Source organism: Hypomesus transpacificus, chromosome 19 (genome assembly GCF_021917145.1).
Source record: "Hypomesus transpacificus isolate Combined female chromosome 19, fHypTra1, whole genome shotgun sequence".
Taxonomy (NCBI): Eukaryota; Metazoa; Chordata; class Actinopteri; order Osmeriformes; family Osmeridae; genus Hypomesus; species Hypomesus transpacificus.
Genome location: NC_061078.1, coordinates 10,638,785 through 10,913,665, shown reverse-complemented (window position 1 = coordinate 10,913,665; position 274,881 = coordinate 10,638,785). Strand labels below are relative to the sequence as shown.

Genomic DNA, 274,881 nt, shown 5'->3' with positions numbered 1-274,881 from the left:
CTTTTTCGTAATCGGATGGTAAAAACGGTGATTGCCAGAGGACAGTTTTGATCTGAGAGCAGCATCACCTCCCAAGGGTTATTTTTACTGTGTGTAATCAATGTATCTGCTGTGACCTTTATATGCCAAAGAGAATACCCATCACCCTAATTCTCCCCTTCCCACCAGGCTGTCTGACGGCTGGGCTGGGAAATGAGGGGCTTGCTGTATGCCTGATGGAGACTCAGTCAAGCTTGCACACAAGACAAAAACCAATACATCATAAAACAGAATACCTTTCAGGCACAGTAAATCACTACGGAATTTAGAAATGTATTTTTAGATGAAACAACCACCCATTTATAAGCGTCCCCCACTTCTAGATGAAACAACCACCCATTTATGAGCGTCCCCCACAATGCTGCACTTTATAGAAAGAACTAGATCAACAATAGAATAGCAGATCAAGTTTGCAATCCATCCTTTCAATAACATCTCCATCTTGATGTTCTCCTCTTACGTAAACCACTGTAAAGATATCGATTCATCTTTCAGGTTGCTCACATTCGCTCAAGCCACTGGTGAGACCGACTTCTGAGGTAGTCACTGAGGTAACATGGCCTTAGGGAAACGTCAGTCACAAAGCAAGTCATGTGACTAATTGATTTTTCCCCTCCCATCTTTTATAATCTCTTTCTGCCGTTCCAATTGATCCAAAGGACAGTTAACTGATGATGGACATAATATTTTTCTCTCTCATTTTGTCTATTTTTTCTTTTACAGAAATGAATGTTGTTTTTTCAGTTGTTTTACAGGCACTTGCTGTTTAGGCAGCTAGAATGATTATCTTATCTAAACCAGTTTGTCTTTTGCCGTTTGCTCTGTTGTGTCTTGATGTTGGCGTGTTTGAAGCTCTGACCGCAGGCCAGCTGTGCAGGCCGTTTGAACCTGCTGGCCTTTCAGATCCACTCACTATTCGAAGATCTGTAGGTCGCTAATAGAGGCTTGGTGTGGTTGCTAAGTGATTTAGAATGCATTGGCACAGGTCTATTTAATAATTATTCCCCTCTTTTCGTACATCTACCCATTCTTCTCTTTCACCCACAAGATAGCTTCTGCCACTTGCCCTTATGGACACTTAGCAATGCCTCCTTCTTTCAGGAAAGTTCTCAGTCTCCAGGGATGTAGCTCTCAGACTCTTCATCCTCCAGGCTCATTCCACATACCTCACAAGTTAACTCAACACTGAAGCCTCCTTTGAGGCTATGAGCATCTTGATGGAGAGTGATTACATCAGCAGTCAAAATAAACAAATGCTTAATAGCAAAAAAGGAAAATATAGGGACTTTTCACAGCAAAAACACAGCTATGACTGCATTATAAACCATTGCACACAAGGGGAACGATAATATTTGTGAAAGCTATAAGCTGACAGACATGTACATCCCTGTGCTGCCTGCACTGACAATCTAAGGCAAATGAGATTGTAACATAAACCTGAGGAGACTTGCTGTTGTTCCCCAGTGATACAGCAGGAGTTATGTTATTGAAATGTTCTGGATATAAGCCTGAAGAAGGCAGTGTTTTTATGACTGTAATCTACCAGGGCAAACACACTTCAGTCCACATCAGTGGTGTCCTGCCTGCCTGGGTAGCATGCCGAAGGAACGCACCAAAGATGGATGTCACAAAAAGAGCATTTTCTCACAGGAAAGACAGTGAAAGGGCAATACATTTGCATTAAAAAATATATATTCCTTCATATTTAATTGAACCTCTTGCATGAGCTTAGGCCTCAGAATGATCTATTTCTCTACTGCAGATCTCTTGATTGTGGTGCATGTGTCAGCATTACAGTTGTGAGCAGCAGAAAGATGAAGCAGTAACTGCAGAAACTGAAGTGATGCCTTATTCAGGGGTTGTCTTGAAGGGTGTCACACCCTTCCAGGCACAGTGCAGAAATATGAAGCTGGAGCCAAGGCTGGGCTGAGACAGTGGAATGCTCCAGACAGCCAGCTCTGTGTGACTGATACAGATTTCAGCAGCCTTTAGCAGCGTGTAGCAAGCGCTTGCTGTGCTTTGATGAAGCTTTATTCACCCTGAACTCACTTCAGGGGTAGGAGAAGGGGAGGAGTGAGGTGGAAAAGGGAGAGAGAAAGGAGGGAGTTATGAAAGAGGAAGGGGGGTGTGAAGTTGAGAGTTGAGGGAAAGAAATGGATGGAGGTGGGAAGTGGGAAGATAGAGGTGGGAAGATGGTGTTGAATATAATTGTTACAGTAACTGCATGGAAGGAATAATTAGAGGACTGATGTTTTATTCATGAGGAGGGAAGATAGCAGTGAAACAGAGGAACAGCGAGAAAGAGAGAGAGAAACAGAGTGTGTGAGAGAGAGAGAGAGAGAGAGAGACAGAGAGAGAGAGAGAGAGAGAGAGAGAGAGAGAGAGAGAGAGAGAGAGAGAGAGAGAGAGAGAGAGAATATGACAGACAGACAGATAGATAGACGGATAGACAGATAGATAGACAGACAGACAGACGTACAGTCAGATAGACAGATATATAGACAGATATATAGACAGATAGACAGATAGATGGATAGACACGGTCTAGGCAGGAGACTAGGATGTAGGATAAGTCCTATACTGCAGTTGTGTGTGTGTGTGCTTCCTCATCCAATTGATTGGGATTGTCAGAGAGCAACCTGATGTGAAATTATGCAGGATGGCAAGATCAAACAGTTGCATGCAAATTTTGAGCTGTCAGACATGACATTGAGTCTGGCACACAGATAGAGGGTGTCACTGTTTAAACACGTTTAAACAGTGACAGGATTTGCCTCCCTCTTTTTTTGCCCATTCCAAACGATCCCCTTCCAATACTCTGATTAAAATTAAAAAGATGTATGTCTCTTGCTGTGGGCAGATTCTCCAATCAGAGCCTTGAGTCTTACTGAGCCTATGAATACTGTAAACCCATCATCCTAACTTGAGGAAGGAAAACTGCCTCCAGTAACTCTCTCCCTCTGCCATATCCCAAGGTCCTCTTGAAGACCATGTTCTTAGAGGTGATGCAAGGTGTTATCCAACATTTTCCTCTCGTGCTTGGATTGCTGCCTCTTTCCTAGCTGTATATACTGTACCACACACCAACACTGGTTCAGTGTAAAACATGTGGGTGGTTGTAGAGACATCTAAGATTCATTGTGCTTCATTCAGTTTGACACTTTATCGTAATGGACTGGGAGTGGTGCTGATCATTACTGTCTGAAATGCAACAGATACTGACAGTGAACAAACATTCCATACTATTCTTACAGATAAACAGGCGTACCATAACAAACTAAATACCTCAGACCTTGTCAGTGGTTGGTTACAGTGGATGAAGAAATCTGCTTTGGAGTGTGAAGCATCATACATCTGTCCAATAACAGCCCAATGGAGACACACAACTGGCTGTGTGTCTTCCAGACATTAACATGGGATCATGGGCTCCAGTCTCTCACCAGAGAGACAGATCACTTTCTCACCCAGGAGGCTGTGTTTACTCTCACATTAGAGCCATTGATCCAGAGTGTCATACAGCTGAGATATGAGAGCTGGATCGATAGGGTCCATATCAGCTCAACAGCAGACCCCTCCCAGGTGTCCTTGTCTGCCCGGTCTACAGGGACTCTGGGCCAGGAACTGACAGCAACAGAGCCTTCTGGGAGACCGGACATGTCTTTGTGAGAATCAGAAAGCCTCGCCCTAAGACAGTCTGGTCCTCAGTGTGACAGTATGTCCTTCAGCAGTGTCGGCTGGAAGCACACTGGACAAGAGACGTCAATAAGACGCTAGCAAGCTGCTGTCCGGTGATAAAAAAAAATCTATCATACTGACATACAGTTTCCTGAAATAGTTATTTTACCACCTCCTACTTGCCCTAATGTGCTTGCAAAAACATGATACATTAATTAAATGAAGTTAAATTCAGTTCCAGTGGTGGGACATTTATAGCTCTGGGACAATCTTGTGACTCTTTTCACCAAGTGTGAGGCAAAAGTAAACTACTAATATGGTCCATGCGAGGAACTTGTAAATGCACAAAATCCCAACAAATGAGTGAAATGAGATGCACAGGAAATTACCGCAGATGAAATTGGTCTTTCAACAGTTTGTCTATGTGACATGATTCCGGGGGTTTGAACTAACCTGTGATCACTGAGGAGAACTGGGCTGAGTGTCGAGTCTCAAAGAGATGCAGCTCCCTATTAAGGTTGCAGACACTCAGGTCAATGTTCCACGAGCACAGTCCTGAAAAAACACATATTACAATTGCAAAAACTCAGCTTTGATAATGTATTTTCTGGTGGTTCGGGTGGCATAATCACAACAGTAATATGATAATTATGTAATCAATTTCCTGGTTATATGCCCGTGCATACTTACATCTCATCAATCACAATCCCTATGATTATCATTTATTTGGTGTATTAGAACATCCTGTAGCTAGTTCATGGATGTTGACATGTGGTTTTCCTATTTTCTGATTCTAAAAATAAATTTGGCTGCCACTGAAGCTAACAGCTTGTGATACCAGCAGGTTGTTATCAAATAATCATCTGGCTGATGAATGAGGCCTCCTAAGCTGTCATCATCATCATCATCTATGAGATATCCAACTGTGAGTTTGTAAAGAATTGTTCCGCCCTTTAATACTATGAAATGTGCAACGTTCCCTCTATATACATTTGAATGTGTTACATCAATATTTATTTATTCCCTTTAGCTGATTGCATGTTGGAGTAGGAGGTAAATGACTACATTCATAAATAAACACCAGGATCATAATAAATCGGGGTGAATTTGCCCCCACACCACCTTGTTGCCATAGTGAAGCTATTACTATCTTTGTTTCTTTGTTGACGACTACATCCATCACAGCCTCGGAACAAGAGGCAGTGGTGCTGTGGCTAGTTTGGCTGTCTGGGCTGCTCCTATTCACTCAGTGCTTTTGCCCTGATGTTCACATGAGCTGCACTGTATGAATTCTAGGGAACAGGTGTAAGCACTTTAGAACTGTTGCAGTCTGGTGCAGTGTCCTTCATCATCAAACAGCTCCATCCAACCATTACATATGGGCCCACTAATTTGGAAAATAAATGAACGTCAAATGATCTTGTCTGAAAAAGCCCAAAATACTAATATTTTGTACATTGAAAACCCCCCATGAACTTTTACATTACCAACATAACTTATTTCAAGGAACTTTTAAAACTCACCTTGCTTAATCTGTTCTCGGGCAGACTCAAGGTAGTGACTGGTTGAGATTTCTCCGATCACTAATAACATGCGATACTTTCCATTGTGAAACAGTGGTCCGCTGTGATTCTGAACATCAGGCTGCCGCTGCTCCGTCGACTCTCCTCCGGTTTCAGACAGCGCTGCTGCTGCGGCTTCCACTGAGACAAGGATTTCCATGGTTACAGTGCCACTAGTGGCCGCTGAGACCTTTTCCATCTCCATGACAACTGCAGCCGGGAGAAGCACCATGACAGTGCATGGGGTCCTGAGGGCGTGTCTCCTAGGGGAAAATGAGCTGATTGGTTCACAGCTAATAACAGCTGATGGTAGCTATAGCTTCACACTGGCCAAATAAAAAAGTGAGATGGATATGTTTATACGTAGCCAACATTACTGTACAGTAAATTACTAAATTAACAATAAAGACAGATTATGACAATGATAATGATGAGTATTCTACACAACCCAATACCTTTGTCACAAACTTGGTTTGCTTGATCCTATGGAGTTTTGAATAAAAATATACATGTCAGTATTAGTCTTAGATGTCTGCCTAGCTGTGGATGTTGACACATCCCCAGGGTTCATAATGTTTACTAATTCTACAATGGTGTGTAATAAATGGTTCTATTTATAAAGACTCTAAACTGTGTCACTAGAAACACCAGGAGATGAGCCTTCAGTAGCAAACTGGCAGTTCTTAGTTCCTATCCTGAACACCACATCACTCAGCTTGTCAGTAAACAGTGAAAACAAAGGCCAAAGAGAGGACAGCGGCTGTAAAAATACAAGTTATTCAATTCACCTAAATATGTTACCTCATGTCTTCAAATAAACAAATGTGCACTACATTAACGGCAAAAACTAATTGCCTTAAATTATGAGGGAATGGGATGAAAAATGAAATGATTGAATTCCCGACTGGTTAGGCTCTTCTAATTGATCTGGTAATGGCAGGTCAGGCTCGACTGGCAGCAGTATAACGTCATATCCTCAGTCTCTCCAGAGAGCACGCCTGCACTGCAGCAATCATCACTATCTGGGACATTATCCAGGAAGAGAAGTGAAAGGAGACGGGACATTGTAAGTGAACACATTAACTTTAATACGCAAAACATATGACCTATAGGCTGATGTGTCATACAGTGTGTCCAGAAGGCAGCAAGACTTTTTGAGAAATGTGGATTGGCATCATTCAAGTCCCTGTCTAAACCACACCCAGATAAAGAGAGCGCTGGAGAGGTTTTATGATGTGAGGGCCGGGTGTGGCTGTGTGTGGCGGCTCTGTGACATCCCCTATAGCTCTGATTGATGGCCAGGGATGTTAATACAGCACCTGCCTGCTCCAGTGCAAATCTCTTTGACAGCACAGGGCATGCAGCCTCCAATGAGTCAGCAATCTCCAACTCCACTGTGTTACACAAAGGATCATGACAACGTGCCAGAGATGAAAAGCATCTATTGCCATCTACTGGACAAAATCTGTACATGACGGGTTTGAATTCCAGAAACAAAATCCTTACTTTTATGAACAAAATTGCATTTTAGTACCTCATAGATGAATGACAATATAAGGCAGTTTTTCGTTTTTTTTTACATTTCTATAAAAAAATCTCTCAAAAATCACTGTATAGTTATTTTAGGCCTACTTGTTGAAAATTGAATCGTGCTATTTTTCCTCCGAACTGAAATTCCGTTAGTAAGTGTGAAGTTAGTTTAAGGTTAGGCATGTAATTGAATAATCAGCATACGTTCCACAGCAGTAATGCAAAATATTTATTGTATGCATTATTGCATGCAACAGGAATGGCAGCAATAATTGTTTTAACATGAAATGGCATGAAAAAAAACCGATTAATTTAGTAAATAACGTATTCATGTATTTTATTGAATCATTCAAAGCAGTTTAAGATTTCTTCAAACTGCATTATAACTCATTACCCAAAAGCAGTGTCATACTCTCTATTTCTTTCATAAACAAGGTGTGTATGTGTGTGTTTGTGAGAGAGGGAGAGAGGGAGAGAGAGAGAGAGAGAGAGAGAGAGAGAGAGAGAGAGAGAGAGAGAGAGAGAGAGAGAGAGAGAGAGAGAGAGCGCATACATCGTTATCACAGAGAAAGGGATTCTGCTTGCAACAAGAGAACTTCTAAGGTAAATGCAGTTTCTATATTCCTAATGGCTATTTCAGAAAAACGATGTTGTATGTCATTGCCATGACTGACCATGTGTTCAAGGGCAGATTCGGGATAGCGAGGTCTGACCAGATCCGTGGTATTGTTACTGCGCATTTTTTATTTTGGGTGTCTCTGCTTAGATGACGCGGCTCCTCTTAGCACTCTTCGGGTTTCTTGTCAATTATTTTTTTGGCTAACTATCAATATTGCTTTTATTTGTGCTATAATACCTGTTTACTTTCAACATACAGACTACCTTGTGCAACGTGGTGCCCGAAGATTGCAACATCCACAAATGATCCACAAATGAAGAGCTAGGTGTATCTTGCACCGCTGTTTAAACTTATGGCTGCATCAAAACACGCACAGCCTCTAGGTGTGACGCGTTTGTGTGGCCTACATGTAGGCCTATTGACTGGGGTTAGGCTATTACTTTTTGTTCACATCAAAAGCGATATTAAACGAGGTGACAATGAGGAACTAGGCTATGATTTATGACATTGCAGAAAGTCTATATTTTCTGAAAGGTTATTGCTTTTGGTAAAAGTAATTTCGATGTTTTTGTGAAGGGCTTAGTGGACTTGATGATGCAGTTTACATCGAGTATAGGCTACTTGAAGCCTTAGGGCTGAGTCAGTTTCCTCGGTCGTTTATAGTGATTATCACTAATGCTTGTGAGTGAAAGACCGTTTCCATAGAAACAGATGAAGGTGTGTGGTTCGCCAGAGCCATTGGGCCTATTGTATGAATGATGCTGCTACAGAAAATTAAGTGTCTCTTTCTTGTATCGAATAACCCACTCATTGCATCGTAAATGGAAAGGATGAGAGAGGATGCTCTCACGGAGTAATTCTACGGCCGCATATTTTAAGGACTGTTGACTAATGCATTTTCTTGATAGTAGGCTATTTTCATAATGGACTGTTCAATAATCGACACACTTGGAAGAAATGATGAGTTTCTAACTGTTACTGTTGTAAGCCTGTTCAGCTCACTCAAGTAGCCACGTGTTCCATTTATGTTATTTGAGTTTTCAATGTTGGTGAGTAGTTCCAGAAACTGATTTTTAAGTAGTTTCTTGATAAATACGCTTAATTTAGTTGACTACAGTTACTTGCATTCTATTCATTTTTGAGTCTGTTACCTATAACCAGAGCCATAAAAAATTGCACATGACGCATGCGCACATCCAGAGAGAGGCGGTTCGTTGTGGCTCGGTACCAATCACAGTAGTCCTTCCTTACTTTTCCCGCGAAGCTAAAGCAGGGGTTTAGGCAATGGACTTTATGGGCATGCTGTGGAAATGTAAGGTATTTATAGCAAGTGAGCCAATACTTGTACTTTTCTTTGTGAAACAGTGCATACAAACTGGATCCTTTTATTCCTGAATACTGGATTTGTATTCCCAACCACAAGTTCAGCCAACGTTATCCTTGCAGCTAGCTACAGCTAGCTACCTTAACCGTACAGTACCTCTGTTGTTGTGATCAAATGCGGCATCATGCCTTGATCAAACATGTTTGCGGGATGGGGACGAAAAAGAGCAATTTCAAGTGATAAATGCAGTGATTACTTAACTAAGGTTATAACGCTGGTAAGCTGTTTATATTAACTTCAGCCTGCTTTCTATTGTTTTTGTCGCACCAGACTACCTATCCTCTGGGCTTTAATGTCCTTTCCTTGCCTCATGGATCCGAGCGGAAGTGACCTGGAGTCGAGTCTGCCCCAGCCAGAGATCCCTTGTCTGATTGTAGAGGACTCCCAGCCGGACAGTGCGGCCTTGGAGGACGATCCCGACAGCAGCTACCGAGCCTTGCTAGCACGACGCCTCTCCAGTTTGCAGCCGACCTCACACAGCCCGGTGCTGGTAAACATGTAATTTGATGATTTAACACAACACTGGTCGGATTTAGTCTATGTTATTATAAAATTGTCTATAATTGATCGTATGTCGGCAACATCAGTGTGTCGCAAACAGGAGCGTAGGGACAGCCAGCGCAGGGCTTGGGCCAGCAGCTCAGAGGGAAAGTACTTCTGCGCCACAAAGGTCTGGTCATAGCTTCCTGCATACAGAGGCTGTAGGAGTACAGTGTAAATGTATTTCTGTGCCTGATTATACCTGACGATGCAAGGATGTGCACATTTCTCATAAACCACATCAGCATTGCCCATGAAATGACCCCAGTCATGTATTCTGCAGGAACTGATATCCTCCCCCGCAGGAAGTAGAAGCTCTCAAACCGACAGCCAATCGGAGGCACCCCAGAGCAGCCATCCACCCGGGCCAGGTGAGTGTGTCTGCAGGACCCTTACTTAACTCAGGCAGAGAGCCCAACTACATAATGATGCAGGAGATTCCATGCTGAACATTTATTACCCTGCTGAGTCCTTTTGTATTGTGTGTTACGTCAGCCATCTTGGAGAACAACGAGACCAGTTCGTCTCTTCAGGAGGAAAGTCAAGTCCTAGAAGTCTGTTCTCTCCCTAACAGGAAGAGGTGTGTGAGGCTTCAGAATTCAACAGTGTGAGGTCTGTTTTTCTGATAAAGCCTGCTATGTACTCAACCTTTGTTTCCTAAATGCAGGTGTACAGAAGGATACGTGAGCATGGACTCTGGTGTAGACTCTACCACACACTGTGTCCAGTCTGAAGGTAAGGAGGTTTATTTCTGCACAGACTCTAGATGTCACTCGCATTCATTCAAATGTGAGTGACAGTATGTTTTTCCCCCCATCAGCACTAGACTATTGCATTAGACACATTTCCTTACACAACCTTTTGATATGTATGTGTTTTAGGAGGGACTTCCCAGTTTGGTATGCTGGAGCTTTCCGAGAGCCAGGGCCTTCGTGGTGAGAGTAGGAACAGCCAGGAGGAAGATATAGCTCCTGCTGCTCAGACAGAGAGCAAATCAAAGAGGTTTGCGACCCTGGGCCCGCCCCGTCAGATGCACACTTCTTAACTGGACCTGTCACGTCGAAGGTTCCAGCAGTGTGTGTGGTTCCTCCCCCAGGTCTGAGGTGAGCTCCAGCAGCTCGTCTGAGCCCCAGGGCAGGGCGGCCAGAGAGCTGAGCGTCCATGCTCTGCTTCACTCCCAGGGCCCGCAGGCCAGCGCCGACAGAGACAGCCAGGACCCCGAGCTGCTGTCCTCCCAGGAGGACCTGTTTGATGCTGAGAAGACAGGTGCTGGATCCCTCGAGCGGGCCACCATAAGGCCTAGCTTTCATTTCTCCAAAATGCAGAATTCCTTTTGGCCACTCATTTTGTCAGTTGTTTTGTGAGTGAGGGGCGATGGATAACGTTTTCTTTAGCGATTCAAACTGAGCCCAAATGACTCAAACTGACTTTCTACTTGGTTCTAGTGTTACTCAGGCTTTAAGTGTTGTGACACAGTGTGGTTCTCTCTCCCTCAGGCACAGGTGTGGACAGTACAGTGTCAGAGCTGGAGAACCAGGGACGGCCCACCCTGACCCCAGCCCACTCCCTGAGGCTGCTGCATCTTTCTGGGCAGGGCACCCTCGTGAACGAGAGCCTCTCACAGTAAGACTCTTACACTCACATCCGACTTCTAGGGATTGATTCTGTTACACATTCATAACCACCTCCCTGGTTTCTTACAGGAATTCCGTTGACTTTGTGGCACCCACCCAGGATCATTTGAGCCAAACTCCTTTTATCGTCCCCAACTCACCAACGGAACAAGGTGACTTGACACAATTTTGGGATAATTTCTTTGTATAATTTAAACGATCATATTTTGAGTGCTTGTTCATATATCTGAACGGTTGCATTTCCTGGTCTCAGGTGCAGACGAACCCATGGATACTTCTCTGCCTCCTGATGACCAATCGGGACGGAAGGACGATGAGCCAATGGAGATGGACCTTGTTCCGAAGACACACCCATCAGCGTCCACTCCAGTATCCCAGAATACCCCTGTGTTTGTTTTGGAAAAGCCTCTCTCTCTGCCCAGCCAGCCTGAGTTCTCACATGTATGTATCATCAACACATCCTTCACCTCAATATTCCTTGGTTTACTGTATAACACCTATCATTTAATTTCTGACCTTTTTAAAGGATGTATTTGTGCCAACCCAGAGCCTGGAGGCTGGTAGCATGTCTCCACACGAAGCCCACAAGAAGGAGGTGACATTATCTTCATCACTGTCCAATGACAGAAAGCGTCCAACTGAATCGGGCCCATCCAACATAGTTTCCACCACCGTCCAGCCTAAACCCCTTAGCTGTGACCAGTCAGTGACTGAGTCCTTCCAGCTGGAGTTGTCTGTAAACACTGAGAGCTGTGTCCTGGCCCCAGGGCAGGCCGGAGGGAGTAGGGTGGAGGACGACAGCCAGGCCACCCAGATAGAAGAGCTGGACATGCTGCTGGGCACTGACACTAGTGATGCTGTGACATCACAGAGAAGCCAGAAGACTGGCTGTAATGGAATCTCCTCAGTACTGCTGAAAACTACCGCTGATGTTCTGCCTAAAGTTCCCCGCGTGCCTGACTCACTGAAGACCCCTAGTGAGCGTGCCAGGACAGAGGAATGTATTTCTTCCCAGAAGTCTGACACGCACAAGCAGACGCCGAATGTTGACAATGTGAATGTAAGTGTTAATGTGCCCAAAACGGGCGTCTCCCAGAGTCAGCCTGAGGGCTCCTCAGCCAAAGTGTCCTCATCTCAACAGAAGCTGGAGACGGTGGACCTGTCTGCTAGCAGCTGTGTCCAGGAGACTCCCTCCTCCTCTAACAGTGCACCCTGTGGTTTACCCTCCCAGTCCCTCTCCCAGTCTGTATTCTCCCAGACCTCTCGTTTTGGCACACAGAAGGACCAATCGCCGTCCAAGAATCTAGGAGGAGGGCCGAGCAGCCAGCCTCCCCAGAGACTCGGAGACCCCGTCACAGCGAACCCGCGCTTCTCACAAAAGCGTGGAGGTGGCTCTGCCAGTCAGGAGGAGAAGACCATGGTGGCTGAGAAAGAGGGGAGTGAGGCTGAAGATGGGATGGAGGAGGAGGGCAGGAAGCAGGAGAGCTCCGGGCTGTGTCTGGCGCTCTCCCAGAGCCAGGTGTTGTCCCCTGAGCCCATGGAGGAGGAGGAGGGGGAAGAGGAGGGGGAGGGGAGCGCGGGAAGGGAGGACAGCTGCGTCATCGTCCTGGAGGAGAGCGAGCGGAGCTCGCAACTTCTCGAGAAGGAAGTGATGTCGCCGTCTTTCCGGAGCCCTCCTCAACCAATGCGGAGCCGCGGTGCCGTTTCCACCAATGGCACTGGGTCTCAGTCCAAGCTGGGGGACTCCCAGCCGGCCCTTAATAAGGTCTCCCAGGCTGACAGAGTAGGGCCTCGAGAGCTAGACGCACTGCGAGACAAGAGCCTCAGTGACAGCTCTGGAGGTAAGAGGTTTGAAGATGAGATTAATCCCATCTGCTGAAAGTATGGCTCGTTGTTTGTGTAGAAACTGTAGTTAGATGGTCATGGAATATGTTTCTTTTGCAGATATTCCTTTCCACTTCACTCTGCCTAAAGAAGGCGAACTGATAGGCACAGTTGTCAGTGCCACGCCCCCTCTGTTCAGACACAGCACTCCGAACGGTAGGCCGTCCTCCCTCTTAGGAGGATGCGTATCTGCTCGACTCTCCTCCATAACCAGCATACCACACTGTCTGAGATCCATTCACCCAACCACCCACACCCCTCTCACCCACAAGCACTCACATTCTCATCCACCACTCCTCCTCCTCTCATCCACCCTTCCTATCTCCTCTACCTCTTCCACTCTCTCAACTCAAAGCTGTGCTGAATCGAGGTTGGCCTGTTGTCGTTTTTCAGAGATGACTTCCTTCCCCAAGAAGTCGGCGGTGGCCGGCGACATTTCCGCGGAGACGGCAATGGCGACCAGTGACATCACAGCGGGGGAGAGCGGGGAGGACACAGCCGGAGGGGAGGATGGGAAACTGAGTTTGCGGATGAAGCTGGTGACCCCTGTGGAGGAGGGCAGCTCTGATTTGGAACGATTCAGCCTACAAAGTAGGCGATTATGATTGCTTATAGAAATAACTACTGGGACAAATTCATGCTTAATTTGCGCTCTATCACAAGTATGCCAGCATGGCAGCATAAATGAGAAATGTTCAGTGCTATATATAGAATTAGCTTTGGGAAATTTGTAGTTTGCTGTGCCCAACTTATGGCTATAAACCATTTATCAAAACCACTTTGGTTTTCATCAAAATCACAGTTTGATCTCTTTTCACTCCCAGAACCCCCGCTGTCAGATGAGGAAAGCTCTGTCTCCAAGGTTACCACAGTTGCCAAGGCTGTAACCAGGTATCTGCTTTGGTCTTTTTTAACGCTTATCTTCTTTAAGATTCATGCTTACCCCAGCACTCTTTTGTCACTGTTCATTCTCACTGTGTCAGAGAGCTTTGTTCCAAATACAAAATAGGTCATACTGAATCATATGTTTTAATTTGATCTAGAAACATTGAGTAATTCAGTGACAAGTTACATGTGTTGACATCCAGTAGGTCTGGGAGTAGGGCTATCTGTTAGGTCCAGCAGGCAGGTAGGCAGGGGTAAAGCTTTGTGCACATGTACAAAAGGTTCAATCATTTGTTCCATTTTATGATTAATGCTTTCAGGAAGCTGGTTTTGTGGTACTGTAGGGTTGTCAAGGGATACGGGGAGTGTAGCTGGTCCTCATGTGAGTCTTTCTGTCTTGTCCAGCTGTCTGTCCAGTCCTTCAGTGTTCAGTCTGGTCAGTGAGGCCCACAGACAGGAAGCTGATGATGAGGCCCAGCCCAGCGGCCCGGGAACACCTGTCAGGTACACGTCTACTCACACACACACGTTTATGTGAAGCCATTCTTCATAAACATACAGATACACACCAGCATGTGTTTTTGTCCCCGAGATCTTTGCCCCTGCCCAGGATCCCCAAGGTGTAGCGCCATTCGGGATGATAAACATGGTTAGAACAAATTCTCAACAACAATAGCTCCCCCTGCTGTCGAGTAAAGCCAAACAGTGCACATAATATCTCAATTCTAAAGCATCAACCCTGTTGTTTATTGGTGGCAATTTCATGTAAGAAAATATCACACCACCTACATTTCATGTTGAGTTTACACCTCCGTTAAGTCTTTGCCCTTTGATTTGACAGGGAAGTACTAATGACACATTCCTGTTTGATACGTCTATAAGTAGAACTGGGGCTGTCCTGCAGCCTTTTGACAGGGTGGGCCAGTGTGTACAGGAAGAGGAGGAAAGAGAAGAGAGCAGTTGACCTACTTTTTATAGCTGGAGGTGTGGTGCTGCTGCTATTTTGGGTATCCTCCATGCCTCCTGAGAGAGCCGATCTGGCTCCGTCCTCCTGACGCTAGGGCAAGGTCTCTCAAGGTGGCTGGATCACCGCGTTAGTAACCCCCTCCACACACACACACACACGGTCTGTTGCTGATATGTCGTTAGAACACAATTAATTAACATTGTAGGACCATTGTCACAGTTCAAAGGAGTCATGGTGATTTTATAAAACTCTTAAGTATATTACTTAGATAATATAATACGAAGAGTATAATACTTAATTGATATTCTTTCCTTTTTCCTCTCTCTCTCTCTCTCTCTCTCTCTCTCTCTCTCTCTCTCTCTCTCTGTCTCTCTCTCTCTCTCTCTCTCTCTCTCTCTCTCTCTCTCTCTCTCTCTCTCTCTCTCTCTCTCTCTGTCTCTCTCTGTCTCTTGGTCTCCACAGAGGGCCACTGTTTGGGTCCCCCCGCCAGGGCAGGATCTCCCAGAGCCACAGCCTCCTCAGCAGCCAGTCTGAGCCCCCCTCCAGCACACTATCGCCTCCAGCAGAACCCTCCACACCGGGCCGTGCTGCTCAGCCCGGCCCACAGACTGGCTCCACAGCGGGGGAGAGAGAGCCGTCCAAGACCCCCGAACCATCCACCCCAACCAGACCCACAGCCAGACAGAGGGCCGTGTCCCAGCAGACGAGCGTTGATAACCCCACCACCCCCAGTCCCAGCAAGGTAACAATTCCACTCTGGACTGGACTGTTGTCTTCATCATGTATCCATGGACTGTCATTTGGCATCATCTTAATCTTTCTCCATCTCTCTCTCCATCTCTCTCTCTCTCTTCTAGTCACATCAGAAGGCCTTTTCCCAGCAGACTAGCTTTGAATGCTCTGGTCCTCGATCCCCAACAGGCAGGGTAAACACCTGGACTCAAACACCCATTGGAGCCCCAATAGAACGCTCTCGCCTACGAGGGTTAACGCCCCCACTTCTGTTTCACAGGGCGAGCCAGAGACTCCGCTCCACAGACCAGCTGCTGGTCCCGCCCATCGCAGACACATCCGGACCATCCAGGAAGTGCGAACGACCGTCACACGCACCATAACGGACGTTTACTACGAGGATGGGAGGGAAGTCGACCGCAAGGTCACCGAGGTGTGGGCCTATCAGATCTGTTCACTGAGCTTGTAGAGAGCCAATCAAAGGAAAGAGGTCTGCGAGATGTACTGTGGTTTTAATGTGTGTGTGTGTGTTTGTGTTGCTCAGGAGTGTGAGGAGCCCGTGGTGGACAGCCGTGAGGTGGACAGTGTACCCTCTCCGTGTCGCACGGTGAGCTCCCTGACCTCGGGGGACCTGGCCGATGTCAGCTCTCTGTCCTCCAAGGCGTCCAGCCTGCAGCACAGCTCTGTGGGCACCAGCAGCAGCAGCCTCACCGGCCCCCCGCCAGCGCGGAGACCAGACTTCATCATGCCCCCCTTCAGAGGGGCCAAGACGGCCAGGTACCACCCTCCCTCTGCCCACCTCCCGGTCTACCAGACAGGGCCTTGTTCTGTTCCTGCCAAACTGAATAAATGTTGTACTGACTACGCTGACAGGCTCTTTGATACCCTGCCTGTCAGATCTCTTGTTTTCAAACTCTTCCTCCTGCATACCTGTAAGCATCCTTAAACACCATCAATTTCAAAGGAAAAGAGAACAAAAACTCAAATTGTCTTAAAACTGGCAGCTGAAATGTTTACAGATATTGCATCAGTCTTCGCCTTTTTCCTTTTGTCTCACAAACCTCTTCTTAAAACCTCAGTTAGGTTACCTAACTATGCAGTGAGTCAGACTCCGATATATACGAGTTTGAAACTCTGGATCTATGGACAGACACTTCAGTGTCTAGTTACCATAACCCTGTGTGTCTGCAGCCCCAGGAGGGGGAGTGGGCAGCACCAGAGGGGTCACAGGGGTCAAATGGCAAGGTCAGAGGTTAAAGAGGGCGGAGGTCATGGATCCCTGGGGTCTCGGGCCTCCATCCCACAGACCTCCAGAGGACGGGCGAGGAGGGGCCGGCCTCCGTCCCGCTCAGCCCTGTCCAGGTGAGTCCTGCCTCGGGGCCCGGCCACGATCGGGGGCTGTCGAGGGTTAGATATGTAGAGGTTCAACCCCATGACACAATCATTACCATCAAACGACCAACTCCTCCGACCCCCCCACACTGCCACACCTACACTTTCCCTAACCTTTTCTTTTTACTTTCCGTACTAAACCTCTCACTGTGACTCAGCACTTCTCTGCTCTGGTCACCTCACCTGTTCCCTGTTCCCTGGCTGTCCCAGGGGAGGTGGCACTGCTGCGGCCCAGCGTGGAGGATCCCGAGGCCAGTCCTTGTCCTCCCCTGAGGATGATCCCTACACCCGCCGGGGTGTTCCGCGGGTCCCGGACAGCCCTGTCCAGCCCGAGGGGGCCAGCTTCTCCACCTCCCTCAGCTCCTCCCCAGAGGAGGGCTCCCAGGTGGGGAGCAGCTTCGTGGGGCTGCGGGTGGTGGCCAAGTGGTCCTCCAATGGATACTTCTACTCGGGCCGCATCACCAAGGACTACGGGGAGGGCCGCTTCCGTCTGCTGTTTGACGACAGCTACGAGTGCGAGGTGTCGGGCAAGGACATCCTGCTCTGTGACCCCATCCCCGTGGAAACGGAGGTCACAGCCTTGCTGGAAGATGAGTACTTCAGCATAGGTGAGCGAAGGAGAGGATACGGACTAGAAATGTTCTAGAACATTTACAAGGCATTGATGTCATTATGTTGCCTTTCCTTGCCTGGTAAACATGTTCTTATTGTTGTGTGTGTGTGTGTAGGTCTGGTGAAGGGTCATAAGACAGAGGGTAAGGAGTTTTACTACAGCGTGGAGAGTGAGGGCAAGAGGCAGTGGCACAGCAGGAGTGCTGTGATCCTGTCCCTGGAGCAAGGCAACAGCCTGAGGGAGCAGTACGGCCTGGGCCCCTACGAACCCTCCGCACCCCTAGCCAAGGCCTCCGACATCAGCCTGGGTAAGACTCCTATGCTCTGGTGGACAGGGGGGCAGGTTAGGGCTTGGGCATCCCAGACCACGTATAAGACCTAAGGGATCCTCAGTAAAGTGTGGATAAAAAAAAAAAAGTGTAATAACTGAGGTAAAGCATGAAAGTAAATACAAAAAGTAATAGCCGTCAAACTAATGGTGAATGATCCATGGTTCCATCATGTGACGGGCCCACACTGCTGTTCTCCACAGACAACCTGGTGGAGGGCAAGAGGAGGCGCAGGGGCAACACTGGAGACCAGGGAACCCCCAGCCGGAGCGCCAGCGCCAGCCCCCGGACCCCCGGGCCCTCTGGGAAGAGGAAGCTGATTGGCTCTGAGGAGGAGAGGACCCCCGCAAAGAGAGGCCGCAGAGGGGGAGGGGCCAGAGGAGGAGGAGCCAGAGGGGGTATGAAGACCTGTTTGTCCCCTCCTTAACCTAACCCAGAGACAGCTGGCTGGACCGTCCCCAGGCTAGCCCGGTCCAACCACACTGCGTGGATCAGAACGTTTCCACCACTATGGATAAGAATGTTATTTTATGCATGTTAATCAAGTCATTTTAATGTGTTTACTATGAATTGCTGAAAAGTATGATTTTAAAATGTATTTTACCTAAACCTTTTCTTGAATGTCACTTTTATTGATTACATTATGACATTTTATATGACACTTTTATATGAAACTAATCTATGTGGCATGACAAGAAGTCACTAATAAAATTGTAACAGTGTATGAGTTTGTACAACGTCCCATTAAAACATGTGTGACATCCCTGACTCGTCCATCACCTCCTGCTGCCCGCGCTCTCCCTGTGTGAGGCTGAGTTGGTAACTATGGTAATAAGCTCTCAGCTGCCTTGGTGTTGGGCCATTCATTTGAGCACAGGGAGCTTAAGGTGTCTCATCTTTCTCACAGGTTCCTAAACTTAGTTGTGTCTCGACTTACTCTCCTCCGTTACAGTTGTTCAGTGGTGATGGGAATCATGAGTCATGGTATCTCAATGCCCTTTTGAACTCTTTCTTCATCCATCTGCCCTTGTGTGTGTGTGTGTGTGTGTGTGTCTGCCCAGGCCAGCGACCGGGTGTGTGTAACACCTCTGGTAGTGGGACAGACCTCCCTCGCGAACCAGAGGACCTGGAGGGGACCCACGGCCCGCTGCCCCAGAGCCCCACCCTCTTCATGGGCTTCGCCTTCATGCTGACCGCATCATCTGAGACAGACCGCCTCACCAACCAGCTTGTCAGCGAGGAGGGTGAGTCGGAGATGACCCTATGTAGAATGATACACATTTGTTGACTAAGGATTAACATAAATGTGTCACATTTAGGCCCAGTTTCCCAGACATGGATTAAGCCTTGTTCTAGACTAAAAGGGGTTTCAATGGAGATCTTAATATAATCTTTCTCTTACTTTAGGAGGAGGCTTAATCCCTGTCTGGGAATCTGGTCCATAAGGTGTATGTTCTGATGCTATGACAGTAAGGTTCATGTTTTCCTCTTCTTTAGAGTGTGTTCAAACAGCTCCATACAACAAAGGCTACACTGAGACCCAGCTGCTGGCTGGTGGAGGCTTCATCCTCCTGGACTTCAATGAGGAACAGGTGAGAGCACTGGCACACCACATCCAGCCTCACCCAGCAGTGTCGCCTCGAGTTACACCTGGGAATATCAACCGATTTAGCTGCGGCTGAGATGCCTAAATATAGAGATCCAGCTGCCCCTCGCCCCCCCCCTTACCTCTGTGACTCCTTCCCCATAGTGCAAAGCAGCCTATCAGAGCCTGCTGGTTGCTGACCAGCACTGCCGCACCAGGAAGTACTTGCAGTGTGTGGCCAGCGGGGTGCCGTGTGTGTCCCACATGTGGGTGAGAGACTGCTGCAAGGACAACAAGCTGCTCAACTACAGGAACTACCTGCTACCTGCAGGCATGGGGCCTGACAACTCCATAGTGGAATGGTGAGGAAGGCTGATTGGTCCCACCGTCCCAGCTCCTTGAGGCTACATACTCTGTGTTAGAAGGTTTGCTTTGGGATGTAAAGGATGCTTCTAGATGTTTGGAATCATTTTGGTGAGGGTATATTTCTTTTCTCCCATGTTTTGGATCAGGCATCCCCGCAGCAGCCCGTTCAAGACCCTGCGGGTCCTGCTGGTGTTTGAGGAGCCTGTGGAGCTGTGGGCTCAGCTGCTGAGCCTGATGGGAGCTGCCTCTGTGAGACAGTACCAGTCAGACAAGGACAGCTCAGGTATGCATCCATGTTACAATTAATAATGACGAATGACGTCAAAGTCCAGTGCTCTGTTATAAGCCTGAATAGGGGCAATTATTGAGTCATTGCCATGGATGGTTAACTTATATTCAGTGACGTATACTGCAAGATAAACCCGCATCACAACGTGTGTGTTTGGTTAGCTGACCCCGTGTGTCTGTGATGTTTCAGACATTCCTGAGGGCAAGTTTGATGTGGTCATCACAGACCGTGCCTGCCCGCCATTGGTCCTGGAGAATGTGACATCACAGAATCTTCCGTTAGTGTCTCCTGAGTGGCTGATCCACAGTGTCATCTGTGGCGAGCACTTGGGTTACCATAGCAACCCTCAATATCATCATGACTACACGCCCTCGTCCTAATCCATTCCACACGTCCAGCATCCACACAGTCAACCATGTTTAATGTTCTATATCAGTCAACTTGCATGCCTGTACTGTAAATAGTTTTAACCTGTTTGTTTTTACGAAATTATTAAACCGTGCCAGTTGTTTCAGTGAAAAACACTTGTGACTGTCTCAATGTAAAGCTGCATACACACACTTTTAATATGTACAATTTCATACCAAATTTAAACATTGACAATATCAAGGATGTTCGTAACATAGCATGAAGATAAATAATACACATGTACAATGACTCGGTAAGAGGGCCAGTGGTGTCAGGATGCCTGGGCCTCCAGGCTTGGTCTGTAGCTTGTGCTCCGTACTTCATTCTCTTAAAGTCCAAAACTGTAACAGAGGCAATATAAGACTTTCAAGAGTCCTCAGTCGAGTTGCCCAAGAAGGACTCTAAGTATTGTGTCTAGTGTTCACACAGCATTGATAGGTATTGACATTGGGATCCCACCTGCCCAGGGTGCCACCAGACTGGGTGTAGTACTTGTTGTAGTCCAGCCTCAGAAGCAGCTGGGCCAGGTCAGAGTTGATCTGGTGGTTTCTAACACTGGACAGGATCTTGAAGAGCAGGAACGACTGCCGACTAAAGCCCTGGAAACGTGTTATGGATACGTGACATAGTTTGAAGTTTGTAATGTGGAATACACAGCCTTTGACTGAAGCCAAGCTTCATGTGTCTATACAGTCAGTCACCTTGACCAGATGGTCTAGCTGAGCTGTCCCCCGGTCATCCAGTGGAGCCACATTCTGATTGACCAATGAGCAGAAGTTATGGCACAGCTCCAGAATCTCATTCAAGCAGTGGAAAACCTGCCCGAAAAACAGTTTGAGACAGGGCTCTAATCAATACCTGAAGTCACATACTGTACAACTCAAAGTTGTGCATGCGCGCAAATGTGTACCGGTTTGAGCAGGATGAATGACTGGGCAAGCAGGTTGCTAAGGAAGTGGTCGTGGGCCAATCGGATGCTCTCAAAGTCTCTGGTGGAGTTGATCTGCTGCAGCAGCTGAGAGAACTGAGACTCCAGGACATCCACCTGGTAGAGACACCAAAATCACTCACAACATGTACCACATATAAACATACAAACTAGACAGCAAATATAATTATTTTGCCACCACTTTCAGTACAACGAGATACAAAGCCTATAAGAAATAATGGTTTGATTGTTTAAGTTTTAATATGAGCATGTTCACCTGCATGTAGTACTGCAGGTTGTCAACCAGGAAAGCCATGTGGTTACGTAATCTCGATTTAACAGCGTCGGTCTGGTTGTACTTGAGGTGTTTCCTCTGCATCTGCAGGGCCCAGCAGTGCTGCAACTCTGACTGCACCCGACGCACACTCAGCAGGTACCTGAACACAACGTTATACCTGGACACAGACATTCCGCCTGTAAGTATTCAAGTAAACTCATTCAGGTTCTCAATGCACAATTTCAAGCGGACAACTCTGAACTGGGAGATGATACTGATGAGAAGTGTGGGACTCACTTCTCTAGTACTGCTGGAGTGAAGAGGATGTGTAGGGGCCACTGGACCTTGTAGGCCAGACCCAGAGCAGCCCAGCCTGTAGGGGGCACCTCTCGCGGGGAGGTCTCTTGTGGAGGAGTGGCTCCCTCTCTGGTTCCTGTGGTCTCTGGGAAGAGAAAACAAGTCTTACCCTCAGACCAGTGCTAACTGGGTAGAGGACGGCATGTTGGCAGCATCTTCTCTTCCTTCCACCATGGGTTAAACCTGAGGGTGTTGACGCACCTTTGTCTTTCCCCTGAGAGTCGACGGTGAGATGGAGGAGAGGCAGGAGGTTGTCATCGTCCAACAGCACCTTGTGAGCCGCCTGCTGAAAGGCTACGTTTACATCTGTGGAAGGGAGAGAGAGAAAACACGAGCAGGTTTAGCTAGCTACAGAAATCAAAGACCGAAGCGAAGAATAGAAGACACTGTTCCTTCTCGCTGCAGCTAGCTGTGTATCACGATGTGTGACTGTACCATGTTCAGTGACTGCAGTAGGCGGGGTCTTCAGCATGTGCTGGGCGTGGTCTATAAACACCTGGTAAAGTTCGCCCCGCCCCAGCAAGTAGAAGTCCTTAACGATCTATAAAATTATACGAGAGGTATGAATTTTACATTTACAAAAGCTTTTATGATTAAAACGTATTCAAAACATTGCCAGCTGTATGCATATTTATTGCATACAAACCTTGAGTTGTCCCAGCAGGTCAGATTCCTCCACCATTAGAGTCCAAAGATGCTGTGTGTACACAATACACTGATTAATAGGATCATATTATTGTCGTTTACGTGTTTAATTAAGTTCTCGTTCAATCATACTAAGAGATGGTGATCCTGTCCATCAAGCCCACCTCTGCCACTGTGCTACGGATGCGGTCTATTAGATTCTCAAAGTCCACCAGGCTGAACAGGGGCTGCTGCTTCAGTCTGTGCAGCTCTGCAGCATACAGGTCCTCCTGGTGCTTCAGGATAGAACCTGGACAGAGGACAGGAGGAGCACACGAGGGGGATTTAGTCCAAGTCAGAGCAGGGCCGGTATCATGTGGAGCTCTGAGACATAGAAGCCAGGACTCGTACGAGCTCGAGATGGGCTGTGGTTGTCGTTCTCAAACATCTGGACAGACTCCCCAACAAAAAGGATTTTCTCTGCTACTCGGACAGGAATGTAGGAGGGCAGCATCTCGGCGCGCAGTGAGAACTGCTGCAGTGACGGAGCCAGCATGTTCTCCTCCTCGATCAGCCTCTACAAGGTGACACAGAAAACCAACAGTCAGATCAACCCGACCTGCAACACAAAGCAGATCTGATAAACAAGACCTAAGCAACACAAAGCAGATCTGATAAACAAGACCTAAGCAACACAAAGCAGATCTGATAAACAAGACCTAAGCAACACAAAGCAGATCTGATAAACAAGACCTAAGCAACACAAAGCAGATCTGATAAACAAGACCTAAGCAACACAAAGCAGATCCGAATAAACAGGGCGAAGCGGTTATCTATCCAAGTCATCTCTTGTCTCATCTTACCAGGTCCTGTAATTCCCTGAGCTGTTTGCCACTCAGCCCTCCTATCCCCAGGTCCTCGTCCTCCTCCTCCTGGTTAGCTGCAGCACCTCCTGCGCTGGGGCCCTGCTTCACAAAGAACTCCTCACTCTGGTCCAGGAGCAGGCCATGCAGCATCCATGCAGCTAGCTGCTTGTACATCACCCCGTGACAGACAGCTAGGATCCTGCATGGGGAAAACACGGCAGGACGCAGCCTCGTCAATGGACGTCTATGGCTCAAACAAACTTGGATGCATGACAAAGTCTCCTTTTTTTAAGTGAGTGTTAAGATGACTAACTTACTTCTCCAGAGCTGTGCGTACAGGGGGTAGCCCCCCACAGCTGTGTTTGTAGACCGTCTCCAGGATTTGACACCCATGGATCTATTTGGGAAACGACCTCATGAATTCAGCCGTTACTCTGCCTGTGCTCTGCCAGTGTGCACTGTCAGGAGAGTTCTTGTCTCTGCCCTGAGATCAAACTTACCTTCTGGGATTTGATTGTCTCCACCACTATCATCACAGAGGGGAACAGCAGCTGAAACTAGGTAAAAACAACATTCAACGTTATTATCTTCTATTATTGGGTGACTACCAACTTCCTTTTAATGTTAATAGTCGGAATCATACCAAACAGTAAATTATTGAGTGAATGATTTTACCTGGTCGAGCATGTAATTCACATGAGAGGTTGTCAGGTGTGGATCACCCAGAAACTGAAAAAAGAACACAGAAAGACATATAATGAATTACTGATGCATTATCACGCACTTTTAAAATGAGAAGTGATTTTCGCCTAACCTCTTGTTCAAGGTCCAGCAAAGCCTGTCTGTAAGGCTGCAGCATAGACTCCAGACCCGTGCAAAAGGCCCTCAGGTAAACCCCGTTCAGCCCAGGCTGATTAGGTTGGTTGGAGTGGTGCTCCTATTGGGAGCAATCCATGCACATTAGCCTTGGTCATCTTTAAGGTAGTTACAGTTGTACATACAAACGCACATAACAGATGTCTAACCTGTTGATGGACATGACCAGTGTGTTGCTCTATGAACTCTGTAAATCGGATGTAATCAGATCCCAATTTGCAGAGGCGATTCAGGACACCGGTTTCACTAGGATGAAGGAACGGCAGGTCCTGAGACACCTACAGAAGAGCCAGACGTTTATATAAACACACGCTGTTTGAATTTGGCTCTTACCAATTTGACTAGCTGTTACAGTACTGTACTAGCTACTGTACTAAACATACTGTTTGTAGCTAGCCAAGCACACTTTTGGTATTTCTTTGGATAGCGTTATATCACCTGTAAGCCTGTTCGTTTGTTCCACGAAAATATTGTACCAGGGTAACCACTTAACGCCAGTAGGAGTTCATGAATCATTTTAGTTAAGGTGTGGGTATGTGACTAACTCAAAATTGGACTTGCAGAGCCTGTCATTCACATACACAACGAAAACACCGCCACTTCTACCGCCGCAAGTCGATGACGTTGGTTCAAGCACATGAAGTGTCACTGCAGTGCTGGGACTTGTAGTCATTCTTTAAATTAAGTTACAACTGTTTTCCTCGCCTCTGTGATTTACGAGTAAGGGTATTACATATTGGCTATAAGCATTCGATGGTGGCAAACCGAAATCCCCGTGGTGCCGACAGTAGTATGTATAAAAATATGACATAAATTATGTTGCGTGTGGACTGATGGGAATTGTATGCTACTGTGACAACTCAGCTTCGATCATACTAGCTTTACCACACGCATCTCTGGCAACGGAACGAGTGAGGAACATTTGAGCTATTAGTTAGCCAGCAAGGTGGGTAACTACTAGGCTAACTTTTTAGCCGTACATATGTTAACTGTGACGCTTGCTAACACCTGTATCTGATTTAGAAGCGTTAGCATAGCAATATACACAGCAGGTATACAACAGTATAGCACCAAGTGAAACTAGTGTATCTTGCTAGCTAGCCTAACTACAAAGTAGCTAGCTCTTGCAAGCTATTCTAGCACCAAACTGTGTTTACTTTTGTGAAGCTACTGAACTGGCCAATAAGTTTGGCAAGCATTAATATTTGACTTGCTAGCTAAAGGAAAAATAATTTGTGAGTGTTAAAGCGAAACATTCTATGGTTTTGAAGCTATCGTAGATAGTCTTTTTTTGTCTAGCTAGTTAAGTTAATGTTAGCTGACGCTACTCTCATTGACATTGACTTCCGTGTTTATTTAGTGGCCCTAATTGCTACCCACTAACCTGATGAATAACCTACTTTAACTAGCGTGAAATAAAGCTTCACTGTAGTGACTGACTTATGGAATTGTAAATGTCAACATAGTTTTGAAACTGGACAAAAAGTACAAAACATGATAACCCTGATTCAGCTGCTGGCATTGCTGTCACAGAGTGGACATTGAGATTGTGATTATATGTCTGTCTATAACAGTACTAGTACTTCATCTGTAGTGCTCCCATAATCGTTTAATTTGGTATGCCTGTGTTGATGTAGTAATGGCAGAAGGAAAAAGTGGAGAAGACATTGTGTCAGAGTACCTTGGTCAGAACCCTCACCTGACCCAGTGGGTGGAGTCTCTCAGGGGATTATGTGAGACACACAAACAATGGAATGCCAGACAAGAATTCCTCTTGAGGAACATGGAGACCTTCCCAGCAGTCCAGCCAGGAGTCAGCAACCCGAGCATGGACAAACTGCTCTCGCTCTCCATGGTTTGGGCCAACCATGTTTTCATGGGTTGCAAGTATGTAGACGACACACATCATTACTTTAGACTAAGCTTTTCCTAACTGCTATCCCTGAAGCATACCTAAAAGTTAATATGGTTCAGACAAGGTGAAGGGAACTAATCCATGTCTTCTCTTATCCCTCAGATATCCTCAGCCTGTCATGGACAAAATCAAAGAGATGGCCGATGGAATCATTGTCAGGGATGCTCCAGTTCGAACAACAAGGGATGAGATCATGGCGAGAGGAAAGAGACCGGGTGCCCCAGGTACATCAAAGTGAATGATAACGTGCTGATAGTGTGATTTTAGCTTGTGGTACAAACATTGTGATGAAAGAGAGCATTACCTTACCAGTAGATTTAGTTACTGTACGTCTAAGCTTATCAACAAAATTCGAACAGCAATTTCTGAGGAAGTGGGGCCCATTGTTAAACTAGATGATAGATGATACCCTGATTGATTTCCCACCAGAACATCCTGAAGCTGCTTTGTTTTGAACCAATTATCCAAACGTTATGAGGTCCATATACACCCCATACCTCTAATACATCCGCTTTCAGGTGAAAAAAGATTGTTGTGAGGCTTCTCCCACTAACAATGTGTTTCTCAGGGGGTGATGCTGACAGCTGTGGGAAGAGGAGCAAGGCCGGCCCTAATGAGGCTGGTGGGAGGGCAAGTGGACGAGGTCAGAAGTCGGGTCCTCCTCCACAGGCCCCAGCCGATCACCAGCCATTCTTCAACCGCCTCTACAAGGCAGTTGCCTGGAAACTGGTGTCAGCCGGGGGCTTCGGTCCTAACCTGGATCACTTTGAGATCCTGCAGGGGTGTGTGGAGTCATCTAAGGAGACTCTGAGCTGTGTGTTCGTGCCTTTGAAGGACATCCCAGATCTGCCCGCGGGCCGCACACAGAAGGAGGGCCAGGTGTGTGAGCTACGCTGTCAGAATGTCTACATGGGTACAGGGTACGGGCGCGATGAGGCCGCCGCCAAGGCCATGGCCTCTAAAGAGGCCTTGAAGGCATTCCAGGGGCGCAAAGTGACTGTGAAGATCTGCAGGCGGCGCTTCCGGGGGAGGGACGTGGAGGATTTGGTTCTGGTTGATGACCAGCCCAGGAACCCGGTCTTTCCACCTGCTCTCAGCTATCCCTTTCAGGCAGAGCAACAGGGAGATGGGTTATCATAGCAAAGCCAGGAGTGGCGTTAAGACACTGTGTAAATCACTGGTGGATTGAAAGTCATGGAAAAAGTACAGCAGTGTAAAAAAGAATTGGCTATATATCACCATGTTTTGCATTTTATTATAAACATTATTTTTGTTGTTGTTTTTTTGAATAGCCTACGCCAAGTTCTTTTACTTTTTGAGACATTTAAACTCACTTGTAAGAATTAAGGTTTGTTGGGACTGCTGCTTAAAATGGGTTTGATTTTTAATTGGCACCATATAACTATTATAATTTTCATCAGCAGTTACACCTTAGAATTTAGGTTGATGGGCATGATTGCCTTGTGTGAAATCTTTGTCTGCAGTATCCATTTGCCTTTTGTCATTTTATGACTTTACAAGTCAAATGAGCTCACTAAAGCATGACTAGATATGATGTGGTTGCTATGTACATCAGTCAGCTCCAGAGGTAGATATCTACTTTAATATGAACAGAAGGTATGCTGCTGATGAGACTCGTTAGAGACGCTATTAGAAAAGGCCTCTATTGATGCTTGAATTTGTTTAGCCTTTTGTGTGAGTTTTAATTACACTCGTACTGTTTCAATTACCAATCACAGAAATAGTCTGGAGATAAATGTTTGAATTCATAAAATACTTGTCACAGTAGAATACTTATCATTTCATTATGTTTATTTAAAATGTTCCGATCCCTGTCTACATGGGTGCAAGCTTTTGTTTTCATCTCAGCATCTGGCGTTGACTTAGAAACCACTCAATTGTACGTACTGTGTTGAGAACCTGTTGGCTTGTGTTATGGTTCAGTTCTGATAGAGAAGATGTACATAAAGCCAAGTTAAAAACACTTTCAGAATGAGAGAAAAATGCTTCTTGTGTGTGCTTCGCTGAATTAAATACATTGCTACAGTTCCATTGAAACAAAAATTCCCACAATGTTCTGTGTTACGGTATATTTCTATAAGTTCTCCTGTTTCTATATTTTTGTAAATAAAAATAATGTAAGGAATAGTGTACCCTGATTCTGATTCTTATTGTAGACATAACATTATTAACCAGTAGAGGGCCACACATTATGGTCTTTTTCTTATGACTTTGTTAAGATCTCACCAAAACATACATTTTTACAATGTGAACACTAGTTTGTATTCTTCTGTTACCATCGTTTTAAAATACTGTGATTTGCCTTATCGCTGACCTAATGCATAGTGTCTTGTCAGCCTGTCACACACCTTATTGAATACAGGTAGCTGGTTATGCACCTTAAACCTTTCATCCAAAGCTCATGTTAATCCTGACAAGTACTGTATTAAGGTAATTAAATGCAACTGACATGCTGAATGTGTTCAGGCAACAATTCTACATCCCGAGTCCGGAGAGACAGCTATCCCTCTAACAAGTAATTGTGTTTCCTGGCGCTTCCTCCCAAACCCAATTAGACACACACCTCGGATGCTTGTTATTCACAGCTAATAGGTGTTAGGCTGCTGTTAAGGAAGGTGAATCAAGTTAGAGCTCCAATGTGGTTTGACTGACGTGTTCATGACGTGTCCTCTTCTTGACCCTGAGGTTTTTTTAAACTCCAGTACAGGCTTCACCTTGCCATGGATAATTACTGACTCACAGGGGGTACTCTTGACACTTCATTAGGCCACCCGCAAGGACACTGCTGCTCAGAAAAGTATACAGCTTAAAAAGCAAACTACCAAAGCAGCAAACTGATAGTGATTTATAGCTCCCGAAATGACAGCTTCACTGGTGATTGTTTTATTTGACAAAGTATCAGTGTATGAAACTAAAACCATTTTCACGTTTGTTTGGTCAGTTATCACAATTTAATCAGAATCATTGCCACATCATAGGGCCTGTCATCGCTGTCTGAGTGGATACAGACACCACATACTACACAAGGATGAAGAAGAGATTCAAGGTCATCTTTGTATATTTTGCTATATATTTTGCTATATATATTTTATGTATTTCGTTTGGGGTGTCATGTCAGTAAACACGTTGCAGGATATGTCAAATAAACACAATGACGTACTCTTGGACATAGCGTCCTTAACCCGCCCTGGTTTTTGGAAGTGAACAGACCATCCTTCTGCTCCACCAACTTTGGAGTCTCCCGTAGGCCATGCATTAGATAATAATAACCCCCAATGACACTAACACATAGAGACGGCATACATGTGGGTGGCTGACTTGATTGACAATCCAGAATATTTGTCCACTTGTCTTTGTTGCTTTAGGTCGCTGCTGACTTCGTCAAATGGGCAACTTCTATAAGCCACACCCGAACTGGCGTCAAATGGACCGAGTTAACATATTGTTCATGTCTGGGGCCGAAGGTTATTTGTGACTTGGGAGTTCTGCATTGTGCCACCAAGTTGCTAATAAGAGATTGGCCTGTCAGCTTACATGAGGACAGATGGATACTGGGAGAGACAATCTGGGCATATTTGAAGGAAAGAGACAGAGATGGAAGTGAGAGGTTAATCATTCTGATGTTATAAGGGCAATTTGGTGCTTCCTGGTGGTTTGATGGTTTAAGGCAAGCAGAGCAGAAACATTCAAGGTGGTAAATGAGAATTCCTCCAATGTTTTTTTCAAATACAGTACCAGTCAAAAGTTTGGACACATTTCCCCAAACTTTTGATTGGTACTGTACCTGACGGTGAACGTATCTAGGCATTGTGAATGGACTAATTGAATGTTGTTGTTTTTTCATTTGTATAGCTCTTTTAGCAAAGTCACAGAGGGCTTCACAACTGTCCACAAATCAGCACCCAACAAACCTAAACCCTCAAGTGTTTTATTGTGAGATCTCTCCCTAAGTCTACCCTTACTGATTGCATGTTGTCCATGTCAGATGCAATGTATAGGGCTGCAGTTTAATTACACAATCAATATTTACCTTTCCACCTGATTAGCAGGCTTTATTCAAATACGTTTCGTATGTAAAACAGTGTTGTATATGATTTGAGCCCAGATATTTCCTTAAACCAGTAAGAGGCCTGTTGGTTATAAATGACCTTATATGTAGAAAAATGGAAATGGAGTTTAGACTTTACCCACTATTGAACAACACTGTTTTATTTTTAAGTTCACAGGTAATTGAAAACAAATAGTACATGACACAGGAGGCTCTTATCTAAAATCTGAAAATAATACAAATCGAGGGACGCCGAGTCTGAACACTCATGTCCTTATCTTACTGCGCAGTACAAAAATTAGGCACCTCATATTTCCACCTGAATCTAGACGAACTCATTGAACAGAGACCACGCAGACTGCTTTACAAAACAATATGTAACACCTTTTATTTTAAGTCATATTAGAGTACTGTAATATATAGTGGAAAATAAAATATTTCAAGTTCAAACACCTTTTTGGATAGACAATCTTTCAAAATGCAATCTGTCTTTCTCCTGATAAGCACACCTTGTAATGAAAAATATATTATAAAGATCACATAGACCATGATATAACAATATTTCAATAGCTTCCCGACTGGTCCACTTACATTCAAAAAGCATAAGTTCACAAGCACTTGAGCAGGAAAAAGTTACAGAATGCTCCACGAGGACAGTCACACATTTTCCCAATTCGTGCTCCTTTTCTCACCGCACATTGCTCTCCAACGTCGCACTGAAAAGAGATGGAGAATGTAACGAAATGGTTAGATCTTTGTAACAATAATAAGACCAACCAATGGTGAATAACCAATACAAAGCATTTTACAAAGTTATGAAATTACGTTTAGATCACAGTTGATTGGATAATAACTTTTTTTGTTTTTTGAGTCTCAATTCAGAAAGATTTTGCTTATTTACCGTTGGAACTTGACCAAATTTCTTTTCCCACATTGATAGTCGTTTTGTCTGCAGCTTTTCAAGAACGTCTTGTAGTGCACCAAGCTGTTGAAATATATACAATACAATTATAAACATCTATATTCCTGACCATTGCTCAATCAACATTTGTAATGTCAAAATGATCTTATTTGTAAAATAAACTTACAAGCTGTTTTTCATTGGTCAAGTTGGGATCTTTGGGGTAGAAATCCCGCAAGGCTCTTGTGTCAAGGTTTATTTCCGAATCCGAGTCGTCAATTTCAGCACCGAGAACGATGGACAGCAGCGCAGCACAAAATAACACTCTTGTCCATAGTCTAGAGCTCTCCATGGTCCCAGTGTACACAGGGATTTGATTCTTAGTTGTTGTCTTCTCTCTCCAAGAAATCCACTTCAAATACCCAGTTCCCTGCAATCCACAGACTTTATATCTGATTTAACACTTGCCGCTTCCTGGCGACTCCTTTTGCTCCACCTTTACCATTGATTTTTCATGCGTAAGAAGCGCAGCGGGGGTGGTGAGTCATTGCATAAAAGTTACTTGACTGTCATTGGGTGGATACCAAAAGAGGCCATTGATATGCTATCTAACATTATGCCTTAAGAATGCGGTCGAAATAAACGTACTATTTGTTTTGTATGTTTTATCTCGACGGATTTGGGCCTAACATCTAGTAATTTCATAATTGACGGGTCCTGGAAAGGGCAGATGGAGCATATGTATTATGTTAACAGATTAAACAATGTTTTAAAATGTGCAATTCAATTCTACACAATAAAGCCTATACCACAATCATGTTGTGGAATTGTGTTCCAAATGCCTCATTAAAATGCGTTGATGTACTAAAATATACCTCGTCTCAATATTGTTATTTTGTTTATTCTAAGTTGGTTCATTATTTCCTTCATCGTTGGCAAATGAACTGGCATTTATTTAAATATATAGGCGACATTACCATATAGTGATCAATTTACTGTGGCAATTTACAGTCTCATTTGGGAAACTGTAAATTACAAATCACCATATTTATGAAATGGCGAGACAAATAAACTTTCCTATTGAATATCGACTTGTATTCCTAATGATCTAAGTTGACAGCCCATCAAGTTTTTTTTTCAACTGAGTTGGCTAACATAAAACCATCAAACAGCTTTGATCCCTTTCTTGAACGTTCCCTGCTTCCTATCTGTCAGCAGAGACAGAAAGGAGAAGCAGCTTTGATTGTGCTCGAGGCTGGATGACTCATTTCTCTTTCCCCAATTACAGTTTTAGTCTCCAGAAATGTTTTTATTTCCTAAGGTACAAAGACATTTCCTGTTGGCCCTTAAGAAAATTATTACATAGACCAAAAAATGTATTAGCAAGTTCATATTGTTTCATGTTTTGTGGACTGTGGACAGCCTATTCTTTATGTGACTGTGATTTGTGGTTTAGATTTGCCATTGTTCGAGTGATAGATATCAGTAGATATTCAGTAAGTATTTTGACCAACTGTTTTCCTAAACATCAAAGCACCATTACAAGGATATCAACAATGTCAAGCCAATTGATTAGTGAGGTGCCTTGGGCCAACCCACACACCATGAGCACAAAAATACCTCAAATCCTTGAGCCAGATAATCAAACTGGCAAGTTTTGCTCCAAACCCACTGTCTTTGTTTAACTCACTGCTATGTTTGGTTAATGGCTGTCTAGAGAGCCTGTTTTAAGCAAACCTCTTACATCCTATCGTTGTTTCCTCCGTAAATCAAACAAGTTCACATGGATACATTCTGAGACACTTTTTTGGAGTGTGTCCATGTATGTAAAATGAACCTGAAGGTCCAAGTCACTGCCCACGTCATGATTAACGAGGACAGACAAATCATCCCAAGGGGCTTGGAACTCTCAAAACAGCCGTACACAATGATAGTCAGAAGTATTGTATTACACATGAAGAGCATGTAATAAACCAAACACATTGATACAAAGAGCACACACGAGTGCGGGATGCAGAGTGGGGGCACAGGGTTAGAACATTGATCAGATTTTAAAATGGTAAGTGTACGCAAAAAAATATGGGATCAGGGGGACAACACTTCAGGGGTGAAGGAATTTGAGTGACACAGAAAATAAATGAAGTGGAATCTATGAGACCCTGCTGAGAATAAGCAGCCATTCTCATGGCTGAGAGCTGAACTCTCACTGTTCCTCTCACTTGGAACAGCTGTGAGCTCCACCATGACTCACGTCCCCACACGGCAGCTGGGAACCACAAAACATAGTCTAACTATTGCATCTATAATCTTGACTTTACGTACTGCAGAGATTTGGGTTCCTCTGCATTGCAGAAAACAAACTTCCCTCTACTCTTTCTTTGTCTTGTTGACCAGACAGAAAAGTTTTAGATAATTGCAATATTTTTTGTTTCAAAGGCTCTAATTATTTTGTCTGCAAGTTGAAGTGTATGTGAGTGTGTGTAGAAATGAGTGGATGTGTTTGTGTAAGATATCTGAGTGTCCATGCTGTAGAATCATAGTTAGTATGTATTGTTAGTGTAGGTCTATCAGTGTGTGTGAGAGAATGAGTATGTTTTTTTTCAATGTTGGCTTCCTGTCTTTGAAGTCAATTCCCAACTGAAATGCACTGATGTGTGGGAGAGAACCGCCTTCATTATTTCTCTTTTCTATTTATTCCTTCCTCCATCTCCTTAACAATACCCAACCTCCTCTGTCAGTCTCAGTAAAACCTCCTTTGTCCTCTGTTGGTAAGGGCCAGGGGTTGCTAACTTGCTGTTCCTCTCTCACACACTTTTCAGAGTTCTAATGACCAGTTTACAGCTTATGACCTTGTGCTGCAATTGATTCAGTGAAGGAGTGTGTGATTATCTCCCACTTGTTCTGAATCTGAATGAGGTTTACTTTGTTACAGATCCAAGACTTTCAACAGCTAAACTGCACTGTAGTGCGTCATCAAGGCATGAAGTGTTGGTATTTGTTAAGTTAAAAGTATGAAACTTAGAAAGCTAGAATGTTAAGCTTTCATACGTTATAGACCTTCCAGTCTTTATATATATATATTTTTTTTGATTGGCTTTTCTTGCTTTGCTCTTATGGAGCTGAGTAACATCAGACCTGAGGGTGAGGATAGGTGAAGGAATATGACGAGAGATGGGAGAGCGAGAGGGACACTTTAATCAAGAGAGGAAGAGCTATCTCTGTCCACAGCCGTAATTACACATAGACATGCCCCTGTCACTGAGGTGCCTCGTTAGTGGAAGCCTTTACGCTGGCAAAACAAACCTTATATGGAGCATGGTGTCAGAGAGGAGAGAAACTACAGAAAAAGAAAAGGGGGTAAAGTGAAGCCTGTCCTCAATCTCTAACTCTTACCCTCTTTCTATCTCTCCCTCTTTCTCTCTCTTTCTCTTGCTGTCTCTTTCTCTCTCTTTTCTTCTATCATTTTCTCTCTCTCTCTGTCTCTCTCCTTTTTTCTATTTATCTATCTAACTCAATTCAAGCTAATCAGATGAGTGTGGATGTGATTGAATGCCTTTTTCCAGACCCAGACTGAATTGTAACTCCTGCCCGGCCGCCATATCCCTATCTCATAGTGACTCTATCTGTGACTCACATTTAATTACATCTGGAGTAGGATATGCTGCTGGTTTCTGCTTGAATTCAATGCAGATGTGTTCATTAATTGCCACTATCACATTTGGTGGTCATCAAGCCAGAATGAAGAATTAAACAATATGTACAGTATGTGCACCAGATCTCCGTCAGACATCTGCATTTCCAGCCCTTAGTCTCTTAAGAGCTTCTTCAAAGTCCTGCCTGCATGAGTCATCGAGGCATGTGGCCTCTATCAGTCTGATTGTGTTATAAGGAGGACAAAGCTGTTCTAGCCTGCTAGCTGCTAAATCAGTTTCTCTTAAAGATTAGAAATTATATTACATTTCATTAAAGTCTGTGACATGTGGCTTGTGGCTCTATGGAATGAGAATTCATAGACAGAGAGTCTTACCCTCCTCGGGCTTGTGGTGCTTTGCTCCAGCCCCAAATACTTCTATGTGAATACATTTCCCTGGCTTGGTGGGTATTGATAAAGTGCTTTTTCATCTTATCTTCCACTAAGACCACCTAAAGGAACTATCAGTCTTGTCAGAAACCAAAGGGCACCTTGTAGCTCAAATGAGGGATCAGGGGACAAACAGGTCTATATTAGTGATTCAAGATGATTCGTAGCAAGACAGGTGTTCTACAGTGCTACTCCAATCAGAGAAGTATATTCGGACGTGATGGGTTGTGTTTAAACCAGCAGGGTGCCAAATCACTGGTTTCTCTAGGGTTTTTGTGTACAGACAGACACTGATCAAACTAAAAAAAAAAAAAAAAAGAGCAGTTGAGAAGCGACAGAGTCCACACAGGGTTGTTTATCCTTGTTCTGCCACCAATAGACACTGTTGAGAAATGTATATTTGTTCCAATTAGATCCTAAAGAACTGTGCCAAGTGACCCTAAGAATGAAGGAGGTCAACTTGAGATTCCATAAGATGCCCCAACACTGGTCTTCCCATCCTCCCATTCCAGCTCTCCTCTCACTTAGCTCAAGTCTTGATGCAGTTCATGCTCTCAAGATGACTGTATATTCATCATGTCAAAACAAATCTCCTCACTTTTGGTTATCAAATAATAAACATAATGAAAACTCCTTGAATACCTATTCATCTCTATTTGTGACATTATTGAAGCATTTTGTACTGATGCATAATTCAGAAGATAAACCCGTTGTGTTTCCCAGTTGTGTGGGCGGAGCGTGTGATGAATCCACAGGCCTGTCAGCTCCCAGCATTCAAATGCTGCTGTTTTGACTCCATTACTGTAAGACTGTAGAGATCTCTACATAGTGATTTTAATGCTAAATGTGTGGGTTGGTGAAAACATAAAAACACGAGTCAAGACTGAAGACAATCAATCATTTGGCATTGGCTCATTGCAGGGTATAAGCCTTCTGTAGTTGTGTTGTCAGCACAATGCTGTGTAATAATAGTAGAGCCAAAAATAAGGATCATTTGTTTATGAGGAATTATGCCCTTTTGTCGTCCTCTGAGGCCCCAGGCCAGGAGAGCAGTGCTCTGCTCATTGGATCAGTGTTCCTTGTACGCTGAGGCAGCCTCGTCCTGTCAGCCCTGTGGCCCACAGTCACACCCTTGTGCGTCATTGTGAGGTAATTAAAGGTTCTGAGCATAGATGCTTTCTCTTTCTGTCTGCCTACACACTCTTTATGTGTTCGAAACAAATGACATGCTATAGATCTGTAATTGCACTGTAAAGCAACTAATTGCAGTGTCGTCAGGCTTTAACAATATTGATGAGAATTTGTATTTATCCTGCTTGTGCACACATGCACACAGGCACATACTACATGCACACACCCTGTTTTGTGTTTCTGTTGAACTAGACTAGACAACCTCAGTGCATGGATGTGTAAACAAGTTTGGAATCAACACTGGAGTCCAGATGGTGGATAAGGGAATTCTTCCTTTTTGTTAAACGATTCAGTCTCATTTATCAATAATTATTCAAATATTTTGTATTTTATTCTGAATCAATCACAGCCAGAACAAACTGTTTAAACAGTTTAAAATTCCAGTTTTATCTTTTAAGACTTGACTAGATGATTTATATGGTTGAGAAAACCCAGATTGAACACATCAAGAAGGAAAGAGTTCCTGTCAGTGCTTGGGAGACTTCAAGTTTCCTTCTGGGAGACGTTATTGATTTTTGGCTGCTCTTGTTGAGTTTTGGTTGAAAAATAGGCAATAATCCAGACACTGCCAGATAAGACTGTCAGAATATTAGTTAAAGTAGATGTATCATGCATTTTTAGGGCATATTTTACTCCTATCACAGTGTCCCACTAATAGATTACCACAGGGGTTCCCCAAGTCATTCCCAAAATGCACAAAGCTGCATACAGCCACAAATAAGAAGAGAATAACAATTAAGATGGTATTTCCACATGTGTGTGCTCTTTGTATAAGGAGACAGAAAAGTTGCATGGAGGAAAAACCATATGCAAACACTGCAGAGTGATAAACAGGGAAATCTTGCAGTCTATTCACAGGAAGATTCATTAGTGAAATGTCACACATCACTTTTAGAAAACTCCTTTTTCATCAGTTTTTGTATGACTCAACTAGTGATTAAACTGGTATTGGAAGAGGGGTATGTTTTGCAGTGTTTTATGAGACAATAAAATGAGGATATTTTCCACTGTTACAGGGCCCTCCACCCACAGCCTCCGTCACAGGTCGTCTCAGTGCTCCTTCGCCCACATCTCATATCTGTCCTGTGCTTTATTGATTGGCTCACTCTGACATTAAACACTCCTCGAACCTGCTGAAACCTGCTGTCCAACAACCCCCCAAAGTAATTAGAGTTGGTGAATAATTAAATTGGGGCTGAAAGGTGTTTATTACAGTTGTTGTAATGACACACATTACTCACTTCCCAGTCCAGTGGTAGATACAGGTACTGAGGTCATGCCTGACTGGCAGTCACATTAGGATCATTTCAGTGTTTGGGGAATTTCATTCAGCCCAGAGGTCATTAGCGACATGGTCTAATCTCTTTTTGTTGGCCCTCTGATGGAGCACCACTGTCCAGGGAGAGGGCCAGGGCCGACTCTACAAGTCTAGACGAGGAGAACTGTGCAACTCCCCTCAATCATGCAACCAACACTGATCCAGAGTAAAGTGGCTAAAGAGAGGTAGCAACAGTAGATACTAGCCTAGTTCGCTTTTTGTATAGTATATCCACCAGAGCTGTTATGTGAACGCTTGCATGCAGGGTGCATGCTTCCCAATTCGAACAGGCTGTTTTAAAAAGAATATTGCTCTTGCGCTGACACATGCTCGCATTAACTATTGCTGTACAGTACCAGTCAAACTTTTGACTGGTACTGTACCTATCAAAGCTGAAATCAAACCTACGCCCTTGCCCACAATATATCACTGTAACCATGACTAAATCATTTTTATATTATTAGTATGCGTCCCCCCCCAGAAACTGCTCTTGAGAAAATTTCAATTAAATTGTCCAAACCAAAAATGTTTATCAGATCCTGATATCAGATCCTGACCCAAAGCATATAATCCCACTCTGAATTTTTGGTGAAAATTTGCAGCCGTAATATCTACTCTTGATTTTGAAAGTTGGATTACCAAATCTAAAACAGTCCAGGTCTTGGTTCAACAAGGGAGCTGCATAGACCTGCAGAGTTGTTGTTTTTCACTTTGTGTAACTTTATGGTGCAGCTTGTCAGAAATTGATCCCTTCAACATTTGGATAGTTTCTGCATCTGAGATGGTTCATTCTATTTTAACAGCGCCCTCTATTGGTCTGAAAACATCCAGCATACAGTACAATGTTGATTTTTAAATACAGTATACATTGATAAAGTTTACCTGACAATTGTTTTGTGTTTTTTTTACATACATCTCTGTCTCTATTTTACTTCATATGGATTGCGTTCTATCACCATAGCTTAGTGGTTATAGCACTTGATTGCTGGATTGTATTACACTGGAATTCATTCCACAGAAGTTAAAAGGCAGCACAGGCCATAGAGGTGGCCACACAGGGGCAGCAGTGTCACACAGAGAAGGTCTTCAGTGTCACCAAAATGTCTGATTTGTCCGTTCCATGTGGGCAATATGTTACATCACTTGTAAGACGATAAGGTATGTTGAATTCCAGTAAAGTAGGTAGTAAGGCTAAATCAATTACATTTTTCAAACAGACAGTTACTGCCTTCAGGTGTGAAGGAGTCATTCATAAAGTGTTTAAAGACTGCTGACATAGCATGGTTCGATTTAATTACAGGCAGGATAAGAGAGAGAGATGGATGCTACAAAGAGTGAGTAGATACAAAGAGTGTGAGATAGAGAGAGAGACTGACAGACTGAGAAACAAAGAAAGAGACTGAGAGAGATTGAATGAGTGCGTGAGTGAGTGACAAGTTGATTTTGTTTCCATTAAAATAATGTACACTAGAATCACTGTGTATCATGCTTGAATTTCAAAAACATGATACCCTTTTGTGTGAAATGCATCTTCTTTCACAGATCGTGCTTTAGGCAAATCCACACCAGGCTACAGTAGTTATTGCTTTATTAATCAACCAGTGTATTTCAAAATGATACAATACCATTGAGGCTGTATTTAACAAACTGCTCACTATGATAAAATAAACGAAGAGTTAGCTCCAAGACATCTTTGATGGATCATTTTCATAAGTTATACAACCCAAAGAAGGCATTCATGAGGTTTTGTTTTGCTTGAGGACATACAAAACACTGAACGGTGGGAAGGCAGTCTCTCAGGTCAGTTATTACGTAAACATTTTCTAATCTTGACTCAGTGAAATCAACCTCTGTTATGTTTATATGAACCTAAAGGCTGCCCTGCATTTCAATTGTCTGAAAGTAAACATTTATCCATTACAGTTTGCTAACACATCACCATTAAAGAAGTGTTTTACTATCTAATCAATTCTATATTAGACACGTTACGACAGTCAGTAAAAAATATATAGCTTATTCCTTGTTGAGGACACACAAGCTTTCGTATTTTAATCCAGCTGATTACAGACATAATGGTACAGAAACTGTCAAGTGAACTTAAAAAAGCACAATGGAGCGACCGTGGCTGTGACAGAAACATTGGTCCTTTTCAACATAATGCATTAGCACCGTACTTATCCCACCCTTTTGAAATGTACAACAACCAAACAGGCCATGCATCACATGATGTTTGGAATGAGAAATGAGAGTGATGGAACATTGACTTAATGTAATTTGACATTGCTTGTAATACAGCATGGATCCTGTGTGTCACATGGCCTAATAAGAATATACCTGTTATTCAGCTAAAATGCTACAAAGCATTATATGCCCAATGTATCCTTTCATACATTGGGCCCATTCATTAGACCACTTCAGTCTAACAGCAGACTTACAATGGCAACTCCAATGGGTTAAATAATGCAAGACAGATGAGAGCTGATCTAACACAGCACTCCACATGTGTTTCTCTGTCGAGGTTTAGTGATCCTTCCTTACCCGTAACAAGGAGCACCAAAGTGGTACTGATTCAGATTTTATTTATTCGTGAAGGTGTCATTTGGTTTTCATAGTATGTCAACATTGATCAACATGTTTTACATATTCCTCTTCTGTAGTATTTTTAATTAGCCAAGATGACCAGTAATGTTGTCATTTATTGAAATATTTAGTTGTCAGTCAAACGAAAAAGGGATGGCGAAGCCCGCATCTTATACCAGAAGTATGATAACCCGGTGTTGATAATTGACAATCCCTACTCTCTTGAGCGACCCAGCGGCGTGACAGCGGTTAGCGCAGACACAGGTCTGTTTGTGTCGCTGCATCGGATGGATGAAACTAATGCAATCAATGTTGAGACTGCTGGGCAGGAACAACATTCATTCTGTAGAGACTGAGGAGCCTAACTGAAAACAAAAATACTCCCATTAGAGCAACAAGGAAGGAACTCTAAAGCAAAGCTGATGCAAGACAGAGTAATTCATTTTTACTTTAGTCTATTTAGCAGCCATGTTTTACATTTAATTAACTTCACTTTAGACAACTCAAGGTTTTAGGATGGATGAGAGAAATAATTAAATAGAAGGTATGAAACATGCAACTCTGAAGTGTTGGGTCAAACTAAGAAGATGTGGTGAGAAGGTTCTGGTTCATAGGATGATTAGCCTCCCTGGTATCTCATAGGCTACACATGTCACTTGTTTGATTCATTAATACTTTCTCAGCCTTTCTGTACACCATATCCTTGATGGGCCTACTGCACCCAGCCACGACTGGCACAAGATTACCAAGACAACCCATGATATATCCTACAGAAATGGTCTGCAATAATAAAGAGGCATCATTATTGACAGGTTTGTTTATTGCACACTAAAATGAACAAGACAGCCATTGGAAAGTCTTTTTTTTGCTTCCCTGAGGGCAGAAAATAGGGGACCTTTAAATGAACAGATCTTTCTGTTATTACAGTCCTTTATGGACTTGGTGGATTGGTGCATTCTAAAGTGCAGGCCTCGGCAGTCCTGTGGGTTATGGTCCCCTGCGCCTTCAGGCAGTGTTTTCCTGTTTGGTTCTGGGAGCTTGACCCCCTGCCTTTCAGACTGTATGACTCATACCACAGCTGGAAGATTCTGGTTCGTCTCTGGTAACAGTGGGTGGGACAACAGACTACACCTTTACTTTGCCATTTTATAGTGAGTGAGAAGGTGTGAATGGGATTTTTATGGACACAATTCCACTGGTATCACAGTAATATGCATGATGAGAAGTACACAACCACTCCCTGTTATTGTCATTGGTTCAGTCAATAATGAAAGCTGTGAGGCTGGAGGCCAGACAGGTAGAGGACTCACTGAACTCAACAGACTCAGTCAAGCATGCTGCAATGTGGCAGTTGGTTTCAACCCATGTAAGTATTTGTGTTTCCTGTTGCCTCCGTGTTAGCCTATGATGACATCAAGAATGATTGACTCTGGGAATCTTGAAAGATCCGTTCAACAGTGGTCACACAAATCTCTCAACAAATAGGCCTAATCTTACCAACAAATAAGTCCTCAAAACAAAACAAGATGGGGATCAAAACAAGATACTTTTATTTTGAGTTTATACTACTTATACTACTACTATTGGTTGCAGCATATCATAGCATCAGTGTAAAAGTAATTTAGCAGAATGTTGTATTCTCCTGCTTTGTGAGTGCAAAGAACACTGAACCAGTAACAAGTAAAGGGAAACATCACTTTATTTCACAATCTGACATGCATTTTCAATGCAATTTAATTCATGCAGACACAACATTTAAAATAATGGGGTAATAAATTAACCAGATAGACTGAACCCAAGTCATGTAATGCTGCATAGCAGCTTGTGGTTGCTGCATAGCATGTTATGGACACAGTGGGGGTTGTTAGAGAATGTCTCCCTGTGTGTACTGGTAGTGGAGTCAGGACTGGTGCCTGTGGTGGTCACACAGTGAGGCAGCCATCCTGCCTGGAGCCTAGATGCATTTAAGGAGGAAGGAGTTGCAGTTGCCGCCTCTGCCGCAATCACACAGCTTCCCAATACGAGGACCCTGTCTCATAGCACACCTGTCACGCATCCCACACTAGAAGGGAGGGGAAAAGAGAGAGGGGGGGAGAGGGAGAGACAGTGCTTTATCAAAAGGCACAATTAACCTGTTAATTATGATGAGGTTCATTATTCAAAGCTATGGTTAAATTAAGTTTTAATTAGTTTTATTTATGGCTGGAGAGATGTTTGTGGTTGTTCAGCATCTTTCTTTCAGTTAATTAGCGCTAGGGCCACAATCTTGATAAGTCTATAATTGCTCTGGAGTCAGGAGCAGTTGACATTTTGCTCCTTGCATTTAATTACTGACATCTCACAGTTCTTAATTGGTTTAATAGAAACTTTAAATTGAACAGCACTAGAAAAACTGTCTTGGTGGTCAACCAAAAGGAACACAATTACCAAACATTCGACTTCCTCTGCATATTTCATGGAGATTTATTTCAAGAAATAAAGTATACATTTTGGGGTAGTATAAGTGTGATAAACACTGAAATAAAATCGACTAAATACTTGTACTTACAATTGGGATGCTGCCTCGCTTGTCGGTGGATGGAAAACGGTGGTTCATCTTCCCCAGAAGAGTCTCCATCACATCCATCTGGGGGCGGAAAAGAACGTCAACAATGACCCAAATGTGCACTTGCAAAGAGGTGAGGGGAAAATAAAACAGACTGAGTGAAAGTTTTAACATCGAACCGTCACATCAGCCGTAGGCTACAATAACACTTTTTATATTGAGAGCTGTTGTTAATGCTGCATTAAGCTAAATTTAAAAGTTCTTACATTGTAGGATAAAACTCTTATAGGTTACATTTAAACCAACAAAATAGGCTTCTTACAAGTTCTTTCTCGTTGGCCGCGTCAAATGTCTGAGCGTCAGATTCCTCGGATGAAACTTCTTTTGACGCCTGTCCGCGGCACATCACTGACAGGAGGCCGATGCACAGCAGCCCGCGCAGCACCCCTGAGCTATCCATGGTTCTGATGCGGCACGTGGCGAATGCGGTGCGGTGTTCGCGCAAGAAAACAGGGAGGATATAGGAAGAGTCTGATTTACAGGTACAGGCTAAGCGTTCTATTCACAGACTACCGGACCTTCTCCCTTTTAACTACTCGGTAGCCCCGCCTGTAAGGTCATGCTGCAACGGCAGGTTGTTAGACTGGTAGAGCAGTCGTCCTATCATGAATTGTGGGACATTGCTACAAGATTCTGTCAACACGTCAACTTAAATTATTGTATGACTGTGCCCTAAGAGAACAGGCTACTCCTTTGCCGAGATATTAGAGGACTGTTTAAGAAGCTCCAAATGGTTGACAAGGCCAATCTTGAAAGAGAAATTTGGATCAAGATTCATCTCTAAAACAACCGACCCATTCACTAAATGTTTCTGTTAAAACTAAGGCTAAAAGCTAAGGCTAAACTAAGGCTAAAAGCTAAGGCTAAACTAAGGCTAATACTAAAGTCAAAACATGTTCTTGTTTGAAATTAAACTGCTGCTGTCAAATTGATAATAAACTTGAGCTAAATCTGTCTTTAGGCCAGCAGAGGGCGCTACATCTGCAGTTTTGTAGATCAACTGATGGGTGTTTCCTGAAGCGCATACTTTTGGATTTAGGAAGGAACACACCCAATGTGACATCAGTGAGGGTTTGAAGAAGAAAAAATTCTGAGCCTAGACTGTGGAGGAACAGGAGGGCCGAGAGCGCCTTCCCGAACTTTTGGTTATATTCGCATATAGATAAGTGGACGAAAGTGTGCAAACGTAACTATAACTTGACAAAATCTAACTGGGGACTGGGGATTATTTGATTTGTCTAGAGAGGATGTCAACTTCTGACGAGGCAGACGGGCTTCGGCCAAGATATGGGTGTAAGTATAAGGAAACTTTTTTTGCACACCTTTATTTCCAAAGTAGGGAAACCTTTTAAGATACATTCTGCCTGAGCCCAGCTCGTTGCGTGTCAGTTCAGTCGCAAAACTACTGTTTAAAATGAAGCTACATTTTAAATTAGTATGAAGTATAGTTTTATGAAGAAAAAATAACTTTTGAGAGCGTGGTAGGAGCTGACTTCCGCGTTATCATTCATATGAACTCATTTCCTACTTTGATTAATTTGACTATATTTACAAAGACTGTTTAAGATTGTATTCGAAAAAAGATAAACAGACAATGGGTTAGCCTTTTGATCTATTGCTGTCTAGTCCTTTACTACTGGAAAGTTAGTCGGTGTTCGGTTGGTCCTCTACCTTAACAGAGTTAACAGAGGAACGAGCCAGTCACTTACGGTTTCTATGGTCTCAGAATGACTTCCACAACATAAATAACATTCCACATATATGCAACTAACCTCAGGTGCTGTTTGATTACCGACCTATACATTTTGCTCTCTCGGCCTCTTGTCATTGGTCATTTTACCGTTGTATATCCTGCGGTAAAGTATGTTGAACTATCTAGAGCAAGGGCAATCCACTGAGTAGAGCTAGGCAAGTTCTATGAAAGCCTGACTTATTTCAATGGTTTATAAATGAATTAACAAACAAAGGAAGCAGATGGTTAGATGGGCTGAGTAAACTTGTACAAGGCCTCTGTGTTGTCAAGTTCCCCAACAAAACTGAGCTTTGTATCATCACTATTTCAGCTTTTTACATCAGAAGTAGGAATGTTTGCATAATGTGGTGTGTTTGTTGGATGACAGCTGTTCTGGATGGAGTGGAGCGTCTCACAGCTGAGGAGATGGACGAGAGGAGGCAGCAGAACATGGCCTACGAGTATCTCTGTCACCTGGAGGAGGCCAAACGGTGAGAGAGAGAGAGAGACATTGCTGGTCTCTATGCCCTGCTCTCTGCTGTAGTTACACCTTACAACACACTCACACCTGCTCACATGTGAATGTGGCCACATGGTGACTCTCACCACAGTCTATGAAAAAGAGTGAGGTGCATGCAAAGTGTCCTGGACTCCGATGCCTTCACCTTCCATAGGTGTTCTACTGACTTGCTCCTCGATATGTCTTCTGACCCAGTGTTGCATGACCAGTCGTTGCAGGGTGACATGCTGCAATTGTTGAGACAGCGTCTATCTCAACATCTGGGTAGTTCCCAATAACAGACTTCCTTGTGCACCATATTCTACGAGCTATACGGACAACTCCGTATGTCAGTGTGGACTCGATGGTTTAATTTCTCAGATTTTGTTGAGATTCATCAAGTAAGGTTTTGTCATCTCTCATTTATTCAGACACCAGACTGCAAAGCAGTGCATGTGTGTACGTGCACGCTTTTGTGTTCGTGGGTGTAAAAGGTGTGTGCCTATGTTGCAGGCACTTTGGTTGATTCACTAACCCAGAAGAGGAAGGAGCAAGTGCAACAGGAAGTGACTCAGTGACTCAGTCCCTTGTTGATTTTAGTATCTCAGAAACCCGCGGTTGTCATAGTAACCGGTTCCGGTGCGGGCTTGACTGTATGTTCTGCTGTGTATGTGTATACTCCTCTCCCCCTCATCTTTCAGATTTCACTTCCTATCCCACTCTTCTTCACCTCTCTTTTCTCGCTCCTCTTCTTCTCTGTCTGGCCCCCGGGCTCCCTCAGTACTTACATGCTGCATGCTCTTTAGATGGCCTTAAAGAAACAATTTGAATTTTTTGATTAACTGCTCAGATTAACTTTTGGACATATCTTCATTTGTTAATATTCTGGCAAAAATGTAGTATTTTCATCTCGGTACATTCCATGTATACTGTAATTCTCAGGTTTACATTACATGTATTCATTTAGCAAACTCTTTTATCCAAAGCGACTTCCAAGACAGAGCTTTAAGTGCATAGGTCAATGATCATAAACAACAAGATAACCCCAAAAACATTGCGGGTAACCAAAACATGAAGCATACAATGTGAAAAGCAAATAAGTGCCATAGGAAGAAAGATAAGAGCATGTAGTTAAACAAATGACAAATTAAACAACATGAACCTCAAAAGTGCAAGAGTTTACCTGTAAGAAAGCAAGCAACAATAATATAATTTACAGTGAGTACAAGTAAATCAGTTAAAAACTAACTAGTGCAACAAGCCACTCAATAAGTGTCATTGTGTTCCTAGAGGAAATAACCTAACATCGGATCCAACAAATCTTTCTTAAGTACCGTTGTACTCCCGGAACAAGTGCATCTTTAGCCTTTTCTTGAAGGTGAGTGGTGCACATTGTTTTCTGTCACGCTCAAGAGAAAGTGAGCTTCAGGTGACACAGAAGTGAACTCCTAGGTGTGCGTGTGTGTGTGTGTGTGTGTGTGTGTGTGGGGGAGCCTGGAGCAGGTGCTCATGCCTGAATGTGCAGTATGAAAAGAATGCTTCTCATATGAGCAAATACATCCCAGGTGTTTTTGTGTTTCTCTCTCTCTCTCTTTCTCCCTGATATGTATGCTGTATCATTATGCAAACTAAGCCTTGGAGATGTACAGTAACGGTCATTTCCATGATGTGCTGTGCCTGTATAGTTCTGCTGATATACCTCAAAGCTTGGCAACGTGTGCACACACACACACACACACTGCAGTGTGACACTGTACTGTAGTGTGGGTGCAGACACTGTAGGCTAGATTTTCTGTGTAGAAAATGAAAGTCGAGCAAGGTAACCTCAGTTCAACAGGTCTGACATATATTGTGTTTTCCCCATTGGGAGTCAGCCTCTCCTCGTCACCCTGAGCTTGTCAGTTGGCCACAGATCTCACAGCACTGCAACACTAAGTGTTTTCTTGTGACAGTGTGTTTCAGTGGGACAGTGTGGAAGGACTTGATTGCCCTTTCTGAAAGAGAGAGGGTGTGTGTTCCCTCCCCTCCCCTGCTGCCCCAGGAAGAGCAGTGATTGTGAGGGAGTGTTTGTTTACTCTGGCCTGAGGTGAATGATGACTGTGGTTCTGTTCTACGTGTCTTTCCCGGAGCCACCTGAAACCTAGAGTAACGTGGATAACTGAACCAGAGGGACTTCCAGCAATGGGAGTGTCCGGTTATTGAAAGTCGAGAAGACCTATGCAATCTGTTAGTCTTAATCTGATAACACTCTGACAACTGTAATGTACAAGACCATGTTGAGCATGTAGCACACCAACACTAATATCTACTTTTGATGAAAGGTTCTAAAATGTAAAGGGAATGCAAAGGGAAAGTAATGGAATGTCTGTGTCAGGTTCTCCGGAATACTATTGTCTAATGACACTGCTATTCCCGGTATGTTCCACCCTGCGGTGTGGTGTGGTGCACATTCACAGAACTGGTCCTGTTGCATGAGAGAGTGAGGAGGGAGGACTGTTCTATATCCATAGCTGCAGCTTCAACCACACCTGCTCATACCTGACATAGCCCAGAACCCTCCGGGGTGTCACATACTGACACGCTCCTGTTCACAGTGATGAATGTGCACTGCAGAGAATCCAGACGGCTTAGCTCATTGTTTCTGTGTGTACAAGACTGTACACATGTTTGTTTAGTCAATAAAATAAGAAGCCTTTGAGGCATATCTCACTCATAATCTCTTTGATTTCGGCAGGACCATGTAGTTACAAGCTATAGTTGCATGCATGAAATCCTTCCAGTGAAGTAGTGCTACGTTGCTACTGCAATAAAGAGACGCTTTAAGGTCAGAATGTATGACATCACACCTCTTAGACAGCAAGGTAACATCTTTATTATCTCCTTTTCTTTCCCTCTCTTCTTTCTTTCTCTTTCTCTGCTGGTCTTCATCACCCTAACCGTCGTTAGATGTGTAAATCACGTCATGCAGGGAAGCTAAAGCTTAGCCGTACACACAGCGCCCAGCCATAGGACCAAGTCAGCTAAGTCTGTTAATATACTGTAAATATCCCAGATCTCTCCTTTCATTACCAGAGTTGTTTATAGAGTCTCTCTGTGGAATGTTGCACTGGCAGACCAGCTCCCCCAGGTACAGGGAGCTTCAGAATCATTTCCTGTTTCAACTCATTTCCAGGCTTTCATGCTGCAGTGGCTAGTTATGTAATCTCTGAACTCCTGAGTGGTGTGGGAAGTGATCTCCCTGAGCAGTGAGGATAATCATCTCCTTAATTCGATTTATTTTGGTCTTTTGAAATGTCCCTGATAGCCTCTTGTGATTGGATATCGACTTGGGTCAAGTTAGACAGTATACCAGTCTTTTACTCTGTCTCTTGTTGCTAGGTTACAGCTGTGAGGGCAACAGCCTAGTGAAATGTTCTGAGAGGTATTTACTCTCCACCTGCCTCTGAAAAAGGGGAGGGGAATGATAGAGGGAGAGAGGGAGGTGGGTCGAATAATAAAGAAAGCGGCCAATAGCCTACGAAGCCGCTGCTGCTGCGTGTTCTAGAAGTCACCCTTCTGGTTTAGATACAAGCCCTGGGTAAACCCCACTGGCTGAAAAGATGTAGATAAGAAGGAGATAGACTACACCTGAAACACTGAGGAAAGAGAAAAGAGAGTCCACACCTGATAACACTGAGGAACGAGAGAGCGAGAGAGAGCGAGAGAGAGCGACTACAGCTGAGAGGAGACTATGAGCTGCTCCTGGGATGGTCCCACCTCTGGGATGGACCCCAGCCCTGGGGGCTGGGATTGACTTGGTAAGATTGGAGTGGATGGAACTCCTGATGTTTTGGGGTCGTCCTGATGAATGGGCTATGTGTGTAGGCTCCAGGGGTGCTCCACAGAGCATGGAGCACAGAGCTGTCCTCTCACAAGCCTGAGAACACTCCTCTATGACGGGCCACCACAGCAGGGTCAGATTGGGGCTGCTGCTATGGTTGCTTCTCACCCAGCTAGGAGCCCATGATCTGAGAAGTCTTATTTGTATCATCTGTATGTTCTTTTGATTTACAACAAACACACACACACACACACACACACACTGAATAGTGTATCAGCTGCCCTGTAACTGTATGACACTTGGGAGGGGTCAGTCAGTCCAGAATTCCAGTGTTGCAGTAAAGCATGTAATGGGTAATTTGGCTCACACTCTCATCCTCTCCTCTCTTCCACTCACTCCTACCCTTTCTTCTCTCCCTTCGTCTCTGTGGGCTTTGTCTCTGGAATCATCGTCTGTGCAGGAAAGCATAAGCCTCTCTCTTATTCTCTCTCTGCATTGGAGACTGTTATGGGGCAGTCAATACTTTTGCTGTGTTCCCCAGTCACATTTTACCTTTAAAGATGCTTAAAGATGCATGAAAATGTGTTTTCACAGTTCATCACACCACAGAAGAATGTGCTGTTAACTACCCATCCAAATTCAAATGAAACACTGCCAAGTATGTTAAATTAGGCTTTTTAATCGTGAGAAAATCCGCAGTCTTCTCTGCTCGATACTGGGGGGGGCGTGTCGCCTGAAGGAGCTGAAGCTCCGCCCCTTTGAATTTAGCAACAACGGCAACAATTAGCGAAATCAATTGCAGATATCAGAACAGACCTACCTGCAGTCTCTGAGTGTTTTATGTGTTAATTACTTTGTCTCTGCATCGTACCAGCAGAGTAACAGAATGCAGGTTTAGGCAGGAGGACTCAGTATAGTATTTACTTGATACTTTATTGACACGGTACAACACATCATTGTAACAATTGATTTGGCATAATGGTTCTGCTTGCATCGGCTCCCCGCCGCTCCCAATGGAGACACCATCTCGACCTCCGAGCAGAGAGCAGCGACGCATTCCCCCTACAACAGGAAACACAGAACCAAGGGTGGAGGCCGGGGAGGCGGAGGCAGCAGATTAACAGAAAGCAACCTGTGTCGCACTAGCAAAGCAGAGTGCAGCAATATCCTGATTAAATAGCCCGGCCTGCTAAGAAGCTGTGCCCTTACTGCGTGATGCCAGTGACGCGCTGCTAAGGAGGCGCTATGTCTCGCGTCCCCCTGCATGAACCAGCTCCGCTTGATTCTATAAACCGTCTGTGATCTGACATAGATAGGTGGCTGTGACGTAGATAGTCTGGGTTTTGCCCCGCCTCTTTAACTCCTGCCTGGGTGACGTGACACACTTTGGAGCTCCCTCCCCAGGTCTTGTGCCACTTGTAGAGCTGAAAGAGGCACAGAGGGAGATGGAGGAGGGGGGGGGGGGAGGCATGACTGCATGAAAAGCAAACTCGTTCTGTCCCCTTGACATTGTGCTCTATGTAGATAAGACACCGCACATTTGCCTTTCCCTTCCAGGCATGGCCTTATATAAACATACCTGTCCACAGACCCACGCACGCACACTCTAGGCACTGGAGACATAGGAACACCTCTCCACTTTTTGGTGTGTCTGTAGTCAGTCATCCTTTCTGCCTCTTTGATATTCTCCCTGACCTTCTCGCTGTCCTCAGGTCTCGTACCTAGTTCGAGTCCACCTGTCAGTTCTGTAGGAACCACAGACACTTGTAAGATACTTCACGTCCACGTCCATTCCTCCCATGGTCGACTTTAGGAAGGACCACCATGCATCATGGCGACACAGGATATCATTCTGGCACGTTTGGAAGTGAATAGGAAGCAGGATGTGTGTGTTTGAGGGAGAGGCCTGGCAGGGGGAGGTGCTCCACCAGGGAGCACGATATAGGGACTCCTTCTCTTCAGCAACACATCTAGTTCCTGGTGGAGAGCAGGGATCTCCAGCTGAAACAGAGGCCTCCGGATCATGCTGCTGAGCAGGCTGTGGTTCAGCTCTGTTCCCCATTTGGGTCTTCTCTGCACCTTCTTACACTCCAGCCCTCTGGCTTCTTACAATATGTCATGTCTAGGAATGTGTCCCAGTTGGAGTGCCCCCCGTTAGGGAAGTGCCTGTAGTAGAGAGGCGTCAGTATACTTTCCTGAAGAGACAGCGGAAGGTAGTGGCCTCTTCCTATTAGAGTGACCTCGGACCTGTTGGCTGTCTGAGGCTCCTGTCGTGTGTAGGAAGTAAAGGATTCCAGTGACTCTGCTCCCTCTACAACATTACCTCACAGCTTGGAAATCAACCCTGTGAAATGTATCTGTAATGCCTGTTCCAGACAACATTTCCATTGTGGTCCCTTTTTAATGTCTCACTCGCTTGTTGCATGTGTCAAGGCGACAACTTTATCTTGGCGCTAGTCCCTTTGCAATAAATCAGTTGGCATTCTAGAGACTAATTAGTTTGACTGGCAATATCAGGAGGGTGTGTCTGTTTGTGCTAGGCTGGGCAGGGTGTGTCACCCTGATAAAATACCTATAAATATGGAGCCTTTCACTGCTCCATGCAAGAGTGAAAGGAGGGGGTTGTCCCTGCCTGTCCCACCCGAGCCCCGCTGCCCCATGGCTGGCCACGTTGGTCTGAATAGGAGGCCTGTGTCTGGAGACCCTGTGTCATGACTTCCTGTGGGGGGAGTTATTTCAGCTGGTGGTTAGTTAGCCTGTTGCTGCAGTTCCTGTTTGTGCGCGTGGGAGAGCTGGAGAGAGACTCTTTGTTGTATTCAGGATAGAGTTCACCCTGCTGTGGCCTGGTTAAAAAGCAGAGGCCAGAGTTACAAAGGAGTGGGAGAGTGTTTTTGTAGGAGAGGCAAGGAGAGAGGGAGAGTGTTTGCTCTCCTCTGAGGGCTCTGTCTGACCTCAGCGCTGTCCTCTGTGATGTTCCACTGAGCCAGAGAGATTTCATATCAGAGAACATGTTCATCACACTGTGTGTAACAAAGGAAGGACAGATTGTAGGAAGTGGGACTCACCATAGTGTTTACCGGACCCATTGGTAAATGCAGTAGAAATGCCGGGCTGCTTAGATTGTTGGTTGTCTGTGTGGCTACCTCTCCCTGGCCTGTCTGTATGATAGCTAGTCACCTCAGCATGGTTCCTTGGTGACCCAGGACTAAAACATGCTCATAGTAAGAATGTGGCTCCTTGTCTGACCTCAGGGAATTCAAATGTCGTGCTGAGGGAATGCTAAGAACTCATAAGATGGGAGGAGGAGAGAGAACGATGGCCCATGTTTAAGTGTAAAGGTTTTTATTTAGTGTGAATAAATATATGATTGTGTTCTATGGAATCTTGGTGGGAAGTTAAGGATGAACAGAGTCACAAACATGCAGACTTGATGCGTCAGAACAAATAAGTCCACTTGCAGGTAGACGTCAAAATGTCTAGAGGACAAGAGGGATCATATACAGGACTGTCCTCATGTATCTGTGGGCTGTATTTGACATCCCAGACACAGTGAGTGAACCAACACAGTGTCATTTGAACTTCGTTCAACCCTCAGCTTGTTTCCCTCTCTCCTGTTGCCCTTAGTTACTGTTACTGGGTTGTAGCATTTTCTAGAACTGTTCATTTTTGGTTCTGCTGATATATTCTGCTGATATATTCTATTCACATGTTTCTTCACTAGTGAGTAAATATATCTGGTAGGGTTGCAGAGTGTGTGTGTGTGTATTCTCATGACTATGTATGTGGTCGTGTCACAGCGTGTGTGTTCTCGTTTTCATGTTTGTGGTGGCGTCACAGTTTGTGTGTAGGTATGTGCTCATTCTTTTGACCTGTTTCTCCCAGGTCATTGTGGGTTGGTGTGGGTCTTGAATGTGTGTGTGTGTGCGCTCAGCTGTGTTGTAACGTGTCAGTTGTGCCTCTTCTCAGCTGGATGGAGGCGTGTCTGGACGAGGAGCTGCCCCCCACCACGGAGCTGGAGGAGGGGCTCAGGAATGGCGTCTACCTGGCCAAACTGGGGAACTTCTTCGCCCCTCGCACCGTGTCCATCAAGAAGATCTATGACCGCGAGCAGACCCGCTACAAGGTGAAGGCCTCATCCTGACCCTTTGCCACGCCCCCTGAGCCTTCCGCCATGACCCCGCAGCCCAATCCACACCCTGACCCCACATCTAACACTGATGAGGGGGCATCTCCAGTCAAATACTTCAAAAATAACATGTCTCCATGATTGAGTCAGACTTTGTAAAGAGTGAATGACGTCCGTGTGTATATAAGTGTATACGTTTGTGTTTATTGTGTGTGTGTTTCTTTTCTACAGGCCACAGGGCTCCATTTCAGACACACAGACAATGTCATCCAGTGGCTGAATGCCATGACAGAGAAGGGTCTTCCAAAGGTGGGTGAACACACACTCACACACTCACCCAGGGCGACGGATCTCTCTCAAGCCTCTTTCAGTCTCTGAATGACAATACCAGGAGACAATGTTTCTTTGTTGTGCAATCCTTCATGTTGCCATACAAACCTACTCCTGTGGTGCATGCGGGGACATGTCTGGAACCCCTCCCTGCCTTCACCTTGTAACCAACCTGATCCATGTGACCCTTTCAGATCTTCTACCCGGAGACCACAGATATCTACGACAGGAAAAACATGCCACGATGCATCTACTGCATACATGCTCTGAGGTAGGACACCCCCCCACAAACTGACACACATACTGAAACTCAAACCCCTTCATATATCTGCCATCCCACAAAATCTCCCCCACACCATGGAACAAACTGGATGGTGTACAGTACCACCACCCATGATGTCTCGTTATCCTCCATTCAGGACGTTCTCAGAGTGAAGTCATGTTTTTCTAAAACGTAGTGCTGAAGTCACAGTCACATGCTCCCAATTCCTCCTCTTGTATGTCAGCTCCACCAAAAACATGGAAACATGAGCCACTGAAGGCTCAGGTCTCAACACACTTCCTCTTTCACCAGTGCTTAAATTCCCTCATCAGCCTATGAAGTTTTCTCTTGATGACTTGGGTGTGTGAATCTGAAAATGCAGATTCGCTTACACTTGTCTTCTCAATATCTTGAACTCACTAGAGTTCACTTTTATGAGGTGAACGGGCCCATTTGCCCGTTAAGAGGCATTCTGCACCAAACGGCAGTGAGAAACTCCCACGACAGCATAGCAGTCGTGGAGTCTGTTTTAATCAAATGTTCCAGTCAAAAGTAAAATGGATGTGAGACCAGAGGCTGTAAATCAGGCCTCTGGAGTCAGGAAGTCAACCAACAAAACAGAGCGGGGCCTGGGTAGTGGCCAAGGGGGGCAGGAGGTAGAAGAGAGAAAGTGTGTGTCTGTGTGTGTGTGTGCGTCTATGTATGTGTTCTCTGGACTACATGACTGGCTTGTTGTTGACTTTAAGAGACCTCCTGCCCCCCCCCCCCCCCCCATCTCCTGCCCAATGTGGCACACAGATGCCAGAACACTGTTCCAACAGCCTGGTTATGAGAAGACTGGCAATAGAAAAGCAGGAGTGTAATTGGGGTTCTGGGTTGGTTTCTACCTTTACTGTCATACACACCCAGCCTGTAATGACCTGCCTGGTCTACGTTGGAAATGGCTTCTGCCCTGGCTTTGTTCTTGTATAACTCTCCATTTCACCTGTCTCTACCTAGCCTGTACCTGTTCAAGCTGGGCCTCGCCCCTCAGATCCAGGACTTGTACGGAAAGGTGGATTTTACTGGTAAGTGTGTGTGTCTTTTGTTTCTATCCATAACCCTTCTGTCACACACCACTTCAGATATTTTAGACAACCAACATAACTTGCTCCCCCCCCCACAGGACTGTATCTTAAACATGGTAAATGCTGGATGCTAAAGGCAGCACAGTGACTCATGGTATTTCCAGAGTGTAAAGTCACACAGGCATCAGTGAAGAAGAGTGAACAGCGTGGTGTTGTGTGTGGTAGGCCTCTAATGCTTCAGTAGCAGCAGTACTGACAGGGAGTTTTCACTAAGCACCAGTCTGCAGGGCAATGTGAAACTCATTAGTGACTCTTGAGTCTTTCCTGTCATTTGTGTTCCCGCTCTTTTCACTCCTGAGCCAGTGATCTGACTATCCCACACTGGCTGGCCCAGACTCATCCTTCTCTCTCATCTCTCCCCTCTGGATTTCCCCCCTCTCTTTCCCTCTCTCTCAGAGGAGGAGATCAACAACATGAAGAGTGAGCTGGAGAAGTATGGAATCCAGATGCCCGCTTTCAGCAAGATTGGCGGGATCCTGGCCAATGAGCTCTCAGTGGACGAGGCAGCATGTGAGCACAGCTCCGACATCAGGGGGGCGGGGCTAAGACTTTGAGCTTCAGGGGGGGGCTAAGACTTTGAGCTTCAGGGGGTAGGGCTAAGGGGTAGAGCTATCGGGGGGCGTGGTTAAGGATGGGTTGAACATTAGGGGGTGGGTCTAAGGGTTTGAGCATCAGGGGCTTCCTACAAATGTTAACATGATGACGTCAGCTCACATGAAACAGGACTCTTATTGCATAATGTTGATTAAATGATTACATTACTTTTACGAAAGAAACACTTGTTTCTTCTGTGTGTGGAAGAGTACAGCCCAGTCAGTAGCCACAAGCAGACCTTATACCCGAGTCCAGTTCATGACCATCCTCCCTTCTCCCTAGTACACGCTGCTGTCATTGCCATTAACGATGCCATAGACCATGGGGTGCCGGAGGGCACCATCGCGGCCATGCAGAACCCCAACGCCATGCTGGTCCAGCTGGACCAGGGCTCTGCCCAGCACTACCAGGACATGCTCTACCAAGCCAAGGGAGAGAAGGTGGCCAACTCACGCAAGCGGGTAGGACACCTGACCCCCTCTGAATGTACATGTAGCAGACAGTGAATGATACCTGGGAGCAGTGTTGTGTTGCAGTTGTGTGTGTGTGTGTGGTGAGCCTGATGTTGTTCTTGCTGCCGGTCTAGCTGGGGGAGAATGCTGACGCAGAGAGGGACGTCTACGAGGAGTTGCTGACACAGGCTGAGATCCAGGGCAATGTCAACAAGGTCAACTGTAAGTGTCACACACACACACTCAAAACACTGAAGCACACACATAAACCAAAGCACAGTCCTTACTTCCTATCTTCTTCCCATCAGTGTCCAGTGCCCTGAGTTTGGCAGAGCTGGCCCTGATGAGTGGTGATGAGGACAGGCTGTATGACGCACTCCGGAGCCAGGCTTTGGGCCTACACGGCCTCCAGTCCCAGAACAAGGGCTGGTATCTCAAGCAGCTGATGGCTGACCGTGAGAACAAAGACCAGGTAGGAAAAGCTGAGTCACAGCTCTGACTACAGACACAGTCAAGTCAAGGTTTATTTCTCTTTTTAAACCGTTAACTTTTCTCAGACCAATCCAGGAGACGCCTTAACCAAAGATGAGTTACAGAGCGGAGTCAACGTCGCAAATGACTTTGCCGAAGGCTACCAGAAGAGTAAGCCGTCACGTTTCGCAACATCCCCAGCAGCTATGAACATAGGGATTGAGTGACGAGACATATGAGGTCTGACGTCTGTATTTTCTGGCGCGTCTAGTGTGCTTCTCACCGTCTGTGCTTTGTGTTCAGTGTTGCTATCCGTGGAGAGGATCAACGCTGCCATCACAGCTGGCGTGCCAGAGCAGACGGTAGCAGAGCTCATGAACCCTGACGCCCAGCTGCCCGAGGTCTACCCCAGTGCTGCCGACCTCTACCAGAGAGAGCTGGCCAGCCTGCAGCAGCAGAGCCCGGAGGTACGCACACATACACACGCGCACACACACACACACACAGGTACATGCACAAACACGTCGTGCACGCATTCACAAATACACACATAAGCCTCCCCCCACACACACACACTCTATATGATCTGTATTATGCCTGTTAGTGAGTGTGTTAGTGAGCTGATAAGCACATGTCTTCACTGTGTTCCCCAGGGATCCCTGTCTCACCCAGAGCTGCTGGTTGCCGTGGAGATGCTGTCGTCGGTGGTCCTGATGAACAGAGCGCTTGACGTGGGTGACAGGGCGGCCCTGTGGAGACAGCTGGCCAGTTCTGTTACAGGACTAAGTAACGTGGAGGACGAATACGCACAGAGGTATGCACACGCTCACTGACACGGAGAGAGGTGGTCTGTCCCTGGTCTGCTGTTCCTGAGAGATGACATGGCCCTCACCTCTGCCCACCAGGTACATGGACGAGCTGATGCGTCTGAAGGCAGCAGCCAGGGAGCAGGGATGTGACTATCTCACCTGGAACGACATCCAAGCTTGCATAGACCAGGTCAATCTGACTATACAGGAGGAGCATGAACGTGAGTGATACACACACACCCACACACACAACCATACACATGCACACACATACACACAAGACCTCTCTCTTTTTGAAATGTTATCGTTACCCTATATCCTGTGTTCTTATATCAACTTAAGTATTGAACTTTAGCTTGATCAATTCTTTCATTTTCCTCAGAATAAGCAGTCAGTGAGTCAGAATCCTAGTGTTAAAGAATCTCTTTAGCCTTTGAATGCTTTGTATGTCAGCCGCCATGCCTAGGCCTTGGGCTTGTGCGTGCAGGTATTGCAGCCATCGGTCAGATCAACGAGGCTCTGGATGAAGGCGATCCTCCCAAGACCCTGGAGGCCCTCCAGGACCCCTCGGCCAAGCTGACCAACGTGGACCCCTCTGTGGCCCAGCACTACTATGACAAACTGCTGGAGGCTCGAAGAGAGAAGGCACATGTAAGGACACATGCACACACACACACACACACACACACTTGCTCAGACTGCACACACATACGCACATAAACACAGAGAAACAGGCACAGACAGTCACACACACTTCTATACAGTAAGAGTTTCAGGGGATTCCCAAAGTCTTAGTGTCCTTATTGTGGATAAAATGAGTTGGCTGAGGGCTGGACCTTTCAGCTCCCACCTGGTGATGACATTCAGAGCCCATTGTTTATCAGTGAATAGAGAGACCGTTTATCATGACAGGACTTGTTTGGTCAGAGATGAGCCTTCAGTGTCCGGATGCCCGCAGGAGTTTAGCCAAGGTCAGAATGATGCTTGAGCAGTTAGGCAAACATGGGGTTTATTATGCAAACACAGCTTGACTACAGTTACCTCACTGTGACGAAGGACAAGGTATCAGCATGGTATTGAATTCATGGCAGCGCACTATTGCCATTGGCCTATTGTACACGGCAAATGGCTATTGATGTTCAATGGGGGTTGGTACTTCCATTGTTAAGAGAATATACAGGTTATGCAACCATGATGTACATTTATTTTCAAACAGTCCACATGTAAACATTCAAATTATACAATTACCTCTGCTTCAGCAATATCATTAGGTTGTGGGCCAAGTGTGTTTTTTTTTCTCTAGGAACTTCCCCAGAAGCACAGAGAGAGCTCCATGTGATTCAGCTCTCTCATCCCCACATGACACCTCACCCCCCCCCCCCCGCTCTTAATGATGTCATAGTGGGATCATGCTCTCTCTGTCTCCGTCTGCTCCCCCTCACTTCCTGGATCTCTCCCACGTCTCTAGCTTATCTTTATCCCCTCCTGCCCTCCTTCTCCTTCTTTCTCTCCCACTCCTCCCTTCATCCCCCTGTTCTGGTCTCCAGCCCAATTTCGGTGTTGTCGCCAAATCTGTCAGCATAACAACAAAGCAAAGACTGAAATAGTTTGGGGCCCTTTTTTTGCACTGTCTGTTATTCCAACGGTGTGGCTCTGTCTAAAGCCCAGACAATTAGCTGTTCTCAGCGTTCACAGAGACTCCTTGTTACTGGGGAGTTAGATTAGATACACACCCATGCAGCCTCTGTCTGTGTATTTGACCTGTGTTATCTTGCCATGGTGAGGTGATGAACGTGACTCTTGTACCTGCATGTCTCTGTAGTGGTTCCAAGTATGATGTCACTGTTGGAGCGCCTCATTTGGAGTGTGTTTCCTACAGATGGTGGAACTGGTTGGGCTGCTGCTAAGGTCAGAGGTCAGATGCAGGTTATGGTTTACCACAGATGGTTCCGCACAGCAGCAGTTTCACTGAGGTTAGGGCTGGATAGAAGCAAATGCATCTGCACAGGAAGTCATGAGAGCTTCTAGTGGGCCGAAGCTTCGGCTGAATTAACAGTTTTTTCCACTGTGTTGGCGAGTTTGTCTTATATTGCAGAATTACACAGTAGGTATAAAATATTTAAAGGTTTGGAGACCAGTAATGGAATAAATCTTGCAGTAGGTTTTTTCTTATTCTGGATCCCTGTCTTATTAGTCCCTGTGGTAGAATAGATGGTAAATTTAAGTATGCGTACTTCAATGTCTTTCTGTGTGTTTGTGTAATCCATTCTGGTGTTTTCAGCCAGGTTGGCTGGAGTGCTTCACTCATCATGATCCATCAGTCAGATGTGGAGTTCTCCTGTCCTGAAATGAGAACATGATGCTTGTTTGTTGCCAAGCCTCATTTCCCTGGTCAGAGAGAGAGAGAGGGGGGGGGGGAGAGGGGGTAGCAGTGGGGAGGGGGGAAAGAAAGCAAGTTATTTTCCTGCTCTTTTTTCACAGCTATAGGAAATAACAAGGCTAGGCTACCAGTCTGCTTCCTTAAAAGGGAAGAAAAGCTGACCATTACCTAAGGCAGGCTCCTCTCAATGGGAACCATGCTGTTGTTCGACTTGTTAGGCAATATGCTATAGGCTGTCCCTAGACATTCCCCCCCCCCCCACCACACCCACACCCACCCACTCTCACCCATTCTTTACTAATGTCTCACTAGTAGGTTGAATATACTGCATTGGTCAGCAGTTCATAGACAGATAAGTAAAGGTAGGTATAGAGATATAGATAAATACAACGACAAAGGGAAGTGGTTAAATCAGGACGTTTCTGCTGGATTTCAAAGGCTTGCTGTCACGTGTTTCACATCTGATTTGCCGGTGGGGGGGGATAGTTCTCTCCAAGTGTCTGCAGGTCATGGACCATCACTGACTTATCTGGACTTTATTATCTGTGTGGGGATTGTCTTCCTCATGGGCTTGTGTTGCATGTGTAGCTAGCCAGCTAGTCTGTCAGACCCCCCCCCCCCTGCTGCTAGTCAGTCATAGGACAAAACCGTAGGAGGTCCAGTCTGACTAAATAGCAGGCTCATTGAGCAACGGTCTTACTTGCCCCTTACCCTCCTTGTCATCAGTGAGGCATGCACTTCTGGGTGAGGAAGAGGACTATGTGTTTGTTTTTAGTTTTTTCATAATTCAACACTAATATGTCATGACAAGTTGACTCAGGAAATCTGATTGCACTGTTAAGCATTTAACCACTGAGATACAGCATTGTGAACGAAGGATTAGCCAACTGCCCACAGCGCCAGCTTTCACTTCCTATTTTCTAATCAGCAGTAGTTTGTTGTACTCTGTTTTTCGACAGTGAAACGCCCTGAAGCTCCCCTGCCCACATTGGCACCACACCCTTGCTCTGCCACCTGCCCTCAGTGGCTGTTGAATCACTGCTGGGGAAAATACATAGCAATTAGCTCTAATTCTTTTCAAACAAATACCAGTTATCTCCCAAGTCTGTGTTCAATGCAAATAAAGATCTGGGGGGGATTTAGTAGCTAGTGTATGCTAGGACATGCTATACCTGCTTTTCATAAGGAGCCCTGCCTTTTTGTTTGGGTATCTGTAAACTCTCCCCTGCCCCCCTCACCTTTACTGCAACTAACAAGAGGGGGTGGGGAAAGCGGGCATGAGGCACAAAGAGGGGCCTGTCCTGTCGGGCCAATTAATTGCCTAGTCTCCTCACTCAGGAAACCAGCCGCAGCAGACAATGGGGAGCAGGGAGGGGCGCTATCTGGTGGTTGTCATCTGCAACTACATTAGTTCAAGTCTTTTATTTGTCAGGTGCACAGAGCAACACAAGGTTAGACTGGGCACTGAAATTCTTAAGACAAGACAACGCAAGCACTTGGCATAACATAACATATAAGTACACAGAACAAATTTACATCTATGCTGAGCTTAGATAAGTGAACTTCCTAAATATACAGATAGCAATAAATAAACGACTATACTAACCCTAACACTAAAACTTCCTAAATTACAGATAACAATAAATAGTACACTATACTAACCCTAATACACAAAAAAAAAAAAAAAAAAAAAAAAAAAAAAAAACCTGTTACAACCCGAAAAAAAAAACTAATCTAACCTAAATGGAGTACAGTGCAGTAGTGCAAATTTACAGATCAGTGACTTTGTCAATGACCAAACAGGAGCCTGGTGGCGAGGTACAGTAGTGCAATGTTACTGAAAGAGCAACCAGTAGCTGAAAGTGACAGTGTATAAGTGACTAGTGTGCAGTAAAAATGTCCATATCAGTGTCCATTGAGAAGCCTGATGACCCTAGGGTAGAAACTGTTGTCCAGTCTGCGTGTGCGCGACCGGATGCTGCGGTAACGCCTGCCAGAAGGCAACGGGGTAAAGAGCAGTCAACCGTGAATTAGCAGTCAACCGTGAATTCAGGAGTGGGGGAATGTTCTTGACTTGGTTAGGTCATACTTTTACTTAGCAAATCATCCTTAAGTAGGTCAAGTACAATGAGATGATGACTGGAAAACAAGTTACTTATATTCAATGATATACCTTGTTGTTTTTGTAAGCCTAGCTGCTTTGGAATTTGCTGACTCTGCAAGTGCATATCTTCTACTGTGTGCATCAGTATCTTTGTACTCCTGGGATTGCTGTGAGACAAATGGAGTGACACCTGTGTGACACAGGCATGTCTGTGGTTTCCTGATGGTGTGGTTGTGGCTTAGCGAACCCAGGGCCCTTCAGAAGAAACAGAGTGCCCTCAAGTGGCCATTCAGTGGAACAACACTTGTAACTTGGAGCAGAAGGCTGTGCGCTCCTCCACAGCTTGGTTCCAGCTGTTTGCAGATCTCCTATACTGTGTCGAAACATGGCTTCAGGCTGTTATGTGCAGTGTGTATTTACGAAATTGTCTTCACGCTGTTATTTATAGTGTGTATATCTTCTTCCTCCAGGAGACCCAGGATCCCTCTGCTGTGTTGTGGCTTGATGAGATCCAGAATGCCATACTTATGGCCAATAAAGATACCCAGGATGCACTGCAATGTAAGAATGATGCATAATCTCAACTGCATGAAACCCCCCTCTGTGTTGTCGGACCCTACTTGAAGGGAGGAGTGTGTATGATGCCCTTGTTTCTCCTCCCTCAGTCTCGCAGGCCATCCAGGCCGTCAACGAGGCGGTGGACAGCGGCGATGCGTCTCAGACCCTGGCCGCCCTGCGCTCTCCTGGGGTCGGACTCTACGGCGTCACACCAGAGTGTAGCCAGAACTACCAGGATGACCTGGCCAAGATCAAGGAGGACAAGAAGAAAGAAGGTAGGGAGACCATGACAGATGAATGCATGGATAGATGGATAGATGGATAGATGGATAGATGGATAGATGGATGGATTGAGGGATGGGGCGGGGTGATTGGCCAGAATGAGCAGACTTAACCTGTGGAGGTGTCTGTGCCTCTCCTCAGGGAATAACGGAAGTGACTGGATGAAGCACTGGGTGAAGGGAGGACACAACTACTACTACAACCTGAGCACCGGAGAGGGCACCTGGGTGGAGCCCGAGGGCTTTGTCCAGAACAACACCCATCTGGACAAGGACAACATCCAGGTAGGCCAGCCCTCAGATCAGCACCAGACTGCTCTCTGATGAGACAGTGTAGCGATGGACAGTACTTTAGGGATTATGTACAAACCCACAGTCTTCAGTAGCTATCAGCTCTAATAGTAAGCAATGAAGAAGTTCTTACACTTTTACTCTCTTTGTTTTCCAACAGTCTGTGGTTTCCGGGGTAACCACCGCTTATAACCGAGAGCAGCTGTGGCTGGCCAATGAGAGTCTGATTGCGAAGCTGCAGGCTCGTTGCCGTGGCTACCTGGTGAGGAATGGCCGGAAGGAGCGGCTTGACTTCCTGAAGTCCCAGGAACCATCCGTCAACTGCATTCAGGTGAGACAAACCTCACGGTCATGCAAAGGCCACACCCTTTACTGCAAGATTACATCAGATCATATACACAACAGTCCAGGAGTTTGGATCTGTGTAACTGTATAACATACAGTACTACTCCTAACTGTTTGTTAGATCATTATGTCTCCAAGACAAGAGCGGCAGAAAAAGAACACAAGGGGGCATATCAATGACGAAAGCACATAAAAAGCCACTATGGACCCTAAAGACATTTTATTTTAATATGTACTAAATCCTAAATGTTACAAAAGATGCAACACTCTGACCTGTTTATCTGGTGAACTCTCCCAGGCTCACTGGAGGGGCTTCAAGCAGAGGAAGAACTTCAAAGACAGGAAGCAGTACCTGAAAAACCACAATGACGACGCCATCAAGGTAAGTCAGGTTGGCCCACACAAAGTTGCCTGGCTGTTCCCTTTGTAGATTCTACCGAAAGCTCGAGGCTCTCGATATCTTGATGACAAAGAACAGTGTTTGTGATCATTTATGTATACAGTTAGCAGTAACATCAATGCAGTAAACACAAAGCTACTGTACAGTGCACTAATTAGTAGAAGTACATGAGCATTCAGCTTGAAACTGAGTATAGATTTTTTTCAGATTCAGGCAATGGTTCGGATGCATCAAGCTCGCAAGAAATACAAAGACCGCCTGAAATACTTCAAAGACCATGTGAGTAGCTTTGCACAATTCTTTATATGAAGATGAGCATAACGTGGAGGATTAACATGCAGAGTAAACAGAGAGGCTGTCATACATGCATGGAGCCCTCCTCTGACGTATCCAGTGACATTTGCTCTTGGACTCTTTTAGGTTTTTATGAGTCTAGATTATCATGAAGCTGTGTAAATGTCTTGGGTCATCCAACCCCTGCAGCACAGAAGATGTCTGTGGCCTTCCATCTGGTATTGATTGAAGTGAACACTGTTTAATCTTCTGCAGATCAATGAGGTGGTGAAGATCCAAGCCTTCATTCGAGCCAACAAAGCCAGGGATGATTACAAGACACTCAGTGAGTAGAGGACGTGTTCATAGTAGACTTCCAAAGAAGTCCTCTTGATGTGATTCGTGTTTCCAACTGGGGTCACAATGACCTGGACTGACACAAACAATGAATGACAGAATTGAAATGGTCACCTCAGTCAGCTTGAAACTCATTTGAAATGTGTGCTTCCAGTCAACGCGGACAACCCTCCCATGGCAGTGGTGCGTAAGTTTGTGCACCTGCTGGACCAGAGTGACCAGGACTTCCAGGAAGAGCTGGACCTGATGAGACTGCGAGAGGAAGTGGTCACCAACATCCGCTCCAATCAACAGCTGGAGAACGACCTGAACTTGATGGACATCAAGATTGGCCTGCTGGTGAAGAATAAGATCACTCTGCAGGAGGTGGTGTCCCACAGCAAGAAACTTAGCAAGAAGAACATGATCCAACTGTCTGACATGATGAACAAGCAGAAGGGAGGCCTTAAGGCCCTGAGTAAGGAGAAGAGGATTAAGCTAGAGGCCTACCAGTATCTCTTCTACCTACTACAGGTATGGTGAATGACAGCAGGTGAAGGCCTATGGCTGTTAAATAGTGTCATTTGTGTTGCTAGGGGTAACCAGAAGAGATCTTATACAGATTTCTCTACAATTTCAGATACAATGAAGTTGTATCTCATTGTGACCGTTGTATCTCCTGTAATCTGTGAAGCGTCTCTGCTCCGTCTTCTTCTCAGACAAATCCAACCTACCTGGCCAAGCTGATCTTCCAGATGCCCCAGAATAAGTCCACCAAGTTCATGGACACAGTCATCTTCACCCTGTACAACTACGCCTCCAACCAGAGGGAGGAGTACCTTCTGCTCAAGCTCTTCAAGACAGCACTGCAAGAGGAGATCAAGTGAGAAGACAATTGATACACTTTTTGACATGTTACAACAATTCCTTGCTAGGATGACAACCATTGTTTCTTTTGACTTTTGTGTTGCTTTAGAACATTGCCCATGACTTCTAACATTTATTGTGTGTGTCCTCAGATCTAAAGTGGACCAGCTCCAGGAGATCGTCACTGGCAACCCAACAGTCATCAAGATGGTGGTTAGCTTTAACCGTGGGGCTCGCGGCCAGAACGCCCTGCGGCAGATCCTAGCGCCTGTTGTCAAGGAGATCATGGAGGACAAAACGCTGAACATCAAGACTGACCCAGTGGACATTTACAAGAACTGGGTCAACCAGATGGAGACACAGACAGGAGAGGCCAGGTACAAGTGGAGGCCTGGTCCATGACACTGGCTTAATTTTTCTACCATGGTTACAGCTGCTGTTAGTTTTTCCCGTTTACTGATGACCTCTGACCCCCTACCTCACAGTAAGCTTCCTTATGAAGTGACGCCAGAACAAGCCATGAGTCATGAGGAGGTGAGGACACGCTTGGAAGCCTCTATCAAGAACATGAGGAACGTGACAGACAAGTTCCTGTCCGCCATCATTTCCTCTGTAGATAAAATCCCGTAAGTACTGAACTTTTGTACGTTTTGTTTGTATACTTTGTGGAGTCCTACCAGAGTCCTACTCCCCTTGGACTGAAGATGCTGGGAGTAAAGCTGGGCTTGTTTTCTGTATGGCAGATATGGAATGCGTTTCATCTCCAAGGTGCTGAAGGACACCCTCAATGAGAAGTTTCCCGATGCCACAGAAGATGAGCTGGTCAAGGTCTGTTTCCCTCACCCTGAAGTTCTCTTACTGCTTAAAGACAGCCTTGAGCTTTCCTCTGTTCTACTGTCTGGAATTCTGGTGGGCTTGACTCTTTCTTGCTTTCTCTCTACTGAAAGTTGTTTCTCTCTCTTCTACTTTCCTTTTAAGCAATCTTTCTCTCAATTGTCTTTTGTTCTCCTTTTGTTTCTGGCTTCCCCACCTCTTGTATCTTGTACTCCCTTTTGATTCGTCCTCACTCCCTGACCCTGGCCTGCTCCAGCCATCTCTCCTCTCTTGGGGGTGAGTCTCTTCTCTGCTTTCACTAACAAGGTGAGCTACACCTATCTTAGCCCTCCTCTCACCTGCTTACAAAACACTCCCTACATTGCATTTCTATGGATGTCAGACATCTGAAAGCCATGTTGTCTTTCTGTGTTCTAGATTGTGGGGAACCTGTTGTACTATCGCTACATGAACCCAGCCATCGTGGCTCCTGATGCTTTCGACATCATCGACTTGTCGGCTGGAGGTCAGCTTACCACAGACCAGAGGCGCAACCTGGGGTCAATCGCTAAGATGCTGCAGCATGCGGCATCCAATAAAATGTTCCTGGGAGACAATGCCCACCTGAACCCCATCAATGAGTACCTCAGCAGCTCCTACCAGAAGTTCAGGTGGGGCTGATGCACCTTTGACTGACCTTCCTCCCTGGTCAATCTTCCTCTTCTGTAGTTTGTTTTACTCTTGATTGTTTATGTTCCTGTCTACACTCCATTCTTCTTCTTCACTGTAGGCGATTTTTTTTGTCGGCATGTGACGTCCCATCATTGGAAGACAAGTTCAACGTGGATGAGTACTCTGACCTGGTCACTCTAACCAAACCTGTTATCTACATCTCCATTGGAGAAGTCATCAACACACACACGGTCAGTTGGCAATCCTCTTCCAATCCTCTTATCTCTCTCTCTCTCCCTACTCTTCCATCTTGTCTCTCCTCTTCTGTTAATTCTTCATCTTTGTGTGTCCATGTCTCTGATATCCTCCTCTCTGCAGCTCTTGCTGGAGCACCAGGATGCCATAGCTCCAGACCATAACGACCCGATCCACGAGCTGCTGGAGGACCTGGGAGAGGTGCCCTCCATCGAGTCCCTCATCGGTGAGTATTGTTTCCCCTGGTGATGGTCTACTCTGGTGATGGTCTCTCCTGCTCTTTATCACTCCTACCAAGGTCCAGCTCTCTCCCTATTGTGTGAAGGACCCTAACCCCCCTCCCCTCTGCAGGTGAGAGCCCTCTCCCCCCTGGTGACCCCAACCAGGAGATGATGGGGAAGGCTGAGGTGTCCCTCACCCTCACCAACAAGTTTGACCTCCCCGGAGAGGCCAACGCAGAAATGGATGCCAAAACCCTTCTAATCAAGTAGGAATCTCTCCTGGTCATTCAGAGATGAACTAGCCTCTTTGCTGGATCTGATCTTCTAGCCCCATTCTAACACCTCTGATATCTACCCTCTCTCCTCAGCACCAAGAGGCTGATCGTGGACGTCATCCGTTTCCAGCCGGGAGAGACCCTGACTGAGATCTTGGAGTCTTCAGCCAGCCCAGAACAGGTCAGTAGGATGGAAAGAGGGGTGGTGGTTTTATCTTTACTTGTCACCCTAAAAGATCACCTTTGACCTTTTGAGTTGCACCGTGCCACATGAACACAGTCGTTTCTCTGCCTGACAGGAAGTGGAGTACCAGCGTGCGATGCAGAGGAGGGCGATTCGAGATGCCAAGACCCCTGAGAAGATGAAACAGGCCAAGCCGGTGGTGGACGACAGCCTGACACTGCAGGGAAAGAAGGACAAGATCAGGAGCAACCTGGAGAGGCTGGCGGAGCTGGGCAAGGTGCACCCTGAGAACCGTTACCAGGACCTCATCAACGACATTGCCAAGGTAGCGCTCTCTTACTGTAGCGCTTTATTGTGTATGTTGTGTGTATAGTTATGTTTATATAATGATTTTGTTTGAGATTGATGTTTATTCTGGCATAATATGGGTTTGCTGCCTCATTCCAGGACATCAGAAATCAGCGAAGGTATCGCCAGCGAAGGAAGGCGGAACTAGTGAAGCTACAGCAGACAAATACTGCCCTCAACTCCAAAACCGCCTTTTACAATGTGCAGATTGACTACTACAACCAGTACATCAAAACCTGCATGGACAACCTGGCCAGCAAGGGCAAGTAAGTATCGGCATCAACTCCCATTATTACATCTCATAATAAGTCTACGTTCAACATCCAATGTTAAAACTCAACATGCTCCATCAGATCCTCCTGAGATACCTGTGTGGTTCTTCTTGTTCTGGGTCTGTGTTATAGGGTGGGTGGAAGCAAGTAAACATTGTCTGTACAAACCAATCTATTCTTCTCTCCTCAGACTATCTAAGAAACCCGGTGACGCCAAGGCCAAGAAGAGTAAACAAGTGTCTCAGAAATACACCGCTGCTCGCCTACATGAAAAGGGCGTGCTCATCGAGATAGAGGACCTGCAGACCAACCAGTAAGATCCATCAGTCAATCAATAACTAAACTAATCCTGTAAAGTGCAAATAGATGTACCGTATGCTCAAAACATATTCTTAAGCAATAAGCCCCAAGAGGCCGTGTTCGCGGAGTGCCAAAAACCCCCTTACCTGTTCTAAAATCAGCGCAAAACACGGACTTGCAGGGCTTATTGCTTTTCTAAAACTGTTACTACAAATATTTGATATGGTTTCATAAATAAAAACAATTAGAAACAAAATAGTTTAATAATTAACCGTCATTCTTCCGCCACTACAAAGTATAGTTCCTACATAAATCGTTGCCACGCAACAGCCAGATGGACACCTTTGTTGTTCTTCACGATGGGATAAAAGTCGATGCGCAGTAATATGGAATTTTAAAGAATATTATGAGGACAACCAAGGTTATGCTGGATTTTACAACGGCATGGAACGCGATATAGCCAATCACAATCAAGGATGGGAACAACCAGTTTTAGAATCCTTGTTTTCTCTGCCTTTTCCTCAGGTTTAAGAATGTCATCTTTGAGATCTCACCATCAGAAGCTGTTGGAGTGTTTGATGTGAAGGCCAAGTTCATGGGAGTACACCTGGAGACGTTGATGTTAGAATACCAGGTATGACACATTGACATGGGTGAGCAGGATCATGTCACTGTCTTTGTAGCAACAATTTGATTGATGAAATTACAACAGTATGTCTGATTCTGTCCCTCAGGATCTTCTCCAGCTGCAATATGAAGGGGTTGCAGTGATGAAGCTTTTTGATAGGGCTACTATCAACGTCAATCTCCTCATCTTCTTGCTCAATAAGAAGTTTTATGGAAAATAGAGGGAGGAATCGGAGCGAAAGCAAGGGAGAGGAAAGTGCTATGGACACTGTGGAAAATGCAACATCCCACTTAAAGACACACGAGCTCAAAGCCTTTTCCTCAGCACACGTTTCTGTCTCCATTGTCTTCTCTGCACTACCACACTTGTGCCTCAGCATCGTCATGTGCCTTATTCTCCAATGTCAAGTGTGCCAGCACGTGATGAACGGCTGGTGGTTGGTGGTTTGTGTAGCTTAGTTTAAGAATAGTTCCTTATCATTATCACTTTGCTTGGAATATTTGCAAACTACTTGTGCATGAATGCTTGTAGAATTAATGTTCTGTGTAAAAATATTTTTATTTCTTTTGTTTTTTCAATGTGTTGGTAAAAACAGGAACTGTGTCTAGGATGCCTAGCTAAGGATGTGCAGTACTTATGCATAGGCTCTTGCAGGCCTGGCATCCACCTGGTATCCACCTATTACCAAAGCACTCTGACCCAGTGACTGAGTCTCCTGTCTGGCCCACACCAAATTTCTTATCGTGGCCCGTTAACTCTGCCCCTCCCTGCCTTTGCTCTAGTACATACTAGATCACAAAGCACCATGCATGGGTAAGAGGAGATACTTGACACAAGTATTCTTATCACTCAAGATATTGGGTAAACATGTTCCTTAACACTGGTCACCTTTACTTTGTCCTTGCTATGAAAGGCTGCACAGTCACTGTAAGCCGTAAGAATTGATTTGTAAGAGTAGCTTAAGCTGACAATTCAAAATACTTTTGAGTTATCATGTTTTTGTTAAATAAATTCATAAACAAAAGCTGTCCCTATTTATATTTTAAGTGTTGTTAGTCCTCAGTATAACAGACCTTTGTTGAGACAAAGACATTGTTGTTTTTACTATATTCAGACATGTGTTTCCAGTTAATATTACACTGTGCAAAGTGTTTCAAATTAGTGCAGTATTTTAGTATAATGTGTACAGACATTGCTGTGTTCTAGTAGATTTCTCATGATTTTTGAACTGAAACACTCAGAATTAATTGTATTACAATTAGACTTTATTTTAGGAAACAGCTTTTTATACTGCCCATATTATATATCCACTGTCTCCTTATTTGTAGTTTGTAGCCATTTTGTAAAGTTTAGTTACAGTGGCTCATACAACAATGTCAGAACATATTCTCCTTTGCTGTCTGTCTGATTCTCATTACAGTCCAATGAATGTTTTACTTGTTTAAAATAAAGCTTCAATAATTATTTTTTTTTTATTAATTTCACTCTCATACACTGAAATCATTGGGATGCATATATGTCAATTTGACTCATTAACAGTAGACTGAATTTAGAGATAGCAACCATGGCAGAATATTGTCAGTCGGATGTTTTGCAGTTAAATGTTTGAATATGACAGTGGACGTATTATAAAACTGCAAAAAATTTGAATATATTCAAATAGGTCTATAGACCTTCAGGTAGGCTAAATGCAAATGATGTCTGCCAGGTACTATTTAAATGGAGCAGTGTGTTACTGGTATATTATTTTTGCAACGTGGATTATTTTTGCTTTTTATTAGTGTGTTAGGATACATGAACGGTACAGTAGATTCACATGAGTAATTCACACGATTTATACACATGATTCATGACGGCGTATAAAAGCCCAATTATTTTTATTTATTTCTACAATGGCCTTAATATACCGAGGTGAAGTTAGTTTCATATTCAACATTCGTTTCACTTTCGGAAGACTCTACTTTGCGGCTTCGCGTTAGGGACCGGGTGAAAACTACCCATACCATTTTTTAAATTGACATATTTTTATGAAGATAAAACCTCAAACGGACACCAGAGTATTCCAACAATGTCTGGTATATTTCCACAGCCTTTAGTTTTTCATTTTAGTTTCAAACAAAATGATAGAAAATCATTAATCTCTGAAAATAGCATGAAATCCTCGCTAGTCTTAACTTTTTCAGAATTGTACTGAAAAATCTCAGATGTATACCAGACTATTCTAATAATGTCTGGCCTACTTCCACACCCTTTACTTTTTCAATTAACCTTTTAAAAAATGATAGAAAATGTCTGATCTCTGAAAATAGCATGAAATCATCGCTTAAAAATGTTATTGAAAAATGAAAGGTTGCGGAAGTAGGCCAGCCTTTATTAGAATAATCTTGTGTATATTTGAGATTTTTTGACACAAGTTTGAAAAAATTCAGATTTGCCAGGATTAAACTATTTTCATAGATTAGCGATTTTTTTGCGAATTTTGTTTGAAACGTAATTGAAAAAGTAAAGGCTGTGGAACAGACATTGTTAGAATACTATGGAGTCCGTTTGAGGTTTTATATACATACAAATATTAAATGTCATTAAAAAAATTATGGGTGGTTTAAACACGGTCCCTAACGCGAGGCTGCAAACTAGCGTTTCCAGAATATGAGACTAATGTTTAATGTCGAATATGAAACTAACAAAGCTCCTATGAAGCTTCTTAATACACTTCATAGTACATGTATTGTACATAGGCCTACACCAGTGGTGGTTCTAGACTAATTTTACTGGGGGGGCCAAGGGGGGGCCAGTGTTTAATCAGAGGGGCACACAGTCAGGTCAGCTCAGGGGGGCCACAGGTAGGGCCAAGGACATTTTCACAGGGGCACTGGCCCCTGGAGGCCCCCGTGTAGAACCGCCCCTGCAGGAGACAACATTCACATGATTAGCCTAATTCACACGATTTATACACATGATTTATGACCATTACTAAAGAGCTGATACAATGTCTAACATTAAATTAGCACACGACTAATTTCGGCAAAAGGACAGAATGAAACGTGAATGCAAATAAACATATGCAGGCTACACAGGCACTCTGGCACGCACGCTGTAAAACAAAGTCAACATACTGTATTTCTTCACTTCATGTTAACATGTAGTATTACACAATCATCTAAATGTTTAACAGTTATTCACTGCCTTCTTGTGGACCATATTGGTACTTATGTTGTTCTAACCAGCTGGTGTTTATCATGCAGCAGCACAGACAGGATCGCAGACAAGAATGTTCTGAGACTGAATAACTACAGTAACTGCAAGACTACGGGTATACTTTTTTTTTTGACCGGGGAATGTTTTATGGTGCGTAGCTAAACAACAGAGCAGCGTGACTTAAAAAATAATATTCAAGTCTATAGTTCATTTTAGATAAATCAACACAGCGCGGCATGTATTTACTATGGATGTTGCTGATGGAGTTGTAGCTGTGTGTGGACACGATCTGTTGATAACATTTATCTGGAGTTAGGATTTGGAAACACTGCTTTAGAATTCGTTGAGACTATGGATTACGATTTTCCCTTTTAACAGAAGGCTGTGTTTTTATATATATATATCTCGTTATTTGGTAACATCAGTACGAAATCCGCGGACACTTGTTGAAATACCGAAAACGTCTGCAAAGAAGTTGTAGCTTGCTTGAAGCTTTCAGCTAACTCGCGCGTCGCAGCTGCGTATCACTGTATTATCAATGAACGGAGCGAGCAATCTATTTTTCCCCCATTTCTAAAACCAGCGAAAAATAAGAAAAAAAGACCAGTGCATGTCCAGTTATAACTGTAGATACTTTCGCAATTTGACAAACAAATGTACGTTTTCTGAAGCCTTATAAGCGCTAGCAAGCTAGGAAACGGAGCCACACTGTCAGTGACAGCAGCTTGGCCAGGCAGCAAGCTAGGCTAGTTTGGTAGCGTTACGTTAGCGAGCGGATTGAGATTCAAATAAATTGTTGTTCACTGAGAATAGCTCACTTAGCTAGCCCAGCTAGCTATTGCAATCAAACAGGTAGCTTATTTAGCTTTGCTGTATATAGTAATGCGATTGACCCAGAGGACTAACTTTGATCGATTATACCACTAGATAGTTCGCTAAGTTTTATGCCTGTCGTCTAGCGGTAAAAGCGACAATTCGTTTGTTTACTTAGTTAGCTGACTAGCTAGCTAGTCTGGTCACAAACTTGTGACAGCTGAGTGACAGCTACTGTACTGTATCCAGCGTCGTTATGTGGCCATCGAATCTGACGACTTTCACTACGTTTTTGTAACATCAGTGATGGATAACAAAGAAATGGACTAATACATCGTCAACAATAACTGATTCGTTTTTGGTGTGCTGTGCTTCAAAGATTCGCCTCAAGTTCAAAGTAAAGTTTTGAAACTGCGGCCCACACAATGTCCGGATCACCGGGCTCGGGTGGTTCGAACCCGAGGAAGTTCAGTGAAAAGATTGCGCTACACAACCAGAAACAAGCAGAAGAGACGCGGGCCTTCGAACAGCTTATGACAGATCTCACTGTCTCAAGGGTAAGCAAATCCATCCTAATCAAACGGATAGAAAAAAGGTTATGTCTAGGTCCAATGCTTGTTGTTGAAACTGCTACACCTAGCTAATCCTAATTCCTGTGTATAGCTATCTCAAATACTGTGACCTTTTTTATCATCCAGCGTGAGAGGAAATACTTCAAAATAATAACTGTTTTCACTCACACTGTTAAGCTAATTCTTGATTCTTTTGGGTGAAGTTTGTTTGACTAGGACTGCTTTTTATAAACAATCACCCTTTACCCAATCAGCTTTTACTTTCCTGTTGTGCTTCTCTCACAATTCAACAAGAGACATCAATCCATTATACTCAAAATGGTTAAGCTTCAACTCTCAAATAGCTTTTCACTGGACCACACACTCCCGCTGCTGTTCTCTATGACATGCATCAAGGTCACTACATATTTTTCTCTCTCTCCGAAGGAAAATGATCAGTGTTATTGGGTTGATGTTTGATGACTCATGTAATTCTGCTCTGTGTAGTGGGCTGCAGGTCTGTTGTAAAGATGGCATGGGCATCTTTGCATTGATAGCAGAAGCTTGAGCTGAGTCTTGGGTTGTTGCACCAGCCCTATTTCCCAGCCATATTCCACATTTTGACTAGCTCACTAATTTCACCATGTAGTATTAATAGGTTCACAGGTGTGGAGGAGGACAATTTGTGAGTCATTTTATCATGCTATTCCAAGTGCACATTATACACTTTTTTTTTCTCCATCATGTTATCTGCCTGTGTTGACAAGAACTGATATGGTTTTTCACAGCCACAAATAAGCTACAACTCATCTGGAATGCTTTTAATTCACAACACAGTATTCAGTAGATGTCCTGAAAGGGTAGTAAGCCAGTTTCTACTTCATCACTGATGTGTAGAAAATATCCTTTTAGGTTCGGTCCTCACCTTCATCAAAAATGAATGCATACTGTACAAACATTGTGAAATGAAAACATTCTCTCCAGGGAAAATAGAGGGGTTCTATTCAAGCTACTTTCATGCCTTTGGTTCACAATAGTCTTCTTTAATGAAAGTGAGTTTTGAAAATGTGCAGTGAAAGAGGATGTGGTCTTGGGGCTACACCAAATTAAGCTGTCCATAAGGTATGACTTGTCAGTGACCCTGGGGAGACAGAGTAGCCCAGTGAGTGGGCTCTGTCTCCAGGGCTGAGCCAGGGGATGGGACACACTGCCAGCAAACAGCCATAATTAGAAATAGCTGCTTCAACATTCGCAACGGTGACTGGAGGATTGAGTTGAAAATACTTAAGTGGCATTGAATTAAGGTTTGTTGTACTTGAATGTAAACTGATACTTCTGTGTACCACGGTGGGCAGCAGGTTGTTTCCACTAAGAGGGATCACTAAGAGACATGAAGTCCTTGGCTAATATTCCAATATTGTTGTATTTCCCCTTATAGCTGATATAAACATATTATTGCTTTGCTATCAGAATCTTGAGTTTCTGATTCTACCTTGTCAAATGAGACTCCAACTATCAGTGACACTTTTGTTCTCTCTGGGAGATGGTCTTTCCAGTCTGTGTAAATTCATTGATAACATCAAATGAGGTCAGTCTTTGAGATTCAAATTTTGTCCTTTCGCTAGTGTGAGGAAGAATCCCCCACTGATTTGCCTATTCCTGATCAGAATTGATAATTGACTGTGTTTACCTTACCTTGGCAGAACAAGCCCTGCCCTGTGATTCCTCTGTGGGTCCTTCTAGCCTGACCGGTGGTACTGTGGATGTGGTTTAGAGAACACCATAAGTTCATTTCTAAGAATTGAGTGTGCTTCACAGTCCCATTTTCACTCTGGAGAAGTATTGTACCTTCCTTTCATTCTCATCTGTTCCTTCGTCTCTCTCTTTCTCTCAAGAGAGTGAATTACAGCCCTGCAATAAAAGGCTTTGCCATGCCTCTCTCTCTCTCTCTCTCTCTCTCTCTCTCTCTCTCTCTCTCTCTCTGTCTCTCTCTCTCTCTCTCTCTCTCTCTCTCTCTCGCTCTGAGGTCTGTGTGTACCATGTTTGCTGAAAGACTTCTGTAGTTTACCCAGATCATGATGGCCATGGTGTCTTGGTGTTTTGACAGGTGCAGTTTCAGAAGATCCAGCAGCTTCGTTTGTCTCAGACAAGGGCCCAGTACTACGGAGGCTCCCTGCCCAACGTCAACCAGATAGGCAATGCCAGTAACGACTTCCAGGTGAGACGCAGATCTTAGCCAGGCCCCAAGAACTGAAACGGGGGAGGTGACCTTACAGTGTAAGGTCATTACTTACAACCTATGTTCTCAGCTGAGGGACAATCACCATCTAACCAGCTACACTTCTATGCACATTTGTGGCAGAAAAATCTACTGTAAAACGTGCCTCCCTTGGTCAGTTTCCCCGCATCAAGAGGCGTTTACTGAAAAAGCACAGTATAGTATGACAGTTTCTGGAAACTGACTCGCTTTTAATAACTTTCTTTACCAGAAACGGGTTTTGTTCAAAGGCTAAAGTTTCTCAAGACCAGAGAAGCTAAACCACATGACTCTCTGATTACGCCTGATGATCTTCCCTCTCCAAAGCGCGTAACATCTCTGTGCTGTAGTTCCAGAAAATGCAAAGCTGCCTTGGGGATGCTAAATAATTCAGATATTCTTCCAACTCAGACCGGCTACACAGAGCATGTGTGCTGTTTAGATCTTCTGGCTGGAGTGGGCTCTGGTCCCATCAGGAAGACTGGGGTGAATTTGATACAAGCAGTGTTTCTCAGTAGCTCCAGGCCCGTATCCGTGTCAGTCCTCTAAGGAGAGCCCAGGATACAGTAGTCGCTCCAGGTGAAAGTGCCCTTGTTGCTTGAAAGAAAGGCTCATTTAGCAGTGGAGCAGGGATCCCTGGACTGAGACTGGCTGCAGAAACCAAAGCCAGGCCAGTGAAAGCCCTTCTCAGAATGGAGTCCATTCAGTCTCTCCAGGGATGTTCTCAGAGCTCAATAGGGACTACTTTATTTTATTATTCATTTGTTAATGCTTACTTTTTAACGATTGGATGGCCTTTACGGTTTGAGTGGTTTGCCGAAGGATGCCAAAGGGTATACTTTGTGTTGTGTGTGAATTTGCTGCGGCAAAATTGTTGTCAGTTCATAACGGTTCATTATTGAACCTAGTTATCACTCTGTTTTCCACTTGCTTCTCTTTCGCCTGTTTAGGGAGGAGGTTTGTCTTATTGTCTACCCATCTTGTTAACTTCTCTCTGTGTCTCTGTCTCTCTCTCTGTCTGTGTCTCTCTGTCTCTCTCTCTTTCTCTGTCTCTGTCTCTCTCTGTCTCTTTATCTCTGTCTGTCTCTCTGTCGGTCTCCCTCCCTGTGTCTCTTCCTCTCTCAGGGAGGTTTCCAAGCAGGACTGGACTCAGTCCGTGGGACGCGTCACCATGGTCTGGTGGAAAGGGTCCACAGAGAACGCAACCGCATCAACTCCCCCCACCGGCGACCCATCGACAAACACGGACGGCAGATATCCTTCCCTGAACCAGAACTTAGCTTGGCCTTCCCAGCTTAGCCAGTGCTTCTTAAATGTTCCCCTGTCAGCCCCCTTTGAAAAGCACACCTAACACATCTCACAGGCTGTACTCAAAGGAAGCCTACATGCTCTTAACATCTAGACACTATAAACTGCGTCATCTTGTTAGCTAGCAGTTTAATCATGCTGTGGGTGATTTTGGCTGTGTGTGGTGTGAATGTATCTCTGTGTTCATTGACCTTCGCTAGTGTGGGTTGATGCTGAGGCCCTAGGCGCAGAGTTAGTCATTATGATTACATGTACAGCAATATATTGCAGTGCAGCCTACCAAGGCTTCGACATTGACAGTGGGGTAGATTTTGGAGGGATGTTTTTGGTTTAATGGAATACACTGCGTGTGTGTGTGTGTTTGTGCATGTGTTTTGTAGTATCATGTTTGTGGTTATGTACTGCGTGTGATTTTGACTTTCAAGAACTGGGCCAGAGCACAGTGCTTGAATAAGAGGGTTGGAGTGTGGTGGTGAGAGTGGTCCGAAGTGCTGGAGGGCTGTTGTTGTTCTCAGAGAGTGGACAGTACATGGCGAGTCTTAATGCGTGTATCGACAATCAGCTTCTTCCAAAAAGGTTGCTTGCTTTTCCCGGTGGCAGAGCAGCAAAGCGGTAGTGATCCTGTGTGATTGGCTCCATAAAGCGCCGTGAGACAGGTCCCAGGATGGTGAGACAGGTAGAAGAAGACCGATTGTTTATCCCTGAGTGAATATGAGGGATGATGGGTAAAAAGGTTTGATATTGGAGTGAGTGTGTCAGAGCCCAAGGGAAATGGTAATGTGGTGCGTTTAAAGAGAGGCTCGGACAGTGCTCTTATGGAAGCCCTCCAGCGCCTGACATTACACTCCTTGTCTTGGAATATTCATCCCTGTAATGGGGTTCTCTTTAGGACCCAGCAGCTTCCTTTCACTGCAGAACACATTCAACCCTCTCTTTTTATTTATTCAACCAATAGTTGAGAGCTGCTAATTTATGCCGAGTTTGAGTTGATGATGAAAATGAATTACTCACTTTGAGTTGGGACTCGCATGTATGAACACAAACTCTAACCCCCATTCCCTTTCTTCTTCTCACGACTCTGTCGATACTGGAAGAGAAGAGTCAAAATCTCTCGGGGGGGGGGGGGGGGGGTAGATGTGCGTGTGCGTTTGTGTGTGGTACTGAGACAGCACTGTGCAGCATATGATCTTCACACTGGGGGAGGGAAGAGGCTGGGCAGAGGACTGTCTGCTGGCCAACTTAGATTTTCACTCCAAGGTTTTTGAGCTTTTTTCTTTCTTTCTTTTTTTTTCTGCAGGCGCCAGATGTCCCACACAGTGGAAGCTTGTTTTTCACAAATGAGGCGAACTGTATCTGCCAAGACTAGACAGGCGGTGAAGGAGAGCTTTTGCCAGACGCTTCACGTTTGAGCTCTTCTCCTTTTCATGTAACACTGTCGCTATTTGATCGCGTCGGTTCATGAATTCCGTTCAGTGAAATGATTCCTGCGTTCAGGCCTGGGCTGCAGTGTGGGCTGGTTCTGGGCCCCTGATTGGGCTGCAGTGTGGCCTGGTGCTGTGCCTGTCCTCATGTTCACTCCTCCCTGGGCCTGGTACCACCACCAACCTGGTGATGTCACACACACTCAGGGGGTGGAAGTGACCTGACAAGGCTCTCTCTCTCTTGCCCTCTCTTTGTCTCTCTGTCCCTATTCCCCCCCCCCCCCCCCTCCCTTATTTACTCTCTCTTGGCCACCCACAGTTAATTGGCATAAAGGGATCTTCACTGTAGTCCTCCCATGCCTTCCGGCTTGAGGAACAAGACCATGTGTGTAACTAACGAATGACTCTTGGTGCTGGCCTGTGTTCCTCCAGAGCTCCTGCCTCCATCTGTTTGCATTCAGACACTGAGATGTCAGCCATAGAGCCAGATGACCACCACGGTGTCTCTCCGAGCACACAGAGAGAGAGAGAGACAGAGACAGAGACAGAGAGAGAGATCCTCTGTGGGCATGCCCAGACGCCCTAAGTTGGGAACTTTCTGAGTTGCGATCTACCCTGGGACTGGAGCAGGTGGCGTTTGCGTCAAGTGTGCGTGTGAGTCATGCAGTCATTCCTGCACACGCCCGTCAGAGAGAGCACACCCTGCCGTCGGGGTGTTTGTTGACACAATCCTCCGGTAACCTGTTGGACAGGATCCTGACATGTGCTGCCTGACTGGACCGTCCAAACAGTCCGTCCCCTCGACTCCTCCTGGCGTGCCTGTGTTGGTTTTCAAAGCGAGGGAGCTTTTCTCTTGATTACTCTGGCTGCGGAGAGAGTGATCAGTGATGGGGCTTGGCAGGGGCAGAGGGAGTCCTACTGTCAGCTGAGATTACATGGTTTAGCCAGGCCGTGCTGATGTTAAGGGGACAGAAGTCCAGTCCTAAGTTTGGCAAAAGAGCTGAGAGGCAGAAGTAATTTTTAAACAACAACATGCTAAAGAAAGCACCACTGTTGGTTAAACCCTCTCTGACTTTACCTCATCTGTACTGCCCAGAGACAAAGACAGGAACTGGGCTCAGGCAGTTAATACCAGGGCTATAATGCTGACATTGTTTCTCAGACTCCTTGAACAAGACGGCGGTATTGTCCACTCTAAATTGTTGCCCACTTGAAAGTTTTTTGTGTGTGTGTGTGTGTGTGTTCGCATGTTCACAAGAATTCACGTTGTAAAGAGGTCCTCGCACGATGCCCAGTCGTCTTGACATGTTTCCCCGCTCTCCCGTATAGGCGACCATGCATATGTGCTGTGTACTCATGCCCTCTTCATACACTGCATCACACGACTGTAGAGGTTCAAGGGACTGTTTGGTGTCTGCACTGTTTGTTGGAGTGGTCATGCATGTTTCAGAGCTCGGTGTTGCTGCTCGTGTCACTAAGCTGTGTCCGTGCTGTTGATTCCCTTGACCGCGCCCACGTGGAGAGCTCCCCGTATGGGAACGTGTACCTGTCCCCTCCGCCCGACAACAGCTGGAGAAGGTGAGTGCTCCCCCCCTCTGCTCTCTCACCACTAGGAACGACTTCCTGGATCCTCTCCCGTCAGCAGTGATTCAGGAGTGTGTGCCCATAGTTGCTGAGTCATGACTACCTTGGCGAGGTTGAGTCCATCCGACGGAAAGTGAATTGCGTAACCTCTCTGATGTTTGCGGATGTAAAGGTCGATGTTTGTATTTGCATCGCCTCTGCTCAGAGATGCTGGAAGTGTGCGAACGGATCGCAGCTGATTGGACAGGCAATGCTAGCCTCAGGAAGGCTGAATCTACAAAGATGCTTTTGACAGATAGCCCTTTGGTTTAAAGGTCAGATGCAACAGCATCCTGCTGGCCCTCAGGTTCCACACTGTCACAGGGTGAAGCCAGGTCACAGCACCGGGCTGCCCTGCTCTCACTGTCTCCTACCCAGCCACGAATAACATCTGGCGGATGCTAACTGATAGGCTGGCTTGTTTTTAAGGTGCCTGTGCAGCCAACATCCTTGTTTTCAGTTAAACTGCCTGGTTCTACCTACCCAGAGCTGGTGGTGTAATTACTGGACGTTTTTTCTCCTGTGTTTACAAGGGAGTGATTTACAGCCCTGCAATAAAAGGCTTTGCCATGCACCTCTTCTCTCTCTTGCTCGCTCTCTCGCTCTCTCTCTCTCTCTCTCTCTCTCTCTCTCTCTCTCTCTCTCTCTCTCTCTCTCTCTCTCTCTCTCTCTCTCTCTCTCTCTCTCTGTGTCTGTCTCTCTTACTCTCTCCTTCCTCTTTACCGCCCTCTCTTTCTCTGCTCTCCCTTTCTCCTTCCTCATTCTCTCTGCCTCCTGTCTCCGCAGTTGTGTTTTGAATGTCGGCTTGGCAAGCGGCCAGCAGCCCCTCCTCCTCCCCCCTCCTCCCTCCTCCTCCTCCTCGTCCCTCCTCCTCCTCCCCCCTCCTCCCTCCTCGTCATTCCTCCTCCTCCTCGTCCCTCCTCCCTCCTCCTCGTCCCTCCTCCCTCCTCCTCATCCCTCCTCCTCCCTCCTCCTCGTCCCTCCTCCCTCCTCCTCGTCCCTCCTCCTCCTCCTCGTCCCTCCTCTTCCCTTCTCCTCATCCCTCCTCCTCCCTTGCACTGCAGCAGCTGAGCCACAGCCCAGAGCCTGCCGCTGGCCTCCATGTTGACTGTACAGTACTGACTTGTAAAGCTGAATGGGGTCCACGCCCTCATGTCACTGTTGACAGCAGAGAACAGGTTGGCTGCGGAGCCTCCTGACTGGGCGAACAGACTCTGCCGTGACCTTGTGTTCTCAGAACGGAGGCAGAGCGCTGGGTGGGCCATGTGCCACTCCCACTCCCAACACTTTGGCTCAGAGCAGTGGGTACCAGCCGACGTGGATCCTTACCAAAGACAGCATTGGGTTTAATCCTAACTTAGGAGTCTTTTCAAATCCATTACAGTTCAGACAAAAGCCATGCCTTAACTGTGTGTCCGTTTCATATTTTTGGAAATGAGAATGATTTGTGTGTGTAATTATCTCTGCTTTAACCCCTTTCAGTAGGGCTTAGGTGACAGGGTTCTAGTGCTAACAGGCAAATGCCAGTGACTCCACCTCTAACTTTACCAGAACTGGTAAAACATGTTGGCTTGGTAACCACTTGTTTCCATTATTAAAAAAAGGAAATTACAGTACTTTGGCAAGCAGTGGTTCTTTGAGCCTTCAGAAGATGTTAAGCCTGCTTGAACGACATCACACCAACATGATGTCATGAGTGTAACAGTTCTGTGGATACGCATGGCCCTGAGAAAGGAAAGTCTCACAGGCAGGCTGCTGCTTTCACAAGAGATCAATACAAGTTATTGGTTGAAATACTGTGTGTAATAGTCCTGCTGCTGCCTTTCAAACCGCACACTTTGAAGCAGTCTCCCCATCCCCTGGGAATCGAGCTCTCCCTCTCTCTCCTGTCCCCATGAGACTGGCCCCAGCTCTCCCTCTCTCTCCTGTCCCCATGAGACTGGCCCCAGCTCTCCCTCTCTCTCCTGTCCCCATGAGACTGGCCCCAGCTCTCCCTCTCTCTCCTGTCCCCATGAGACTGGCCCCAGCTCTCCCTCTCTCTCCTGTCCCCATGAGACTGGCCCCAGCTCTCCCTCTCTCTCCTGTCCCCATGAGACTGGCCCCAGCTCTCCCTCTCTCTCCTGTCTCCATGAGACTGGCCCCAGCTCTCCCTCTCTCTCCTGTCCCCATGAGACTGGCCCCAGCTCTCCCTCTCTCTCCTGTCCCCATGAGACTGGCCCCAGCTCTCCCTCTCTCTCCTGTCCCCATGAGACTGGCCCCAGCTCTCCCTCTCTCTCCTGTCCCCATGAGACTGGCCCCAGCTCTCCCTCTCTCTCCTGTCCCCATGAGACTGGCCCCAGCTCTCCCTCTCTCTCCTGTCCCCATGAGACTGGCCCCAGCTCTCCCTCTCTCTCCTGTGCCCATGAGACTGGCCCCAGCTCTCCCTCTCTCTCCTGTGCCCATGAGACTGGCCCCAGCTCTCCCTCTCTCTCTCCTGTCCCCCTGAGACTGGCCTCAGCCACCTGGTTCTGCAGTCTGGCTATCATCAACTAGACACAGCAGCATGGAACTACCATCTGCCTTCACCTTCAGTGCACCTGGATCCACATCGCTGTGTTACAGAGACACTCACCGTGGTTACATGGATTCGAATTATTGGCTTATTTGAAATGAAATAGAATTATCCCTTTCTTGTAAACACCTTTGTTCGAATAATTGCTGTCCGACTGCGATCCGATCGACACCCCGAGATAACTCGATCCGAGTCGGTTGATAATTCGTACATCGCATGCTTGTAAACGGTGAATTGGACTATGAAGTGGTCTTTGCACATGCTTGAGATCCCGCCACCCTCCCTCCCAGGTCGTGACCTGGAAGTCGAAAAAGACAATACGTTGTCGCTGCCGGGAGCCAGCCCGTCAGAAACAAACAAACAACGCGAGCCAATAGCCCGTTTGCATTCGCAGTACTCCTATTGTCATCATGCACGAAATGTAGAGGGACGTAGCTTCACCTTGCTCTCCGTTCGCCGTCTTTCTCGAAATGTTGATGTTGTTGTTGTTGGTAGTGGTGAACAGGTCAAGCGGAAAGGGCCTTATCACCTCTAGTTGTAATGAAAACAGCGCCACGTATCGTACTGGGATATGACATGCTTTCGGCCAATGATTCGGTATATTCACTGCCATATATATTAGGAAAATAGCAGTTGCCCCAAAAATTAGCATTATCCGGATAAAGCTAGATTCGAATTGATACCATCATGTAAACGTAGTCCCACTGTCCCCCCCTGCATCTGGGGCTTTCTCTGTGCACTTAAGAGGTCAGGAACCCTGGAAAGGTGCCTTGTCCCTCTGCTTTGGTTCTTTAGTGGTACGTGTTCATAGGTTGATGAGCCTAAGGGGCTGTATTGTGGACCAGGCAGGTTCCTGACAAGGGAACGGGTCTGTTCTGCTTCCTTTCTCCGTGTTGAGGATTGAGTTTTGTCGTGGTCAGCTCTCATCCCAGCCGGTCTGTTTATCACCTTTAGGAAAACTAAAGCTTTGCATTGTTAAAGTGATTTGGGTTGGTCTTGGTCCCGTAGCCTAAATCTTTGATGGTGTGTGTTGTTACAGCTCTTGTTCAGAGAGCAGAGGAAGGCTGAATCCCTCTCCGCTCAACAGTACCCCATCTGCCAGACCTGAGTCACTGAGCTGGATTTAGGTTATTTGTAGTGATGGATTTATGGTATTTCATTTCATGCAGCAGTAAAGCAAATAGGAGGACACTGAGCTGACTACAATATCAGGACAGACCAGGGCCAGGACAGACCAGGGCCAGGACAGAGCGGGGCCCGAGTAGAGTAAACGAATCATTGGAAGGAGATGAGGATTCTGGGAGCCTCTGAGGTCACATGGGTCATTCCAGCTATGCGTGATCTGACGCGGAGAATATAGCTACCACCCATAAAACATCTCCAGAAATGTCTAGCATCTGAGTTTGACTGCAGGGATGTGCAAGTCGTGAAAGCTTATGAATGAGTTGCAACCTCTCATCTGAGACGACAGTAGCATAGCTCTGCATCACCCGACCAGCTGCTCCAAGCGCTCCCCTGGCTGCCCCCGTGAGTGTCCAGTTGACTTGACCCCGCACCCAGTTGAAGCAGACCCTTGTTCTGTATTTGACCTTGAGGGTCACACACCTAGGTGTCCCCCCCTCCCCCCCCGTGAGAGGACTGTGCGGGGCTGTGTTGTGAGTGAGGGGTTGCAGATAACTGGTGTTTGTGACAAGACTCGGCAGAGACGTGTCCTGCAGGGCCGTGCCAGGAGCCAGATGCTCTGCTGGTCTCTCTCCGGGGAGAGAGAGAGTGGAGGGGGAAGTGTTTACAGAGCCGGCCACATCTGCACTGCATTACCGCCGGGCGCACAAATCCCTCTTAACCCCTTCAGCGCCGCCCTCGGCCGCGTACCACAGGCTGGCGGCTGCCCGTCCGCATCGCGGCGGGCATGTCACGGCCAACGTTTACGAGCGCTGGAGATGGATGGCAGATCCGGTGTATAGATAGCAGGAGCGCGTGTCCAGAGCGATGTGATGCATGCGTGTTTGCTTTGCAGGGGTGTTCGAGGGGACGTGTTAAAAGCTCTGGGCCGGTGCGACACACTGCCCCGGGCTGCTCCTGTGAGCGGCTGGGGTCAGTGCTGTGGGACCCACAGGCATGGCAGAAATGCGAGGGAACGTTTCACAAAGCCTCTCACTGTTCTGGCCCACAGCTTATAAAACCAGATTGGTGATAAAGCTTGATGCCCTTTTATTTTTAGCTTGTCATTTTTTCTTCTTCTTTCTTTTTTTTTCTTTCTCATTTGGTCGAAATACAAAAATGAATAAATAGGATTCCTGTTCCCTGCTGTAGGACTATATAAGGCTGTTTGACCCTGTCATTTCCATGTTAAGGAGTTCACTGTTGGGTTGTGTGTATTTGGAGCCGACCTCCAGAACACATCTCTCATGGGACCTGTAGTTTCACTGGTGCCTGGCCAGAGGCTGTTGTCTGGTCCTGGGTCCTGAGGCCTGAGCACAGCCATGGATGAGTCCCCACAGAACACAGCTGGCCTGGGTCATGAGCTGGGGTCAATGCCTCTGTTCCAGTCCCACGCCCTCCTTCACCCCCACCCACCCATCACTGGCCAGCTCTTCCTCCACTGGCTTCTCTGGGGACGGCGGTCCAGAGGATGGGATCACACAGCCATGCGCTCCTTCAGGTGCAGCTGGGGGGGTTCTGACTCTTCAGTGTGTCTGGGGGGATTCTCCCTGTAGAATGGAGCTGGATGGGATTGGGATTCTACAATGGAGCTGGAATGGGATTGTGATTCTAGAATGGAGCTGGAATGGGATTGTGGTTTTACCCTCGAGAATGGAGTTGGGTAGGATTGTGATTGTCTCAGATCAGATCTCAGGATGAGTGCCACAGCAGCAGCCTGCCCCACCATGCTAGAGCTAAATAAAGACGACAACAGCGGCTATCAGATGGATGGAACCACATGCCTCCACTCCTGAGTGATATTCGGCTGCTTGAGTGGAGTGTAAATCTCTCTGTGTGTGTCTGTGTGCGTCGTGATTCTGTGTTTATCCTCCATGCTGCACCATTTCACCTCTTATCGTCTGGTGGCTATGTTCATAAAGCTGTCTTTACCATTTGCAGATATATATATATATATATATATTTCCTGTAATAAGTCCCGTTAATAGTGGGCATACACAGAAAGTGGGATGAGAGGGAGGAATGTGTAGGGTAGAGGCAGAGAGGGGAGGGTAGTCGGCTCTGGGATGAAACGAGAGTGAAGGGAGGGGGCTGGCTGGTCCCCCATATGGCCTGTGCTGCTAAGCCCTGGGACACTACAGCGCAGGGGGAGGGACAAACGGCTTAACTTGGAAATGTGCAACAAAGCTGCTGTTATCTGGGTGGGGGGGTGGGTGGGGTGGAGCAGGACCGTCCACACTGCTCGGCCTGTCTGGTGCCCTGCTGGACTCCTGCCCTGCTGTTTCCCACTGCGTGTGTGCGTGTGTTTGCAGTAGTGATTACATCGAATCTGCGTCCGGCCATTAAGCATGCATGCCACGGAACAAGAGGCTGAAACCATCAGCAGCTGTCTCATAGCCCGGAGCGGCCCAGTCTGAGCAGGTCCCCTGTCCTGATGAGCCTTCTCTGCACCTTCACCCACACGCCCGGCTCCCTTCCTCTCCGCTCATCACCATGGCTACCCTTCACCTGACACGCGCACACCCAAGTACAGCTTTGGGGCTGACGTTCGCTTTTTGGGACCAATTGGGTGCGTTTGGGTGTGTGTCACACTCCCACTGTGATCCCCGAGGTATCACCAGAGGTAGGTGTTGCAGGGGGTGTAACGCCCGCTGTGCAGCCAGGTCGATAAGTGAGCCCAGCCTGGTCACATGACAGGTGCAGAGGTATGGCCCTCCTTTTATGACCCCCTGCTTCTCTCCCCCGACCCATTAGGAAGAGTGAAAGTGCAGTGATGGTCCTTCCAGGGAGAGGAGGGTGTCCCCTGTAGACAGAGGAGGGCATCCCCTCTGGGGAGAGGAGGGCGTGCCCTGCAGGGAGAGGAGGGCGTCCCCTGTAGACAGAGGAGGGCGTGCCCTGCAGGGAGAGGAGGGCGTGCCCTGCAGGGAGAGGAGGGCGTGCCCTGCAGGGAGAGGAGGGCGTGCCCTGCAGGGAGAGGAGGGCGTGCCCTGCAGGGAGAGGAGGGCGTGCCCTGCAGGGAGAAGAGGGCGTGCCCTGCAGGGAGAGGAGGGCTCGGGTACTGGGGGTACCCTGGGATCACCACAGTGGACAGCTTTCTAACTTGGAGAGAATCTGGGTTTCATGACTCACTGAGTCCAGCTGTCTTTACACACACACAGTGTGTGTGTGTGTGTGTGTTCAAGGTTAGAACCATCTGTACCTTAAGACTAAGTGACTGTTGTAGAGCTGTGTTGTCTTGGTTTGAAGGAAAATAATTTCAGTTTTGTATCACGCAATATGCATGCTGGTATTACAAAGGGAAAACATCCCAGGGTTTAGAAGGTTCCTTCATGTGGAATCAAGGTGTTGGTGTGTTTCATTTTTATTTCAGTTCTTGGACACATTCAGGCAGAATTCCATTGAAGATCATTTTTCCCTTGCCATTGTTGTGGGCTGAAGAAAGACTGCACTTGATCACATGTTTTGTATTGTGCCTGTTGCCAGACAAACATATCTCTCCAGGGGGTTGTGATCAGACGGGAGTTGCTTCTGATTTCTTGTGCAATCTACTGCAGTGGTACCCCCCCCCCCCCCCCCCCCCCCCCCCCCCCTTATAATTAAATCCTCTTTTTTAGCGGTGTGCATCTCCTGTGGCCCCCAGTTAGAGAAGCACTGCTCTACAGTACCTCATTTACTGTTTTTCTCTTCATTTTCTCAGGGGGCAAGTTTGTCTGGATCATTTGTGTGTAGCAATTATGTATGATTTCTTCTGTCTCTTACTCTCCTGTACTGAACCCAGTACAGGGGGAGTAACCAACAAGCGTCTTGGGATGTCCTCCTCTAAATGTCTGTCTTGTCTCTCTCTCTGTACATATCTCTCTCTCTGTATCTCTCTCTCTATCTCTCTCTCTCTGGTCTTTCTCTCTGTATATCTCTCTGGTTTCTCCTGTATCTCTCTCTCTGGTATCGCTCTCCCTCCCTCTCTCTCTCTGGTCTCTCTCTGGTCTGTCTTTGACTCTGAAGGGAGCAGCAGCCGTGGACTGAGGAGAAACGCCCTGGGTTTAGATTAATATCACAGCTCAACAGGTGACCTTTGACCTCTACAGTCGTTCCTCTCCTCTCTCTCTCTCACGTAGACCGACCTCTCCGGACCACTTTATCACTTTGATCTCTTCTAACTGTCTCTGTCCTCTGTGATGCTCTGCCAGGACCCTCCTCATCCCGACCATCTCTTGATTCCCCCCCCCCCCCCCCCCCCCCGCTTATTTCTTCTGTCAGATGAGGTTCTCATACACGGGGTAACAGAGTCAGAACTCTACTGTGGTCTGAGTAGTTCTCTCTTTTTTTAATGCAACACACTAATCAATAGTTTTTCCTCACTAACCCTTTAAGCTTTAGGACACCACAGTGCCCCGTGCTGCCACTAACACCGCTGGCGTGAATCCACAGCTGATTCGCGCCTTCCTTTAACCAGTTCTCTCTTCCTCCTGACGCCACCGAACGCAGACACACGGGCCTCTGCCAATCAGCAGGGTTCGTGACATGGGTCTGAGGGCAACAGGGAGGGGGGAGTGAGCCACCGCTCGGAGAGGGACGTGTCTAGAGAGGGAGAGAGGCAGAAACACAGCCACTGGAGCTTCATGGACAGCACTCGAGGAAGCCCTCAGTTGTAGCTAGTGAAAGGGAGGCACGTGAGTGAGTGCCAAGGTGTACGCACGACCGCATGTCCCAGCGGCTTCATTCATGAATGAATGAGTGCGCATGTGCACCAGTTCCTAATGGAGCGAGTGTGTGCCAGTGAAGGTGCGTTTCGCGATTGCATGAATGAATCAACGAATGTATGTGTGTGTGTGTGTGTGTGTTCTTATCACCACGGCCTGAAGGAGAGTGAGGGTTCACAGGAGTGTGTAGGCAGAGCAGAACTCTGACCAGGATGACTCAGTCCCTCACGGCAGGCAGTGCGGCAGGCAGTCTTGTGTTCGTGTCCGGCGTGTCATAGCACTAACATCCTGCTCCTCTGCCCCGTCTCTCTCCTCCTACACAGAACCAATTCGGACTCAGCGCTGCACACGAGCGCCATGAACCCCAACCCCCAGGATCCTTTTGGAATGAACCAGCAGATGGGCAGAGGGCCACCCCTGCGCAACGGTGAGAGCACACACAGACACACACGGAACCATGCAGTGCAGTGTGGCACATGTTCAGATGAGAATAAGCCATACCTTAGCCAAACGGGAAGATTTTCAACTGGTGCTCGCTCACTCCCCTCCCTCCCTTCCTCACTCATTGTCTGGCTCATTCACACACACACACACGCACGTGCAGCGCCGCTGCAGCACACGGTGGTGTGTGGTGTTTGTGTTCTTCTCTGTAAGTCACTTATTAACAGAGAACACAGTCCATCTCTCCGACTCCGACTTTGCAAACACAAAATGGATGCTCAAGAGATGCCTGTCCGAGGCTGGTGCTGGGCTTTGTTTCTGACGAAAGGAATGTCCGTGTAGTGCTTCAGTTGGAGCTTGGCGCAATGTTACATCATTTTGTCGTGGGAGCACAAATCTTCCTGGGACGTTGAACTAGATAAATAAGCAAAGATGACTTGCTGTGTCTGCAAACACAGACTGAAAATCTCCTGAGGCAACCTGGGCCTCCTCCCTCCAGGGCTCTTCTTAATGATCTTCTTTCTCTCTTTCTGTCTTCATTCCCCCGTCTTTTCTCTATTGACCCCCCCCCCCCCCCCTTGTTGGGCTGGAGTGACAAGGCGTGTTGCCCTCGTGTGAAGTTGAGGTAATTTGGACATCTTTATGGCATGGCGAGCCGACAGGGTGTGGGCTCTCTCTGCAGAGCCCTGTGGTGGATTACTACTGCCTTTTGTTTAGCCGACAAGTTTAAACAGGATATTGGCCAAAGATCCGGTCCAAGCGTGAGTTTCAAATACAAACAGAATCTCTACACGCCGACGAGGCTGAGGGGGTTTGCTTTCTGCCAACCTGCCTGCACCGCACACTCATCTGTGCGTTTCTGTCAGGTGTGTGCAACTGCTCACTTCTCAACGTTTTTCTAGGCTTTTCCACTTTATTAATAATAGTGAGACAGGAAAGGGGGGCTGGTGTAGAGAGAGAGAGAGAAGATGACTTGCAGCAAAGGTCGCGGGCTGGAATGGAACCGGGGCTGCTGTGGTAGTCTTAATGTTGTGTGCCATTTGACACCCCCTGCAACCACTCCCTTCTGATGTGTGTGTGTGTACGTGAGACACTTGCTAGAATGAATGTCAGGAGGATTATGACCTTGTTATTACTTGGCTGGCGGCATTCACACCTGTATGGTGTATGAACACACAGCCCTGAGCTGCCTCACATGAAGTGGAAACAACCACAAGTAGAGACATGCTCCTGCTCTACATCAGACACCTTCCCTGCTCTACATCAGACACCTTCCCTGCTCTAGACCAGACACCTTCCCTGCTCTAGACCAGACACCTTCCCTACACCTTCCCTGCTCTAGACCAGACACCTTCCCTGCTCTACATCAGACACCTTCCCTGCTCTACACCAGACACCTTCCCTGCTCTAGACCAGACACCTTCCCTGCTCTAGACCAGACACCTTCCCTGCTCTACATCAGACACCTTCCCTGCTCTAGACCAGACACCTTCCCTGCTCTACATCAGACACCTTCCCTGCTCTAGACCAGACACCTTCCCTGCTCTACATCAGACACCTTCCCTGCTCTAGACCAGACACCTTCCCTGCTCTAGACCAGACACCTTCCCTGCTCTAGACCAGACACCTTCCCTGCTCTAGACCAGACACCTTCCCTGCTCTACATCAGACACCTTCCCTGCTCTAGACCTGACACCTTCCCTGCTCTAGACCAGACACCTTCCCTGCTCTAGACCAGACACCTTCCCTACTCTACATCAGACACCTTCCCTGCTCTACATCAGACACCTTCCCTGCTCTAGACCAGACACCTTCCCTGCTCTACATCAGACACCTTCCCTGCTCTAGACCAGACACCTTCCCTGCTCTAGACCAGACACCTTCCCTGCTCTAGACCAGACACCTTCCCTGCTCTAGACCAGACACCTTCCCTGCTCTACATCAGACACCTTCCCTGCTCTAGACCTGACACCTTCCCTGCTCTAGACCAGACACCTTCCCTGCTCTACATCAGACACCTTCCCTGCTCTAGACCAGACACCTTCCCTGCTCTAGACCAGACACCTTCCCTGCTCTAGACCAGACACCTTCCCTACTCTACATCAGACACCTTCCCTGCTCCAGACCAGACACCTTCCCTGCTCTAGACCAGAGTTGAGCCAGTAACACCAAACATTTTCCGAGCCCCTCTTCTGGTTTCCGTCAGTAGCATCTGTGGGTGGAGGTGGAGTGGGACATCGCTGGGCTGTTGTTGTCTCTGTGCTCGAGCAAGCTGAGAGCTGACCGCTGCTAACGAACAGACCGCTGAGGAAGAGAGGGAAAGGAAATGGGGTTTGAAAGGGAGGAGTGAAGAGGGTCCATACAAGAGCACGCAGAAAAGGCTTGAAGAAAGGAGAAAGATGTGCAGAGAGATATTTTGCTGTGACGCTGGAGAGAAGGGAATGAGAGGGAGATGGAATGAGACAAGGCACAAGAGGGAAGGAGGAGTGCTGGTCTGGCGCCCAGCCTGCTGTTGGTAAGAGTGGAGGGGGAGGAGGAGGAGGAGAAAGAGCTTCTGTCCTATTTCGGATCATAGAGACCCAGGAAAACAATGGTCCTCTTTCTAGTCTCACTGGGCCTTTGGTCCCTCAGCCTAGCCCTGTGCTCTGCCCTGCCCTCCACTCTGGTCCTCTCTCTCTTGGTTTTTCTCTCCTCACACACTCCTCTTTCTCTCTCTCTCTGATCCCTGCATCACTTCCTCTTGCTTTTTCAATGTCTAGCAGCCTTTAAGGACTGAGTGTGATTTGAGCCTGTGAGTGTGACACTGCTGATATATTAACAACCCAGACCCGGCTCTGTAGTCAGTGGAATTGACGCCCTACATACATACATACATACATACATACATACATACATACATACATGGGGCACCTGGGGAAGGGGTTACGCGTTGATTTATGGGTCTTTTTACTTAATTTTGTATCCTCTATCCATCCCTCCGTTTGTCTCTCCTTCTGTCTCTCTCTCCTTCTGTCTCTGTCTCTCTCTCCTTCTGTCTCTCTCTCCTTCTGTCTCTTTCTCCTTCTGTCTCTCTCTCCTTCTGTCTCTCTCTCCTTCTGTCTCTTTCTCCTTCTGTCTCTCTCTCCTTATGTCTCTCCATGTGACGGTGCCTGGAGAGCAGCCAGTGTCAACGAGGTTGAGGTGGATGGCTCTGGTGATGGTGAGTTGGTCACACCCTGCTTCCTCTCCTCACACACACACACCCGCCTGTGTCCCAGCCTGTCCCCCCCCCCCCAGACGAGCTGTGTGTTGATGTGGCTGTGTTCCAGTGTGACCATCGGCAGGCCTGTGTGTTCCTGTGTCCACAGTGTTCTCCTTCCCCTCCCTGTCCAACGAGGAGGGACTCCTAGGCGTCAGCAAGCCCCTGCCCAAGCAGCTGTGGGAGGCCAAGAAGGTAAGCCCCAGCATGCCTCTGGTCTGAGACTGTCACTGCAGCAGGCTGCCACACAGGCCAGCCCCAGGGGACTCTGGGTAATCACGCTGATCATTACCTGTTCCAGGTCCAGTCTCTCTCCTCACGACCCAAATCCTGTGAAGTGCCTGGAATCAAGTAAGTCATTAAGATCGTAATGAAACACCATGAACATATGTAGACCCCCCCCCACGTAGTGTACTAGAAGATTAAAACAAAACAAATACGTGAGCAATGAAGGTTAGGGTGGTTTGATGCACTTTCTCATGACTCCGCTGCAGTTAGTCCCCTCCTGTTCTGTTGTCTGAGAGTCCACTGAGGGAGCAGTGAATCAGAATCTGCCCAGACCTCGTCCTGCTGACTCACACAGGGCGAACGACTGGCGTGTGAGGCTGCTATTGTTGCTGTTTGTTTGGATGCAGGACTAGGCCTGGCAGAGGGGCGGCCATATGAGGCACAATATTGTTCTGGAGTGTTTGTGGTCAGTGCCGTCAGCAGTCTAGTCAGTACAGTGAGTCAGGACGACTCCACACCATGCCACTCAGGGCTTCCTCCACGCCGCCTCGCAGCCTCGCAGCGCCACAGCCCAGTCCCCTAGCTGTCTCTAACTCCCCTCTCTCCTTCCTGTCCCAGTATTTTTCCGTCCCCGGAGCAGAACGCTGGCCTGTCCCACTACCAGGGCTCGCTGAACACGGGGGGCTCTCTCCCGGACCTCAGCAACCTGCACTTCCCCTCCCCGCTGCCCACCCCCCTGGACCCCGAGGACGGGGGCGCCTACCCCAACCTGAGCGGGGGCAGCAGCACCGGCAACCTGCCCGCCGCCATGATGCACCTGGGTATAGGAAGCACCCAGGGTGGGTTTGGGAGGGGGGGGGGGGGGTTAAGTGTGTGTGTGTCGTGTTTAGGTGAAGGTATTGTGCGTGTCTTGTGTTATGGGTGTGTGTGTCTTGTGTTTAGTTGAAGGTGTTATGGGTGTGTGGTTTTTTTTGTGTTTAGTTGAAGGTGTTATGGGTGTGTGTGTGTTTTGTGTTTAGTGGAAGGAGGTGTGGGTGTGTGTGTTTTGTGTTTAGTGGAAGGAGGTGTGGGTGTGTGTGTTTTGTGTTTAGTGGAAGGAGGTGTGGGTGTGTGTGTTTTGTGTTTAGTGGAAGGAGGTGTGGGTGTGTGTTTTGTGTTTAGTTGAAGGTGTTATGGGTGTGTGTGTTTTGTGTTTAGTGGAAGGAGGTGTGGGTGTGTGTGTTTTGTGTTTAGTGGAAGGAGGTGTGGGTGTGTGTGTTTTGTGTTTAGTTGAAGGTGTTATGGGTGTGTGTGTTTTGTGTTTAGTGGAAGGAGGTGTGGGTGTGTGTGTTTTGTGTTTAGTGGAAGGAGGTGTGGGTGTGTGTGTTTTGTGTTTAGTTGAAGGAGGTGTGGGTGTGTGTGTCTGGTGTTTCGATGTCTCTGTCTCCCCACCTCCTCCCTCTCCTCCCCATCTGATCACAGCAATGTCCGCTCTTTCTCTGCCTTTCCTCCTTTGTGTCTGTGTGTGTGTGTGTGTGTCTGTGTGTCTGTGTGTCTGTGTGTCTGTGTGTGTCTGTGTCTGTGTCTGTGTGTGTGTCTGTGTCTGTGTGTTATACACTCTTTTATGCATCCTTACAGCCTGGCGGGAGAACTAAGACTCAGATGAACTTTGGCCCTGTTCTGAATTCAAACAAACAGCTCATTTCTTTGCACTCTGTTGTCTTGCTCTGTTCCCTCCCCCTCTTATTTTCCTCTGTCCTCGTTTCTCCTCTCTATCTCTTCATCTCTTTCTGTCTTCCTGTCTCCCTTTGTCTCACTAAAGTTGGGGAGTGAATAATTTAGTCCCAGTGTTTTGGGTTTGGATTGGACAGAGGGCTGGAAAACAGAACACATATCACATCCTGTCGGCCTTCTCTGCTGTTTCCCAGGCCTGTGCCTTAACACAGCCACTCTCTCCCCCTCCTTCAATCCAAGACAGAAAAGGGGGGGGGGGGGGGGGACCGGTCCTTTACTGGCATCAGTACCGCTCCGAGCTGTCCGGCTCACACCGTCTCTGCTTCTGTCTCCTCTTCCAGGCCTGTCCTCGTCTCTGAGCAACCCTTCCATCCAGGCCTCGCTCAGTAACTCCCAGCTGCACTCGTCCCTCAGCAACCCCTCCATCCACTCGTCGCTGCGCCTGGCGTCTCTCTCCAGCCCTGCCCCGGGGGCCATGAGCAGCTCGCCGCGGCGGCGCCCCGCCCCCATCAGCCCCCTCACCCTCTCGCCCGGGGCAGAGCAACGCAGGGGCCTGGCCAAGCAGCTGTCCCCCACCATGTCCCCCTCGCTGTCGCCCATCACACAGGTACGCACGCACGCACACACACACACACAGGTACGCACGCACACACACACACACACACACACACACAGGAATGCACACACAAACACACCAAGGTACTAATACACACACAGGTACACACAGGTGTACACACACACACACAGGTACTAACACACACACAGGTACACACACAGGTACACACGCACACACAGGAATACACTAATGCAAGCACACACACACACAGGTATACAGACATGCACACATACAGAGGTAAAGCACACACACAGACGGGTATACACATAGGCACATACATGTTTTCACACATGTTCATGTGTAACATCAGTGCTACACAGTGAGCTGTGTGCTGTCCTGTCTCCTCCCCAGGGGGTCGCTCTGGACACCAGCAGCATGCCCATGGAGCCCCCCCCTCCCTATCCTCTCTACCAGCAGACCCAGCATACAGTGGGGCAGGGGGGGCAGCAGTGTCAACAACAACAACATCACCAACATCATCACCAACAACACCATCACCAACAGCAGCAGCAGCAGCAGCCGGTTTCCCCTCTCCAGAACCTTCCCCTGGACTTCAACTCCAGCCCTGTGAGTGAGAGAGCAGTCCTCCTCCTATCCCACCACCCTTTCTCTGTTTCTGTGGGTTTAATGTGTCGTGTGTGTGCGTGTGCTTGCTTCTGTGTGTGTGTGTGTGTGTGTGTGTGTATACCTGTGTGTGGCGTGTGTGTGGTGTGGCGTGAGAGTCTGGCAGCCTGGGTGGTCGGATAAGAGGCAGTGATATTAATAGTCTCTCTAGGCTTGCTGTCTGAGCACCCCACTGATCTCTCTCTCTGGTGAACTCTCCTCTCATGTTCCCCTGATTGATCCCTTGCACCAAGTGCTCCATGCCCCTTTCCACTTCCCACAACACATCCACTAAACCTAATGCTCTGCTCTTTGGTCAATGAATACAAAATGATTGGTAACAGAGACCAAAATCCAATGTTCAAAAGGAGATGGGAATTGTCTCAGGCCTTTGGCCCAATCATCAGTCAGTGAGCTTGATTGGAGCCTGCCTGTTGTGTTTGTAGAATGACACACAGGTCACAAGAGGGATGAGTTGGGGGAGAGTTTGTTATGACGCTGATATCAGGGTTCAAAGTGATCCTGTGTGGAGCTGCCTGTGCACACGACATGCTCCTAACTCTCTGTCTTCTCCTTGGTCTCTCCCAGCACAACAACATGGCAGCGTTCTTCAACGACCCCTTCATGGACACCCAGTTCTCCAGTCGCCAGGCCAAGACCCTGTCCTACCAGGTAAGGCAGGGGGCAGGGGGGGCGGGGGGACCTGACACAGCAGGCTCTCCCCTCTCCATGGCTTCTTAAAGACCCCTCACTGTTGTGCTCGCACCTCAGCAAAGATCAGGCAGCTCACGTGGCTGTGGGACTTCACTGGTCCATAGGCACTTGTTTGGTCTTTGGGTCAGAGCATCAGTCGACTAGTATGAATGCTGTTTGGGATACACAGAGAGGTGTACATATTGTTGGTGTGCAGAGGGTCACGGTGCCTTTGCCCTCCCCAGTTGGACCAGTATAACATGCTGGAGAACGCCATGAGCTCCATGGCAGCGAGCTCCTGCTTCGACCCCTCCTCCCTCTACTCGCAGGCCGCCCTCATGGGACTGGGCGGTTCCCATGGCAACCTGCAGGACCTGCAGATGAGGCCCAACATGTTGTATTCCAACTGTAGTGGAGGGGTGCCCAATATCATCCTCACAGGTAGGTCGGGGGGTGGGGGGGGGGTGAAAGGGGGACTGTTTAAATGTCTGTACTGTCGTATGTGCGTCAATGCAACTTTTAAATGCAAGATTTCTGCTGAATATCAATAAAGGTTGAATCCAATCAAAATGGATGAAAGCGTTTAAGTGTAGTACCATGCGCTGACCACGATCCGTCTCCCTCCAGACGACTCCAACCCCAGTCTGTCTAAGGACATCAGCAGCCTCCTCTTGGCCGTCCCAGAGTGCTTCGACTCCGAAGGCTTCCCATTGGAGGACGAGCTGCGCATCGAGCCCCTCAGCCTGGATGGACTGAGCATGCTCAGTGACCCTGACATGGTCCTGCCTGACCCATCTGTGGAGGACAGCTTCCGTAGTGATAGACTGTGAAAACAATCACACACACACACACACACACATCAACAGCTAAGACCACACACACACACGTGTACAATTGTATAAGTACATGCATGCAGACAATCTGATCTTGGAGCCATTGCTGCGCTCGTCACCACTGCCACTGAGATGAGACTAATGTGAATACGTAGACACGCGCGTGCACACTTGCTTGCACGCTCGCGCCATGACAGAGGAACAGACATGTGAACAGACCCTGTTTACAAACAACATTGTGAACCTTTTCACACACCCCGTGTAATCATTCACTGTAAGAGATGTCTGCAGCACACATCCTGTACATCTGCTTACTCCACACACACACACACACACACACACACACACACACACACACACACACATCCCTTTCCTCCATGTGCAGCCTCTCCTCTGAGGCAGGCCTGGGAGCCTGGAACCTGCAGCAGTGCTGGTGTTGGAGCACGACAGCCCAGAGGGAGAGAGGTACACGTTCACACTTGGTCCATCTTCCTCCGCCACGGTCAAGCAGCTCTCCCTCTGATGACTGGGAGGGGCTGTCCTGCTCAGAGAGAGGGCTGTCCTGCTCAGAGAGGGCTGCTCGGCCCTGGAGCTCTCTGGGTGGTTGTCTCTCTGTCAGAGGTGCCGCTCCAGGTTCTATAGCAGCAGGATCCTGGGCCCTGTAGGGGGAGGGATGGGTGCCGTGAACCCCAGAGAGGCTCCCTGTCCTCCTGCCAGTCTCCAGCGCTCTCTCTTTCTCTATCTCTCTCTGTCTCTCACGCACGCACACTCACACACAAAGACACACACCATGCTGTGTGTTCACAGCCGGGTGCAGGCGACATGGCGAGCCGGGTCACCACGGCAACCGGCGACATGGCAACACCGTTGCCGTGGTTACTGCCCACAGCAACTCCATCGCCATGCAGAGCGGCGTCTCGGGGAGAGTGTGTGTTGGCAGCACCGATGTTCCTCACTTTCTGAACCCCCAGCACCCCTCCTCCCCCGAGGACACAGAAGCGTCACCAGCGCGGGGCCAGCACTGCTCTGATGCCATACTGTACTAGCAGGGCTGTGACAGGCCAGCCAGCCTGCCTTGTCCCCAGTACTGATCCACGGTCAGGCCCCGGCCAGGCCTGCCATAGCCACTGATGACCCACCAGGCATGGTAGACATGAAGACTGGGGGGATCCGTCAGTCTGGACGAAGCATTGTTTTTTAACGTCAATCCTTGCATACACAGGCCTAGTATATTTTTTTTACAAAGTTGTTTGCCACAGACAAATATATATACACAGTATATAAAAATGCCTCATTAATTGCAGTCTGACTAGAATGTATTTTTCCAACGAGACTAAAAGGGCAAACTGTTTACAAAGAAAAGTTTTAATATGACAACGATACTTAATATTAGAGTACAAGTTTAAAAGCTTTTTGTTACAATACTAAAAGATATTGTTGCGACCAGATCTATTTTCTAGTCACAACATGAATAGATCCAGTTGCCCCTGTCTGCAGACAGCCGTAGACTGACCTCCAGAGCCTGTCTGGGGGCACTTCTGGCTGTTAGCGGTGCTTAGGAGGACCTCTTCCCTTTTAACACAGGAGTGGGGGGGTGGAAGTGCTGTGACAGCCTAAACCATGGAAAGGAAAGGTTTGTTTTTAACTTGTTTATCTTTACATGTTTATCCATTATATAAGAAACTGTTTATTTTACCTTTTTTGTACTGACTTGTAATGCGCTCTTTCTATGTGTATAGTCTTGTTGGTTTTTAATGAGGGAACACTCTTGGCAATTGTGGATAGATTATTTTCGCACTGGACTGACTCACTACCCCCTCTTCCTCTCTCCATGCTGTCGTGAAGATCCCAGAAATGGTTGAATCGAGACCTCAAAGAATTGCTTTTATTTTGAACACTTAAAAGCAGTTACTGTGGACATCCGGTATAATATTGGCTTGTATGATATTTTTGCACTGAGCACATCCCATTCTGTGGATTTAATATGGATTTGATATTATATATAGGTATATATTACAGTATAAATAAATAAATATATTTTATGGAATATATTTTACCCTAAAACCCAAAGATCACTTTTTGAGAATGAATCAAGCCATAGTCAGGACAGACAGACTGATGTGAGGCTTTACATTGTCATCTTAGTCTGTTTACATCATGATAATATAGCAAAAAATACACATACTTTAGGGAATATGGTTAATTGTTTCATAACCCTAAGGCATCGATGTTTGTTTTTCCCTAATAACATCCTTCAGTCAGGGCTCTGCTGTTTAGTGCCCCCTAAGGGTCTGCTGATTAATTTTTACTTTAGGATGATGATGAGATGCCATAAGATTTGAAATAGATTGAAACTGTTAGTGCATTCTGGAGTAAAAAATAAATAAGATGGGGAGCAATATCTCCTCCCAGGGAAAGTCACAAACTTGCTCGTTTGGCTATGCACTTTTGTAATCTGTGAACAAGTGAATCACAGAGGCAACCTGTTAAGCAGGCAACCGGCTGACATTATGCAATGATCATTTTTATTATCTAGGTTGTTATTCCCTTTCTTGAGATTTTTGTACAATATATTTCTAGAACTGAATTTATAAAACAAGACCAATATGTGTGCGATGTCCACATTGAAGAGGCTGGAGATGAGCGGAGAAGATCAGTCATGTCTGAGTCCACTCATTAGTTTTCTCACTCACACACTGGTTCAGTCTTACTGCAGTGGAGACGTCCTCTACGTTGCATAGTTGTACTGCTGCATTGGGGGTTATCTTTGTTCCGTCTCACCCTTGTCAGGTGTCGTAGCAGCTACGTCATCAGAGTTGTGAACATGGCGTGCTTGCTGTGTTAACTGTGCATGACACTTATTTTTCTCTGGTGCTTGGGACACGTAACAGTCGCTCTGGATTCCAGCACTTTCTGTTCACACAAAAACTCGTCTGAAGCCTTGGACCAGCTCTGCGACAGGTTCACTTTGAGTTTTTTTATTTGATTTAAAAACGTTTTTTAATTAATTTCAACTACAGTACTTATCAGTACATATCATCTGTTTTACCTTGTATAAAGATAGGTAGCTTATGTACTGTGTGTGCAGTGAGGAGAGACTGGGTAAAGCATGTCTAGGTCTGGTCATTCCAGTCCTGTTCTGGCCAGATTGTTTTCCAGACCCATAAACCTTGATCACTGCCTGAATGCATTTGATAATGTATCTGTTCTTCTGAAGCCTGCCTCCCTGCTTGTCTCCCAGCCTCTGGATGGGCTGACCTCTGCTGCCTTACTTCTAAGAATGTCCCTCTGTGACCTCTGACCCTTTGTGACACGCTACTTATACTGTGAGTTTTTCCCCCCGTTTGATCTTTCTCTGCTTTTGTTTTTACTTTTACTCTCTTGCTTGTTTTCAGGCTTGTAGGTTGGCTTTCCCCCCCAGATTTTAATACCAATGTTAGAGCTAATGTTATTGTTGTTGATGTTTATTGTTGTTGAAGGATTATTTTCTCTTTTTATGGCTTTGTTCTGTGCTTTTTTTTTTTTTTACCTTTTAAAGAAAATGTACAGTTTTATTATTTAAAAAATGTTTCTTGTCCACTAGTGTTACTACTTTTTTTGTAATATGTCATTTTAAATCTTTTCGTTTTTTTCAAATATAAAATGTACCACACCACAAGGCTTTTTGGTTTGTGACGTATATGTTATAGTGCTTACCTTTTGATTTAATATAAACAATAAAACCCTATACTGTGTATCAAGCTACAGTTCACTGTTTTACTTTTCACTCATTGTGCTGTTGTAGGATCAGTTACTTATGAAAGACTGGAAGGTTTAACAATCAGCAGATATCTAGGTTCATATGAACTGGGAAGACAAATAGGTGTGCTCCCTAAAATCACCAATAGGTGGAAGTAGTGGAGAATAAACAGGTCAAGATTCTGATGGACCAGAGAACTGCAGGTACTGTCAAGATACAAATATACTACTGCTCTACTTCAGATGGCTCTAAAGTCTGGACTCAACAGCTGTACTCAAGGTGTACAGCTTCCGGTGTACACCTTGATTTCAGGTAGAACCAGAACACATTTGGCCTGTTATTACCTGTTGGAGATCTGGCACTCTGTATAATGGATGTGAAAACAAGCCACCCTGTTATTATAGTTCGATGGTTGTAAGACATGATGGAGAAAGAGCAAAGTGCACTCATTCATACGTACAGCACCATGGAATTTCTCATGCTTAAACTTCATTATCTCCAAAAGTGTTCTTGTTTTCCAGTCCTAACTCTATCACATCATGTAGCTTTTTTTGATGAAAAAAGCATGATCTAAAAAGATATCTTGTTTATTTGTTAAGCCGCAAATTCGAGTCAGCTGGTGCTAATCACAGCCTCTTCTATATAGCCTGAACAGAGACTGGTGCACCTGGAGTGTGCTGAGGGCCCTTCGACACCGTCCGCTTGCAGCACCATCCACGTGAGACGAAGGACCTCAAACAATCTCCTTCTTTGGTTATCATGGCCTTATCTCCTTGATGTTCTCTGTTTCATGTTTCTGTTTCACTCCTCCCTCTTTTCTCTGTCTCCCCCCTCTCTCTCTCCCTCCCTCTCTCTCTCTCTCTCTCTCTCTCTCTCTCTCTCTCTCTCTCTCTCTCTCTCTCTCTCTCTCTCTCCCTCCCCCCCCCTCTCTCTCTCCCTCCCTCTCTCTCTCTCTTCCTCCCCCCTCTCTCCCTCTCTCCCTCCCTCCCTCCCTCTCTCTCTCCCTCCCCCCCTCTCTCTCTCTCCCTCCCTCTCTCTCTCTCTCCCTCCCCCCTCTCTCTCTCTCTCAGGCCATAAAAGCTGTTATCGTTAGGAGGTTTGACAGCTCTGTCCTGTTGGAGCCCTGCAGGATTAAAGTTTCCAATTTGGCCTCACTGTAAATCCTGCCTTCTGTGTGTGTGGATGGGGCCATGGCTACTCTCCATGGATGCCCTGGGTCCTCGGATGGTGGTCAGGACACACTGCTGGGTAATCAGCCTTCTTTCTCCGGGTAGGACCAACCACCCATGACTACACCTCAGGAGTGGGCTATGGGACAGACCTTCACAAGAAAATATAGCAGACACTGGAGTGTGTGTAGTAGGGCTCAATACACAGTTGACACACACGCAGGACAGAGAGTACAAGCAGACCGATGGATTGTGAAGCCTACTGGGCTACAGCCAAGTCCTCAAATCAGAACTCACTCAGTGGTAGGGAAGATTTCTGCTGCGTGCACAAATACACACACACACACACACACAGTGATGAGAGGATGAGCAGCATTACGACCCATCAGAGTGAAGTCTGGTGTGGGCCTGGGGTAGGATAGAAGCCAGCTCAGCATTACTCTGTGGATGACGTTACTCAGTAAACTGTCTCCAGGGGTCAGATGGTGGGAAACTTTGAACAGTGTTTAATTGTTTTGTTAAAGTAATTAATGATCCCTAGTAAGTCACTGTGAGGCCAGGGGCTACATGCCTGTCGGTAGCAGTAAACCACCTCCAGACCTCCAGCACCACAGCCAGACAGTCAACAACAGAAGACTGGGGAAAGCTCCTGGTTGGGTCATATCAGGTATGGAAGAAAGCGCATCCATCTCTATTAACTGTGTGACTTCAGTCTAGGTTCTGGAATATATACACATTTATCATTCAGCTGAGTAGAGACAGAGAGCAACATCAGACAAGAAACCGCACCCAGGAATGATGAAAAGATCAAAGACATGGTAACGCTCTGCTGCAAAGTCTCTGAGGCATGGAGGTCCTTTTCATAGTGAACACAGAGAACAGACTGGTAAACAGAAAAACAGACCCATGAATTGCACAGGACATGTCGAACACACACACACACATTAAGATAACAATGGATATTGCGAAAAAAGGTAGTGGTAGGTTACTACTTGATCTACTGATTAGGATATGTGAATGGGTAAATCCTTTGATTTCTCCCACACGGGATGATTTGAAATCATCTGTTTGAAATCAGAACCTGGATGTCCTCCTTCACAGTTCTTTCACATCCTCCCTATCTAGCGTCCTTTCTCATTTGATCTCTTTGATCTCTTTTTATTTCATTTATTTCTCTCTCTGTTCATCTCCAGTGGACCACCCAACACTGTAAATAAAGGTGAAATCAAAACGAACAGTCCTCCCTTCCTCCCTTTAGTCTTCTTTATCCCTCTCTCTTGCCCTCCTTTCCTTCTTACCTCTGTGATCCGACCTCTGTTTCCGCTTGCTGCCCTGACCGCTCTGGGCTCGTTAACTCCCCCTGGGCCTCTTGGCCGTGCTGGGGAGCCAGGGTGGGCGAATTCAATAACAGTCTCCTGGGAACTTCCCGGGCCTTGAACTGGTGTTGCCTCTGTTTCCCCATGTCACCGGATGGGGTCCCAAAAAACACTTTCAGATTCCTCACTGACGAAGTACCTACACATTTCTTGTATATTCACCTTTTAATACTTGTGATGACACACTTAATGCATGTTTTTTGACATTCACATTTTTCAAAACGTGTTTCTAGGCGTTCTCATCCTCGCTCTCTGGTCCTCTCATCAGTGAATGTGGTCGTTTGTTGTGCGCAGCAATCTCTGTCTCTCCGAGATTCCTCTGACTGTTTTTTCCACGTTTTGCTGGTGTTTATGTGCTACAGTATATCCTGGTCTTCCTGTGCTGTATGTCATCCTACTTTGGGATGACACTGAGCAACAAACACACACACAAATCAGCAGCAGCAGCAAACACAGCCAGGAGCAAAGCTTATGTCTGGACCAAGCTTCTCTGTCTATTTCCAGTGCAGAAATGATTAAAATGTCATTGGTACTAGAGAACTGCAGATGTACAGACCAGATTACTGTTCCATCTATCAATGTATTAAAAGGTTGACAGTGTCGTACTGTAGTACATTTCTTATCTGCAGAAGCATTTGACCTTAGGGCCTCTTACTGTGTGCACCAGAGAGGGTGAGTGTGGTTCAGGATGTCCTGACCTGGAATGAAAGACTCAAAACCTTCACTCCCTAGTCCATGTGTGCTGCTTGGTATGCTGCAAAGCACTTAAAACAAACTCTCACAGCAAAATGGTTTCTTTCAGAATGGGTATTTCACATGTATTGGAATGTACTTTTCCTCAATATGGTTCATTTGTATGGTTAACTCTTTTACCGTGATTATCTCCGATTTTATAACATATTTTCCTCCGTGAGCTGCCAAGTTACTAATTGTTTTTACATGTTCCACTTATTTTCTTTTTGCTCTTTTTCAGGGTTTGTTCACCCCCCCAATATCCAGTATTATTAACAACCAAAAACCAATACTAATTCAATATCATGCACACACTCACAAATGCAGACTCATGGGACTGTTCTTGATCCTCTACTTGTCATCTCCCCAGTCAACTGCTCGCTATCTGAAATTAAATAAACAGTTAACACACCTGAAGCAAGCACATCAACAAAACAAAGCCCCTGGTTACCATACAGTGTCCTTGCTTGCAACCTGGTTTAGCATGCTGGGATTGGCGTCACAAAACAACACAACTATGTTGTGGTGGGGGGTGACAGAAATAGCCATATCCCTCCACAACAGGATCAGCACTTAACAGATCAAAATACGTTCTATTCCCAGATCTGAAGGACTATCAACTTCTCATGTTTCCTGTTCTAGATATAAAATGTTATGAATGAAAGGTTGGATTTCACTTTAATGGCTTGGTGGTATTCTGTAATCTATTATTGTTTTCAGGAGCTGATAAACTCTTGCCACAATTTTACAAGAGTCACATCTGCTGACCAAAATTAGACATACTTGTTTACTCTCGTTATTTTCCATTGCTCTCCAAAAAACATGCACACACATAACACCCTGTGGCCGGCGATGACATTCAGAGGCAGGATCTGGAGTTGACTCACCCTGCAGCTGTGTTTACTGGTCTTTAAGGTTTTTGTTCAGATGTCCAGAGAAGGCCTCCTACCTCTCTCCTCCTAACACACTACTGTCACATAAATCTCTCTCTTCCTCTCTTTGTCTTTCTCCCTCTTTCTCTCTCTCTCTCTCTCTTTCTTTGTGTCTCTCCATCTCTTTCCATCTCCATTTCTCTGCTTCTCTTTCCTTCTCTCCCTGTCTCTTTCTCTCATCCTCTGTTTCTCCTTCTTTTCCTTTCTATTTCTCTCTCTTCTCTCTCTCTCTCTCTCTCTCTCTCTCTCTCTCTCTCTCTCTCTCTCTCTCTCTCTCTCTCTCTCTCTTTCTCTCTCTCTCTCTCTCTCTCTCTCTCTCTCTCTCTCTCTCTCTCTCTCTCTCTCTCTCTCTCTCTCTCTCTCTCTCTCTCTCTTCTTCTCTTTCTCTCTCTCTCTTTCTCTCTCTCTCTCTCTCTCCTTCTGTACTGTCTCTCAGACTACTGTTCCACTCATGTAAACACTGGTCCTCAGCAGCATCTGTGCTGCATCAGTGTGTGATTATTTAACTTACAGTAATATCCCTAAATCTCCAATCCTAGGTGATGTGAGAGGGAAGGAGGTGTTGCTTGTCTGACCTCCTGGTCAAACCAAACACTCTAAAGCAGTGTTCCGCATCACCCAGAACAGACACAGACCGAGGTTTCTCTCTTATTTATCCTGTCCTCTGCTCAGTCACAGAACACAGGGCTAAGAAAGGAACACTTCCACGGTTCAAACTGTTGGGAACTGGCACTAGCGATCCCCTTGTCTCACGTCACAAGCAGCACAAATCCCTCATGGCCAAACATTTTCCTGCCTGGACTGCTGCTTCACAAAATCCATGACATTGCCTGATTCATAGACGGCTCATCAGTGCTGATTGTTACAGTGAGATACTAGAGATGTGGTGGATACCTTCTAACCGTGAGGAGAACCATCTGTCCTCTTCCTCTGCAGCTGGTACAGATCCCACGGTGGTCACATTAATAAATAACCCCAAAGGAGATGTGGAGTCTGTGGGACCAACCGTCACGGCGTGTTCATATTTTACCCAACAAACTATTCAGTACACAGAATGCTAAAACTCCGGGAAAACATCTTTGTTGTGGGCTTTTTAGACCTTCCTGACAGCAGTAAATCAAAGTCGTTGTTCCCTTTTTCTTGAGCTTCTTTATTTTACAAACCATATGCATGCCATCCATCAGGGGTTCACAGCTTGAGAAGGGCATGTATACAGAGTGTCTGTCTCTCAGCCCTTCCCAGCATTCACAGAGAGACCAATCAATCACACCTGTTGCCGAGGCAACAGAGGTCATCGTCAAAGGAGATCAGGAAAAGCCAGAGGGTTCTTATTGAACACTGCCATTTTGGAAGACTGGTAAGCCTGTAGTGTCTGTTGTAGGGGGTCAGATGGCTGAGTGGTTAGGGAATCAGGCTATTCATTAGAAGGTTGCCGGTTCGATTCCTGGCCGTGCAATTTGATGTTGTGTCCTTGAGCAAGGTACTCCACCCTACTTGGAGATAAGATAAGTGTCTGCTAAATGACTACATGTGATGTAAATGTAATGTCTTAGACTGTATTGGAAACCTTCACTTTTGTCTATAACTGTAACTCTGGGTGCAATGGTAAACCACTCTACAGTTAGCTGGAATGGTGCTAGTTGCCCAAAGCCCCCTGGAGCCCCAAACACATACTGTGTCCCGATGTCCTGATGACATCTCGATGACAAGATCTTTGAATGGGTTTTTTCTCACGCGTCAAGTTCTCACACATACACGTACACACGTGGTGGATTAGTGTATCACACAATCTGGGAGTGACTTGGGGGCATTTCCATAGCTCTCTCAACCTGATTCTTCATGTATCAATCTGACTCTAACACATACACAGTGCACAACAAGTGTGCTTTTGTAGGTTTATAAAGGTAATTCTACAAGGTTGTTGGTGAACTCCATCTACTGCTCAGTGCATGATCAGCAGTCATAGTAGTTCATTAAAGAAATCCGTTTCCAGCCCATCTCTGTTGAGGCTGCTTATAATCCGGTGATATATGCCTTCTTGCACTGAGACTAAAGATCTCTCATCAAACCCATTCTGCTTGTCAAGTGTTACTATCCACCTTGGCATGTAGCCAAGCCTACGAAAGAGTTTCTGATAGCATGTGTTTGTGTGTGTGTGTATGTGTGTGTGTGTGGCCCTTTGATGCTTACTCGTATGGGTTCTGTATCTGCTGAGCTATGAAAGAACATCACATAAACACACACTGTTGGTAGACAGGTGACCTTCTCACTCTTAAGGTAATTATTACTGTATTATTACTTTTTTTTTACATCAACTGTCAGCTCTCTTTAAACACCTTGAAGACTAAAAGCTGTGAAAAGAATAATGGAGGATTAGTAATGCAGTGGATCATCTCTCTGCAAGTTAAGACAAGTTGATCGAGGCAGTGGGCTACTTTACTAATCAGCACAGAGACATGAGTCACTGAGGAAAGGCTGAGGGGGAGAGGCCTGTGCATCGTTGATGTATTATTAGGGGCTGTAGCCCCCTATTGTTATCATTGTTTTTCTTCTTCTTGTTCTTCTTCCCCACAGGGAGTCTATGGCAACCCTATGAACCATAAGTAGGGAAATGATGCAATTTGGCACACTCATAGATATGACTATGAATGTTATCTGGACCAACTATGAGGCCTCTAGGACCAATTCTAGTGCCACCACGAGTTATAATGTTTGTAGAATTTGTCTCAAAGAAAATACATTTAGTTCATCAGATTACCCTTCTCCTGCTGATCACAATCCATATCTTTTTATGAAGGCTCCACCCTTACAATAGTCACCCTATTTAAATGTACAGTGAACTGTTTTTTTACTACTCCTCCTTGTCCAATTCGGTAAAAAATCGGCTCAGAGGATGTTTGGACAAAAAAAAATCATCCTTCTGGACACTGCTCATCTATTTGATATTGCATTTGGACAAAATGTCAGCCTTCTGGACAATTAGCATTCATTTGATATTGCATCTGGACAAAGTATCATAATTCTGGACAATGAAATATAAATTTATATTGACATAATATGATAGCCCTGTCAAGGAACTGAAGCATTCTCAATCACTCACTGTTCACACTGTTCAACCAGAGTGACAAATCTCCACCTCTATAAGGACTCCGGCCAACGGCTGACTGGATAGAGGCAACATTAAGCTACAGAACTTACATTTTACTATGGACACCATTCTCTCTGATACAAATATGATGATGTTCTGATGCATTTCTAATGTCAGGTGTAAGCTTACTGTCACAGCCTCCAAGTAATTCAAGGTTAAATCCCATAATTCAAGGTCATGTGCCGGATTGGCAGTGTTGCCCTCTCTGCCTGCCTTGTGACAGGGGGTTTAGGGCAGATAATTGTCTTTAGCTGAGTTCACCGTAAGGCCATGTTGTTTCTTCATAATGTCTCCATCATGGAGACTTTCCATGCGTAATCCTGGAAAGGACAAACACTGTGAAAGCACTGTAGGAAATTGAAGATTATCTGCCTTTAATGCCAAGTCCGGTGAATGGGCACATTGTTTCCTGACAAATATACCATAGCCACGTACGCGTATCCTTCCTATCTCCAGTGAGACAACGTTAATGTTACAATCTTTTGTCTGACATACCATAAAGAGATGTAGCCTATCTGAAGAGGGTTAAACACCCATACATAGACAGGAGATGCCGGGGGGAGAAAAATACGACCTCTAAAAGGGGAACCTGCTGATTTCCCTAAAAAGCAGTGAATAAGTGTAGGTATTAAGGGAATTACAGAGATGTCCAGACTTGCAAGTACACATGATGTTAATGTTTCTGAGGAATAGCCACCTGTCAGCCAGTACAGGAGTGCTGCAGGAAGAGAAGGAGTGATGTGTGCAATAAAGCCCTAGAGACAAACATACCAGCACACCTATCGCCAGAGATCTTATTTCACTCTTGGTGTTCTTTACTCATCTCACTTTCTACTGAGGAATGTGACTCAAATAAGTTATTCTTTGGGCTGTACTTTAATTGGAACACTGTTGTGAGCTCAGAAAGTGTTGGCTTAACTGTGTTGACCATATCTGACACAATCGAACATTTAATTTTATAGGCATATTTGTTCCACAGTCGAGAGCGATAGAACTCTCGATTGGACGCGCTTAATTTAAAGGGGGCGTGTTCACAACGAATGATCGGAATGCAGCATAAACTGGTAAACTCAGGTGTAGCGTGTTCTGTGCAAAAGTAGGGATAAATAAGATCACTGTAAACACCTCTTAGTTGTCGTTATATTAGGCGGACTGTTAAAGTTCACGATTGATGAGCGATACTCTTCTCATCTTTTTTAACACGTTTTTCTGGAAATTATGTTGCCTTCATTTAACGCTTGGGACTGCTGTGACATGAGGAATGGGAGAATAAAGTAATCGCAGCTTTCAACTGCTTCTCTTGCTAAAGAAAACACAATTATCCGGGATTTAAGATAATTTAGTGTACATTGTTGTCTTTTCCTACGTTTTTCCGCAGCTTTGAACCTGAGCCTCCTCACAGCTGACCGTTTGGATTTAGCTCAAGTAATGCATGATGGCTTGCAAGATGTTTTCATCTGTAATGTATCTGTAAGGAAAATGTTCTTAGATATAGAACTCACCTGCGCCTCTCCTCACCCATCCATATAAACCTGATTTGGCAAGGTTTCATTTTAAATGGAAAGTTCTTCATGAAAGTCGGCTATAACGCAGCTTCTGCTTAAAGGTATGATTGACCAGTGGAGCACTCTGCTGAAGAAAACCTGCATGCTTGGAAAATAAGGATTTTTTTTCTCTGCTTGTGAAGCTTTCAACAAGAGATGTCCAATGAAAAGTGTGTAGAGGGTCTGCACTTTGCTTGGATGGAGACCAGGGAGTAGAAGAGCATCTACTGTTTGGGACTATTTGGAGTAACGCACACAGATGTTCTGCGAAGGTTCGGAAGGGATAGTAACACAGAAGGTTCTATATTATGGATGTTTTTGAATTAGAATCCTTAGTCATGCAGCACACCGAGTCTATTATGTGCATTGGATTAGAGATCACACTTTTCAGACCATAAAGAAACAATAATACCGCACCTGACATCGAAGAAAATATAGTTAGCTCGTCTGAGGGGACCCATTATGTCAACTCTCTTTACAAGGTAAGCTACAATGTTTATACATGTACTTTGACACACTGCTGTACATAACATCAGTTATTCAGATACAAAGGTATCTTACTTTAATCAACGTTATATGTCCCTTAGAGAAGATAAAATGTTCCACGTGTTTTACCTTGATTAAATTGACGTGATTTATTGACTTGGCAACTCTCATAAAGTGTCATGACCATAGAGCCTTGAATGACTCTTTGTGTCCTGCATTGAAGAGATATTAGGTCATAAACTCCTGACAGACTGGATTGCTGTATGTCACAAATGCTACTCCCAGGTCAATCTAGCTCTGAAATAATTATTAATGAAGTTTATTAATATGTAATCTATATATGTTATTCTAACAATGTAAAATGCTATTGCACGTTCATGTAAAGATTAATTAAAATTAGAAGTAGGCTGAAGGGTTTAAGAAATGTATCATCTAATGCACAGCAGAACTGCTGTGATCTAATGCACAGCAGACTGCTGTGATAAACAGTGTGTGTATATGTGAGTGTTCCTGACAGGGTCTCGGCCAGGTCCTGTGTGGTAGTGTTATGAGGTCATTCTCCAACCATACCTCAGGGAAGCAGAGTGTAAACCCTGGCTGAGCATTCCTTACATCCTTCCACACTGCCTTTATCTCCAAATGCCACAGACTATAAATACCCTGCTCATATTTATCTCATCACAGCCCCAGCATGAGAGTAGCCGTGGATGAGAAGGGGGCTGGACTGTGCCTTGGTGCTCTGACTCTAACTCCATGTGAAGTTACGTACATGTGTGCTGACGGGTGGCAATAGCTAGACCTGCTTTCATCCACATCACGTAGAGAACACCCTGGAAAAACAAACAAACTCACCAACCAGAAACAGTGTGTCATCTGAAGTTATCTGACTTTGTGGTGCTGCTGCCTTTTGTCTATGGCAATGTTATGGCTGGATGGAATTTGCTGTGGTGTTGCTGTTCTGTCTGTCAGTCTGCTGTCAGTTTGGCTGGTCTGAATATGAGAACTAGAGAGAGTCAGACTCCAGGCAGCGTTTCTGTCTCATATCCCCTCTAGAGGAAAACTCATTTGTGAATGAGGCATCAAACAGACTGAAAGTGCTTACTGAAGAGTGAGCATATCCAGTACCTGAAGAAAGCCTCTAATTAAAGTAGCAGCAACAGAATGTCGTCACTCTCCCAGGAGGTGGAATTTCCATCCCCTGACAGTGGGCATGTTTATGCATGAGAAGGGCTGATTAATACTTAAATAAAGAAAGACTATGTTTTTTGCTGGTCGTGAATAGAGTAAAGAGACTGTTCATGTTACAGACTAGAGTGTGTCAAGGTACACTTGGATAAGAATGAAGAGCTCCGATTCTGGAATACAGACTGACCTATCTAAAGTAGCTGACCCTTTTGAACTAGTCAGGTGGGAGACAGTGTCATGGTTGTTTTGAAATGGTTCTTAGTGACCTGAAAGGGACATTGAAGCTGGTGACCTTCCCTGCCTGTTCAGGGGTGAGTGCAGGCCATATCCCCAAGAGGGAGGATGACCGTAGATGGCTGGACTAGCGGAGGAGCTGTCTCCGTCAAAATGGTTGCTAAAAGATCATCTTAAAATCGCTGAGGTATGACATGGTACCAGGTCTGTACTGGTAGCCCGAGATGAGGTGATGTATTGGCTCAGTCAGGAGGTCCAGAAACAAGGAGACAAACGCCAGTTTCTCAACAACAAAAAGAAACAAACAAGTAAAAAAGAAGTTTGTTTTCAACACAGGAACCTCACCCTGTTGATCCTTCACCAGGGCCATTGAGTTTCTGATCACTGCTGTCTCACTGGTGGCCAGCAGAGTTTGGGTTCAAAGGTAGTCACTAACATCTGTTAAAGCTTGAGTCCACTCATTCTTCCTGATCTATATGCACCAGGCCCTAGACCAAGTCTCTCAGTGGTGGGTCACAGCTAAGTACTATTGGTCGGATGGCTAAGGAATGGGCCCTGGGTAGAAGCATTAGTTGTGCTCACTTGAAGGGTGAGAGGTCAATTGAGATGGATTTGAGATGCTCATAGCTCCGGAACAGCAACTGCTGGCCCAGACAATGCAATGCCTCACCAACCAGAGACTCCACTGGTCTCCAAAGGTTGGCAGTCAGGTGGCGTGACAGGGGCTATGCTACATCCGCTCCTATGACATGTCACACAGCATCAATGTTCAAAAGTCACAGTCTCACCTGAAATACATATTAGCAATAAAGCTGCCAATTGATGCCACAGGAAGCGAAGAGGGTGTTTGGAGCTTGTGTTTGTTTGTAGGGACTACAGAACAGCATGGGGTTTAGGAGAGCTTCAAAGCTTTGAGAAGTCAACCAGATAATGCCATTATGAGAAATAGGATGGGGTGAATGGAAGTATTTCTGCCTTTGGCCTTTGAACGGAGTTCATGACCCTCTAGTTAACTCCTGTGATCCTGGCAGACAGGTTGAAGGAACGGTTTCACCCAGGAGGGTTAAGACCCAGCGTTGACTGTGTACCGATCTGCCGCAGCATTGTTTACTCTCTTATTGTTGTATTCACAGTTTGTAATATTGTAGTAGTTTAGCTCTGACTACCGTCAGTGCCAGGCTGAAACCCAAACAGGCGTTCTGCCTGACGGAATGTGCCTTTGGGACCATATGTTTTAAATGATGCTTGGAGGATAACGGGCAGTTTAATCTTGATAAGTGCTCTACCATGATATTCTGCTGAATGTTCCACTGTACACAACGTCAGTGTTAGTGAGATGGAGCGGGTGGTAGGAAGGGGGGATGTTTTTACTGCACTCCAGGGCTAAAGTCAATTAAAATAAATAAATTCTCTCTTATTGATTAAAGGCATTTACTTCTCCCTCCCTGCCGTTTGGCCAGTGTCTAATGTGCTGCCATAGTCTTAATGAGAGCTGTGTGTGTGTGTGTATGCGTGTGTGTGTGTGTGTTGGGGGGGACGGGGACGACCCCCATAACCCCCCGGCCTGTGATCAACATGGCCCTTTCAGACCTTTCACGTTAAGATCAATGGTTTAAAACAGACTGCCTATTCATCTTATTTAAATGAACTTAAAAGTACTCGACAGTGATGAAGAATGTGTTTTGTCCATCTCATTAAAGGAGTGACTAAGTTCAGCTGAGTTCTGGGTTTTATAAGTATTAGCAATCTACAGATTGGAGAGAGAGTTTAACAAACACCTTGACATAAAGATGTCCAGTTAAACACAGCGGTGCCAGAGAAGTCTCTCAGAGGCATGTAGGTCAGAGGACCGTGTTTTTAGTGAATAGAGAAAAACTCAGATAAGATACAGCCAATAGGTGTTTGTTATGATAGGCAGGATATTACATCATATAACTGTGACTGTCATCAGGACACAGCAGTTTACGGTGGGAACACATGAATGGATAATAAGACAGAATATATGACCAGATGATGAGCTAACAGCTGATCTATGGATTATGATTAACATAAGCACATAGGAACCCCATTTCGTCCACAATGGTGAAACCTCTAATGCTGTTTTGAATCGTGGCAAGTTCCCCACATTGTGCGACCCACTATATCCAGTTAAAGGGTTTATTTAGCCTTTGTCAGGATGTTTTCTGATCAGGGCCCAGTGCTGTTCCCAGGGCAGGTAGAGAGCTCTGAAGGGAGAGCTAGCCTAGGTGAGTGGGAGGGAGGTGTGTGTCGTTTAACTGACTATGGACCTGGGACTGAGCCAAACAGACCCCGGCCATCTAGATGTTTAGGGGATCCTTTAAAACATCAACCCTCTGACAGAGAGCATTTTTTGTGTCTGATACAAAAGCAGTGCCAGGAAGCATTTAGTGGTCTTTCCAAGAATTGAAGGCATTTCGGAGAAAACACTCAAGTCTTTGGTGAGTCAATCGGTGTGTATGCGGACGTGCATATGTCTGTGTGTGTGTGTGAGAAACAGAGAGAGAGAGAGAGAGAGTAATGAGCAATAATTCTGGTGTTTAAGCATGTTGTGTGCATGTGTGTGGTCTCCGTGTATGCTGCTCGTCCTCACAGAGAAGACAGGCTGAGGTGACTGAGGACAGGAAGCTGTGCTGGTTCCAGAAAAATACAGAGTTGTGGCGACACTCATAAATGGGAAACACTGTTTGTTCACTGACACTCCCAGTCAACGGGTGACTGTGTGTTGCTGTGTAACTGTTGTAACATGTAGGCCTGGTGGTGAAAGGTCACAGCTACATACTGAGATGGATACTCACCTATTGTGTGTCTGAAAGAGGGGGGGGGGGGGGGGTGAACCCTGTCAAGCAGCGCGTCTCACTGGGAGTGTGGGAGTTAATAATGATTGTGAGGGTGTGGAAGTCTTAATGACTCTGGGAGACGGGGCATTCCTGACCTTGGATCCTGCCCACAGGGCTCCAGGAGCACGGCTGCTTATTTGTTGTTATTATCAGTGACCCTGCAACCTCAGAGCCACGGCTTTCTTTTAAGTGGGGCCCAAAAGGCCCTGCTCTCTCTCTCACTTTCTTTCTCTCTCTCTCTCTCTCTCTCTCTCTCTCTCTCTCTCTCTCTCTCTCTCTCCCTCTCTCTGCCAGTTTCCTTGTCTCTTTCTGTACCTCACTCTCTCTCTTTATCTGTGTTTGAGATTCCATCTAGAAGTGGCAGATGAGGGAGGGTGTGGAGGTTTAATTGGCTGACTGTGTTTATTTTCTTTTTGTCTCCAGGAGGCTATCTCTGTGCCAGACGCTGACCTTCATCTCCCTGCTGGTCTCTTCCGTCCGCCTGTCCACCCAACAGAGTGTAAGTCTCTCTCTCTCCGCAACTCTCCCCTGTCACACAACATTCACACTAACACATCACACTAGTACAGCTATGGAGTGTAATACTGGCTATCCAGCCCGCACCAAGCCATCCAGCCATCCAGCCTTCATCCAACTATACAGCCCTCATACATCCATACTGCCCTCACCCAGCCATCCAGTCTTCACCCAATCATATCACCCTCATCCGGCCCTGCAGCTCTCATCCAGACATCCTGACCCACCCCAGAGTTTGACATCCTGCTTGCCAACTTTTTTTTGCAAAAAACCTTTGACAGAGAACCTGATTAGCTTAATCTGTGCTGAGAAAATCCCTGCTCTCCAGTTTCACTGGGGAAAATCCACGTCGTTTAGATGCTATACAAATCAAAGCACCCTGACCAGCATCAGATGTGAGCAGGCCCGCTGGCCACGGAGACCTGGAAGTGTGCTGATTGGATTGTTTTTGTAGCGTGTTAGCGTGCTAATGTGATGTTGGCACAGTAAAGGTAGCTATGGTGCTACAGTCAGGTATCAGCTCTCCATCTCTGAACACTCTGATTGCAGCCCTCCTTCCTCCTCTGAGCACGGCAGCCATCTTTCATCGCTGTTTGTGTGGTTGTCAGAGAGAGCGCCTCAGGGGAAACCACCCATTCCTGGAGACGGGTGGTGACCACAACCCCTGCTTACACACATGAAAAATAGCCTCCTGTCCACAGTCAGTGACAGGAGAACCGGAGATACCTGCTGCACACCCCCTTCCTCACCTTCCTCAAACAAAGCCAGGTTTCTACCATTAGCATGACTTTCCCTTTGAGTCTAACCAAGCGTAGCAGATTACCCTTAAACCTCTCCGTAAAAACTGGTGAGGAACGTTTCCCCCCCTTTAAAGTCTTTTGGGGGGTTTCAGGAGAACTCGAGGGGTGGAGCGTGGGCGTTTTAAAGGTTAGAGGTTGTTTTCGTTAATATAGCAGGCCAGGCCTTCTCATCTCCAACTGTTATTGACTCTAATTTGGTTACCGCTACTGGGGGTAGCGGTAATGAGGGCAGCGCCAGGTCACCATGCCATGGAAAATGATGGAAAGCAGCCCTGCGGTTCTGTGTGTGCGTGTGTGTGCGTGTGTGTGCGTGCGTATGTGGGTGTGTCTAGATACACACAGGTACAGTTGATTCTACTCCTGACCCCTCACAGTGAGATGCCAGTGCTGTCAGTCCCAAAGTCAGAAAGGCGGGATTTCTTGGAACTGAGCAGTATGGAATCAGCCTCACTGTAGTGTTACAGTAGGAGATAGTGTCAGGAATAATGACTAATGGTCAGATCGGACTGCTTTATTTAGAAGGTGAGTGCAAAGAACGTATGGACTCGCCTCCCTCATCTGTGGTGTGGATGTTAAGGGTTAGAAGCTGTGCTCCTGTATGAAGTGGGAGCTCTGCCAGGTAAATCCACCTCAAGGCATGTGGAATACTTTGGAATGTTTTGAAAAACATTTTCTCAAATCATTTGTGTCATGTGTGGCCATGTTAACAGTTGTCACACAAGGTGCAGTGTCCCGACACACATACTCTTCAGATAGATTCACGTGATGGATCAGATTTCATCTCATACTGACAGACAAAGCACTGTGTGTTTTCAATGTGTAGCTTACACATGCACCTAACCCTAACAGGCACACACACACCTAACCCTTACACAGGCAAACACACACACACCAAACCCTAACCTCACATGGCATCCATCCCAGCCAATTCAAACTAACACACACATACACCCCCTCCCCATTCCTCATACTGACTCAACACACACAAACACACACACCTTCCCTGAGTACTCTCTCCTCTACGGGGGGTTGTGGTGTGTTGACAGTTGCTGTTCAACAGGCCTGATCCTCCAGCACATTGAGGCAGCAGACTGAAGCTGCAGTGTGATGGGAGATTGGGAGAGAGATGTTATCAACGCTGTAATCACAGTTACACATGGGCACTGCTTCTTAGACATTTATCATTTGATACTTGGAATTCATCTACCGGGGGTTTTTTGTATTCATAAAAAATCTAAACATTCTTGAGAAGATGTATGCCTCCGGATGGTTCCATAAATGTTTGTTCTCCCGTGTCTCAGTCTTCTTGGTTGTCCGAGTGGGGTCCTTTTGGGGGTCCTCCAGCGGGGCTTCCTCTGCGTGCCCGTCGACAGCTGAGCTACAGGAACGAGTGGGCCTCCTGGAGCGGCTGGTCTGTGTGCTCCCGCAGCTGTGGGGGCGGGGCCTCGGTACGCACGCGCACCTGCATCACCAGGTACTGCCCAGGACCAATCCAAACGCACATCAGAATATTTCGGTTATTCTTATTTTGTGTGCATGCATTTTCTTGCTGTATTTTCGTATGCTCTTCATTCTCATTCTTTATATTCATTTAGAATACATTTCCTGTGTAATAGGTGGTCAATCTCATTTCATTTCCTAGAAACCCAGTGGGAGGCCCATGTCCTGGTGACCCCAGACAGTACAAGATCTGCAACACCAAGGTGATTTCATGTGTTAATCAAGGTGAACGTATGTGTTCCGCATGACTTGACAGTGAGTTCTAGGTTTGTTCCACTGCAGCTGTAGAGGATTACATTGTCCTCATCTGTCATTGCAAATACTTCAGAACGAGAAGTGAAATGTACTTCAGGGCTTAAAAGGTGTGCTCAGGGCAGGAGGGACTGCATTTGAGCACGCAGGAGGAATTTTGTCAGGGTGTATCACTGAAACATTAACTGTTTCTCACCTGCTTATGTTACAGTCAGTCAGTCTGAACCCAGGGTTCATTTCCTTTGAGGTGTGAACTTTGAGGTCACCTTGCCTCAGACCGGTTAGGGTGTATTTATATATGTGTGTGTGTGTGTGTATGTACGTCTGTGTGTGTCTATGCATACGTGTGTGTACACAAGTGTAGGTCTGTGTGTGTTTAAACATGTACACAGACACATACGCATGGATATGCACTCACAGTGAGTCACTACCGGGCATCTTGATCAAGTATAGACCAACTTGGTGGTAAGACTTGTAGAAGCAAGCCTTGTTCCAGAAGATGTTTGTGATGTGGCAGGGCTGATTCCACCTTCTCACCTGTCTATGTTGCTAACGGTCTGTGCAGGAGTGTGCTGTGGGCTCAGAGGACTTCAGACAGATGCAGTGTGCTGCCTTCAACGGCAGACCTCACATTGCTGGAAGCTCCCACACATGGACCACCTTCCACGGAGGTCTGTGAGACACATGTCATGGCATGACCCTCTGACTCCTGGCTGGCCCTCTGATGTGTGAGCGGATGAGTGTGTTGGACTAGGTTTTCCAGTGGTGATGTCTGCTTGTTGTTTAGCCACACCTAGGTTAAGAGCTATCTCTATGAACTTTGACTTGTTCTAACCTATAGCCTCTGCACCCCCCCCCCCCCCCCACAAACACTCCACACCCTGGCCCAGCATGTTTCCTACCTCCATCCCTCCACCCAGACTCTGCCTCATACTGTGTGTCCCTGTACTAATGATCCCCCCCGCTCCCCCAGGCTCTAACCCCTGTGAGCTGAGCTGCTTGGCTCTGGGACAGAACTTCTACTACAACTTTGGCCGCGTTCTGGACGGCACAGCCTGCGGCAAGGAGCCTGGCGCCGTGTGTGTCAACGGCCGATGCTTGGTGAGTGAAGACGCGCAGACAGCCCTCTGTGGACGGCTGGGTTTGGGAAGGCGATGCTGCGGTATGACACTGTCTGCCGTCTTCCAACTGTTCTCTTTCTTTTCACCATTTTACTGTCCGCCTATTTAATCCCCTCCTCCTCGCTCCCTCTTTCTCTCCTTCTTTCTCTCCCCCTGTGTCTTGTTAGTGTTGTCGTTGTGTTGACCGCTCTGGTTGGTGTTCTCAGGAGCAGGGCTCGTGCTGCGAGTCAGAGCCAGAGGCCATACACCAGTGTAGACTGGAGCCTTCACATGATATTAAAACCCTCACTGGTTCACAGAGCTCACAGCTCCACTGCTAGCCCTGCGACCCTGGTGGGGGGGGGGGCCTGCTCACCCTTCCTTCCCCAGATACACTCACACACGTGCACTCACGTACACACAGACACAAAAGCACACCACACGTACACACACACCATACACACATTCTTCCCCTACGCCTGGAGAATAGTTGAAGCACAGTTGCATTTCCAGTTGTTAGGGCTGCATTACGGCCCTCCAGAAAAATCCAAACGTGTTTACAGTGTGTGTATACAGTATGCACTGTACCAAAGGATGAGCTCATGTGTGTGTAAGTTGAAGTGACTTAATTCATTGTGTGTGTACAAACTCTAGTGTGTGTGCTTGCGTGTGTATACACCAGTGGATTTATGACCCGTTAGGACAGTGGTGGCCCTGAGCTGGCTGAGGTCAGAGGTGGGCGGGGCCTGACACGGGAAGCAGGTCCTAACTACAGCTGGACTGGAAGGCAACATGACACAGATGTAGTCCAGACCTCAGCCCATACGGCTGGGTTAACGACAGCTTGTTTGGAACGCGGGGTCTCCCTGGGAGGGGCCACGCGGGTTACGGGGGACTGCGTCCTGTTGTGGACACACAGATGTGAGGAGAGAGTGTTTGTGTGTGTGCGTGAGTCCAGGGAAATGATTATAGTTTAGCTAGATTGCCAGGTTCAGCTGAGGAACCTCCCTCTTGATTGGCTTTCTGAGCAGTGAAGGAGGTTGGAGGCAGACGCTGTAATCTGTGTACAGCTGGGGTGGACCACGCACAGCTCCACACGCACACAGACACACACACTCACAGCCCTCACTCCTCAGCTCATCCATAGTCTGTGTGTGTGTGTGTCTGGTATAGTTGTTTACTCTCCAATCCTATCACTCTTCAGCTCTCTGTCCTGTCTTTGTTCCTCTGTGGTTTGGTCAAGTAAATACCTGCAGGGATACATTGTCTGTGTGTGTGTGTGTGTGTGTGTGTGTGTGTGTGTGTGTGTGTGTGTGTGTGTGTGTGTGTGTATGTCTGCGTTTGTGTGTGTATTCACTGACTGCTACACAAGGTGGATAGGGGCCAGTGATGCTGTGCAACATCAGGGTGACATGCTCATAATGGGTGAGGTCAGAGGTCAGAGCTGGCCTGTCCTCTACAGACAGGGAGACTGGGACCACTGCAGTCATCCCCCCATTCAGACCCTGTCTGAGGAACATGCCTGGACACACAGAGGGTTAGGAAAAAACCAAGGGGATCCCTGTGTGGCTGGAAGCTGCTGCAACAAACCTTTCTTTAACTATGTAATAGGGAGTCAGGTGGCTGAGCTGTTAGGGAATCGGGCTAGTAATCTGAAGGTCGCCAGTTCGATTCCCGTTCGTGCCAAATTACGTTGTGTCCTTGGGCAAAGCACCTCACCCTACTTACCTCGGGGGAATGTCCCTGTACTTACTGTATGTTAGTCGCTCTGGATAAGAGCGTCTGCTAAATATCTAAATGTAACTATGTCCCTTTATAGTTACCCATGTTGGTCATATCTAATTAAATGGGCAAATGTATGTGCTAATATCGATGTTGACTGTGTTTTTAACACTGTGTGTGTGTGTGTGTGTTTAGAAGCCAGGCTGTGACCTGATCCTGGGCTCAGAGGAGCAGGAGGATGCCTGTATGGTGTGTGGAGGACAAAACAGCACCTGTATGCATCACAGGAGTGTATACCAGAACAACGGTCAGGAAGCAGGTAAACACACACACACAAACATTCCCAGAGATACACCATCTGTAATAGTTACCATGCCAGCCAGTTGTCAGGCCATTACATACTTCGTAAATTATAGCAGTTTCAGGCCCATTTAAGAAACGAGGAGAAATGTTGAACAGGCACTTCAATTTTAGGGTTTGTTCCACATGTGTAAGGCGTAAAATTATTCTGAGGATTATTAGCCTTCAATAAGAGAACATTAAACATTGCCACAAGAACCCAACTCCGGTACCATAGCTCCATAAATCCAGTCATGAAGGGTTCCGTATGAGAGATGATGTGAAGGGCAGGTCAAGGCGGAGCTACGCCCATTGTGAGCAGGGGCGAAGCAGAGGCCACCAAGCTTACAGTCTGGCCCTCTGCCACATAACATTCTCCATCTAAGTGGTTCCTGCAGGATAGTGACTCTGGCACAGAAAACCTACACGTAACCACAACAAGCGCCCACAATCACACACACACATACGCACATGAAAGGAGAGCACCCAGACACCTCTGGCGTGTGACTGGGCTGGGTCTGCCGTTCTGGAACCAGTACCCTTGTTCAGATGGCATGGTGTGTGGGCCCTGGCAGAGCGGAGAGATAGAGAACCGACATGAAGACTGAGCCTGAGGGAGGAGAGGCTGATAATAGCAGCTTTGTTTGGGTGCGCGGGCAGGCTTGGGTGGAGACTCCTGCTCCTGCAGCTGAGTCTCGCTAACAGGCGCCGACTGAAGGGCTGGGCCAGCACACAGAGCTGCTCCTCTCAGGGTCAGAGGTCAAGGTTCCTCCTCACACTGTCTGGAAGTAACTCCGGAGCAGCTCTATAACTCATGCTTTACTTGAGCTAGAATAAAGCTGAGGTTCATAACTTAACCTGTGGATGAACTTGAGCCGTTCGTCCAGAGACTCAGTGATGGGCCCGCTGTCTGAGGGAGATGTGATGAATGGTGTCAATCTGGGGGTTTTCTTTTCACACGAACAGCAGGGGCACCTCAGAGCTGTCTCTGGGTCCTGGCAAGGCCCCCCAGTGAAATATCACTCCCTCCAAATAAGGGGATTTATGTTGGCTCTGATGAATCAGCCCTCTCCATTCTTAGAAGCTCTGCTTATAAAGTGCTCACTGATGCACAGTTTAAAGTTGTTAATGTAATTGTTTAACTTCATTAAATCAGGAGTTGTAATGGCTTTAAGGGCACGCCCCAAGCAGACACCAGTATAGTGTCTGTCCTCCCTGGCCTCAGTGTTAACAACATCAAGGTTTCCTTTGTCTAGCCGGTCCATTTGGGTACAACGAAGTGGCCATGATTCCAGCAGGCGCCACTCACATCCGCGTCACTGACAACAGCAGGAACTACCTCGGTAAGAGACGTATCACAAACTCACACACACACACACACACTCGTATGCACAAACACACGCGCACGCACACACTACAGCAACAGCTTTCTGCAGCTGCTTTTCCAGTTAACACCCAAGGGCATCTATTCTCACACTCATTTACAAGACCAAAATAACAGGTCCTGGGCCAGAGCTGCCTGCCTGGGATGCAGAAACACAACCCTCATAAAGGCTTTATCGGGGCGCAGGGGTGGGGCGCAGGGGCGGGGCATGGGCCCAGGCAGCCAGGTGGGCAGACTTGATTCTAATGTGGAAAATATCTCCCATATATACTGGCTTCTCTAGAAAGACTGCTTGGGCGTCATTGTGCTCTGCTGTAGTCAACCTTTCATTGTGCTATGAGTCAAGTTAGTGATATGGTCATCAAACTTTGACCTGTGAGCAACAATGTGATATAGACAGCCCTTGATTACAGATGGCAAACCAAGTGCCTTGTGCATGTCTCATTCAGTACACACACCCACACACAAGTCTAGTACCTCCTGTATTACCCCTGCACCCCCATCCCTCCCTCTCTCTCTGCCTCCCTTCTTTCCTTCCTTCCAGTCTTCCTTCCTTCTTTCATGGCCTCCCACCATCTTCTCTCATCCCTTGTCCTCCTTTCCCAGCCCTCCAGAACGGCCAATCGCAGTTTGTGATCAACGGGAACTGGAAGATTAGTGTTCCAGGAGAGTACAGCGTGGCAGGGACCAAGCTGCTGTACCGGCGCTCCGCAGACACCTGGGAGAGCTTCGAGGTCCCTGGCCCCACCCTGGAGGACCTGCACGTCATGGTCAGAACCCCACAGCCCAGCCTGGTCGGAGCGTGCTCCAGATCTGGAGTCTGGTCATAGTGTGGTCAGGGTTAGGTGGCAATCTGCTCGTCGGATTATTATGTCAGTTTAATCAGATAGGTTTAAGGGTGTTTAGTCGGCTACAGCTTTACTACTGCTATTCTAGGATGTTTATACTGTACATTCCCAATCCATTTAAGCTGTTTAGTCTATTTGAATCATTCTAAAGGGTTTCCATATGGTTGCTTTGTCTTCAGGTGTTAGCAACAGACAGAAACCCAGGAATAGAGTATGAGTACTGGCTCCCTCCTGAGAGCTACGCCCTCTACCACGGGCGGAGGAGTCCGCTACGCCAGCCCCACCACACGGCCAGCTACATCCCCTGGGCTCCACCCACTACCACCTCCACCCGGCCCCCTCCCGTCACCACACACCCCTACTGGGGTGAGATCTGCTCCTCTGCTCAACCATCACCTGTGCTTTTAAATGATTTTCAAATTATTCAAATGAATGCAAATGATCTTTTTGAAAAAATATTTGCAAGGGTGCTCTGTGTACATAAAAAACTATAATAGGACAATAAAAACGTACATATAAATTATATACATATAGTATACTCCATTTTTGAATGGAGTATACAAAAAATACTTTCTCAACTTTTCCAATCTGTTCTGGCCTACCTCTTACTGGACCCTTAGTTCTCCCTGGAGGCTGGCCTGTCAAGCCCCATCGAGAGCCTCACCAACAACCTTATCAACAACCTCACCTCCAGCCTCACCAACAACCTCATCAACAACCTCACCAACACCCTCACCTCCAGCCTCACCGACAACCTCACCTCCAGCCTCACCAACAACCTCAACTCCAGCCTCATCAACAGCCTCACCTCCAGCCTCCCCGCCAGCCGCGACTGGAGAGAGATGAGTCTAGGAGAAACCAGCTGCCTCAGTCCTCTCGTGGAGGTGAGTACTGGACTGAACAGTTCCATGTGTCACCTACAACCCTTTCTGTTATATACTCTTCACCAATCCGGCTTAACAGTACAATGTCTTTGCTCAATACATGTATTTCTGCCATCTAGAATTATCCAATTGTTCTGTTAATCTTGCAGGGCATTGTGGGAAATGTAGGCAAGTACGGGGTCGAGGGGAGCGCCAGAGACAGTATTGCCAGAAAGACTTTGGTAAGTCTGACCTTCATACTATACGACCAATATGATCCAGAACAATGAACCCCTGACTAAAACTAAGTGTGTCTTCCACCAATATCATCATGCTCTCTTCTCTCCAGTCTTCCGGGTCAAAGTCCTGACCAAGCTGCATCGAGGTGAGGAGACGCGCTACGATGTCCAGATCATCCACACCTACCGGAACCGCTTCCGTCTGGAGCACAGGGAGTTCCTGTGGGTTCCCAACGTATGTGACTGCCCCAACCTGGAGGAGGGCCGCCAGTACGTGCTGATGGTGCGTCGTCACATCAACTATGAGCACACTCTGGACCGCATTCTGCTGGAGGAGGACAGCTACGCGGTGCCCTATAAACCCAGAGAGGACTCTCTGCTGCGCCAACTCGAGGGGCGCTGTAGTAACAGAGGATCCGGGCCCTCAGCGAGACACAGGAGCTTAGCCTAGAGACATACCTGTACACACACGCATTCACAGATTCAATTCCAGACTCATCTTAAACACACTTGTGGTGATTTGGTAGATACATTTGGGATATTTTTTGTGTGTGTCACTGTGAAACCCCTTTTTCATCCGCCCGCCGCAGGAAGGCAAAAAGACACAAAGTTGATGGAAACCACTTGAAATTCCAAAATGGTGGATCCAAACATCCAGTCTGGATGTGGTAGGGACTGCGCTTAGGTTAACAGACTTGCCGTGTTAAGAAACCAGAAACTCTTTAAGAGTATGAAGCTCCCTAGCTTACCAATATATAGCACTTCAGGTGGACAGTAATTCCCACCTTTAAACTTCAAATACCAAAGAGAAGAACATTGATCTAAATGGCCAAGAACATTTGTTTGTGTGTGTTTATTGTTTGCTTAAATTGTTGATAGACTAACCATCACTTTTGGCAATGCAAAGCCATAATATGTTCAAGTTTCAAAGAAATATCGTGTGTGCCTTTTACGTTTATATCTCCTCTCACTTTTTTATTACAAAGATAATTCAGACTATTTAAGTGTCAAATGATTAGCTAGAACTAATATTATTTGCTGTATATTTGTGTTTTTAAGCCTTTAAGATATTTTATTTTCATAATCTGTAATGCATTTTCCTGAACTGAGGATTTCATATTTAATAATGTGTCCCTTAGTCTTCTTTGTCATACAAAACTTTTACTACGGTATTATTTACCATGAAAATACAGTATTTTTTGGTGTGGCACTGAGTTGCTACAATTATAAGAAATATATTTTATTTCAATGGCTTTTGAATCATTTGTAGCTGAAATGTACATTAACCACTGTTTGTGTACCAGTTACATAATATGTATCACATTATGTGCTTTATTTTAATGTATGAGTTACATCTTACTTCAGCACTGTACAAATGTCACTTTATTTTCAGGGACCCTTTATCAATGGCCTGTAGATTCTAACTAATAATAGACATTCTGCAAACTATCAACTAACTCTAACGTTAACCAACTGTTACATGGTTGTAGTTAATAATTTGCTGAAAATATTTCATGTAAAAGTTGTACGATTATTGATCAGGACCCCTCACTAGAAAATGGGCACTGGTTTTTGTGTAACATTGGTAAACAGTTAAACAAATCACTCGAAGCAAATTTGTGTTTCTTTACAAAAATGTATTTACAAAAAAATAACATGACATTTGCTACCATGGTTACATGAACTGCCTTCCAGAGAATCTAACTTTGCTCTGTACGTCAGAGTTCTACAGAGCACTGTGCCTAGACTGTGGAGGCTTTCTGTCCCTGCTAGCTGTCCACATGAGGGCTGAAGCAGAGCGCTTCCCCTGCTCTCTGAGCCTCCCACCTCACACACTGGAAATATGGTCATTGTGGGGTTCACATTTTATTATGCATTTACTAAGATTTGTCTCAATTTAAGTTAAACTTTCACCAAGGCATGAGACGTAGAACTGGTATTCATTCATACAATTAGTGTACATTTGTACTGGGGACAAATACATCCAAATGAGAGGGAGTTAGAAATGTACATGCTGTACCATAACATTTTCAGATAAATATATATGTAAACATATGTAAACATTTCAAAAGGATTTGAATGCCTATTTCTACTGACAATATTTAGTGCCAAATCTACTCCCGGTTTTAAAACCAGTCATTACAATACTAAGTTACATCTTAATTTTGAAAAGTAAAAATGCTGTCACTGTTCTCTACATCTCCAGTCTAACTAGTAGTTATAACTACAGCTCACCCTTTTTTGTTCCCTTTGGCAATTTGTAGCTCATTTCCAAACCACAGTGAGGTCATCTGTAGTGGTACTGTCAGGCCAAATAGTGTCCTAGGGCCAAATAGTGTCCTACCTGACGTCACAATGCCGTTCCGAAGCAAGGACGCGTCCGTCGCTATGCCGACCTTAAATTCCTGAGATATTTAGGCGTGCTAGCAGGAAACTGTCATGGTTGCTATACTGGTTACTAGGTAGGAAGTTTTGTATTTAGGCTTATTTAAACCAGTTTATTCTACTCTACTATTTAAAGTTTTCACTCGTTCGACATTCCTGAGACAGCAACGCGCGCAGGTAGAATACTATACGTGTTGCCTTCCCGGTCTGTTAAAATTGATGCTAAATAAGTGAATTCTTTTGACGAAAACAATTAGACAGCTAGCACTAGCTATCAAACGAGTGAAAACTTTAAATAGTAGAGTAGAATAAACTGGTTTACATAAGCCTAAATACAAAACTTCCTTCCTAGTAACCAGTATAGCAACCATGACAGTTTCCTGCAAGCACGCGTAAATATCTCAGGAATTTAAGGTCGGCATAGCAACGGACGCGTCCTTGCTTCGGAACGGCATTGTGACGTCAGGTAGGACACTATTTGGCCCAAGGACACTATTTGGCCTGACAGTACCTCTCCTGGTCTCAGGGCCTTTGAGCTTAGAGCCTCATCAGGCTGGTCACATGCTGTTTTTACAGGGTGACGGACCCTTAGAGCAGTGTTCTGATTGGTTCAGTCCTTCCTCATTGCAGTATGAGTCTCTGACATGACTCCTGACCCCCTCGTGTAGGATGCACAGGGAGGGCATGGGGTTTCCCCCTGCTCCAGACGCACCCTCTCCGGCCCCTCTAAGCCGTCCTGCGGGGGGGGGGGGGGCGGGAGGGAGGAGGTCAAAGTCGGGAGGTCAGACTGTGACGCTGACGTGGCGGGAGGACGCGGTGCGGCGTTTGATGCGTGAGCGGCGAGGTCTGGAGCGCGAGTCGGACTGGCAGCGGCAGACCGGGCCTAGCAGCAGCCAGAGGTACAGGACCACGCACGCCCAGCAGGACGACATCTTCACCCAGAACGTTGACCAGCTGCCGTGGGTGAACGTGGTCTCCAGGACGGCTGACTCATAGCTAGAGGAGGGAAGAGCGGTGACGAGCACGTCAGACTTAGCTGAGAGACTGCTAAAGACAGTTAAAGGTCTTCTACAGATTTGCTTTTATTAGCTTTTCTATGTCTTTTAAGTGTGAACTCGGAACAAACCAGACCTGTATTCCCAGTGGTTGAGCATGGAGAAACTGACCTGAACCAGTTGGTCAGTGTCATCATGACGTAGAGCGAAGCCAGGAAGAAGACAAAGTGGAAGAAGAAGTAGCTATAGGCGACTCTCTGGCTCTCGTTGTGAATCACCTTCTGACAGCCTTTACTCTCATCATCGATCACACATTCCTCCTCTGTCGACCAAACAACAACAACAGAGGATATATCTAGGTTGTCCACTATTTACCGCTGCTCTCCGGGGATCATAAAACAACTTTGTACTGTCATGGTAAGGAATTTACAGACACCCTTTTATTTTACTGTTCAGGGTGATGTTGTGATAATCCCAGGGAGAGCCCGGTCCACCCGAGGCCTTATTCCATGCTCTACTACTGACCTTCCTCCTCCTCGGGGCAGCAGAAGCAGCAGGTGGCTTTCTGGAACTCGTAACGGTAAACTTTGATCATCCAGAAGGGACCAAACACCTCTGCCAGGTAGGAGGCCTCGTTACTGAGAAACACAAAGCCCCACGCCGCTTTCATTTGTTCAAACATTGTGTCGAAATAGATGAGAGGCGTCACATTGGGTTGAGCTGGTCTGATTTCTCACAGCCAGAGCTGTCCCTCGGGGGAGCTGCTCCACCACTCACCATGCAAACAGCACACAGCAGTACATGATGGCAGCGCCGATGATGGCCACGGCGTTGCCCTCTGTCTGGATGCCATCTTGGCCCACGTTAGGGTAGCACACGGTCATGTTCACCCCCTGGTACACCACTGGCACAGAGAAGACCAAGACCAGAGAGATAGAGGGGACACCGTTAGCATGGTCTTCTTTGACAGAAGAAGACAGAAAGGATCAAATTGCATACACACACACACACATCTCCAGAGAGTCGTAGGAGAGCTTGCTGTGGATTCCAGAATGGATTCCAGTGTGTTGTGATAAACAGGGACACTGGGCTCAGTAATAACACTGGCCAATTACAGGCCATAGACCTTACTGCACACGACACACACAAAATCCAGTCTCTGTCACACACACATTTTCTCCCACACACACACAGACACGAAATCCATTGGTGCACAGCAGAGAAATGACCTGTCCTGCTCCTAGTGTTGTGTGTTTTCAGTCCCACTCCAGACTAATTCATCCACTTAAAAAACATAGGGATTAGTCTCCTGGCGTGACTGTGTGTGTCTGTCTGTCTGTGTGTGTGTGTGTGTGTGTGTGTGTGTGTGTCTGTCTGTCTGTCTGTCTGTCTGTCTGTCTGTCTGTCTGTCTGTCTGTCTGTCTGTCTGTGTGTGTGTGTGTGTGTGTGTGTGTGTGTGTGTGTGTGTGTGTGTGTGTGTGTGTGTGTGTGTGTGTGTGAGAAAGAGAGAGAAAGTATGTGTGTGTGTTGAGGTCATCCAGCACACAGGGTCTGCAGGTGAACACAACAAGCAGAGCTCAACAGAACAGTATTGAAGATGGATCACTCTGACGGACACACCCACACACACACGCACACATAGCCAGGAGGCCTCCTGGAGAATATCCTTCTGACACACACACATACAATGAACCCATACAGTGTCACTCTCCTGGAGGAACAAATGCTTTGGGGGAAGATGTAAATAATAACCCTTAAGTGCAATGAAAATACAGTGTGTGGTTTTGTGAGCATGTGCATGTTCAAAAATGTTTTTATAGCAAGCTGAGAGTGCATTTTTCCTCAACAAGTTGCAGCAATTCTCTGTTATGCCTGAGGTCACACATTCACACACCCCTGTTTGCACACACGCTAACCACCCTCTACTGTACATATGATCTACACAGGCTCTGCAGACATTCCAGGACGGAACTCCACATTCCAGAAATATGTCAACGTAAAGAACATTAAATCTTCTTCTCCCACCAAATTGACTGCAGCCAAGCTACTGCACATTCTATAGATATGAGATTCTATCAAGATGATGTCATTCACTAGGATGTGTTTGCTTCCAGGCTCAGGAACTCCTCAAGGCAGACATGACTGAGACAGGACACCATGGATACAGGAAGGGCATTAGGACCAAGCATACAGGGGGAAGGTGGGGGGGGGGGGGGGGTAGTTGAGTGACTGAGGAGACTCATAAATCTAGATCAGGAGGGAGGACATGCATGGGGGAGGGAGTCTAGAGGGCTCCCTTGGGGGTTTGGAGGGAGGGGAGAGGGGTGCAGGTGAACCGGAGACAGGTTGGCGAGCACAGTGTGGTTCTCTGGGACAGAGCCAGCGCTCACTCCTCTGGAGGTAGAGAACGTGGAGGAAGGCCTGTCACACAGTAGATAACATCATTCCATATCCTGGGACATGAGAAGGTTTGGGAGGCCTCTCTGGGGTTTGACAGACAGACAGACCAGCTCCCGTGACTGGCCCAGCTAAGCCCTGCCAGACAGGAGGGTCTGCTCAACAAGGTGAGGTGTGTAAGCACATGTAATGATACTGCCAAGCAGCTATACTGTCTTATTATGTTGTCATTGGAGCTATCAGGAATGTGATATTTCAACCACCACCGCCGCCCTCACAGACAACATGTAGCAGCCTATCTCAGAGAGCTGGTCTGAGTGGGTATGTGTGCGTGTAAGAGAGAGAGAGAGAGACAGAGAAAGGGGGAGGGCATCGTAGGGCAGGATGATGGAGCGTCCGGGTGGCGTCAACAGTGGTGTTGAGTGGTGGTGCCACGAGTAGTTGATTTTATGGCGTAGAGATGATCGTGCTGAACGAATGAAGGGACGAAGCTGGGGTGTGTGTGTGTGTGACTACCTTTCTCTGGCGGGCGGCTGGCCAGGGCTGAGAAGGTGAGGTACATGACGTAGCAGCTGATGATGGAAGCCTGCAGGAGGCCTGAGCGAGGCTGCTCTGCAGACACACACAGCACACAGCTGGTCACATTCACCATACACAACCCCCAAAGAAGGAGCACCAACAGACAGGTCATAACAAAGGTGCTTGTGAATGTCGTTTAAACATCGTTCTGGCTGGTATCAAGAGTGTGGAGTGATAGCATGATGTTGTAATAATCATTATCTCTGTCAGAGCTGGCTCCAACCCACGTATGTTTACTTAGGCTGGGAGAGAGTGTTTTATTCCCTACTAAGTATTAGATCATAGACACACTGAGTACAGTCATGTTAGTGCGTGTGTGTGACTGTTCGTGTGTGATTGACTGCGTGTGTGTTTAAGCATGTGTCTATGTGTGTAAGCCTGTGTGCGTCTGCCCTTGTGCGTGTCTCAGGGACTCACTCTGTTGCACGCAGGGTGTGACCGCGATGAAGGACATGATGCCACACAGGGCCAGGTTGGTCCAGAGCAGGACCTTGTTGAAGTGGCAGGCGATGGGGTGGGTGTAGTACTTGTACATGAAGGTGAAGGCCATGGTGGCAATGGTGTAGAAGAAGAGCGTGGCACACAACACGGCCAGGTACCAGCGCTTGTTCTCTGCTGCTCCTGTCAACCTGGGGCCGAACACATCACTTATTATTAACAGGTAATCTGGACTGATCCGCTGTCACCTCACATCCTCCTCTGCATCCGAACCTGTCTTCCCTCTCGACCAAACACAGCCTGTCTCTCCTCTCTCGACCAAACACAGCCTGTCTCTCCCCTCTCTACCAAACACAGCCTGTCTCTCCCCTCTCTCCCAAACACAGCCTGTCTCTCCTCTCTCTCCCAAACACAGCCTTTCTATCCCCTCTCTACCAAACACAGCCTGTCTCTCCTCTCTCTACCAAACACAGCCTGTCTCTCCTCTCTCTACCAAACACAGCATGTCTCCCCTGGAACACCGGACAGCCCATGCCAAAGAGAATCTGATTGAGAGAGAAATGTTCAGCTAAGAGAGACTGTTGCAGGCCTAGGAGGATTATACACACAGTGGTTGAATAAGATCACTTCCACTAGCAGCAAGGCCGTGTGGTTTTGTTGCTGCGTCTCTGTCATGTCCAAGCTGGGTTTAGCTGTTACTGACGCCTCTAGCTGGGCAGAGAGAACGTTCAGCAGGAGGTACCGTTCAGAAAAACATCTGGTAACAAGCTGGCTGTCAGAGGACGAGCACAAATGAATGAGTGAGAGAAAGAAAGAAAGCAAGAATGAAAGAGAACACTCATGACAAGGGTAGAAATGAGAGAGCGGGTGAAAGGATGACAAAGAGATAAAGAGGGGATGAGTTTCAGATCGTGAAAGCAAGTGAGAGAGAAGAAGGGACAGAAAGAGTGTGTTAAAAGGGCAAGAATGAAAGAGATGAAGAGAAAGATAGATCAGGTGCGCAGAGGCATGGTTGTAGGGCCTCTCTGGGGCCAGATGTTCTAGTTAAAGCAGCTCTATGTGATTTACAGTACATGATCTTTCTAGACACAGGCAGACTTGCGGAGAGAGATGGAACCAGAGATGCAGTCCTCCAGATGAAGGCTAGTCTAGTGGCGAGGGCTTGAACACATGCATGAATCCATCGCTTATCAGGAAATATCCATTTGACACAACTACCTAATATATTGTCTACCCCCTCAAACACACAATTTCACAGCATCCCTTTCTCCCCCTCCTCACCAGTTCTTGTTCCAGGTGTGGGCGAACGCTGTGATGAGGATGAGTTGGATGAGGATGAAGGCAAATCCTCCCACCACACCTACGTAATGCCAGGCTGGGAGGAAGACACACATAGAAATATAGACGCAGAATGAGACAAAGGGAGAGAGAGACAGAGAGAGAGAGACAGAGAGAGAGAGAGAGAGAGAGAGAGAGAGAGAGAGAGAGAGAGAGACAGAGAGAGAGAGAGAGAGAGAGAGAGAGAGAGAGAGAGAGAGAGAGAGAGAGAGAGAGAGAGAGAGAGAGAGAGAGAGAGAGGAAAAGTCAGAGACATAAAGAGATAGACAGACACGGAGCCCAAACATGCATCCATCATCCTTTCTCAGTGCATCAGACATAGTTAAACCATCCCGGATCAGAGAGCCCTTGTACCACAGTAGATTTACTGCTCCCCGAACAAACAAACAGAAAATTCCACCACAGACAGATTTATGCACGAGTTGAACTACTGAACAGGATGAGCCTGACAGCTGCCATCTTCGAGTGAACAGCGCCCCCTAGCAGCATTCCTAAAGAGGTGCACTGACTGCACAGAGCACGTTGTCAGATGGACTAACACATAAGGCTTCATTTTAAACTACAGAAAACATCCCAACATAACTCACCGTGCAGGAAGGATTCTGTGGGGATGAAGAAGGCAGCAGTGCACATCCCCAGAAGGGTGATGAACTTCAGAAACCAGAACCTGCATTTGGACACCAAGAATAATCGTGTTGACATGACAACCAGAACAGGCATGGTGGTTTGAGTGGACAGCCATGCTGCAGGCCTGGGGAACTTAGTGAACGGTGTGTGTAACCTCAGTTAGAGGACAAGACTCGCTGGCTGGGCCTGGTAAGAGCCTTAAGGGCAGATTGATGACAGTGAAGACTGTCCCCCACAGCCTAATCCACGCTACGTCACACCGCTATAATCAACGCTACAGCCATAGAACGTGTCTGAGGACCAAAAATGAGAGCGACCAGCAGCTAAGAGATGAGGGAATACGCTGAACCCAAAATAGATTGTGGTTTCATGATTTTAAAAGGAGTTCTCTCGCTTGAACTATTGGACGGTCAATCCCACTCAATAAATGTGGGCTTCAGAGATAGCCCGTCTGGCTCACTGACCCATTATGTATGAGAGCTCTGAAGTCCTGGCTGGACTTGACGTCGATCAGGAACAGCGCCATCATCAGGTAGAAGCAGGCGGTGCCGAAGCAGACTCTGTAGACGGCTGAGTATCCCACCAGCATCTCACAGTGCCCTCCTCCATGGGCCTGGTCGCACACCATGTTGAAGAAAGGCACCTGACAGCCACAAACACACACTCCTCTGTTAGCCATGCCTACCCTTGGCGTACGTGTGGGCGCTTATGATTGTTGTCAACAGGTGGAAACTTCTAGATCTCGCCGAGTATTTCTTTGGATCAAAAACAGGGTCCGGATTACCCTGGATGCGTGCATCCAGGCAACAGGGATTAACTTGAGATTTATTGAATTTGACTTTAATACAACAAACTGGAATCTTTCTGGAGCCTCATCGGTGGATTTAAACAATAAAGAGTGACAAGCTGATGGTGAGTCAGAGAGCACACAAAAACAACTGTGAATCCCTGCATGTTCCCCCACATAGAGCAGGGGCTCGCCTCATTAGAAGTTGATCAAACACAGCAACTGACGTGTCAAAACACACCTTTACACCTCGCTCGAGTCTCTGCTGTGTGCGTGGGACTGTGCGAGCATGTGTGACAGCCCTGGTGTCTTTCCTGTGTGTGTGTGTGTGTGTGTGTGTGTGTGTGTGTGTGTGCGTGTGTGGTTTAGCGTGCCCTGAGGAAGCACCAGGGACTCACATTCTCCCGGACGGCCTCGGACACGGTGCGAGACAGCATGAGGCAGGAGATGGCACAGGCCATGACGTGGAAGAGCGTGTACATGACCCGCGTGCTCAGCGACGACTTGACGGGCGGGCAGAAGGAGCAGCACAGGGAGCAGGGGGCGGGGCCACAGCAGCAACAGACCTGAGGACAGGAACACAGAGAAACGATGCGACCCAGGTCTATGGTACTGACCAGCAGCCCTGGTGTAGGGCTGAACGGGGGAGAGCAAAACATAATGTGTGCATAACTTAAATAACAGGAAAAGGTCTGAGTAGCGTGAGAGAAAGATGTTGTTATACCCCTGTTATACCTGAAAAAAACTGTTAAACCCCCCAAATCCCCCAGAAAGTAATGAAAGTGACGGCAGTGAAACAGGTGGCTGCTGGTCCTGCATCAGACAGCCTACATTTGGATGTTTGTCTGGTGCGGGGGTGTGTTATTAGGATGGTAGAGGGGGGTGAATGGGGATGGGAGCAAGGGGAGGGGATTAATCCTCCTGACCCTAACGCATCTGGCTGGTTCTGATTCGAATAAATCATGGTTACAGTGGACCTGGGCCAATCGCCTCTTATCCTGGGTTAAAACCATGGGAACGATGAACAGCCAAGCTAAAGCCGGAGGGCCGGAGGGTCTGAGAGAACAAGAAAACTCCACAGATTACACCAAAGAGTCCCCCCTCTGTAGCACTCTGCTTTATGACTGCTCCTAGTCTGGTTCACTTACACAATCTCACACGAATTATTAAACCATGTGCAGATGATAATCCAGTGCCATACCCAGGAGAATCCCCCAGTTCTCATTGGTCCTCAAGTATTCATTGGAAAGAGCTTCAAAAACATTTCAGAAAATCATTCAATTGACCCAAAACACACCGGGCTTTAGTGGAAATAATATCTGAGACTGACCTCACAATAAGGTCCCCCTGCCCCACAATAGTAAACATTGTGTACCAGTATTTGGAATTTGCTCTTCAAACATTATTCAAAGAATATGAGAATACGGAATCTTTCAGATTTTTCTCAACTGATCTGTGAGCAACACATACAGTAAGGGATCTGTGTGTTTTTCCTCTTCTTTGGACAGTATGTCCTGCTAATGAGGAGCTGATGATTGAAGACTATGGACTGCATGTCCAGGTGAACACCCTAGACAGCTCCAGGTGTGACACCCTTTAGAAGGTGGATGCGGAGAGAAGAATGATCAGCTAAGATTGAACTCCAGTCACAACAGGTGTCACCTATCCATGCACAGCCCCTCAGACACCTTCAGAGACATAAGCATCTGTTTTCATTTACACCACTACATCAACAAGGACAATTATTTAACAATAAAATACATGAACACACAATAATAATACAAGTGTTACTGTAGTATATCATAACAAAACACACACACATGACAGAATGTTACCAAGGTGACTTAGACGGACTTCTCACAGCTACTCACAATAGGATACACAACAGTCTCTGGATAAGAGCGTCTGCTAAATGACTAAATGACTAAATGTAAATGTCTTGATGTATACAGTCCTTTCATCACTAAAAGCTTATCAATGTGACTGTCCAATACAAAGTTCCCTCAAACCTAAATCCTGGTCATCCAGTTCCCACAGTCTCACCTGGTAGGCCACCATGTTGAGGAAGTAGTTATAGACACCGTCCTGTTGCATCCCCTGACTGGTCGACATTATGAATCTCTTTCTGGTTTTGTCTGGTTCTCAAGTCTCTACGTTTGTTCAGAAGTTTCCAGAACAGTCTTCACTTGGTATCAATGCCCCTTAAAGAGGGCATCCCCACCGTCTCCAGGGAAAACAATTTAACATCTAAAAACTTCCACTAACGCTAGTTTAAAAAAAACTGAAGCCTAACGGCGGAAAACAAAAGCTCTGAACAACCTAATGTCCCAGACCCAACGGCTTGGCCCGGTAAACTGCCCCTTCCACTCTTCTTTTGGCTGGATTACTTAGCGTAGCACTCATTCAACTAACTCCCTGCTGCATAGAATCTCCCCACCAATCTCAATCCAACTGCTTCAATCCCAGTCGATAGGCTTTCGTTTCAATAAAACCTTTTTTGTTTTTTTTGTCCATAACCTGTGTACTTTGGCTCTGCGTCTGTGCTGGGCGCTGCCAGGAGAATGGGAGAGAGGTGGTGGTAAATGCCCAGTGGCCCTGCCCCTCCTCCCTCCCTCCTCCCTTGCTTTACCCGGTCAGATTATGGAGGGCCAGAGAGGGGGAGGACCGGGGAAGAGGAGGACAGGGGAGGAGGAGGGGGAACCATGTGTCAGTCCCATCTGTCCCTCCCTTCCCCCAGGGTCCTCACTCTACTGCACCAGTTAGAGCCCCTGGAATACACACACACACATACACACTCTCACCCCCCACCCCCCCACCCCCACCCCCACCCCCACCCATACACAACCCCCTATGGCACAATGGGATTGGGCCACACTGCTAATCGTGTTAGTGAGAATAATAGAATGACCAGAAAATACTCCTCCTTTTAAAATATTTTGGTTGAGGATGATGTTATCCACCCTTCGCTGATTTACACAGAACCACTTGATGCATCTCAGCCAACGGTGACTGTCCTTTCTTGGAACCAGGCCGCATCTATAATCCTATCATTACACTCCGACCTAGAAACATTCAAGTGGGTCGGACACAGGGACGTCCTGTGACTCAGGAAATTAGGAACTACATATACAAAATTACACGAGGACCTGGTCATATGATGGATAACAATTAGAAAATGATATTTTGAAAGCAGTTGATTATTCTATGGACTTCAGCGACAAGTATAGTCTTTGAAAAAATAAACAGATGCACGTGATCAAATCGTCAACTGTTCTCCATAGGGCCAATGTGTTTGCTGCATACAGGTAAATACCAAACATGTCTGTTCAGTCTAGAGTTCATCTCCCCTGCATCAGGTTCTAGCAGGCAGCGCTGCACACAACAATTGAGCCAGATTATATTTGGGTCAGTGTGGAGCGCGGTGCGTCAGGATAATCCCAGAGTTACTCCATCCTCATCTCAGTTGAGGTGACCTTCAGTCCCACTCCGCTGCACTCTGCCGAACCCAGACTGGTCTGCACATGGGATCCCCGCATCACCGTTCACAGCCCCCCCCCCCCCCTCTCTTCCGCACCCGGCTTCACACCCAAACAAACAGTCCCTGTCTCCTCTCATGTCCTCAACTTCCTCCGGTCTCTTCTTGACCATCCAGATAAATAACATGTTAGATAGCACGAGGACAGCCTTCAGTAGTCCCAAAGGAATCCCATCACCACACAGTAAACAGTCTGACAGACAGAGAAAGCTTAGTAGAGACCCAAGAGGAGAATACAGAGGAAAGGTATAAAGTATAAAACAATTACATTCAGCATACATCCCTGCAATCTACTAACACTTATACTGTACTGTACTAGGAAAACCATTAGATTTGTGCCGAAGTCTGACACTCTAATGAGTGTTGTGCCAGCTTTAAGTGAAGGCCTCTGGTAACACAGGAAAGTCACCTATGAAGTCATGGATAAGAGGCTTGAGTAACACTAACCTAGAGGAGGAGCTTTTTGCCCAGACTGAGGAGCCACTGATACCCAACAAAGCCTTTAGTGTAGCAACAGTTGTAGGATCACAGCCAAAAATAGCTAGAATCACCCAATGACGATCACTGTCTACATACTTGCATCCGTACGAATCCTAGATTGTCTCAGTCTCTTCATGAGTCAAACAGGTTCATGGGTTGGTGTCCAGTAACAGATTACAATCACGTGGGGTTGGACGTGGTTATTGTATATCGCTATATAAAACGTATGTCAGGTCACACTGGGATATCAATAAGTGAGATCAGGCCTGGAATCAATGTGACACTCTGAAACTGATTTTCCATCCCAGTTAGTCGTCACGTAATCATAGTTGTATCCAACCCTGTCCTGCTACCGAAGGGCAATCAATCAATACTGTGTGTCCATTTCAGTACTCAAGTGCCATTACAGTATGATATACTGCTAAAGAAGCTTGATTTATATTGAGATAATATATACATATTTTATATATAATATAAATTAAAAAGGTTGTGTTAATAGCTATTTTAGATTGAATGTGCATTAACTACCATGAAAAGCTGAAAATTTGACATCATCAACCAGCTCCCTGCTTCACAACAGTATTCAAGTTTCACCCTATATTTAAACTCCACCTTTAACTCCATGCCAAATTGAACCGCACAAGAGTCAGAATGACTGCTGTCATAACAGGAAGTGTTCCTTCCGTTTAACACCTTTAATCTCCTGGTAGCGTAATCACTTCACGGTGAACTTTTCTAAACCAATTAGTCTTTCTAATAAACAGATTTTACTTGCAGCGGTCCAGCCCACCACTCTCCCTCGACTCGTGAGACTCTACCCAGCATTCCTGGGGGCCCTCTCACTCACAGATTATTGTTGTGGCCTTGTGGGAGAGGAGCCACTGCCAAACCAGGCAGACAAAGGCAAATTAGAGGATGCAAATTGACGCTTGAGTGAAAGCATTCAATCTATGGTTTCAATAGGCTTGTGTGTTAACAGTTTGGATCAAGTCCAAGCACATGTTTACCAAAAAGATAGAGAAATAAAATCATTCAGGTTAAAAACGAATGTTTGTTGGTTTGGTTTAATTGTTTGACCAATTCATTGCAACATATTGCAGTCACAAACTGAATGATGAGACTAAGAGGTTTGACAATGATGGTAGGAAATTCCCATGGCATGACTCACTCTTTGAGAGCATCCAGGAGCAAATTATATCTCGTATGCTCTCTAGAATTAAATTGACACATTGTTATGTCAAATATCCATACAGTTTATGTTTGGAATTTGTTCTAGAACAATCCCACACATATCACAAGATTAGAAGTTCATTATACCTTCATTTTAAAACCCAGAATACAATCTGAAGACTATGTTTCACCATTGAAATCCAAAGCACTCTGATCATGCTCTGAATGCCCCTGTTGTGTTTGGTTTATCCTCACCTGTGCCAGAAAACAGCGGCGCAACATCACTTCCATCACAGGTGCAGGCACAGCTCCAGGTCCACAGTTTCTCAACAATCAGTCACTCATACAGCAGGATAAAGAGGTTTGTATCAGGGTGGCATTGTCTTACAGGCCCCATGAAACAGCATTCCTTCGAAAGCTAACAACATACACGTCCTCCAGCTGGCATTGGTGATCCCTAGCCTTTGGCCCGGTCCACACAGAAGAGAGGTGAGTTCAGATGTGATCAGTGTAAGAAAGATTTCACTCGTCTTAAGCTGATTATGTTCAGGGGGCATTGCGTACAGCACATAAGTGGTTTTTGAGGGGGCAGGTGGTGAAAGGGGGCGGGGGTTGCGTGTGTGTGTGAGGAGGGTGGGGGGTACTGGATGGATGCTTTAGATACTGGATGATTGGAGTAATTGGTGACATTTAATATTTTATTATAATAATGGTTTTAGATGGACCCAGCTTTAAATGGATACAGTCTTGGGGTCCTTGATCTCTTTGCAGGCCTACTGGTCTTAACTGACCTCCGGAACAACTCCTGAGTAAAGGGACGTCTTATTCTTATTGTTGGTCCCGACAAAAATAAACGATGCCAATTGGTGACCTTATTTCCTTCACTGGGCTTCAAACTGCTTCTAACTGCTTACAACTCTTAGTATTCAACCCCATTTGTGTAAAGACAGCGTCTGTAAGGGAACAGTTTCGAAAGGAAGATCTTCAAGAACCAAGACTTTCTGTAGAATTAATCTGAGTAACAACACGCCTTTCTACAGTACACTGTCTACGTACAGTAGTCTACGTACAAGTGAAAGGGTTGCCAATTTAAATTAACCTGACAAGGACAGCAGAGGGAGCCATCAGGTCCGGAAGTCACTAGTGCTACCTAATCTTCTGTTCACTGGTTGTGTTGCCGACTCTCGGCTTCTGTTCCGTTCTTTTCGTTCCGGCTATCCTGACGCAAACATGGCAGCCGAGGGAGATGTGGATTTGGACCTGGAAGCCGAGGAGAATTGCACTGGAAAACCAGCAGAGAAGCCTAGAAAACATGATAGCGGGGCTGCTGATTTGGAGAGGGTCACTGACTATGCGGAAGAAAAGGAAATATCTAGCTCAGATTTAGAAACGGTGAGTCAGGCCAACCACGAGGGGCCACCGTCGCACCTCTTGTTGCCAACAATGCTAGCTAGCTAGCTAGCCAACGGCTTTAGTTGGCTGTTAAGTCATCTGCAAATATACTTAGCTATCTAACTACAGTAGCTAGATGGCAAACTAACTGCATTTAAAGCCAACAATCTTAAATCAAACGTGAAAGGATGAAACAACACAGATAAGATGTTGTACCTGATGATATGTATCTTCATAGTAGTATCATGGTGGTTAACTAAATGATGCGACTGTTTTCTAGGCAATGTCTGTAATTGGAGACAGGAGATCTCGAGAACAGAAAGCCAAACAAGAGAGGTTAGTTCCAATATGACATTATAATGTTATACCACTCACTACACTAGTGTCGCGATAAACTTACTTAAAGCGTGTTATGTGTTTGTACTGTTTTGTTTTTTTTTAGAGAAAAGGAGCTGGCCAAAGTCACCATCAAGAGAGAAGACGTAGAACTCATTGTATGTATGGCATTATGTGATGGTTTCCTGCTGTAACAGGACATTTCATATGTGACATGTTTTAATTGGTACCTACCATTGAATGCTTTTGATTTGTGGGCTTGTGATTAAGATTCCCCTATTCTGGATGTTGTTTAATCCTAGTCGTTTGCATGTCTATCCACAGATGGGAGAGATGGAGATTTCCAGGGGTGTGGCAGAGCGCAGTCTGAGAGAACACATGGGCAACGTGGTGGAAGCCTTAATTGCGCTGACAAACTGAACTGTCTGCTTGACTCTGGATGTTTTCCTCAGAGAAGCAGCTGTTATACACTGGACTGCTTCTTAACAGTTTCATGACTGGCAGTTGCATTCCCTGGCCCCGGTCTTAGCTTTGATCAATTGTCATTTTCTCAAAGTTTTTTTATATACTTAAAAGGATGCTTAAAAGTCAGTTCATTTCTTGCAAGTATTTCATTACAATTGTTGAATAAAATCAATTGCCACAGTTCTTCCTCATTGATAAATAAAATAGCAGATAGAAGTTAGTCTTTTATTCACAAAGAATAACCAAGACACTGAATCACATACTGTACCAAGAGGCAAAGAAGACCAGTTAGTGCAGAAATAAAAACAAACTAGCTATAAATTGGAAAGATGCTTGCCACAACTGAAATGTACAAAGTTACATACAAAAATCAACCCACCGCTTTTAAACAGCCAACTATGGGTGTGTGGGATCCCTTAATACCAGTGTAAGAGAACATCAGGGGGGAAAATGGTGAATGAGCTTCACTGGATTAAGCATCAAATGAGTGTAGGCCAAAGCCCTGATTTCAGTCCATAATTGAATCTGCAGGATGTGCTTGTTATCATCCCAAGGCTTAGGTCTTCCTCTTGTTAACTGTGGGCCGGTCAAACACATCTCTGACTCCAGCTGCCTTCTGCTTGAAGAACTTGCTGTTCTGGGCACTCTCCTGAGCCCAGGCTGAGTCAAACGACGTGGTGTCTTGGTCCACCAGATGAGTGTACTTAGTGCGACCAGAGCGACCAAAGTTCTTGACCTTAGACATGAAAAACGCACATTAGCCCAAATTCATTGCTGAGGAATAGATCCAAATGCTACCATCAGTGTTGAAAGAACAATATAATTTGAATAAGTTGAACTAACCTGCATGACTTTTGGCAAAATTGTTTTGTTGAAATGGTCCTCCAAAGTAGGAGCACTGAAGTCTCTCTTAAACACCTCTTGCTCGCCATCCTGTGAAAAAAGAAACCAATTTCACGCACAACAAGCTTATAGTACATGAGTGTCCATGTTTGCTATCCAACCATCTACTACAGTGAGTGTAGTTAGTGCTCACCATAAAGAAGGCTCCTCTGTGGTAGTACTTCTGCAGGAACTTGTATTTGCCTTTAGAGGCTTTGTTGGTGATGACTTTACCGTTGTTGCGAAGCTCAGCCCTGCGCTCTTCCTCTGTGAGGCTGTGGAATCGCTCAATCTCTGACTTCTCTTTCTCCATCCTGGTAGAAGCACGGCAACACAGTTGTTGATTTGAACAGCCGAGCACTGCATTCGGCAAACTCAAGCCTCTGGAGCTACAGTTATTCAAATGCGACACAGGACGCAAACATGCCACTACTTACGCTTCGCGGGCTTCTCTGTCTCTCTTTATGCGTTTCAGCTCTCTGACCTTCCACGCCTCATACTCCTCCTCCTCGTTCTCTCCGTCCGTGTCCAGCGCATCAAGGGCAGCCAGAGTTCGCCGGTTCTCCTCAAACTCCTTCTTGGCCTCCTCCTCCACAATCTTCAGGGTGTAGCGACGCCGCTCCTCCACCTGCTTCTTGGCCTCCGCCTCCAGCTCCTTCTGTTTCAGTTCCTCCGCCTCGCGCTCGGCCACAGTCACTCTGTCCTTCCTGCATCACACACACACACAGGTTGATGTGAACCTAGTCCAATAGTGCAGCATAACGAACACTTGTGTGGGTGTGAACCCAAGTTCCTTACTTGCGAATGAAGACAGGTTTTAGCCGTGGCTCTGCCTCATCCTCGCTGTCCGTGTACTCTTCATACTCGGACTCAGACTCGGGTTCATCCCCTGACTTTCCTTCCTCCTCCACCTCCATTATCTCCATATCTTCTATCTTTCGTTCCTGAGCTCTCTGGCGCATCATCGCTCGCCGTCTCTCTATTTCCTACGCAGAAGAAACAAGTCCATTAACTACGAAGAATATACTTTCATCCACGATGACTAATGGGTAAGTATTAGAAACAGGATTAGTAAAAGTTATCAAATGTAACCCTTATTTATTACTAACCTCATCATCCACTTCTTCCTCTTCCTCCTCTTCTTCCTCACTGCTCTCCTCACGCTCTGGGTGCCAGGTTCCTTCATCTGAGTCCTCACTGCTTTCTGCTATCAGCTCAGGCTCAGCAATCTGTCTGTGTCTGGCCAGCCTGAGAGAGAGATGAGAATAATGGTATTATTTTTGAGGGCTAGACCTGTAGTCGGCAACCTAGCTGAGATGCTTTGACAAAACCAACATAGGAAATCATAGATCTAGAAGCAGGATAGATTTGTATAATACCTCTCCTCCACATCTTCAGAGACGCGATTGAGCAGACGTTTGAGACGAGGGTCAGAGACTTCCTCTTCCTCCATCTCCATCTCTGGCTCAGCATCTTTACCCTTCTTAACAAACTGGAAATCTTCTTCTTCCTCATCAGATGACTCCATTGGAGCATAATCTGGACGCTTACCGGACACATATCTCTTCACCTTAACCTTTTCCATAGAAATTTCACCTATGCCAGATATAAAAATTGACACATGGTTAGTTGCTACACATAACTACCTTTGCCAAGAGACTGCCACATGAAATAGATGGTCCCAGCACCACGAAATAAATGGTCCTAAAACTGACATGGTCGTAAGTAATCGACAGTATGCTTGCAGAGTAATTTAGCTGCCCAGCTAGCTGTTTACACGGTAACATTTCTAGCTATGTGTTGGCGCTAACGTTGTCACAGGCATTGAGCTAACAACTTGGCTAGCAAGCTAGCTAATGTAATAAGCACATAATCGTACCTTTCTCATTTCGAATCGGCACGGCTCCAGCGGTGGACTGGATTGGCGGTAGCTTCATGTTGAGAGCGTCCCGTCCAGCCATGATTGCCCGTTTACAAAATCAGCCAAAGACGCAAATCAACTTTATTACTACTTGCTAGATTGATAACAAAATAAATCCGTCCCACAGCAATACAGGAAATACACACTAGGTTTTGGAGGAAACAGGATGTAGGTTTATTCCCACCAGAAAAGTGGTTCTGTTTTATTGGTTCCTTCTAAACTGCAACCTAACCCGATTATGGCTGAACACAAATAAATGCACACACTACATGTAGAAAATAACAATGAACCTTTATTTGTTATTGTGTGTAAATATCAGCGCTGTGAACATCATTCCATTATTTTCTTTATTTCTTTTAAACATTGCATCATTGAGCTAATAGTGCATCACAAACCCTTTCTTTTCAGATACATGTATTGTTATAATAGTAAGTATTGTAATAAAACAACCTAAAACATGCGCAAGATAGAAATGTTTGTCCTGTGGAGAGTTAATCCTTTAGATTGAAAAGAACACAAAAAAATCAGCTATACCACAAAACTGATTGCATTTGTGTTTCTCCACAACCCCCCTTTCCTAAGAGCATTTCAGAGCCCAACACCCCTCTTCTTGAACAGCTCTTCCAGTTTCCCTTCCAGAGTTGGGTTGGTGCCCTTCAGTCCTCTCACCACCTCAGCTGCCCACACAAAGTAGTCCTGAATCCGTTCTGCTGTCCAGCCTATCAATAACAAAGGAGACAGAATGCTCAATACAGTATGACTGGAGAGAGTGAGTTATACAGATGGAACAAAAAACATAAAGAGAGAGACAGAGAGAGAGAGAGAGAGAGAGAGAGAGAGAGAGACACACACACACTACCTATGGGTGTAGAGCGGTTTAGGTCTCTCAGGTTGTATAGTTTGTCAGCCAGTTTGACCAGTTTGGCCTGTTGACTAGAGTGGGGCGCATGCTCCACCTGCTGACGCTTTCTCTCCTGTCTCGACAAGGTCTTGTTATCGGTAACTTCCTGGACAATCCTTGCCACAGTCTGCCCAAACGCTGCCTCAAGCTCTGCTATGCTGGTCTCTGTGTCCTCTACAGTGTCATGTAGCAACGCTGCCTGAAAAGATAATTAACGGATGATAAATTATAAATGAAATACTACCTCCTGACCTTGTAATGCATAAATGTAATGTAATGTAATTATTGTAGTCTGTCTTTACAAATTGACTTAAGCCATTTGATATGTCAAATAGGTTTGCTTTAGTAAAAAACTCACTTGGAGAACTTCAATATCTGTGATTCCACCTTCATGACTTAGAATTCTTGCCACTCCTGTAAAGATAAAAATGCTATCACGATCTTGCCAGATTCATGTGGAGGCAGGCATTATGATAAATCTCAAACCCACTCATACGCACCTATTGGGTGATTTATATAAGGTGTTGCCTCTGGATCTTTTCGTCGTTGATTACGATGTTTATCTGCTGCAAAGTTAACAGTCTCCAACAAAATTATCGAATCTGAACTCATTTTCACCTGATTGGAACAAATGAAGAGGTAAACTTGTATGTGGATATAACCAATATTTGATATAACTCTGAATCCTCAACTGTGCACCTTTAATGTTGTCCGAAGTGAAACAAACATCTTTGAAACATTCCATACGGAAGCAAGATAGAAAACCTTAGGAGCATTGGTCATAGTACTGTAATTTTCAACAACAAAAAAATCTCCAATACAGGTTGCTTTATAATGTTAATTATTATTGTTTTGAGTTAGGGTTGTTTTCATATTAGTGTCAAGGTGTGTCGCAACAGTTTCAATATGGTGATCAGCTGAGCTGTCAGTGTTGTTATCTCTACTGTACTGTAGCTAACTGGCTAACACGGGTGTCTTGTTTGATCATGTTAGCAAGTCTTTAATCCTAGTCAGGCTCTTCATTCAAATATATTTTGTTCATTTGTCTTGTGTAATCAAGGCTTCGTTTCAGCAATTTACTGTCCCAATAATATTTGCAGCTCGCAGAGCCAACGTTTTCTAACGTGTAGTACCTTTTAATTCCAGGGAGGGTGTTGGCTTTTTGATAAGGTGCCCCACTCCGTCCTCCATCTATGCCATGGCTCACAGCGCCAGAAGAGATGCCCCTGAACTCCCAGACTTTTCGATGCTCAAGATACTGGCTAGGGACCAACTGATCTACCTACTAGAACAGGTTGGCCCTGTCACATTTCATCCTGTTGACCACATCTAAGCTTAGTCTCCACACGCCAGTCATGCACTCACGGTTAAGGATGTCTCAAGCTGGTTACCATTTTCTTCACCATGATAATATCATTATCAGCACTACTGTCATAGTTTGCAATTTGGGTTTTCTCACAGCTTCCAGGGAAGAAGGACTTGTTTATTGAGGCAGATCTTATGAGTCCCCTTGATCGCATTGCTAATGTAACAACACTAAAGGTAAACCTGTTTACTGTGACCATGGGCCTATGAATTGAAATTCCAAATATGTTTATTACACAGTTATGTAATGAAGTCATATTGGTGTCATCTTTCTGCTCATAGCAACATGAAGTAGACAAGCTTTACAAAGTGGAATACAAACAGATTGTCAGCACCTCAGATCAGTATGTATCACATTGTAATGTCAAGCAATGGTCTGCTCCCTATGTTATTGAAACACAATGGTCTGCTCCCTAATGTTATTGTAACACAATGGTCTGATCTTCGCAGGATATGCTTCCTCATACGTCCAAGGATACAAACTGTGAAATGGATATGTGGTAAGGAAACCTGTAACACAAACTAAACACTTTCACTGTCAGCTCCTTGTCATAAAGTAGTGGATTCATTCATATTATTTAATGAATGTACACATTTTCTCAGACGTGGTCAATGCAGACAAGGCAGTTGGAAAATTCAGAAGATACAAGATTATATTTTGCCCACAGAAGGTAATGCTTATACCTTAATGTGAGTCAGTAATATGTAATTTGTAAAAAATATTTTTGACCCAAGTCTCTGTGTTTAGTTCTACTCATGTGAGGCACTGTTGGAGGAGCAGGGAATCTATGGTGGTGAGTATTTAGTGAATTCTGTTTATTTATCCAAAGTGTGCATATTCTGACAGTAATATATATTTTTTAATCCCTACCTTTTCAGATGTGACCATAGATGAATGGGCTTTCTACCTCTTACCACTAGACGATGACATCATCAGTCTGGAGCTTCCAGAATTCTTCAGAGACAACTTCCTAGTAAGGGCTGTGTAGATGGCTGTTGTAATTGAATTTTAAAAGTTATAGGTTTTGTTGACCACAAATATAATTTTTTAAATACAATATATTTGACTTACGATATAAACACACCCAACCTGTTCACTCATAGGATGGAGACCAGCGCTGGGTGAGGACAGCAGGCAGTGCTCTGAACCTTCTCCACTCTCTCTATGGCCCCTTCTCCAAAGTCTATGGAATTGGGCGATGCTCCAAGGTAAAATGTAGCTCACGGTTTTAGGTGCCAGTCTTTAGTTCAACCAACTTGTTTATGAACGGAACATCCCTGTATTCTTCTGTCTTTCTCCTGATTCAGATGACCTATGAATCATGGAGGGAGCAGGTGAAAGAAGGCGAACAGAAAACCCACCAAGCAGAAATCGGAAATGTTTTTCTCATTGACAGAGGTAGATGTAGTAGCTGCTTAGCAGTAGTAGCTGCTTAGCAGTAGCAGCTCCTGTTCTACTAATTTCCCCTCATGATTTCTGTCATTCTCTTTGCAGATGTGGACTTTGTCACTCCTCTGTGCTCCCAAGTTGTGTATGAAGGACTGGTGGATGACACATTCAGGATAAAATGTGGTAGGCTGTATGAATATTATTTAATCACTAAGCTTTTTCTATTGTGTAGTTTGGTATGTTAGCATATTCTCTTTGTTTTGTAGGATGTGTTGAATTTGGTCCTGAGGTTATGTCATCTGACAAGAGTATAAAAGTGATGCTGAACTCTCAAGACAAGGTTTGCTTTTTAGAAAATACTATTATTTTTGTATTTTTTTAAGTCACCATCTAACTCAACACTGTCTTGTGTGTCTCAGGTGTTCAGTGAAATCAGAAATGAGCATTTCTCCAACGTGTTCAGCTTTCTGAGTCAGAAGGCCAGAAACCTCCAGACGGCCTACGATGTAAGTGTGTTTGAAATGTTTTTAAGTGTAATGTACATCCAAATGGTATCTTTCTGTAGACTGATACATCCTTTAGATGCCGTGCCTCTTCTGTTCTGTCTAACAGAAGCGCCAAGGGATGGACATAAAGCAGATGAAGACGTTTGTGTCGGAGGAGTTAAAAGGTTTAAAACAGGAACATCGACTCCTCAGCATGCGTGAGTTTGAGCATTAGACCTTCACAGTTTTGATCAATATAACCTGTATTACCTGATAGCTTTACCTGAGATGACCTATATGACCTTTTTGTGTCACCTAAGATGTGACTTATGTAGGTCAAGGGTTTTAAGGGTCACTGGAAGGTGATGGATATCATAAGAATATAAGAATATATCAGAGAATTATGTGATGTCTCCTTCAGATATTGGTGCCAGTGAATCAATGATGAAGAGGAAAACCAAGCAGGACTTTCAGGAGCTGCTAAAGACAGAGCACTGTAAGATTGCAAGAAAATACATAACATGTCTGACATGTCACATATAGACAGGCCATACAATTGCATTAGGTACGCGGTTTCAGATGAATTAATTAAGATTAACTACTGCTACACTCTACATAGGTCATGTGTTGTTTTTAATTAAGCATTTTTGAGATTCATGTCTCTTGTATGTAATGTATTCGTGTATGGGCCATTGCGCCTGAAATAAACATAATAAAAAATAAAAAATACAATAATTACATAACATGGCTGTTTGTCCATTGCAGCCTTACTTGAAGGCTTTGAAATCCGTGAATGTATATCCTTCATAGAGGAGCACATCAATAGACAAGTGAGTATGTCAGTAATAAGATTCAACCATTTGACAATGTCTAAACAGATATATTTTGATTAGTCAAGTATGGATTTTTCTGAGCTATTTTCTCAATCACTGTGTTTTGTTGTCTATTCTTGGAGGTCTCCATGTTGGAAAGTCTGAGGTTGCTCTGCTTGCTGTCTCTCACAGAAAATGGTAAATCCATGTATACTGTACTATACTATACAAACTAATTAAGAATAAAACTGGTCTTTGGAAAATACATTGTTCTAAACCAACTGCTTGTGTGATCCTACAGGTCTCCTTCCCAAAGATTACAGATCATTAAAGGCACAGTATTTACAGGTGGGTAGGTAGTGGGTAGGTAGCTCCTAGTAGGTAGCTATAGTCTGAGGGTTTGACCGAATGTTTATTTTCTTCACATTTTGCTGCTGTCACATCTCATGTTTTATCTCCATCTATCCGTTTCAGAGTTATGGTGTGGACCACCTTCTCACGTTTTCCAACCTGAGACAGATAGGATTACTGGTGGAACAGCAGCCAGGAGAGACCCTCACCGTCATGGAGAGCCGAGTAGGAAAACTGGTCAACGACAGAGCGGCCGGTGAGACAGGAAGTGTCCGTTGGCCTGGAAACAGTCACTCAGATTCTTTAATGGTCACTAGCAGATTTAGGATCTTTTGTGTTTCCCACTTACATTGGGACACCAACAGCACAGTATTGTTACCTACAGTGCAGTACAGTCATCTCCAGCATAGTTACCTTACTGACTGACTGTTTTCCAGGAAAACTTACCGATGCCTTTTCATCCTTGGCAAGAAAGAGTCATTTCCGAGCCTTGAGCCGGAGGCTTAACCTGGTTAGTTGCCCAATTTTATTTTTATTTCTTCAACTTTCAAAACATGAATGGCCCAAAAGTAGGTAGTCATATTAATTATGTCTACTCTCCCATTGCATCTAAGGTCCCTAAATCAGATGAGGAGTATAATCTGAGCGTTCCTCGTGACATGGCCTACACCTTCAGTGGGGCTTATGTCCCGCTGAGCTGCAAACTCATTGAACAGGTAGGTTATTCCAGTATCATACATAGCCTGTTATCCACCTGTGTCTGCCTAATGTGATGATCAGACCCAGGAGCACATCTTCCTCATGCTGTGTCTCATGAACAGGTATTAGAGCGTGATTGCTGGACAGGGCTAGAAGAAGTCACCAGGATGCTGAATAGCCAGGAGTTTGCTGTCACAGGTGAGACATTTGGGTTTGAAATATAGATATATTATGCATTAAGTTCACATCATAGCAGTGGGGATCTACAGTTAGTAAACTGTATTGAGTATTCAGGTACTTTAACTTCTTTCTTTCCAAGCTGGCAGCAATGGAGCAAAGACAGATGCCCAGCGTATCATCCTGGTCATGTTCCTGGGAGGCTGCACATTCTCTGAGATCTCAGCTCTGCGCTTCTTAGGCAAAGAGAAAGGTAAATAATAACCTGAATAATAACAAACACAAATTCTGATGTTCTACACTATCTATTTAATATATGTACATACTAATAAACCTTCTATTACTTTTTAGGTTTAAAATTTATTGTAGTTACAACCGCCATAACAAATAGTGCCAGACTGCTGGAGGCTTTGTTGGACAACCATGTATGAGTTGTCATTCCAAAGTGAACAGGCTGCAGTTTGCCCTGGCAGGCAGCTGAGAAGGACACCACCCAGATAACGACAAGGAGTCGACACTTTTTGTTATCAAATGCTGACATTCCAGTGCATTCCCGTTAGAGATTGTAAATACTGCAATGCTGAACGATATTCTGGATAAATGTAAAATAAACATATACTGTAATTTTAAAATGTGTTTGGTGCATTGTGCTTGTTTGATCGTTTGAATGAATAAAGGAGGGTTTTGAAAACGCTGTTTATTTCACGCCCGTTTCGATACGTTTGTTGCTCATCCGCACCGGTCCACCCCACGATGCACCTTGTTGGAACGATATAATTAGTTTCTATACATTCAAAATCGAATGAAACATTTGCGGTTGAAATTATACAAAATATCTTGATCATGACAGATTAACACAACTATTACATTTAAAACAAATTCAAACATAGCTGTACCCACTTCCCACCCCGCACAACGGTCTGACCAATTATTCGGTCTAAACCAAAACAGGCACACCCAATGACACAGTCGCTGCCCATAGCCAATGAGAGTCAAGACTGCATTTTGATGCGTATTTTGAATGAGACAGAAACGGCTTCGAGAATTAGTAGTGCACTGAAGTTACTGTACAACAAGGGCTTTGAAAGTTGTTAAACTAGATAGAAAAATATCACATTTTGGATGTATAAGTGTTACAGCTCTTCACAAGAACAAATCTAATAATACTGGAACTTCACGATGAGAAAGAGGTATTTTGAAATATCTGACTTGATGCAATCCATGGAATGTCAAATGCTAAGCAACACATCACATTTTAGCAGCAATAGCTAGCATGCATGGTTGCCTACCACTTGTTGCATGTCTTGCTATCTAAATGTTAGTTAGTTGGTTCAAACAAATGTCTTATTTACGTGTAGCGGAAATCTATCACAACAAGATCTTTTGTGGTATTTGTTAGCTCCTACAACTAGTAGTACAGTAGTTTGTTAGACACATTGTTTGACAGAGCTAGGATGGTTACAGTAGTTTAACACCCAAACAGTCATCCAGTAGCAGGGTGATGAGACCAACCCCCTTTTCTCTCTCTTGTCCCAGTGAGGTGCTCGCAGCTGAGTCTGTGGCATGCCTGAATAAAGCTCTGTGCCACCTGAAGGACATCTGGGAGGAGATTGGTATTCCGGAGGACCAGAGACTGCAGAGAACTAATGTTGTCAAAAACCACATTCAAGTGAGTCATAAAGATTCTATCTAGTTAGGAATTGAAAATGTCCTTCTGAACTGACCCAGACTGTACCTTCATGCTGCAAGTGGTGCACCTGTTCACCCCATGGCGATAATACTAATCTGCATGCATATGCTGAGATTATCAGAGTATCTGGCATTATATTATCTATCAAATTGTTCAGATGCTGATTCAATATACTAATGTCATAGGGGATGTTGGACATGATGATTGCTGAGGAGGAATCTCTAAAAAAAAGACTGATCAGCAGCCTTGAAACATGCCGGAAAGAGCTGGAAACACTCACCCTGGAACTGCAGTTTCCTCCATTTGAGGTAGGGTTTTTAGTCAGTGAGACATATTGTGACAACTGTCTTGCGGGATACCATCCAACCCGTTTGAAATGTGATGCATATTTATTTGACCCCTACTCCCCTGTGTTGCACACCTGCCCAGGAGGAGAAGGGTAATAGCATGCTCCAGCAGGAGAAAGACATCCGCACGCGAGTGGAGATCCTGGTGAAGGAGAGGAGCCAGAGGATGCAGCAGCTGAAAGCCCTGGTTGAGCAAGACCAGGACCTGTCTGATATCCTGTGCTCCCAGGCCTACGCCATCACCCCCAACTGCGTCCCCTCTATGGAGCAGCTGGACAGCTTCCGCCGGCACATCTCTAACCAGATGGCAGAGAAGGTGACTGTCAATTCTTAAGATCAACACAGACGGTATGAATACTCTGTTTCCGAGTTCCGACTTGAGAGGACATGTTTAATGTGTCTGTTGTCCTTTTTGTATTGATATTGTTTATGCTGGCTGACGTCTATTCATCTGGAAGGGAAGATCATGATTGTGTCTGTGTTCAGGGGAGGAGGCGGGCAGAGTTTGTGGACGTCAAGAGGCAGATCATCCTGTGTATGGAGGACCTGGATCAGCTTCCTGAGACGAGCTTCGAGAAGGACATTGTTTGTGAAGATGAGGACGCGTTCTGCCTGTCCAGAGAAAACATTACCTCACTCAAACTCCTCCTCTGCCAGGTCAGTCAGTTAGTAAAGTCATGGACTTATAATATTTGCTTATCACTCATTTTATGCTGTTGAGATGACTGCTCTGCCATTGAGCTAACTGTAATTTGTGCTGTGTTGTGTGTTTAGCTGGAGGCGAGGAAGGCTGAGAACGAGGCTGTGTGCGAGAGTCATAGAGAGAAGATCCAGGAGCTTTGGTCCAGGCTGCAGGTCCCCCAGGAGGAAAGAGAGGCCTTCTCTGAACACATGGTTACCTCCAAGAAGAGGAATCTGGAAGCAGTCAGTAAAAACTCGACCTTGTGGTGTAGTTCATATTACTGACAGATGGTTTTTCCGAGGTCTGCGTCAGGCATTCCAAACCCCACACGTGATGTGTTTGGAGCACGGGCACCCAAAAGTGTATTCTATAACCAGGAGATGTTTTCTTCTCTTGTCAGTTGCAAGCGGAGGTCCAGCGTCTGGAGGAGATAAAGCTACGAAACATTGTTAATGTCATTGAGGCCATTCGCTCGGAGATAGCCGTGCTCTGGGAGAAGTGCTTCTTCAGCACCGACCAGCGGCAGGCCTTTCTGGCATACTTCAGTGGTGAGTGGTACCTAAGAACTGTATTTTTAAGGGGTTCATTTTCAATGGTTTGCAGTGTTACAAATGAGCTCTCTTTTCATCCCCCTAGAGGAGTTCACTGAGGAGCTGCTGAGCCTGCATGAGGCTGAAATCCTGCATTTGAAACGGCACTATGAGGAGCACCAGGAGTTGTTTGAAGGAGTCCACCGCTGGGAGAACAGCTGGAGACTCTTCCTGGAGCTGGAGGTGAGCAGCACCATGACCCCACTGGGGCTTGCTTTACAACGGCACAGAGCAGGCCGTGTCAGACCTGTTTAAGTTAACGTCAAGTCCCTTGCTCTTTCAATCCTGAAAGAAAAAAGCCACAGATCCCAGCAGATTCACCAACCGAGGAGGAAACCTCCTCAAGGAAGAGAAGCAGAGGTCAGAGTTGCACAAAAGCCTTCCGAAGGTAAGAGGATACAAACAAATATTTATACCCTCTGCAACAACCAAGTGCGTTTCTGTAAGGAGCGAAAGGCGTCCTTGTTCAATGTTAAAGGGTGTCGTCTGTCTATGTTTTGGTTTTTCAGCTTGAGAAAAAGCTGAAGGCCCAGATTGATGTTTGGGAGTTGGAGCAGGGCAGGGAGTTCCTGGTCCATGAACAGAAGTTCCTGCCGTTTGTGGAGGAGCAGTGGGAGCTGCACCGCATTGAGAAGGAAAGAGAGAAACTGGAGAGGGTGAGGAAGTAGCTCTGTTTGTAATCACAAGCTCTCTGGATTACACCTAAGATATGATCCATCACTGTACCCACATTTTCTACAGCATCTGAAGAAGAACAAACAGACCGAAGAGGATATGCTCTATGGGACATCTGTCCGAACTCCAACCAAACGAAGATTCCTTGGCACTGCTACCCCCGGTAAAACACGAAAGGTATCATAACCACTAATGTGTACTTCAAGCCTTTGTATCAATTGCATGGCCCTATTTCATATTATGTGAATATAACAAGTGGACAAATAGTTAGCCTGAATGCTTGTTTGTCTCCTTAAACCATAACTAACAGTTCCAACAAATCAGATCAAGTTACTTTAGTTTCACTATTCTAATATGTTGGCTTGGCGATGGCCTCACTAACTGCTGTTTCTTTCTCAGCTTAACGCTACCTCCAGCACCTCTAGTGCCAACTCTAACAGCACTATGCGCTCAGTCTATGGTGGGACTGTCTGCCACTCACCTATGTCCCGCCCCCCACTGTCAGCAAACAAGGTCTGTGCAGTGTGTATAAATTGTGCAGAATAGTGACTTATGATGGAAATATTTTGAAAAGATTTGTACTAACCTCACCATCCACATGAATGCAATGAAATGTCCTTAGTTGGTCTTGGTTGTGAGTGATTGTTGTGGCTCATCCTTCTGTGTGTTTTCCCCAGGGCCCTGGAGCACGGACCCCAGGACGTAGCAGAGCCCCTCACGGAGGTCTGCAGGAGCGTCAGAAGGAGAACATAGCCCAGGTGAATGTGTCTCCTTTGTGTGGAGGGCTGCGGACCACTGCTAGTCCACAGCGCACCATCAGTATTCACTCTGTTGCCAGCACCTACTCAGAGTTTGCGGTAATTTGGATGTTTAATTTTTCCACCCTAATCCTTCACGTTCTCCTTTGAATTCTCAGCAGCAACACACAGTCTAGTCAGAATGGGTGTGGGTAGTTTGAAAATAACAGTAATTTTGGTTTTGTTTTAGAAAGACTTAAGCAATCCTGAATCTATTCAGTCAAGGTTTGTCTGAACATACATTTCTCAAGAAGTTGTTCTCATCAGCAGTGTCTTAAACTAAACTAACTGTTATGATTAACCACCTGCATTCATAGTCTGTAAGTGCATTCTTGTTAGCCAAAATGCATGCCATTAGGCAAGGCTGTGTGATGCTGTGGTATTGTTTTCCCCACCTTCAACCATCAATAACTCTTCCCTATCTAACAACTTTCCCGTTTTTCCCTGATCCATTTTTATTTTCATTGATGTCACATTGTCACTCTTTATTGACATGGAAGTATTTTTGTTGTTGTTTTGGACCGTTTGTGATCTGCCATTGCTAATGTCAGTCTTCCTCCTACCACAGAGAGATCTCTCCAAGGCCTCCAACACCAAATGCAAGCCAGTTATCCTGAACTCCACCATTACTCACCTTTGATCTACTTGGACAATGACAGAATAACTAGAATGACATCACACTCCATTCTAGTCATGAACAACTGTTTCTGATGGGAATCACTACCTTTTTGTTGGCGTTTGTCTGTTCCGATTTGTAAATGATAGTAGTAATATACGTATAATATATGTAGTAAGTGTTTTGGACAAATATTGTAAGTAGGTCTATGTGTTATGAATTGTATCATATTGCAACTAACACTTTTTTAGCTTTTCAAGAATGTACTGAAAAGCATGTGTATTGTATTCAGGTAAGATGTAGTATAAAACGTTTCATCCTATATCTGGTCCTGCACTTAGTAGTAAAAGAAGAAGATTTAGGGGGAGACAGAGTTCTTTCCTTCATGCAAAATGGGCTTTCCATGTGGGTATACTAAAACGTGAAACACTGATCATGAATACTTTGCACACTATCTATTTACTGTTGTATATTTTAGTTTTTCACTCATGCTATATTCCATCACCCTTTCATTAAGTGGCATACGTTTAACCGGTATCTAGGCTATATTCATTTTTGAGTAAATGCTGTTACAGTATGATTCGTTTAAATGCTGACATAGGTTCATACCTACTGTTACAGTATGCTCTGGGAAATTGGGGGGAAATACATTTTTATTATATTGTTATGTAATGGGTTAAATTAATCAAATGATGTTCGTTTTGCAGACCCGATGGTATTCAAATAAACATTTTGGTTTGATTTGGCATACCAAAGCTTGTTACCGGTATTCAAATATAATCTTGAAAAAAAATCAGTTGTGCGTCGTCTTTTTCCACCCCGGATATGTTCAGATGGGAAGCAATTTGAGGGCGGACGGTTATCAGGAAGTACGTTTTGTAGTCCCCAGGTTGCAACATTGCAATATAGATTTTTATAAACACATGGTTTTAATGGATCACTTTGAAGAGGATTTAGTTGCAGCATTACGAGCAATAGTCAAGGATGGAAATTGGCAATGTGTAGGGGATACATTGAATTTTGAGCAAACATGTACAAAGTAAGTCATTTGCTAACATGCTTTCTACTGGAAACCCTGTTAGATGTCTTTGTGACTACTGTGTGAATTCTTTGTTGCTTTAAGAAAACCTCTGACCTCTTTGTTAATGTAAACTGGTCAATATACATGTCGACCTTACTTCAGGCTGTATTCTGAAGATGGTGAACACATAGTACTTGTCCATACCGAAAATGATACTTTCTGGGCGATGGATTCCTCCTGCCCTCATGAAGGTAACAGGCTTACAATCATTCATAAGTTTGTTTTAGGTTTGATATATTTAGTAAAAAATGTGTGTATATATATAAATGTTGTATAATTTCCCCCCCAGACAATAAACGTACTCATGAGACGTCTAACTCTGGTGCTTTGATTAGGTGGCCCCCTGGACCTGGGTGATATAGAGGACCTTGGGGATGGAAAGCTAGCTCTGGTCTGCCCCTGGCACCACTTTGACTTCTGTCTGGAGACTGGGGTCTCCACTACTGGGCTGCAGGTAGGAAAAGTGATCTCAAGCAACAGCGTGATTTGGATATTTGAACATATTTTATGTAACTTAGTATGACATCTGTTTTTTATAGAACCAGGTGTATGATGTCAGAGTGGTGGAAGACAAGGTGTATGTGAACACACAGAATTCCCTGTCCCTGACCCCCATTCCAGTGGCAAAAACAGCCTCTATAGGTGCAGTATGGCACTGAGCCATCTAAAAAATAAAACAAAACAATTTGCCAATACAATATGACTAATCTTTTGTTTGTTGTTGCTTCAGGCCAAGTGTCACCAGAGAACAACAAGTTATCTCCCTCTAAGGACACGCTGTGTTTCTGGGCAACCAAGATTCTGTGTACTCCTGATCCCAAAGAGAAAGCAAGCAGATTAGTACCACACCATTTCCATCTCAGAATGAAAGACACATTGTCTGGGATGCAGACATGTTTCTCAGACAGTTGATGTATAAATGAGCCCTGTGCTTCTTCTCCAGGTTAGCCTGACACTGGAGGTGCAGGAGCGGTGGTGCTCAGGAGGGATAACGGAGGTGGGCCAGGCCACACCCCCAGCCCAGCCCAGCAGGAAGGACACCCTGACTGTGTTGCAGCCAGGGAAAATCAAACGTGGCAAAGGAGGCACACAGGTCCGTGTGTGCGACACAAACCTCTTTGGCTAACCAGACAGATATGTCAAAGCACAACGTGACATTGTGCTGAATGCTTCCAACTTCTGTGTGGCCAGGCCAGCAGGATAGCTCTGCTCCATTCCCTGGCTAACATAGAGCAGTGGGCCATCGACCTGTCCTGGGATGTCATCGCCAGATTCTCCACAGTTCGACTGGACACTGGAGAGCCTCTGCCTCGACAGTTCTTCAGCGATTTTGTCAAAGTGGCTGGGGACGAGGCCAAGGTCAGTGTGACACAATGATTGGTCAGATCACAGACAGGCACAGTCGATAATAGAAAGATTGCTACTTACTGGTCATACAATCAGTATGTGATATATTCAACAGCATTATCACCTGTTGGAGACGAGGATCACAGAACTTGGGAGTTTCTTTGGAGCTTTGCCTGTACACAACGGTAGGTACAGTGAGCATTTCACTTCATGAATGTAACATTCAACTGAAGAACAGGGAGTTGTTTTAACCTTCACTTGTCTCTACAGGACTGTGGCAGTCAGCGACAGATACGTCACATGACCTTCTAGCGAGGCTTGCTATCGTGCACATGGTGCATGAGGCCAGGTAAACAAGCAGACTGGCTTAGAGGATTTTTTTTTCTCACACGCGTCTTAAAATCTGTGAAAGGAAGATAGAAGCCTGCAGTGATAATCAGAATCATGTCTCAGTCTCTCGCTCCCTCTGTCCTCTTCAGAGGGTTAGATGTCCACCCCCAGACTCTGTCCCGCTTTGCTAGCCAGGGTGACACAGGCTCTGTGGATGTGCTGGAGGTGATATACAAAGATGAGATCACTCATGTGGCAGCAGGATTGCGGTGGTTCACTTACATCTGTTCAGAGGAAGGCCGGGTACGATCCCATAGACACAATACTTATTTCTAGCAGAAAATAAAGGTTTATATTCTGCCGAATACGGTACATATTAGTGGCTAAGCCTACTCTGGCCTTCTGTCCTGTATAGGATTGCTTGTCGATGTTCCATGACCTGGTAAAGCAGCACTTCAAAGGATACCTGAAACCTCCTTTTAACACAGAGGGCAGGACGACAGCAGGGATGACTGAGGAGGTACAGCTAAACACGTATCCTACATTTGTCTGCTTTATTTAAGTTCTTGAGCATGTTAAATCAAATCTTTCTTCTTCAGTGGTATGTGCCACTTGTCAAGCCACCAGTTTGACAGACCTCGCTGCGAGACACCAACTTTCCTGGGAAAATGCAAGACATCTCCAAAATAAAGTTGCATCTACAGTATAGGTACAATGTTACCAAGAAATGCTAAATCATCTGTAAGATATTGTAATGAAGCAAAAGGATGTAAGAAGTACTGTAAAAATGTGTTTATGCAAATACAATTATTTATATATTTAAGTGAATGTTCCAATGCTTTTGAGTCGCACTCCTGTAATTTGTGAAGAATGCCACTTTATTACATTCATGTTGATATTCAGTTGTCTTAAAACAGACAAAGAGAAATTATTTGCAAAGAATAATATTAACTACATGAAATGAGATGCCATTGTACAATGGTTACTACATCATGAGCCTTAATGGACAGTATGTTGTGTCGATGTGTTCTCTCTTATTGGCTGGAGCTCAGTTCTGTTCTTGTTGCTGAGAAACAGGCACTCCTCTGTCTGGTGAGAGGATCTCTTCTGAAAGCTCTGGTGGAGGTAGCCATTGTAGAAGTCTGTTGCAGACAGTCTCTTCTTTAGTATCACTGCCTTGAATCCCACCCAGCCATCCTACACCAGAGCCAGATGAACAATGTCATTCTCTTGGTATCATGTTGAAAGAGCCTTGCCGTGTAGCTGAATTGTTGTAGAATGACAAGTCAGGTCTAACAAGCAAGCTACTGTACTACATACCTTACAACAGACAGCCAGTGTGTCTAATTCTTTCTGGTAGCTGATGCATCCTGGAACTGGCTTCCTTCCTCTCCCTGCGGTCAAAATGAATCCAGTCAGTGTTGGTTTTCAATCTTACAACCCAAAAATGGTCTGATCATAAAACAAACTGGTACCTGAAAGAGATATATTGCATGTGCCGACAAAGTCCAACAACTTGACTGTTTTCCCCATCCAAATGGTCCTCAACGGGATCTGATAGGAGAATTGATGGAAATGTGTTACAACAGCAGCAAAATGGATGTTATCCTCCCCGGTATTACACATCAGATGAGTCTGTTCTTACTCGAGATCCAATAGCACGATACAGACGGTCAATTTGGGCACAGGTCTGCTCCTCCCACACCATCCAGCTCATAGACGAGTTGATTTTAGGTGCTGTGGGAAGCATGACACAAAAGCTCTGAGACATGTGTTTTGTGTCGGTATGCTTATACATGCTGGGAGACATCAACATGCTTACCTAATGTTGCACCCTCTTTGTCTTGCTCCCTTTGGTGTAATATTCTCTCGGGAAGGTTCTTCAAAGTCTCCATCAACTGCTCTTACAACAACAACAAAAAGACCTTGCTTTATATATATAAGTCATTTAAGGGTTTGCATGACAGGCTGATACCAGGTCTTGCATGTGCTCCAGTGACAGTAGTGTGATCTCTCTCACCAGGCCAGCTCCCTGGGCAGCCAGGGCTGCTCCTAGCTGGTCAGCAGTGCAGTTCTCAGGGATCTGGTGGAATCCCTGGTGAAGAATGGGACCCACATCAAACCTGCAGCAAACATGTCATGAATGAATTAGTGATCAGCTAATGTAATCATGCATCACCTCAACTGCCCTTCCTCCTTATATGATGTCCATAGACCTGGCAGACAACTAATCCCCTGTAAAGGACAGGTTCCTTTTACCTTTTGGCTCGTATTTGCATGACAGTGACCCCCGTGAAGGTGTCCCCATGCAGGATAGTGTGGAACACCGGAGCTGGGCCTCGCCACCTGGGGAGCAGGCTGGGGTGGACATTCAGGATCCCACTGGAGAACACACATGCACACATCTAGGATTGAAGTCTGGCTCAATGGGAAGATTTTTTTCAGGGCAGGCACTCAGTGACCTACAGCATTTCTGGTGTGTCACTGAGTGCACTGCACACATCAGTGTAACTCACTATGGAAACTGTTTGATTAGTGTCTCCCGGAGTAGGCAGCCAAAGGACACCACCACTCCAACATCAAACCGCCCCTGGAGATCTCCAAGAGGCCATGTGTGAACCGGGAGACTGTTCTCCTTAGCAAACCTCTTTACTGGGACATCATTATCTAGTGTGACAACCTCAAGTGACTCCACAACTCCATCACTGGACTTTCTGTAAAATAAACAAATCCCATATTATATAGCACCATATTAGAAAGGGGCCGGGATGGATTTCTGCATTAAGTTTCTGCTCATTCAAGAAGTCTGTGTTAGTGTTACCTGAACGTGGAGAGCAGTTTTAGGGATTCTACTGCAAAATCATCAGTGCCTAAGAACAATATTCTCCAAGGTGGTCCTGGTGTCGAATCCTTAAGGGTGCCAGCTGTCAGTGTCTGGTCAGGGATAGGTCCACCACATCTATGTTTGATATGGATTCTTCGATTACACAGTCGGACAGAAACATGTCTCTGTATGCAATAACTGCACATGTTATGGAGTATCTTCCAACCCATTTGTTTTGGACTGACAGTATTCCACATCTTCACCGACCTAAATGCAATAAACTTGATAATTGCATGAGCGGGAATATCAATCGCCCAATATATTTGATTCGACTACAGGATTAATACAAATAATGAATCGCTTAGCTGTATTTGGAAAGTCAGGCTACTGCTTCATCTGACACTCCTTCTACGGGCGCCGCCATGTTTTTCCTATCGTGAATTGCGTTTCCGGTCCCCTCGAAATAGATTCCGAATGGAAGCAAGTATTTTAACGCATGGTCCGTTGAACCTTAAGTAGTACTTTGTCATACCTGTCAGGCTGTCAGGGTCATTAAACCTCCATGAAACGCAGGTTTGACAGCCGTGTGTGCTTATCCACATAGTCTTCAACAAGTTGGGTAGGTCTCTAACCATTCATACATGGATCTTCTTTAAAGTTGATTAAATTGGTGACATCATTATTTATCCTGGAGGGGTATCACAACAATGAAAACTTCAGTTTGTCATGGAAAGCTATCATCAAGCATAGCCTACAACATAATCATTTATCAAAGGGCATTTTATAGTGGCATCAATATCATGCCATTTTCAAATCCTGTGATCTCTGTGTATATCTTAAATGACACAAAGGTCGTTCACCTCACACTGTAAGCCACACTTGTCGTAAAGAAATAAACACCTTTATTTTTTTCTTGTTTAACAACCAAATATTACGACATTTGCTTATGTGCCAGGTGTTTGACCGATGAGTCACTGACTGTTTTTCTGTCATCCCCTTAAATGGCAGTTACAAGGTTATAGCTAGGCTGACTAAACAGAAACTGGTCAAAGACCTTGTTAAATACAGGGCCAGCTCTCCATACTCTCCCAAATCACACAGTCAAAGCTTGATCTTTAGTTCATATGTTGAGTTGAAGAAAATAGATAGAAAATACTATGCAATAGACTTTTCTGGCCTTCCACTGTGCAGATAATAGAAAGGGGCATTTAATGTGAACCATCTATTCAACATTCAATTTGAGAGATTTCATGTTTTATGTATCTCACAATTGCTTCAAACTTTGTGACCCCTCAATTATTTTCAGATAATACCCTAGTTTACAGACACACTTAAACTTGAGTTAAAACTCATTGCTATCTTATTCCATTAAGTCTTACAGATTTCTGAATCAAGAGGCAATGAAAACGAATCCCCTCCCACTTGAACTTTGGAAAGCTTTCCTTCCCTGTGGTATATGTTGACAGGTAGAATCATGCTCTGTGCAGCTTTGCTCCCATGCCAGGCAGTCAGAGAAGGAATTCTACAGAGGTAAGTGAAGTCACCCGGGACGCAAAATACTGTGGAGTCATAACTGTTATATAAAAGAAGAAAAGTCTGCATATATATTAGTACATGGTTTTTGAAGCTTTGGGTCAAGAACATAATAGGACAACCACAGTTAGTCATCAAAATACATTTATTGTCTATTCTTCAAATGTAAATGTTTCTGTTTATTATTTATTTATTGCCAATGGTTCCACGCCACTTCACAAGACCTTATAAGGATGATGCTGGTTGGCAGTGTTTGTAACACAGTAAAAAATTTAAAAATTTAAGAAAATATCTCTACTTTCAAAGCAATGTTAAGTACAATTTCAACTGGTGCACAAATAAGGCAGTGCTTTGGATAAACGTTCCACCAGCAGGACTGGTGTACATTTTTCTGGTGTAACTAATTTGTTACCGACCACCCTCTGGTTTTAAGGAAACAGGGAAAGTAAACAGGGAAGGGAATGGTCTAAAATAACTTGAGTTGAATGTCCTGCTCAAGCTTAAGCAAATAAGCTCTAATGTGAATCTATTGGAAAACAGCTGATTATGAATTTGGAATGGGATTCTGTATTTCTTTTGGATTAAGTAATATAACATGTTACACAAATGAATCCATGTAATGTATATTTATGTTATTCCTTAATGCAGATTTAGCCAACCAGACATGATGTATGGTTGGATGGCACTCTGTCTTGTCCTTCCAGGTAATGTTACAATCCTAATAATAGGTAATCTCCACCTAATCTTGAGTCATATGGTCATAAGACCATAGAAACTAGTAAAAGCCTGTTGGGTTTGTGCAATATCAAACATGTCCAAATACATTTTCAGGGACAAGCAGCTTCATGATCCACAACACAGTTCACAGCTTGTGCCTTGAAGACTCCAAAACTGGCTGGGTTCAGCTGAAGAAGTGCAGCCTTGACTCAGACCTTCAGCAGTGGGTGTGGAGGGACCCCAATATCCTGGAGAGTGTGGTCACATCCAGGTGCCTGTCGGGCTACCACACCGATCCTGTCCAGACGGTGCCCTGTGAAGGGGGGGAGGAGGGAGGAGAGAGGGAGGGCAATGGACTCAAGTGGGATTGTGAGGGTAACAGACTGATGAGCCGGCACTTGTCTCTAGAGCTGTCCACAGATGGGAAACGCCTGACTCTGTCACCCCGGAGTAAACAGTCCAAGTGGAGGTCTCTGGATGAAGGGGACATCTGCCAGGAGAGGCTTAGTGAGTCCAGCACACAATCAGTGACACTCAATTACTGTGTGAACAGAAAACCTTGTTTAAACTATGACGAAGCATAAAAATTTATGTGGAAGGTTGTCCACCATTTGTGTCCTCCATCTTGTTACAGCAGAGCTACAACATGTGCATGTGTTTGTATTGGCTCCCCACAGGATCCAAAAGGGCATCCTCCGATGAGCAAGACGAGTTTGAAGTGAGGGAGGGGGGAGCGGAGATGAGCGCAGCCGCCATGACTGAGGAACAGAGAGAGTTTTTAAAATGGTTTTATCGCACGGAAGACCGTAAGTGATACTGCTGATGTGTTCTGTGACAGTGGTGCTAAATGTTTTAACACAGAAAAACAGAACCTTTTTTCATTTATTGGTTCCCTTCAGTATTTGGAAACACATTTATCAGGACTTTGGATATAGTTGTTCCCTTGTACTTGGTTAACTAGTTTGAGATAGGAGGAACAGCTTAACAAGGTCACTACCCTACTTGACATACTACTAACGATGCATCCTCATGCCTTCCACCATAAAAGGTTGTGGTAATAAAAGAAGGTTTTGCTCAAATTTACATGGCCATAAAGTTTTATTCCCTAAGTCTTTAAAGAAGTTGTTAAGTGCACACTTGGAGCAAGTTCAAAAGCAGTCTTTGACGTCTCTGAAAGGTCCTGGGTGTACAGTCTGTCTTTTAATATTTATTCTACGGATGGGTGATAAGATGTCTTTGTTCAGTAGTGTGTGTCTCTCATTTTCATAGCAACGCGATGGAAGTTGGCGATGCTGGCTCTGTCCTTTGGGGCTCTCCTCCTTGGTTGCCTGCTCCTAGGCATGGGCTCCATGGCTAACAAGTAAGACATCTTAGAATCCTTGGTGGACTACATATGCCCACATGGAACTCATTGACACACATCCAATTACCCAAGTTTGGGTGACGGCTCCATGACGGCTCTCTCTCTCTCTCTCTCTCACACAGAAACAGGAAGAAGATAGCCAAGTATAAGGCTGCAGCTGCTCTGGCTCAGAGGTCAGAGGGTGAAGAACTCCAGGTCTTCACTACAACCACAGAGGTCAATGCCACCCATAGCACCCCCACTCAGGTCAGGACACTGTCAGAGAGTGTGGTGCAGCAAATCCAACCTCAACAAGACTGCGGGGAAACAGACAGGCTTAAACCTGGAGAAATCATGGTGACCTGGAAGAACGGAGACGTCTCCAATCTGTACCCTGAACCTGCAGCAGAGCTGGAGGAGGAGGAGGAAAGACAAGAGGTGGAGACAGAAGTGGTGGAGACAGACGTGGTGGAAACTGAGGAGGTGGAGAAGAAGGAGGAGGAGGTAGAGATTGAGGTGGATGAGGCAGAGGCAGAGGCAGCAGTGTTGATGGGGGAGAAAGAGGGCCAGTGATGGAATTATGGACGAGAGGAAGAAAAAGAAAAGCAAAACTGTACTGAAACCCATTGGGTAACTCCAGAGTAGATGATGAAATTCTGGAAAGAGGGACGGTGATATTTAAAATGTTTAAAACATACTCTAATAACAACATGATAAAGGCTAGGACAGTTTACTTGCTTGAAAATCCTTGAATTGTAAAATTGTATGCGAGTTGTATTAAAAATGTAGTGATGTATAATAAGCACTCAAATAAGTGCTTCTGAAGAATACGTTTTAATTTGGTTTGTTTGAGTATGTTAAACATTTTATATATATGGTGTGTGTATTTATCACTGCTTGATAGCATCCCCTCATATCTGTTTTTACAAAACAGTAATAAAATATAAAGTGATCATGTCTGTCCCTTTCCTTTTAGTACTTCAGTAACATGCAGTACATGGACACACAAAAAAAGTGCACAAGCATTTTCACAAAGATCTAAAAAGGTTTTGTGAAAGTTCAGTTTTGCATGTAGTTACCCTAATACACCATCAGAGGGCACCATCATGTCAAAAATTCAAAGTGAAACTACAACATGGCATTTTAAAATTCATAGTTAGTGTGCCAGTAAGGCACATGGGAACATATCAGCATTCATTAGGACACAATCAGTGTAAGTCCAGTATAAAGAATTCTCTCTGAGAAGTATGTAGCATTGTTGCTAGTTCTGTTCACTGAAAGGTCACTGTAGCTTTGGTCCACATCCAGTGACCCTGGCAATGACATCACTGATCAAGGTTGTATACTGTATAAATCCTATGTGTCCTGCAGTCTGCTCTGTATGTTCATGCACTTGTTGCTTGTTTCGCATCCCAATTCATGCCAATCCATCAACACCTTACATCATTCTCCTCTCCCTGAAGGAAAATGGTCATCCTGCTCCATCCATTAGAATATCTTGAACCCTTTGAGCAGGGTGAGTGTGGGAGCCCTGCGTTTGCTCTGGGCTCTGGAGGACTTCACTGTGACCAGCTTGGCGGTGGTGGGGGCTGGTAGCTCCGTGTAGCGGGGGCTGGCGAAAGAGGCAGCCGAGGAAAGGCTCACCAGGGGCTTGTCCTCGCTGATGTACAGAGGTCGTAACGGGGAGCTTCGCTCGCCCTCCCGCCTGGCTTCCTTCACTGCCTCGTGGAAGACCCTCTGCACCGAGAGGAAGTCCAGACATGCAGAAACCTCGAAGAACAAGCAGCCGAAACGAGACGCCAGGGCCGAGCCATCGGACTGACTCACCTGCCTGGTTGAGGAAGGGAAAAGTGAGGGAGTCAGGTGGCTGAGCGGTTAGGGAATCGGGCTAGTAATCAGAAGGTTGCCGGTTCGATTAGCGGCCGTGCGAAATGACGTTGTGTCCTTGGGCAAGGCACTTCACCCTACTTGCCTCGGGGGAATGTCCCTGTACTCACTGTAAGTCACTCTGGATAAGAGCATCTGCTAAATGTAAGAAGTTAAAGGATAAGATGCCAATTTTAAACAAAGCCAAGTTTAAACAATATCATACACTATCAAGAGAAATAATCAACCTCAAATCCTGCTATTCATCCCCTCTGCTTGACATCCTCTACTAAACATTAGTCTTCTGAATAAACAGCAGCAAAGACACAGCAGTCCCAGCCTGCTTCACGATCTGCAGAAATAAAGCATGCAACGTGCCCTTGTAACGGGTGTGAACCTGTGAAACTTACTCCTCAGGTATGTAATGGGCTACCCGCATCAACGATTAGCTAGCTTTTCTTTGGCGTAGCTGGTAGTGGTCGCGCTTGGCAAGTCAGAGGTCGTGCGTTCGAGCCCAGCGAGTGGCGAACGACGCCTTGTAGTGACGGAGCGTGGCCACGTCCGTTGCATACCGTCACACCCTGACGCATTCCCTCCACTAACCTCCCATGTTCTGGTTGTGATGTTGATGAGACTCTGCACTCCAGACCTCCTCACATCCCCTGTGTGGTTGTCCCTTCAAACAGTACTGAGAGCTCCAGGAGGCCCCACCCACCTGTATCTCTCCATATCTAGCTTGTTTCCCAGCAGGATGATGGGGGTGTAAGGCTGGAGGGCTTTAGTGTGCAGGGTGATGGTCTGCAGGTACTGCTGGCATCCCTCGAAGCTCAGTCTGTTGTCTATGCTGTAGACCACCAGGAAGGCATTGGCCCAGGTGAGGTAGCGCTCACAGTTCACAGGACCATCCTATAGAGAGGTAGACAGCATGGCGGATCACTCAGCCTGGTCTGCAGCTGGGAGATCATGAGTGAGGCTGTTTGTAAAACGTGTTTGTTCATACCTGGTCAGCGGTATCCATCACTTTCACCACCACTGGCTGTTGGTCTACAATCTCCTCAGTGGAATAGGTATCCTCTAGGAAGTTGGACAAAAGAAAACAAGTTCTTCAGGAAATGTCCAGTCAGGAACTGAAACCAAGAGGATATGTCATCGTTGTTGTTTTCATTATGAAGACTGAACATTTTTACCGAGATTGGGGTCGTATTCACTGATGAAGCGCTTTGTGAGAAACTTCACAGTCAACGCTGCAAAGCAGAAAAACACATCCTGTTTAGATTCAGGCTTACATTACATGTCTGTCAAACTGTCTTTAAATCTGGGGTCTACACTTGGAGCATGAGAAACCACCCGACATAAACACTCCCATGATATTTGGTATCAGATTTCTGTAATAACAAACCACTCAAAACTGTAGAATACAAACACAATTATTGTCCAGCTTTGCCAAATAGGACTCAGCCAAACATTTATTTATCAATTATGTTATTATGTGTTGGGAGGATATTACAATTTTTTTTCAAAATATTTTTTCAATATTAACTTGGCAGAAAGGAACCTGAACAAACCTGATTTTCCAGAACCCATCACTCCGAGAACCACCACGTTACACTCAGGTTGACCCCGCTCAGGAACAGCGGCAAAATTGCAAGTCCTTGACTTCCCAAACATCATCCTTGTTGACGGAATTACAATAACCTCCTCAATTTGGTCAAGAAAGTACTAAAAAGTGTAACACTTGTAGTAATCTATCGTTCATAATAATAATACAAATAGTTACGACCTCGATTGCAAATGTATCGAGGAAATGTGTTCAGTTTATCAATGCATTTCTATGGTATCTAGATTTTTCTAAATTGCTGGAGTCGTGAAACAACGAAGTCGTAATTGCGTGTCAAATTCATTTCAACTGATCAAAGTCCATAATGAAGAAAATATCCCAAATACTTTCTGGAAGACTCGTAAATGTCCCGTGCTGCCTGTTCGTGCGAGAAGTGATATGCACAACCGAAGGAAGGACCAGGCGTGGACTTGAGAAATCGAGGAAAATTAGAAGAAGAATGTTTCTGCTTACGTACATGATTGACTGGGCATCTCCTTTTATGGAGACTGGCTTAAGGTCAACACACAATAGCCGGATTTTTCTGTGTGGGTTAATAATTGGATCAAAGCTATTTAATGTTTTTGCCCTTTGCAAGACGAGAGCAGTTCTATACACATACAATACCTGTGCAGTTATGTAAATAACTAAAAGTTTTAACTTAATGAAACTCCCAATATTATGAAAAAAAAACTGCTGTGATTTTAAACACTGGAGATGAGCTGGTCCTGATTGTGACCAGATGTTACCCCCGGACCACAAGTTGTTTACTGCATTGCCATAAGCCCACAGTTTACCTGGTGGCCATACTCAACTCATAACTGGTCAATCTTCAGTGAGGTTCACATATTCGATACGTGAAGCTGGTTGATTACAGTAGCTGTCTGATACTGGCATGTCCAAAGACGTCATAACACAAATAATTGAATAACTCAGTTTCACTGCACTTTGTTTAAGTAAGCTTACTTACATTTGCATGCAAAAACCCTGCAAGTACACTGGGCCTAAGAATTGCAGAGCACTGTCACACAATACCGCGCAGTAGACAAGGACACCAAAATGGCATTGTCTCTATAACAACCTCAGGGAACAATCTATTGTTGTAGTTGAACTTTTACAACTGCTCTCAAGGACAAGCCCTGGCATTTTCCACTGGCACAAAACTGTCAGCCATAGACAAAGAGCCATAAATCAGCAGCATAACTGAGATGTACCCCATTCACACAACCACAGCCGTGTCCCCTTTCATCAGCTCAACACTGTTCTCCCTCTGCTGGCTGAGTGTCATGATCATAATGTATTAGAACTGCCACACGTCCCCTGGCTATGTATAGACACGGCTATTCTTGTAGCCGTGAAGAGAAATACAAATACAGTGGGTAGCCAGTCAAGTACATCTGTTCCGGACAGTGACGGTTCAGTTGAGCTGCTTCTCCGCCCTGACTGGAAGGAATGCCTTGACTAAATGCTTCTCGTATGGACATGAGGTACTCCGGTTGTTGTCCTTATTTCCTCTGTGTCATTTTTCCATTTGGCTTCTGGCGGGGATGAAAATCGATGGCGGCGTGATGATGGAGCCTAGCAGCTGTCTGGGCTCAGGGGCTGATGGTGAGGAGCCAGCCCCGGTCCAGCCTCCACAGCCTGTCGGGATGGACGTCCTCAAAGTGAGAGTAGATGAGACGGTTTTTGTGGTGGACAAAGCCCTCGTCACTCAACACTGTGAGTACTTCCGAGCCCTTTTCCAGTCTGGAATGCGTGAATGCCAGCAGGAGGAGATCCACCTGAGGGAGCTGGGGGCGGGGGGGTTTCTGATGGCCCTGCGTGTCCTGAGCGGGGAGAGGCCCATGCTCAGCGGAGACGAGATTGTCGAGGCCATCGAGTGTGCCTCTTTCCTCCAGGTGGACTCCCTCACGAAACACCTCATAAATATCCTTAACTCTGACAACTGTGTGCTCATGTACCACACGGCGGCTACCTACGGGCAGCGGCAGCTCTCCCACAGCGCCGCTCTGTTTATCAGAGACATGGACTCTGAACTGAGAGAAGAACTGGGCGCCTTGCCAAGAGAGCTGGTGGAATACATTGAGTCCCTCAGTCCCGGCAGATACATGGTGGTCTGCACCCATTCCCCTACCATCGAGCTGCTGCAGAACTCCCAGAGGACGGTCTGCTTCCTGGACGAAGAGGAGAGAGACTGGAAAGTCTTGACTCAGTTACCCGTGAATGCCAGCACAACCATGGCAGGGGTGACTGTCTTAGACAACAAACTGTACATCGTCGGAGGGGTGCATGACGTCAGCAAGAAAGTAGTAGACACTGGCTACTGCTACAGCCCGGAAAGTGACTCCTGGTCTCTGATCCCAAGCCCCCAGCAGCCCCGCTACAACTTCACTCTGATTGGACATGAAGGCTACCTCTATGCCTTGGGGGGGGAGTTTGAAAGGAAAGCCATGGCATCTGTGGAGCGGTACATGGTCTCTACAGGAACCTGGAGTTTTGCCTCCGACCTTCCCTGCCCTGTGGCCTCTGTGGTCTCAACCAAGGCCATGAGCAGGATCTTCATCAGCCTTTGGAAGTCTAAAGGTGCCACAGAGATCCAGGAGTATCTGCCTGAAAAGGACCGGTGGGTGGTGGAAACCACATTGGTCCGCCACCAGAGCTACGGTCACTGTATGGTAGCCCACAGGGACAATCTGTATGTGATAAGTAATGGTCCAGGCGAAGACTTCCTGCTGTGTGTGATGGACTGTTATAATCTCACTTCTGGCCAGTGGACGGCCATGCCAGGCCAGTATGGGAATAGTAAAGGGGCCCTATTCACAGCCGTGGTCATAGGAGATTCTGTTTTCACCCTCAACCGCAAGGTGACCACAGAGTACTCCATAGAGGAACACAGGTGGAGAATGAAGAGGGAGATGACTGGCTTTGGGAGGATTGGATCCATGTACACATTCCTCTTGAGGATGCCAAATGCCCAGCACCGCATTTTAGGAAACTCTCACGCTTTGATTGATGGTCTAAGTTATGGGACCCGTATTAACCACAGACCCAGGTCCTCTTTACAATGTTTGGACTAATTCCTTATCAATAGATTTCTTCATATGATGTCTCTACACCTAGTAGGCGGAGAGACTTGTTTAAAGTTAATGTTGTCCCCTTCATTTGCATTGGAAAGTGCAGTACAACCAGTGAAGCTGTGTCGAGTTTGATCATGCATACTGTATTTCAAATTAATCTTTCCATGGAAAGTAAGCAATGGTTTGTAATGTTCTTAAATATTTTTCCTGTTTTCACAACAAACAGGCTCTCTATGGCCCTAAGGTCCCAGTGGTATCACTGCTAGGACTCAAGGTTACATAGGGCCAGAATTTTTTTCACAGCAAGCCAACACTGCTGTAATTAGGGTATGTTTGCAGCTGTGTTTAGAAAGATCTCCCTAGATGGACACGTTTTGAAATCTAATGGGATAACCTGTGTAAGTAAGACATCATTCATTCGATAGATAACGCAAATACTTGGCCCCTGGCAAAAAAGATTGCAAGTAAGTGGAAGACTGGTATGTTATGAAGCAATAAAATATCATTAAAATCACATTGTCTTAAAGGTGAAGAATGTAATTAATGATGTTTTGTTCATTCCTTCACTAACATATTATATTATCATTAATTCCTAACAAGCAAAAAGAAACATATCTCAGAACCTTCCATGCATTCTGTGAGTGAAGTTTATTAATTGGAAAGTGATAAAAGAAATGCTGTCCTGGCCAAGCACATTGTCAAACACAAGCCCAGTCCATCATCAGAAGATACACATCTTTAATAGATGCCAGCGCTTCCCTTTGCTCTGCTCACATCTAAGACCCGCTGGGGCTTTGATAAGAACATAACAAAACTGGATTGTCACAGCCTGTAAAAGTGGGCACACATCACCAGAGAAGGCATGGCAAAAATGTGGATGTTCCTTCTTGAAATTAATCAAAGATGTACAGTTTCATAAGGCCACAACAAGACAAATGAGCACATGGCTTGGTAATCCTTTTATTATCAAGTTTCTTTAATTGTTGTTTTGTCCAACATTATAAACTACCAGCATTCTTAATATTTAGTACATTCTTTACACCATTTAACATGGAATCAGTCAAATAAAAAAAGAATACATGAAGGGCAATCATGTTTAAAATTCTAATGTACTTCAGATCGCTGCAGGACACCTGCTGAATGGATGAGAAACTGTTGGATGTCATATGTTTCCATACACATGCTTCCAACACCAGTCCTTTAGGGATTCAGGATTAGTTTAGACTATACCTTATGTGTAAGTGCAATAACCTTCAGTTTACCAAAGGAGAAAAATATACTAACAAAAGTAACTGAATACGTCTATATTTTACAAAGAAAATGTTGGATTATTGTATGGGAAACATCACAACCAAACATCTTAAAATGAAACAGTACCGAAGATGTGCTTTTCCTTGTTAAAGGCCACTGGTCGTTCTCTGCTGTATACTCTTGTGTACTATTGGGAATATTCACTTTGCAATTGAACAACAGCTCAATGTTCAGTGTGTTAATCGGTGTGTTAGTTTAGCCTTTATCAGGCCACACGCATCATGAGTTCCTCCAGAGCCCTTTCGCGATGGTTCTCGTGGACAAGCAGAACCTCCTTGATGGCGTTCTGTTGGAAGCCCATCTCGTTGAACTGGGTCAGCAGGTGAAGGAACTCCTCAGCCTGAGAGACAGGACAGACAGGAAAGCCTGGTCTGATACCTCTCTGGAATTAATCTTTTCTCCCAGGAAGTATTCTTTATCCCCTGTGAGTAATCTTTAGTGTACAGTCAAATCCTAAAGCAGATTTCATTATGCTGCTCCTAAAAGGTCTTTCACCTTGTGCTTGACTCTCTGATATGTTTGCTTACCTTTGTTTCGCAGTTCTGGAACATCTCCAGGGCCTCCTCCACCTGGGCCTCGTCGTAGCCCTGTTCACACAGCCGGTCACAAGCCACCAGGTAGCTCAGGATCTGCAGGAGGCCACAGAGCACATCAGAAGGATGGCACAACACACTTTGGTTTTTCTTTACACAAATTGCAGAGGGTAATACATGATCAATAGACATGGACCTGATAGAAGGTGACAACAATGTTATACTGTAAAATATGTAACACAGTATGAATACAGATGAAAGTATATATCTAGCTGATGGAGGGATTTGAGGGGTTCACTCTGAGGTCAGGGAAAAATGATACGAGATCAGAGGTGACTTGAAAGTTAATATCTGTTAAAGCAATGTGACTCCTGCCACAATGTACAAACTGGGAACCAAAATAATTTCACCCTGATTAATTAGATAATGAGTTGAGCCCTTTTAATGTTGCTTTGGTTAAGCTAATTCACCAGCTGTCTTCTCTATGTATGCTGACTGGGAGGAAGGGAGTAATGGAGACTTGAGACGAGTAAAGGAGACGAACCTTTAACCCAGCCTTAACAGAGTGGCCCATATTCCTAAACCATTAACAGTTTTGTCAAACTGATTAGATAATTACAACCACTTGTTGACAATCCTCAAAGACTGTTTTAATATTTGAAAGCAGTAAAGTAACTCAGCTATTCACTTATGTAGCCAGTAAACTCATCTAAAATGGCCTCTGAAGGACATGTAATGTCTCTCTCTCCACTCCTGCCCCTTCCTGTCCCTGCCCCCTCCCAACATACTGACATGGTCATTCACATCGCCTAAGCACACAGATAATCTTTCTACCCTTCCCCCCGCCCCCCCTCAAAAATAATCCTTATACCCCCACCTCCCACAGAATCCTTCTCGCCCCCCCCCCCACTCCTTGGACGCCTGCTGTCCCTGGTGGTCTGTGGCTCGCACTGGTCCTGGGGGAGAGTCTGTGTGACGCTGATGAGAAACTCGACTAACACAGAGCAGGTTGTGGAAACTCTGAGAGTCCGGGATCTATTATTACAATGCTGTATTTTTTTAATAATTTTTTTCCCTATAGGCAAACAGCGTCAGACCCTGGTGGCTGAAACCAGATGTTCTGTCATTAAATAGCCTGGCCAACACTGTGGTACCATTAGCTGGGAAAGGTGCTTCAAACAACGGAGCTTGCAGCCAGGAGGCAGAATTACATAAGTTAAATTAAAGGAGCTATGCAGATTCATTGGGGGGAAAATGGCCCTGTAGCAAGTTACAGAAACATAGGTCTTTTGGGTCTAAGCAATACATTCCTTTGATCACATTTTAAAACGTAATGTATTATTACGATATCAAGAATTAAGACTTCAGACTGAACCATCTTTGGAAAGAATAACAGATCCCAATCCAGGGGATAAGAGAGCCTGTGAACTCTTTGAACTGGTCTGCAGTCTGTTGTAGCACCAGAGGATTAGAGGTGGAGTATAAAGATCTGCTCTCTCCACTCCTGCAAGGGCCTCCTAAGCCCCTCGCAGACTACAGAGTGTGGCGAAAGAAGAAATCTAAGGCTGTGGTTCAACCACTAAGAGAGCCATGCTGCTTCTCCTTAGGTGTCAGATGTGTGAGAGACAGACCTGGTCTGGGCTCTGCTGACCCGCCTTCTGCAGGGCGATGATGGCTGTACGTAGAGGGTAGCCTCTCTCTGTGATCACCTCCAACAGCTCCCTCTCCTCCTGGCTCAGGGCAGACAGCAGCTCCACTGAGGAGTCCAGCACCCCCGTATGGGAGCACAGGGGCCTCAAGGCCCCTGAGGGAGGAGGGGGCAGGCAGGAGTAGGGGCTCAGAGACTGTGGGGAAACAGGAAACAGTGAGCGATTGATGGTGGCTGGCATGTATGTGTGTTTTGTGTATACATGACAAACAGTTGAAAAAGGGGAGATAATGCAAAAAGAGGTGTGCTGGGTAGTGAATATGTATGTGTGTGTGTGTGTGTGTATGTGTGTGTGTGTGTGTGTGTATGTGTGTGTTTGAGAGGGATGTTTGAACTGAAATGAGAGGATTGGGGTGCACAGAGAAATGGAAAGAATGACAGAACGAGGGTCATCCCCATGCTGGGCGAGGTTAACCCAGGAAATCCCGCCTCTATTTGATCTTTGAGTTTGTCTGGAGTCTGAAATCCTGACTAGCAGCATGTCCAGTGCATAGCATTGGAAACATGCAGGCAGTTCAGGAGATGACGTGGATTTCTACTCTGGGCAGATAAATAACTTTGAAAGGTTGTATTGCTGAGAAATCCATTTTCAGATTACTTCCACTTGCTAATCCTGATGAATTTGTAATAACTTGGGAGGATTCCAAGCACAGACTTTACACTATCTATTATTAGGCTACACATCATTTGAGAAATGTAATTTGAAAAAACACCAGTCAGTTGGGATCCATTCTCTCTACCAAAGGACGTAATGGTACATTAGCCTTTATAAACAATGACATGCCAAAAACAATGACTAACTCATATTCATTAAACTGTAAATTAATGTATATATATTTGTTAGTACTGTTTTAGATATACAGTAAATACTGTATTCAGAAATCTTAAAGTGAAAACAAGTTAAACAAATCTAGCTAGAAAGCTAACTTTAACAAGCTACTAGGATACCTCTGGAACTTTGTGTGGTGATTTAAGTCCCTCTATCATCTTTTCCAGGAGTGTGTAGAGCCAGTTATAGTAAGGCCGTGCCCTCCCTACTGAGGACAAGCGTTCTGGGCTTTGAGCTTTAAACATAGCCTGCCATGGGAAACAGACAGTGGGCCTCTCAGCTCCTCATCCTAGTGCAGGAAGACCGTTCCTCTTCCTACCCTAAACAGTTCCCACCATTTCCCATAAGCAGAGGATCATAAACAATCATTCAAAACCAAAACATGACAAAGGATTCAGGAGTGGTTCAAGGGTTGACTTACCGTGTATGAGGGTTTGTGGTGAGTGATGGAGGGGATTCTGTCCAGGGTGTGTGCCCGGGAGTTAGGAGGTCTATGCAAGGATGAGGAGGGAATGTTGGCATTGTAGCGGGAAGTCTCCAACACTGAGAGAGAGGACTGGCGAAGGTTCCTCCTGCGCTGGTGGGCCAGGCCACCCTGAGAGGCGGGCAGGTCGAGCAGGTTAGGTGAGGCGCCTTGTCTCTGGTCTGTTCGGATGGAACCTGAGCCTGAACCTTCACCCGAGGATCCATTATCTGAGGAAGGCCATTCTTCTTCTTCTGAGTAGCCCTCTCCTTCCTCCTCAGAGTCTGAGATGGCAAACTTCACCCTGGAGCGCAGGTGGGCTGGGTTGAGGCTGTGCGAGCGAGGCCGGGGGTTGGGTTCCCAGAAGTCGGAGCTGTGTCGACTGGCCAGACGGCTCTCTTGGGGGCTGCTGAACATCAGCCAGTAGGGGGGGCAGGAAGCCAGGACCTCAGAGGGGGAGTGGGGGACGGGGGTGCTGGACTGACTGGGGTAGCCACCCTGCAAGCCTGTCAGCACCCAGTTCTCCAGGCTGTACTCATACTGTCACAGAAAAAGAAGGACATGTCGGTGACTGTTAAGGCCTAGCGTCAATATGCCTTCTTGGTAATGTACCTCATCAAAGCTTCCTTCCATTCCTCCTTAAAGAGAGGCCTAGAATTTGGGCTGGTTGAAGCAGCAGAATAGAAACATGCCTTTCACTTGTATTTTCTCTAAATGTAAATCTAAATCTCTGTTATTGTGCAAGCTTTGTTCTAACCCTGAACGAGAACCCAGAACAGACTAACCAATGTCAGATGTTGTGCACTGAGACCTCTGTGATAAAAAGAAATCTAACATGATTTGGGTAAAACTTGGCAGGGATTTCAAAATGACAAGGTTTTTATTTATGTGATAAAACCATTTACTGTATGGACTGTGAGCAATCAGTCAACAAAGTCACAATGGGATTAGGTTTTGTCAGTCTAGCAGGGGGGAGGTTGGAGGTGACAGAGTATCATAATAATCCTAATTCATCTCAGACCATGGCAGGATACACTAAGTTTCCCATGACTTCAGGATAGTCCCTGACAGAAACTTCACAGACACCACAGACCAAGACACTAAAAACCATCATTACCTGTCTGTCATTACCTGTTTCCTGAGGAAATGTTTTTACTACTACAGTTAAGACACTGTAGTTGTTTAATATAACCCTAGGAGAGGACCCCAACCACACACACACCTCTGTCTCCTGCAGTATGGTGAGGTAGTCAGGGACTGTGATCTCCGGGGCTGTGACCAGGTCCACCTCCTCCTTGGCCTCCTCCAGGGTCCCCAGTGGGGTCTTGATAGGAACCTCATCCAGATTGCTCATTCTTTTGGTCACTGAAGAAGATGGGACAGCAGAAAGAGAAAGAGAGAGGGGGGGTGATAAGGTTAAATAAGGGTATAAATATTATAAATACTTATATTATGACAGCAATGCATGGTCATATATGACTATTTGGGATATTTTCTGCCGACCGAGTGTGGCTAGTACATTACATTACTCTTGTTAAGTTTGAGATTTGGCTGGCTGGATGTAAAGGTAAAGCAATCAGATCAATCCAAATCTCTGCTTGCTTCCCAGAAACACTGTGGTGTCACTCTTTCTCCTCTCTATTTTTGTTGATTCCGTTACACAATGTTGGTAGGAGCTGTCTACTAGTGGAAGATTAGGAAGGTATTATGACAGCACATGGCGAGCTCACAAACACCTCATGCTCCTCTTCTATTGGTTGAAGGGAAGTGAAACATGCACATACACATGTCAGACACATGAAAACACAAGCACACACTTCAGGGCTGGATCTACGAAACAGCAATCCACAGAGATCTTAGATCCCTTCAAATCAAAATAGCTAAAAGACAAGATTTGTCACTTTAAGTTGTTTTAGTCCTTTACGTAAGAAACAGCAGACAAATACACACTTCTGAGCTCAGTATGAGTGCCCAAATGTCAGCCCTGTAAGTCATGAGGTAGACACAAGGTGAAGGACAACTGGTAAATACACAACAGTAGGAAAGTCATTGGTCCCCAGTCCCACCTGGCTGGCAGAGTAACACAGCTGACTAGACAGATGGTTACAGATTAATTACTTTGACGAAGCATACAGGGCAGATGCTAAGTAAGCTCATTACCTTTACAAAGAAGAACAAAGGAAAGTTCTACAAGTTACATACTGTGGCATATGCATGGCAAACTGTGGTATTTAAGAAAAAATACCCATATTAAAACCATACACATGAAAATAAGGTAGGCTTACAAAGAGCGAGTTTAAAAACTATCCCAATATTGACAAGTTGTCAGACCAATGAAAACATAACTCCCATATCCAAAACAAAGGATTGCTGTATGGTTGTAATCTGACCAACAAAGATTCATAACACACCCTAAAGTCTACATTACCCACTGCCTCTGCATTGCTCAAAACACACCTGATGTCATCATCCCCATTTTAAAGTCCCCATGTCTTTTTGGGGGAATTTTTGAATTGGCTTGATAATAAAAGAATCATGTTGCAATTGTATAACACTTTCAAGTATACTTAAAAGTAAATCAGAGCACACAATTAAATATCCACAGTAATTAGTAACAGTTTGAATGTCCTAATCAAAAGGTAGAAAACAATATTAGCAAACTCTCCAACTGACAGCACCAATTCAAAACAGAGCACACAAGTCTCTCAAATGATACAATCTCAACAAACATGTGTACATACATGTCTTTTTCTTCAGAACAACTCCTTCTTCTCTCTTCAGGTGAGGGCTGTTGTATGGGTGAAAGGCTTGTTGATACCTCTACACTTGTTGTTCAGATCAGTGCATGTGGCTAATGAGGCGGGGCTGGTCTTGCTGAACCACTAATCTCCTGACATAACACACTGACATGCCTTCTGACCAGGTTACCTGCTGCCACAGCAAATGTCCACTACACTAGGCTCATTGCTTACAGCCTCCCCCTTGGTCTAACCTTTGCACTTGTAATGTGACCTTTGTCTGAACAATATTATGTATGAAGACGGTTGTGTGCCAACCAGTACACTATTCATTTGTTTTCCACAAGCTTGTCTGACAATGGCAAAATCTAAGACAGCTGGCTTTCCTAAACCCTCAGCTTGATCACAGTAAAAAAGAAGAAGATACGAACTTCTCCAGAGTAGCAGGTTTAGTGTTTCCCAGTATTCTGTCTGAGCAGGTAAACTGAGAGGTGATGTGACATGCAGCCAGACTCTGATGTCATTAAGTATCCTCCTTCGATAAGACTCCCATGTATGGTAAAAGCGGAATCAGTCATTGAAGTACTTTATTATTTGTACTTGATACACATTTGCATTGTGGCATTACACATATACAGAAACACTATATACACATATACAAATACCCTATACCTATATAAAAAAAGTGAACAATACAAAAGGGATTAACAATTATAAGAAATAATAGCCGTCATGTCAACTCACACAAAACTGTGAAAATAAATACCTTACTGCACCTGTTTTGGCATCATAACAACACTAGAAATAAGGGGTAGATAATAAAAAAAACTGCATTCTGCCTTTTGTGTTAATGACAAGCACCTGGCTGGGTAATGACCAGTCCCTTTGTCAGCTCTCCCAGTGGCTGTATAGCATCAGTCAGGGAGGCTGTTTCTGTCCAGGGCTGTGGCCCACACCTCGTCTGATGGGGGCTCTGGGAGGACCCATGTCTGGGGCACTGCAGTACCATCAGGATAGTCCACAGGAACAAGGCACATATCCCACTCTCTCCTGGAGAAACCAACATCAAAAGGACCAGTTATAGATGGGATTTATTTTGTGATCATGTCAAATCCAAGTATGTAGATAGCATGGAGAAAACAGACCGTATCTGGATCAAAGCTGGTACTGAACGCTCAGCCTGGGTGTAGTACTCCCTGAAGGGCTGTAGGGGGTGCTCAGCAGGCATCTCATCTGGGGACAGAAAATAGTTCATGAGTCATAAGTCCTGTTTAACTCCATTAAGTCCCAATCCACGTCAGGAAAAGAAACAACAATAGCCGTAGTATGGGATCACCACCTCCGAAGAGCATGACCTCCATCTCCCGCTTCTTCTTCACAAGTTTCTCCTGCTCCTTCTTCTGTCGTTTCTCCAGGTCTCTTTTGCGCTCCTCCTCCTGCTCTCCCTCCAGCATGACTCTCAGAGCGTTCTCCTCCGCAGCATACACGGCCGTCCTCTTCTTTATCAGCCCTCTGAGTCGCTCCACCTGTCCGTCAAACACCTCATCTGCCTCCTGCTCTGGGAAGATCCCTGACACACAAACACAGACAGGTTACTCACAGAAACACAGCGGCGACTATTTACATTTACAACACATGGTCAATAATCAAAATGTTTCTTCTCTTCTCACCCTTCCGAGACGCTGCCTCTTTCCTGAGTTTGCGCAGTTTCTCCAAAGAACGGAGGATGTCCAGCATTCTCTTTACATCTGCCTGCTTCTTCCTCACTTCAGAGAGAACTGCGTCTGCTGCCAACTTCAGCTCCTGCTCCTGTTGCATTAAAAGAGCACAGAAAAGCAGCAGTTAGACACTGCTTTGATTAACACTTACCAGCATCCATTGGCGTTAGCTTTTGTCACCACCTGCTGGTTAGAACACGAAGCTCCAAAAAGCACTATCCCCTAAAAACAAACCCCTTCATTGCCGAGTCAACCCACCCTCTTTTTCTCCTCCACTTCCTGTATGCGTTTCATCCTCCATTTGTCTATTGCTGCCTCTTTCTCAGCCATCTGTTCTTCTCTCATCTGTTTCTCTTCCAGGCTGACCAGTTTCCCTCGATGGCGTCTGGTTCTCCTCTTGCTGATGGAGGACAGCTTCTTTTTTAAACCTGCCACAAACTCAGGATCACTTAGCATCTTCAGTCTCTCTTGCAGGTCTTTTTTCACATTCAACGCTTCTGTGTAGGAGTCTGCCCAAGCACTATCATTCTCCAAATTACCTTTCAATGTTTCACATGCAATGGACAGCTTTGCGACAAGCTCAACTGCCCCGTAGATAGCATCTCTTACGTGAGGGACAGATACTTTTAAATTTGATTTCTTTTGTTCTGGAGTTTGGATAGTTTGCTTTACTCTGTTCCTCAAAAAACGTTGGAGCCATTGTTCATCCTGCATCCTGTGCTGGGCTTCTTCATCCAGAGGCTGTGCAGTCATGGCCTTGCCTGGGAATTGGAGCTCTTTACCCCGGGGAGCCCCAAAGGGAGATCTAAGGAGGGGTGTACGATCTTTAGAAAAACAGTGGTCTGGTTGGTCTACTCTACTGTTTGAGTGAAAGCCATATTGGCTGTCTAGTAAGCCTGTCCTGGGGTAGTTGGACTGTTGATCAAACGTCATTCGAATATTGGTACCTGCCAGGCCAGGTTGTGCATCACCTGCCCACGCTCTCCCAGGTCCACCCAGAGGGGTAGGGTCGGACTGTGAGGTTCCAATGTGTGGAGGTCTTTGAAGGTCGCTCATCATCGGGGAGAAGTGGCACGGTCCCGAATGACTGGGGAGGGCCGGTGGTGGTAAAGTGTGATCAAAGCCAAAGCCATGGGATACACTTGGAGGTCCGTAACCGTCAAATCTGGGCTGTGGCATTGGCATGGGGGGCCTATATCCGTATGGTTGACCACCATATCCTGGAGCGACGGGTGTCCATTCTTTACGAGGAGTTTGTTGTGGTGGAGGCATATATGGAGGTGGCCAGAACGTCCCAGACTGTGCAATTGGCATGTTCCTTTGCAACGGATCCCACGTGCTCTCACCACCTGGCTGTATTGGCAGCGGTGGTATGTAAGGTCCCGGTCCGAATGTGTCACCGGCATTATTGGACGATGGCTGGTGCATTTCGCCTGACGATAACTGAAATATTGTTTTATCCAGTCCTTATCTGTAATATGCTCTCTTAAGGTTTCTAACGTACTACTCAGAAATACGGCGAAGTATCTTGATACTGGTTACAGGTCTTGCAACACGTTGTATTTAGCTAGCTGGCATCGAAGCAACTGCACTGTTGTTCCTAATGGAAGCCATGTTTACATGAACTTTCGTAGAGCATGGGGAAGCAATCTTAACAAGAAATCACATTTCCGGTTGATTTAAAATCAAATTCCAAAATAAAGGTACAGAAATAAACGGTACCTTTTCTTATTTGAATATCAACCATGTCTGTCCCCAAAAGATTCGTGAAATACAAAAGATACAGTAAGAGCTATCAGTACTACTTATATCATCACATGGCATAAGATAAGAGTTGTTTTAGCCTTCACTGATACTGATTGTGGTCGAGGAGGGGTCCTTCATTTAACAAAGCTCTCGTGTCACCGCAACATGGTGGTGTAATGGATTCAGGAAGGTGAGTATATTACTAGCTATGAGAATTTGTAATAAAATGTGCTTAGATCTAGTCTTATCATTGGTCAAAATTAATCCAGTTGATCAATTATTTCAACCAACAAGAATGCTTAGTACTACATATAATATTAACCAGAATAGCATATTAATGCTGTCACTTGCAATGCACCACCAAAGTTGTCTGGCACTTCCCATGCCATGCTCTTATTCTGAAAGTGAATCAGCAAAAGCAGAAACGTTATCGAGGCCAGTAACACCGGATGCAGTTGTTTGTATATCCGTCAGAATGGGGTGCGTTCCGATAGTCACAAACCGTTTCCTCTACTGGCGTCCTCTCTTGACACCCAAGAGCGGTGACAAATATCCTTGTTTCTTTCAGTTTCGCAATTCCTAGCTGTGGGAATACTGTGTATTCCCATATGCCTTGGTCAGTCTGGCTCAGTTCTCTTCACAATTAATTGCTGCCATTGAGGACATTTTACGGAACACTGAAATGACGACTACAACTATTTTACACAATGATAATATATTTATTAAAGCCTTACATGAACCTCCTTTTGAAGTTAAAAATAATGCCAGGAAGACGTGTAGGCTTTTCAAGCCTGCTGTCCGTCACTGACTGTTAACCTAACCCTCAGGGGAATCCAAGTTGTTTTAACCAACACATCACAATCAAGACCTTACTGTCAACTCTTTTCTTTATAACGTGTATGAAAGATCCAGCTTTATTAGAAGAAACTAACACCAAAGGTAGGCTTTCTGTGTTGAGAAACGATAACATATTTTCGCAAATAATTTCGAATACATATCATGTTCTTCCATTAATATTGAAATATAATGGCTAATACAGTTGTAGGTAGTTCAAAATGTTTCATAAAGAAACGCTGAATCAGAGCCACAGTTCTTACAATGTCAGTGTTACAAAAGCTGGTTTGGGTCTTTCCAGGCCAGATACAAATAGTCCTGTAAGGATGCCAACAGAACATACAGTTCATAAATGTTAATCACAAATTCCAGTGTGGATTTTTAAATTCCTTCACTAAGCAGCAAAACTGACCTTTTTTATTTGTTTAAGATCTTATTGTGTAAAGAATGCTGGTGTTTATCCGAAGAGTTAAAATGGTTAAATTATGTCAATGAGACCATAATACATGTAACATTAAACTTATTGACTAGTTTAACTTTCCAAAACGTGTATCCAGTTGTCCACTGTACTAAAATGTTGTAAAAATGCATATTTTGTAATTGATATAAATATATTGCCATATTGTATTGTTCTCCAAGCACATTCAGACCATGTTGCTACTCAGAATATGTGGCACTAGGTATTAAAACCAGGCAGGTTAACACCTACCTGCTAAAGATCTCTTTAGCTCTTACTTTTACTAAAAGTTTCTTCGGAAAGTATTTGGTTATTTCGGTCCTTAAATGTAATGTATTTAAGGAATCTCTTCTCATTGATCCAATCGTACATGCCATTATCAACATCACTGTTACATTTCAATTATTATGTTTGAGAATTAACTATATCTATAATCCATAGTTGGTTCCACGCACATTCATTTGCTCTGTTTCTTATCAAACTAGAAGTTGAGATCCCAGCATCAGTTGTTGGCAACATCTGCCTGCCGGGGCCAGTTGTCCTCCTCTATCCCAGAGTCATACTCCTCCTCTGATGGGTCCTTTGTTGGTGCTCTGTAAAGACAAAGTTGCATGGTAATATAACAGGCTTCTTAGTGTGTGTGTGTGTTTGTATACAGTACAGCTACATTGCTTACTTTCTTCATTGCCTCTGACATTATTATTATTAGATCTGGATTTTTAACTTTTTTATAATATTTTGGATTCTAGAAATAATAATAATAATAATACTTTATTTATATAGCACATTTTATACAATAATTGCAGTACTTACTTCATATATCTGGGTTCAGATTTCCCTTGGACTACATCTTGATTGAGCTCAACAGCCAAGATATCAGAATTTGGCACTTCAAACATGGGTTCCAACAGCAGTTTTTCCTGAATACCAACATACCAATAAAGCTTACTTCATAATATTTTACAAAAATATTATTAAAAAGTAAAGTACTTCAGGTCCCAATAAAAAGGCCATTCAAGTTGTTTTCCTCCTCCTCACCATGATGGAGCGTAGTCCACGAGCACCAGTCTTTCTATCCAGGGCCATCCTGGCAATGGCTTTTAAGGCACCAGGAGTAACATTCAGTTCACACTGAAATGGAGTTCAAAGGTTATAAGTCAAAACAGTGTTAAGATAGCTAAAGAAAGCCCCCAAGCACCCCTTCAACCTGAACAGGTGCCTTGTACTGCCTACCCTCTCCATGCTGAACAGGTGCCTTGTACTGCCTACCTTGTCCATGCTGAACAGGGCCTGGTACTGCGGCACCACGGCGTTGCGAGGCTCCGTCAGGATGCGCACCAGCGTCTCCTCGTCCAGGCTGTGCAGAGGCACCACGACCGGCAGACGCCCCACGAACTCTGGGATCATCCCGAAGTCGATGAGGTCCCTGGCCTCCACGTGCTTCAGCAGGCGGTCCTTCTCCTCCATCTCCAGCAACGCATCCGTCTCTCCGCTGCTGTTGGCCTGGTCGGCTGCAGCCGCCGCCCGCCGGCCCTGCCCCATGTTGGAAGGTGTCCCAAAGCCAAGGTACTGCACAGAGAGAGATGTTAATGTCATCTGTAGTTCTTCTTCAGAGGTCTTTGCCCCTTCTCCTCCGAGCTCAGTCATTTGGGAGCTCGGGAACCGCATATTTATAACAACATGTTTTTTTTGTACGTTACTTTTTCATTCTTTCTCCTGCTGATAATCCGGTCCAGCCCGTTAAAGGCACCAGAGGCTACAAACAGGATGTTTGTGGTGTCGACCTGCACGGTCTCTCCTCGCAGCTTCCTGGAGTTCTTCTCAGGCACATTGACTATGGTTCCCTCCAGGAGTTTAAGCAGGCCCTAGGATGATGCAGATACATTTTCATCCAAAAAAGCTACATAACTCTGTAATGAATTCCATTACACATTGATTAAACATTTCAAGACATTTAGTCAAAAATGGCATTGGGATTTTGGCAGTGCAATAACTCAGTGATATTACGCAAGCCCAGCTGAGAGTGACAGAAGCCGATCTCTGACCAACCTGCTGCACTCCTTCCCCTCCCACATCCCTTAGCTGGTGGATTCCGGGCACACTGCCAATTTTATCCACCTCGTCCAGAAAAACGATGCCTACAAAAGCAAAATGAGAGCCCAGAGCATTGGCTAATAGTTCACCTTACACATGCAGTACAGAAAAACATTGGTCAGAAGCACACACAGTACCTTGCTGTGCTTTCTCTACGGAGTAGTTAGCATCTTGGAGGAGCTTTGCAACGACAGACTCTATGTCCTCTCCTACGTACCCGGCCTGGGTTAGGGTTGTACAGTCACAGATGGCAAAGGGCACATCTAGGCACTTAGCTAAAGTTTGAGCCAGAAGGGTTTTGCCTGAAACAAGAGATATCATGTTCACACAAATAGGTGGCAAATGTTTCTTTTCACTTAGGATATGCATTTACATGGTGAGTCATGACTATTGTAAAAAAAAATGTTTTACCATTAATGAATTAGACATTAACACAAGCAGTGATGTAATTAGTCATACCATTGCTGTTGAGGTGCTACTTAATAAGATTTGTTTCTTGTATGTTTTATGTTTACATATCTACTCACCTGACCCAGTGGGGCCCAACAGGACAATGTTGCTCTTTTCTAGTTTGATGTTGGTGTGGAGGGAGTCGAGGACCTCTCCCCCCCTCTTCTCATGGGCTGGCTGCTGATTGGCCTGCTGGACAGAGGCACCCAGAGCATTGCCATGGGGATTTATCCCAGCGATCTGCAGCAGCTCTGTAAACAAGAGATAGAGTAAGCTTGGGATCTGAACACAGGGCAACACTACACAGGGCTGTCACCTAAACACCCTCATAACCAGCTGTCCTAAAATCATAATTGGATTCTGTTATTTAAATGTCCTCCAGTCCTTCTTACTTTGGTATCACTACATCATTAAGAAACCAACCAACATCTCTGTGACATTACTCAACAAACCCTGATAAAGAAAATCACTAATCTTGAACTAGTTTTAAATGACATACGTGACCAAATGTACGTGTTGCTGCCAAGGGTTATCTACAAATAAATGTTTCACCCAGACTCAGTGTACAGTTACTGTGTGGAGATAGCGTCTGTTTAGCAAGGTTGCTGGGTCACAACAGGCCTATAAGTCTGCACATGGCAGGAAGAACATGGCCTTTCCCCAGGATTTTAGTCACATAAGTTCTCAGGGTTGTGTAACACTCAGAGCTGTCAAGTCAAATACACAGTATACTTTCAAAATAGCTTGCTGACGTTTTGGAAGTAAGTAGTGGCTTTCCCCCCACTCAATAGAGACACTTGTGAATGATGAGAGGAAGGGAAGAGGTGGGGTAAGCAGAGGATGTTGGCATTTGTACAACAAGCTATTTACTGATTGAAATGGGAAGGAATCTATAATGATATCATTAGTTTTGACAGAGCCATAATGCAGTAACTTGTTCTGCGATTTACAATTACCACTTACTTGTCAATCTGTATTCATCCTCTCGTCTTCTTATCTCTAGCTCTACAAAACAGGATGAAAGTTGTCATTTAACATTACAACTACTATTAGCTGCTCTCACGCAAGAGTGCCCGAATGAAGCCCTAGTCCTGGATGAGCAACACCAAAATGTTTTGAAGCAATCAACTTTAACATCCACCGAAGGGGCCTATTGGAGGTGATATCTTACCCTTTCATACTATACTCCTTGTACAAATGCCAAACCATCACAAAGAAGCGTAAAACCATAAACCCATTTACAATGTACTAAGCCACATATTTTGCCATTTGAAAAACCTGAAAAGTTTGAGACACAAAGCATACAACATGTTTACCACTCCGTGTATTAGGATGGATTACAATATATATCTAGTGTATCTGTTAATGTAGCTGCCATCCCTGTGGTGGATGGACTTATTCACATACAAACAAACTGTGTTACTGAACATACGTTCAAAACCAATGTCAGAAATAGATCATGTCAGAGACCATGAGAGACCAGTTGTGTACCTCGAGGTGTGAGTGAGGCCTGTTTCTCTGTTTCCACCTGAGACTTGGCACTAGCGGCAGGGAGGTTGTTGTAGATGCGCTTGTAGTGGTTGTAAACAGCCACCGCCAACACTTTCTTTGCATAGGACTGTCCAACAACATACTTATCGAGGTAAGCGTAGATCTAAGAGACAACGTGAGCAGACAGTTCATAAAGTTGGACTTTGGTGCAACACCAACTTCCATGAACGAGCCAGACACGACCCAACATCTGCCCGCAGCCTTAACCTAGAACATATCAGGACTGTAAAGATGAATATTGTCGTACTTGCTTCATAAATGTGTTGAGGTGTGCTACTGCACCTTTTTGGGGGGAGGAGGGGGTTTCTGCTGAAAGGCTAGTTTAGCAGCTTCATTGGCTGATTCCTGCTCCTTATTTAGGCTCTTCTTAGAATCTGTCTCTGACAGCACCACAAAGAAATGGTGGCATTTCTCACATTTCACAAAGCGGGTTGAAGCTGAAAAGAAAGAAAGGAGAAGGACATTACTTCTCAATCTAATGTGGGTCAGCTGGTGATGATACAGACATACATATACTAGGGGGAGTTTGAAAACCATCGACCACACTGGGGTGCCGTCTAACGCTCTATACAAAATTTGGATACTTTGGTATTTTGCTGACGCGATTTCTTCAGAAGTCGGTGATGCTCCACCATGTGTTTGGAATCATAAAATAATTTAGTAATTTGCCTGGTCCCTATAACCAATCAGGTGTGAGAAGGTACAAATAAGGGTTCTGTGAAAAGAAATAACTATGCAGAAATAAAGACAAGGCTGAGATGGAAGTACACCAACTAAAAAAATAATAATTAAGGAGACACTCACATCTAACACCCCCCACGGATAGCTACGTCTATATTAGAAATTCCTGTTTGTTGAATATATATTAAGTAAATGAATGATTAAATGTCCTATAGGTGCCACAGCCTCAGCCTTCAAGTCCAGCCAGCTGGATTTGACATGGACAGAGCTGCGCCGTGTGCCTGACCACCGGCAAGCCTCCGCCTCGTGTCTCCTCTGGCCTTATATTGCCCTACGTCGGCGGAGCACAACTAGGTGACCTATTTCTTGAACGTATCTTCAACAGCCAGACGTGCAAGTGATGGCAACAGCCTAGCTCTCTGTCACAAACTCACAAGAGCTGAATAACTCTTTTGAATGTCACAGAAACCTGTGAAGCTTTATACTCCCAGCTGAAGATATAAGAGCACATTTGCTTGTTAAACCTACATCTAGTATGTTCAGTTGCACTTTCAGTTCTACAAAAGTTCAGTATTCATGTATTTGGGCCCTTATGTGCTAGCATAGCTTCCACCAGGAGGGAGTAGTTATGTAAGGGGAGTATTTTTAGCATTACACAATATGCCTGAGACCAGTTGCCCACCACTTTTGACATGCCCTATAGGTGTGTGATCACTGAGCAAAGACAGTTAACACTAGCTCTGCTTAAAAAGAGCTGGTCAGTAGAAAGTTGCAGAGGCCTGGAGTACCATATTCCCTTACAAATACGCCTAACAGCTGCTGAGCATGTTATTTAGATCAATAATCTCCTACTGGGCTTACCAGGAGAAGGAAAAGCAAGTTTATATACAGTAGCAAATTTATGGAAAATCCCTTCTTATTAAATACAGTGAGCATTTTCTATCACTGTGCACATTTTTCTTTATTGCAGCATTATTGTTCCCATGCTCCTGTTTAGAGTCCAAAACACACTAGCAGTCTGACAAAAACAGCAAGGCTCTGATGATGGGCCTCTGTTGGTTTTATGGGAACACTTTATTGGTCAGTTGGAGGTGAATAGGACTCTGCATCAACCTAACCAATCCCCCTTGGTTTTAGAGGAACACTTCCAAAGTGGTTGAATATGTCTGGCTGGGCATTAACATCACCCAGATCCAGACAAGCAGGCCCAGTGGACCCATTTAGTACAGCGTCAGCAACATTTGTATTAAGTAAAGTTGATGATTTGTTGTTTAGCTGTAATACCTTTGTGTATTGATATGTCAGATTAGATATCTCTTAATACAGAACCACAACCAATGTACCACCACCATGACACCAGTGAACACCATGTTTTGTATATACATTTGTGGTAACTTCTGGCCAATGAGGTGGTTTTAGGCTAAAAACGTATATAATAACAATCTTGGAAATAAGCACTTACACACAAAGGTTTCTACGTGCGTGCAGGCGTCTCCACATTTAGGACAGCGCAGCTGGCTGCCACCCTTTCCAGAGCCTCCAGAGCTGCCTCTCTTCGTCTCACTGGCTGATTTCTACCATGAAATTTAAAAGCATGAATAGGGATAACATTCTCAAACACTAAATTCAATTAATCTGCTTGACAGACTAGGTTCAGGCTCATAAACTTCTTCTAGTCTAATTTCTAAACAGCATTTTACTATGATGGAGAGAATTCTGTCATGCAATAAATGTCAAACCACTTGGGGTTGTGATGGGCCGAAGCATACCAAGAAAACAAAACAAACGTACCTTCCCTCCTTCTCCATCTTTTACGTCTTTAGATGAAAAATATACAGATGTTTCGGAGAATGACCTGACCGGAGCTCTCCTTGTCAATCGCACACCAGGTGTTCCTGGTCTACTGATGGAGAACACATGAGCTCGAGAGTAGGAGACACCTGCAGACATGTCACATGGTCATAAACACATCACGGCCAACAGCAGTTCTTGAAATAGCTCTAACGCTTCCAGCACAATACCATACAATGAAATATACACAGTACTTGGAACATATCTACCAATACTGCTAAGTAGCAAGAAAAATCCACATGACAGTGCCCAATTGATCAGGCTACACATTTAACCTGTGAGCATACCTTTTTGAGAGGTTATGAACAACCTCGCCGCTGATCTGCAAGTGCAGGACATGATCTTCTTTTTATTTTAGCAATGGTAGAAATGTTCTATTTTCAGAATATGCGTTAGACTAGCTGTAGCTGGTAAATAGAACACAATGTTCAGACAGCATTCAGTGCTGCTCTCGAGCTCAATGTCACCGCTGCCGGTCCAAATCTGTAAGAGTGGAATTAGAATCACTAATTAGCTAACTACTTTTACTTAATAACACTTGTTGTTTCACTGTTGTGAAACAAGTAGCTCGTAAACAGCCAGTTAGCTAACAAGCTAATGTGAATTACATGCTATTAGGCTACAGTAAGAGAAGAACAATTTCAACTTAATTGGGGAAATCTTCCAATATTACTGTTGAACTTACTCAGGTTATCACAAAAAAGCTTGACTGCAAGAATCATAGAAAAAAGCAAGCAGTATTCGTGAAATTAGAGCAGCAGGAGCACACTTTGCTTCAATGTTAAAAGTCTCACGTCATGCATCGACAAAACCCTGGTGTTATGACAGATACTGTGCTGTGTTTCAAGATGCACTATTGCTGCACAGGTTTGCGCATGTTGCCACTTTAAACCACATAAATGTGTTTATGAACTGGTATCTTCAATGCTTTTACAGTTTACACATACATGCACAAAACATGTGCTTTCGTATGATGTAAACCATATGACTAGATGATAAAACTAACAGAGATCTAAATTTGGACACGATTTTATGAACAAATCATCTAAATTAAATTAACCAGTTGACCAATACAGCGAGATTACCATTCATTATTTATTCGTAAGGTTTATTCCCTTTTTAAGTGTGCAACTGATGCTGTAGGCAAGTTATTAATTCAGTGGAAGCATAGAAAAGGAAAGCATGCTATACTATTGAAACGCACCAAGGCGTAAAGAAACACGGAAGTACATGCAAATAATGTCATATGACCAAATGGCTAGGTATAGAAGCGATGTAAAATGCCTCTAATCCATGGATAACAGTCAACGGATACATTGAATGCTATCCAAAGAGAAATCGGTAACATTTCTTTTCCATTTAAAATCCTCTTCCTTGAGGGATTGGACCAAATGTGCTTAAACATTATTTTTGACTTCATGACATTCTTGTTACGAGCTGGAGAGTGCGAGCTAGCTTATTACCGCTACGTCGTCACGAGTGTTGCTTGTGCTGCGCCGTGCTCTCTGTCACTGAGAGATCTATGGTCTGTCAGGCAGTTTTCTTGACAATCGTCGTTGATTTCAATTTGGTGTACTTTTAAAAGCTTAACCACAAAGGAAGTAGTAAAGTTAATACTGGTTTGCTTAAATAGGAAAGTTAGCTAGCTGTAGTTAAGCTATTTGTTGTACAAGTTTATCGATATCATCATGCTTTACTTTATAGCGAGTACAGCATCGACTTGTCTTCTCAGAAATGGAGGAGATACGAGTATCCCCGGACTACAACTGGTTCCGAAGCACAGTGCCTCTGAAAAGAGTGAGTTTTTAAAAGTATTATTTCAGGCTCTTATTATGACATCTGTATAAAAGGATATAACATGGTATAACTGCAATGATGGCATGTTATCTGACATGATTCAACCAGCTGGGTTCTCTTTTCAAAATGTTTGCAGTGATGTTGCCACATACCGTCCCTTGCCATGGTCATTGTGTCTCCACTGCTTATTGAATTTGAATCAATAAGCCACAGTCAAAGAAACAGTCTAAATCAGTCCCCTGTTTCACTACAGATAATTGTGGATGATGACGACAGCAAGGTCTGGTCCTTGTACGATGCAGGACCAAAGAGCATTCGGTGTCCCATAATATTCCTTCCCCCTGTCAGTGGGACAGCAGAGGTGTTCTTCCAGCAGCTCCTAGCTCTCACAGGCTGGGGCTACAGAGTGATCTCGGTAAGATGAGAAAAATTAGCCGTAGACTATCAGCAGTGGTGTAGTCTTGTATGAAGTAGTAGACATGCTGTAAATTTACAAATGGTCTCTGCAGTCCCCCACCGATGTATCCCTCCTCATTTTACATTGTAGATGCAAAAGATGTGCGTGAAATTTAGACTATACTGTTGAGTAACCGCCCATAGACTAGTTAAGGTATCAAACTCCTATGTATCATTTAGCAGTCGGTCAAAATAAATGTATTTGTATATGCACAACCATGCTTGTATGTGGTTCTGATGTTTGGAGTTGATTTAATCTTGTGTGCTCATGTGTCTGTATTCCCATTTAGAAAACTAATAATGAGACTGTTTTTACAATGATTTGCTCCTTGGTTTTTGAATTGAATGTTTAGGAAGTTCATGGCAGTGATTCTGTCCTTTGCTCTCTTTTTACATATTAGCTGCAGTATCCTGTGTACTGGGATCTTTTGGAATTCTGTGATGGTTTTCGGAAGTTGCTGGACCATTTGCAGTTGGATAAGGTTTATAACTTCTCATAAATGCTTTCACTCAAGCCTTCCCAATAACCCTAACGCTAACCCTATGCTGCTGTGTGTGGTTAGAAAGTGACGTGATCTACCATGGTCTCACTTCTGTTTCAGGTCCATCTGTTTGGTGCCTCATTGGGTGGATTCCTGGCTCAGAAGTTTGCTGAGTGCACGCACAAGTCCCCCAGAGTGCATTCCCTGGTCCTGTGTAATTCCTTCAGTGACACATCCATCTTTAATCAGACATGGACAGCTAACAGGTAAGAGTCTCTGGCATCTGGGAGTGGCCATCGCATGTCTTTGTATTCTCCATTTATCCACCATCCTTCACTGGAGAGTTTGTGAGGAACTGCTACAACCACCATGTTTTTTCGTCCCTGTTATTCAGCTTTTGGTTGATGCCTGCCTTCATGTTGAAAAAGATTGTTCTTGGGAACTTCTCAAAAGGACCTGTTGACCCCAAAATGGCGGATGCTATTGACTTCATGGTGGACAGAGTAAGCTTTCCACTCCATGTCATCCCATACTCCCCCCCTCTCTCTCTACTTCCTTTTTTCCCTAAACCGGAATAGTCATATCTCGTTTAAAGATCCTGTAAAGTGGAATTGAAAATTAGTTTTAAAGTCATCACACCACAGAAGAATGTGTCATTAACTACCCATCCAAATAAAAAAAACACAGACAAGTATGTTAAATTAGGCTCTGAAATCGTGAGAAAATCAGCTGAATCTCCGCCCCCTCAAATGTATTGAATTTAGCAACAACAGCAACACTACCTAAATCAATTGCAGATATCAGAACAGACCTACCTGCAGTCTCTGAGTGTTTAATGTATTAATTACTTTGTCTTTGCTTCGTACCAGCTGAGTAACAGAATGCAACCGTCTGTGATGTGACGTAGATAGGTCGCTGTGACGTAGAATCGGTCGGGTTTTGTCCCGCCTTTACAAAATCTGAGCTGAAAACGGAAGAGAATTATTCAATAGTCTAACTCCACATTTCAGTGTGACAACGTTTTCGCGCTTTGCACATGCCTTCAGGAACTTATTTTGCTTGTATATAATGTCCTGAGGAGCAAATCATGACATTTGCTTCACAGGATCTTTAAGGATTCAAGCAGTCTTTGAAGAAAACAGCTGCTGTCTCTGACATGTAACTACAGTATATAACCAGGCAAATAGTCTGGGCTTTTTAAGGTTTCACGTGAATGTGATATCTTATTTAGTTCCCAGAACTGTGTTGTGAATGTGTGTTCACATGCCAGGCGAACGTTACATTAATTTGCTTCTAAATTGAATGACAAAGCTGTCTCTGTTCTGCTGTTTATCCTTTCCCTGCCGTGCTTCCTATGGGTGGACTGTAGCTGGAGAGCCTGAACCAGAGCGACCTAGCCTCTAGGCTCACACTCAACTGTCAGAACTCCTACGTAGAGCCGCACAAGATTAAGGACATCGCTGTGACCATTATGGATGTAAGAGGCAGTACTTTGAATATTGTTTTCATTCATGCAAATGCTAGCCAGTTATGTACATTTACATTTCTATTGGTTTTTAAGGTGTTTGACCAGAGCGCCCTCTCACTTGAGGCCAAGGAAGAGATGTACAAGTTGTATCCAAATGCTAGAAGAGCTCACCTCAAAACGGGTGGAAATTTCCCGTACCTGTGCAGGAGTGCAGAAGTCAACCTTTACATACAGGTGAAGAAAGATGTTTAGGCTTTCTATTTTTCAATAGACAGATTGATCACAATGGAAATGTTACTGTATTCTGAGTCATTGTTTTTTTTCTTTTTCACTCCAAATCGTCTTTATCCTGCTCTGAAGATACACTTGCGTCAGTTCCATGGGACCAGGTATGCGGCCATCAATCCTGCCATGATTAGCGCTGAGGAGCTGGAGGTACAAAAGAGTCACCTAACCAGTAGCAAGGACAGTGACGATGACCAATGAGACTGTGGTACCTAGCAGTGTCTTGGTTCTTGATTGGGTGGACAAACAGAACTATGGGCACTTTTCCTCAACCAGCAAATTGGCAGATGTTTTACTGCTCATCAGACACCACTATTGGTCAGTGATATGCTGATCTCTTGTATTTTTTTCTACAATGTTGCATACAATCAATCAACAGGTTGAATTGAGGATATTTTTACTTTCCAGAAAATAAAAACAATATTTTAATAATCACTGTTACTGTAAATACAAATAGTTGTGCTTTAGTTGGAAAGAAACTTCATATGATGCCATATTATGAACCCCTTGCCTTATGTGATATACAGTTTATTTTATTGCTGTTACTAGATGTTGCACTTTTGAAATGTCTGAATGCTTTGTTTTCCTTGTTTGTTTATGGTTAACCATGCCAACTGTTGGTAAGAACTGAAGCACTGATTACTGAGTAACATCAATCATAAGATGTTCTAAGAAATGGAATTAAAAACAGTACTACGTATAATGTGACAAGTTAACATTTAATTTGCGGTTCAATTAAAGTCTTGAACAGATATGCTGTGTGTCATGCACATAAATCAATGTTGTAAAGGGAGAAATCCATGTGTTTTTTATTTTATTTTTACAAATTGACAAATAAGATGTTCACATTCTTCTAAATTCTTTACATTTGTAATTGTCGATTTCTAAAGGAAATCGACATACAAAATAGAGCTATCAAATGCCATTATACCAGTGCATTTCAGTTGAGCATCAACGAGGTGGAAAACATTATATAAATGGTTCAAAACTGACTTTTCACAAGATATTGCATTTTATAGTAAGTCAGCATATGTTTTCACGATAAGCTATTGTGCTGCATAGAAGATCAGTTGGCATATATCACATTCAGTTCACATTAGTAAGTCCTATAGAGCAGATGGCCACTGTATGGTATACTATACACACACACTACTTGTGTGAGTGTGACGCTAACTATGAAATAGAACTATTTCATTCTAAATGAGGTCCGATGTTCTTCATATTGGAAGATACATTTTTGCGAAATAAAAACATCCATATGCCTCACAGGTAAAATCAAATCAAACAGTGTTTTACGTGGTGTACGAGGAAGTAGCCCTTGTGTATGGAAATATGAATATACAAAATCAAGTGTTCATCCAGACCTCATATAGCCACTCTTTTCATTTACAAAGTTATTGCATGCATTTTACGTTTGTATTTTAGTAAACATTGGACATGACATAATTTATGAGCATATTTTCGAAAGTGTAGTTGGGATCCCCGTCGTGTTTACTTCCTCAAATCATATGTGCAGGGCTTCATACACTAATATAGTCAAGGGTGTACCGAGGTATGTGGAATATACCCACTTCTCTTTACTGGACCCACCACAAATGATCCTCTATTAGAGTCCACCTATTTCTGCAGTCAGCAACACACCACTGGAGTCACATAGCAGAGCATTTTTTGGGGGAGCTGGTGTCTGCATTCGCCTTCTGTCTGATGCTTTCTGTTGGGTTAAAACAGACTAGTAATCACCAGCAGAAACACATTAACTACACCAATAACCATCAATAACCAGTAATCAGACAGGACCTTTGTAATTACACAATATGTACAAAGAAGGAGAACTTGTTACGATATGTGAGCAGCTGCACCATGCCAACAGAGTTGTGAAATGTTTCTGTCATGTTTCTAACATGAGTTTTGTTGATGTATGAATCCCAGATGTAGGAATCTCCCTGATGCCAGAGGCCCCTCTGTACTTGCCTGCTAGGTCTGTCCTGGAGATGCCCACCAGGCCCTCATACAGGCCTTTGATTGGATTCTCCCCGGCAATCATCACTCCATGCAACCAGATCAATAGCATTCGATGGCCATGCTCCTTAAAGCTCTTTGAACCTGTGATTTGAATAACACTTTGTGTTTGTTTAAAAAGGCTGTAATGCAGAACTGAAAATTAGTTTTAAGTTCATCACACCACAGAAGAATGTGTTGTTAACTACCCATCCAAATTCAAATGAAAAAAAAAACTGACAAGTATGTTAAATTAAGCTTAGAAATTTTGAGAAAATCAGCAGTCTTCTCTGATTGATACTGGGTGGGGGCGTGTCGTCTGAAGGAGCTGAAGCTCCGCCCCGTAAAATTTATGGAATTTATCAACTGCAGAAACAACTAGCTAAATCAAATGCAGATATCAGAACAGACCTACCTGCAGTGTCTGAGTGTTTTATGTGTTAATTACTTTCTCTTTGCATCGTACCAACTGAGTAACAGAATGCAGGTTATATAAACAGTCTGTGATCTGACGTAGATAGGTTGGGCTTTGCCCCGCCTAAACAAAACCTGAGCTGAAAACGGGTGAGAAACTGTTCAACGGTCTAACTCCACATTTCAGTGCGACAAGGTATTTGAGCTCTGCACCTGCTTTCAGCAACTCATTTCACACGTATATAATGTACTGAGAATCAAATCATGGAATTTGCTTTACAGCACCTTTAACCTATATTTATTCAGGCAAAAAACTATGAATACATTTTTCCAATGACAGCCTGAAAACAGAGCAATATAGTCATGAAGGAAACAATAAACGACTACAATTGACCAATACATTTAAATAAATTGTGAAATAAATAAACTGATTGGGAAACAATGGTAGTGAAGGTCATAAATGGAGGAGTTTACTACATACCAGCTTACCTGTCCACTGCTGTTCTATGGCACGTATGTGTGCGTCGGTGAAGCCCCAGTACTGGGCCAGGATCTTCCACTCCCCGTAGGTCAGGTGCTTTGTGGCCAGCCTCCACATGACAGAGCGGAGGTGCTGCGTCTCCTGCTGGTGGTCCTGCCTGAAGCTCAGCTGCCTCCCCTCCCAGGAGTCACCGCTGCTGACGTTCTCCTGGGAGGGAGGAAGACCGAGAGTTGACACTGCTAACTGCCTGACAGTCCAACTAAAGTGCACAGAAAGACTTGTTTTGGGCTGGCGCGAGGTCAGCCTAGTTCAGGGCTGAACTCACTTTCTCCCATTTGTAAAAGCGGTCTGCTTTGATGATCATGTCCACCAGGACAACATGACCTCCTCGTGCTGCCACCTCCAGACACGTCTTCCCTTGCTGAGTGTGACATCACATGAAGAAAGAACACTGGGTTTAGTTGACTGGCTTCCATCATTAATAAACAATATTAACAATGAGGATGATAATAATATTAATGACAATCACATGCTATGGCTTCTCAGATTGATGGTCAAGTGAGATAACTAACGTACACATCCCTGAAATGTTTTTTATCATGACACAGCAGCTTTAAGAGTTAGTATTGTTCATTTGCCCTCAGGTTAAAGTGTAATGACGTGTATCTTATCTTAACTTAACTGCCAGTGGTTATAAGTGGAGCTACAGTCTAAAAGTAAAACTATTAGCCAACAGCTGTCCACTTTCTGTTAGTGGACATATCAGCAGTTTCTTTCAATCTTAAAGCCTGCTGTCAAACTCTTGTGTTTAGGGTAGACCTGGGTTCTACTGGAAGAAATCCATGATACACACCATGACGTTTACGTGACATGTTCCTGAGTAAGACTGGGTGGAGTACCTTGTCCCTGAGGTTAAGGTCGACCCCAACTATAAGGATCATCTCAGCAATGTCCTGGCGTCCGTGTTCTGCTGCAATGTGCAGGGCTGTCTGCTGCCTCTGTAAGGAGTCAGTTGAGAGAATCAGAGGCTATCAGATGACTCAAAACGAACGCTGTCAAGCTGCAGACCTTATCCGTGTTTAGTACAGATATGGGTCCTTTTAGGTCCTTCACCTTAAAGCTGAAACATAGTCAACACAAGGTGGGATGGTCTTACACAAAACAAGTTTCACTTCCCATAACTGAATAAAGGGTGGTTTAGTTTCAAGTTTCATTGTCAGGTGCACAGAACAACACAAGGTCAGACTGGGCACCTAAATTCTTGAGACAAGACAATGCAAGCAACCTATCATAACATAGTTTAGAATCATTTAACACATATTTCCACTGAAGTATCACAGATAAACCAACAAAAGGATTCCTGTGACAGATGACATTCTGTAATATCATCCAGTATTAGTGTAGTTAAGCCACATACAGTCATTGTACAGTTAATATAACATACGTTGTTCCTTTGCAGTGGAAACAAGACTTACATTGTCCACGATGTCCAGGTCACATTCTCCATCTATCAGTAGTTGCACAATCTCTGTGTGATTGTTGAGCACAGCTAGGTGCATAGGTGATATGTGTTGCTATGTAAAACAAAAACAATGTGATTACAAAACATTGCCATAACATGTAGCAGTCATGGCATTTTACATTGACCAACAGTGTACATTTCCTGCAGTTAAACCTGCTGGAAAGGGCTCCCTCTGCTGGTCAAGCTGGTCATCATGACAATATGGACACACTTGGCCAGGCTTTGAGATTCTTTGCGTCTTTAAATTCTCAAAATTTGAAATTGGTTCTGCTTTCCAAGGCTTTGGGAATAAGCAGGGTCTACTGCCCCAGACATTGCAACTGATCCTCTAGCTTTATGATGGTGGATCATATCTAAAGACGTATGGATTTCCTGTGTTTTGTCTACAGGTCTTTGTGGTTCTTGCTCGCCTTTGGCTATCACACAGACAGCCACAACCCCCCAGCTCATACAATACTATCATGAACCACAGCTGGGTTACCATGAACACACAGCGGACAAAACAGCTTTCATGCTCCTGAGCCTGCTGTACCATCAACAGTTAGGCTGGAACACTGGAGTTCTACCCCGGTAGTGGATAAGAGATGGTGATGATGAGTAGTCAGGCTAATGCTGATACTGAACTCCTTCATGTGATCGTTGACAGGTCTTACTGAGCCACGTTGTTCTTTAATCACAGAGCAAAAGTAAAATTAGCAAAAAACGAATTGAACTAAACTTGCTTAACTACATGCTCTTATGGTTTCTTCCCTTTGGAACTTATTTTGGTTGTTCACAATATGTGCTTCATGTTTTGGTTACTCGAAAAAATGTTGGGGCTATCTTGTTGTTATTATCAGTGACCTATGCACTTTGTAAAGCTCTCTCTTGGAAGTCGCTTTGGATGAAAGCGTCTGCTAAATGAATACATGTAAATGTAATTGAAGTTGACTTAAGGTACTTACATCGTCTACGGTGTCTGTGTTGACTCCAGCCTCCAGCAGCATCCTGGCCTCCCTGTCATGGCCATGCTGAGCCACATAGTGGAGAGCGTTCATGTTCTTCTGCAGGGAGATCACAACACCACCATGGGTCATGCTACAGGTTTACCATTCAGACCACATTTCTGAAGGTGTCTTAAAAAGGGGGACTCCACGTTCTAGACACATCTCAACATGACCACAATTTGAAGTGCCTTACTTATGTAAATGACAGATGTCAGTTTAAGATTTTTCAGGAATTTCACCCAAAAAAATCTAAAAACAGGTTTTCACTTTGTCATCATGGGTCATTGAGTGTAGTGTGATGTCATCCACTTGACAATTCCATTTACAACACAATAACATTTGCTGAAAGGGAAGGGGTCTGAATACCTTCTGTAATCATTGCATGTGTACAGAAACACTTACGTTTGTCAGTGAGTTGACGTTGCAGCTGGACTCCAGCAGTAGTTGAACACATTCATAATGACCTCCATCAGCAGATATGTGCAAAGCTGTCAGTCCATCCTGGAAATATAAGGTACGGAGATATGAAGTCTGCTTTGTACGCCATGTGTGTGTGCACAGTACTCAGAGCTTTGGGTAAAAGATACAGAAAGCCTACTCACTATGTTTTTCTCGTCAATATCCACTCCAATCTCCATTATCTTCTGCAGCACCTCTGTATGTCCGTGCTTGGCTGATAGATGCATGGCAGTATTCTCCTTCTGTTTCACATGAACGATAACAGATAATCATGATATCATGTCCCCTATAGTAACCTGTTCCACAAACATATTCATAAAAGTGAATGTGTGGATAAGGGTTTGTGCGTGCATGTGTGTGCTTGTATAGTTAAGTGAAAGCATGTATGTGCTTTTATTTAAAACAAATAGTGATTATAGTCCACACACACCCTAGTGTCCTGAACAAGGGAGTCCTACCTTGTCCCTGAGGCTGTGTGTACAACCCATCCCTATGAGGAAGTCCACCACCTCCAGCTGGCCATGCTCGGCTGCCAGGTGAAACGCTGTCTTACCAGACTGGCGGAGTACAGAGATCCAGGGGTTATGAAACACACACACACACACATATACACACAGGCACATAAACACACAGAAGCATGAAGCATACAGCACTGTAAACCCCTGAGGCCTTTCTGTGTACTGAGGGAGGTGGCATTGAAAGAATCCATAAAGTCAACACCAAAGGTATTCTGTTGCCTAGCCAGGGAGCAGGATGGCTGTGGGAGGCAAGGCGCTGCAGCAGTCACCTTGTCCACTCTGTCAATCCTCACGTCCTCCAGGTCCTCCATGATGAACTCCAGTAATGAGATGTGACCTCGCTGAGCAGCACAGTGTAACATGCTAAGACCATTCTGTGGGATAGACAGACACACACAAATAAACAGATGTACGAAACAGTTTGGGAACCCCTAGAAAAGTATGTTACCATAGATTAGTAAACATGTCTTCTCTTCGCACCCTTTCCTGACTGACAACCACTGAAGCTGACCTCACCTTGTTTTCACAGTTGAGCTTGGCTCCACTGGCCACCAAGATCTGCAGGACCTTGAGATGACCAAACCAGGCTGCCAGCAACAGAGCGTTCATGCCAAACTGTGGAGAGACAAACTAGACTTAGCTGATCCTTACATCACAACATTTAACTGTATTGCTAGAAGCACATCATTTGTGAAAGTAACTGTCCCACTAATATTGGCCGGGTTTCCCAGATTCGTTAAGAAGCTCTTAACGCTAACAGCGTCTTAAGAACGTTCTAAGGGCGCTCTAGAATGCTCTTACAACGTTCTTAAGAAGATCTTAGCGTTAAGAGCTTCTTAACGAATCTGGGAAACCCGGCCATTGTTTGTCGAACTGTTTTCCTCCCCCAGACTTAAGGTAATTACAGTGAGCTATCTGCTATTTACTGTAGTACCAAATCATAAGTATTTTCCCGATTGTGTTTCCATGTGTGTGTTTGTGTATGTGTTTATCTGTGTCAATGCTGTGTTTGTATGTGTGTGCGTGTGTATGCATGCCTGTGCTATGTGTATGTATTTATGTGTGTTTAGGTGTGTGTTTTAAGCGTGTCTGTGTGAGTGTGTGTGTTTGTCTGTACACACACTGTCCTCCTCGTCCACCTCGGTGTCATGGTCCAGTAACAGGCGCAGAGCCTGCTCATTTCCTGCACCAGCTGCCCAATGTAGAGCTTTACGGTCTATCTGAGGAGAGAGAGGGAGACATTGAAATAGAGAACTAGAGAGAAAGAGGAAGACCTATAATGATCCCAAGCTTCAGTACCATGGAATAATGCATCCAGTACTGCCAAGTCAAGAAAAACAACTGAATGGGCTCTGAACTGGGCTCACATCCTGTTTCCGGGACAACAAGTGTGTTTCCCTCCTCTGTGTGAGACTAAAGCCAGGACAGCTAGGAGCTGTCACTGACTCGAAGGCCATTGGTTAATTCACTTCCAGACCCCCAAACCAGCAGAATATTACAATATGGCTTTTGACAGTGTGTATGTGTGTTCATGTGTGTGTGTGTGCAGTCTCACTTTGTTTTTGGCCTTGATGTCCACTCCTTTCTTCAGTAGTTCCTGCATTTTTTCGGTGTCATTCCTCTTAGCAGCATCATGGAACTCCTTCTCTGATCGGAGAACTGTGAACGAAGAGTCACAGTAGACTCATGGTCTAAACAGGGCACTGCTGGAATACCCATCAGTACTAGCAGCTTTTACTACTACCATCGATGAAATGGTAAATCCACAACTCAATGCATGTTTTAGATCTACATGTTAATGTCCATCATGCACAAAACAGTCGCCTTAACATTTAGAACGAGGAAAATGCAAAAATAATTGAATGTTGGACTTATTGCTCTCGAGTTGTTAAATTTTAAACCAGTGAGGTGATACATGTGAAAATACATATAACCTGACATTTATGGACCTAGATTAATTTGTTATGGTCAGGTAGGCGTATAGTTGCCTTGTAATTTAATCAAACAGACGACCAACTGAATTCGCATTACCAGCAATGAGCATCCTAATACTACGGTGATAATGCAAGCACAAGCGCACGGACTTACGGATATCATCTTCTGACACCAGGTCGTCTTCCATTTTATTTGTGGTTCAGCGACTCATTAAAAATTATTAGTTAAGTTAATCTAATATCGATAGAATTTTACTGATCATGCCATTCCTGCTATTTCTACGCACTGGAAGACTTCCACTGTACAGTGTGCCACACACATCCGGGTACAAATCGGGGATGGACCTAGCCCATATTCGTAACAAAAATGGATCAGAGAAAATCTGGGACAATATCATAATCAAATCCCAAGTCAATGGTAATTTTTTCAAGTATTGTTAATGTCATTGCTGTCCATCTGAGCCTAGGTAGAATAACAATAACATTTTGATAAAAGAAAAGTTAACAATAGCCTACAATATAGTCTGTAGCCTAGTACGTAATTATAGTCGTCTAGATTCACGGTCTCTATCAGATTTGTTTATTATAGCCTGCAGAGTGCGAATTATACAATTACAATCGGGGGGTCAACTTCTTCTCCAGGCTGTGTATCGAACCCCCGACCTGTTGTTTTTATCTCTTTGAGGGGGGGGGGGGGGGTCCAAGTCTTAATTAGGGGGGTCAGACCCCCCCAAATCCTCCCGTATAAATAATATGTCTTCCACTAGGGTGCGACATGTCCTTGCAGACTGGCAAATCGCTGATTCCGAAAGTTTTTTTTTATCAGACCCGAGTTTGTGATAGCTGACAAATTTACATCGCCTGCAACAGAATTAAGAGAATTATAAAGATTAAGAGAGTAGAGAATATCCTGATTGACAGAATTATTCTGGGATTATTGTGTTCCTCATCATTCAAATTCTAGTCATGCTAATTTGATTGAAATAGGTAAAAAAAAATACCATGAGCATAAGAGGGAACAGAAATAATGATATGATCTATTCTGAAACTCGCCTTGATAAAGATAACATCAAGATATTTATTTTCTCTCAGTCTTCTCTTAGATGAGCCGTGCTCAGGCAGATACTGTCGTATTGTAGACCTGGTACTGGTGTTGGCCAACATGTTGCAATAGGGACCTAACTGAAATTTTACAGCCCCCAGACTGTTTTGTATTGGGGAATCATCATAAACAGTAGTTTTGTTAACATATCAACTGCTCACATAATAATTTTTTCTTTGTACCTAAGTCCCATACCCTCCTCACCATCGCTCAACTCATTTGATTGAGCAAAATAAATCTGTGTGTAATAAGTTATTTGTTCATCTGATAGCTTGTCAATTACAAATATTAATTCATTGTATTTATTTACGTTATATTATTTACATGTTATATTCTGATAGCATTTCACTTACATACTGTATACATGGAAAATCATCAAACAGAACAGTTTGTGTGTGATTTTACATAACAACAAGACCCCTTTTTACATTACTGTAATCAACCACTAATTAATCATCCCTAAGAACAATCCCTCATCATGCATTGTGTTTCATACAGTTGACAGGGTAATAGCCATGGAAACCGCCAGTTTCGATACGGGGAGTGGGCAGAGAACAGAAGACCAGTTCCCCACATCAGCATCCTGTTCTCTTTTTTTTACAGAGGCTTGTGACAAAACCAATCCCGTAAACTATGCATGCTTGAACCAACCCCGAACCACCCTTTACACACACACAGACGCATGCACACACACGCACATCCACACACTCAGAGACACACCTACATACACACATGCACACACATGCACACACAGTTTCATTTTGTTTCATTTTACCCACCTGTTAATTTTCTTTGAACCGTGCAACCATAGGAGTACTTCAAAAGAAACTCTGAAGCTTTACTCATATATATTAGTTTACAGTATAAACATGACCATTGGCCTCCACTCAAATCAGGAATGCCCTGCTGGAATCCTCAGCCACTCAGACATCCTCAGGATGGTAGACCCACTCATACATTAAGCAGTTGTCGTGATATGATTCACTCCTCACTCCATCACTGCAGCGCTGCACCAGAATTACCAGCAGCTGGGACCAAACATGACAAACATGTCTTCTCAATACTACACCCAGTGAACATTTTCACAGGATTTGAAAAATACATTCACACACTTCTATGCACAGACTGTGCATACATGCCTGGTCGGCTCCACCGACCCAGTGCTCTGACTCAGGACTATCTCTGGACCTTTCGACCTTTCAGATTGTCCAGTCACTTTCTAGAGGAAATTATGACATTTCCGTTTTTTCCGAAAGGATGCGATGGTAATGCAAACAAGATTGATCCCGGTTTACGTAAAAGTACCTTTTACATGTACAGTACCAGTCAAAAGTTTGGACAGAGGGAATGGGAAAATGTGTCCAAACTTTTGACTGGTACTGTACGTGATGTGAACAACCTGATACTTTGCCAACCTGTGTTTTGCTTGTGTGTGTGCACGTGTATCTGTATGTTTATGTGTATGTGTATGTGTGTGCGTGTATATGTGTGTGTATGTGTGTGTATGTGTGTGTGTATGTGTGTGTGTGTATCTGTATGTGTATCTGTGTGTGTGTGTATGTGTGTGTGTATGTGTGTGTGTGTATCTGTATGTGTATCTGTGTGTGTGTGTATGTGTGTGTGTGTATGTGTGTGTGTGTATCTGTGTGTGTTTGTGTGCGTGTACATTACCAGTCAAAAGTTTGGACACATGGGAAAATGTGTTCAAACATTTGACTGGTACTGTATGTTGATGTTCTGTATTTCAAAGTCAGCATGTCACAAACTTGTCACAAAACAGTGTGACACCTAAGACGTTCCTTAGAAATACCACCAACTAATTATGGACCCGAAATGTGTCACCACAGTATGCAGTACGCTCTTTTACTTCCTCAGTTTATGTTTGAGATATGAGACTAGGTTAAATACTGTTTATAGCACTTAACCATACCATATGGTACCACTATACCATATGCATATACCTATGCTTAAAAGGAAATGGCTTTTGGAAATGAAAATATATGATGAAAACAGTTCATGATGTGAATTACCAACACAACCTTTCTAGTCCTACTGGTGACGTCAGGTAATCATTTTCAAAACCACAAATGTGCTTTATACCAAACAGTTGATTAATTCTTATTGATTGCATTGTTTAGCCATGAACCATAGACCAAGATAGGCAAGTAGAGACCTTTGGTACAGTGGCAAGGTTTATTCAGACATGGCCTGCACTTACAACAATTTGTTAGTATGCATCAAAAAAACATCTACACACAAGTTTACCCAATTAGTTGTATTATCAATAAGTGGATTTTTACAAGACAATATATTACATAAAATATTACAAAACCTCAAGACATAATTTGCAATTTGCAAAAGTGAAAAGCAGTGCAAGGGTTATTTAATAATTTCTACACTGGCAGACCAAAAAATGACAATGAGAGTTAATAACTTAAATAAAAAGCAATTCAGAACACATATGTTATTTACAAATTTTGATTCAAATAACATTAGATATGTTCACATGATAGGCTACTGTTACAAAATGTTATAAAACATTGGTGGTATTATCTGGTCTATTTGCTTAGTTCCATTTAGTGACAACAAATGCAGACGGTATATTTTTTATCAACATTTTTAATTGTTAAATGTTTGTCTGTGCTTTACATGGGCGAGATGTCACACATAGGTAGACATTCAAGTACAAAACGTGGAACAGATAGAGTGCTTCAAATGGTCCATAACCAAAATCCTCAAACCCTAAGCATAAAAGCCTAACACTAAGAGGTCCAATAAGATAGAAAAGACTCAACATGTTATAAAATGTGTATTAACCCTTAAAACACTAAATACAAAATAATCATACTGCCGTCATGGTTCAGAACCACTGGGACCCAAGGTCTGATGGCAGTATTTAAGGTTCATCTAGTACTCTGTAAACCGGTCAGGAAGCTTCTAGTTCCTGTGTGCACTATTTATAAACGTTTTGAAGAGGGCTGCTTTGCAGAACATACAGTATATAGCAGGTATCACAACTTCACTGCGCGTCGTGTAAAGCATTGTTCAGTAGAAATTATGTTGATGTCTACAGAACTACTTTCATCGGTGAGCTGAAAGCATTTTATAGTCTGGAAGGACAGACGGGAAAGCATGGAGCCACATCTACCTATATTTGAATACAGTAACATATCCTATGAGCAGATTAAAAGTTTTTTCAAACCAAAAACCTGAGCAATGTTTTCATATTTTTGTTAACTATGCTTAATATCCCTTTTTGTTTTTCACAATATCCCATAATGGTCAATTAGATTTCAAGTAATTAATATCACAAATTATCAAGAAATATTAAAAAAAGAACAGTACAGTTTTTACTGTATTTCAGATTGCAGAAAGGTTACAGGGGGAGTAATTACACTTTGTTAATTCTCATCTTGCACTTGCATGCCCTGCATAATCTGCTCTACTCAGAGAAAACAGGCTCTTTCAGGTTGCTACTATTAATCCAAAATGAATCTGTTTGTTTCACACTTCCTATTAACAATCACCAGCTGTTTCTCTTGCTGTTGTTCTCTGGATGGTTGGACTCCTTCATGTTCTTTGCTTCTTGGAGGAACATTTCTGCCTTCCTCAGCTTCTCCATGGCCCTGGCCAGCAGCTCCTCAGGGGAGCCCTTCTCTAGGCCGTCCCCCACCAGCGCAGCAGAGCTCTGCCCACCCGTGGGACTGTCTTGGGAGGCAAGAGTGGCCAGGAGATCCCCTGTTTTTTTAAGCTTAAGGTCCACTTCACTCTCAAGGTCCATGACATGGGGATGAAGAGCAGGGGGCCTGTTAGCGCTGACTCCCACCCCATCCCTGGTTGTGTCAGAGCCTGGGGACTCAGACAGCAGATCCCCCAGAGAGGCTGACCTGGCTGCGGGTTTAAGGGGAATCGGTGGGCGAGAGGACTGATTGATCCGCAAATTGAGAAAGGTTGAATGGACCTTCGGAGAGCTGACCTGGGGCCCTGCTGGGGCCTGAGCAGTGGTTGTTGCGGGGGGGTCTTTGTCCATACTCTGTCCAAGACTATCGGGGGGTTCGTTATCATCCTCGCTCACATTGATCATGTCCAGTGCGGCTTGGCTGCCCCTCAGAGCAGCCGTGGAGCAGACCATGGTGTCTCCAGCCTCTGACCCCTCACCATCATCGTCCGAGTGCTGACCACTGTCCACAGACTTCTCCTCCTCGCACTCTCTCTTTTCCAGGGACCTGTGGCATGAGGCCGGGCTGGAGCTGGGGCTGTCAGCACCTGGGTCGGCCAGACAGAGCACCACCATTGGGATTTCAGTCTTGGGGTCCACTGGGAGTTTCAGGTCCCTCTCTGGTTCCTCTGGCTTGCTGACTGTGTGGTCTGGAGGTGAAATGGTAGGTGGTGGATTTAGCTCCTCGTCAGGTGGAGTGGTAATCTTCTTGGATTCACCTGGAGGTTGAGAGACACAGGGTTCAACCTGAGTTTTAGGAGGAGGGATTTTGATAGGCTTCTTCTTAAGAGGAGTGGGTGGACAAGGGCTCTTTTTGATTGGTTCAGGTGTGGACATTGATGGTGTTGCTGCTTTGAGTTGAGACACCTTAGGCTCTTCCTCAGGATCAGTAGGCACCTCACTATCTCGGGCAGAAACATTGTCTTCAGGTGCAGGTTGTGGGGTTTCTTCTTCTGTGCTGGTAACTAACGGTTCGTCTCTGACCTCAGAGGAAGTTGGGACATCCTTAGGAGCAGACGTGGAGGACTCCACTTTTGTCACTGACTCAGTTAAGGTCGTTTGTGTAATGTCAGAGGAAGTGGTCTCAGATGTATCTCGTCCTTCTTCCTGGCCTTCATCTTTGACATCTTCTGACTGTAAACGTGTGGTCTCTGAGGTGGAGGGCTGAGTGGGCTTCTTGTCTTTGGAAGGTGGGGTGGGAGGCTTGGGGTTCTGACTGGACTGAGGGGACACGGCCAGGTTGTCAGTTGAGCTGCAGTGGGGTTTGTTTGGAGGTGTGGCTCCAAACAAACTCTCGACTCCAGCCTCCGGGTTCTTCTCCAGGTCATCGTCAGGGAAGTCCTCCTGGGAGACCTCGCCCGCTGCTGAAACAGCGGGTTTGGACTCTTTTGACGGGGGCATGGGAGGCTTGAGGACCTTTAAATCAAAACAAATCAAATTCCTATTACACGTCTATCACAACCAAGCATGGAGGTATGGAAATCAGGCATGGAAGGTTAACTTACAACTTTCTTCTCAGAGATGGTGTTGTCAGGGTCTTCACTCTCTGCCACAGCTGGGAGCTTGGCCTCTTTACTGGGGGGCATGGGTGGCTTCAAGACCTTCTTCTGAGGGCTGGGTTCTTCTGTCTGTGGAACCTCCTGGGGTTCCTCCTCCTCCATCAAGGGCTTCACCACCTCTTTGGGGGAGTCCATGGTATCTACGTTGACATAGAGGGTGCCGTTGGGTGTGCTGCTGTCTGTAATGTCCCGGTCGAGTCTTAGCATACCCTCTGAGGAAACGTTGGCCCCCTAGGGGAGGAAAGAGGAAATGGTTCTCAACAGTTGAACTGAAAATCAATGTATTCCTTCCTATTGACGGAACTGATGCCGACTTTGTTAACACACACACAAAGACACACACACACCCACACAAACACTACCTCTTTCATATGTATCCTGGTAGGGGGCCTCCTGTTGCGGTTTCCCTTGGGTCTTGTGCGTGTCACGTGATCTAAATTACTGCTCTCATCTATCTTTACCTGGGGAACACAATAAGAAAACGTATTCCAGAAACAAGAACCCATACGTGTGTGAGGGGCATACAGTACAAAGAGTCTCACACCCACTCCTTTACCTCATCCAAGACCTTGTTCTTGGCTCTGTTGATGCCGTCACTCAAAGCATTGATCCATGCCTCCTTCTCCTCAAGGTTAGCAACCTGGAACTTGACATCATTCACCTGGACGGCAGAAAACACTGACATTACAAACAAACAGAAAGAGTCAACTGCTCCATGACAAATTTTCACTCTCTTAACTTCCAAAACGGAATCCACTGAAAAAAAAAAAAACTATTACATAACTTACAATTCATAGCTCAGCTATGTACATACATTTCATTTTAGTATTACACCATAATGACCATATAAATAACTGACATTTTGAGTTTAAAACAACCCATGTTTTTCCTGACATCAATGTTGGTCAGTATACTTTCTGCCATATTGAACTGTGGCACAGCTGAGCTTCAAACTCTCACTGTGACAGTTCAAGTACATATAATGGCTGAAAAGCTTTGTGCATTTGGCATACCTTTCACTGAGGCAGAGCCAGAACTTAACAGGGTTACCCAGGAGAACTCCCAGGGGCAGCCAAGAAGCTCTTAACATCCTGGTCAGGCCCTCTCAGTCCCTTCACTTGCACAATAACAAAAGCTCCTGACTGGAAACAGCCTGAACTGTAAGTAGGCCTACAAGACATTGTGTGTTTTGCATGTACAAGCAGCATAGTTACATGTACAACATAGTTCACGGATGACAGATTTGATCTCTGGGTAGGATTTAATCTTTGAAAATACAATGTATCATAAAACATGCAAATATATGTGTATTACTTTGTCAACTAATTTGATACATTTAGATAATATTTAGGGTATGCCACAACATGTGGCCTTTGGATTCTAAATAGGTGCCTTATATACGTGCTACTGTGGACGCTAAACAAACCACCTTCAGCAGTGAGAATAGTTTCACTGCAGTGCTGTTTCTGATGACCTGACCACAGCCTGACAGAAGTAAAAGTTAGCAGATGCCTAGAAACTTCTGGGTGGACTGAGTGCTGGGGTCAGCATCAAGAACTGCTAACTTCACACTATTCTCCAAGATTAAAAGTACCTTTTGTTTTCAACCAACCCTCCACAGGAAACTGGGAAGCGCAAGAGCAATAAGCATGTGCATCCTGGATTATGTTTACCCAAGTAAAACACATACAAACAAGAGTTTCTCTTGAGACAGTGACTATGAAAAGAGGAGAGGAGGGTTAAAACAGACATGGAAGTCAGAAGATCATTTCATCTTTGCCTCTCAGTTATGAAACCATAGATTTACATCTATTATAGAGATGACATGACAAAAAAAGCTTCTGTCATCTGCTCCCTGAACTTGTTTTTATAATAGTTCAATTTGACACACTCGTTTTTCAGCTGTGTGCGTCGCTCAAAGGAAGTAAAGGATCAGCACAGTGCATCTCCCTCACTTGAGAGCTAATAATGCTTAACGACAACTATCCTGCCTCCAAAACAAACTGAAATGGCTCTGAATGTAACCTCATATGTACGTGGGTGGCACAGTCTGTCTGAAGTACAATCCTATCAAAACATAATGTGAAACTCGGAGGCTTTAAAGCAAGAACCAGAGAGAACCAGACATTTCTAGTGTTTAATAAAAGGATACAGGCCAGTGTCTACAGTCAAGCTTTAAAAGTCTTTCCAAGATGTTGTGGGATGTGTGTGTGTGTGTGTGTGTGTGTGTGTCGGCATGTGTGTGTGCTGCACTGAAATGAAGCTGTAAGCATTGGGGTCTGACTCACTCTCCTGCCTGGACACTGTGTTAGAGAGAGGGGAAAAAATGACCCACCCAAACACACACACAGACGACACACATATGCTCTCCTCTCTCCGATACACACACATACTCCTCCCCACACACACACACGCACACACACACGCACACACACACACACACACACAGGGATGAGGTATTCAGCTGTTGGCCCAGCACACACAGACCTCCCTCCCTCTGACATCTGCTCCAGTCGTGGGGTTGGCTGATGGTCCAGACTCGTCATCTGTTTGTAATACAGTGTATTTCACCACTCTGGTATCTTCTGCATTTCTTTTGACTTTTCCACATTTCCAGTGTCAGAGTTGAGGGCCAAGAAGACTTCATCTCTGCCTACATTACGAGCCTCAAATTTCAACCAGCACCAAACGTCAAACCGTTTGATTATATCAGAGCATCTTTATTGTATATCAACTCATTGTAACAAATAGACATTTAGTAAGCTATATTCATCTCCCTATGCCAGACTGAATTGCTCACAGTAATGACAACGGAAGGGGAATTCCAGAAATCAAAAACTCACGTCTCTCTACCTAAATTCAGAAATTCCCTCTATATGCCTTTCGAATCAGTCCATCAATGTACATAACAGCTTAAATTTCCAGAAAAAAAGCTTCACAAAGGGATCCTAAAAATCCAGTGGGGACTGTAAATAATCTAGAATCTAGACAGGATCTAGACTGAATCTGGACTGGAGCTAGAGTGGACAAAAATGGGAAGGTCATCCACGGGTCATCCAGATCACATGGGGGAACTGGGCTTTAACCGATGCAAAGCTATATCCCATCCACTTCCCCTCCTGCTAGAGAGCACAGGGCAAGCATATCAACAAAAGCTGCTCTGCGCACACACACAAGCAATCTCTTAGGGGTTACGTAAGGTTGCAAGTGTACAAAGCATTCTAGTTCAACACAGTTGATTGGGTTTTACAAACTGCTTGTTTTTGTTTAAAAAAAACAGTGCTATTCCGATCCCCTGTGTATGTCTTGTTTAGTAGTCCGTAGTTTCTGCCTGGGTGCCAGAGCACACATTAGCCTCATTAAAGTGTTGGCTGAACGCCTGTACCCCTGGCCACTCTCGAACCGGCCTCAGGCCTCTCCTCGTCTCCATATACCCTCCGTGACCAAACCACTCAATTCCTTCCACCTCGGTCAGGACCCAAAGACTTGAAAGCATGTAATTACAGTTAGTAGTCATTCTGTTGATGACTCGTGACACACATCTATATTGCAGCCTGAGAGAAGGAGAGGAAACGAGAAAAGATATAGAAAGATCGTACTCAGACCAACATCCTCATATTTGACAATTTCTGTCAAATTTATTTTCCTATTATTCATGTGACACGATTTCTGTGTTGAAAAAAAACCCATCCTTAAAAAGTAACTAAAATGAGTCTCTCATTTAACCGGAACTAAAGTTCAACTTACCTTATTTACAGACTTTGGCGATCGTATCAATACCAGTCTGTTCTTCTTCGTGAAGGCACTCTTCATCTCGTGGCACTTGTCATAGTTTCCCAGGTCCACTTTATCAAGGCAGTTCTGAAGGTCCTGCAACACATAGGAAGACGAAGAAGTTTACTCAGGGAAATGAGGCCTACAAACAAACTGAGGCTCTGCAACTCAAGGCACACAGAATCTGTGTATTTGTTTTTAATACTTCTGAAACAACATGGGATAACTGAGTGATTATAGTGGTTGAATGTGATTAAGAAAAGAGTTATTGAAATGATATGAAGTAAGGAAAGACAGAGCTATGACCTGTAAATAATACGCTAAAACTCGGTGCTCACACAGGAAAATCAAAACAGAATACTCAAATAAAAATAAAGAGAAGTGCATAGATGTGGATAATCTGGGTACCATACCTCTTTTTCATACACAAGAACCTGTGTCCTCTCCACTTGGACGTAGCGGTCTTTGTAGCTGACCAGAAACCTGCCTGAGGCCTTCTTCACCCAGCCAGCCTTTCCCAAGAACTGAGCCTCTTTGGGCTTGGCTGGGCTCTCTTTCACACTCTGGCAGAATAGAAAGTAACACCCAAATAGAAAATCAAATGATCTTCTTGTTTCTTTGTGCAAAGTGTGTTACGTAGAAACTAAATGTACATAAATGAGTAATTTCTTCCAACTTGTACTGATGTTACAGCAGTTGTTAGTTAATTCTTATTCTTAGGAATTCTTAGGAGGAAATTGCCTTCCAGTGTCACCTGACAGATCTAGAAAGCAGTGTGAGTTTTAAACAGATAAAGCAGGGAGTGTTAAACCCAGAGGCCCCTCAGTCTTCAAATTCAGTGTGTAGTGAGATGGGACTTCAGGATACAGAGGCTCAATTTCACAAAGACTTGTAGCTCATTCATCCCACATCCTTAACCTTCTCCACCTGGTCTGCTGTTCCCTTTCAGCTCATTATTTTATAAGCCTCTCATGTCTCATCCTCCCTTTTCTTCCCCGCCTGCAGTTGCTCCTCGCTCATATCCAAGTCGGCAAAGTAGCAATAAACTCAAGCTTGAACATTATTACAGCTGTATCGTATCTTCACCACTGCTCTCAATAATACAGAAAACTGGAACACACCAGGACACAGACCCTGTCGAGATCCACTGTAGAGTCCTCAGAGTGGAGTGGTCAAGGCAAACCACCAATCCATGAAACCAGGGGCGAATCTAGGTTCCCATTTTTCGGGGGGCTAAGACCCTAGATAAAAACTTTTATTTTTCCTGTGACCCAGCAAAACTAGGGGGGTCTGGGGGCATGTTCCCCCAGAAGATTTCTGGGAAAATATCCTTTTAAATAGTGTCCTGTAGTGGGTTTTAGGGAAGAGAAATTAACAAATTTAGATTTAAAATGTGAAGAAAAAAAAAAGTTTAAAGGGTTTGGGGGGGCTAATGAAATTTTGGGAGCTGGAGCGCCCCCCAAAATAAGGCTAGATACGCCCATGCATAACACATGGACTCTTTTTCACACTCCAGCTTTTGAGATACTAAGAAACATGAAAATGTGAAGACGTCTCTGTGGGTCTGTTTGTTGTATTGGCATGAAGACACTGAGCACATCTCAAGCTGAGAGACGTGAACGGAGGTGGTGAAGACTGAAGAGTAAAGGTCCAGGGGCCAGGCAGACCAAGGGGGCAGGAGAACACCACATACTGTAACTGTGTGATACTATTGTTTGATTTGTCTGCATTCCCCTGATAAAACTTCTTAAATGAGGCAACCAAGGCGTCCAAGTATAATAGGGTAATCAAATAAAATGAAGACATTTGCAGGTGCAGTTGTAAACTGACCAGCCCCCCTGTTCTATTGAAGGAAATTCCACAGGATATCTGGCGTCTAGATGTTTTTCCACTTTCACTACGGCAGTATGAGTAGAGCAATGTCCAAGAAAAGGGGAGCAGTTGTGAGGGGAGAAGACAGAAAGCAGAAAGAGAGAGGAGAGAGAGGGGGGAGGGTGTGTGTGTAAGGGGCGTTGGAGAGAGAGAGAGAGAGAGAGAGAGAGAGAGAGAGAGAGAGAGAGAGAGAGAGAGAGAGAGAGAGAGAGAACAGTCACACTTCTTCTGCTGCACTGTCCAGGATACAGCCCCTGGGCAAAGAGGGGACATGGCATGTCTGTGTCTCTGGCTGAAAAGAGGAAAACACTGATTGGCCTTTGTCTCTTTCTCACACACTGATGGGGAAAAGTGGAACATATCACACACCACAGCACAATAACAGACAGCACGGCACACTGCCTGAAAATGGGTGTGGTGACATTACAGTAAAGAAAAGAGAAGTTTTATGACTCTGAGCTCAGTTGGCTGGGCTCTATATGTCTTGGACTGGCCTTGTTACTAACACAGTGACATAATTCACTTTTTATGTTTATTAGCCAGCCTGATTGGTTAGCATGAGTGCTAGATATTTTTCATAGCTAACAGGAAACTGGCCTGCTAACATAAACTTGTATACAGGAAGAAGACTTTGGGGCGACCTATAACCAACTTGTCACACTAACCAAGTGCTACTACTACTCCAACTTGCAAAGACAACGACATTTGATGATTGATCTGTAAGACAATCCACCTTTTTATCTGAAGGAACTCACTGTATAGGCTAAAGTATATAGTTTTGTATCAAATCTGCCAAGCTCGTACAGTATAACAAGTTCTTAAAAGAGTAAGTAAAAACATGGGGATTTGTAAGTGATACACACCTCTGTGAACATGTGTTCCTCATAAAGCCTTGCCCATAGAGCTCAGAGAAACGGGTCTGAATAGAGCTCCCTGCTGGCCTGACCGGCATGAACTCACCACAAGACCTCATCAGCAGCATCTGAGCTCATAACATCACTGAGACACACAGCAACCTTAGCATCACAAGATCGCATGAGACAGGATGGAAGGAAAGACAAAGAAGGCTGGTGGAGAGTCAAGAGAGTTATTTATGATTTATTTCTTTATTTTAATTTTGGGGGGCGGGGGGGGGGGGGGGGGGGTGGTGTCTAAAAAAACATCAAACAAATGGATGTCCCAAAACAGTGTCCTCTCTCCAACATCCCCACCAGCTCTCTCCAGGACTTATCAGCCGCACCATCAGAGTGTTAAAGGACTCTGGCACACACACAGCCATTGTAGGACACCAGCCTCAATGCCAGGACGATGGCCAGGGAGGGTTCATTGTTTTCTGCCTTGACACATAATGTACAAGTCTGTTTCCTCAGGAATGAATGGGCCATGCAGCCCCACCATGTGTTCTGGGCTACTCACTGCTGAATGAGCATTACAGAATGACCCTGAGGATGGACAGAGACATTATGGAGCGCCTTGTTCTCTCTTTCTAACACAAAGAGAGAGCGAGAAAGAGAGAGGGTGAAATGATTTTACAGAAAAGGGATAGCTAAACTAATGAGATGGGTGTAGTTCAGTGTTACAGCATTTCCCTGCAGATCAAGAAGATGCAAGTTCAAATCTCCCTTGTCTGTCACTTTGGAAAAAAGCATCTGCTAAATGAATATAAATACTTTATTACTAAGTTGAGAGTGGTAGGCCCGTGGGCGAAGTCAAACACCTGGCTAGGCAGGCTAGGACTGAACACAAACCCAATGCACCCACAGCAAGGTTTAAGTTTTCTCCTGATAGTGGGATTAGGGTTAGTTAGGTCAGTGTGACTTAGACCAGAAGGTGGACCCAGTCCCTAACAATGTGAGGCAGAAGTCATTACAGACACATGTAAACCATGTAGTGTGGAGGATGATTACTTTACTTTTGAGCTATGGGACATTAACTGGAAGGGATGGGCTGCTCCAGTGTCCACACCATAGGTCACTGTGCCAGCGCTGGCTATGTCGTAATTCAATAAAAAACTCATTTTGAAAGGCATGAAGGGTTGGGTTAGAGTTTATCAGTAGGCTACTCATTTGTTTCTTGTCTATCACTTCTCTGTTGAAACTTCTTCTTTTTTTATCTAGATACTTCCTGAATCCCTTTTCACTATTTTCCGTATCTGCAACAGGTTTTGTAAACTAGGCTACCCGTGTTGTGGAAGTCATTCATCATAAAAACAATAAGGCACTCAAAATGCAAAACCAGCTAACAAAGTATTTCAATATAATTAAGTCTTATTGCCGTATGCAAGCATTGCAACTTCATCCGGCATAATAATCTTGAAGTGTGAACTTGTGTGCCACAAGTTCACACTTCAAGAAGAAAATTGCGTTGACTCCAGTGAAAATGTGTAGACTGCTGTGACAAAGGCACCGGCAGCCTGACAGCTCCGCAGGTGCTCATTTGCCACCTTAGAATGGAATTGTGAATGCTGGTAGCGTGCCGCATCAGTGCGTACGCTTAATATCCATTTCTACCCTGAACTGTGTGATATCACTTTGTGCAAGTCTCCTGCAGTCCTTTTCGGCAACTTCATCTCTGCTGCCTTGATGCCTATTGTGAGTTCAATTATTGACACATTTAATAAAGCGGCATTTTTAAACTTCTGTTGAAGAATTCCACAAGAAAACTATGCATGAATTCTCGTACAAATGCAAAGTGGCCGCACACACGTAGCAGAAAGCAAATAAAAATAGGCTACTCACATCTTCCATGATAAAACACTACGATCCGTTATGTACAAGAAAAACCCTCGACGGCGAGTTTATTCTTGACAAAAAGCAGTAAATTGTCTTGTTGGCGACAACAAGAGGTACATATCAAACATGACGCAAAAGTGGAAAAAAAATCAAATAAGGAACTAAAGTTTTGACGCTGGACCGTTGTCTCTTTTTTCCTCTTTCGACTCAACGAAGAGTTGAAAAAAGTTTGGTTTCCGGTAAGTCCCTGAATGCCTCAGCGCGTCAACAGAAATACACTTGAATTGAAGTAAAGCGCTTCGCGTAGGAGCAGTGATGACCGTGACGAATTGATGGCCTTGAATTGTGCAGTGCGAAAGTATGCATTCTTCAGGAACGTTATCAGCTTTCGTCTATAAGGAGCTCGAAAGTTATACATTTTTTATAGTTAGAAAGAACCTTTTGTGTCATGGTACTAATACAGTCGACAACAACCACATCAATTAAAAGCAAGCTGCTATCCTCTTCCTCTTTTTGTATTGCTGAATTTACTTTCATTTTATATAGCTAGTATTTATGATTATTGGCAATTATGATCGTTTTTTTGTCAAAATGAAACTATCATTAATGTTAACAAACTTTTTGTTTGCAGATAATTTCGGTTTATAGGTCCATTTTCTAAAATTATCATGTAGTGTTTTATGCATGTGTCTCGCATAGTTTAGATGCATAGTTACATCGATCTGTTCTATTGGTAGTGGCATCTGAGATGATTAACTCTGTCATAATGTTGCAGTGTTCACTTCCTGGTAGGTGTGGTGAGAGCAGGATGTGCTGTCACAACATACACTGAAAAATAACTTAAATCGGACAAAGCCGTCTCTTTCCTTTGCTGCATAATGTTGGATGCCTAGCTCAGATCAAACCAGGTTTATAAAGAGATGTATGTACGTGTGTATGTGTGTTTGTGTGTGAATGAGAGAACTGTGTGTATCTGTTTTTTTGTGACCATCCTCTCTTGTCAGACCAAACCAGATGAGTACAACCTGGCACAACCTTTTCCCTACAGACAGGGCCTCAGTCAAGCATTTAAAGTTATCAGAAGTACAGCGCCACCTCCAGCCTGTCGGTGGTACTGTAAGTGTGTGTGATGTCACCTCAGTCACCATCACGGATCATTCCTGTATAGGGATCCAGGCCTTATACCCCAGATGATGAATATAAACCTAGTCAATAGTCTTCATGTCTATGCAGGTATATTATATGACCATTTGAAATGCTTTATGGGTTTTTATAAAATTTCTAAATTAAATAAGAAAATGGGAGTTAAACTAAGCTTGTCTTAGGAGCGTTGACATAGGTCATAAGAAGATCTAGACCTAGACTAGTCACTTCCTCCCTAAGGCCCTCTTCGACTCCCTGTCATAGTGGGGCCCAGTTCTAAGTGTCTCTGTCCCAGGGAGCTGGATAACATTGTTACCTGTCACCCTGCTCTCCTATTAGGATTCCCCAGCTGCCCTGCTGTGCTTTGTCCTCCCTTGGTTTGGGAATGACATTGCTCTGTCTGTTTTATCCTGAGATCGCAGTCAAGCACCATTGGGATGCTGTGAGTGGCTGTGCCTTGGCAGCAGCTATAATTACACTGTCATGTAGCTGATGGGATATGTGGACTTGTGAATCAATAAGAATCACTACTGGCCCTGTCTACTCTGACAGGCCAATCTGGGCAAATACCAAACCTTCTTCTAGAACTCTCTCTCTTACTCTTCCTCTTTTGCACTATCGTTCTTCCTTTCTCTCTATTGCTCTTTTTCTCTTTCTTTGCCTCTTGTTCCTTCACTCACTGTCAGTCTCTCTTGTTCTTTTCCCACAAAACTAACCTTTCCCAAATAGATATTTCACTTATTGAGACAGTCATAAGTCACCCATAAGCATAGCTTCCATACTGGCAATTTTGTCAGATCATCTTACCATGTTAGCAGTGATGGAGTTTAATATACTTGTTGGAAATATCATTTAAAAAATAATTTACTGTTGGTAGAAAAGAACATGGTTCATACCATTTCTTTTAGATTTATTTCTGTTTGCATGTCATTTTGGTACAAACACTCATGTGACTTAATTTTCCCCACCAAGCTGTAAATACTGTAGCTCTATTCACAGACTGTTTCACAGACTGTTTAAACATTCTTCACCTGGTGCTGCAACTTTCCATATCTACAGATTGTATTTTTAAACTAAGCATTTATTCAAAACCAAACAGCAGCTTCTGGCTCAATAGTAACAGTATTTTATAACTTGGAGAAAATCTGAAATCCTGGATTCAGTGGTAACACGTGATAACAATCTATCAATATTGGATGAGGTATTTCAGTGGCAGTTGACATTTAAGATCCATCTGCCACAAAAAACATTCTGACCACAAATATGCCACTACTTGCTGCTACATAGATCCAGACTGTGAAGCTGTCCCTCTTGAGCTGATCTACGGTCATTCTGTTCATTGATTCCGGCCTAACCGTTCCCATAGAGACCCCCAGGAAACCTCTCTAAAGCCCCTTTGGTGGCAGCAGCTTTCCTCCCAAAGGAGTGGGCTCTGAAAAGCTGCTCTGTCCCTGTCTGTGCTCAGCCCAGCCGCAAAAGCATGCAGCAAACAAGTTAAAAGGGAGAGGTCTTACTTAAATGCAATTATACAGATCACTGTGGCCAGTGTGGCTGCATGCCGTGTGCCCAGTTCATCAGAATTTAGGCCGTTTTTATACTCTCTCTTTCTATGGATTGTTCATTTGAAAATGAGACTTGTGTGTTTATGAAAGGAGTTTTTGGAAATGCACGTCTTAGATCCTGCAGATGTTTTGGCACCTCAAATTAATCTAGTCTTCTTCTGTTATTTCCAGATGCTTCTATCTGCTGTTATTGACATTGATTGACCTTGTGTGGTGATTCTTATTGATTTGTCTCTTAGAGAGTTAATTACTTTGCAGGAAGCTTTCTGGTGGAATGATAGGCTGGACAGCCTGCTGCCCGCTTCATTAAAGTCTAATCTTTATGAAGTGGGATGTTTAGTCTGAAGAGCGAGGACAATTTAATGGTAATTTGATCAGAGTTTGCCCCCGCTGGCATTGAAAGAACTGCAACCTGATAATCTACCATTGAATGCATTTGTTTTTACTGTCCACAGATCTCCTCAAGCAAACGTATAATCTTACATTCGGGTTGCCTTTAGGTGACTTATAAAAATGTGGTTTCATGAGTTGTGAATTTTACAGTCCCTCAAAAATCTGTTGAGTTTAGAAAATGAATGAGAAACATAATCTCAGAGAAACATAATCATAATCTCAACATAATGAGATTATGTTGATATGAAATTGCATAGTATCCCAAACTGTCTGTAAGTAGGTTTGATTTATCTTAATATCATCTCAGCTGCAGGGTGGGGCAGGAATTATAATAACTTATTTTGATGTTATGCAACAATATAGAATGCAGCTCATGAAAACGTTGTCTGCACACTCTGAAATCGACAAGGTCATACACAGGACTACTTAAATCTACCTTATAGAACCATATATGTTCCAGATAACCCTTCAGAACCCCTAAGATTCTGTTTGGATACAAATGTGGTCATTTACTGCTTCAGTGGTGTAAAGACTCCTAACACAAGATGGCAGCAAAGTCATTATTGCTAGGTTCCTTTTCCAGAAGGAACAATGAATACAGAAAAAACATAGTTAGTTTTATCCTGGCAACATGATGATAAATCAATACAGGCATTAGTATAGTATATCCATTTGTTCTGGTTTATTGTACATAATTAATGATTTAAGTGAGATGACCAAATAGGCATGTCGAATCGGAATGTTAACAGTTCAAATCAGATGTCAAGTTCATGCATAGCCTGTAATTACCCCCAAGAAAACCATTGATGTATTTAATAATCATATTCAATTTATGTCACAGCAGGGTTGTTCAGTATGGCTCTCACAGATCCCGAAAGTATCTCTGTTTGAAGAAATAGATGATTTATTGGGCAATGACACATACCCACCTGAGAACTTCAAACACAAACCTGCCAGCCTGCCAGCTCTGCCTGGTTAATGCCAGGGCAGAGAGGTGCCAATGTGGAGGTCTCTGTGTTCAGAGTTTAAGTATACTGTATGCTAACACACAGACACCCACAACCTCCACACATACGCACACGCACACACACACACACACACACACACACACACACACAGCTCTATACCTACACACCCTGGAAACCACAACCCTAATACTTTCCTGCCAATAGCTACTTTGTGGGAAACTCACTCTGTAGTATTGAATTGCACACTTTCTCCTGGATTTCACCTCGTTATTATAAAGAAAAGAGGTGGTATGTGTTAATTGCCAATATGAGACTTTTGTTGACTTCCTTTAATCCCACCCAAAACACATAAAAGAGAGTAAATAAACAGTTTGCTGGAATCCTGTTTAGTAATAGATGTTGCTGTCGAAGAATAAAGTTCAGGATGGAGTGCATGTATAAACAAAAGCCTTCATCAACTTTAATACTCATTTCTGCAATTCATTACACAAGAAAAACAACAACCCATCAGAGCCCTTGATGCCATGTACCAGAGACAGGTCGACTGCTGTGGACACATTTCCAACATGAAGCCTGTGAGCAATAGCAGCTTTGTTACGTTGCCTGTGCATGTGTAAACAGGTTGGTCTATGAACCCAGTGAGATCTGTTTGATCTGACAGTACCCAGGTGAACACATCACCAGCCTCAGTAGTGGCTGTACAGTAACTATATGGTCTTCCATCTGCTCAGACCCAGCAATGGAAAATAGTTTAAAACTATTTTTCTCAGATTCACGGGAGGTTTATGTTACATTTACTGTGTGTTTTCTGAATGGTTTACCACCCTACTGGGATCTGAAAGCATCCTAAACTTCATTCTTCATTCTACTTCATCCTAAACTTCATCCTAAACTTCATTCTGGAATGAACAGCTTTATTCTACATTCTGTTCTAGAAATGAATAGCTTCATTCTACCTCGGTCCGCCACAACTCTTCCCCAAGTCACCATTGTAATGACTCTGTGTCACAACCCTGACTCTGTGTTTACTGTAACTCTTTAGCGTGCAATGGGGTTTACCAAACATGTTCTCAATAAACTAACGGACTACTTCCTGGAATCTGATATCTCAACATGCTTCTAAAACAGTGTGTTTTGTCACACTCTTACATCATCTCTGTTTATGCTCACCCTGTCCACAAACTGCTTCTCCTGATAAGATTTCAGAGCTAATCCTAACTGTCTTGTGTGTTTAGTTGGTCCATGTTGCATCGGTTAATTAACTTTTATGTGCATTCCAGCTAAAAGGAATAAGGATTAATGTGTCAATGACAACATTTGTGTTGATGGTAATACCAATGATGGCAAATCAGCAACACATTATTCATTCATTTCAGAAGAGTAAGAGAGAGAGAGATGGAGAAAGAGAGAGAGAGAGAGAGAGAGAGAGAGAGAGAGAGAGAGAGAGAGAGAGAGAGAGAGAGAGAGAGAGACAGAGAGAGGAAAGACAAAAAAGGGGGAAAGAGAAGGGATGGTAGAGGGAGAGAGAGTGAAAGGATGAGGGTTTTGTGATAGTTTTGTGGCAGTTTGAAGGTTCTGTGATGAAGCATGTTTGGCAGTTTTGTGATAGGAAAACGGAATGACAGACCTCATAAGCAAAGTATATTTACTCTGTCAGCTTCTTGAATGTAAAGAAGCACTTCAGGAGAGGCACAAGTCCACTGATTTCATACGCCACACCCCTTCCCTCCCCCCTCCCACGTAGGGCATTGATCTTTACTTTTTGTTTAACTCAGTTGAAGTGAGAGCAATAACTGATGCCAGTGTTTTGCTGCCAGAGACGTGACCCTAACCGGGGAGAAGCCTCAGCATGACATCTCCCTGCGAGCTCTTCGCGCAGGTTGGAGAGGCGTGGCCCTGTCAGTCCTCAGATGCGCGTACTCTCCTTACCTCTGCGTTTTGCGGTTAGAGGCTGCTCTGAGATGGGACTCGCCATTGGTTACTGTACTCACAAATAGCGGAGTACTTTCACGGTGCAAAGGTTCACACTTTCCAACTTTTTGCGCCATTTAATTACAGTTGGCCAGTCAGTGAATTTCACTTGGACTACTGGCTGGAAGACGATGGACACATGACACATGAGAATTGATTTGGATTTTGCGATTTTTATGAATTTCCAAATATTGGAATAACTCCTGCTTTATTTTAAAGTGAATGCTGTTGGACTGATTTCGGTCATCAAAATGATCTTATTTATAATCTTTATTTTTCCAAGTTTAGAACTGTGTCAGTCTTTGCCCCCGAGGAATGTTTACACAAATCACTGGGCTGTGCGTATTGAAGGGGGACACGAGGAGGCAGACAAACTTGCTGCTAAATATGGATATAATAATTTGGGCCAGGTAAGACTCAGTTTGCCTGTTGATCACTTTTTTTCAGTCATATTTATTTGATTTGATTAACAGGGTTTTGTCTGTAGGATAACCTGCGTCTCTCTTTGCTTTTGGAAAGGCGAATCAATAATGAACTGTCAGACACACTACATCATCGTAGAATTATAACTGGAATTTTCCATATAAATGATAAACATTTCTGATAAGCGATGGAAGTACTTATCTTAGTAAGGAGTTAAAAATAAAGATTTATTGTTGGCGTCACTTCAAACACACATTGTTGGCGTCACTTCAAACACACCGATTGCCTCACTGCATCGCTAGTGTGCGCTACATGGCAAACACTGAATAGAGCAGTGCATTCAGTGAGTCACCACATCCTATAGCCTACAATGGATACAGTAAGGATCTAGAAAACGATATAATAAAAACTCTGTAGATCACTGAGATTTGAATTGTAAGAAAAATATTGGATTCAAGATTGATCAAAACATTTGAATGAAAAATACTTATTGGAGTTCCAGGGAGAGCATATCTACATTACAAAGACAGTATTCAGAATCAGAATCAGAATTCAGCAGAAGGATGAGATAGGAAAGACGGAGAGTAAACTGTCATAGTTCTAGAAATAAGAGTTCCACAGCTCTGGGCCAAAAAAGCACATGTGCTGGAATTCATGTGTGTATTGAGATCATGAGAAAAGAATGCCTATATACTTCAAGTTCACTTTCTTTGCTTTGGGGAAGATTTTGAATGGAGAACACAGGTCTTGCCCTTTGCTCTGCACATGGTTGTTTTAGCAGCAGTGTTAACTGTATTCAATTAATCATAACTTCTTAACTACAGTATATTACCATAAAATATAAACCATGAATAAATAATTCAATCATCTTCCCTGTATGTTTTTGTGGAAGGGCATGGCTCCAAGGGTATGGCAGATCCAAAGTTTGCGGCTATAAATTCCTTCTGCATGTTGCTTTTGATAAAATAATTGGCTAAATGAACACATTATTATTGTTATTTTTCTCATTGTATTGCTTTGCTTTTCGGTCTTCCAGATAGGAAGCCTGGAGGACCACTATCATTTCCACCACAGCCACGTGGTGCGCAGAGCTGCCTTCTCCTCCAGGGGCACACACAGCTTCATCCACATGGACCCAAAGGTGAGACCAGGGCCCACACAGAACACATGAACACCTACATGGGCTGCAGTGCAAATAGGTTTTGTTAAAGTTGTGTTGTTACAATACAGCATTATTTTATTTTTACTGCAAGACTAGTGGAGTTCAAAGGAGTTACGTCCAACTTTTACACTGTGATCGTAAAATAAATTCTAGATACAGCTGTCAGACTGCTTCTACTCGTCCACTGACATTCCATTGTCTGACTTTAATTAAAAAAATGTATCTCAAAATTCAGAAGCAGAATGCCAAAGGGCAGATTACTCTATTCCAACATCCTGGGGATCTGATAGGGGGTAATTGTAGGGGGACATTTCCCTGCGGCCTCCAAGCCGGTTGAAAGCAGAAAACAGTCTGTTCTGAGTGCTTGTTCTCTGGCCTCTGGGCTGAGATAATCTCCCTGCATCCTGGATCTCAGGAGTAATAAAACCCAAAGCCCACGTCCTGAGGAAAGGCAGAAGAAGAGCCTTCCAGATAATATCTTCTGCTAAACCCTGAGTTGAAAATGAAGGGTTGGGGAGAACGCCCAGGAAACCAATTTGCCCAGCAGCCCTCTGATGGGGTGTACCTAGCCTGCATGACCACCACCTCCATGACGTCATTTATGAAGAGTAATGTTCAGGATTTCTCCACTAGCTTCCTCATCTGACCTAAACTGTTGATTTTATGAGGTCCACACTGCACAGCCAGGTTTATATACAGCATGCAGTGGGTTGGGACCACTTTTAATGCACAATTTACCCAGAATATGCTGCACTTAGTGAGGAAGGGAATGATGGTCACAATCCCTCGCTCAACCCTACAACATTGCACTACTTTGGAGGCTGCTGTAGATTATTGTTAAGTAGCAGATTGTTATGAATCTACATGTGAATGTATTATGAAAGTAGATCTGGGTCTGTCTCTGTATTAGCCAACAGTGTGTGTAATGGATATGTTCAAGATGGAAAATTAAATTAGTTTGTTAACATTCTTTATTGTAACATTAGTGGTCATTTTAAAGTTCATTACTCTCCTCCGAGGCCCCCAGGCTAGCTGCAGTGTCTTGGTGCTCAACTCCTCAGCATATGGTTTTCTGCAAAACATTCATTCATGATGATCTCTCCTCAGGGAAGACATCCACTGTGTTCTGGTAATTGTAATTTAGGGAAATAGCAAAAGACTAATTTACACGGGCTGAGGAATTTCTTTATCAGGCCTTTGCAAACAAATTCTTTTCTCTTAAATTTTCAAATGATTTGAGTAAAAAAGTAAGTTAATTATTCTAAATCGCCATTCCATTATCAATGGCTCTTAACAATTCAGGAATATTCTGGGATATTCTGCATGTATATGAAGACGATATATATAAATTAAGCAATAGCTCAAAACTGGTAATTGAATATGGTAATTTTGTCACTGCTAAGGGGCGTTAGTTGGCCCGATGCAACAATTTACAGTAACACTTGCCAATCTGTCTCTTTACTTATGTGATTCCCAAGGTATCCTGGTCAGAGCAGCAGCTAGTCAAGCCTCGGGTGAAGAGATACACCAGGAATGACCCCAACTTCATCCACTTCAATGACCCTAAATGGTCAAACATGTGGTATATAGTAAGTAATAAGAAAATGTCTTCCAATCACTCTTGTCCTGTCTACAGACTCACAGCAGCGGCGTTTATTTACCATAACACAACTCAAGGAACGAAAGGCTCCTCAGACCATGACTTGGCTGAAGTTCCACTCCAATGTATGCCATTAGGCTGAGCTGCTAACGTCTCTCCCTTAGTTTAGTGCTGCACCTTCTCTTACAAAGTACTCCCAAGATTCTGAGAGTCCCTGTTCTGCTCTGACATTATTGATCTTATGTTTAAGGTGCACCCCATGTCTTACCAGCACCAGTCTAATGGAAGGGGCCTCTGCTGGTCCATCTTAGCTGTCTGAGAATTACTCAGTGTTATACTTTGTGATAAGTTTTTCTTTAATGAACTCAGGTGTGAAATTGTCCCAACCGCCATTGTCTATCTGTGAGAGGAGGTGTTTGTCTCAAGGATTCAGGGGGCAGGAGGGATTAGACAAACCATCAGATGGAACAGGCGATGAGCTAATAGAAAATTATTCACTACCTGAATGTGCACTACATGTCAGGAATTAAACCAGCACCAGGGCCCACTCCTGCATTCTGCAGCAGAGCCGGTCTTAAGCAGACAGATGGCCCATAAATGTCTCCTCCATCGCTTACGGTGTATATTTCTTATTGGAGTCTCTAAACTTGGAGCATTGAACCTGAATACTAAAAGGTGTATCAAGGGCTGAATCCTAATGGGCCTCGGGGAGATAAGAAACATTGGTGCAGATTTCTGTTCACACTAGGCCCAGACCAGGAGCCTTCTTTGTCACATTGACGCAATTTCAAAGGGCCTACTTGGTCTCACAATGTCCTCAGACTCAAGGACAGACAAACACTTGCTGTTAAATAAAGATGACTTCTCTGTCTGACTGTATGGTGGGCACTAGTACTTTTGACACATGATGGATCTCCCTTCAGTCTGATGAATGACAGGAAGGACAGCGGCACATTCAGCAGTGCATTATCCAGCTGTGTGTCCACGCTCCTGTCATATCTGTTGACTTTGTGTTTGTCCTCCGTTCTCCTCATCAGCACTGCACTGATAAAAACAACCGCTGCCGCTCAGAGATGAACATCCTGGCAGCCTGGCAGAGGGGCTACACTGGCAGGAATGTGGTGGTCACCATCCTGGACGACGGCATCGAGAGAAACCATCCAGACCTTGCGCAGAACTATGTGAGCGCCTCCAAGTCCCCATGCGTAACCCTACCGACCTTGGGCATGGATGCAGGCGTGTCTCCAGAAGAAAAGAAAGACATTACTCTGTAATGACAAATCAGTAGAATGAGTAGAATGTAAAAAATAAGAAAAATTATAACCCTAACCCTATAGCAACATTTAATTATACAATATTAAATATATTATTATGCAATTATAAATATACTTTTACTATTTTTTGTTCAGGTTTACTTCTGGTTTTGTCATTTCTCATAGAAGGCATTTATGCAGTATTCCTTCGCTAACTCTACTTTGGAGAAAAAGAACAAGAGAGTCCTGTTAAACACCTAGCTAACATGGGAGTAATCCACAGAGCATATACTGTGGACTGCATGGAACAAAAACAGGTCCAGCACTGGTAGTATTTGTGGAGCCTATAACACCCACCAATGTAGGACACAACCTTGTCGTAAATACATTTCATTTCTGTGTCTGACACCTTGGATTACAGCTGTAAGTTATAGCTGGTGTTGGTTCCAATTTATCACTTGTTCTCTAATAGCACACAAGATGAGATATGACTGAAAATCGCAAAAACCAGGGCAATATATTTTCTTTCCCTTGTATGTACTGTGCAAGCAATGATTTGTTTTCTCGTTCTATTTCTCCCTCTTGCCCTCTCTCTTTCTCCTGTATTTTTTTCTCCTGTTCCCCTTGTTCCTAACCCCCTCTGTCTGTCTGTCCTTTTGTCCAGGACCAACTGGCGAGTTATGATGTCAATGGAAACGACCCTGACCCAACCCCGCGCTACGACTCCAGCAATGAAAACAAGTGAGGGTCCTCCCATTCTTTTACCCATCCTTCCTCTGCTCCCTCGCCCCTTTATTCCATCAACTGTCTATCCGTCCGTCTTTCTATGTATTTCTCCCTACTTCCATCTACCTCTCAATACCTCCATCAAGTGTCCTTCCATCCCCCCAACTATCGCTCCATCAATCTCTCTATCTCAGTGGTAGGTGGACAGGCAGATCTACGTCTTCGACCAGTCATCTAATGGCACCTTTCAAGTCTGTGTGCTGTTTGAATGTGCTCAATTAATATGGCCGTCACTGAAAAGGTCCGGGCCTTTCATGTTGGATGTGGGTGGGCATCTGTGCCCTGCCTGCACTGCAGGGGTACTGTCTGCATCTGAGATCAACAGACTGACTAATGAACACTATCAGTTGCACAGAGCACTTTGAAACATGTCAGCAGCCCTCCAACACCACTCACAATCTAACACTGAACCTGGGTGCTGCTGTCAAGTTCATTTCCCTGGCTGTCTTTATAGATATCAGACACTCAGGATCACAGTGTCAGTTGGACAGAGTCAACTTTTTTCCTCAGCCCTTTTCTCAGTTATTGTCAATGTTGCTTTTCCTTGTTATCGCTGAGCTATTGCCTAACTGAATTCCCTTGCTAACCAACTTCTAATGCTGAGAATTCTAACCCCGTCTGGGTTGTTGGCAGCAATCAAACACAAAAGGTCTCAATTATTCTTTTTTATATACCTCGACTGCTCTCTCCAAGCTAGCGCACGATGCAATTCCCCTTTTGGTGTGGAGGTGAACCTAATTTGGAGCAGGGAGAGAAGAAATCAATTAGAGAAAGAAATGTTTGCATGCCGGTTTGTCACCCAGCCCTGGAGAGATGAGTTCACTCGATGCACCTGGCCCGGGGTGGGATAAGAACATGTTAGTATTCAGAGCACCCAGGCCCATGCCAAACCCCCTCCCCTACACGTTGTTCATTAACAGGCATAATACCAGACGAGGCCATGCCAGGCATGCTATTCCACTTCATCCAGCCCTTGCTTGGCCACATACATTTTTATATCAGCCGTCCAGCTGATCGTGTACTCTACCCTCATTTACTCCCTCCCCACATGCCACACACACACACATACACACACACACACACACACAGACAGACACACACCACCACCAAACACGCACTACCCCCTTCAACAGCCGGTTGAAAAGTAGTTGTGCTCTTTCCCCAACTTCTGCTATTGTTCCACATCTCTCAAATGGGCTAAGGTGTCATCTTCAATGTTCTGTAGCACATCATCTTCACTTCTCTTTCTTTCACACTTTCACACTTTGCCAGACTCTTCCACTCTGTCATTTCATACAAATAAAAAATCATAAAAAGGTTTTTGTTTGAGATTCATAACAGTTACTTGTCACCTTGGTTGGTTGGATTTCTGTGAAGTTCTTCTTTCCAACACTTTTTTTCAATTAGTCGTTATCTGCCTGCATCGGCAGGTAACCTTGGGTCTGAATCAGCTCTCAGGTGTGTTAGCTGACTGAGATAAAGAGATATGGTAAAGAGACTGCGAATGGCGTCCTCTGAATAATCATCCACCTGCTGAGCCTGTGAAGAGAGGATAACCTTTAACTCTCTCCAAAGGAGCCCCGATTACTTTATTCCACCCGTTATGTGATATGCAAATAAGCACTTGGAGTGGGTGCTGAAATAGGTATCGAATTTGAAAAGTTTCGGACCCAACTTGTGCTTAGCAAGCATCTGGACACAGCTTATCTTGTTGATGTTATCTTGTTAATGAATTTGCATTGTGTGCCATCATTAGAAAATCCCTGCAGGAGTTTAGCAAGAGTTTGTTCTAACAGTAGGATTAATTGGTAAACATTGGTCACATTCAACTCTGCAGTTCTCGGATAAAGAACTGGTGATGTCGTACCAAACAGAAGAAAGGTGGATACATAACTGTGTTGTTCTTTCCCTCTCTTCAGACACGGGACCCGGTGTGCAGGCGAAGTTGCCGCTGTGGCCAATAACTCCCATTGCATTGTGGGAATTGCCTACAATGCACGCATTGGAGGTAAAGTCTTCTTTGCCATTGTTGTCTCCTCCTAACCCTTCACTCTCTCTCTCTCTTTTACTTTCTTGTTCTCGCTCTCATTCTCTCTCTCTGTCCTTTCTCTTTCGTCTCTTAACTAAATTATTCTGCATGTGTGCACAGGATTAACCTTGAGTTGTGCTGCTCTGCTTGGTTTCTCTCTAGTTCTGCTCTAAGCTGGTGGCTGGAGAGTGTGCAGAATTTCATGCATTCACAGGACATTAATCCCCTCGGCTGCTGTAATGTCAAATGTCCAGGGTTTTTAATCAAAAGGTGGAATTTTAGATCTCCTCCTTCTGTGTTTGTGTTTGACGCAGCTGTGCATTTTTCTATCTCTCTTTCACTCTCTCTCTTTCACTCTCTCTCTTTCACTCTCTCTTTCACTCTCTTTCACTCTCTCTCTTTCACTCTCTCTCTTTCACTCTCTCTCTTTCTGTCTGTATGTCTGTCTGTCTGTCTTTCTTTCTGCAGATGTTTGGAACAGAGCCATCACAGTACAGTACCAGTGTGCTGCAGTGTTTGTTTAATTAAATTAATTTAGTCGATGGGTGTTAGATTAGATTCCCTTTACCTCATGGAATTGTACGCCAGGATTCCTGCTCATAGCCAGGATCCAGTTATGACTTCATTCAGTCAAGGCTGCCATAGTAATGTTCTGTTGGGACATCTGATTGTTCCAATTAAATCTGTTGTTTTTATTTAGTGAAGGCATTTTGTTTTGTTATGATGCAATCAAAAAGCATTATTAATGAACGGTGAAGTGAGGTTTTATCAGAGAGGCGTTGTGACGGTTGAAGATCTCACAGCGCTCATCCATCTTCCTTCATGCCCTCCCTCTACCAACATCATCCTTTTTCATCAAAGCCTCTATTCTGATTTGGCTGATCTTCTTTGGGTTGAACACATGGCCCTGCCTTGTCGTGTGCTAATGCCAAGAGGGGAGAGGTGAAAACATTCAGTCTTCTAGTTGAGCTTTTCCTAATGAGAAGCAGTGAACGCAGCTCTCATCACGCCTGTCACAGTCTCCACCTCTCCCTGCCCCGATCCTCAGGGCACAGCTTCAATTATTTCCCGCTGTTGTGTAGAAATAAAAAGTGACTTCTACGAGAGAAGTAATTGATTGCTGAAGGTGCTCTGGGCTGCACAGTGGGGCTGTTGTGCTATTTGTTTTACAGAAGCAGGTTGAGGTTGTTTGTGCAGTTTGCATGTCCCCGGGGCTTCTGCCTGCTCTTTGCACAGCTCGATGCATTTGCCCTCTCCTGTCAGTCACGGGAATCAGTCACTGTCTAGAACAGGACGCTACTTCGGGAGTGTGTCCCAGCTCGATAGTGTGCAGAGTTATTCAAACTGTATTTGATCGGTGCAATTTTGTTTTCCCCACTAGCGTAGTTAAAGGATTGTCCTGGATTACCACCCTGTGTCATTTCCAGTAAAGTTTCCATCTTCTGCCAAAAGCAGAACATAACAGCAGCTCTTCTCCAAAGAATGCTGTGGAAGATTGTGGAGGTTAAGAGTTTATTGTAGCAGTATGGCCTCTTTAAATTCTTTGCTGTTTTCATTACCTCATTAAAGCCTCTGAGACAGCATTCGCATTGTCTTCACGGACCATAGAAAGCAGTTTCTCCTTTAGTGGTTGGAAAAATGTGCATGATCTTACAGAACCTTGCGGAGGCAGGCTGATAGTCCAAAGTAATGGCTTCATTAAAACAATAGTTTATTGACTGTGTTTGTAACGGTGTGAAGTGGAGGAGTGGGGCCGTTTTGGCGGAGGGCCAGAGTAAATGTTGTTGATCCAGATCCAACCTATTGCAGTGTTTTGCCGAGTCTCAACAGCCTATTGCAGTGTTTTGCCGAGTCTCAACAGCCTATTGCAGTGTTTTGCCCAGTCTCAACAGCCTATTGCAGTGTTTTGCCCAGTCTCAACAGCCTATTGCAGTGTTTTGCCCAGTCTCAACAGCCTATTGCAGTGTTCTACTTCACCCCACCATCCTGGGCTCTGCATCCCTGTCTGCCATAATTAGAACTGAACACACATGACTCAGTTGCCATAGCAGGACCCATCAAAGCCATTTCTGTTTGCTTTGCTCTATTTTAGAACTTTTGGAATCAATTTTGGTATGAAATGGAAGTTATGTAGGAAGTAGTTCTGATAGAGAGATCCATTGATCCTCGGCCCTTCCAGGAAAGTGTTTAATACACCGTACACCTAATGGAGGGGAAAAACAAGCCAGAGCACATAGCCTGAAGTATGGCACTGTTTCAAAGTTAGCTGGCTGGTCATTTCCAGACACTCACTAATTCACACATACACACACACACACACACACAAACAAACACACACACACACACACACACACATACACACACATGTAGACACACACATATAAACATGCACAGTACAGCACAACACAGTATTACAAAGGCGTAGCTGTTGATTAAACAGTGTCGGATCTCATTCGCTGTTGAATAAACACATTAACTGTCAAAACTCCATATGTGCTTTTCTGTCTGTGCCACTATAATTGCTCATTAGCACATTCTCTGCTCCTGCTTCAGGAAAATTGAATAAAACCCCTAACAGCTGTTGCTGAGAATAGCATGGAAAGGCAAGGCACCTGCAGGCCCCTATGTAACTAATCATGCTCATTGGCACAGATTTTCTAGCTTGTAATTGACGGAAATTGTTTTGCAGAAGACACACAAACAGCCTTTGTTTGCCCTGATTTATAATTAGTTTGGATGCTTCGAACTTTTCTTAAAAACTCCCCTTGTCTGCTCTCCGGGGACCAGGCACGCTTACACTTAGGAGATATGTATGTGTGCTGTTGGGGGGGGGGGTCTCAAACAGTCAGGCCTCCTAACAGCCATGAGCAGTCCCTTCTCCCGCCTGCAAAGCTTGAGCAAAACGGTTCAGCGTTTAAAAATGTAGAAAGAGAGGAAGACCCCAAGACACAAATGCCACAAACAAGCAGAAATGTGTGACCGAGGCTCATTACAGAGGATGAATATGGCCTGATTGCTCCGTGTTACAGTTTGTTTGCACAATGCACTCCGAGAGCCCAGCGGTAGCCTGGCAACAAGAGCCTCTGATTGCAATTACGCCGTTGGTTATGAATGTGCCAACTATCTAAGGCGACGGTCCTTTCAAGTCCTGGTGTGAGTGTTTCCTCCTAATGACTGTACTTTAGACCTGCTCTGATGTGGTGTGAGGAACAGGCTTGCTCTTCTGGGAGAATGATGCTAAGGATCACAGGTCTTCTGTCGGCTTAGGTATTCGGATGCTGGATGGAGATGTGACAGACGTGGTGGAGGCCAAGTCTCTGGGCATCAGGCCTGACTACATTGACATCTACAGTGCCAGCTGGGGGCCAGATGATGATGGGAAGACTGTGGATGGACCAGGGCCTCTGGTCAAGCAGGCATTCGAGATGGGCATCAAAAAGGTTCATCCCAAATCATTATTCACTTTGTTTGATTTTGCCAATGATGCAATCAGATTGAATTGTTGATGAAAGGTAAACAGAGGTATTTATTCACCATACCGACCAGAACTACATCTTAATCCTGATGATGTCTGTGCTTTGTTCTGACTCAGAGCTGTGTTCTGACCTATGACCAGCCGTCAGTGCTGTGTTCTTGTCTTGCCTCCCTCAGGGTCGGAAAGGCCTGGGCTCCATCTTTGTGTGGGCGTCAGGTAATGGCGGTCGCCAGGGCGACCACTGCTCCTGCGATGGCTACACCAACAGCATTTACACCATCTCCATCTCCAGCACCACGGAGAACGGCAACAAGCCCTGGTACCTGGAGGTGTGCAGCTCCACCCTGGCCACCACCTACAGCAGCGGAGAGTTCTACGACAGGAAGATAGTGAGTGCGGTCATGTCCCAGCCTGAGGCTGTGCACCCTCTATTCCCGGAGACCTGGTGTGCAGGAAGTTAGCTTTCCAACCCTATTGACAACACAACTTTTTCTAATAGTTTACTGGTTGTTCAAAATGTGCACATGCTGTACTATTCACATGGGTACACCCTGCCATGAGTAGTCCACACTGTTTATTTAGTTTCAGCATCATGCCATCCTTCATTCGGACATTAGAAACCACACACATACATACATACACACACGTACAAACAAACGAACACACACACAAATTAATATTCATGCCACCCTTTCATATTTTGCATGTTAGTAATGTCCTCTGGGATCGAGCACGGTCTACCTTGCCAAAGCCCAGACATGTCACATCCATCAACTGTGCTCAGGTTGTGTCCTGCTTCACAGAGATGGCCACTGTTCACTGGAATGATGACAACATCAACAGCTGTGACACAGCTCATAGGCTCTAATAGTTACTCTATACAATTAATCAGTTTGATAGGATACATTCCTGCTGTAGTATGCCATGCCAACATTGACTCTGACTTAGACTTCTGATGGCTTTGTTTTGTAAAAATAACTAATTTTTATTCTGTGACATAAGGTGTGATGTTTCTTCTGTAGAATTTGCGGGACACACAACTCTATTTTTGTACCTGACAGATGTTTGGGGGTGACAAGATGACATTTGTTCACTCCCAAGACTTGACACCTAAGGTGTATGTGTGTGTGTGTGTGTTGTATATGGGGCAGAAAAGGTGCTTAAGATCATGAGGTCTAACTTTACTCAGCGACTGTGGAGTCTTTCTCACGTTTTGTGGGGAAGGATGGGGAAGAAGAGGAGGGGAGAGGAGGAGGGGAGAGGAGGAGGGGAGATGAGAGGGCAGGAAAGACGGGGTGACAGAATACCTCTCCTGCATTTGTAATAGACACGGAGGGAGAATCGAGTGAACACTTCTGCTGTAAGTGCCCAGCAATGTGAACAGCCTGGGGCTCTGTACTGTCTTCATCTTCCTGCCCGTGCCTGTGGTCCAGGCCAGCTCTGTGGGAGTCCTGGTTAGTCATCCACAACCCATAAGCATAATATTTACAGAGTGTGGTAGAACCTGGTCTCTAGTGTAGAGCCCAGGGCGGTGGTCTGAGCCTGGTTCTGGGAGGGAGGGAGGGAGGCAGAGAGTTGCCCTCTGCCCTCCTCCTCTCCCATCTGTCATGTTCTTTAACAAGCCATGGTTATGCACTTCAGCTTTAACAGTCAGTGGCTGTATCCTGCCCCAGAGTCTGAAACAGCCTCTTCTCCTTGTCTCCTACCACTCTTTCAAGACCAGGGATCTCATTGAGAGGTGACCGTCGTGTCATCTCCTGACCGAGACGCAGAGAAAAAGGATCCTGAGTTAATTTAGATGTCAGCAGAGACCAAAAGAAAAAAAGTTCAATGAATTAATAGTGATTTGTGTACACAGCATTCTTCACAGACTTAATGGACCAGTTCTAACATGCTTTCCCAGATCAAGTCAACCAGAGAATTTGGAGTTGTGTCAGTCTGGATATAACGGATTAAACTATTTCCCTGGCTGAGCCCTTCTCCAGACCGATGAGGGCTGATGAATGTGGTTGTTTCGCAGGTCACCACAGACCTGCGACAGCGCTGCACTGATGGCCACACTGGAACCTCCGTTTCAGCTCCCATGGTGGCCGGGGTCATCGCCCTCGCACTGGAGGCCAAGTCAGTAACCCCCCTCCTCCGTCTTCCCGTCTCCCCACCTCCCTCTCTCTGTCATCCCTGTCACCCTCCCTCTCTGTTCCCCATCTCTCTCTCTCTCTCTCTCTCTCTCTCTCTCTCTCTCTCTCTCTCTCTCTCTCCCTCTCCCTCTCTCTCTCAGAAAAGTTGAAAATGTAACCTTTTAGTCTTATAAAGATTATTATTTCTTACACCAATACAGGCCCATTCAACTCTTCAAAAGAGTAGTTATTTAAGCGAAGACTCGAGCGAATAACAAAGGAATTCAACGGTAAAGCACTGCAGTAATTGGTTCCACAGCAAATAGTTCAATACACAATTGGTAGATGTGTGCACAATTTAAAAACAACCTACTCAGTCACAAGGCGTTCAATCTTACCGTATCTCCTCTTGACATCCTACTGCAAGTGAAGGTTGTGGGCAGGTAAGGTTGAACATTGCAGCTGTGCAAACATTTGAGATGCAGATGGTGTCTCCTCCTCTAATACCGTTCTCATGTATCTCTGTGTTTTAGTCAAGTCGTGACATCAGGGTGTGTTCTGTGTCCCATCCAGTCCCCTGATCACCTGGAGGGACGTTCAGCACCTGCTCGTCAGGACCTCCAGACCTGTCCACCTGAAAGCCAATGACTGGAAGAACAACGCAGGCGGACACAGAGGTACCATCCTACACACTCCTGAACCGCAGAGGACTGGAATATCTGAGATCTTAAGCTATATTCAATAAATAATATGAGTCTCTCAATGGTCCTAGCCTCAACATTAAAGCTGGTTTGAATTTTAAAAGATGGTTCTGGTCTGGTTCCGGGCTTGTTTTTTGTTTTGCTTTTACAAGTTCCTTCTTTCTCACGGCAACAGGCTCAGGACTGACATTCAGCTAGGGAGAGAATAGAGGGATGACTCAATCACTTCTTTTCAATCAGCCGTCAGCCATCTTGACGATCTTAAGCCTTGAGAGAGCCTGGATAAAACCTGCTTTTGCTATAGAGCTTCCAGAGACCAGTGTGGATTACAAGGACTTATTTAAGTAAGGATTTTCTTTTCTAGATGCCGTCTGTTTAGTTACGTGTTCCTCGTTCTCCATCCTCAGTTAGTCATCTGTATGGCTTTGGGCTGGTGGATGCTGAGGCGATGGTGGTGGAGGCCAAGAAGTGGAGGAGGGTCCCTCCACAGCACACCTGCACCAAGGCGTCGGACAGACGCACCAGGTGAGGGCGGGGGGGTGGTGTGTGTGTGTGTGTGGGGTGTGTGTTTGTGTTTTAGAGAGAAACACTGATTTAGAGGTGTTCATGTATAGAGGTGATCCAGTACAGTCTTAGAGCCACACTGCTGTTCCAGTCCAGCGCTAGTAACACAAGTCTGGGGACTCGAGGTCTCCCTGGTAACAGGTACAACTTCTGTTCCGGTCCACCTTTAGTAACACAAGTCTGGGGAGGTCTCCCTGGTAACAGGTACAACTTCTGTTCCGGTCCACCTGTAGTAACACAAGTCTGGGGAGGTCTCCCTGGTAACAGGTACAGCTTCTGTTCCGGTCCAGCCTTAGTAACACAAGTCTGGGGAGGTCTCCCTGGTAACATGTATTGCTGCTGTTCCGGTCCAGCCTTAGTAACACAAGTCGGGGAGGTCTCCCTGGTAACAGGTACAGCTGCTGTTCCGGTCCAGCGTTAGTAACACAAGTCTGGGGAGGTCTCCCTGGTAACAGGTAGAGCTTCTGTTCCGGTCCAGCCTTAGTAACACAAGTCTGAGGAGGTCTCCCTGGTAACATGTACAGCTGCTGTTCCGGTCCAACCTTAGTAACACAAGTCGGGGGAGGTCTCCCTTGCGAGCTCTAGTGCTCTACGTCTCAGTATGGCTCCAATCAGAGGACATCAAGAAACCTCTTTTACTAAAAGCTGTAATATCTCCAAAGTGTCACACTCCAAATTAAGCTCATCTCTATTGTCTATATCTCATCCTCTTCAGATAGAGAAGCGAGGCCAAATTGGGTCTTGATGAAGTGTGTTGATGCATTATAATCATTCACTGAGGTTATAAATCACCCCCCCCCCCTCACAATACGCCCCTCAGGCACCCTCTCATAACAGCCAGTGTTGTGATTCAGTGCCATAAATTGCACTTTCATATTCGAAAAGTAGGTCTGGTGATAATGCCCTGTGATTAGAGTCATTTATTTTCATAAAGAGGCCATTGTTAGTAATTGGAGCAGGTCTAAGTATTTGGAGGTCATACCTTTTATAGGGAGCGCAGCTCTGCTTTCAAAGGAGGACGATGTGAGGCGATGGGACTTTCACAAGCATACAGAGGCTGTGGAGATTGTGAAATGCAAACAGAGTTGTTAAAGTCTGATGAACTTCATCCCTTGATCTAGCCAAACAGCTGTAATTCTACCCAGCCTGGGACCTAAGAAGCACTCAGATGTTGTGTTTGGTGAGGTCTGTGTATTGCTGAAAGAGTTCCATCAGCTGGCAAGCATCTGCTTTAACCTCATAGTGGTCTATTGTCTCTAAGGATGTATGTATGTGAACAGAATTAATAGGCCTCAATGAGAGACAGTTGATGTTTCACAATAAAAGTGTTTTCTTGCTTTCTCCTGTGTTAAGGGAAAGTATGTTCTGTGTTATATTTTATTGTTTCGGCGTAATGGTGAAACTCCATCTGGGTTGATGACCAGTATGCACTTGAGAGAAACAAGATGGCAGTTGTTTGTTTATTTCACCGTTGGAATGTCATTTCTCACCACCCAGAAAACGGGAAATAGCAAACGTTTGCCAACAACCCACTCAGGCTTTAGTCATGGACAGATACCGAGTCAGTTTGCGTTTAACGTTTAGGCTTTTCTCAGAGAATGTTGCTTTTTAGGTTGCCAGTGAGAGCCAGGAGAGAAGACTCTGTTCCCTAGAAGTGGAAACTTCTGAGAGCTCTCCAGATAATGGCTTGGTAATGGACTGAGCTGTTCTGTAGACGGAGACGGAGGAATGGATTTTACGGGTGCACAGAGGGAGCCTGGCTGTCTCACACCCTGCAGCTCTGCTGTTACACTGCATGGTCTCTGATCACAATATTTAGAAAGATGGACCTTGTGGCAAAGTGTGAAACTCCTCAGACAGCAATGTGAAGGAAATTGTGACAGAGTTTTTTGTGACCTTCTCCTGGATAGACAGATGCTGTGAGTGACTGTCAGCTCTGTGGTTGAAAATGGTGACCAGAGAGAGCTGTTGACCAGTAAGTGATTCTGAGATTCACCGTGTGATAACCTCTGCACTATATTTCTGTCACAGAAATCCATTCCCAAGTTTACATATTTAATGAGACCAGTTTGAAAACAGCATCTAAAACATTGCCTGTGTGCGTCTGCATTCTGTTTGGCCCTGGTTCATCACTCTTCATCACAGGGGCTGATGCGTCGTCACTTCAAAAGTTACGTGTTGGCTTCTGTGTCTTCTATTTATTGTGTCTCCTTGGTTCTCTGAACCGGTGGTTGTCTCTCCGCAGTGATCCAGGTCGTCTACCCCTCTGTCATCTCCAGCAAGCCACAGTAGACCTCTGCCTGGTCGCCTCTGGTTTGTTATTGAGCCATTGGGTTGCGATCTCTGACTTAGCGCCTCATCAACAACAACATACATGTGTTCTAGCTGAAAGCTAAAACCAACAAACTGCGCTTTCAGGAAAGCACACAGACCGCAAAAGCACTCTCCTTCTGAAATTATGGGAATAGACTGAAGTGCATTTTTGTGGTTCACCACACTAGAATTCTCATGGCACAAAGACCAGCTTTACAACCCCTTCATTGTCCTGGCAAAAATAAGAAGCTATAATACTGAGAAACAATCAAAATGCTAATGTGTCTGGTGCAGGGGTCTCTCTGAGTGCTGAGTGTGAGGGGCTGGGAGTCTCCACCCCGCTGGATGCTCCTGTGCTGTGAGGTCCCAGCTGTGTAGTGTGGGAGCTCTTATTCAGTTAGACTGCAGGGGTTATGAGATTCTACTCATAAATAGTGCTCTTTATCTGCATGGTTATGATCTGGTGGCCCCAAGGATGAACTGCTGTTCATCTCAGTTCATATTCCAATCAATATCCCAGTGACATGGCAGCTTCTGCAGTGCTGTGCTGTACAGAGCTGCAGAGCAATAAGACAGCAAGGTGCACCTTATCCAGGAGATACCACAATGTTCAAATCTTACCTTTAGTTTTTATGAGATGAGTAGTTGAAATACGTGTAGCATAGTTGCGCCCAGCTAATCATTAAAATTGAAACAGTTTGTATACGTTTTTTAGGGGAAAATATCAGAAAGTCTTCATATGTATTAGTAAGTCTGAGTCCTCAGTTGGGCAGGAGGCGAGTCTATGTAAAAGTCTGAATGAACAGACTCTCTGACCACAGGCAAACTATGAGAGGGCTTTGCAACGTGAGATTCTCTGCTTTGCAGTGATTGTCGGTTAGGATTTTTTAAGGACAATCTGTCCCTCGGTATTACAACACACACACACGCACACATACACTGAATAGGGGGGCCTCGCGGCCTAGATTCTGATTTTGATTTGCCTGGAGCGGGTATGAATCGATTGGCTATGCTGATCCACCCCATCAAATAGAGGAGTGGAAAATATCCTGCCTGTGAGTGGGGGGGAGGGTTTGAACTTTGTTGTGCATGTGACTGTCTTTGCAATGCTCTACCAGTGCTAGCATTTGAGTACATGTGTCAATGTGGATGTATTTGAATGTTTTTCTGCGTGTTTGTGTGTGTGTGTGTGTGTGTGCACATGTGAATGTATATTTGCTTGTGTGTGTGAGAGAGAGAGATGACATGTGTGTGCTGTCCATCTGCGTGGGTGTGTGTGCATACTGCTCGTATGCAAGGCCAGATGACGCATGATCTGGAGGAGGCTGGAGTTCTGTACTCTCCACATCTGAGTCATTCTGTCCATCTGGGGGTCGTTAACACAGCAACAGCAAAGGCTTTACATTGGTCAATAAACAGAAGAGAAGCTTTAAATCTCAGAAATACACAGATTACTTTCGTTGCTTTTCAATGCAGCTTTCGTTGCTTTTCAAATGAGAACAGCAGGGGGTAACAGCTGTAATGGCCAGTATTCCCTAACCCTGCCCGGCCTCTGTGCTCTTCAGGTACATCCGCGCGGACCAGACTCTGAACAGCACCATGAGCACCTCGGGGTGTTCCGAGCAGGCTGAGCAGCACGTCAGCTATCTGGAACATGTGGTGGTGCGGGTTGTGATCGCCCACCAGCGCAGGGGAGACCTGGAGATCAACCTGGTCTCTCCCTCTGGGACACGCTCACAACTCCTGGCCAAGAGGTGAGCGGATCACTGTGGTTCTCACTGTGCGCACGCACGCACACATGCACACACACACACACACACAGTGTACACATAGCTCATAACAACTGGGCAAAAGGCAAGGGCGTGTGGGGGGGAACTGAAGCTTAACCAAATACTCCAACAGCCCTCAAGGGCCCCTCAGACTGAAGGCCCCTCTGATCTCTGTGCTCAGATCCCTGTCACACTGGGGTGTCCCCCTCATCACTCACTACAGTCTGATTGTCTGCTTTACCCCCCCAACCACCCCCACCCCTCTTATCCTCTCCTCCCCCATTCTGTCCCCCTTCCTTCTCCTCTCCTTTCCATCTCCCCCTCTGGGGCTCACAAACCTCTTAGTTGGTATTCTATCAGTGATGGTTGGACCCCTGTTACGGCCACACATAGCGACTGCATGATTGTTATTCTCACATCCTCATGAATAAAACTCACAAAATGTGTATTCTGTACCGTGGATCTTTTAGTATTTTGGTTCCTTTCTTTGTCAGGGGAAATCTCAAAGCTGGACATCAAACGGTGTCAGTGTGCGACTGTGAGACTGCTAGTCACCAGGGCCTTAATGATGTTAGGCAGCTTCAGTTAGCAGTGTTCCGGCAGCCGCCAGCTCTTTTGGTCCCGCTTGTTTTCATCTTTGTGTCTCGCTTGTTGGGATATTGTGTAGAAACCCTCTGGTTATTCCTTTGCACAATGTCATTTTCTTTCGAGGCACTTTTTAATTGACTCTCTCCGTCTTCAAGGTCTGACTTCAGATATGTGACACAAAGGGCTTTGTTCAGTTCCAACTGGCATGCCGATAAGCTGTCCCAGCAATACAAAACAGCGTTGTGAAACAGAGTTGTGAAACGTGAAGTCAAAAAAACAGTCTAAATTAATATGTTAATATAATAAACATTGTCTCTGCATTGACACACATACTCACCCACCCACCCACATACACACACAAACACATTCACACACTCACCCACCCAGTTACTCACTCCCACACACACATTACCCTATCAAGAGGGCATTTACTGATCTGGGACAGCCATTTTGTCTGTGCTTAGCTTGCTGAATTGATGAAGCATCCTCTTCATTAAGTGGGGAATTGGGGGAGGAGGACTGCCAGGAAAGACATTTAGTCTGGACATCGCTGGCCCATCTATCTGAACCATTTACACCCCCCCCCCCACCCCCCACATACACATGCCTCGCATGCACAGCCACCAGTGAGATTTAGCTTTTCATTTTCTCTCAGTGGAGCGGAATGGTTCAATCCTCTTGTCCCATTAAGTACAAGTATGCCTAGTGCCCGTACATTGCTCTGTAATAAACAAAGCTAGTGTATCGCTGAGTCGTCTACACTGGCCAGAGCTCATTTGGAGCATGGGCTGGTTGCCAGGTTTGGTTGGATGTACACTAGAGCATTTCTGTTGCTGAGTATCCCCTGGGGGTGGGGTGAGGGGGGTTTATTGGCGTAATCAAATGGAGAACAGATCAAAGACAAATCTTCCCATTGCTGAGGAGAGGAGTTATAGAGCAGTGTTTTACCCTGGAGGGGCATGTGGCACGAACACAGATAAACCATTCTCTGTTAGAACTTGCTTCTACTACATCTGTATAGCAGGTAGCTAATATCTAAAACCTACCGGTACTACAGACAGTGAGATGTGATCTTATAAATCCCTGTCAGTAGCATTTGATCAGATCACCCCATATTTCCACAGCAGCCAGACGGATGTTTTCTCTCTCTGTCCTGCTGTTGATGTGTGTCTGAAGCAGAGATCACACAGTTGGAACCTGAAATCCTGAAACTAGACTGTATCATGCTACCAATCACACCAACCAAACCATACCACCAGATACTTACAGTATACAATGCAATACTCACAATTAAACTGTTATGTTACTTAAGCTAAACGGAATTACACTTTCACGTACCATGTATGGTTAGTCTTCTATCAAGAAAACACTCACATCAGGAAGCTGAAATATACAAGGCTGGCTGAGATCTGTACTGGCATGTAAAAGAAATGTGGAAAACTAAATGAAAATGATCTATTTCTATGTGAAGCTTTAGATCATGTTCATTCTCTTTTTCTCTTTACCCTCAACTGAACTCCTTTTCTCTATCTCCTACTATCTCTCTCTCTCTCTCTCTCATACTTTCTCTCTCTCATACTTTCTCTCTCCTAGGTTGTTTGATAACTCGTATGAGGGCTTCAGAAACTGGGAGTTCATGACAGTTCACTGCTGGGGAGAGAAGGCAGAAGGCCAGTGGACCCTGGAGATCACTGACTCACCCTCACAGCTACGCAACCCGGAGGTGCTGGGTAAGGGTCAGAAGCGCACACACACACAGACCCACACAAGGTTGACACAAACAGACATACAACATTCAGTACAACTCACTACCTATGTCAATGTTGAGAATCCAAATGTAACCGATTAGTCCTTATTCCCTGGCACAGGCAAGCTGAAAGAGTGGACCTTGATTCTTTATGGCACCTCTGAGCACCCGTACCAGTCCCATGGTGCCCAACACTCCCGCTCCAGGATGCTGGAGATCCCCAACCCCAGCCTGGAGCCCAAGGGCCTGGAACGGCCCACAGAGCACCACGAAGAGGAGGAGGAGGAGTACAGTGGTAGGACAGACCTGTTCAGCACGGACATGATGATGATGATGACCCCCGATGATGATGACCCCCGATGACAATTGATGATGACGAGGACGGTGTGTGTGCGGTGCGTGTGCTTCTCAGGGACTTGTCACAGTGAATGTGGGGACCAGGGCTGTGACGGGCCGGACGCTGACCACTGCCTCAACTGTATCCACTACAGCCTGGGCAGCCTGAAGACCGGCAGGTAACGTAGGAGCACGGGATTGTACCCCACCCCCCCCGCCCGCCCCCCCGGTCGGGACAAAGATGTCACCTGGCAGTGTGTGTGTGTGTGTGTGTTCTTCTGTTCCCAGGACATGCGTGAGCCACTGTCCTCTGGGCTACCATGAGGACTCTGGGGCCCGCCGCTGCAGGCGCTGCCACAAAGGCTGTGAGAGGTGTGTGGGCCGCTCGCCCACAGAGTGCCAGTCCTGCAGACGAGGGCTCTACTTCAACCCTCTCAACTCCTCGTGCTCGGAGACGTGCCCTCTCGGTTACTTCGCCGACGAGAGTAAGTGGAGGGTCTTTTGGCCCCAGCGGAATACCGTTTCAATGCACACTTCGTCCATTTGTGGCGTGGCCAACACATCTGGTACCTTGGCAGGGAGAGACTGACGTACTGGAATGGAAAAACGCACATATGCACACTCAAATCACAGACGCACACTAAACGCTTTTGAATTATAATCGTTCAGTGGAGACCTGAGATGCCCCCTGAGACAGTCCTCCCTTCCATCTGGGCCGTCTCTCTCCCAGGCGTGTTGTCTACATTTAAGCAGTCGTGTGAGTGTATGATAAGACCAGATCACTGACAGGGCAGAGGGGCTTTCTACGTCATCAAACAGATGTTTGGATGCCATTTAAGCTCTATAAATCCTCCAGCCCCCTGGATTCTGTTGCTGTAATGACCCTCTTACAGTGTATGAAAATGAGCTGTTTCATGTTTGTGAACCATGGTTTGTGAACAGATCTCCTCATGCCATATTTCTGACTCCCTACCCACAGTTCAGAGACAGTGCCTGAAGTGTCATGAGAACTGCGTGAAGTGTCTGCGAGATTCAGACAGGTGTACTGCCTGCAATGAGGGCTTCAGGTACAGTATTAGCCAGACGACAGGCTGAATCTGTGAGAAAACATTTGATGTTTTAGTGACAAACAGCCAAACAGCGAACTGTACGTGAGAGTAGTCTTTCTCTGCAGCCTGGCAGGAATGACCTGTGTTCCGAAATGTTCCAACGGGACCTTCTTCCACCTGGAGGAGATGAAGTGTAGCCCCTGTCACACCTCCTGTTCCACCTGCACAGGTGAGTATCTCCTAAACCTGTCCCTGTTCCAGCAACAGGTGTGTATCTCTGTGCCCGGTCTCACACGGAGCCTTGTGTCCCTACTTCTCTCATACTGTCCTTCAGTATTTTGATTCTATTTAACCTGGGGCACGGTCACTCTGACAGCTTTGGGTGGTCATTGAGGCACAGTGACATGGTCTAGTAACGCTAGGTCATGCTGACCACATGACTACCCGTCTGTCGATCATTCCCCTTCGACTTTGGTCAAGCTCACTGAATGACAACAAGTCAGGGATGCATTGCATCCATTTGAACCAAGTGTAGAAGGAATAACAAGTACTGGTATTGTAGAATCTATTCTAACCCACGTGCCATTAATGTAAAAGTAAAGGTCTGTTATACTTTCTTATCTATAAAATATACTTATTTGTCTTGTTGAAAGGGATTGTGTTATTGATGTGTTGGCTGTGAAACATTACAGCTAAAATAGGCAAACAAGACAGCTGAAAGGGATTGACACGAGGACCTTTTCCTTTTTTAAGCCAATGCAGAGTATATTTCTGCTTAGTTAGTCTACCCAAAGTTGATGATTTGTGTAGTAATTTCTAATGCATTAGCAGTTGGCTAATTAAACAGTAATAATTAAGCTTTAATAATTTACACCTTGGTACCAGAAATTGGAAAACACGCTTCTTTCTATATTACCTGTCCAGCTAAGTAGACACAGTTCGCGTCATGACATCTCTGCTACTGTAGCTAGCGTTAACGACGTCCAGTGAGACATAAGATGACCTGTAGAATGGCAGACTGACATTCATTAAAGCAGTCTAGTTATGACCAGTGCGGCCAGGTTTGTGATGTCACCTGCGGATGACATTTAACTGGTGAGGCACTGGCTTAGACTGAGCCGATGCTATTGACACCGGAATCCACATGGAAGAGCAGGCAAAAGGATTACAGCAACACATGTTTTAGAACAACTGAATTATGTATCCACTCACCATAAAAGCCTGGTTATTACTGCTTTAGGGCTCCATTCATTCCCTCAGAGAGAGAGGTGAAGATATGTAAATAGAGATGGGAGAGGCTGGAGAGAGCTGGAGAGAAAGTGAAATCATATGACGTAGTACAGTATTGTATTGAGTTGTACTGTATTGTATTGCAGTATTATATGGTATGAGTGTAATGGAAATGTTGGTCATATGCATAGATGTATGTGTATGAAATCTATAATCTTCTATGTTCATTGGTAAGAGACAGGAAGGCAAAATAATTAAGTTGAGTTCAAAGGAATGTGAGGTGCTGATGGCTCTGTGGGCAGCTTGCCCTGGGGGATGGGTGAAGCATTTTATATGGCCTTCTGTCCTCTGGTTACTGTAAGGGGTCTATGAGACAGTTGCTCTGAACTTTGGCTAGAAGGACTGTGTCCTGTTTCATTGTTTGTGTTAATTAAAAGTATTGTTTGAAGATGGTCACACAAAGGACAGTTGACCATTTGACTGGTCAACCCCTGTGGCTTTATTATCTACTGCTCTGGAGAGAGCTGTGACATCAAAGAACTTTGGGACACATATGAGATGTATTATTTCAAACTGTCACTAAGTTGAGTTAGCCAATCACAGAGTTTGCTACATTGATTGATTGACCATATAGAATGCCATTTGATCTTAAGTTTATATAAGGCAGTGCATGTGTGCTGGCTGATCATCACTCCTGCGAACGACCTGTGTGGATGGCACACCTCCTTCGCTGTGATTGATCAGCAAAGCTTTGTTTATGTAATTGTATAGTCTAATAAATTGTATTAAAACCATATCCCTTGATTATTCAAATCTACACAGTGCCACTCGAATTCTTCCTTAACATGAGTCATACAGTATTGTATCATGTTGAGTTGCCCAGTGTTGTATGGTATTGTGTCTCAGGTCCAGGGAAGGAGGAGTGTATTCAATGTGCCAGGGACTTCCTGCAGCAGGAGTGGAGGTGTGTGCAGACCTGTGCCCCAGGTTACTTCTCAGGAGAACCAGCAGGGTACACACAGCACATGTGTCGCAAGTGAGTTCCTCTTTAACTACCTTATTCATTTAGCAGGCGCTTTTAGAAAACTTCAGATGATGTCGGATGATGTCGGATGATGTCTAAATGCATGCTTTCTATTACTTTGGTAATCCTTTTCCTTGTAAAGGATCAAATAACAATGGCTGGCTTTACCAGGTGTTGACTGCAGAGTTGCTGGCAGTTGGAAGTCCAATGTTTTGGTTCAGACTGCTGATATTATATTATAATATATAAACATTTTCCGGGACACCCATGTATTGAAAGTCTTAAACTGAGGCATAGCTTCGTTAGTATTCCGCACCATATGTAATGTGAAGCCTGTTATACACATTAGATCCTCCAATCCCAGATGAATGAGAAAGATAAGCACAAGGTAATTGGGTGAAATTAGATGGTGTCAATCTTTTTAATTCTTGTGGGATGGGCACGTGAAAGAGCTCCTCAATGTTTCTCAATCGGAGGCTAACCATTCCTGCAGTGTCTTATTTCTCTGTGTGCCTATGTGGATGTGTCAATATGTGTGTTTCTGCTCGGCCTAATCTGTCTGTTGACTGAGATAAGCAGCTGTGCTCATGAAAACACTAAACGACAGGCACTAGGTCTTCTACTGGTCTCTCCTCTTTACGTCTCTGGCACTGATGTATCTTGTCTGTCTCTCAGTTTCTTTATACTCCCTGCCTTTCATAGTATCCTTTGCACCTTCTTCTCTTCCTCTCTTACCCTGTCTTTTTGAACTTTCTTACCCTGTCTCTGCCTCCCACAGTCTTACTTTCTCTCTCTAATTTATTTTATTTCCTTCCTTTTCTCACCCTGTTCCGGAGCCCTGGGGTCAGGACCGTCAGACAACTGTGTCTCATTAGTCTGTGTGTGTGTGTGTCTGTGCTTAAGCATGCATGTGTGTGTGTTGCAGTATAAAGTCACGTGTTCCAAACCTTTGAAGAGCTGAGCCAGACTCCAGACCCCTAAGGAGCCATCTGAATCTCCCCTGGCCCATCACTGACATGTCACTGAGCCTTGCTCCTGATTCCTAGCCTCAGAGATGTTATCTGTGGCCCCGAGCCAGCCTACCAGACCTCTGGCCCTGCACACGTCTAGCCAACTGCAGCCTCGGTCTCAGCACACTGCTAGCACGCTGAATCCAGAACAGGACTCTCCATCCTCCTCCCTCTCATCCGCTCTCTCTCTCCGCTCTCTCTCTCTCTCTGTCTTTCTCTCTCTCTCGCTCACAGCAGTGACTTATTGCAGCAGTATCCCAGGTAGCCCTGTCTACCTGCTCCTTTCCTCTCCGATGCTCCCCACACACCGTTTCTGTTTGTTCTCTCCTGCTTTTTTTTATTTCCATAATTGCCTATAAATCAGAGCTGTAGTGCAATCTAAGAGGAAAAACAGGAGTGACTGGGTGTGTAAATCTCTCACCTGCGCCACCACCCACGATTGATGGCAGCATCAGCGTCCCTTTAGCTCACAGTAATGGCCGGGCACGGGGCCGTGGAGCAGGAAGAAAGCTGTTTTTGACGCGCGCTTTTTATAAATCAGCCTGGTGGCTTATGGAGGCCGTCAGCAGCAAACAGAAGCTCTTAAAGAAGGTCATGGACTGCGATCGCAGAGGCAATGGTTTCTTCTCCCTCGCCTCTGGTGGGATCTGGAGGGAGAACAGAGGGAGTGAGGCGGGAGGAGTGCGAGGGAGGGAGGTGGGGAGGGGTGAGGAGCCGTGTGGTTGACTCAGGGCAACAGAGCCAGACGGCAATAAAATACCAGCAAAGGCCATGACCCAGGGGTGCCCGGGCAAGGAGAGGGTTTTAATAATGCTCGCTAGACCAGAGAGACAACCTGCAAAAATGTCAGAACAGACCAGAGACAACAAAGTTTCATCATCGGTGTATGGCTTTGATGAAGCCATCGTGTGTTGCAGCTGGTAGCATTCTGAAACCAGTCAATACTTTGAGTAACATACAAGCTATTAGTTGACCTCTCCTCAGACCCGGCACCATATTTACCCGGTCTCCATGTTTACGCTTGGTTGTTGTGTAAATTCAAAAGGACTCGCTGTCTCTTTGTACTGAGAGCTGTCAGTGTATGGAAGGACATACAGGGCCTTTATTCTCTCTTTCTGTTTGTCAGGACAGCTCCAGGCGTTATTAAAAATATCCCCACATGATGGCCCCTTGTTCTAACTGTTTTGGCCATTTTTATTATTCTAGTCAACATGGTTACCCTTTGTTCTAACTTTTCGCTTTCCTCCTTGGCAGTAGAAGAGGATGATTGGATTGGGGAGATGAAAGCTCTTTTCTTTCCTTTTTGTCTTTCCTCCTCCGCGTCTCTGTGACGTCCAGGTGTGAGGAGAATTGCCTGAGCTGTGATGGGCCTGGAACAAGCTGTACCAAATGCAAAGACGGCTACAATCTGTTCAGCAGGACTTGCATTGTCAATGCCACCTGCAACAATGGTGAGTTTCATCATTGAATGTCACACAAACAGCAAGAATAGTGGGCCTCATCCTCAACTACCAGAGGAAGTGATCATTTTAGAGACAGTGAATACAGATACCGATTGATGTACCTCTCACTAGCTGAGATTCTTGTCACACGTCATCTTTCTCGCCTTGGGAGAACCAAGGACTGATTAAAAGGTTCTAATTGGCATTAACAAGTTACTTTCTCTCACTGATCAACGGAAGCTACTTCACCCAACTCTGAGGTACCTTTCAGTACACCACCTGCTGAATCATTGCAACTGTCGGGTCTCATTACAAATAGGCCCAGGACTGAACAGCAGGCTGCTTTGTACCTCTCAAGCTCTGGCCTTTGCAACCGCCTGCTAATATAGTACTTCAAGCCATAATATATTTGAAAAAGGGATGTTTTTAAAGAGAGTTCATAATTGTCCACATTTGTTGAATTTCAGATCAAATGGTGCAGGAAAAGATTTTAAACAATATCCCTCTTTAAAAATAATTGAGGGTATTTACGAGTGGCAGATATTTACCAGTGATTCAGTAGTGTTTGATGTTTGAATCTAGTTCTGTTACAAAGCAAGCACCCAGACAGACATACTTTTCCGACACACCAGTGTGAGCATTGGCTGTCAGGATGGAGACCTCAGACGTACTATACGCTTCCATGTCAGACAGCTTTATGTCTAGATGGACTTCAGTTCTGCATTTAATAACACTACATCATTGCCTTGGCAGGACAACTAGATGTTTGCTATTGCAGAACCACTCCTGGCTACGTTGGCTCCTGTTTTACTGTAGCTTTGTAGTGTCGGGCAAGAGAGACTGCTTCTAACCAGCCTGCCAAGCCACCGTCTGGTGGATGTACAGCTCTAAAGTTGGATATCTCACATAGGTGACTGTAGAGATACCTTGTTAAATTTTTAAGTAGCATCAGTTTCAGTTTTACTTGGTTTTGTTTTGACAACTTGTCTAGTTTCATACACTTCAAGATAAATAATACTCATACCATTGTGTCAAGACTTAGTGCAACCTTGCATGACTTTCATATTGCTTTTTTGTGTAATTGTCTTCTTTCGGGTTCTCTCATAACATACTTTTCAGTTTCCCAACTGAAAGCCTGGGGTGATACAATGTGCTCTGCTAGTTCTCCAGATTTCTGTCCAGTTGTGTGCTGGAGTAGAGGATGTGATTTGGATTTAAAAGAGGCAGGGGGTGGAGGGTGGGGGCAGAGGGAGGGGTGCTGGGGAATTGGCAGAGTAGCAACAATGTTGCTGTGAGTAAACACTTGCCTGTATGGTCTGACTGCGCTGCCATGATGTTTTGTAAGGAGGGCCAGGGGTCTGAGGCCTGGTTAACTGGTCTCTCTCTCCAGCTGGTTGTCAGACTGGCCCAGTTCCACCGGACAAGACTTGCCAATTTAGCAAACAGGTCAGGGAGAGAGAGTGAAAAGGAGGGGGAGGGTATCATCATAGGGGGATGAGATTTGACAATTGGTTCAAAGAGTTAGGGCATGGTGTTGATGTAGTGGATGGGGTTGAGATGGAAATAAGTATAGTGTTTGATGGGGATGAGAAGCTATTTTATTTCTACAAACCTGATTGGCTCTTCTGTTGTTGTCTCTGTCAGCCGACGAGTTATTCTGTGAGATGGTGAAGTCTAACCGACTGTGTGAGAAGAAGCTGTTCCGTCAGTTCTGCTGTAGAACTTGTCTGATGACTGGCTGAACTTGGTAGGGAAACCCTGGGGAACCCTGAAGAACCCTGAAGAACTCCTCCATCTCACTCAGTAGAGCCCTCCACCCACATCCCTCCACCCACCTACCTACACCCATCTACCCACCTCTCTACACCATCCTCCACAGAGTTAGATGTTAAACACTAATCTGGGAATCTGACCCACTGTACATTTCTGAATTAACTAATATCTGTGCTTGATATATATTTTTTGGAAGTCGTCTGTTTTATAAACTACACACAGCATGTAGAACATGTACAAATGGTTAATTTTGTATTCAAGACCACACCATAAACCTGTAGGCTTCTTTTACAGCAAAGTATGGAAGTGTCTCAACTACTGTTTTCATAAGAATGGGTCAGTCCACTTTTATTGGTTGAGTACATTGCTGGCCTTAAAAAAACACCTTAGCAGAAAAATTGGATCAGCAATTTCACAAAACTAAACATTATTTGTTATGTAAAAACTTTCTATAGGGCTTTTAGTTTTGTAAAATAAAAAAATATTTGTAAAACATTAAATATGCTGTATCATTTAAAACGCTGTTGTACATTTCAGAATGTGTATTGGATGTTTAATGTTTATTTCATCTAAGTTCAGGGGACTGAAATAAATATGTACATTGTGTATGATATTTTGTCTGTGCTTTTTTCAAACATTACTTTGTTTTATTCATTAGTTGCACCTTACATCTCATGTGTTAATGGAAAACTCTAGGTACGTTTCTAGAATAACAGTGCTCTAGTTGCTACCACAACTTCTGTTACCGTCCCCCAAGCTTGTGTAATCCTTAACTTTATACATACCAGCTCCTTTAAATGTTTGCTTTTACAAATTGTCCTTTTTAAACCTGTGTCCTTGTCAATTCCTTGTGTGGTTTTCTGTGAGCAAACTAAGATTTATTTTGAGAAATATCCCAAGGTTAGACTTACATGAAGGAATTGCTGTGATGTGTCTTGTTTTATTTCCTTCTGTTCGTGGAAGCTCTCTTTTTACTTTGTAAATTTTACCATCTCCCTGTCAATTATATCCTATTGACGATTCATGCTGAACACATTCAATAATTTCCGTCTCCCTTAATCTGTCGACACACATACACACACTCACATACACCATGAGGGAACAGCTGTCCTACAGTGAATAGTACTGTTTTAGCTAAGCCTCTTGACATTCTCCTAATTCTCACATCCTATCACATCATATCCTAGGGAGCTAGGTCAAGATACTTTAGTAACTGAAAGCAGAGTGTTGATGGTAGTTTCAAGTTGTTTCAATGATGATTGTAACTTCCAGGTCTCAACAATATAATATAACAAAAAATAGTAATTTGATTATCTTAGTACAAGTCAAATCATTGCCAATGTGTGCCTCCCTTTGGTAAAGAGTGTAACTGCAACTCCCTTATTGACCCCTGGTGGGTATATTCCAAATTATTTTAATATTTAAATTTCCCTTTTTATTTTGAAAAATCTAAATCAGAAAATGTCACATTACAGATACCTTTTCCAGCACAAATATTGACAGTCATGTAATTCCCTACCAAATAATATTTCCAATAGAAAAACACTCCTTGAGAATTTCAATGCAGTACACTCTTAAGTCTGCAGAGAGGGGCCAGGGCAGGGTCGGACTGGCCGTCGGGAGATTTCCCCAATGGCCAGTCAAACGTAATTTGCATAATGCAAAAATATATATATAATAATACTACAAGGCCGTGGGTCGGTCCGTGTTTCAAAGACCGTCCCAGTCCAAACCAGGGACAGGGCTTGAGCCCTTTAGGGAAACTCCATAGCCCTCTTGAGCCACATTTAAAGACGGCTTTCATCTCTGTGAGAATAATTTCTGTCCTACTTTAAGTTCTCAGAGTCTCTAGTCATTGTCATCCATGCAAGCTTCTGTACTTGGGTTCAACATCCAAGTACACACCCTAGGCGCCTAGAGTAAACCACATAAATCAAACTCAAACCATGACATTCATTTCTTCAGCCACTTTTTAGTCTGAAGTGTGTCAAGACTATTAGCATTGATCTTGTGAGAGTCCCCAATCCTCCACATCTTTTATGAGAAGAGGAATGGGCCTGTTACGTAGCTCCTTATATGTCTTCCACAGATTAATTGAGCAACCATGCAAATTGTCAAATGTTGTTGTTGCAAAGTGCTCTGATTAGGTTCAAGAAATCACCTGATAGTCTTGGCTGTTATACATAGTTTATCTTATTTTGATTTGACTCTCTGCCTATCTGGATGATGCTTACTGATATGAATAAATGCCTGAATCGTCAAACCGCAAAAACATCTTTCTCTCTGACATATTCATAGCATCCATTATTCAGGTATCACAATCTAAGTAGCAAGATTTCTAAGCCCTGACTCATGAGACTCTGCTATCAGTCTTAGGGATGTTTCCTCTTCTCTCTTGTCTGATCTGAGTTATTCCATTTCAGCCTCACTTTGTATGAATGAGGCTCAGGTCCCAAATCCCGGGGTGAACTCTCCAAGGCAGATAAGCAGTTGAAGGGTTATAGACCAGGGGTATTGGGAGACCGGTGCTGAATGTGAAAGTGCCTGAGTGCTGAGGAGTCAGCTTACAGGCCTTAGATCACCACAGACTGTGCTCTGAGTGTTAGAGAAGGTTATCTCCTACGTATAGCTATCTCCTACCAGCAGCAGCAGAGTTTGGCTGATCACTCACTGAGGGGAAAATAACTCTAGGGCTGTTACCCAATAACGAAACAAGGACATAAAAACAATATCAAGACAGTGTTAACGTTGAACATTTAAAGCTACAGGTATTGAGTCATTGAACTAAACTTGTTGTGACCACTGCTTTTCTCCAAGAATTTCTCCAACATTATTCTTTCACACATATTCAATTTGAACGGCAACTTTGAAAGAGATAGGACTTTACTGGTATTTTTAGAGTTTGGTATTATATTTCTGTATCTGAAATTCCTAGGATTCTCTCAAACAGGGGCGAATCTAGGTTCCCACTTTTGGGGGGGGCTAAGCCCCTAGATTATAACCTATTATTTTTCCTGTTACCCCGCAAAACTAGGGGGGTCTGGGGGCATGTTCCCCCTGACGAAATTTTTGAAAATATCCTTTTAAATAGTGTATAATATATAAATAAATTAACACATTTAGATTTAAAATATGAAAGAAAAATACAAAAGAAAATGTTATTGTGTATTTTATTTTTTACAATAATATTTTTGGGGGGGCTAATGGTTTTTTTGAGGGGCTAATGAGGTTTTGGGGGGGGCTCAATAGGGCTAGATACGCCCATGCTCTCAAACTATTGTTAGGGCCTTTGTGTCCAGTCTGGCCATCACCAATGAATCGTAATTCCATGCTTTCTGAGACACAGAACAAAAGCAGAGCAGAAAAACCCATTACTTCTGTCAAATAAGAACAGACACTGCTCCACAGAGCAGTAATGGCTTGACAAATCCCCTCTGACTTCAGCAGCAGGAAGGGGCTAAAGGCGATTTTGAAAGCCAGGAGACAGACCTGATAAATAATAATGTGAGGTTGAGTGAGGAAGAATGCTGCTCCCCCAGAGTTCTCCCTGTAAGGAGCTTTACACAGCCCAACAGGTAGAAATTGAACTAATTCAGTCATGCCAAAAGAATCGCAGGTCTGGAATATTTCAACAACCATTCTACTGCTCAAATCACTGCGCTGTAAAGCTCACATTCACTGTCCTCATGCAGCAAGCTGACAAACTTAACCACCAGGTGCTGTCAGGTATGTTTTGATCATCTCTTGTTTTAGCTATTAATTGTAGTAAATGTTCAACCAAAGCTTTAGTATACTCAATTATAGATATGGAATTAATGTTTTTATGAGATTATGTTATACACTCATCAGTGTGTAGACCAAGATTGAATTAGAAACAACCGGATGCAGCACTATCGTTATTGAGCTGTAGAGGGCACTCGCTGAAAAGGGGTTGAGTTATTATAGCGACTACGTTGTAGGAGTTGAACTGCTATTCACTTCCGTCTTTCTGCAGCGTGTAGGAAAGCTTTTGTGAACCCAGAATTTGATCAAAAAACAGATTTATTTTAGTTTTCTAAGCACATTTCACCGTCGACATGGTGAAATTGTCCGCAGAACTCATTGAGCAGGCTGCTCAGTACACTAACCCAGTGAGGGATAGAGAATTGGATCTAAGAGGTAGCTAATGTTCAACCCGCGCATTTTGTGCTAAGGATGTAGCCTAGCTGAAGATGCTGAATAGCGAGAAAGCATTTTAGCTTGCTAGCCCTACTCCTGTTGGGATTCTTAGCTATTTAGTTAGACTAGTTAAGACAAGTACAGACGTGCCTTTTAGCTCTACCTTACTGCGTCTAAAAACGCCTTACTTATACAGCAATGTTAATTATGATACAGGTTGATGTTAATCAAACATTAATGCAATTTTGTACATTTCTGCTAGGTTATAAAATCCCTGTGCTAGAGAACCTAGGAGCAACACTTGACCAGTTTGACACCATTGACTTCTCCGACAACGAAGTCAGAAAGCTCGACGGCTTCCCTCTGCTGAAAAGGCTCAAAACGTTACTTATGAATAACAACAGGATATGGTAAATCCCCCCCCACACACACACATATTTTCCAACTTTGGTCGTCACTCCCTAATTACTGTTTTTCTTTGTCCTACAGCCGTATTGGTGAAAATATTGAACAGTCTTTGCCAAGTCTGAAGGAACTGATCCTCACAAGCAACAACATTCAGGAACTGGTAATGGCCGTAACACTGCAATTCAGGTTGCAAATATCAGTAAAGTATCACTATTTATAGGATTGAATATTGTCATTTTTGTCAACAGGGTGACTTGGATCCCTTGGCCTCAGTCAAGACCTTGACCTTACTCAGGTATGTGGTGATGATGATTAATATCATTGCAATCATTTACCATCAATATTTGAACAATGTTAATCATGATAAAATAGTTTGCACAAAACTTACCATCTTGTTCCCTGCATCTTCCAGCCTGTTGAGAAATCCTGTAACCAACAAGAAACATTACAGGCTCTATGTCATCAATAAAATACCTCAGATCAGAGTTCTTGACTTTCAGAAGGTGAAGCTCAAGGTAAGTACTAGTAACAAGCTCCTAAAAGAGATTTGGGGACTTGTGTTGAGTAGTGGTGTCTTGTGTTGAGGGCATAACACTTTAACTGGATAGTCCACATACAGTGACCCATACGTCATGAGACTTAAGGATGTAGTGTTAACAATTTAACAGGTAAATGCAAAGTTACAATTGGGCAGGAATCCACCTATTATTGTCCAAAATTGCACAATATAAGCAAAGGTGTGTTTTTCTTTCTCCCCAAATGTCAAGTCCTAGTCCTGGGTTGGCACTCCCCCAGACTGCTGCATAAGATCTTTCACTTTAACTGTGTGATTATTGCCATAGGAACGCCAGGAGGCGGAGAAAATGTTCAAGGGGAAAAAAGGTGCTCTGCTTGCAATGGATATTGCCAAGCGAACAAAAACGTAAGACGAAAGTCCCTGATGGACAGCAGTTCCTTAGAATCACTGGACACTGGATGGTGGGGATTCTGGAATCACTGGAACTCTAGAATCAGAGCACTTGCACCACCACTCCCTGTTGGTTTCTAAATATGGTGGCAGTTTAGAAGATTTGAAAGTAGTTGACTTGCTGATGTCAACAACCAAATCCACAACCCCACAAGAACAGTGTTTCTGAGGTGTGCTGTCACTGGGCATTTCCTGTTGTATCAGTATTTGACTCAAGAAAAGATACTACACCTGAGATGCTGCATTGGTTGAGAGGCTGGAGAGGCATGGATGTAGCTAGGTTTAACTGTGTGTGTCTGGTTTAGGTTCACTCCTGGAGCCGCCATGCAGCCTGAGAAAAAGAAGACCGGCCCAACACCTGCAGATGTGGAAGCTATCAAGGCATTTAATTACATGTTTTGTATTTGGCACAATACACACAGTCTCACACAAGGTGTTTGGTTGTGGTTGAAGTCTAAATGATTCTCCTAATCTTTGTCTGCAGAATGCCATAGCTAATGCCAGTTCACTGGCTGAAGTGGAGAGGTTGAAGGGGCTCCTCCAGGCTGGTCAGATTCCAGGACGGGATCTCAGACAAGGTCAGTTATCATTTTGTCTCTGCGTCACCTAATGTGGTCTATTAGTTGAGCCTGTACTGACTGTGTAGTTCTTTGTGTAACTTTCTTCTGCGTTGTTTTCACCCTTGTCTTAGGTCCCCCTGGAGTGGTGGAAGTGGAAGAGGAGGAGGAGGAAGAGGAAGAGGAGGAGGGAGCAAACGGAGTGGTCCATATAGAACCAGAGATGCAGATGGAAGCTGCTGGAGGGGAAGAAATGGATGAAGGAGAGGAGGAGGAAGAGGAAGAGGAGGAGGCGGCGGCAGAGGAGGAAGAGGAGGAAGAGGAGGAAGATGACGATATGGAAACGGACACACCTGTTAATGGATCGTGATTGTTTAATGTGAATCTTGTGATTGCAATTTTTCTGTCTGTACGTTTATATTTGTCTTGAACATTATTTTGATCATTTCTACATTAAACTTTTATTTTAAAACAAATTTCAGTTTGACCAGTATGTTTAATGTAATACAAGTAAAATACTTCTTGGTCAAAAACGTTTCATATAGTTCTCTCATAAGTTTTGGGATTCGTGCAGTCACTATTGTATTTTGGCTGTTGCGTGTGTTCATGGCATTTCTGATATGTACATTAGAGGGACTCTGATATTCAGATTTTTTCTGTGTTATCTTTAGTTTGACCCTTTGTGCTGTTATGTCACAAAGAACCAATAAATTAATAAAATACTGATCTGTTTTAAAGCCTTCTTAACGGCAAAGGATTGATCAACGCATAACCTGTTAACATTTTTCATTTAAAGTTCATTTAGCGCTTGTGTTTCATGCATTGGCGGCCCTTACTATATAAAAACAGTTTAGAGAAGGCTCATGCTATTGTATATTCTGCTAGACAAGTTTTTCATTGTTTTTTTGTGGATTATTAAGTTAACGTCGACTATGACAGTTTCATAGCATCAGTTTCCAAAGAGGAAATCATGTAGACTTGGGGCGGTGCCTGTACGCAACTAGGGGCAACATTGGCCTGGGAGCTTTTATAAATTGTCTCCTACCAGAAGAATCCTAACAAGGTTTCTCTCATGCACAGATCTGAGTCCTGGATCAGACTGTCTGTTTTAAATTTCCATCCAAGATGAGGAAGAAGATGAAGAGCACGAAGATATTGAAGAACACACATGTTAATGACTTAGGCTACTTCCAAACATTACAATTGTGATTCGTGTGTAGGCGTTGTCTTCCCAATTTTTTTGATAATTTTTACATTAAAACATGAGCTATTTCCATAATCTTTTTGAAGACTTAATGCTGGTTTTTATGTCTTGTAAGCCTCTCACTTGTACTCCTCAAGACCCAGATCTGTGTTTCTCATGCAATGGCGCCCCCTACTGTGTAAAATGAGGCTGACGTCTTTTTTTTACGCAGAGGCTGACGTCGATGCTGAGATCCAGAAAGCTCCACGTCATTGATAATCTAGCAAGTTGTTGTGGTTGGACAAGGTATTTCGCTGTCATTGCACGGAAGCATGACTTAGGTTAGCGTCGACAACTAGGTTTCCCGTTGTTTAACCTCAGTTTTAACAAGCTCCTCAGAAATGGAGGGGGCTGAAGAAATCCAGAAGACGCCCCTTGAAAACCAAGATATCGATTTTAATTTCTTACATCAAACAGGTTGGTAGACTACACTACAGCACACTGCACAGTAGCTAGTTAGCTTCTAGCCAGACTAGATGCTGGTAAAGTGAAATTAGCTAGTTAGCTAGCCTAGCTAGATAGTTGGCCGCTTAGCTTGGTAATAGTAGTGTTTCGTAAAGATGGCCAATAGTACTGTGCTGAGTGGCTAAATGTCACAGGCATAAAGGACCATATGTTACGCTGTTAACTAGCTACATGGCTAGTTAGCATATTTTAGCCGCGTTACTAGATAGCCTAGATGCACGACGATACAATCAAAGTGTACACCCGGATGCACCATTTTTCGGGAGTCAGTACCACCACCCCTGCTAGGAAAACGGTAAACAATGAAGTGATACAGGCTAATGTGCTAGATAATGCTCATTGCTTATAGGCCACAATGTAGTTTAAAATATTGACTCAGTATGGTAGTTAGCTAACTTAATGTTTCATTGCTTGACATGTTCCCTTTATTGCACCCCATCCATCACGTCTTGTTCACAGTTGGAGTTTTCGTAGCAGAATATGGATGGTATTTGCTGTTGATGACTGTTTGTCTGTACATGCTGATACAACATCTGGTCAACAAAAGGGACAGTCAGAGTAGCTCAGCTTCTGAACCAGTACAAGGTGAGTGCCTGGCTCAGTAACTTGACATACACTGACTAGTCTCACTGTAGACATACTGTGTACTACATATCTAAAACCAAAACACCACAGAGCTAAAACTGATTATAATAATGTTCTCTCATGCACAGATCCAATTACCGTGGCGGCAAGACTAGAGGCTCTAGCAGCCTCTCGACAGAAGATGCAGGATGAGCTGGATGCTAAGGCTGCACTGTTCAGAGAGAAGCAACAACAGGTTAGACACATTGTGTTTGTGTAACACAGGTTTTAGCCCCAGGCATAGAGAATCAAATGCACATTGATCTTTTCAAACAAGAGGTAAAGATCTCTCTTAGGATTTCACTTTTGTTACAGCTTGAGGAGGAGAAGCGAAGACAGAAGATTGAGATGTGGGAGAATATGAAACAGGGCAAAAGTACCAAAGGAAACTCAAAGATTGCACAGGTAAGATTTAGCCTGTGTAATGATCTGTACTGTCTGAATGAATTATCCGATGCTTGGAGTCATCTAATGAAGCCCTCTGTCATACTGCAGAGCACAGAAGAGGCAAGCACGTCCACATCAACACTAAAACCTAAGACTGAAAAGAAGGCTCTCCGTGAAAGTGGTATGTTGGTACCTGAAATGAGGACAGTTATCTTTAAACATAAAGGAAATGTGTGTCAGTTTTTCAGCTATTCAAAATGTTGCAAACAATACTCAAAGAGGATAATCTCACATGCATATTTTTTTTGTTTCATACATGCCAATCGGCACACAGTTTTCTTGGATTCACATGTCTAACTCAAGGTGATCTAGTGTGTTTTTTGTGTGTATTTCAGGTTATAATCCCCTAAGTGGAGGAGGAGGAGGAGGTTCATGTGCCTGGAGACCAGGAAGAAGAGGGCCGTCATCTGGGGGATGAGGTTAAAGATGTCAGAGCTTCATGGTCACTATGACCTGCCTGTGAACTCTGACCACCTGACTTTGGACCACTGGGGAACAAGCAACACACTAAACTGCTGAAAGAAGCTGCAAGCTCTCACAAAGTATTTTTGACTGCACATGTCTTTTTTACCATCCATATACCATCAATATTCTTCTGTTTTCTTTTCTTCAGTTGTTGAAATATTATAGTAAACTCAGCTTATAGTGATACTTTGAACACCCAAAATGTTTACTTAACTACAAAATCTCTTCTGAGTATTTGCACAGTGTGTATAGAATTTATATAGTGTGTAATACTGTCTTTATCTAATTGTTATTTTGCTTGTTAAACCAACTCAGTGAAGGATAACAAATGTTGGTCTTGTGAGAATTGCAGCTTCTAATGAAGCCTTGCCTTTCAATGGCATCTTTGCCAGTGGGCTTGGCTGATGTATTTTACAGAAAGTGTGTTCCTATGTCTCTAAGCATTTATATTTTTATTTGCTACTCTTTTCAAATCATTTTTGTGTGCCACCGTGAAGAGAATTTAGATAGCAGCCGAACGGTTAGTGCTGTGCTCTCCACTTTGTACTGAATATATTCTTTAATACATGAAAAGAAACGTAACAAAAATGAAAAGTGAATCGCTGAATGCTTATTACGAAACTTGTAGTTACTAATATAATCAAAGAGCGAACGTCCTTTTGAAGTGGATAAGAAGACAATATATGTCACAAAAATGTTAGATACCTGTTTATTTTAATAAAAGTATGGTCGTTACCAAGCCTGTCGTCCATGTTTTTTTGCAATGTACTCCCACAATAATACGTTTGTCCTCTAGATGGCGGCAATATACACCATATGAACAAAACAATACACATCACGGAAAGGAAACTTTACAGTTTTTATTTGGTCAAATCAAGAACGTTTTCGTAACTTTCCAGCAATCATGATGCATGCGATTCAATTGTAATATGTATTACAACCTAGACTGTTTCAGTTGCCAACATATCGGCTTTCATATAAACCTTGCACATCATTTAATTGTATTCATCGTGCACATTCCTTTTATTAACGCTTTAGGAAACTAGATTCTGGTGAACAAGCTTATGTGCGTCAAATGAGAAAACGTTGTACGTAGTCACACCACAGCCAGTCAGAGCTCTACGGCGTAACACTAGTCCAATCCCGTAGTAAAGCGTCTTCAGTGCAAATCGCGTTCGACATTCTCACAATGGCGAGATAGTGGAAAGAATGGGAACGCTTCTCAGAGCGAGGAAGAAACCATAAATGTTGTTGAAGGTCGCAGTTTTTCCATTGATTGATAGCAAAGGAATGTTTCATGATTAGAGGGGTTACATGAAGAGAGGAGTGTTCAGGTGGCGGCTTTATGGAGACTGTTCTGTTGCTACGTAGGCAGCAGACAGTCTGTATCGGGACCACTGATTAAGACCAACGCAACGGGCAGCAAGCGGCTTTCCTATCATGAGAGAGTGTGAGCCCAGGTTTCTTGAAGGAGGCACAGCTTAACCTACAAGGTTCCAAGAGACGCTGTGTGGGCTTCGGCGAGAATAAGCGGCGAATCAGAGTTGGTCAAGTTTTGGGGAATGGCAGGTCGAAGCCGAAGAGCATGGTTTAGTGTTCTTTTGGGACTGGTTGTCGGGTTCACACTGGCTTCCAGACTCATTCTGCCGAAAGCATCAGAGTTAAAGAAAGCTGGTCAGAAACGCAAGGCAAATCCCGCTGGTTGCGGGATAAACGGGGGTGTAATATGGCCCCCGCAAGATAACGGTTTTTCGGCGACCGAGAAGCCAGTCCCCAGGTCCAACAATTTCCTCTTCGTTGGCGTCATGACCGCCCAGAAGTACCTGAACAACCGAGCGGTGGCGGCTCATAGGTATGTGAGCACTGCGATGGAATGCTGCCTTTTATAATACCACTTAGCCAAGTTTTTTTAGCAAAGCATTTTTTTTTTCAACTTAATACCAGTGACCGTTTTAGGGTTAGAATTTAGGGTTTGAATTCCCTTCCATACCAACTGACATTCAATTTTATATATTCGAATACGGTTTATTTAGCCCATTGGTTCCAATGTGCTATAGGAAATATCAGGTTTGCTAGCTAATGTCATCATTTTGGGTACATAGGCAATACGAAACTAGATAACAAATGTTATTACAATATCTACCTTTTGAAATGAAAGATTATAAGATCCCCAATAATAGCCCTTTGCACCAACACTGCCATGCCAATCCCTTGTAGGACAGAAAGCCTTACATCACGGACTATTAGCCTAACCGTTCTCGAGTCTAGAGCGTTGCCAGTTGATGCCTTGTTCGTTCCAGGGGTGTTGGGCCATGCTGGGATGATTGGTCAAATGTGCATGCTGGTGTGCCCACTTCATCTACAGTAGAGTTGTTCTTTTGTATTTGATTTCTACCAGTTTGTGACTCGTTTGGATAGCTTAAAACCCCTGGCTCACATACATTAACACCATCCGTTTGAAATTCCTTTCATCTAGGATTGACCTTAAACATGTAATGTATGTGAAGTTCAGAGTGATGAAATCAGGTTTTTGGACAGTGAAGACCTAACAGTGTAAGCCTACCTGTTCATATTTTGTGTTGTGTAAACATACATATTACATTACATATTACTTTTGGGTGTGAGGAAAACGTGCTTGTATCTAAAAAGGCATTCAGTTATATTGTTTTAAATAAAATTAGGCTACTTAGGCTAGTTGTATTTTACACAGGAAAGTACATTTTTTCTCTCCTGGCTACATTTCAAGAGACTTGATTAACCTGACAATCCCTAATAGTAAAGGATGTTATGCTCTGTCGGAACACAATTTCAGGATGAATACTGTACTATACTATTGTAGGGGGTTTAATATTGGCCAAACAACCAAAACAATTCCCCTAGGTTTAAAGGAAGATGGGTCAGCTAAACAGTGTATTAATATTAGCCAAATATGCTGGAATTGCAGTTATTTGACTCTATGGGTTAAATTAGACCAAGAAAGTTAAGAAAGTTAAATGAAATATATTGAATGACATCACAAATTAATTAAATCAATTAAAAGGCAAACATGTTACAAAGTGAAGGCTTTAAATCTGACCTACTCTACCATGGTCATTGTAATTCAGAGGAAGAGAAAGAGGTGAGGAAGGAAAAGGAGTAGAAGCCAGAGCTGATGAGAAGCCCTCAGGAGATCAAGAATCTAAAGAACAATGCTTCACAATTCCCTTTATACCCAACTATTATATGTAGAACAGACCACCTCTTGACCCTTCCTTATCAACAATGACTTGCAATGCAACAGTACGTTACACAATGAGGTGCGAGACCCATCAAGCAGAGACTCAACTCCAGATTTTAACATATGAGAGGTGGGGGCAGGGTGACACCCAGTCTAACACGATAGGCCTACTAATAATATAAGTCTATTTCCATAAAAATATCTGAGAAATTAGATCTTTCAGTGGGTTCCAAGCAGTCCAAGGAAAGCTTTCCTCTTATCTAAAGCATGTTTATAAGATGTTTCTTCTTTATAGCACAGAGCCATTTTGATATGAGTCCCAGTTTTCTTTACAGCACAATCTTGTAAAGTGTTTCTGGATTGTGTCTGTCTCACCTTTGTCTGTCTTTGTGTCTCTCTTTTTGGTTTCCTCTGGTTAGGACGTGGGCCCAGACCATTCCAGGCCGTGTGGAGTTCTTCTCCAGCGAAGGGTCCGATACCTCCATCCCCATCCCTATCGTAGCCCTGCGAAATGTGGACGACTCCTACCCGCCCCAAAAGAAGTCCTTCATGATGCTCAAGTACATGCACGACCACTATCTGGACCAGTACGAGTGGTTCATGAGGGCTGACGATGACGTCTACATCAAGAGCGAGAGGCTGGAAAGCTTTCTCCGCAGTCTCAACAGCAGCGAGGCCATCTTCCTGGGCCAGACAGGAATGGGGGCCAGGGACGAGCTGGGCAAGCTGGCCCTGGAGCCCGGGGAGAACTTCTGTATGGGGGGCCCGGGGGTGATCATGAGCAGAGAGGTCCTCCGTAGAATGGTGCCCCACATCAAACAATGTCTGCAGGAGATGTACACCACCCACGAGGACGTGGAGGTGGGTCGCTGTGTCCGGAGGTTCGCTGGGGTGCAGTGCGTCTGGTCCTATGAGGTGAGCTGAAGGTCATAGGGCTCTCTCTATCTCACTCCTTTTTCTGTTGCTGGTGTTTTCCTGTCATGTAGTTTAGGGTGAATTACCCCAGTACTTACTGATATGCTGTAGATAGATTTTTAGATTGTTAACGTCTCCTTCAAGGTCTTTGAATCTTAGTATCTGGCATCTGTTCACACCTGAACTGCGAGAAAGATTCCCTGTTCCAGACTTTTGCTTTCTAACTCACGTTGCTCTAAATTCCGCCTCTTTAATGGCATTAAGAACCGTCATTTTGGGTATTTCAGATTATAGGTTGCCATTTGGCAGAAAGGTATTGTGGGGGAAAACCCCTTTGTTATCCTGTTCCTCCCAGAATAGCTCTGACACTTGTCCTCACAAGTGGATAGAGATTAGAGAGAAATAGCAAAGCAAGACTTGGTATGGAGTGTGTGAGATTGTACCTTTACCGTAATTGGCCTCTATTATCCCTTCTGTGTAGTGAAGGATCACTCGGGACTGGACTGCCTTTCTTGCTTACACACTTTGCTCAATTGCAGTAATACTACTATGTGATGTGTTCTCACCAAGATTAAGTTACTCCAACACAAAAAAAAAAAAAGAATGAATGACTACTTACCTTTTTCATAAAGGTACTTTGAAGGTTGAATTATTGCGGCGGAGACATGCAGCTCTAGACATAAAGTTTCCATCCGAATAATTGACCAAAAATATGAGGTTTGTACAAATGGGCAAAATGAGCATCTGTTCACTTCAAAGCCACAAATGCATGTGCTTTGGCAGGTGGAATGAGCCAGGACTGACATGGCTGCTCTCTCAGACAGGGTTCAATCACTGCCACCTTTATGACAGAGCCCTCAGGCTGCACACAAGCAGCATCTGAGGTGAGTTTTAAGTACAGCCTACTGTGAGAGAGAGAGACCACAGAGAAGCTTGCTGAGCTTGACTCTGTGGTAAATCTGAATAGAAACTCTGACTCGCCTCCGTATTCCTAACACTTGGGTTTAATTAATGGATTGATAAGCATGGACATCGGTCATTAGTGAGAGAGATGGGATTGCTAAAAGTGAGCCTTATTTATATTTCCAGCTGTAAAACTGAATATACATACACACACACACACACACGCGCCCAGACAGACACACACATGGCACACTGGCTCTTTGTAGTTCAAGTAATGAAAAAAATCATAAATGTCAGTGACTCATCAAAGATCAAGCTCTTGTGTTTATTTCAGGCAACATTTAATTCAGGCCTTTCTTTAGAGACCAGTCTGGAAACAGCTGTTCCGTTAGCTTATGGATCATATGGCTGACATGAGTAGGGTTGAAAGCTTTTAGCAGGAGAACTGCCACTGTGAATGTAGGGATGAGAAGCTGGTGGGAGATGAGATGTGAGAGGAGGAAGGGATGGGATGGTGGTAGGAGAAAGACACCTGACCTATGTGGATGATGAAAGGTTCCTTATCATCTGGCTGGGCTGTTGTGATGACTGGCCTGAAGAAAGGGAGACAATGCCAGCAGCATCATGACTGGAAGGTACCAGAAGCAGAAGAAGGTGGCGATACCAGGGCTTGATAATGATAGACATTCACAATCTCTGGACTACCATCTTAGACAGGCGTTCTGTTGGCTTCCGTAGCTACCGTTTCCTAAATCTGGTTGTGGTTGGATGAGATGGTTGTTGCTATGGCAGCTGCATATAGTCTGGTGTGTCCATTCACAACAAGTGAGTGTTGGGTGAGAGATAGTGTGGGAGTGAGATGGGGAGAGAGAGAGCGCCATTATCCCAACATTCCTGCATTGAATCATTCAGCAACACTTCAAATAGAGCAGCAGTCTCTATCAGCCTGGCTCTGTCGACCTTAGGTAATAGACAGACAGAACCGGGAGGTTTCTGCTGGATCTCATTTTCTGGTACAACATCCTCTCCTTCCACACTTACTCTGTACCATCATTACCCGGCTAGAAGCCATTAGACCGTGTTAATGACTGCGAATTGTTCCTTGTCATCATGACCCCTCATCATCAGATTCTGATGGAGGGTTCTAGACCCACTTATTATCTTGTTCTATCAATAGAGATTCCAGTATAGTATAATCTCTATAGATTCCAGTTAAGTATTATTTTATCTTTACAACTTTACAGATTCTAGTGGTTGAAAGCTGGAGTTTCCCCTCTCATGTTCCAGATCCCTTTACTGAATGGAGATACTATCAGTCATCTGTAGAGGTTGATATGTGAATTCCCCTGTTCATGTGACCACATCACATCTGATGACCTGTCACCTTACACTCTGCTGTGACAGATTATGTCATGCCTGGCGTTGTTAATCTCAGTTTGTATTCAGGCATGTCACAAAGGAGTTACTTTAGCAGTTTTACTTCCATGCATTCAAATGTACAATGTTCCAGTACATTCTTCTGTGAGATGCACAGATAACTAGGTTAAGGCCAGGGGTCGGCATCCTTTGGATGCTAATAGCCACTTTAACATTTTTCAACAAAAAAATTGGGAGCCAAAATGGATGAGAATCTTGATTTCAGCTGACACATCAAACACAGTTAATAAACACTCTATAAAGCTTATCAACATGGTTTTTCCTGCTGTCCATCAATTCAAAATTGTAATCACAACAAAAAATATATTTTGCTATTTGCCATGCGCTGAACCTTTTTTTCTTCTTAAGTTTGTAAAAGAAGAGCAGAAATGTCTCTGCAGGCTAGGCTAGGATGGGCTAGGCTAGGATGGGCTAGGCTAGGATGGGCTAGGATGGGCTAGGCTAGGCTAGGTTGGGCTACACTAGGCTGGGCTTGGCTCCACTGGTAGAGTTGAGAGACCAGTTGTACTCCCTGATGCTGGACACACTATCTCAAGATAAGACGGTTTCTTCTGCCAGACTTGTTCATTACGCAGGAAGTCAACCGCCCACAGTTCCACTCCAAGTCTGCTGCAGTCTTAACATGCTCTCTCTCTCTCTCTCTCTCTCTCTCTCTCTCTCTCTCTCTCTCTCTCTCTCTCTCTCTCTCTCTCTCTTTTACATTATTCTGAAATGTTCCATAGGGTGTACAAGTTCAGGACCTTTGATGACCAGGGGAGCATGCCCTGAGTTAGGCTAGTTCATCCAAGAAGAATGAATCATATGATTCTAGAATTTGGAATTTGGTTGATTACATTAGGCCAGTTTAGCCAGTTATCGTAGTTTTGCTCTATTCATAGTCTCCAGCATGCTGTCAAGAGAACCTGATCAGTGTTTCCTGTCTTTACCAGCCCAAAGACAGAGCAGCTTGATGCCTGCTGGATCCCTCTCAGGGTTCAGCAGAGTGGCTGGCCTGTCCTCATGACACCCGGCCCTCGGGGGGTGGAAGATGGATTACACCTCGCTCTAATCACTGTCCCTGTGGTGTGACACACCGTAGGAACGTGTGGCACATCTGCATCTAGGAACCAGAGAAGGGCCAGGCCTTTAGAAGGGCTTTTCTCCTCCAGTCTTCTCCTGCTCAGTCAGCCCTGTATGTGGTGAACCCCATGTATTTTCAGACATCCTGTGGCTGCTGGTGTATGTGTGTTATTCTGTCTCTTTCCAGCGCTGCCTTGCACCATGTTAAAATTAGACCCCAAACGAGCAAATAAATGTTTACGGGCTCAATTCAAAAATAAACACAAACAGAGGCTCAAGAGATGTGATTTTGTATGAATAACTGTTTTTGAGCATGAAGCGCACCCTGTTTGTGCTTGCAGCTGATGCTGATGGCTAGACAGTGACACTCGAGGGGGGGGGAATGCCGGGTGAATTAGATTTATGTTGCCCTCTCTTTGGGTGGGCCAGCTTCTCTTGAAGGCATCTGAGTCTGTCTGTCTCTGTCTGTCTTTGTCTCTTTCACTCTGTCTCCAGGTCTCTATCTGCCTCTCATTCTCTGTCTCTCACCCTGTTTCTCTCTCTGTCTTTCACTCTGTCTCGCACTCTGTCTCCAGGTGTCTCCAGCTCCGCCTCAGGCCTCGCCCTCCTCTGAGAGGCTGTGTAGCTTCGGGTGTTTCATCACAGGGAATTACAGGCTCATTTGTTTGGAGATGTGTCGTGGGTGTTCCTAGTTTTACGTGCTCTTGTGTACTTGAGGACTCTCAGCTGTGGCTTCATAATCTCTGGCAGAGGGACTGTGCTGAGGGAGGGATACACCGCACACATCTGCTCTCTGGAAACCATCAGCCCCGAGAAACTGATCGCCCCGTCCATGACCTCCCCTAACCCCTGCTGCCCAGCTCCCAGACCACTCTCTGGGGGAGTCCTAACCAGCACAGCGTCTCTCCCACAAAACCCCCAGGGTTCAAGACGCCGGCTGGGTTTTTGTTACGATCTCTGTCTGACATGCATCTCTCGTGTTCAGATTTGTCCTGGGCTGTTTTATACGAGCGAGGGTGTCTGTAAAAGAGAGCGTCTCCAGTATGGTTCCCATGTTACATCTCGCCCAAGCCAATAAACACGCTGGAACACAACTAATGGAAATCACAAGGCTCTAGTGCTTTGAGGTATGGACCCGCGTCTAATCCCTGCGTCTGCTCAGGGCTGGCATGCCAGCCTGCCAGGCCTGAGCCGGGGTCTCTGACCACTGGCTACTGTACTGCCTGTGTTAACAACCCCAGGAACAACAGCAGCCTTGTGCTCAGCCAATACTGGCTCTTTTCTTCAGACCCTACTGTACATTGACATTTCTCTCTGCTTAACTCAATTCAATTTGTCCGTGTTATCCAGGCTGCTCAGCCTGCTACACGTGGTCCATGTTTAAGGTGGGGAATGCGGCGGTCTGGCCAGTCATCCTGTTGGAGGAGGAAGTGGAGGAATAGAAACTACGGAGAGAGAATTGTACAGGACACACACAGAGCCCATGCTATACATAGAGCAGTAAATTACTAGGTTCACTTTTACGTGTCGCTCATACAATACTTTGTTGTAATGAGATGGCAAGTTCCATGTTCATTTAATCTAACCCTAACGCTGTCATCAACGTGACTGGTATCAGAGAATCAAGTTGATTGTTGAGGCTTTGACAGTGCTCAGGAAAATGCTTCCTGGGTGATTTCACACTGCCGCGGCTTCTAACACTGTGATTAAACATGGGTCACATCACTTTCTGGGTGTCCGCTCAAACAGCTTCTAGTTCAGCCAGGCATGTGAATTGGGTTCCCTGTGTCCTGGTGCACTTTGGGTAAGGGAGCAACCTCAGACAGCTGGAGGAGGAGGAGGCACACCCACATGTATGGAATATATCCCACCCAGCCTCCTTCGCTGTAGCCACACCTAATCTTGCAGATCCAGCCCAGTGTTTGAAGTGTTCCTGTTGGAAAGACCCTGGTCCCCCTCCTACACTGCAGGCCTGCCTTCAGGGAGACACATCCATATAATAACGCACCAAGTCTCATCCTGTTTCCCCCTGTCCGCTCCCCTACGCTGTGTTCATGTGACAAGTTGTCCCATCCCACCCCGGTCTCTGGGACGCCCCCGAGCCTCATCAGCACTAGCCGGCCGCTGGCGGCCCCTCCAGGGACCGTGTCCACTGATCTACTGGGCCGTTTCTTGAAGAGCGACAGTGGCGCTTTCCTCTTCGCTGTGTAGTGAGCGTTGGAAAGCTGTCACATGAAAGTGCTGCACTTTGTGTGTCTCTGGTGAAGCGTCAGCGCCTGCTCCAGTGCAGAAGGTTTGGAGCAGCGAAGCCGGGCTGTCTTCAGACGCCATCCCCAGCCATGCTTGGACTGAGCAAACACACACCCAGCGAATTCATGTCCAAAGGCTACATCTGGACACCTAAGCCTGTCCTGGCCATACTGTGAGAAAGGTGCCTTTAGGGAGAGATCTAGGGTTAGCTTAACCTTCTGAACTGTTCTCCTCATTCACCAGAAGAAGCAAACACAGCCACTAGCTGAAATAACTTCACACAAGCGTAGAATGTGTCCTGTCACAGCCCCAGGGAGGATAGGTGTTAGGTCTGGGGTCAGCATTGTTCCTCTCTCAATGTTCTGCTTTTTCAGACTCTGCTAACTAGCAGTGCTGTTGTCTGTTGAGATCTGACCAGATCACATCTCTCCATCTGTGCTCTGCTAGTCCCTCCTCTCGGAGGTATTTAGTTATCTCTGGTGTCCGCAGAGGGAGAGAAGGTACAAGGGTTTTGGGACGCTTCTTGGAAGTTTCTCCTTTTTTGTCTGTGTCCCCTCCTCTTTCTAGCTCCTTCCCAGTTTGACAACTGTCTGTGCTGACCACCGAAAGTTGGTCAGCCTGTTTCTGACTTCCTTCTTCCACCATGTTGATGTTGAGTGTCTGCAGTTCGTCAGAAGCAAATACAGGAACGTCCTCTTGGACTTCCACCTCTGTTAATTCGGTATCTGGCTTCTATGACAGAGCCTTCATGAGTCAATTGTGTATGTTTGTGCATATGTGTGTGCCAGCTCAAGAACACCCTCTCCCACGTGTGTCTCTGTTTTGTTTCCACCTGTCTCCTTCCCTCTCTCTGTGGTGACTGGTCAAGGTGGTTGACCTGTGGTTCTATTCCCTGGATGTGCCTTGTGCTTGTGTAAGCTGACAGCAAACTGCCCCCAGAAGGAGAACAGGAGCTGGGGAGGGCCCTCTTTATCGGGCAGGACTGGATGGAGGTCGTAGACATGGAGTGCGTTTGTTTTGGCTTCTCAGTGAGGAGCTCCAGGGAAGGACGGGTTACTGACAGGGAAAGACGAGTCGTGCATGCAGCAGCCTGGAGAGGAAACCCAACGTCTCAATTACAGGCTGAGATCGGCAAATTAAATTATATTTGACTTCTGCTGAGTTTAACTGCTTGACTGTCTGGTGGTATTTCATAGTTCTGGCAACACTTGTGTTCAGATCTTTTCTGTTTCTTGCATGACAAGATATTTAGAGCTTAAGGCATGGTAGCTGGCTCATTAGTACATTAATTTTAAAAAGTTGCAAGAATCCATGGAATTTAGTTGTCAAATCTAAGCAGGATCAAAAAGTACGAAAGAAGCTGGCAAGATTCATTTCACTCAATAGGGGCTGTGAACTAAACCATCACAGAGATATAAGTAGGTTATAGCGTTGGCATTGATCTGTTATGGACAGAAATTGGGGCGAGGGGAGTGGTAGGTGGTGGATATTGATCCAATCCAGCCTGGCCTATTTAACACCCTATAGGAAGTAGGTTATTATATCATTGACTGCTGCTTGGTGACGCGTCCACTAGCGCACACCCATGCTGCCTACTTCCTGCCATGTGTCTGGCCTCATCGGATTGTGTTTGTGTTGCTATGTGCATGTCTCCCCATCTGTAACTCATGATGATGTTGGCAGTTAGACAACACTTCTTCAGGGCACCATCTCTTGGTATGGGGTTCCTTGTTGTGTGTTATTCTGCTTGAGAAGCCGACCACAAAGCAGTTGGTTGATGGGGTCTGTGTTAACATGATCATGCAGGCTCTAAGATAGCAAGAAATCCAGCCAGCTCAACCCTATTAACTCTGCTCTCACGGTCCCAGCCCAGCCCAGCAGCGGCACCAACCCTGCTCTCACGGTCCCAGCCCAGCCCACTAACCATGCTCCTACCCACCTGGCCAGGGCTCAGGCCAGTGAGCCCTGCCTCCTCCAGGAAGCAGCTCTGCACGTCGTCAGCTGCCAGAATCATTCGTCCTGGCTTCCTTTTTTACACAGGCTTTCTTCTCCTCTTTAATTGTCTCCTGTCCTCCCTCACCAGCTTTCCCAGGAATCATTTAGCAGACTGCTTCCCTCCCTCCCTCCCTCCCTCCCTCCCTCCCTCCCTCCCTCCCTCCCTCCCTCCCTCCCTCCCTCCCTCCCTCCCTCCCTCCCTCCCTCTTTCTCCCGTCTTGGCGTCTCTCCTACGTCTGGCTGTCTGGTCAGTGCTGGCACATGACCATGCCCTCCTCCCCTCCTTCCCTTCCTCTGCCCAGTCTCTTCTCCCTGCCGGCCTGGCCTGTGCTGCCGTTTGCTGGCACCCTTTTGTGCCACCATGGCGCTCGTCATGCCCATGGCGTCTGCCTCCCCACACCTTCTCCTCCCCCCCCCCGTTTTTCCCCTCTTTTTTTTCTTCTAGGTTTACTCGGTTCTTCTCTCTCCTTCAGAGCGAGGGTTTTCTGGGACAGACACAAGTTGTCAGGCCAATGAACTGTTTGTCCTGCTTCGACATGCCCAGGCCTCCTGCCACTATATGGGGTTTGCAGGACTGTTGGCACCAAGAGCACATACAGTAACAGGAACACATATAGTGCCAGGTAATAATTGTCCACCTCGGTCTATGTCTGGCCTGGGTTATCTCCTGCCGTTCTGTGTGAGTCATCCTCAGCCTGCAGTCTGTCAGATTAGCTCCAGGTCACAACAAGCCCTGTGTCGTCGGTGGGACTCTGCTCTGCTCTGCCCTGTTATGTCGGCCAAAACCCACGTTTGATGAACACTCGCTCTGGTAAATGGAGCTGCTAATACCCTGGCCAGCGGCCCTGCTTCACGCCATCTGCTGACCGGACGAGAGGCAGAGGTGGAGGACGAGAGGAGCCGCGGAGGCCGTGGGAGCTGGAACACTGCTAGAACTTCAGTCTGTTGCTGTCTCTGGTGAGGTCTTCACAGATCACTACCCAGCTGCTGCATGGAGATCCACTGGGGTTTCCTGGTCTGACTCAGCGATTCTCTCTACTCATCGCTCTCCTTTACCCATGATGAGTAGCAGTTCAGCTAACAGCAACTTACCTCGCCCCCTTGCGTCTCTTAAGATCAATCTCCACTGATGCTAGTTGCCTTCTCAAATGTGTTGCCTAAAGCCAAGTTATCGGGTTCCTTTTTTTTTTATAACTTAAAGCAGCTGTGTGTCTGGTGTACCTGGTCACTGGCTCCATAACTCTTTATTAGTGCCCCCTCAGTCCTGTTCATGTCCTTGTTCATCAGAGACCATCCACACGTATCCGAGTACAGAATTGTCTACAGAGTTAATTTCCATCTATGAACACTGGCAGAGTTGCTCTAGTCCACCTCCACTTTTCACTGTGGACCTGGAGCTTGGATGCGTACACCTGCTTAATGACTTAATTTGACTTAATTTGACTTAATGTTCCTGACTTAAATGATTCAATAGGTCATTTTGAAGCCCTGCTGTAAATGTGGGAGAGAGCTAACAGCTAACTACTCAGTCTCAGCCAGATGGGCACAGCTGCTGCTGTGTGTGTGTGTGTCGGACAAGCGATACACATCTGGCAGCTGTGCTAGTGGGGCGTAGGCGAGGCCAGTGAGGGAGGTGTCATACTGAGGTTGTGTTGATGGCTTCACATCCTTCTGTTTGTGTATTCAAGGAGCAGGGCTACCTGAGACCCCCAGTCTGCCACTGACTGGAGCGAGGCGGGGGGCAGGGGGGGTGGGGGGCAGGGGGGGTGGGGGGCGGGGGGGGACCGGGCCCAGAGGGGTGTCTGTCATTGGGCTACATTGTCTGTCAGTAGACAACAAGGGAGG

At 44.9% G+C, this 274,881-nt stretch overlaps 30 protein-coding genes and 1 long non-coding RNA gene across 52 annotated transcripts in view; 17 read left to right on the top strand and 14 right to left on the bottom strand.

Moving 5' to 3' along the window:
• The window catches only part of LOC124482258, a 10,269-nt gene extending 4,861 nt beyond the window's left edge, over positions 1-5,408 (top strand). The window contains exons 3-4 of the long non-coding RNA XR_006957726.1: positions 4,556-4,639; positions 5,332-5,408. This is a non-coding gene — a long non-coding RNA (uncharacterized LOC124482258). The remainder of the gene's footprint in view (positions 1-4,555; positions 4,640-5,331) is intronic.
• Positions 1-5,534, bottom strand: part of map1aa (microtubule-associated protein 1Aa) — a 26,548-nt gene extending 21,014 nt beyond the window's left edge. The window contains exons 1-2 of the mRNA XM_047042744.1: positions 5,238-5,534; positions 4,168-4,269 (exon numbers count right to left, since the gene is read on the bottom strand). Of these exons, the coding sequence (XP_046898700.1) occupies positions 4,168-4,269; positions 5,238-5,508 (373 nt within the window). The 5' untranslated portion in view covers positions 5,509-5,534. The remainder of the gene's footprint in view (positions 1-4,167; positions 4,270-5,237) is intronic.
• A 3,120-nt stretch (positions 5,535-8,654) lies between these two features.
• Positions 8,655-20,548, top strand: tp53bp1 (tumor protein p53 binding protein, 1). Of its 4 annotated transcripts, none has more exons than XM_047041996.1 (28): positions 8,655-8,737; positions 9,080-9,299; positions 9,633-9,720; positions 9,845-9,929; positions 10,017-10,084; positions 10,231-10,351; positions 10,446-10,615; positions 10,846-10,972; positions 11,053-11,135; positions 11,237-11,424; positions 11,510-12,824; positions 12,928-13,023; positions 13,261-13,458; positions 13,692-13,758; positions 14,158-14,256; positions 15,182-15,461; positions 15,577-15,645; positions 15,732-15,884; positions 15,996-16,228; positions 16,643-16,813; positions 17,054-17,451; positions 17,572-17,763; positions 17,988-18,182; positions 18,846-19,028; positions 19,282-19,376; positions 19,535-19,731; positions 19,882-20,018; positions 20,214-20,548. In XM_047041996.1, the coding sequence occupies exons 2-28, from the start codon at positions 9,102-9,104 to the stop codon at positions 20,402-20,404; spliced, it is 5,397 nt and encodes a 1,798-aa protein (XP_046897952.1). In that variant the 5' UTR covers positions 8,655-8,737; positions 9,080-9,101; the 3' UTR covers positions 20,405-20,548. The 4 variants fall into 4 exon arrangements, with proteins under 4 accessions (XP_046897952.1, XP_046897953.1, XP_046897951.1 ...); XM_047041997.1 differs by having other exon boundaries at positions 8,670-8,742; XM_047041995.1 differs by having other exon boundaries at positions 8,672-8,755.
• Positions 20,549-20,624: 76 nt separating this feature from the next.
• On the bottom strand, positions 20,625-24,969 carry tubgcp4 (tubulin, gamma complex associated protein 4). Its single transcript, XM_047041999.1, has 18 exons — positions 24,799-24,969; positions 24,510-24,638; positions 24,299-24,421; positions 24,160-24,213; positions 23,985-24,041; positions 23,802-23,881; positions 23,482-23,683; positions 23,030-23,195; positions 22,804-22,928; positions 22,641-22,691; positions 22,430-22,535; positions 22,196-22,300; positions 21,935-22,079; positions 21,638-21,815; positions 21,343-21,477; positions 21,134-21,250; positions 20,892-21,031; positions 20,625-20,773 (listed from the first exon to the last, which is right to left on the bottom strand). Exons 1-18 carry the CDS (start codon positions 24,874-24,876, stop codon positions 20,761-20,763), a joined length of 2,004 nt encoding a protein of 667 aa, XP_046897955.1. The 5' UTR covers positions 24,877-24,969; the 3' UTR covers positions 20,625-20,760.
• A 118-nt stretch (positions 24,970-25,087) lies between these two features.
• LOC124481674 (CDKN2A interacting protein) lies at positions 25,088-28,423 on the top strand. Its single transcript, XM_047041820.1, has 4 exons — positions 25,088-25,306; positions 25,998-26,247; positions 26,378-26,499; positions 26,844-28,423. The coding sequence occupies exons 2-4, from the start codon at positions 26,000-26,002 to the stop codon at positions 27,413-27,415; spliced, it is 942 nt and encodes a 313-aa protein (XP_046897776.1). The 5' UTR covers positions 25,088-25,306; positions 25,998-25,999; the 3' UTR covers positions 27,416-28,423.
• Positions 28,424-30,715: 2,292 nt separating this feature from the next.
• LOC124481960 (cocaine- and amphetamine-regulated transcript protein) lies at positions 30,716-31,662 on the bottom strand. Its single transcript, XM_047042273.1, has 3 exons — positions 31,433-31,662; positions 31,246-31,329; positions 30,716-31,060 (listed from the first exon to the last, which is right to left on the bottom strand). The coding sequence occupies exons 1-3, from the start codon at positions 31,595-31,597 to the stop codon at positions 30,953-30,955; spliced, it is 357 nt and encodes a 118-aa protein (XP_046898229.1). The 5' UTR covers positions 31,598-31,662; the 3' UTR covers positions 30,716-30,952.
• Positions 31,663-42,096: 10,434 nt separating this feature from the next.
• On the bottom strand, positions 42,097-45,134 carry cartl (cocaine- and amphetamine-regulated transcript-like). 3 transcript variants are annotated; one of them, XM_047041550.1, is made up of 4 exons: positions 44,793-45,134; positions 43,283-43,424; positions 42,964-43,041; positions 42,097-42,477 (listed from the first exon to the last, which is right to left on the bottom strand). In XM_047041550.1, the coding sequence occupies exons 1-4, from the start codon at positions 44,846-44,848 to the stop codon at positions 42,370-42,372; spliced, it is 384 nt and encodes a 127-aa protein (XP_046897506.1). In that variant the 5' UTR covers positions 44,849-45,134; the 3' UTR covers positions 42,097-42,369. The 3 variants fall into 3 exon arrangements, with proteins under 3 accessions (XP_046897506.1, XP_046897507.1, XP_046897508.1); XM_047041551.1 differs by having other exon boundaries at positions 44,817-45,134; XM_047041552.1 differs by lacking the exon at positions 44,793-45,134 and having other exon boundaries at positions 43,283-43,658.
• On the top strand, positions 44,063-70,509 carry iqgap1 (IQ motif containing GTPase activating protein 1). Its single transcript, XM_047041549.1, has 37 exons — positions 44,063-44,313; positions 45,141-45,243; positions 53,038-53,194; positions 53,429-53,506; positions 53,722-53,798; positions 54,789-54,856; positions 55,313-55,426; positions 55,793-55,971; positions 56,097-56,184; positions 56,271-56,434; positions 56,520-56,604; positions 56,737-56,900; positions 57,087-57,247; positions 57,339-57,463; positions 57,730-57,893; positions 62,197-62,287; positions 62,392-62,559; positions 62,708-62,850; positions 63,017-63,187; positions 63,500-63,583; positions 63,809-63,880; positions 64,151-64,220; positions 64,386-64,744; positions 64,930-65,093; positions 65,230-65,454; positions 65,563-65,703; positions 65,821-65,905; positions 66,329-66,561; positions 66,681-66,813; positions 66,941-67,043; positions 67,169-67,304; positions 67,407-67,494; positions 67,613-67,822; positions 67,945-68,111; positions 68,308-68,430; positions 68,943-69,051; positions 69,152-70,509. Exons 1-37 carry the CDS (start codon positions 44,268-44,270, stop codon positions 69,263-69,265), a joined length of 4,962 nt encoding a protein of 1,653 aa, XP_046897505.1. The 5' UTR covers positions 44,063-44,267; the 3' UTR covers positions 69,266-70,509.
• A 1,758-nt stretch (positions 70,510-72,267) lies between these two features.
• crtc3 (CREB regulated transcription coactivator 3) lies at positions 72,268-100,733 on the top strand. Of its 7 annotated transcripts, none has more exons than XM_047041284.1 (16): positions 72,268-72,393; positions 73,436-73,613; positions 75,715-75,825; positions 76,990-77,118; positions 80,110-80,171; positions 87,931-87,993; positions 88,952-89,055; positions 92,230-92,268; positions 92,417-92,502; positions 92,609-92,658; positions 93,154-93,374; positions 94,590-94,855; positions 95,216-95,431; positions 96,056-96,139; positions 96,406-96,601; positions 96,788-100,733. In XM_047041284.1, exons 2-16 carry the CDS (start codon positions 73,482-73,484, stop codon positions 96,988-96,990), a joined length of 1,962 nt encoding a protein of 653 aa, XP_046897240.1. In that variant the 5' UTR covers positions 72,268-72,393; positions 73,436-73,481; the 3' UTR covers positions 96,991-100,733. The 7 variants fall into 7 exon arrangements, with proteins under 7 accessions (XP_046897240.1, XP_046897239.1, XP_046897236.1 ...); XM_047041283.1 differs by having other exon boundaries at positions 92,393-92,502; positions 93,154-93,356; XM_047041280.1 differs by having other exon boundaries at positions 92,393-92,502.
• Positions 100,734-109,115: 8,382 nt separating this feature from the next.
• On the top strand, positions 109,116-126,100 carry adamtsl5 (ADAMTS like 5). Its single transcript, XM_047042455.1, has 13 exons — positions 109,116-110,115; positions 114,820-114,895; positions 117,014-117,186; positions 117,355-117,415; positions 118,030-118,135; positions 118,438-118,565; positions 120,482-120,605; positions 121,882-121,968; positions 122,616-122,779; positions 123,037-123,223; positions 123,478-123,741; positions 123,891-123,962; positions 124,070-126,100. The coding sequence occupies exons 1-13, from the start codon at positions 110,096-110,098 to the stop codon at positions 124,408-124,410; spliced, it is 1,803 nt and encodes a 600-aa protein (XP_046898411.1). The 5' UTR covers positions 109,116-110,095; the 3' UTR covers positions 124,411-126,100.
• Positions 126,101-126,874: 774 nt separating this feature from the next.
• Positions 126,875-135,763, bottom strand: serinc4 (serine incorporator 4). Its single transcript, XM_047042399.1, has 11 exons — positions 135,549-135,763; positions 133,904-134,071; positions 133,183-133,361; positions 132,679-132,758; positions 132,035-132,128; positions 130,733-130,944; positions 130,253-130,348; positions 128,117-128,243; positions 127,865-127,977; positions 127,511-127,661; positions 126,875-127,340 (listed from the first exon to the last, which is right to left on the bottom strand). Exons 1-11 carry the CDS (start codon positions 135,615-135,617, stop codon positions 127,127-127,129), a joined length of 1,503 nt encoding a protein of 500 aa, XP_046898355.1. The 5' UTR covers positions 135,618-135,763; the 3' UTR covers positions 126,875-127,126.
• Positions 135,764-139,873: 4,110 nt separating this feature from the next.
• On the top strand, positions 139,874-141,066 carry hypk (huntingtin interacting protein K). The gene is made up of 4 exons (XM_047042061.1): positions 139,874-140,082; positions 140,363-140,418; positions 140,525-140,576; positions 140,743-141,066. The coding sequence occupies exons 1-4, from the start codon at positions 139,921-139,923 to the stop codon at positions 140,836-140,838; spliced, it is 366 nt and encodes a 121-aa protein (XP_046898017.1). The 5' UTR covers positions 139,874-139,920; the 3' UTR covers positions 140,839-141,066.
• A 28-nt stretch (positions 141,067-141,094) lies between these two features.
• mfap1 (microfibril associated protein 1) lies at positions 141,095-143,835 on the bottom strand. The gene is made up of 8 exons (XM_047042058.1): positions 143,645-143,835; positions 143,145-143,361; positions 142,875-143,013; positions 142,564-142,751; positions 142,203-142,472; positions 141,920-142,079; positions 141,727-141,816; positions 141,095-141,619 (listed from the first exon to the last, which is right to left on the bottom strand). The coding sequence occupies exons 1-8, from the start codon at positions 143,724-143,726 to the stop codon at positions 141,440-141,442; spliced, it is 1,326 nt and encodes a 441-aa protein (XP_046898014.1). The 5' UTR covers positions 143,727-143,835; the 3' UTR covers positions 141,095-141,439.
• A 123-nt stretch (positions 143,836-143,958) lies between these two features.
• hddc3 (HD domain containing 3) lies at positions 143,959-145,309 on the bottom strand. Its single transcript, XM_047042059.1, has 4 exons — positions 145,088-145,309; positions 144,946-145,001; positions 144,546-144,786; positions 143,959-144,405 (listed from the first exon to the last, which is right to left on the bottom strand). The coding sequence occupies exons 1-4, from the start codon at positions 145,197-145,199 to the stop codon at positions 144,275-144,277; spliced, it is 540 nt and encodes a 179-aa protein (XP_046898015.1). The 5' UTR covers positions 145,200-145,309; the 3' UTR covers positions 143,959-144,274.
• Positions 145,307-150,557, top strand: vps33b (VPS33B late endosome and lysosome associated). Its single transcript, XM_047042057.1, has 24 exons — positions 145,307-145,410; positions 145,734-145,881; positions 146,049-146,129; positions 146,235-146,296; positions 146,403-146,452; positions 146,556-146,623; positions 146,701-146,746; positions 146,832-146,926; positions 147,057-147,161; positions 147,261-147,351; positions 147,448-147,525; positions 147,609-147,682; positions 147,762-147,848; positions 147,955-148,045; positions 148,249-148,323; positions 148,593-148,657; positions 148,783-148,837; positions 148,941-148,987; positions 149,114-149,246; positions 149,428-149,501; positions 149,605-149,706; positions 149,812-149,887; positions 150,009-150,119; positions 150,218-150,557. The coding sequence occupies exons 2-24, from the start codon at positions 145,786-145,788 to the stop codon at positions 150,295-150,297; spliced, it is 1,842 nt and encodes a 613-aa protein (XP_046898013.1). The 5' UTR covers positions 145,307-145,410; positions 145,734-145,785; the 3' UTR covers positions 150,298-150,557.
• Positions 150,558-150,885: 328 nt separating this feature from the next.
• Positions 150,886-156,025, top strand: prc1b (protein regulator of cytokinesis 1b). Of its 5 annotated transcripts, XM_047041885.1 has the most exons (15): positions 150,886-151,056; positions 151,403-151,535; positions 151,742-151,864; positions 151,986-152,219; positions 152,390-152,560; positions 152,678-152,827; positions 152,986-153,133; positions 153,222-153,358; positions 153,468-153,563; positions 153,685-153,831; positions 153,917-154,027; positions 154,250-154,363; positions 154,528-154,707; positions 154,838-154,872; positions 155,216-156,025. In XM_047041885.1, the coding sequence occupies exons 1-15, from the start codon at positions 151,046-151,048 to the stop codon at positions 155,262-155,264; spliced, it is 1,839 nt and encodes a 612-aa protein (XP_046897841.1). In that variant the 5' UTR covers positions 150,886-151,045; the 3' UTR covers positions 155,265-156,025. The 5 variants fall into 5 exon arrangements, with proteins under 5 accessions (XP_046897841.1, XP_046897844.1, XP_046897843.1 ...); XM_047041888.1 differs by lacking the exon at positions 154,250-154,363; XM_047041887.1 differs by lacking the exon at positions 154,838-154,872 and having other exon boundaries at positions 154,528-154,608.
• A 77-nt stretch (positions 156,026-156,102) lies between these two features.
• Positions 156,103-158,844, top strand: si:ch73-314g15.3 (uncharacterized protein LOC368688 homolog). 2 transcript variants are annotated; one of them, XM_047041813.1, is made up of 12 exons: positions 156,103-156,302; positions 156,447-156,535; positions 156,680-156,798; positions 156,884-156,986; positions 157,075-157,172; positions 157,288-157,437; positions 157,536-157,703; positions 157,807-157,876; positions 157,962-158,040; positions 158,171-158,324; positions 158,437-158,541; positions 158,621-158,844. In XM_047041813.1, the coding sequence occupies exons 1-12, from the start codon at positions 156,187-156,189 to the stop codon at positions 158,651-158,653; spliced, it is 1,284 nt and encodes a 427-aa protein (XP_046897769.1). In that variant the 5' UTR covers positions 156,103-156,186; the 3' UTR covers positions 158,654-158,844. The 2 variants fall into 2 exon arrangements, with proteins under 2 accessions (XP_046897769.1, XP_046897770.1); XM_047041814.1 differs by lacking the exon at positions 156,103-156,302 and having other exon boundaries at positions 156,323-156,535.
• A 14-nt stretch (positions 158,845-158,858) lies between these two features.
• mtfmt (mitochondrial methionyl-tRNA formyltransferase) lies at positions 158,859-161,285 on the bottom strand. 2 transcript variants are annotated; one of them, XM_047041816.1, is made up of 9 exons: positions 160,843-161,285; positions 160,538-160,735; positions 160,281-160,403; positions 160,042-160,144; positions 159,844-159,919; positions 159,667-159,758; positions 159,497-159,575; positions 159,342-159,415; positions 158,859-159,218 (listed from the first exon to the last, which is right to left on the bottom strand). In XM_047041816.1, exons 1-9 carry the CDS (start codon positions 161,100-161,102, stop codon positions 159,021-159,023), a joined length of 1,203 nt encoding a protein of 400 aa, XP_046897772.1. In that variant the 5' UTR covers positions 161,103-161,285; the 3' UTR covers positions 158,859-159,020. The 2 variants fall into 2 exon arrangements, with proteins under 2 accessions (XP_046897772.1, XP_046897771.1); XM_047041815.1 differs by having other exon boundaries at positions 158,945-159,218; positions 159,844-159,922.
• Positions 161,286-162,304: 1,019 nt separating this feature from the next.
• Positions 162,305-165,294, top strand: si:cabz01068815.1 (solute carrier family 51 subunit beta). Its single transcript, XM_047042731.1, has 6 exons — positions 162,305-162,375; positions 163,027-163,082; positions 163,210-163,602; positions 163,773-163,901; positions 164,365-164,455; positions 164,581-165,294. The coding sequence occupies exons 1-6, from the start codon at positions 162,320-162,322 to the stop codon at positions 165,008-165,010; spliced, it is 1,155 nt and encodes a 384-aa protein (XP_046898687.1). The 5' UTR covers positions 162,305-162,319; the 3' UTR covers positions 165,011-165,294.
• A 462-nt stretch (positions 165,295-165,756) lies between these two features.
• Positions 165,757-168,335, bottom strand: rasl12 (RAS-like, family 12). Its single transcript, XM_047042732.1, has 5 exons — positions 167,869-168,335; positions 167,491-167,547; positions 167,304-167,377; positions 167,019-167,209; positions 165,757-166,268 (listed from the first exon to the last, which is right to left on the bottom strand). The coding sequence occupies exons 1-5, from the start codon at positions 167,972-167,974 to the stop codon at positions 165,926-165,928; spliced, it is 771 nt and encodes a 256-aa protein (XP_046898688.1). The 5' UTR covers positions 167,975-168,335; the 3' UTR covers positions 165,757-165,925.
• A 398-nt stretch (positions 168,336-168,733) lies between these two features.
• Positions 168,734-171,486, top strand: kbtbd13a (kelch repeat and BTB domain containing 13a). Its single transcript, XM_047042844.1, has one exon. It carries the CDS (start codon positions 169,448-169,450, stop codon positions 170,975-170,977), a length of 1,530 nt encoding a protein of 509 aa, XP_046898800.1. The 5' UTR covers positions 168,734-169,447; the 3' UTR covers positions 170,978-171,486.
• A 474-nt stretch (positions 171,487-171,960) lies between these two features.
• On the bottom strand, positions 171,961-178,685 carry ubap1lb (ubiquitin associated protein 1-like b). The gene is made up of 6 exons (XM_047042845.1): positions 178,563-178,685; positions 177,044-177,186; positions 175,780-176,361; positions 174,453-174,665; positions 172,816-172,917; positions 171,961-172,628 (listed from the first exon to the last, which is right to left on the bottom strand). Exons 2-6 carry the CDS (start codon positions 177,173-177,175, stop codon positions 172,494-172,496), a joined length of 1,164 nt encoding a protein of 387 aa, XP_046898801.1. The 5' UTR covers positions 177,176-177,186; positions 178,563-178,685; the 3' UTR covers positions 171,961-172,493.
• A 447-nt stretch (positions 178,686-179,132) lies between these two features.
• On the bottom strand, positions 179,133-181,910 carry pdcd7 (programmed cell death 7). Of its 2 annotated transcripts, XM_047041924.1 has the most exons (6): positions 181,225-181,910; positions 180,536-181,082; positions 180,230-180,368; positions 179,899-180,129; positions 179,705-179,792; positions 179,133-179,609 (listed from the first exon to the last, which is right to left on the bottom strand). In XM_047041924.1, exons 2-6 carry the CDS (start codon positions 181,028-181,030, stop codon positions 179,474-179,476), a joined length of 1,089 nt encoding a protein of 362 aa, XP_046897880.1. In that variant the 5' UTR covers positions 181,031-181,082; positions 181,225-181,910; the 3' UTR covers positions 179,133-179,473. The 2 variants fall into 2 exon arrangements, with proteins under 2 accessions (XP_046897880.1, XP_046897879.1); XM_047041923.1 differs by having other exon boundaries at positions 180,536-181,910.
• Positions 181,911-182,721: 811 nt separating this feature from the next.
• Positions 182,722-190,796, bottom strand: clpxa (caseinolytic mitochondrial matrix peptidase chaperone subunit Xa). Of its 2 annotated transcripts, XM_047042437.1 has the most exons (15): positions 190,627-190,796; positions 190,229-190,424; positions 189,882-190,030; positions 189,553-189,664; positions 187,692-187,846; positions 187,350-187,512; positions 186,822-186,863; positions 185,936-186,109; positions 185,546-185,710; positions 185,364-185,452; positions 185,015-185,179; positions 184,584-184,883; positions 184,353-184,445; positions 184,128-184,234; positions 182,722-183,907 (listed from the first exon to the last, which is right to left on the bottom strand). In XM_047042437.1, the coding sequence occupies exons 2-15, from the start codon at positions 190,278-190,280 to the stop codon at positions 183,817-183,819; spliced, it is 1,857 nt and encodes a 618-aa protein (XP_046898393.1). In that variant the 5' UTR covers positions 190,281-190,424; positions 190,627-190,796; the 3' UTR covers positions 182,722-183,816. The 2 variants fall into 2 exon arrangements, with proteins under 2 accessions (XP_046898393.1, XP_046898394.1); XM_047042438.1 differs by lacking the exon at positions 186,822-186,863.
• Positions 190,797-191,166: 370 nt separating this feature from the next.
• spg21 (SPG21 abhydrolase domain containing, maspardin) lies at positions 191,167-195,205 on the top strand. Of its 2 annotated transcripts, none has more exons than XM_047042476.1 (9): positions 191,167-191,282; positions 191,674-191,738; positions 191,992-192,153; positions 192,596-192,676; positions 192,797-192,942; positions 193,071-193,179; positions 194,046-194,153; positions 194,238-194,378; positions 194,505-195,205. In XM_047042476.1, the coding sequence occupies exons 2-9, from the start codon at positions 191,676-191,678 to the stop codon at positions 194,628-194,630; spliced, it is 936 nt and encodes a 311-aa protein (XP_046898432.1). In that variant the 5' UTR covers positions 191,167-191,282; positions 191,674-191,675; the 3' UTR covers positions 194,631-195,205. The 2 variants fall into 2 exon arrangements, with proteins under 2 accessions (XP_046898432.1, XP_046898431.1); XM_047042475.1 differs by having other exon boundaries at positions 191,646-191,738.
• Positions 195,206-195,587: 382 nt separating this feature from the next.
• ankdd1a (ankyrin repeat and death domain containing 1A) lies at positions 195,588-203,093 on the bottom strand. 2 transcript variants are annotated; one of them, XM_047042473.1, is made up of 15 exons: positions 202,896-203,091; positions 202,363-202,466; positions 201,929-202,027; positions 201,324-201,422; positions 201,077-201,181; positions 200,748-200,846; positions 200,433-200,531; positions 200,233-200,331; positions 199,789-199,887; positions 198,798-198,896; positions 198,222-198,320; positions 197,648-197,743; positions 197,331-197,529; positions 196,401-196,532; positions 195,588-196,140 (listed from the first exon to the last, which is right to left on the bottom strand). In XM_047042473.1, exons 1-15 carry the CDS (start codon positions 202,927-202,929, stop codon positions 196,079-196,081), a joined length of 1,524 nt encoding a protein of 507 aa, XP_046898429.1. In that variant the 5' UTR covers positions 202,930-203,091; the 3' UTR covers positions 195,588-196,078. The 2 variants fall into 2 exon arrangements, with proteins under 2 accessions (XP_046898429.1, XP_046898430.1); XM_047042474.1 differs by lacking the exon at positions 195,588-196,140 and having other exon boundaries at positions 196,407-196,532; positions 197,323-197,529; positions 202,896-203,093.
• Positions 203,094-206,022: 2,929 nt separating this feature from the next.
• Positions 206,023-217,729, bottom strand: plekho2 (pleckstrin homology domain containing, family O member 2). The gene is made up of 7 exons (XM_047041974.1): positions 217,505-217,729; positions 213,308-213,457; positions 212,868-212,990; positions 209,677-209,781; positions 209,483-209,581; positions 209,067-209,351; positions 206,023-208,977 (listed from the first exon to the last, which is right to left on the bottom strand). The coding sequence occupies exons 1-7, from the start codon at positions 217,511-217,513 to the stop codon at positions 207,367-207,369; spliced, it is 2,382 nt and encodes a 793-aa protein (XP_046897930.1). The 5' UTR covers positions 217,514-217,729; the 3' UTR covers positions 206,023-207,366.
• A 5,611-nt stretch (positions 217,730-223,340) lies between these two features.
• On the top strand, positions 223,341-252,532 carry pcsk6 (proprotein convertase subtilisin/kexin type 6). Its single transcript, XM_047042495.1, has 21 exons — positions 223,341-223,945; positions 224,995-225,099; positions 226,599-226,709; positions 227,758-227,901; positions 228,638-228,714; positions 230,679-230,767; positions 234,056-234,228; positions 234,440-234,652; positions 236,284-236,384; positions 236,954-237,057; positions 237,489-237,606; positions 241,524-241,712; positions 243,909-244,045; positions 244,184-244,357; positions 244,475-244,577; positions 244,687-244,883; positions 245,378-245,465; positions 245,573-245,676; positions 247,584-247,713; positions 250,050-250,162; positions 251,798-252,532. Exons 1-21 carry the CDS (start codon positions 223,787-223,789, stop codon positions 251,893-251,895), a joined length of 2,727 nt encoding a protein of 908 aa, XP_046898451.1. The 5' UTR covers positions 223,341-223,786; the 3' UTR covers positions 251,896-252,532.
• A 3,355-nt stretch (positions 252,533-255,887) lies between these two features.
• On the top strand, positions 255,888-258,742 carry snrpa1 (small nuclear ribonucleoprotein polypeptide A'). Its single transcript, XM_047041822.1, has 9 exons — positions 255,888-256,084; positions 256,347-256,494; positions 256,574-256,652; positions 256,741-256,787; positions 256,905-257,007; positions 257,335-257,414; positions 257,765-257,840; positions 257,944-258,037; positions 258,151-258,742. The coding sequence occupies exons 1-9, from the start codon at positions 256,003-256,005 to the stop codon at positions 258,384-258,386; spliced, it is 945 nt and encodes a 314-aa protein (XP_046897778.1). The 5' UTR covers positions 255,888-256,002; the 3' UTR covers positions 258,387-258,742.
• Positions 258,743-259,467: 725 nt separating this feature from the next.
• On the top strand, positions 259,468-261,999 carry selenos (selenoprotein S). Its single transcript, XM_047041844.1, has 6 exons — positions 259,468-259,676; positions 260,184-260,309; positions 260,438-260,544; positions 260,664-260,753; positions 260,844-260,916; positions 261,131-261,999. The coding sequence occupies exons 1-6, from the start codon at positions 259,601-259,603 to the stop codon at positions 261,211-261,213; spliced, it is 555 nt and encodes a 184-aa protein (XP_046897800.1). The 5' UTR covers positions 259,468-259,600; the 3' UTR covers positions 261,214-261,999.
• A 391-nt stretch (positions 262,000-262,390) lies between these two features.
• chsy1 (chondroitin sulfate synthase 1) overlaps positions 262,391-274,881 on the top strand; it is a 38,677-nt gene continuing 26,186 nt past the window's right edge. Inside the window, exons 1-2 of the mRNA XM_047042199.1 lie at positions 262,391-263,112; positions 264,897-265,392. Of these exons, the coding sequence (XP_046898155.1) occupies positions 262,823-263,112; positions 264,897-265,392 (786 nt within the window). The 5' untranslated portion in view covers positions 262,391-262,822. The remainder of the gene's footprint in view (positions 263,113-264,896; positions 265,393-274,881) is intronic.

Coding starts and splice junctions, on each gene's coding strand:
- tp53bp1 (XM_047041996.1), top strand. CDS start 9,102: ATGTCCTTTCCTTGCCTCATGGATCCGAGCGGAAGTGACCTGGAGTCG. Junction 13,459..13,691: donor GGAACGATTCAGCCTACAAA/GTAGGCGATTAT, acceptor TTTCACTCCCAG/AACCCCCGCTGTCAGATGAG. Junction 17,452..17,571: donor AGATGAGTACTTCAGCATAG/GTGAGCGAAGGA, acceptor GTGTGTGTGTAG/GTCTGGTGAAGGGTCATAAG.
- tubgcp4 (XM_047041999.1), bottom strand. CDS start 24,876: ATGATTCATGAACTCCTACTGGCGTTAAGTGGTTACCCTGGTACAATA. Junction 24,214..24,298: donor TGCTGGACCTTGAACAAGAG/GTTAGGCGAAAA, acceptor TTCTTTTTTCAG/TTTCTGGGTGATCCACACCT. Junction 21,251..21,342: donor CATTCATCCTGCTCAAACCG/GTACACATTTGC, acceptor TTTTTCGGGCAG/GTTTTCCACTGCTTGAATGA.
- LOC124481674 (XM_047041820.1), top strand. CDS start 26,000: ATGGCAGAAGGAAAAAGTGGAGAAGACATTGTGTCAGAGTACCTTGGT. Junction 26,248..26,377: donor CATGTTTTCATGGGTTGCAA/GTATGTAGACGA, acceptor CTTATCCCTCAG/ATATCCTCAGCCTGTCATGG. Junction 26,500..26,843: donor AAAGAGACCGGGTGCCCCAG/GTACATCAAAGT, acceptor TGTGTTTCTCAG/GGGGTGATGCTGACAGCTGT.
- LOC124481960 (XM_047042273.1), bottom strand. CDS start 31,597: ATGGAGAGCTCTAGACTATGGACAAGAGTGTTATTTTGTGCTGCGCTG. Junction 31,330..31,432: donor TGACCAATGAAAAACAGCTT/GTAAGTTTATTT, acceptor ATATTTCAACAG/CTTGGTGCACTACAAGACGT. Junction 31,061..31,245: donor AATTTGGTCAAGTTCCAACG/GTAAATAAGCAA, acceptor ATCTCTTTTCAG/TGCGACGTTGGAGAGCAATG.
- iqgap1 (XM_047041549.1), top strand. CDS start 44,268: ATGTCAACTTCTGACGAGGCAGACGGGCTTCGGCCAAGATATGGGT. Junction 62,288..62,391: donor TACCCAGGATGCACTGCAAT/GTAAGAATGATG, acceptor CTCCTCCCTCAG/TCTCGCAGGCCATCCAGGCC. Junction 62,851..63,016: donor TGGACAAGGACAACATCCAG/GTAGGCCAGCCC, acceptor GTTTTCCAACAG/TCTGTGGTTTCCGGGGTAAC.
- cartl (XM_047041550.1), bottom strand. CDS start 44,848: ATGACAAGAGGCCGAGAGAGCAAAATGTATAGGTCGGTAATCAAACAG. Junction 43,425..44,792: donor GTAATCAAACAGCACCTGAG/GTTAGTTGCATA, acceptor GTGCCGCATCAG/AACCATGGATAGCTCAGGGG. Junction 43,042..43,282: donor CGGCCAACGAGAAAGAACTT/GTAAGAAGCCTA, acceptor TTCCGCCCCCAG/ATGGATGTGATGGAGACTCT.
- crtc3 (XM_047041280.1), top strand. CDS start 73,482: ATGTCCGGATCACCGGGCTCGGGTGGTTCGAACCCGAGGAAGTTCAGT. Junction 92,659..93,153: donor TGTGAAGTGCCTGGAATCAA/GTAAGTCATTAA, acceptor TTCCTGTCCCAG/TATTTTTCCGTCCCCGGAGC. Junction 93,375..94,589: donor GGGTATAGGAAGCACCCAGG/GTGGGTTTGGGA, acceptor CTCCTCTTCCAG/GCCTGTCCTCGTCTCTGAGC.
- adamtsl5 (XM_047042455.1), top strand. CDS start 110,096: ATGTCAACTCTCTTTACAAG. Junction 110,116..114,819: donor ATGTCAACTCTCTTTACAAG/GTAAGCTACAAT, acceptor TTTTGTCTCCAG/GAGGCTATCTCTGTGCCAGA. Junction 120,606..121,881: donor GAACAACGGTCAGGAAGCAG/GTAAACACACAC, acceptor TCCTTTGTCTAG/CCGGTCCATTTGGGTACAAC.
- serinc4 (XM_047042399.1), bottom strand. CDS start 135,617: ATGTCGACCAGTCAGGGGATGCAACAGGACGGTGTCTATAACTACTTC. Junction 130,945..132,034: donor CACACCTGGAACAAGAACTG/GTGAGGAGGGGG, acceptor GTTCGGCCCCAG/GTTGACAGGAGCAGCAGAGA. Junction 127,978..128,116: donor TGCTGTGTGCTGTTTGCATG/GTGAGTGGTGGA, acceptor TGTGTTTCTCAG/TAACGAGGCCTCCTACCTGG.
- hypk (XM_047042061.1), top strand. CDS start 139,921: ATGGCAGCCGAGGGAGATGTGGATTTGGACCTGGAAGCCGAGGAGAAT. Junction 140,083..140,362: donor CTAGCTCAGATTTAGAAACG/GTGAGTCAGGCC, acceptor ACTGTTTTCTAG/GCAATGTCTGTAATTGGAGA. Junction 140,577..140,742: donor GAGAAGACGTAGAACTCATT/GTATGTATGGCA, acceptor GTCTATCCACAG/ATGGGAGAGATGGAGATTTC.
- mfap1 (XM_047042058.1), bottom strand. CDS start 143,726: ATGGCTGGACGGGACGCTCTCAACATGAAGCTACCGCCAATCCAGTCC. Junction 142,473..142,563: donor AAACCTGTCTTCATTCGCAA/GTAAGGAACTTG, acceptor TGTGTGATGCAG/GAAGGACAGAGTGACTGTGG. Junction 141,817..141,919: donor ACAGAGGAGCCTTCTTTATG/GTGAGCACTAAC, acceptor CTTTTTTCACAG/GATGGCGAGCAAGAGGTGTT.
- hddc3 (XM_047042059.1), bottom strand. CDS start 145,199: ATGAGTTCAGATTCGATAATTTTGTTGGAGACTGTTAACTTTGCAGCA. Junction 144,787..144,945: donor CAGATATTGAAGTTCTCCAA/GTGAGTTTTTTA, acceptor TTATCTTTTCAG/GCAGCGTTGCTACATGACAC. Junction 144,406..144,545: donor AAACCGCTCTACACCCATAG/GTAGTGTGTGTG, acceptor TGTTATTGATAG/GCTGGACAGCAGAACGGATT.
- vps33b (XM_047042057.1), top strand. CDS start 145,786: ATGGCTCACAGCGCCAGAAGAGATGCCCCTGAACTCCCAGACTTTTCG. Junction 146,297..146,402: donor ATTGTCAGCACCTCAGATCA/GTATGTATCACA, acceptor TGATCTTCGCAG/GATATGCTTCCTCATACGTC. Junction 146,453..146,555: donor AACTGTGAAATGGATATGTG/GTAAGGAAACCT, acceptor ACATTTTCTCAG/ACGTGGTCAATGCAGACAAG.
- prc1b (XM_047041885.1), top strand. Junction 151,865..151,985: donor TGCAGTTTCCTCCATTTGAG/GTAGGGTTTTTA, acceptor ACACCTGCCCAG/GAGGAGAAGGGTAATAGCAT. Junction 154,028..154,249: donor CCCCCGGTAAAACACGAAAG/GTATCATAACCA, acceptor TTTCTTTCTCAG/CTTAACGCTACCTCCAGCAC.
- si:ch73-314g15.3 (XM_047041813.1), top strand. CDS start 156,187: ATGGTTTTAATGGATCACTTTGAAGAGGATTTAGTTGCAGCATTACGA. Junction 156,303..156,446: donor TTTGAGCAAACATGTACAAA/GTAAGTCATTTG, acceptor ACCTTACTTCAG/GCTGTATTCTGAAGATGGTG. Junction 158,325..158,436: donor TCTGTTCAGAGGAAGGCCGG/GTACGATCCCAT, acceptor TGTCCTGTATAG/GATTGCTTGTCGATGTTCCA.
- mtfmt (XM_047041815.1), bottom strand. CDS start 161,102: ATGTGGAATACTGTCAGTCCAAAACAAATGGGTTGGAAGATACTCCAT. Junction 159,576..159,666: donor ATCGTGCTATTGGATCTCGA/GTAAGAACAGAC, acceptor TTCTCCTATCAG/ATCCCGTTGAGGACCATTTG. Junction 159,219..159,341: donor CACTGGCTGTCTGTTGTAAG/GTATGTAGTACA, acceptor GCTCTGGTGTAG/GATGGCTGGGTGGGATTCAA.
- si:cabz01068815.1 (XM_047042731.1), top strand. CDS start 162,320: ATGCTCTGTGCAGCTTTGCTCCCATGCCAGGCAGTCAGAGAAGGAATT. Junction 162,376..163,026: donor AGAGAAGGAATTCTACAGAG/GTAAGTGAAGTC, acceptor TCCTTAATGCAG/ATTTAGCCAACCAGACATGA. Junction 164,456..164,580: donor ATGGGCTCCATGGCTAACAA/GTAAGACATCTT, acceptor TCTCTCACACAG/AAACAGGAAGAAGATAGCCA.
- rasl12 (XM_047042732.1), bottom strand. CDS start 167,974: ATGATGTTTGGGAAGTCAAGGACTTGCAATTTTGCCGCTGTTCCTGAG. Junction 167,378..167,490: donor TGAATACGACCCCAATCTCG/GTAAAAATGTTC, acceptor CCAACTTCCTAG/AGGATACCTATTCCACTGAG. Junction 166,269..167,018: donor CTAGATATGGAGAGATACAG/GTGGGTGGGGCC, acceptor TTCCTCAACCAG/GCAGGTGAGTCAGTCCGATG.
- kbtbd13a (XM_047042844.1), top strand. CDS start 169,448: ATGAAAATCGATGGCGGCGTGATGATGGAGCCTAGCAGCTGTCTGGGC.
- ubap1lb (XM_047042845.1), bottom strand. CDS start 177,175: ATGAGCAATCTGGATGAGGTTCCTATCAAGACCCCACTGGGGACCCTG. Junction 176,362..177,043: donor CCATACTGCAGGAGACAGAG/GTGTGTGTGTGG, acceptor TTTCTGTGACAG/TATGAGTACAGCCTGGAGAA. Junction 172,918..174,452: donor GTCAGCAGAGCCCAGACCAG/GTCTGTCTCTCA, acceptor GGCCTCCTGCAG/ATCCTGAGCTACCTGGTGGC.
- pdcd7 (XM_047041923.1), bottom strand. CDS start 181,705: ATGCACCAGCCATCGTCCAATAATGCCGGTGACACATTCGGACCGGGA. Junction 180,130..180,229: donor AGAGGCAGCGTCTCGGAAGG/GTGAGAAGAGAA, acceptor TTTGTGTGTCAG/GGATCTTCCCAGAGCAGGAG. Junction 179,793..179,898: donor GGAGGTCATGCTCTTCGGAG/GTGGTGATCCCA, acceptor TTCTGTCCCCAG/ATGAGATGCCTGCTGAGCAC.
- clpxa (XM_047042437.1), bottom strand. CDS start 190,280: ATGTCCTGCACTTGCAGATCAGCGGCGAGGTTGTTCATAACCTCTCAA. Junction 190,031..190,228: donor GTTCATAACCTCTCAAAAAG/GTATGCTCACAG, acceptor ACATGTCTGCAG/GTGTCTCCTACTCTCGAGCT. Junction 186,110..186,821: donor GGATGAATACAGATTGACAA/GTAAGTGGTAAT, acceptor TCTTGTTTACAG/AGCTGCTGCAGATCGCTGGG.
- spg21 (XM_047042475.1), top strand. CDS start 191,262: ATGCTATCCAAAGAGAAATCG. Junction 192,154..192,595: donor GGGGCTACAGAGTGATCTCG/GTAAGATGAGAA, acceptor TTTACATATTAG/CTGCAGTATCCTGTGTACTG. Junction 192,943..193,070: donor CAGACATGGACAGCTAACAG/GTAAGAGTCTCT, acceptor CCTGTTATTCAG/CTTTTGGTTGATGCCTGCCT.
- ankdd1a (XM_047042473.1), bottom strand. CDS start 202,929: ATGGAAGACGACCTGGTGTCAGAAGATGATATCC. Junction 201,182..201,323: donor AGCTCAACTGTGAAAACAAG/GTGAGGTCAGCT, acceptor TCTATCCCACAG/AATGGTCTTAGCATGTTACA. Junction 200,532..200,747: donor CACACAGCCTCAGGGACAAG/GTAGGACTCCCT, acceptor CATGTGAAACAG/AAGGAGAATACTGCCATGCA.
- plekho2 (XM_047041974.1), bottom strand. Junction 209,582..209,676: donor AGAACAAGGTCTTGGATGAG/GTAAAGGAGTGG, acceptor TGTGTTCCCCAG/GTAAAGATAGATGAGAGCAG. Junction 209,352..209,482: donor CCAGGATACATATGAAAGAG/GTAGTGTTTGTG, acceptor TTCCTCCCCTAG/GGGGCCAACGTTTCCTCAGA.
- pcsk6 (XM_047042495.1), top strand. CDS start 223,787: ATGATCTTATTTATAATCTTTATTTTTCCAAGTTTAGAACTGTGTCAG. Junction 237,058..237,488: donor CAACGCAGGCGGACACAGAG/GTACCATCCTAC, acceptor CTCCATCCTCAG/TTAGTCATCTGTATGGCTTT. Junction 245,466..245,572: donor GCCTGCAATGAGGGCTTCAG/GTACAGTATTAG, acceptor CTTTCTCTGCAG/CCTGGCAGGAATGACCTGTG.
- snrpa1 (XM_047041822.1), top strand. CDS start 256,003: ATGGTGAAATTGTCCGCAGAACTCATTGAGCAGGCTGCTCAGTACACT. Junction 256,085..256,346: donor TAGAGAATTGGATCTAAGAG/GTAGCTAATGTT, acceptor CATTTCTGCTAG/GTTATAAAATCCCTGTGCTA. Junction 256,788..256,904: donor AAGACCTTGACCTTACTCAG/GTATGTGGTGAT, acceptor TGCATCTTCCAG/CCTGTTGAGAAATCCTGTAA.
- selenos (XM_047041844.1), top strand. CDS start 259,601: ATGGAGGGGGCTGAAGAAATCCAGAAGACGCCCCTTGAAAACCAAGAT. Junction 260,754..260,843: donor GAAACTCAAAGATTGCACAG/GTAAGATTTAGC, acceptor GTCATACTGCAG/AGCACAGAAGAGGCAAGCAC. Junction 260,917..261,130: donor GAAGGCTCTCCGTGAAAGTG/GTATGTTGGTAC, acceptor TGTGTATTTCAG/GTTATAATCCCCTAAGTGGA.